The following is a 280459-nucleotide window of genomic DNA, read 5'->3' as shown; positions in this document are numbered from 1 at the left end:
TCAAGTCATTAACATTCTGTTGTTTAGGCAGTGAATCCATTCTAGACCAAGTATCCTGAAGGCAGCCACTCCCAAGGTCAAACCCCCATCTCAAAAGAAGGAGCAGACAGGTGCTTGAATATTCTGACCATTGATCTACCTGTTTAGATCATCTAGTGTCAAAGAGACCAAATAACCACACCCTAGGTCAGGACGTGTAGCCACGATTTTGAACAAGCTGAAATTCTCTGGCCTTCAGACAAGGTGAAAATAGGCTCACATTTTGGGGCCTCCACAGGTTTTTATTTCATTGGTACTTTATTTCTTCAACGCAGACTCACTGTGTATTCCATGCTGGATACAATTGTCACTGTCCTCCGACTTCAGCCTTGCAGATGCTGTGTTGGACATTAGCTCTGTACCACACACTCTGCTCTCTTTCTTGCTTCTGTTATCTCTAATACACCACACTAGATGCTTAATTGGATCAAAGTCATGAGGTGAGGCTCTCCAAACTGTTGCTTCTCTACAGTCCCTAGGTAAATGACCTGGGATTCCCCTCTATATGCTATGAATACCACTAATAAATAAAGGAACTGCTTTGGGTCTATAGCAGAGCTATAGGGGAACAGAGCTAGGCAGGGAAAAACTAATCTGAATGCTAGGAGAGAGATGTGGAGTCAGAGAGAAACCATGTAGCCACACTGGAGACAGACACCAAAATTTTAGCTGGTAAGCCACAGCCACATAGCAATACATAGATTAATAGAAATGGGTTAAACTAATATGTAAGAGTTAGCCAATAAGAAGCTAGAGCTAATGGGCCAAGTGGTAATTTAATTAAGACCGTTTCTGTTTGATTATTTCAGGACTAAGCAGCCAGGAAGGAAACAAGCGGCCTCATCCACAAGTTGGCACCACCAACATGGGTAACTATATCCACATAAAAACCTGAGAAAGCTTAAAAAGGAATTCTAGACACAAAAGAACAGAGTTAAGCATGGCTTATGGTAGCCACAATTTTTTTTTCTAGACGGGCTCATGGCGAGCAAGGGTGGGCTGCTTGAAGAGAGGTGCAATAAAAGCTGCATGGCTTTGATACGGTGGCTTCCTGGCCATGGACCACGCTGCTAGCATGAACTCTGGCTCTTTCAGGAGGCCGAACATTTAAACGGGGCTTGTAAGCGTGTTACAACTGCTTAATTGCTTGACATAGACCTGCTGCACACTTGGAACTGGGGCGGCCTCCTCCACAACAGGTAACTTACAGACTGCACCAAATAGTGGCTTCATTGGGTTTTCATATTTAAGTGACGGTCAGTGCAGAAGCCATTTAAGCTGGCTCTCTGAGCAGCGAGATGAATATTCAATATGTTGAAAAGGTAAAGTTTGCATATGTAAAGTGAATTGTATTTGCATAAATTTGGGCGTTGTGAACACCTATGACAAACCTCATAGGATTAAATTACTCTTTTTAGGTTCCCTGTTTTGTTTGTCTTCATTTGTTTTTGGTGCTGTCTTCTGTTGATCTGACTGCGTTTCTGATATCTGATCAGTGCCATAACACGGTCAGTGCAACCATAGATGGTCATCATCCAACTGGCCTGAGGTCATCATCCAACTGGCCTGAGGTCATCATCCAACTGGCACGGGATCATCTTCCAACTGGCATGAGGTCATCCTCCAACTGGCATGAGGTCATTCTCCAACTGACATGAGGTCGTCTTCCAACTGGCATGAGGTCATCTTCCAACTGGCATGAGGTCATCTTCCAACTGGCATGAGGTCAGGCACCACCTTGGCTCTGGAAGTGCTCGAGTGGGCAAGGACAAGCACAGCCGAAGGGTGGTCCTGGTAAGAAGCCAAGCACGGGTCTGTCCATCAGTCCAGAGTCTCAGCACACTAAGGAAAATGAACGATAGTATCACAGCCCCACGGTGCACACGGTCCCCTCACCACTCACAGACTGGAATATCATCTTCCAGGTGTCGTCTATTCCAGAGTCCTTAGAGACAAATTCCAGCTCGCCTGCTCAAGACTCCAGGTCCGAGCAGCAGACATCCTGTCTGCAATCCTCAGAGAACCAAAACAGATAGTCACTTTTAACTTCCTTATTGTTATTTTTTCTCTGTGCGAAGTAAAATTACAGGTAAGTATTTTGCCATATTAGCCTAGGACACACAGTCCCTGAGAGACAAAGTTGTTTGGCAGAACAATTCGGAAGAGGCCCAGGGTGTAAGTTCTGCCTGGGACAGAGCCGACCCTCGGGTCCTTGTGCTCCAGGGTCTGTCCTGGCCACGGTGGCTCACTAGATCGTCTGACTTCACAGAGATGATGCGAAAACCAACTGCTAACGGGCGGGAAAGACTGCAGTTCTCCGGGAACGGATGGATGGTAAAACCATCAGTGATTGACGTTACAGCAATTAGGATGGTGTCTGTTTCTGCCAGTGCAAACCGTGGTCCTGTTAAATATTAAATAGTTAAATATTAACAATGAATTAATGAGCAGATAGAAGATTTGCCCTAAAACATCTCCAACAGATTACTTTATGCTTGTCAATACTGGAAGGGATGACAGGCACCATCACTGCTGTTTCAGTTGTGGGTGCTGTCACTATATCTGGTTAGCTACTTCTGAGTGCCGTGGGAGGCTGTGTGGAGCCTTTTCTAGCAGGCTTTACTACAGACAGCTTTTCTGTTAGTTTTTGTTTTTGCTGTCACTCTGTGAGTACAGGTGCATGCATCCCTATAGCACACTTGCGAAGGCCAGAGGATGGCTTTGAGCTTGATTCCTGCGCATGAAACAGCAGGTCAGGTTTGCACGGCTCGCGCTTTTAACCACTGAGCCATCTCACTGTCTTGACACTCTCTTTTAAGTTTCACATAGGGGGCTAGTGAACGTGTGTCCCTCGAGCACACTGACTCTTGCCTATCAGTTCATCCAAGGAAGGCGATGCTGCGCTCTTCCATCAGACATGGATGCAGGATGTTTGGCTGCTCAGGTGCAGTGAAGAGGAGCTATGCACAGGAGGTACAAGAGTCTGGTAGCGGTGTGTGCCAAGAACTCCTGGAGAGTCGTTCCTGCAAAGACAGTTGATGTGGGAAGTCCTTCTGTATATGAGTTGCTTTTATTGGTTAATGAATAAAGCTGCTTCAGCCTATGGAAGGGTGGATTATAGCCAGGCTGGAAGGGATAGAGAGAGCCAAAGGAAAAAGATGCTGGAAAATTTTACTGGTCGGGCACAGCCCAGTGGCGGTACATAAATTAATAAAACTGGGTAATTTGAGATATAAGCATTAGACAGGAATATGCCTAAGCTATTGGCCAAGCAGTGTTGTAATTAACAAAGTTTTGTGTGATTATTTGGGTCAGAGTGGCCCGGAAGCAAACGAGCAGTCTCCGTTTACAGACAGTGTTTGAAAACTTAGGATTCTATGTGTGGGAAACGGTCTGTGTCTCACATGGTGGCAGCTGTAATTTTGCCTAGGAACTGGGTGGTCTATCCCAGTGATAGCCAAGGAGGAGGCGTCCCTGGAGCAACTGCCACAGTTCCAGACAGAAGCTGTTGGAGGTTCAGGGGTTCAAATCCTATCTCTGGCTTTTCTGCATCTGAAACTCCTTGAGTAGGGACTGTGGTCTGTAGCAGACCTTCCAGGCATTCTAGTCCTAAATTGGGGAGCCACTCCTTTCTGGCTGCAAAGCACAAGTCTAAATCCAGTCCCCTCTACCTTGCAAATGGGGTGCCTTCCTCTGTTTCCATTTCTTCTATAGAACCAGAGTAATAATACCCACAAAAGGGTTAGATGAATTGATGCACATATTAAAACAAGTGACAGGGCACCCACAATAGACCAAAAAGTGAATGCACCCAAGTCTAGCTTACTAGGGTGAGGACCTGACTTTGCAAACTCCATTTTAAAGAAGGGGCGTCATCTTAAGCCATATAATGAGCTGCGGGGTGGGTAATCTTAGCTCCAGAAACGTGCTGGCATAGCAGAAACTTGAGCAGATACCCTAAAAATGGCCAATTAAGATAGGGAGCAGGGCCATAAAATTTAATGAGGTCCAGATGTTCTTGGGAGACATCCTGTCCTTGAAGATACCTTGTCAGTGATTTATGACTCTTTGTTAGCTTTTTGTGCCCCAAAACTGACCAATGGTTTCAGAAACTACCTTATCCTATGTACTCCTCACCCAGTCCCAAGACGACAAAACTTGAACCCCCCTAACTATGGTGTTTCCCCTTTAAAAGTTCTCTCCTTGCCTGGGCTCAGGGCTGCACTTTCCTCAGTCACTGCATTGATGTGGTGGAGGTGGAATCTAAACTCAAGTTTAGATTATTATTAAAATGATATTATGGATATTATTTTTAAAAAAACCCTTCATGTAATTTCCATCGGAAATCTGGCTCTGTGAATTCATTTGGGGACCAGAAACTTGGGCATAACAACTAAATCAGAGTTTATGGGGGTTACCTAGAGAAACATGGTGCCCTGAAGGCAGCTACATCACTGGGAAGGTCATCCCAGCATGGAAGACAAGTCAGGACACCTACATCCTGGAGTTTTCAGGCAGCCCAGCTCACAGTCTCATCTCCCATAGTAACTGCCACTGCTTATAGACGCCCCCCCCAAGGAGGGGTCGTTGTGAGTCTTGTAAGCTTCAGGACCTTCCTGAGGCTTAATTTATTTCTTCTAGAACCTTAATGGTGTTGTAAGGAGGCTGCTTATTGGTTCTTGGATGCTCAGCCCCAAAATAATCACACAGAAACTATGTTATTTAAAACACTGCTTGGCCTAATTAGCTCTAACTTCTTATCCGTTAGCTCTTACATATTAATTTAAGTCATTTCTATTAATCTGTGTATTGCTATGAGGCAGTGGCTTACCTGGTAAAGTTCAGGCATCTGTCTCTGGAGGGGCTACATGACTTCTCTTTGACTCCTTTCTCCCAGCATTTGGTTTAGTTCCCCTCCCCCCACCCCACCTAGCTCTGCTCTACCCTATCAACAGGCCAAGGCAGTTACTTGATTAACCAACGGTATTCACAGCATACAGAGGGGAATCCCACATCATAATGGAATGTTTCCCATGGCAGGAATTGGCTACATAGTACCAATGTGAGCACACTGAACAGTGAGCAAGGCAGATGATGGCTCAGAAACTTTCAGGGTGAAAGCAATACTCAAAAGGTTGCTGTTTGAGAATGCATCTTGCTCTGCTGTGTCTAAGGGATCTGCTTGGGGTGGTCCGGTGAATGTGACAGTGGAGACAGCAGAGTGGGGTCTGGATACTGGGGAGCAGCAGGGCTGTGCAGCCTGTCAGGCGCATTCTCACGCATGGATAGCTGGAAAGCACCCTAGGTCTCGGGATCAGGTGAGCATTTGCTGTGGGAGTTCCTTCAGCTCCTTCAGCCAATCGCCGCTGAGTTACCAGCCCATTGGGGCGTGGTCTCTCCCTTTAAAAAAAGCAGCGGCTGTCCTCCACTCTCTCTTTGTCTTCCGGCTCCGTTTCCGGCCCCTGGACTCCTTTCCTGTTCGCGCGGAGGGGCTGTTGTCTGGGACGGTAATCTGTAAGTTTTTTCCCTTTGAATAAATAACCATTCTATTAATCATAATTCCAAACTGGTGTGGGATTGTCTGTGACTTACGCCTTCATCTGGCGCCCCACGTTTGGTTGTAGAACCCCCCCTTCCCCCCCACTCAACTGTTTGCTACCAGCTCGGCTAGTCACGAGACCTCCCTCAGCTGCGGCTTGTGCCCTGTGTGTGGAGCCAGCAGTTCAGTTAAACCCCACGCCTCCCAAGCTCCACAGGCTCGGGACAGTCTCTGCCTGCCTGGTTTGCTCTTTTCTGAGTTGTTTTTAAATTTCCCTTGTAAGTGCGGTGCTTTAGTGGCGTGAATCAGAACGACTCGGTCACGTGGAGGCATACGCGGCTTCCGGGTTGCTCTTTTCTACCCCTGGATTCTGGGTTTCTGGTTCCGTGTATGGAATTGATTTAATTAAACTTTCTTTCTTGAGCAACTTATATTTCCTAGTTTTTAACAAATACTAAGGCAGACACTGAAACAGGACCTGTTTAAGTCACCTTTGCAGTGGTTCTAGTCGCAACTTGGCAACAGCGCCGCCAACTAGACAAGAGGTAATATGGCAGTTTTTGTTTCCAACGCCAATTTTACTGTTTTCTTTATTAATACAATGGATTATGTCATGCAAGGTTTATATGACTATGGGAATATATTAATTTACTTGTTGCTAGGTTTCAGTTTTCTTTTCAATATTTTATCATTAAGAAAGATACGATTTTTACGGACTAATATTGAACAACTAGTTGAAAGGATTAAAATTATTGAAAATCAGGGGTTATCTGAACAAGTGGATACTATGATAGACAAAATTGACTCCATGTCCAAGGGTACTAGGAAGTTACCTGAAAGGGTACAGGCTGTTGAATTTGACGTTCAGATGTTACCACAAAGTTTTGATAAGGTAACAGATAGAATGAACCTCCAGAATGGGAACCAAAAAACTGATACCTTAGTGAAATTACTAGAAACACGGGTAGGTCAGGAGATTCAGGATTTAAGGGATACAATGATAAAAAGATTAGAAATGATTGAAGAAACTATTGGAGCTGGTGAACAGAGTAAGAAGGCACAAGGACAGGATACAATGCCACCACCAGCTGTTAGAACTGGCTTACCCAGGGTCCTAACAACATACCCTGTAATTTATTCTGACAAAGGGTTAACTTCCAAAGGCTCAAAGGGAGTTAAAGAAGCTAAATGGACACCAATAGCAATGAATGATTTAAAAGAAATTAAGCAAGCTGTCGTTAACTTTGGCTTGCACTCTGCATTTGTTAAGGAAATGATAAGGACTTGGGCTTCTAATGTCAGAGCTACCCCCCATGATTTCTCTCAGCTAGTGTCTGCAGTTTTAGATGATGGGCCTTCCTTGATGTTTGGAATTTATTTCAGAGAAGAATCCAAACATATGGAACAGCAAGGAAGAGCAAAAGGTGTGGAGGTTTCCCAAGATCAAATTCTTGGTGTAGGAGCATATGCTGATCCACAGGTCCAAGCTCTTTATGATGAAGAAGTGCTGTCCTTATGTCACAAAGCAGCCTTGAATGCTTTGAATAGAATACAAGATCCAGCAAAAAGGGTCGAATCATATACCAGGGTTAGGCAGGGACAGAGAGAACCCTTTACTGACTTTGTGCAAAGATTAATTAAGGCTCTGGACATAGGGGTAACAGACCCAGAAGCTAGACGAATACTTCTTGAATCTCTAGCTTTTGAAAATGCAAATACTGAATGTAAAAAGATAATTGGGCCTTTAAGATCTAGATCAGCACCAATGGAAGAATGGATACAGCATACAATGAATGTTGAGATGTTTAGCTATAACGATGAATCCTGGGTAGGAGAAGCAATTTCCAAAGCTATGAGGAGACATCAAACTACCAGGTGTTTTAATTGTGGTAAATTAGGACATCTGAAAAGGGATTGCAGGCAAAGAAATCCTAGGAATAATATCTCCTCTGGGAATGACAAAAGTAGGAGATCTCAGCCTTCAGGTATATGCAGAAGATGCGGTAAAGGCCGACATTGGTCCAACGAATGCAGGTCAACAACAGACAGACAAGGCAACCCGATACCATCGGGAAACTCCTTGAGGGGCCTCTCGCAGGCCCCCAAGCCAAAAGTGGCCCAGTCATTCCCAGTTACAGTCGAAAATGTGTCTCACCAAGAAAATTAAAAACTCCAATGTCTGCCGTAAAAAGTAATACTGGTCTAAATGATGAATTACATGTGGAGAATGAGTCAAAAAATTCAGGAGGACAGAGTAAACGTATATTTTGGCAAACGTATATTAACGATCAAAGACCAAAGCTAAGAGTCTGTATAAATGGCATTTTTATTGAAGGCTTATTAGACACAGGTGCGGATGTAAGTATAATTACTCCAGAATCCTGGCATCCGAATTGGCCTCTTCATGAGGTAGATGTTCAGTTCCTGGGAATTGGAACCCTATCTCGTGTAAAACAAAGCACAAGATGGGTGGAATGCATAGGGCCTGAAGGGCAAATAGGAAGATTAAGGCCATATATAGCAAATATTGCAATAAATTTATGGGGCCGTGACCTGCTACAGCAATGGAATACCCAGATTAACATTCCTGTAGTTCCAGGAACTCACAATTCTGGGAAGGATATAATGAGGTATTATGGAAAAAGGTCACCAGCCATTCAGGCTGTACAAGAACACACAGCCAATAGCAAACCTTTAGAGGTACCAACAGCCCTACCTTTAAAATGGCTAACTGAGAAGCCAATATGGATCAAGCAGTGGCCTCTAGCTGAAGATAAGTTACAGGCTTTGGAACAGCTGGTACAAGAGCAACTAGATGCTAACCATATTGAAGAATCAACCAGCCCTTGGAATTCTCCTGTGTTTGTTGTAAAAAAGAAATCTGGTAAATGGAGAATGGTGACAGATCTAAGAGCTGTCAACAAGGTAATTCAGCCTATGGGTCCGCTACAATCTGGAATTCCTTTGCCTTCTCTATTACCAAGAGGATGGCCTCTTATAGTTATTGATTTGAAAGATTGTTTTTTCACTATACCTTTGCAAAAAAAGGATAGAGAAAAATTTGCCTTCACAGTGCCTACTTATAATAATTCTCAGCCTACTAGGAGATATCAATGGACTGTCCTCCCACAGGGGATGCTCAATAGTCCCACATTGTGTCAATATTTTGTTAATAAGCCACTGGAAATAATTCGTAAGCAATTTCCCAAGTCCATAATTTATCATTACATGGATGACATTTTATTATCTGATTCAAATAAAGATATTTTGGAAAGTATGTTTGAAGAAGTAAAGAAAGTTTTGCCTAGGTGGGGATTACAAATTGCCCCTGAAAAGATTCAAAGAGGAGATTCTATTAATTACCTAGGCTACAGAATAGGGTTAGAGAAAATTCGAACACAAAAGGCACAAATTAGGAGAGACCGGTTACGGACTCTTAATGACTTCCAAAGATTGTTAGGAGATATTTCCAGTCTACGACCAGCTGTTGGGATAACACCTGATCTAATAGTTCATTTAAACAAAACCTTAGATGGTGATAAGGATTTGAATAGTCCCAGAAAATTGACAGTTGAAGCAGAAAAGGAACTGACAATGATTGAGGAAAAATTACAGGAGGCACATGTGGATAGGGTCAACCCGAATCTTAGTTCCATCCTAGTCATACTGCCTTCCAGAATTTCTCCTACAGGGATTTTAATGCAGAGGGAAGATATTATTTTAGAGTGGATATTTATACCTCATAAACCAAGTAAAAAATTAAAAACTTATGTAGAAAAGGTTTCAGAATTAATTATAAAAGGTAAACTGAGACTTCGTCAACTAGCAGGTATAGACCCAGCAGAAATTATAGTGCCTTTTACTACTGAGGAAATAAGAAAGTTATGGGAAGATAATGAACCATGGCAAAGAGCTTGTGCTAATTTTTTGGGAGAAATTAGCAGCAACTATCCCAAAAGTGATAGACTTAACCTCATAAAGAGAACTTCTTGGATTCTTCCTAGAATTGTACGTGATGCTCCAATAACTGGAGCTCGGACATTTTATACCGATGCAAATAAATCAGGGAAAGCAGGTTATAAATCAGAAGAATTGAGTAAGGTGGAACAAAGCCCTTATAATTCTGTCCAGAAGGCAGAATTATATGCCATTCTTATGGTGCTAAGGGATTTTAAAGAACCTCTTAATATAGTTACAGATTCACAATATGCAGAAAGAGTTATCTTGCATATTGAAACCGCTGAATTCATACCAGATGACACAGAGTTGACTTCATTGTTTATCGAGGTACAGGACATAATTAGGAATAGGCTTTGTCCAATGTACATAACACACATCCGGTCCCATACCGGTCTGCCTGGGCCTCTAGCACAAGGTAACGCTGAAATTGACCAATTATTGATTGGAAGCGTTCTGCAGGCCTCAGAATTTCATAAAAAACATCATGTCAATAGTAAAGGCTTAAAGAAAGAGTTTTCCATTACATGGCAACAAGCTAAGGACATTATAAAGAGATGTCCTACTTGTTCTTTCTATAATCAAACACCATTGCCTGCAGGGAGTAACCCAAAGGGTACTCAAAGGAATGAAATCTGGCAGATGGATGTGTTCCACTTTATGGAATTTGGTAAATTAAAATATGTACACCACACCATAGACACGTATTCAGGTTTTCAATGGGCAACTGCCCTGAGCTCAGAAAAGGCTGATTCGGTAATCACACATTTATTGGAAGTTATGGCCATCATGGGTATACCTGCACAAATAAAGACAGACAATGGTCCAGCATATGTATCTAAGAAAATGAAACGCTTCTTTGCTTATTATAATATAAAACACGTTACAGGTATACCAAATAATCCTACAGGTCAGGCAGTTATAGAAAGATCAAATCGTACTATAAAGGATATGCTAAACAAACAGAAAGGGATGAAAGATACCCCCAGAAATAGATTGCATAATGCTTTATTAACCTTGAATTTTCTTAATGCTAATGAGAAAGGAACAACAGCAGCAGAGAGGCATTGGATAATGGAAAAAACTTCTGAACTAAACCAACCTGTTTATTTCAAAGACGTGCTGACCTCTCAATGGAAGCCAGGAGATGTGCTACGTTGGGGAAGGGGTTTTGCTCTTGTTTCCACAGGAGAAGAAAAATTGTGGATACCATCAAAATTAATAAAGGTTCGATTTGAAGAGGAGAAACCTCTTGGAAAGGAGAAATGACAGCATCTACAATGATGATAACCATACAGGTGGTAAGAAAAGCATATAGAATGGGGGCAGGGTTCTGTTCTTATCTCCACAGGAAAACACTGATCTTTGAAAAGTTCAAGGGACCCTGGATATTTGAATACTGACAGATGGAAAATAACGGCCCAATAGGGACTATCAAGAAAACTGAATAGGTTCTGTAAGTACCATATACTAAATCATATTTCTAAATTTATAGAGCTGGTTTTAGAGTTGAACTCTGGCTCAGTCCCTCTCTAATTCCAAGCCTGTTGTTTAAAGAAAAACCCAGAGTTTCTGGAGTTTCTGTCTCATGTCAAGAGCCATGATATGGGACAGAAAGAAATATGAGTTTAGAAAACATCTTTACTTTTCTTCATATCTATCATACCTTCATTAAATATATCTATCATGTCTCTCATTGAATATAGGTATTCATGTATATATCTATATAATTAATGTTTAAGTTTTCCACAATGAACAATGAGTTTTTCCTACAGTGACATTTGAAGTTTCCAGGAAGAAGATGGGGCCCCATAACAACAACTCCACCTGGTTGATATGACGTCATGATACTGATAGCGCTACTACAAGACCTGTTTTGGGTACCAGCTGCACAAGACGGTTCCAACGTGCTGAAATGGTGCACATCTTGTACAACATTCTGGCCAGACCTCCACAAAATACTCAGAGACTATTTGCAATTTTAAAAGACATTGATCTTGAAATTTAACCATCATTTTACTTTCACAGGATCCCCCAGAAAGAACGTCGCCCCCATGACAGCTGGAAGTAATTCTAGAGAACGACGTCCCCTCTCCCAATAAAGTTTGTCCTTGGGTTTAGGGACATCATTTAGGGGTTGGTTATAATTAGTATACGGTTGAGGGTTGGGGGAGGAATTTTATAAGCACAGGAATCCAAAAAAAAAAAAAAAAAAAAAAAAAAGGAGGGATAATTGGATTATGGGATAAATAGATTTGTACTTGTGAGTTATTGCTTTTAGACAAACATATTGGTATCGATTCTTATATATTGATACAAAGTTAAATTATGTTGACTATTTTATGCATGCATGCTTCATGCTTCTACCTCTGTTTAAAACATTTTTATGTATTTGTATATATATATTGTATTGATATATGTATATTTACCATATTGCATTGTACACTTCTACCTCTGATTAAGATACTTATATATTGTTTATGTATTGATATATATTTACCATATTGCAATGTATACTTGCACATTGTTTATATTTGGAGGTCTCATTGTCCTCATTTATTGCACACTTGTTTATTATCTCAGTCTTTAAGTTAGATAGATATTGAGAATTATATAGATCAACAGTCATCTAAGTTTGTCATTTATAATTAGACTAATCAGGTTCTTTAGATATATAGAGATTATATTCAGTATAGATAGATAATCTTCAACCTCTTCAAAGAGCTGTAGAAAATGGCCTTTAATCTAATTCAGAGTTCTATGGTAGGGAGACACAATCACTCCTGGCAACACTGATCTATGCCCGAGAGAATGTTGAGCACCAAAGACACTCCACCTGGAGCCTTTCTTCTTGGCAGAACTGGCCTTTGGGTAAAAAAATGCTCATACCTCAACTACTGACAGAGTTACAGAATATCCGTAAATGGATAAAACAAGACTGTCATATCCTGCCAAGACAGGGTAAGATAGTTTTGAAGTTTCTTGCCTTTGAAAATGGTATGTCAGTTACATCAGGCCTTAGCCAAAGTTGGTTGCTTCAACGCTGCAAATGTGACTTTGGGTGTTTGTCCAGGTAGCCAGTTGTCTCTGCGATTTGGTACATGTTCTGGAAGTTGTTTGATTGCACTTCCTAATTACTCAGATAACATTATTTCCCTTCTCAGATCTTCGATGGGATTGAAGATTATATAAATGTAGTTACTTTCCTTTCATGACTTGGCCAAGTTATTTGTTATACAAGACTTAAGCTAGTTAGAATAGGATATTTGTATTTATTGTATATAATTTCGTAGGTTTGTACTTATTGTATATAATTGCGTAGTAGGCTTAGAACTCTCTTACTTAAACAAAAGGGGGAGATGCTGTGGGAGTTCCTTCAGCTCCTTCAGCCAATCGCCGCTGAGTTACCAGCCCATTGGGGCGTGGTCTCTCCCTTTAAAAAAAGCAGCGGCTGTCCTCCACTCTCTCTTTGTCTTCCGGCTCCGTTTCCGGCCCCTGGACTCCTTTCCTGTTCGCGCGGAGGGGCTGTTGTCTGGGACGGTAATCTGTAAGTTTTTTCCCTTTGAATAAATAACCATTCTATTAATCATAATTCCAAACTGGTGTGGGATTGTCTGTGACTTACGCCTTCAAGCATTGAAGTCGGCATCCAGGATCAGATGCTGCCTGGGGCGAGGGGCATTCGATTAGAGGCCAGCATCTGTGAGGGAGCAGCGGCAGGCCTGGAGGGATCACCAGCTTGGTAGGAAGCACCAGAGTCGGGCAGGCCCATCAGTGTCTCCCTGCTGGCCCCGTGAGCACCAGGTGCCAGATCCCCAGGAGGACTGTCGACCTCAGGCCAGGTGGCCTCCGAGACTTGGCAGGCAGTTTCTAAGTGAGCTGGCTGGCACTGGGGGTATCAGACCATCCTTGGAGGAGGATCTGGATGGCTCACTTCCTGCCAACTACAGTCAACGTGGGAAGATGCAAACTAGAGAGAGAAAGTCCCCAGAGAGGCTGTGGCTAAGCGGGAGAGCCAATGGGGTAGGGGACTTCCGTTTGCCTTTTAACAACCAGACCAAACACCAAAGATCACCCTTGGATCCTGGGTGCCGTCATTTTTTCTTTTTTGTTTATCATTCTTTGATGATTTGGTTCATGTATATAACACATCTCATTCTCCACCCCATGGCCGCCCAGTTCCTTCTTCCCAACAAATCCCCCTCCTATTTTCATGCCTTTGTGTTTTGTTTTCTTGGGACCTACTGAGTTTAATTGGAGTTGTGGGCATGCAGAGGGGAGAGGGGTCATTGACTGGAGCAGAGCAATTTGCCAGTAGCTGCTCCCCTAAGAAAATGCCTCCCTTCCCCCAGCATCTGTTAACTGTCAATAGCGTCTCAAAGGAGAGTGGACCCTCAAAGGCCCTCCTTGGTTCAGGACGGAATGTTGTTAAGACTCAATGGATTGGTAGCAGTTACCTCTTGAAATTTTATTTTATCATGTGTGTATGGGTGTTTTGCCTGCATGTATATGTGTGTGCCACATATGTATAATGTCCATGGAGGCCAGAAGAGGGTGTCATATTCCCTGGGACTAGAGTGACATGGTTCGATGATCGTGACCTGCCATGCGGGTGCTGAGAGTTGAATATGGATCTTACAGAGCGGCAGCCAGTGCTGTCAATCACTGAACTATCTCTTCAGCCCCGAGATTCATGGATTTTATTTTTATCCAACTTGTTCCTCGTTCCTCTTGAGTATGTGGATGCATATGTTTATGGAGGTGTTCTTATAGTCAAGTGTGTGTGTGTGTGTGTGTGTGTGTGTGTGTGTGTGTATGTACTGAGGCCAGGAAAACCAAAACTTTGGGTGTCATTCCTTAGGTACCACCCATCTTTTTATTTTAACCTTGAAGCCCATCAAACAGGCTAGGCTGGCCAGGGATGTATCCAGCTCTGCTTCACTGGTACTGGAATTACAAGCACTTAAAAACACAAAACAGGTTCTAGGAACAAAATTTAGGTCCCTAGGCTTGCAAGACAAGCACTTTCCTGGCTGAGCCATCTACACCACTCCGCCCTGGCCCTCTTGAGTCCACCAGATACCCTGGGTTGAAGAGACCGCCCTGTCCATACTTCTTAACAAATGGTGCTGACCCGAGACATGCCCCTGCTGATTAACCCTGCTCCTCATCCGGGAACTGCTCTCCAAAGGACTCAGCACTGTATTGTGTGAAACAAACGGAAGAATTCCAGTGTCGATCCAAGGAGGGAAGAACAGTGTTCGGGTGAAAGATAAGTCAGCACGGTTTTCAGAGTGAGCTGCCTGCGTGGCTCCCTCCCAAAAGACGATGAGTCACCGGTATTGCCTAACGCAGTTTTACTACGTTGGTAAAATCCATAAAGTCTCACACAAGGTGTATGGTTAGCAAATGAAGATGAAATAAGGCTCTATTAGTGAAACACAGGGAGAGTCGATGTGAGCCAGCGCCACCGCCTTGACTTCATGTGATCCCAGTGCTGTGGACAGCTCTCTGTCACGCTAACAGCATGAGCCTGGCACAGATGCGAGCAAACCACTGTTCATAAGTTGGCATGCCACCCTGGCCATGAGATAGATCCCTACATTTTGCGACTACTTCTTCCTGGTCAAACTACTGTGAAGTCTTTAATTATGAATTGCCCTGCCTGCTGCCTGGCAACCCATGAGGTCAAAGTCATGGCTTGTGTATAAAGTCTGTTCTGCTCTCGTCTCTGCCCATAGATACAGACGGAGCTGATTCCCTTGTGGCTGGTTGTTCTCAGCGCATTTCTGTTGTTGTGACAGATACTCTGACCAAAATCAACAGTGGGGGAGAAAGTCGATGACCCGTAATTCTAGGTCACAGTCCTTTATTGAGGGAAGTCATGCCTGCCTGCTTGCTGCTACACAATGCATTACCTCTGACCAAGGAAGTCACTCTTCAGAGCCAATGAAGTGTGGCGGGAACCACTGAGGATGCTACTTTCTGGCTGACCCACAGGCTGGCTTAAACCCAGTTAGCTTTCTTTTTTAAAATTATTTTAGATTTGTTTTTACCATTTTATGTGTATGAGTGTTTTGCCTGCACGTATATTTGTGCACAACATTTATACTTGGTGCCCAAGGAGGTGACGGGCCTCCACGTGGGTGCTAGGAATTGAACCCAGGTTCTTCCTGGCAACAATAAGAAGTTAACTAGCTTTCTTAAACAGCTACCTGCCTAAGGAATGGTGCTGTCCAGAGTAGGCTTCACTGTCCTATACCAATTAACAATCAAGACAAACCTACACAATATACACATGCACACACGTATGCACACGCTCACACACGCACCCGGAGGCCAATCTGATCTAGGCAACTCCTCAGCTGAGATTCTCTTCCCAGATAATTGTAGATTGTGTCAAATTGACATTAAAACTAACCATGACTCTAAAACACCTTTTCAATAAAATGACAGTCCTCTACCTCCTGAGCAGTGGCCAGCAATGAAGGGAAGGCCCTCACCATCTCAAGCAGCCACCGCTGGTCTAGACTTGGCTCTCATAACATTCATTCCCTCTGACCGTGTGGCTGGGCAAGTAGCCAATGTGGATTCAATTCGCTGAACCCATCTCTGGTGCCATAGCTGGATCTTAAATATCTCTCCAATGCCTCGGGGTCAATGGCTTGGTCCTCGGGTCTACTGGGAGGTAAAGAAATAAAGAGCCTAGAGGACAGGAGTTATGTCAGCGGGAGTGTGTCCCAGGATAGTTGCCCTTCACTCTCCTTTTTCTCTTTCTCTCATTTGCTTCCCAAAAAGGTGAGTCAGCCCCGCCCAACACACACACACACACACACTCACACACATGCACACACACATGCACACACACCACACTTACACACACACTTACACACACACACACACACACCACCTCCCATGTTCTCACTTCATGACCTGTTGCATCACCTCAGGTCCATGATCAGGGACCTCCTGATCATGGGTCAGAACCTTTAGAAACGTGGATGGAGCAAAACAGCCTTTCCTCGGTTAGATATGGTGACCCACACCTGTGATCAATCCCAGCTCTCAGCTGGTGGAGGCAGAAGGATCAGGAGTTCGAGGCCATCCTCTACTCCATAGTGAGTTCAAAACCATCGTAGGCTACATGAGATCCTGTCTCTGAAGACTAAGCAAACAACAGAAGCAATTCCCCCCAACTCTTCTCCTTGAAAAGTGGCTGCCTTGGGTGTTGTTATTGCTGCACAAAGATACAGGCCCATGTTGTACACATGATACTTAACTGGACGAAGCTCTTTCAGGCCTCTGAGCATGCCTGCATGGCTGTGGTGAGCCTGTGCTGTAACAAGGCCTCCCTCCCCTTGCAGAAGGAAGCCTGTGACAGTTCACACACCTCAAGCAATGCACCTGACACAGTGGCTTCTCTGCTGCTTGGCTATTTGTCAAGTTTGAAGGCTCCGTTTCAGATGGTTGTGCTGTGGAGAACTCCGGGCTTGTCAAATTAGATGCTTCTCAAAAGTTCCCTCTGTTGGGTTGTAAAGTTATCTGAAATCATGAGGTTTAGAGCCCCCTCCCCATTCTAAGAGCAGAAGGACAAAGTTAAATGTCTTTATGTGATAATTTTAGGATTTAAAGGAAGGGTCCCATGCCCTGTGGTAGGGGTGGGGAGACTTTCCAAGAATACACGGCAGGGTTAAGATAGGGTTGTACCAGAATAGCAGGGAATTAACAATTTGGGACTTTTCCACAGATAAAACCTTGAAGCCAATTTGGGGCATTCTAAGCACAAATGTGACTTTGACATTAACCTTAACTGAAGCTAATTTATTTGTGGTTATAAGACAGTTCAAAGCATGAGATTTTACAGGGGTGGAAACTGTCCGCCCAGTTGACCTTGACCACATTCTAGGTTTAGGATCTGCCGAGCAGGACGCTGTATCAATGACATACTGGAGTTAGACAGTGGCCATGCTGTAGTCCTGGGCCTCATATGACCATGGCTGAGTGAGCCAGACTCTCTAAGTGGGTTACTTCAAACTGTGTGCATGCGCGTACACATGTGTGTGTGTGTGTGTGTGTGTGTGTGTGTGTGTGTGTGTGTGCTTGCCTGCATGCGTGCGTGTGCGTGCGTACATGTGTGTGTGTTGTGAGGGTTTGGATGACCCACTGGAGCAAGGAGGCAGAACACTAACTTAACTAAGGATGCTGATTCTCGCTGACAATTTAGTGTGTGCTCTGCCTTCCAAAGCACAGAAAATAAAGAGGCATGCTGGCAAATCTCTTTAAGATGGTGAGGCTCAGATATTTAGAGGTCATTGTCTTCCACATGAATTTCTTCTTTTGTAGACTCAAAATATTGCACTGGGTTCTTAACGTTTGAGAAATAATGCCGGAGATACCTAAGGGATGCGCATGCTGTTCCTAAAATGTACTTGCATATTTCACCCCTTTCATTAGCAAGAGGGCTCCCTGACTGCCTGCGGAGTTCCGCAATCACAAGAAAATACAATACTGTGCTCCGTAACTGATGGACCTGATCTTTCACCACAGTGAGGTCACCTCCCATAAGATAGAATCCTGTCACCAAGAAATTAGATAGCTTTTAATGCTGCAATCAGTGTTGACATTTTTTCATAAGTTGTCTTATACTTATTCATATGGATGTATGTATTTGTGTGGAGGTCAAAGGACAACTTGTAGGAGACATTCCTCTCCTTATACCATGTGAATCCAGGGATCGGAGTGTCTTCAGGCTTGACAGCAAGCACCTACACCCCCGAGGCCATCAGTGCTGGAATCTTTTAAACGGAACATTGCATTTGAGAAGCAATATTTCTTCCTCACTTGCAAGTCTGGGACCTAGAACTTCTTTGTTGACCTTCATGAGTTGAAGAATCTGAAAAAGTAGTTTCCAAGTGGAAAAAAAATTGTCCTATTGATTCAGTTAAGTGTAGACTGAAAGGAATATATTTGATTTTTTTTTTTTATGACATCAATTCTGATGGCTGACTAAACCCCACTGTGTGGCAAAGTGTTTAGACTTGGATTGAAAACCCTTATGGTCACCTTGTATCTACTGCCTGCCACATGGTAGCGGAGACCCTTGCAGAATACACCAGTTAGGAAAATGAAGTTCACCAACCCACACCCAATACACTCTAGCTAATGGTCAAAGATTTCAACATAACTATAAAAACACTGACTTTTTGGTTATGTGAAAGAATTTAAAAATGTTTAAAGAGTAAAAATACAACTGAGGGGGAGAAAAGAAAAATAAGAATTCTCAAAAGAGACACTAAAGATGCAATATTTATATCACACACAAGCCGTTTGATCTCACTGGTAACTAAAGAACTAAAAGTTAAGGCGGGGTCGTGTTTTCTCTGTAATGGCCAATTAAAACAAATTACCCAAAGCAGGTAGAGAAAGGGAGCAGGCCCACCTTGGGTACAGCACCTCGGGCAGTGGCGCATGGCTGACATTGCCTGGGGACAGCATGCCTAGAGCAAGACTAAGAGTGTTTGTGATTCAGCTATGTTGCATCTAAGATTCCATCCATCCATCCAAACAAACCACAAAACCCACTGCAAGTCTCCCCAGAAATCTGAGTACATTCACACCCGTGTTTTCTTGACAAACACAGCCAGCTTGCACTCACTGCTTCTACATGACAGCTGCTATTCTCAAACTCTATTTTTGCTTATGAGGGTGCACAGGGGTGCACATGTGTACAAGTTCAGAAGACAACTCAGTGTCAGTTTCCGGAATGTGTCCCTCCTCTGAGGCAGGGTCTCTCCTTGGCCTGGAGCCCACCGATTAGGCTAGTGTGGCTGGCCCATGAGGACCAGGGATCCTCTTGTCTCTGCCTGTCTCCAACTCCCCAGAGCTGAGAGTTTCACATGTGCCACTGTGCCTGGCCTTTCATATCTAAGTGCTGAGGGTCAAACTTAGATCCTGATGCTTGCGAGACAAGCACATTAGTTAGTGTGTACTTTCTCCAGCCCCTAGTATTTTTCTTTGGCTGCTCTTGTTCGGGGGCGGGGCACGGTATGCATCCACCAGAGAACACATGTGAGAATCAAAGAACAACTTCTGGGAGACAATTTCCTCTTTCCAGTATGTGGGTCCTGGGATTAGAACTTCAGCTGTCAGGCTTGTCTGCAAGTACCTAAACCCACCGGGTCATCTGACTGTGCCCCCTCCCCCAAAAGCTATTGGATAACTATTATTTCAGCTTTGTTGAAATGTAACAAATGCATTAGACAGACACCAGCCACCCCTATTCAAAACCTGCTACAGTAATGCAGAGAAAAGAAAAACAGGTTGCTGCCAATGAGGACAGGTAAAGTCCACTACAGGGAATCAACAACCATCAGATTAATGAGACCAGCACGGCTCAGACTGTGGTGAAGTGTTTGGAAAACGTTCCTGATGTGTGACCGAGTGAGGAGAGGTGACCCAAAAGGTTACATGCTCTGTTGCCCAGCCTGCTCCACAGGCTTGTGGTCACAACTAAACAGGAGGATGGTGAGCATCTGTCTCAGACTAGAAAGTAGAAAAAGGGCTGGGAGGTAGTTCCGTGGTAGAGTGCTTGCCAGGCATGTGTGAGTCCAGGCTCAGTCTCTAGTACTGAGCCTAACAGCCCCCCCCTCAAATCACAGTGTTACTAGATCATCCAATAAAATGTTAATAGGCCCTGGCTGCAGATGCAGACGTGCAGTGGGGCTCCCTTTGTTCTGGGTACTTCTCACATTCCACGCTCCCTTTAATCATAGGTATTACTGTTACTAAAATAACATGAAAGCGCCATCTGTGCTGCCAGCCCGGCTCCCAGTGTGTGCGCTAACGTGGCAGAGCTGCGCATACTACTGAAAGAATGCCGAGCCCCGCAGTCCGGTGACTTCATACCCAGACCCTTCTCTGGATTTTCCTTCAACTAATAAAATGTTGAAACCTTTCTTCCCTTACCAAAAATGCATTACACCATCTTCATCGTCTAAGAATCAAGATATGCACATGTTAAAATGAAAATCCAACAGAAGGGTACTAAGTGTGGAAACCATGCCTGAGCTGCACCCTAGGGTTGGTGTTCCCAGCGGCTAACCCCACTCCATGAGAAGAATCCAAAGCAAAGTAAAGCCTATCAGGACAGCAATCAAGAAGACCCATCCTGCTTTGCGACTAGGTGACCTGCTGTTTATGGGCTCCTGAATAAGCCAGTTGTCACCCTGAGTAAGGGATAAGGAAAACAGCTGACCCATCGGGTGAACTGTTGGGCCTGGTATGGTTTTCTTCTCCTGTTGCCGTGGAGAAGGAAGAAAGAAGAAACTTTGGTCCTATCCAAATGTGAGATAGCTTTCACGTGGGCACTGTAAGGCAGCACAAGGGAGGCAGCATCTTCTCAAACTGAAATCCCAGCTCCATCCCTTGGGGCCCAGGGAACCCCGAGGGATAAGGAGAAGCTGGAGAACCCCAAGTTCCCATGGAGACTGCTTTGAACTTGTCCCCTGTGTTCTGTAGCATGTGGCAGTCAGTGACCTTGTACTTGTACAAAACGATATATTTTCCAACATATTAATATTTTCCATATATATTCCTATATATTTATTCCCTATATATATTCTCAATAGAATAAATTTTCCCAACATATGCATTCCCAATATATTTAAGGTTAATAAGCCACTTAAGACTTATTAAGAGAACTACTGATCCCCTGCTCATGGATGTGGTGATGTGATGTATGTGTGCAGTGTATCTGTGGTATATGTGTATAGTGCATGTGTGACTTGTCTGTGTATCTGTGTGTGTGTGTGTATGTGTGTGTGTGCTGTGTCTCTATGTGTGCCTGTGTATATGTGTATGTGCGTGTGAGATGTATGTGCTTGGTATGTCTGTCTCTGTGATTTATCTGGATATGTGGGGGGGGTTGTATGTGTGTGCCAGTGCACATGCACATACATACACATGCATGTGGAGGCTAGAGTTAATGTCATGTGCATGCCTTGATTGTTTTCTACATTATATGACAAGACAGACATATCGCTTAAACCGAGAGTTCGCCTATTTGGCTGGTCTAGCTAGCTGACTTGCCCAGGGATCCCACCTCCATCCTCTTGCTGGTTGGGATCACAAGCCTCTGCCCTCACTACCATCTTTTCCTTTTTGTAAACAAGAGTGCTTATGTGGCGAAGCCCTTTGCTATAACTGAGCCGTGTCTCTAGTCCTTTGTCTGGCATATTTGTGTTTCATCCCAGCTCTCTTCCAGGCCCTGTTCTAGAAGGTACCAGGGACACAATGATGGACATAACCAACCTAAATCCCTATGCCCTAGAGTTTGCAGGAAGACTCAACCAAAGACTCACAGCGTGTATGCTTTTCCTTAAGCACACCCAGTCTGTTAACGCACTCAGCTCAGCACCTTGAGATCAAGAAGCCCCATGGGCCCCAGGAAGCAGGCAGAGGGCAGGTGGAGGAGCTGCATCTTCTAAGGTGACTAAGAACAGATTGGGTTTGTTTGTTTGTTTGTTTTTAAATATTTATTTATTTATTATGTATACAATATTCTTCTGTGTGTCTGCCTGCAGGCCAGAAGAGGGCACCAGATCTCATTGCAGATGGTTGTGAGCCACCATGTGGTTGCTGGGAATTGAACTCAGGACCTTTGGAAGAGCAGGCAGTGCTCTTAACCTTTGAGCCATCTCTCCAGCCCGTTTGTTTGTTTTTTTAATGGTTTTTCGAGACAGGGTTTCTCTGTAGTTTTGGAGCCTGTCCTGGATCTTACTCTATATACCAGGCTGGCCTCGAACTCACAGAAATCCTCCTGCCTCTGCCTCCCTAGTGCTGAGATTAAAGGCATACGCCACCACTACCTGGCAAGAACCAATTCTTAAGCATCTCAGCCATGCCTTGGTAGTATATAGAATGGTTGAGGGAATTGTGAAACTGGGGACACAGCTAGCCAGAAAGGTGCAAAATGGGTTAGGGCTAAGCCAAGCAGAAGGTGGAAGGCGGATGAGGCAAAATATCATACATAGCCAGGGGCAGCCATTGTCTAAGATGGCGGGCCAGTTCCAGAGGAATCTACAGACACTGGCGCCTAGACATTGCTCCCAGAAGCAACAGGGGCTGCAGTGAAGGAGGCCTAGATCGTGATAGATAATAAACTATAACTTCAGAGTGCTAATGTGCTTTGGAAATCTTGCGGATGTTTGTTACAGGAGTTGCACGTTTGTAGAGGGTTGGTGTAAGCATGGTGAGTTACAGAGAACTGGCTTTCCGTCCCATAAGTGATGCAGTTGCCTCAATATGCTAATCTTGCTTTCCTTTCAAAGGTTCCTGTTAACTGTGCAAAGAAAATAGTTGAGGAAAACGTAGGCTAGTCTCGTCCCCTGATGCAGACGGCCGTCTCCTGACTGTCTCCGGCCTCCTGATAGAGCCGGCTATGTCCTGAGTGGTACAGCACTTCTCTATAACACATGCAGAAACTTGCCGGCTGCATTGGGCTATCTCTTTTTCCAGTTAGACAAGAGCTAACTGATGTTTAAGTAAAATGTGGTTTCGTTGAACTTGATGTGTCTGCTCTACAAGATTTGCTGAATCAAGTACAAAGACCGAGGTGGAAGCTAAGAAACTGAGGAGCAGTTTAAACCCAGAGTCACTTCTTGCCAAGAAGGAAGAGAAGGGAGGCCGAAGAGAGGGAGGAGGAGAGAGAGGAACAGGGGGAGACGAGGGAAGAAGAGGAGGAGGAGAAAGAAGAAACCGCAGGGGCTGAAGAGATGGCTCGGTAGTTAAGAGTACCCACTTCTCTTCCAGAGGGCATGGACTCAATTCCTAGCTCTCACATCAGGCATCTTACAATCACCTGAGTGCAAAATCCAAGGTCTAGAATCTTCTTGTGCTTTCCTGTGTGTCTGTACACACGTGACATATGTTTACACAGATACTATAAAAATTAAATCTAATAGAAACTGAAAATATGTGTAGAATCTTTGTTTTTCTTTTTAATTTTGCAGTGCTGGGGGTATAACCCGGGGCATCACACACAGAAGGGCATTACACACAGTAGGGCATCACATACCGTAGGGCATCACACATAGTAGTCACGCTTTCCCCCACCAAGCTACGTCCTCAGCTCTGTGCTATCATTATGTGTTGTATTCATTTTGTCTGTTTTCTGTCTGTCTGTCTGTTTTTACAAACTGTTTCATGTAGCCCAGGATGGCCTTAATCTTCCCTCACAATGACCTTGAACTTTGGAGCCTCCTGTGTCCCATCCTGGGTGCTGGGGTTACAAGTGTGACAGCATACCTGGTGTATGTGGTACTAGGGACTGAACCCAAGGTTTCCCAGATGCTAATCAAGCACCTTACTATCAAACTCACATCTCCAGCTCTCTGGCACCTTTTAAGCTCAAGATAAACAATGTGTATGGAGTTGGGTTGGCTTTTTTACATCGGTGAACGGAAAATCACCACTTTCAACTTACATTGACTGCCTGCAGATCGGATGAGGTGCTCTTGCTGTCGTCCCCCGAGACAAAGACAGACCCCCAGCCTGCTGTCTGCTCCAGTTCCTGTGGCCTGACTATTCCCTTCTCCCAGCATCTCCACTGTTTGAGTCGTGGACCGTACCCCTGGGACATGCTGTCTGTGCCGTCCCATCCAAACTGAAGTCCTCACAAGCCTCCTCTCTGTCCTTCCCAGAATCTGCCATCGGGAAGCATGTGTGGGAGCTAAACGCCACTCACATATCTGCTGTATTCATCCCCAGAGTTTCACGCATGTCCATCCCTGGAAACCATTTCCTCTTCTGAAATCAGGACCACACTAGGCACCCGCGTTTCATGAGCTTCCGTGGGTATTATGTATATGTGGTCTGCACACTGTGGGGTGTGTTCTAAATGTCTGGTTGTACCCACTATTGTTCTTTACTCTGATGGTCCTAACCCTCTCCATGCTGAGGTCTTGATCCCCAGTGGTGAAGAGTAACAGATTCAGAGAGAATTCCTGTAAGAAACCCTTTGAGGTTGGATTGCTGCTGGTTGAAGGTGGGTGGTCCAGGAAGTCCTGGAACTCGAGAGATGGTTTCAGTGGTGAGAATGGTGGCCAATGCTATCACCGCCTATGTTTCTAAGGATCTCTCTGTTACAGCAAGCACGGCCCTAGCTCCCATGCTTCCTGTGATCCCGGAGGCACCGGTACACTGCGCTGAGCAGGAAGTACCTGCCCTGAAGTCAAGGCTGTAGACAACCCAGTTGTAACCCAGACTGTTTGCATCTCAGATGACTTTGCCTTGCTGAGGCCAGCTCTTGAACCAGGAGAAGCTCGGTGACCCTGAACTATGCCAACATTCAAGGACTGCACCATGCCAGAACCAACAACCCACACAAGCAGTTCTAACAAGTCATTAACGGTCTTAGAGGTTGCAGCAGGTCCAGATTCTTTGAGAACTAATTCCACTAATTCCTAAGTGACCCTGACATAGCTTTTTTTTTTTGCTCTTATGAGAGAGAGGGGGGGTTAATATTAGAAATTACTCTGAGGAAGCATACACAGCCTTAAGTGCAAGTCTCCAGTAAGATGTCTTCATTAACACTCCGAATCCCCCAAGCTCCCTCTCCAGTCCGGCAGATGCTCTGCCTGCCTCCCCACAGCAGGAAGAATGCTGATCATTTTCCCTGTCCTTCGCAGAGCTTGCAGAAATGACACATGGGCCAAGCAAGCAATAACTGAACACAGCAGGCAGGTGTGCCTGAGCCCCAGAAGAGCTCTGTTTGCTGGTTGTCCAGGTTGGGAATTCCCATTAGAGCCCGTGAAGCTATTGGGGTTTTAGTGAATCTAACCATGTGACTAGCAGGAAGCTGGACCCCCGAATCCAAAGATGATTTTCCTCCATTAAGGACAGACTAAGTTGGAATGGAATCCACCAAGAAAATCTGCTCTGTTTCTAAATATTTGTCAACTTCATAAGGAGGATTTTGCAAGGTCTTTTTTAACTGCATGTGGAAAATAATCTTTTTTGCCTCATGTCTTGAAATTAAAAGCAACAGAAGAAAACATAGCGATATAATTCAGAAGCATGGGGGGGGGGGGCTGGCAGATGTCTCTGAATTTCTGTTTGCAGTTACAGCACTGAACACATGATCTGGGGTCCTAGGGGTCCAGGATACTCTAGCAGCATCTCAGCTACACATGGAGCTCTATCTACTGCTGTTTAGATGCAGGACACAACACCCTTACTAGCCTTTCTCCTGGCCTGTGATCAGAAACAGACGGTCATTATGATGGAGGATCAGCACAGAGCCTGAGCCCTGCCCTCGGCATTGGAGGGTCACCTAAACACGGCACTCAGAGAAGCTCACCTTGATAAATTCACTCAAAGATCAACCAGGGGAAAGGCAAGGATTGAAATGGGGCTCTGAATAAGGGGAAAAGAGTCATGCAATACCTAATGCGGAAGAGAAGATATTAAGACACGTAATGATGTCCACAAAGAAAAAGCATTAGAATAGAAATGCCACACACAGGGATGGGTTTAAGCAAGTTTACACTCAATGCCCTTGACCTGAGCCTGTGTGACCCTGAGACAGAGCTTAAAGTCAGAGGTCAGTAATCTAGTTTTCACATACTAGCTCTAGTTGGGCAGACACCATTAGCGGTGCAGCGGGTCCCCTCTTGTTTACATGTAAGAGGATCTGGGGGATTTACTGTTGAGGAGAAGTGGGGTGTGTGTTGAGTGCATCTAATATCAGGTCATCTGTGTAGTACTCTGAAGAAAAATGAGTCGTCGAACCTACAGGAAAATGGATGAATCTGAAAAGTAGAATATCAAACCAGATGATCTAAATTCAGGAAGAAAAAAAGCAAACAAGCATATTCTCCCTCATATGTGGATCCAAGCCAAAATGTATGCACATGAATTTGCAAACAGGCGTAAGTGTGGGTGAGGTCTACACATCCAGAAAGGAGACCCTGAGAGGATAATATCAGGGGATGGAGGAGGGCAAACCACAGCCATGCTGCCTATTCCCTCCATGAAGAGTTCTGTTCTCCTCGCTCACCCATCCTAAGGTCGGGGGAGGCTCCTAGGCCTTTACTTCTGTCTCATAGTTGCTTAGTCTTGTTTGATGGTGTAACTGCATCTTCTGTCCCCTGGAGAACATTAGCTGGGACGTTTTGAAGTTCCTCTCTAACATAAATTGTCTATTTAATTTGACATTAATGTTTCCCCTCTGCCTCTTCTTTTTTGTTTCGCTTCATTTTGTGTTTTTGAGACAGGGGTTTTTGTGTGTGTGTGTTTAACAGCCCTACCTGCCATGGAACTAGCTCTATAGACCAGGTCAGCCTCAAACTCACAGAGATCTGCCTGCCTCTGCCTCCCGAGTGCTGGGATTAAAGATTTGTGTCACCACTACATGGCTCTTCCTCTTCTTTTTAATGTTTTTCTCCGTGTTTGCATGTGTGTTTGTATATATCCCCCTCTCTGCTTCCCTCTCTCTCTGTGTGTCTGTCTGTGTGTGTGTGTCTGTGTGTACCCGTGCATGTGGATCCCAGAGGGCAACATCAAGTGTCTTCTGCAATCTGTCTTTACCTTACTTTTCTTAAAAAATTTTGCAGGTAATTTTGTTGTTTTTAAGAAAGATTTGTTTTGCCACAAATGGTGGTGACACACACCTTTAATCCCAGCATTTGAGAGGCAGAGTGAAGCAGATCTCTGAGTTCAAGGCCAGCAAAGGCTACACAGAGAAACTTTGTCTTGAAAAACTAAAACAAACAAACAACAAACAAAAAAGATTTGTTTGTGTTTTAATTATGTATTTGGGGAGTGCAGATGCATGCAGAGGTCAGTAAAGGGTATTGAATCCCCTGGAGCTGGAGCTACAGGCGGTTGTTAGCCACCAATATGGGTGCTTGGGACCCAAACCAACTTCAACTGTGGTGTATATTTTTAACTGCTAAGCCTGTTTTTTTTTAATTTTATGTAATAGGAGTTTTGTCTACATGTATGTTCTACCTGTGTGCCTGGTACCCAGGGAGGCCAGAAGAGGTTATTGGATCCCCTGGAGCTGGAATGACAGGGAGTTGTGAGTGGCCAGGTGAGTGCTGAGAATCAAACCTGTGTCCCCTGTAAGAGCAAACAATGCTCGCTCTTAACTGCTGAGCCATCTTTTCGGCTCCATCTATCTTATTTCTGGGATAGGTCTCTCACTGAACCTAGAGTTCATTGATTTGGCTAGACAGGCTGACCAGTGAGTCCCCCAAATCCTCTTGTTGTTGAGTCCCCAGTGCTGGAATTACAGGTTCCTACTGCCATGCCCAGCTTTTCGGGTAGGTTCTGGGGATCAGACGTGGATCTATTTGCTTGTCTAGCACGCATTTCACCAACTGACTTGTCGCCCTAGCCCATTTTAAAATAGCTTCCCTCCAGATATCTGGGGACATTGCACGCCCATTTATACCTCAGAATGAATACACTGATTAATGAGAATCACATGGGTAGCTGGTGTGGGTTTAGTCTTGGGCTGCGGCAGAGTCATAGCCACTGGCTCAGCGGTTCTGTTGGCAGCTCTGTAATTACCTTCCTATTCGCCGAAGGGCCCCCTTCTGCTTCTGTAATGGCTGGCAGTGGGCTTGGGGGTTTCTCTGCAGCTGATCTTAGCATCCGAGGCATTTTCTGAACACATGTTGGGCTGAGGTTTCCTTCGTTCCTGTCAACATAATCCCATCTGCTTTCTGTCTTCCAAAACTGCTTCATCATCTCAGGACATCTCAATGTCACCCCTGCTCTTCCCATGATGCCATGAGTTTCGTCTTTTAAAGATGCCTTTTTCCTGCTGCTGAGGATCTCCGTGGTACCATGAGGAGTTGGGTGGCGGAGTCGGGCCCACTTCCACGACCACGTCAGGAGACTTACAGTCCACCCCCCTCGCATTTCTGTTTCAAGTATTTTCCCCCACCAGCAAATTTTGTGATGAATTAAATCCTGCCTAGTCAAAGAGAAAAGCTTCAATAATTTAGCTGCTTTGGTGTAAACATGTATAGAGATGTGTTTATTCATTTCTCTGGTCTCCTAATTGAAAGTCCTTAACACGGTTAACCATGTGTTGGCACTGGATTGTAAGCTCCCTGTGTCCCCTTTTGGGTGGGAACAGTGAGCTTAACCCCCCCACCCCGTTCCTCTGGCTGCATCAAGTGGCTTTTCTGCTCTGAATTTAGTGGCATCTGATGTCATTCTTTGTTTCTTTGAAGCTCTCCACCACTGGTTTTTGGTGGAATTGGGAACCACATGGCAAAGCTTGTCACAGAACTGCATGCTTTGATAATTGCGACCGAGACCAGGGACTAAAGAGAAAAGCGACCAACTTGGTGATGCTTTTTAAATTTATTTTCTATAAAATAGTCCAGGCAAGCGGAAGTCATTGCTGATCCTAGACCCTAGTTTCTCTCTGGATGGAAGAGCATTCACCAGGAGTCGCACCCTGACAAATAGGGCTTTTCTTCCTGGCAGCTTCATCATTGGGTAAAGAGACACGCATTGTATATTTCTATAAACATTCTATGATAATTGTATACACAGGGACACTGTCATGCTTAATCTTGTCCACCTGGTTGGACTGAGAGACACCTTGGAGATTTGTAAAGCAGGCCTCTGTGTGTGCCCAGGAGGGTGGTATGCCCAGAGGGAGTGAGATCATGGCAGCCCACTGATAGGTTTAAAATTCTGCTTGGAGGAAGCAGACCACGAGATGCATCTTAGAGCTGGACTTCTTGCCCTGGTGTCTTCCTGTTGGGGCTGCACTCTGTGTCTGATTGACATGTTGGGAGCTGCTCTGTGCCCTCATACCTTCCCTTCCAATGTGGACCGACCCTTCTGAAGCCATGAGCAAAGCTAGACTTGCTCTTCTTAAGTATGTTCCATAAGTTATTTAGTCACAGTGACAGAAATCTGACATATACATACAAGCACACATATGTGCTTATACATGCACAGATACACACAAGTACATATGTCTATACTCAAGAGCATATAGACTAACATCGACCCTTCCAAACCAAAAGCAAACTGTCTTTTGACGATGTAACCATGAACATAAAAAAGCCTACACATCAGTGCAAATCTCTGCTTGAGTCTCAACAACCTATAGATTGTGTATGAGTAATTGTCACATTGTTAATAAATATCATATGGACGGTGCACTAGTACGTGGCTCCTTTTGTGTTTATCCGTCCTCCATCACTATATCCTTAAGGCCTTGTCAGAATTTTCCCACTGTAGGGTGTCAATTTTGTGAGAGCCCGGGCCCTGCACGAAACTGGGCCCTAAGCAGAGAAGGTGGCAAGCAAGGCAAGAACATACCTCACTCCCCCACTCCCCAACCAGTGTGGATCAGAAGCTGCCTGACTACCGCCATATTGCGTGAATCCCTGCTCACCTACCCAGAGAAAAAGTGGCCCTGTCACAAAGCCTATACCATGTTGTGTCCTGCTCTCCTGCCTTGGTCATGCAGCACAGATAGATCACACATTAACTGAGCCTGCTTCCTCAGAGTGGCAGGCATTCCCTTCCCTGGGGACCCTTTAAAAGAAGGCACCCGCTTGGACTAGCATGGCCTCCCGTTCTTACGTCAGATATCCTAGATACTGCTTGCCGTGGTCCTGACAAACCCTTTGCCTGAAGGACGGTTCAGCTCAGCTTCTCTCTCTGAGCCCCTCTCCTCTCCTTCCTTAATACCCAATAAATGTCAGTTCTCTCTCTTAGTCACGAATGCACTCCTCTCTTTCCCAACCTAACCCCACAAGCATTTTCTCATTAGCGAGCACCAACCACTTTCATTGATGTATTCCAGCCATCTGTTCTCTCTGTCCCTTGCCCTCTCCTCTCTCTCCCTCTCTAACCCGGTCTCACATAACCCAGCTTGGTTTTGAACTTCCCTCCCTTCTCCCTCCTCCCTCCATTCCCCGAGTGCTGGTATCACAGGTGCGCGCCACCATTCCTAGGTTCTACACATTTATTTTCTGGCGCAACCCCTCATGTTCCAGGCATATCTTCTAACTTGTGGAAACAATAAAGAATGAGACAAAAAGATTCAAAGTCAGTAAAATAAGTCCTCCTGTGGAGGTGGGAGTCCAGAGAGAGGACTGGAATCTTTCTACCATTAATAAGTAAGACAGTCGCCGCTAGTACTTGGTGTTTTGTGGAGATCAGAAAATAGCCATGCCGTGGTGCCACCTGAGTTGAATCAAGAGAAAGAAAAGGGGCAGGTTATACAAGATCAAAAAGAGCTTCTATGACAGGGAAATGGGCTAGAGATCTCCATTCGGGACCGAAAGAGACCACATCAAGCCCATTGCTGTACAGCAGTTTAGAACGTGCCAACTCGTGAGACCGTGAAGCCAGTACAGCTCCCCTGTAGCTGATAAACAGCAGATCCGTAGCTCAAACCTAGTCCCTCTCCATTTCTTCTCCCCCAAGAGCTCCCTGACCATGCATAGCATTAGCTGCAGGAGCCAGGGTGGAAGGCTAGGAATGTATTTTCGATTGGTCAAGAATGACAGGAAAAGAATGGAAAAGTCCAAGTCGGGGCCCATTAAGGATGAACCATGAGGAGTGTCTACAGTAGGGAGGACCTAGCATGGAAGATAAGTCGGGAAGTGGAGGCAGGAAGCACAAGAGCAGAGCCCATCCCCCGCTGCCACAGCACCCTTGGAGGGGGATCTGGTGATGGCCTTTTGATATTAAGCACCTTAGTAGACTGAACAACGCCCACAGGGCTCTGGTTCCCAGATCTCACTATACTCCACACACAACTATCCAGCCACCTACTGGAAATCTCTCTTCTTGGTCTTCCACGACCCTGTCTGCCCCAGGCATCCCCACCTCAGTGAACAGCTGCATCTCCACCTAGGAGCTCAGGCCTAGACACTACCCTGGGCACTCCTCTCTGTTCATCCCGGGCAGTGCTTACCTGCTGCTGCCCAAGGATGTTATTGGAACCTCTTGACCTGAGAGGCTCCAGGGGTCAGACACATACCATGTCCTCCTCTGCTGAACCATCTCTTAACGAGCTGCAGACAAGGCCCTGCCTGGCTGAGGGCCCAGCTGAGCCTCAGGCTACCATTCCCCATGGTTCTTGGCAAGGTTCAGATCCCAGTGGGTTATTGGACTGAAGCACCGACTCCTTGCTGGCTACTGGCCAAACCCCATTCCTTGCCACAAGGGCCTCTCCATATGGCAGCCGCCTTGATGAAAATGAGCAAGGTGACAGCAAACAGAGAGGCAGCTGGCGAGACAGAGTATGGGCTTATGTAATGTAAACATGGACGTGCCATTGCCATTCCATTACGGGGTTCTTAGAAGCAAGTCGCAGGCCTGCCATATTCAGAAGGGACTTCACAAGGGCATAAATATCGCTAGGGGAATGCATGGGGGCCATCCAAACCCTGCCTACCACATCCCACCACTGGGTTCACTTCTAAATTTTATGAGTCCTGCCTCCATATTACCCCTGGCATCTGCCCACATCTCCCCGTGGCCACTGCCATGATCTGGCGTCCCTTGACTACCACTGGTCTCCTTGGCTTCTTCCTTCACAGCATCAAAACCACATATTCAGAAGATCAACTCTTTTCCATGCCTTAAAGACCTTCTGAGAAGTGCCCACTGATACAAGTAAAGCCTTCAGTGAGGTCTGGCTTGGCCTCTTCTCACTGCTGGTTCCTGTGGACAGGCTTGGACTTGTAGGCCCTTTGCTGCCCTCAGACTCCGTGAGTTGATTCTCTGGGTCTTCAATTTGTACTTTGTCTTCTCTGCCTCCTGTCCTCCTCACTCCAGCTCTGTAGCGTGTCCTCGGAGGACTAGCCCTGCCCTAGAGGAGAGGCACCAGGTGTGACCCACCCCCATCAGCCAACAGACCATTTTTATCAGGACTTTATAAACCTCCACCATTTTCTATGCCCGTCCTGTTTATCAACTGACTTTCTTTCACTAGAGCTTAAGTTCTGCCAAAGAAAACCCCTTCTTAACTGTTGTTTTTCTCTCTATATCTAGAGCAGGCATGACACATGGCAGGCCCACACTGCTGAATGTATGTGCCTAATTTGGCTGCATGTATATCTGTGTACCACTTATATGCCTGATGCCCATGAAGGTCAGAAGAGCACATCAGATCCCCTGTGTAACATGAAGGCCGGCTTCTTGGGGTATCTGTCCCGCCCAGTACCCCACAGCCCGCAAGCCCCAAAGAAAATTACACACAGGACTCCATAAGATTATAAACTGATTGGCCCATTAGGTCAGGCTACTTATTAGCTCTTATAACTTATGTTACCCCATTAACCTTATCTACATTAGCCACATGGCTCCACACCTTTCTCAGCTGCCTCTTCAGTGGTCTGCACAGGAATGGCGAGAGAGCTTCCTGTGTCCCAGAATACTCCCAGTCTCTTTACTCCACCCCTACTTCCTGTCTGGCTTTCCCGCCTATACTGCCTGCCTGGCCAATCAGCGTTTTATTAAAATATGATTGACAGAATACAGACAATTCTCTCACACCACCCCTGAAACTGGAGTTATGGATGGTTATGAACTGTCTTGCAGGTGCTAAGAATCAAACCCAGGTCCTCTGTGAGAATAGCAAATGCTCCTAACTGCTGAGCCATCTCTCCAGACTCTTAACTACTGTTTCAATTAACTATGTCGTGATACTCATGAGGTGTTGTGGAATGTTATTTTAACTATGCAAAGATCTGTGATGCCTCTTTATGTTGCAGAATACTGCTTTAACTGTGTAAAGGTGTGTTACTTTTGTTTATGCTACATTTGTTTAATTATGAAAAGATGTGTTGTTGTTTCCCCTTGCCTGCCTAAGGCACCTGATTGGTCTAATAAAATGCTGAATGGCCAATAGCTAAGCAGAGAGAGGTGGGGCTGGCAGGCACAGAGAATAAATAGGAAGAGAGGGTTAGGCTCCAGTGTAGAACAAGAGGGAGAAGAAGAGAAGGGAGAATGAGGGAAGAAGAGAGCAGCCGCCAACCAACAGACACAGTAGGACGCTCAGGAAGAAAAGCCAAAAGCCCTGAGACAAAAAGTAGATAATAGAAATGGTTAATGTAAGTTAAAAGAGCTAGCCATAAAACTAGCCTAAGCTAGGTCAAACACTTGAAACCAAGAAATAAGTCTCTGTGTCATGATTTGGGAACTGATTGGTGACCTAAAAGAATAAGACTGAAACAATGAGGTATGATTTTCTTTCCTTTTTCTTTAAAAAAATGCATATTTTGTAGTCCTAGCATCTGAAGTGGGGAAAGGGCTAACGCCAAGGGGTAGTGTGGGGGTTTGAAAGAGAACAGCCACCATAGGCTACTATATTTGAATGCTTGGCCACCAGAGAGTGGAGCTGTTTAAAGGATTAGAAGGATCAGAAGGTGTGGCTTTTCTGGAAGAATCACATTACTGGGGAGTGACTTTGAGGTTTCAAAAGTCCATGCCAGGCCTTGTCTCTGTCTGTCTGTCTATCTCTCTCTCTCTCTCTCTCTCTCTCTCTCTCTCTCTCTCTCTTTCTTTCTTTCCCTCTTTCTCTCTCTCCCTGCAGATGAAGATGTAACAGCATCCCTCTGTGTATTGCTATATGTCCTTCCTTGTTGATAATGGACTAAAGTTGTAACCTCTGAATTTGTAAGCAGGTCCCCAATTAAATGCTTCCTTCAATGAGTTCCCTTGGCTTTGCTGTCTCTTCTCAGCAATAGAATGATGACCATGACAAACAGTGAGCTTGTGCTGTGTGCAAGGCCCAGATTGTGACCTGTAAATATGGTTTCATTTCCAAAGGCTCCTTGGGAACCTGGTGTGGTGACAGAGACCTCCAATCCCAGCATTTAGGAGGAAGAGACAGAAAGACTTTAACTTCAAGACTAACCTGGGCATGAAAAGGACACTGTCTTAAAATTGACCCCAAAACAAACCAACAAAAATTTCTTTTTAGAGAAATGATTGCTTCAGACTTGTAACACAAGGGGGCCAGCTTGTTGGGGTTTTCGTCCCACCCGGTACCCCACAGCCGGCATACCCCAAGGAAAATCACACACAAGACTCCATAAGATTATACACTGATTGGCCCTTAGCTCTGGCTACTTATTAGCTCTTATAACATATATTATCCCATTATCCTTATCTATGTTAGCACATGGCTCCGTACCTTTCTCAGCTGGGCAAGTTGCATGCTGCCTCTTTGGTGGTCTGCGCAGAAGTGGCAGAGGGAGCTTCCTAGAATACTCCCAGTCTCTTTGCTCCACCTCTACTTCCTGTCTGGCTTTCCCACCTATACTGCCTGCCTGGCCAATCAGCGTTTTATTAAAATATGATTGACAGAATACAGATAATTCTCCCGCACAGACTTGTTCAGGAAATAGACAGGATGAGATGTAGCATTGCAAATAAGAGAAGTCTCTTGGAGATAGAGGGGCTAGGGAGCTAGGTGGTTCAGGAGGTGACATGCCTGACACAAGCCTAAGGATCTAAGTTTGGATCCCAGTACCCACCTAAAACATCGGACATGACAGTCTGAGTCTGCCATGAAATGGAGACAGGATGACCCTGGGATACACTGCCCAGTCAGTCTATTGAATTAGTGAGCTCTAGGTTCAGTGAGAGATGTTGTCTCAGAAAAATAAAGTGGAGAGTGATTGAGAAAGACATTCAAAGTCAACCTCTGGCATATATACACACATGCACACTTCACACACACACACACACACACACACACACACACACACACACACATGCATGCATAGCATGAGAGAAGCAGGGGGTGAAACTGGGGGAAATGGAGAGACAGACAGACTGATGGACAGACAGACATAAGATTTATTTGTGGAGGCATTTACAAGCCTGTGGATGTGCCGAATGATTTGGGTGCAGGCTGAGTGACTTGCCCTACGGAGACAGGAGCTATTATCTGTTTTCCCCAGATTCAGCATTAGCTACAGACAAAAGAAGCAATCCCATTCCAAATCTAGCTTGGGGAGTCAGTGAGTTTATTAGGGTTACAGTTAGGAGTGTAGATGACTCAGCAGCTGTGTGATTGAAAGGCCCACGCCAGCACCAGTGATCACTAAAGGCTTGCATCCCTGAGGCTCTCTGCATGGCTGCCAGGTGGCTTTACCAGACCCTCCCCTCTGTAGCAACTATTTACTGTTGTCATAACTCTGGGAGGGGCCTTGTGAATCCTGTGACTCTCAAGTGCTTCCCAGGCCTTATAAATCATAAACCTCCCTCTTCCTGCTGTAAGGAACTATTTCAGTTTCAACACAATGGCTGCACAACAGTGTGAAATGTCCCCGTAGGCTCATGTGTTTGAATGGGGTCCCCATTTGATGATAAAGATGCTATTTGGGGGAAGTTGTAGAACCTCTAACGGGTGGAATCTACCTGGAGGAAGGAAGTCACAGAGATGGGGGGCCTTCAGGAGTTCCAACCGTGTCCTAGTTCTGACCTGAGCTCTCTGCTTCCTGTTCCACCAAGATGTGAGGAGTCGCCGCCACCCTCTCCCACAATCACAAGAAAGACTGAATCACCTCTGGGTGAAGACATGCCCTTGTCTCTTCCTGAAGACTTCATTCAGCAGGGTAAATCAAGGAGCTGGGTGGGGGTCCACTCTTAGAAAGGGGCGTTCATTATGATAGTGTTCTCTTTCTTCCCAGAGTGTTTGTGCCTAGTGTGCTCCCTAGGAGGGAAAGCAAAGTTTGGCTGGTTCTGCCCATTCCAAGACCTGACTCAGAAATGTGTAACTTTCCATTTTTCTTCTCTGTCTCTTTGTTTTGGATGCTGGCCAGAGAGCCTGAGCATGCCGTCTCTGGCACTGCGGACTTCCTTACGCTCCTCATAAAGCTGCCCTCGATCCTGTCTGTTCTAACCTCCAGGCCAGTGGAAACAGCATGGCTTATCTGTTCCCTTGCTCATTCTCCTCCTCCAGGAAGCTGCTGGGATTTACAGCTTGCCTGCCCTGGGGATTTCTCTCTTAAACCCCAAGAAACCATCCTTGACCTCCTGTTTGAGTCTTTTCTTATGTTTTCACTAATGAGACCAAAAGCCCCAAGAAGGGAATCCTGATTCCCGGGATCAGACAGTAACTCCCCCAGACTCACAATCTTCAGTGATCCCTCCTTCCTGAGTTTTAATGCTTTAATCTGTGAAGAAAGCAAAACATTCCTGTGGCTCTAGATGGCATCATCACCATCATGAACTCTGCCGTGCCTTTCTTGCCACACTGCCCTGTGAAGCTGTAAGCCCAAGGATCCTTCCTCCTCATGTTCCTTCTGTTGGGCATTTTGGGGTGGCAGTGAAAACAGCTAACACCTTCTGCTTGTGGAGGACCAGGGGGAGGAGGAAAGGATGACCCAGGATCTTAGTTACATTCTGGTTATGGAGAACCAGGTGGAGGTGGAAGGATGACCCAGGCTCTTAGTTACATTCAGCTTGTGGAGGACCAGGGAGAGGGGGAAAGGATGATCCAGGTTCTTAGTGTGACCCACTGGAAGGAGGCAAAACATGTACACAGATAAAAAATTTAGGAGAGAGATTGATCTGGGGATGGGGAGTTGGTGGTACAAGTATGGTTTGTTGGTTAGAAACCCAAGTGATACCTAAGATGACATCAAGCCAAAGTTAGACGTGGGTCTGGAGTGAGGAAGTATTGGTGAGTGGACACTGTCCTACAATGTGAGTTGGGTGTTTAAGTCCTGATAAAAGTAGGGAGAGAGGCACTGGGGCCAGATGCCACCTGATCCGTGAGGCTGTCATGTGAAGGGTCTTCCGTTGTCGCTATCTCCGGCTGTCTGCATGGCCCAGGTAAAGGGTTCTCCTACACTTCGGAGAAAGTCTTCACAGGATGCATGTCCCTCTGCCAGCTGGAAACAGCCCTGCCCTTTCCAGATGGGGAGGGAGTAGGGAGGGACTGGGGAGGAGTTTAGGAAGCCTTTACAAAATCTCCAGGGTCCAGACGGATTTCTCTTATCAAAGCAGTTATTGTAAAAGCAGAAAATGATTTGTGGTACCACCCAGCAAACCTCAGAAGTTTCTGGAAATCATTAATCATGCCGAGTGGGGGGTGTGCTGCACCAGCTACAGAACTGCTAGTACCTTCTGCAGCAAGCCCAGGTATGACCACCCCCTCCCAATATTCCCAGATGGACAGGGCTTATTCTCGTTTTGGGGGGTGAAGCTGCAGAGTCTCATGGGATGTCATGAAGATAAGGGAGCCGAGTGAACGTCTGTTTCCCATCTTTAGGCTCTGCGGGCCTCTCTGAGTGCAGCAGGGACACTGTGAAGTCTCACCTCTGGAAAACGAAATTCCCACTCAGAGGGGTCCACACACAGTTTGAAGGAGTTTAAAGAATCCCAGACACTGGGGAATCTTCAGGGACCAATGGATTCTTGACCTGGCACTTTGGACCAGAAGATGGAATATACAGCAATGAATTTTAAATGTGCAAGCCCTAGATAGATACATTGCCACTCCCATAGCCTGAGTACCAACTGTGGGGCACAAAAGCGAGGCATGCATACTCCAGGCGGGCATTTGTCCCAAGGGCATCTAAAGTGTGTGAGCAAGTAATCCCCCTCTCACTCTCTGAGGATCTTTGGACTCTCTTCAGGTGCCCCTTCTAATTCCGGCACATGCAGACTCAGTGATCCCGACCTCATTCAGTCCTCTCCAACCACGGCAGGAGTTTCCTCCTCAGGGCTGGAGACATGGCTCAGTGGGTAGAGCGCTGGCCTAACATAGGCAAAGCCCTGGTTCCATCACCAGCACTGCATAAACTGGGCAGCGAACCTGTGTAAATCCCAGCACTCAGAAGCTTTCAGAAGCAACAGGATCAGGAATGAAGGATCACCCTCAGCTACCCAGAGTTAGAGGTTCGCCTTGACTACAAGACCCTATCTCAAAAGAGTAAGGGGCGTGGCTAAAGAGGTGGTCCAATGGTTAAGATTACTCCTCTTTCAGAGGAACCAAGCTCCGTTTCCAGAGCCCACATGCTGGAGCTTACAACTGCCTGTAACTCCAGCTTCAGGGGCTCCAGCACCCCCTTCTGGCCTTTATTGGCGCCTTTAGACAAATGCACATAACTAGAAACAGGAGTTTCCTCAGCAGCAGCATCTCCTTGGCTTACCTTCTTCTCATTGTCCGGTTAGCTTCAGGCTTCCTAGTCCAATGGACTGCTGCCTACAAATGCCTGGGAGGTGTGTGTAGAAGGCCACTTCTCTTGAGGGAAGGATGACCTGACCTGACCACGGTCCCTCTCTCCCTCATCTGGCCTCTTACGCTCACTCATTGCTGCTCTGAGTTTCATCTTTGATCCTACTGTCAAGTGACGCATCTCTCCTGCCTTGATAGCACTTGCCACTTCTCCCAGTCAGAGTTTTACAGGCCGTTTCGTCAGCTTCCCTTGTAAGTTCCTAGGTAGGAGAATTCTTGATATGTTCTCATTGGTGCTTTTCACACACCATGGGCCGAATCGTGTTTTTAAGACGTGTCGGTCACAAGCACAGAGCAATAAGTGGTGTCTTGATTACTTTGTTGTATTAGGTACTGTTCTTGTTGCTGGCACAAATTACCCTCCCCGCAAAAAACGCAACTTAAAGAAGGAAGGGTTTATGTTGGCTCGCAGTTTGAGGGAACAGTCCATGGTGACTTGGAAGGCAGAATGGAAAGAGCAGAGACAGCTGGCCGCATGGCCACCACAGTCAGGAAGCTGAGAGAGATGTGCGCCGGTGCTCATCCCATGAAACAGAGCTGCCCATGTGCAGAGTAGATCGTCCCTCTTGGTTAAACCTCGCTTTAAATGCCCCTGCAGACAAGGCCAGAGGAGTCTCCTAGGTGATTCTAGGTTGCATCAGATGGCAGTCAAGATTAACCATGACAGATAGTGGGACCCATGGGTCTAAGTGAGTGTGCCCTCCACAGATGCCATTGCACATGCAAATATATGCAAAAATGCATATATATATGTGAAGATGCATATATATCAGAGTGTTGAACAAAAGAGAAGCATAGAGTTTCCCCTCTGTCTTTATTACATGCAATGCTTCTCTTTTGTTCATTCCCATTTTCTCTTCTGTAATAACTCTCTTACCAGAAGTCACGATGATCTTTAACCTCCATAATATTGAACTATATAATAGCAATAAGTTACACAGCCTCTGGCATTTTATTACAGCAACAAAAAAGAGGCTAAGATAGAATCATAAAATATTACTGAGAAGGGAACACAAAAGCTTTGAGGGGCAGGGACATCCTACACAGGTTGACTTCCCAGAGGAAGTAACAGTCACCTGAGGTCTGAAGGCTGAGTAAACTTTCCCTGGAGAGGAGAGGAAGGAACTACATTCTTGGAAGATGAAACAGATCACGAGTGTTGAGGAACAGGGAAAGACAATGCATTTGAGGAGTCAGAAAGCAGCACTTGCAGGAGCTTAGAGAGGAAAACCTAAAAGCAAATGGGAACCAGGTCACTCAGGGACTTGAGACACACAACAACAAGCCCAGGGATGTTAGCAAAGAGTATTATGTGTGTGCTAGCAAGCCAGTAGTGCACCCATCCCAATGGGATCTCCAGACACTCACCCCAAAGACAGGAAGGAAGAATGGAAGAGAGAGAGGATGAGAGAAAGAGAGCCATCTTCACATGCTGGCATCCAGGTACCCAACCTCCACCAGAGCCACACGTGGGCATCCAGGTACCAGGCTTCTGCCAGAGCCACATGCGGGCCTCCTGAGGCCTCTGTATGAAGAAGTGAGGTTTGTATATGAGGCTATCTGGCAGTAAAATTCATCAGCCAACACACACACCCACAACAGACCCAACCTTCAGCCTTTGATTCTGCACTCTTAACAGAGGAAGACAAATAATAGACAGTAGACATTTGAAGACAGTCTTCTCCACAAAAGATAAGATAAAGAATAAACACACTGGCGTGGGGAAATAGTTCAGTTGATAAAGAACTTGCCTTGTAAGCATGAGGACCTGAGTTCAATCCCTGGAACCCACTTTACGGGGGCTGGGGGGCAGACTCTGTGATACAGGCTGTGATCCCAGTGCTGGGGAGGTGAAGATAAGAGGTCCCCTGGAGCTCATCAAGACAAAGCTGCAGGCCAGTGATGGACCCCGCCCCAAACACAAGGTGTATCCAACAAGACGACCCAGCACACGAAGGTGCAGGCTGCTGAGCCCGATGACTTGAGTTCAGTTTCCTTTGCTTCCCAGGACCCACATGGTGGAAGGAGAGAACCGATTCCCACAAGCTGTCGTTTGACCTGCACATGAGTGTGTGTGCACACATAAAAATGAATGAATGAATGAATGAATAAGTAAAGTATTTTTAAAAACAACAGGGCAGATGGCACCTGAAGAACGACAGTCAAGGTTGTCTTCTCGTCTTCACACATACATACATGCATGTGAACCCCTGTGCACATGACACACATGCACGCATGCTGTGAATTTCCTATGGACTCTCCCCTACCGAGCTGTGGCTGGAGTAAGCTTCTGGGCCATTCCAACTCAGAGGCCCAGAGCCAGATGCTGGAAAGTGGGAGAACAGAATGGTCCCTGGGGTTGTAAGTTGTCATCTGGAATGGGACATATGGGAACATCATGTCCAGGCTTCCCAACAACCTCCTTCTACATCTGACTGAGGATATCCCCTTCCCCATTCACCTGCCTGCCTGCCCAGGAGCCCACCTCCTTCCTGCGGGGTCCAGCTGTTCTCTACAGCAGCTGTCGCCATGGGATACACCTGGCTGCCGTGACTCAGTCTTCCTGGAAGAAGGCCTTAACTCTCTCCCACCCCCACAGTGACCTTGCCAGGAAGCAGGAAAATGCACAAGACAGTTACCGGGGAAAGGCGGCAAGGCCATCGCTCAGGTCAGGCGCTGACTCACTTGCGTGGGAAACCCTGTATTTGGCCCTGGAGTCTCCTGGAATGAGTGCAAAGGTTGAAAGAGCCCCAGACTAACTGCTGTCACGGGCATTGGTTTCCACACAGGTTTCACCTTCCTGACCTGGACGGGACGTTTTCTAAAGCGGGGCCACCTGCCCTCCCACATCTCCTCAGAAACCATCTCTAATCTTGGTCTGTAGGAATCTGAGGCACACAACAGTGAAGCCATGTTCCTGTGGTCATGCACACCCTAGAAACAGGACAAGAGCTGTGACACAGATCAGGCTACCTCTGCCTCAATTTTTCATAAACATTTCCAGAAACTTCCATCTGTCTTGTTCCTTTTTCCTGAATTCCTAGTATACCCAAGGTGGTGGCCTTTGCCACCAAATTCATCTTTGAACACTCCAATCATAAAATTAACTTCTATGATGACACCAATTCTTTTTATGTGTTGTGGTTCATGTTTGTTTATACATGTGAGTGTAGCTCGAGGAAACCAACGAAGTACGCAGGGTATCCTGCTCTAGCATCTCCTATTTTATTCCCTTGCGACAGAGTTTCACGCTGAATACTGAACTAGGTTGGTGGCCTTCTTCCTGTCTCCAGTCACTCCCCGCCCCTGCCCCGCCCCTGCCCCGCTCTCCCATACACACTGTGCTGGGGTTCTGCACCTTTCCTGGTGGCTCATGCTTCCCCGTCCCAGCTTTTTAGAGGAACGCTGCATCTGAACTCAGGCCCTTAGGCATGTTCAGCAGACACTGATTTTGTTTTGTTCTGTTTTGTTGTTTTTCGAGATAGAGTTTTGCTGCAGCTTTGGAACCTGTCCTGGAACTAGCTCTTGTAGACGAGGCTGGCCTCCAACTCACAGAGATCCACCTGCCTCTGCCTCCTGAGTGCTGGAATTAAAGGCATGCGCCACCACCGCCCAGCCAGACACTCTTACCAACTGGGTCACCGCTGCAGCTACCACAGTCATTTTTTTAAGACGCTATTACAGAACTATTTCATTCTATTTCTCCCTGATCACATGGAGTCTGTGAGGGGCAGAGCTGTGTGGAACAATCTGTGTCGTCCCACAGGGGGACGTGGGCATGTTTCTCTGTGAGTACACAGGCATCTGAGTTCGGGAGGAGCTGTGCTCCACGGACACCTCCAGTTTCCTGGGTGCTGGAAGTGACGGGGCTCCAGAGGCAGCTCAGTGCATATGGGGATGGCTCGCTAAAGGGAGAGCATGCCCAGAGGAAGCTGACACTTTCAGTCAAACCGCAGAATGCGTCTCTCCACACTGCCAGCCAGCTGCTGCTCTTGCTGCCAGTGGGAACTTGTCTCTTCCATGGCTTTTCCAGTAATTCCCTGAATGGTGCTGACAGATCATCCATTCAGCTCACGCTCCACTCTTCCCTCTTTCATTGGGAGCAGATGTGTGAGAAACTGGCCTCTCCGTAGGCTTCCTACTGTCTTTATCATGCTCTTTGGGTTTGTTTTAATTTTGTGTATGTGTCTATGCGCCCCATATGCCGTGCCCATAGAGGCTAGAAAAGAATACCAGATCCACTTAGGGCTTTTTGGTGACCTGAGACTATCAGGTCACAGAGTATCTGAATCTAAACATCAATAGGGACATTTGGCTGAAGACTTCTGAGAATAAACATCCTGAATCTACAATTACCCAAAATAGCAAATCTTCCCAGAATTCCTGCTTCCCCTCTATCCAACACTAGCATGTCTGTTTTCACCCTTCTATTCCATACTAGCCTCTTCTGCAGACTCATCAACCTCCTGTGTGGGTGACTTGATCTTGGAAAACCATGACAATTGTGTGGGCTCCTCATCCAGTGAGACAGCCTTTGCTTGGCTGATGCCAACACTCATGGAAGCAAGCGCACGCATACACACAGACACACACACACACAGACACACACACACAGACACACACACACACACACACGGCACCTCCAATTGCATTCTCATTCTCCCCACAGCCTCTTCATAGACCATTTGTTCTTCTCCTGGACAGGAGCGAACCTTTCAATCTGAAAAACTGTCCTTTCGTGCCATTTGCCATGATCCTCCCAGCTCTGAGTCTTGACTTTCCTGTCTGTAAGATGGGAAGGGAAATAATACCTTCCTGGGGCTAGTGGTGTGGCTCAGGGGTAGAGCACTTGCCTAGAAGGTGCTGGCCGCAGACTCCAGGCCCAGCACACAGTCGCACACACTGTGGGCAGAGGAGCGCATCAGCCGGCCCCATCTCCTCCACCAGGTGACTGCTGTGCTCAGTTCAGGCTCCTTTTTAATCACCCCAAGACTGCAGACCATGAGGTTGTTCCACCCACACCGAGGGTCGGTCTCCTGCCTCAGTTCATCCTCTCTAGAAACAAAGGCATGCCCCGATGTGTGTCTCCCAGGTGACTCCAAATCTATTCCAGTTGACAATCAAGATCACCCCTCAGAGAGGCTGACACCGTGGCTCAGGGGTTAAGCATTCAGTGTTCTTCCAAAGGACCCATAGTGTTTCCCAGCACCCATGTTGGGCAGCTCACAATTGCCTGTAACCTCACTTCCAGGAGGAGCTAATGCCTCTGCTCTCTGGGGGCATCTGCGCTCATGTGCATATATCCACACACGGACACACACATACATCACAGACACACACATACATATCTTTTCATTTTTATAAAAGACTAGTAATATGAATTTATTCTATATTAATGCAACATATTCATCCTAAAGACCCATCCACCCCGATGGTATACTATTGGAAGACCTTCACTTTCACATTCAGAGATGATACACACATGCAATGTGCCCATATTTCAGTGATATTTTATTTCTGTGGCTCTCTGCAACAGAGACCTGACTTGGGTCTGATCAGACACTCAGTCAGGTCCTAAGAATTTGGAAGTACCTCTTCTCTCTTTTGTTTCTCTCCCACTTGAGTGACCTCACTGCTAACATTGTCTTCTAGGATTATATTCGTTTTTGAAAGCTGCCTCAAAGAGATCAAGAATCAAGTATAAAAGATCAAGATCAAGAATTAAGTATAAAAGATCAAGAATTAAGTATAAAAGTAAGCCGGGTGGTGGTGGTGCACGCCTTTAATCCCAGCACTCGGGAGGCAGAGGCAGGGAGAATCTCTGTGAATTTAAGGCCAGCCTTGTCTACAGAGCTAGTTCCAGGACAGACTGCAAAAATACAGAGAAACTCTGTCTCAAAAAAAAAGAAAAGCAATAGACAATAAATATAATGAAAATAAATCGAAAGGTGGCATGCAGTGTTATCCCTGCCTGTAAGGCATATGTCCAAACAAGAGGAGAACTTGGCAGTACTTCTAAAGATAACTCAGAGCCCTGTGGACCCTTTAAAGCTCCGGATGAATGGCGAGGATACTGGACCCCAGCAGTGGAAGCTGGGAGAGCAGCGGATGGGGAGGACCCGGGAGAGCAGGAAGTACTGACATGTGCTGGAGGCCTGAAGCCTTAAAATGAGGACCCATCAGACCAGGGAAGGAGACAGATGTCGGTCAAGGCTGACAGGAAGAAAAGGAAGCAGCACAAGGCAGAGAAGTGACTTCTCCAAAGGGTTAGTATTAAAGGAAGGGGCTTAGGATTAGAAGATTCCTTGCTCCAATGTTTCTAGAATGATGAGGTTGTAGCAAGTTTAGAATTGTGTAGGTTCACAAGGGTCACCCACAAGGTATTGGCCTATAGTATTAGCCCCTTTGGGAAGAAGAGAGGAGACTCCTGCCTAGGAAGCGAGAGGCATGGTACTACAGTTCAAAGTACTCCCAACAAGCCTCTCTCATCCAGACCAGTACCTGTGAAGGGACAGACAGTCACACACACACATACCCTGGAGGGCATGTGACAGTTGTCTGACACAAGACAGAGTCCCTCATAGAGGTGAAGCAAGAAGCCAGTTCTGGTTCCCTAGCCAATCCCTGCCACAGATCACCGACTCTGCCAGCTGACTGCACACTCCATTGGCTCGGTGCCGTGTGTGGCTCTGACACTGAATGCACAGGGTAAGGGGAGTTGCAGTGCCCCCTCCTCCTGCCACCGTCCTGTTCTGGAGGCAGTCCTAGCTCCTGGCTGCAGCCCTCTCACCCTGCTTCCCCCATGTCTTTCTCCTATTATGTGGGATGTGTGGCAGATCACAGGACCGGTGATGGTGGTCAGGACTGAAGGGACTGTCTTCAGGGCTATCTTTTTATTCAAAGCCCCTGGCCTGCCATATGTAAAGCCCCTGTAACTTGTCTGTGACCAGTTATTCTTGTGTAGATACTGGGGAGCTGTGTTTGTTTGTTTGTTGTAGAGGAACACCTCTGTATTGCCAAGTGATCGTGTTTATTTATCACTATTATTGCACAGTGATCGTGACTCCATGCTCTTGGCCACACCTTCCTGACTTTCCATCACTGCTGGAGCCAACTGTGTACCTGAATCTCAGCCAGCACCCAAACTCACCCAAGGCTGACACTGCCCCTCTCGCCAAGAATGTCCTGCTGGGCCTTCAGGCTCGCAGAGGCCACAGAATGCAAGCAGCAAGGACACCCAGGAAAGGTGGTACTTCCCAAGTCCACTGACTAACATCCCAGTGCAAACATTGTGAAGCCTCTGCCACTCTGACGAGTCACGAAGCAGAGAGGGCTCTCTAACACCGCTGCTTATGCAACGCATTGGGTCATGAGCTCCACAGCGGCCTAAAGGGGCACATTTGCAGAAGGAGACATCATTTCCTCCTGCAGACCCAGGAGGAGGCAATGCTGAGCCATCTGCGGTGACTTAGCAGCAGCCATTAGCTGGCCGGGGAGTGGACAGAAAATGAGTACAACTGTGCACTCTACAGAGAATTTACAAACAAGGGCTGGCAGCCCAACTGATAGATCTCGGGCTGTTACTCAACACCGGAGACCTTCTGCCTCATCACGATTCTGGAGTCGTCAATCCAGGAAGAGAAATGCTTTCACCCAACAAACCCTTGGATACCACAGTGGGACAGAACAAGACTGTGTTAAGGGGAGATTTACTCAATCAGTAAGATGGTTGCCAGCATGTATGAGAACCTGAGATTGGATCCCCAGCGGTGTAAAAGGTCAGATAGAGTATTGCTGGAAACCTGTAATCCTGCCACAAGGGAGGCTGGAAAGGGAGGCTCCATGGGGCTTGCCAGCCTAGCAGGCTCGCTGAATCAGGGAACTCCAGGGTCGGTGAAAGATGCTGCCTCAAGAACAAACGAACACAGTAGAGAATAAATGAAGAAGAGGCCTGACTTGAACCTCTTGCTTCTGTGTGTGCATCCACAGTCCTGGCCCGGACTCTCTTGGCTCCTCATTCTGCTGCCACACTAGCACAAGGATGACCGTGACATTATTGGCTCTGGTTTCGTTTGTCCTAGTAACAGCACACTGTTTCCTGCGGTGGCTGCTTTAATAGATGTTAACTTCTTTACTGATCATTTAGATACATGTGGAACCTTGTGGCTGAGCATGGAGAGTGTGTTGGGCGGGTAGGAGGGGATGGAGGGGAGAAAATTAACATCAAGGATGTCAGAGGATCACCTGGGCTTTCAAACTTGCAGCTTCCCTTTCCTCATTGTGGGGACCTTGCTATCTGGAGCCGCCAGACCCAGATCAGGGGCCATGGAGGGTTTCTGCAGTAGCCTCATGAGGGACCTGTGGTGTGGAATGTTAGTTTAAGGTGGTTACATTCATTTAAGCTGTGGGATGTTTGTTTAATGGTGCAAAGATGTGCTGCATTCTTTTATGTTGCATTTGTTTAACTCTGTGAAGCCGTGTTACTTTGCTTGTCTACAACACCTGATTGATCTAGAAAAGAGCTGAACAGCCAATAGCAAGGCAGGAGAGAGAGGAACAGGTGGGGCTGGCAGGCAGAGAGAATAAATAGGAGGAGAAATCTAGGGAAGAGGATGATGGGTAAGTAGGAAGAAAAGAAGGAGGAGAAGGAGAGGAGGATGCCAGGGGCCAATCACCTAGCCACACGGTCACCTAGCCACACGGCCACACGGCCACCTAGTCACATGACCACACGATCACACGGCCACACAGCCACACAGCCACATGGCCAGCTAAAGAGTAAGAAGAAAAGAAAGACATATAGAATAAAGAAAGGTAAAAAGCCCAGAGACAAAATGTAGTTAAAGAGAAACAGATTAATTTAACTTAAAAAAGCTGGCTAGAAACAAGTCAAGCTAAAGCTGGGCATTCATAAGTAAGAATAAGCCTCTATGTGTTTATTTGGGAGCTGAGTGGCGGGCCCCCAAAGAAGAAAAAAAAAAGACAACTACAGACCTGATCATTAGACTTTTAGCCAATCCTGTCCTGACCAGTTGTCCTCGTTCTCCAGAGTCAGGCTTTCCTGATACGTCACTCGCTCTCTGGAGTGCTACACTCTCAGGTAACCAGGTCTAAACCTCAAGCCCTGAGTGACAAATTCTCCTAGTGCCTGATTCAGCCTCTTCAACTGAATCACCTTCCCCAGCACCACTGCCTTGGGATCCTGGCTGCCCTTCCCATGAATACCAGCATCCCACCACTCAGCAGTCGCATTGCACAGTCGCAGACAAATAGTCCCAGCCTGGACCTCCGTTTCTGACAGTGGCATGGGGTACCCCTCATACCCCATCACGTTCACAGCAGCTCCCCACATGGCAGTCACTCCCCACAGATGAGCCTGTTCTGGGCAGCGCCCTAGGGTGTGGCTTGAAGGTGCCCAGAGAAGCCTCAGTGCCCACGTGGAAAGGTGGTCACAAGTCACCCAAGGGAAGAAGCAGGGTGGGAGAGACATAAACAAATGGATATGATCCGTTTCTATTGTGATAAATGCTAAGAATTCCGATACATGGAACAGGGTGGCCTGATGGCTAGCAGAGGGGGAGGCAGCAGGTAAAGGGGTACATGAGCTTTACACGGGGGCTGGGGAGCTGTGGGTGTAAGGAAGGATCCTGTCGGAGAGAGAGGAAGTCAGACTGAAGGCGTGCTGGTACCACCATCCATGCAAAGGAAGAGCAGAGGCCACTGTCCCCAAGTAGGAATGAAATTGACTTGGGAACGAGCGAGTGGAGGGTCCAGGAGAGCAGGGCCATGGGGAGGGGAAGGAATCTTACTCTGTATGAAGTGAGGAGCCACACAGTAGCCTGTGTGTATGCACTGGTAAGAGTTCTATCCATCTGTATTAAATACCTCACATGGGTCCCATGACAACGGCAGATGCAAACAGCCTCATGTCTGTGCTTGTACCCCGTAGGTAGTCATTAGCGCGGGACAAAGGACTAGTGCACAGGTGTGTGTTCTTTCCCTCAGTGTCCCTCTCCTGTGGACTCATAGCCACCTGCTGCCCAATCCTGGGCAAGCTAAGAGCTCAACCCTGAGAACCGGAAAGAGCAAGGGATGGAATAGGAGGGGACCAGAAAGGGTAAGGAGGCGGTAGGTGGAGTAGGGAAGGACCTAGGAGGGTGGAGAGAGATCAGGGGCGTGTACTGAAGGAACAATTGCGTGTGAGAGGCAGCAAGGCAGCATGGGCAGGGGAAAAGTGGGCACAGGGTGTGAGCGCATGTAGGTGTGAGTTCCCCACCCTTCCCTGTGGACTCTGGAAACTTCTAAAATCTGGTTAGTCCCAGACATATGGGCAAAGGCTTGGAGGAGAAACCTCTGAATGTCACCCTGCCCACTGGCTCTTCAGAACTGAACCTCTCTCTCTCTCTCTCTCTCTCTCTCTCTCTCTCTCTCTCTCTCTCTCTCACACACACACACACACACACACACACACACACACACACACTGCCTGGGGCTGGCCCTTAGCAGCTATTTCTCTGTAAGCCAATAGCTGTGGAGCTGCTGACCAGCCCTTGACAGGCTCGTGCAGAGAAGCCTGTGCTAACAAGTACCACAGTCACAGAGGGCAGGGCTCTTCCTTCCAAGAGTTAAAAAAACAACAAAAGAGGGGTCCTAGTTACATTTCCCGCTGCTGTAATTGAAGTCTTGAGGACTTAGAAAGAAGTTTTTATTTTCTCTCATAGTTCTGGGATATAGTGCATCCTGGTGAAAAAGTTAAGGTGACGGAACTTGAAGGAGTTGGCCATGTTATGTCAGCCAACAAGAAGCAGAGGGTGGTGTGTGCTCACACTTCGCTAGCTTTCTCCTTTCTAGACAGCTGACACCTCAGCCTAAAGAATGGTGCCCCCCCACAGATCTTCCAATGTCGATTAACAATGTCTGCTTTCTTGTCTACAATCCACCATGCTCCCAAGCACCCTTCACCTGTTGCCCTCCTGACACAGTGAGGGGTTAGCCAGGCCTGAGTTGTCACCCACAGTGAACACCCTGTCTCCACTGGGGCCTCCAGAGCAGGCAACTTCAATTGCTGATAGGGTGTGGATTCCGTCAATTCTGTTGTGTTTTGGAAACTTCTCTAACAATGTTCACACAGGGTTGGGGGATGTGCTGGCTCGTTTTAAGTTAACTTGACATGAACTAGAATCACTATGGAAGAGGGAACCTCAATTGAGAAAATTCTGCCTCCAGACTGACAAGCCTGGGGATCTTTTCCTTAACTGATGATTGACGTAGGGGGGCCCAGCTCATTATAGGTGGAGCCATCCCTGGGCTAGTGGTCCTGGACGCTAGAAGTAAGAAGACTGAAGGAAGCAAGCCAGTAAAGAGCATCCTCCATGGCCTCTGCTTCAGTTCCTGCCTCGAGGTTCCTTCCTTGATTTCCTGCCCCGACTTCCCAGGACTTTGAGTTTGAGATCAAATAAACCCTTTCCTCCTGGCCTCAGTGCAGTACCTCAGCGCCGCAAAACGAATAAGCCTAGCAATGAACCCCAAGTAAAAGCCTGTTCTCTGTGAAGGCGAGAGCCAGAGGCATCCCTGGCCTTCTCTCAAGACAAAAGCAATGAACCTGGTTTGGCCAGCATAACCTTATAAAGCCTGTCTCCCCCACTCCCTACCCCCTCCCCTCCTGGTGGCAGATAGGCCCCCAACAAGTAGTCTAGAAACTCACTTCTTTTCCATCTGAACTGACTTAATAAGATTCAGTAGCCCAGACAGAGAAGAATCTACAGTAACCATAGTTTCAGTTTTGAAAGAGTGATTGCATTCAGCGTACAGCAAGTCAAAGTGGAAGAGATAAAAGGCGAAGGTGGATGTATGGATAAGTAGGTGGACAGCAAAATATTATCAAAGTTCCCCTCCCAGTTCCCCTCCACATGTCATTTATCAGCCCTTCCTGACCCGTGCGGATGCTGCAGGCAAACCATCCAGAACGTGATAGAATCCACACATGATCAGGAACCAGAGAAGCCTGCTCTGGAGCTGCACTGGGGGCAGGGTGTCCGCTGTAGGTGACGACAGAGGCCTAGCTAACCCCTCAGCCCTGTCAGGAGGGCAGGAAGTGAAGGGTGTTTGGGAGACTGGCAGATTGTACAGATGAAAGCAGGCATCCTTGCCGTAGACCAGTGGAGTGGCTTTGGGTGTGTGCCCCCTTCCTTCCCAGCCCCCCACGGCCTCTCCTCCCTCCCAGGTGATAGTCCTTCAGACAAAGGCAGCAGGTATCTATCTCACTTCCATAAGCCGTCCTGGCTCTTTGAAGTTGTGAGTCTCTTTCTTCTCTTCAGGGAAATAAGTTTCTGGGCCTGAAATGCTTCCAAATTAAAGAAGTGACTTGAAGAAGAACTCCTGTCTCTGTGGAGGACAGAATGCAAGGCAGAAGTGAGTCAGCCATGCTGGCTCCCACCGGGAAGCCTGAAAGAGGTGGGAGGAAAAGAGAGTTTGACTTCAGAGGTCATGTGCTGAAGTGAAGTCCAAGGTCCCGGAGGCTGAGGAGCCCGGCTCCAGCTCTCTTCAGTCTCTCCCCTCTCATCCACGCTACTATCCAGATTCCACAGACATCGCCACCATGGCCAGGCCCAGTCACCAGCCACCACAGCCTTATTCCCACCACTCCGCCTGGACCTCCGACCTCCTGGACCTCCGACCAGGAGTCGTGAGCTCACAGCCAGCCAGCTTGGGCTGTGCAGCAAGGCACTGTCTCTAAAACAACACATAAATACATACATACATACATACATACATACATAAATAAATAAAACAAGACTGGAATTTAGAGCAGCTTGCAAGGTCATGGCCCAGGATCCTTCAGAAACTGTTTTCAGACAGGCACCTGCGGTGTCAGAACTGCAGGTTTAGGAGAAACTCCATTCAAGCCCAGGGTCATCTTGGCTTGGCTACAAACTTGGTTCATTTGCTCCACCAGAACCTTCCCACTGTCTACCTGTGCAAGCCACCCTGGGAGTAAGACATAGTCCCAAAGGTGTTTCTAGCGGGGAACTCAGCCTTATGGCAAATGCAGGGAAGGAGAAGGGAAGGAGGTAGGGAACCCCATGAGTGGGATAGGGAGAGGCCAACCTTGGCCAGAGAACCGAGAGATGTCATTATGTAATGACACGTTATTTGAAATTTAAGGAACTCCATGGAAAGAGTCCATAAGAACATCCTAGAATTCACTAGATCATGGGTATGTCACATCATCCGTGTGAATTCTAGCTGCCCATTTTTTCTGGGATTCTTTCTCTGTACATACACAGAGTTGTGAAGCAAGGCTCGGGTATCCAAATTTGTACAAGTGTGGAAGACAGGGAATGATCTCTGAAGCTGTTTACAGTTCACACTTTTTTTTTTCCTCAGGCAGGGTCTCTCAATGGCCCGAACCTCTCCAAGTCAGCTAGTCTGGCTGGCCAGTGAGCCCAGGAATTCATCTGTCCCCATCTCCTCAGTACTGGGAATCCATGCTGTATTCTCATACCTGGCTTTTTACATTGGTTCTGGAAATCAAATTCTGGTACACATGTGAGCATGGAAAACACTTTTTTGCTCAAATCATCTCCCCAACACCTGAAAACAATTTTTTAAAATCCACTTAGGAACAGCCAGTGCAACTGGCTGGAAGATTTCTCAGTGGCTGATGACCTCGCAAAGGATCCAGGCTCGGATACCAGCACCCATGTGACCATTTGTAACCATCTATAACTACAGCTCCAGCTAATTTGATGCCCTCTTCTGGCCTACATGGGATTCAGGCACACACACAGGGCACATACATACATGCTGTCAGACAATGGTCTTGTATTAATAAAACGCATATTGGCCAGTAACCAAGCAGGAAGTATAGGCGGGGCAACCAGTCAGGAGGTATAGGTGGGGTGACAAGAACAGGAGAATTCTGGGAAGAGGAAATGATCAGTCTCTAGTTATCATCCAGACACAGAGGAAGCAAGATAGAATGCCTTGCTGATAAAAGGTACCAAGCCATGTGCCTAACAAAGACAAGAATTATGGGCTAATTTAAGATGTAAGAATTAGTTAATAAGAAGCCTGAGCCAATAGGCCAGCCATTATAATTATTGTAGATCTCTGTGTATTTATTTGAGACTGAATGGCTGTGGGACTGGGTGGAACAGAAACCTCAGTCAGCACATACAAAAAAAAAAATAACTGATACCCAGAAATTAAAAATAAAATACATGGAAAGGAAGGTCAATGCAAGAACAGATTTTAAAGTTCAAAATTGAGACTTGCTTTTCACCATGAATCCTTGCCCAGCCTCTTGTCTTTGAGAAGGGTCTGGCTCATATGCTGGAGGCTTGGGTTTGGAGGCATCTCTCTCTCCTGTTTCCGGGGCTTGCATCTGGCTGTTAACAGGCTGGCATGACCAGTACCTCCTACGGCTTTCTGCATCCCTCCGACTGAAGACTCTGCTGTGTTCTCTGCTGATGGAGAAGGCTCCCTCAGTCCCGAGCCTTCCACTGGCGCCTTGTGGGAAGTGTTTTGCACCAGAGCTTTTTATGGACAGAGCACTGTGGCCTCATTTCTACAGCTTGTCCTCAGACTACCTCTGAGCTCTCCTGATGCAGCAGCCTGCCTTAAGACTGAAAGTGTAGCCACGGGCAGACACCAAACACTAATGTGGGACCCAAAGAACAAAAGGCTATGTGCGCTCTTCCAGGGCTTTGAATCTAATTAAGGACACCAAATGTTTACAAATTGGAAAAAAAAAACTACTTTTATTTACAGGAATGAAAAAGAAAAGAAAGCCAGCTTCCAGTGCTCTGGGCCCTTACCCTGGTGTATTCCTATAAGATGTTCACTGCCGACCGGAATCTTATTTTTCCCTTTTCGTACCCCCAGTGTCCACCGTACACCAGGTACAATGTAAGTAGGAGAGACCCTGACTGGAACAAAAAAGGTTAACATCTCCTGAGAAACAACATCAAAGGTTGTCCTTTATCGTGTGTGTGTGTGTGTGTGTGTGTGTGTGTGTGTGTGTATGTGTGCGCACGACATGCACACACACTGATGAATGCAAACACTGAGTTTTTGATGTGTGCATGTTCATGCATTGGTATACTGGTACTTTTGGAGGGCACAGGTTAACCTCTGGAAATGCTCTCTACGCACTAGGCACTTTGGTTTGCTTTGTGTACACATGTGTGTAGCATATACACACATGTGTGAGTGGAAGCACACATTTATATGTATATGCATAAAGGCCAGAACAAGAGATTGGGTGACTTGCTACATTGCTCTCTTCCTTATTTCCTGGAAACAGGTTTCCCACTGAGTCTAGAGCATGACTGGTGGCCAGCAAGTCCCAGTAACGCACCTGTCTCTGCCTGCACAGCACTGGGATTCATGGTCATGCCTGGCTTTTTGCAAGAGGGCTGGGGATTTGAACTCATGTCCTCATGGGTTTTTTTTTTTACAGCAAATGCTCTTTTCCACTGAGCCTTCTGTCCAGCGTCCCTCTTGTTTTTGGAGGTAGGATCTCTCACTGGCCAGAAACTCACCAAGTAGGTTAGGTCAACTAGCTGCCAAAACCCAGAGATCTACCTGCCTTCTCTTCTCCAATGCTAGAATTTTAAGATTAAGCCATCATGGATGTCTTTTTATGTGGGTTCTGAGACCCAAACTCAGGTCCTTGGGCTTTTAAGGTAGTGCTTTATTGACTGAGCTATCTTCCAGCCCCATTGCTAAACCGTTGGAGAGATCAGTACCTGAGTCAGCTTCTTCCCATGGATAGCCATGGGACAGAAGTTATTTTCTTCTATTACCCAAGTATTCATAAGTCTATTGCACATTTTATGGGAAGCAGAACCTGTGAAAACAATGTCAGTGTCAGCCACCCCTTCTGAGCCTCCAGGAAGGACCACTTGAACATGGTCCAGGTCCGCAGCGCTCAGCACAGTTCAACTCAGCAACTATTGAGCTGTGTAGTGATTACTTCTCTCTTTTTAATGACAAAATACCTGACACACACAACCTTAAGAAGGAAGGGTTTGTTTTGGCTGGCGGTCTGAGGATGCGGTTCATCATGGATACAAAAGCTTGGTGGCAGGAGCATGAGGCAGCTGGGCAGATTGTACCCATAGTCAGGAAGCAGAGAGAGGTAAATACTGGGGCTTAGCTCACTTTTTGTTCAGTTCCCCACACCAGTTCATGATGCCACCCACATTTAGTGGGGGTTCTTTTACCTCAATTAACTTAATCTAGAAAACTTCCTTGCAGACAGGAGATTTGTTTCCATGGTGATTCTAAGCTCCATCAAATTGACAAATAAAATTCACCTCCACAGGTGATACTTGTGCATATAAATTCACAGAGTTGCTGTGAAGCAATCTCCTTCCAAATGAACCATTCAGTCCTGGAATTAAGATTTCGGAAACAAGCAACTCACAAGTCTCAGGAAGTCTCTGAAATTTATCAGAGTCACAAAACCCCTCCATCCCCAAGGTTATATAAGCAATGAGGATTGCTTAGGAGAGAAAACTCTAAGTCCTGTCAAGCTACCTATAGAGTGTGCAGAGAGCTCCGGGGTTCTAACTTTTGTGAGTTGTCACCCAGGCTGGCATAGGCTTTGATGATTCAGCCGTGCCTTTGAGTAACCCATGCTCTTGTAAGTGATTCTTTACCTAAATTCCTATAGTAACCCAATAACCTCATAGATTCATCAAGTTGGACTTCTATTGTCAGTCACCTACCAGTGACGTTTGGTGGCATCCCCTAGGGAGAATGTCACGAAACTGGACTCACTTTGCTCATCAGCCATGCGCGGCTCACGGAAAGAGCTCTTCCTCAGGGCTGCTTGTGATCATGGAAAAGTGAGAAGAGGTTCAGGGGATGGCAAACAGGAATGATCTCTAGGGAAATATCAAGTCACAGCAGAGCCAGTTACTGGAGAGGAGGACCACACAGAGCTCTGACTGGCTCCCCACTTGTCTCCTAAGCAGAGAAGGAGTAACTGCCCCCAGTAGCAGTTACCCTTCCAGTCCCCACACCGTATCCATTACCCCTGTGACTCTTCCATCTGTACCCTGGTCCACCCCAGCAGCGGTGACCGGAGCGCTTGATTCCCTAGAGCAGCACCGCGGTGCCATTTCCTCGACAGTGCAGCCCCGCGCTTCCGTCTCTGCGGCCCAGATGTTCAGACAACACAGTGCTCCTTTCTCCTTCTCTTTTTCCACCCTGAATTAGGACTGAAGAGATGGAATGTAACCAACTTGACACTCTGTCAATTGAGGAGTGAAATCTCACATTTTCTTAAAAATGGTGGTGGAAAAAACCAAACTACTCAAAGGAGAACTATTTTCTAGATGATTCTGATTTATCTGGAGCCAGAAAATTGAAGACATCTATAAAAGGCAGATTTTTGTAAGAGCAATTTTTTTTTTATCATGCCCTTACCTTGAAGCTGGATTGTGTTTAGAACGTGCAAATTGGAAGCAGATTGAGTATTGGCTGCTGCTTGGGGCTCTAGCTGTTTGAAGTCATGAAAAAGCTCAGATATGAACCAATCAATTTGCCTCTACTGCGCAGGCTTATCAGTCCTGAGCTATTTTCTGAGAGTGGAACCCTGCCCACTGAGCAAAGGAATAGTGTTCTCCAAACTCCTTAGAGAGGTTAAAAAATACAAAGATTAACTCTATTTTTATGTGTGTGTGTGAGTGCCTGTAGATGCCAGAAGAAGGTGTCAGATATTCTAGTGCTGGGTTACTAGTAGTTGTGAGCTCTTTAACATGGGACTCAAACTCAGGTCCTCTGCATGAGCAGCAAGTACTCTTAACTGCTGAGCCATCTCTCCAACCCCTGTCTTTCTCTTCTTTTCTCTTTAGTCTGGAGTGCCCACTTACAGACTGGGGTTGCTCACATCAAGGGTAAGTCTTCCTTCATCTAAACCTCACACACAAGCCCAAGGGTGTCTCTCAGGCAATTTTTAAATCCAGTCAGATTGACAACGAATCTCACTTCCCTCAGAACTGTCTCTTCTCTCAGACGAACACAGGAAATAAACACCATTGATATTCTCAATGCTTTTTTAAGATCAGTGATCCAATGGTGGAATCTCGCCCATGAAGCCTACCCACCTTTCCGTGTTGGGACGCAGAGACACGTAGCTTCCTGTTGGCCTTCTTCTCTGTCACTTTCGGGCACAGGCCAGAACCTAAGTGTGGTTTTTGGTACCTTAGACCTTTTCACCCTTTTTCTGAACTTTTCTCTCTTTTCCAACCACTATTCCTAACTCAGGTAGGTGTTTCATCCCTTCTGTTTCTGAGGCTGAGGTCATAGCTTTCCTGCCCCATTGTTTTTCTCTTAATCCTTATTTTAAAAGAAAGAAAAGCAGCAAAGAACCAACACTTAACTTTTCCCAAACTTCCCTGGCAGTGGCCTTTCCCTCTGAAGATGACTTTGAGAGAGCGGGCCTGTGAGCCATGCGGGGAAACTGCATAAATAAATAGTGGGCCAGCTCTTTGTATCAGGATGAAGCCGCTGGCGTTGTACGTTCTCCAGTCCTCCAGTCCTGAGAGAGGGTTAAAAGTCATCACATTAACAAAATGAATCCCCACTTAGGGGAGAAAACTGGAGGACAAAGCCGCCCCGGAAGAGCATAACACATGAAAACAGCCTGTGTGGAGTGGTCCTGTGGATGGGGTAAGACATGGCCACTGTCAGCTGAGCAGTGATTTCTCTCTGCAGAGGAGTTCAGCCTTCAGTGACGCTGTGAAGGGGTGGACTCACTGGCAATCATCAGTGTGCCTTTCACAGCAATTAACAACAGAGGCATAGACATGCCTGACGGAAGAGACCGGGGAGAGTTCTGTGATCCAAGACAACCTTCAGCAAGGTGAAGTGAAGAGGTTCGGGTTCTCAGATCACAACAGCGTCTCAGAAAGCCGCGAGTGTATGTGGGTACACTGGCAAACACATATGCGTGCCTGTACACACATGTGCCCATACACACTTGCAGGCACACACATGCGCTAGAGGAGACAACACTGGCACCCCAGGCAGCGTGTCTTCACAGGACTTGCAGCAATTCCAATAGCACCCTTTATTAGAAGCTGATGGCTTGGGTTGGACCAGTCAGGAAAGGGTTTTGCCTCCTAAGCACAAGGGCCCAGTTTCGAGTCTCAGAATCTGCTTCAAAAGCTGAGAGCAGTGCTGCAGGCTTGACCCCAAAGCTGGAGGAACAGAGGTGTTGATCACTGGGGCTTCTTGCTCAGAGAGCCCAGCTGAAGTGGCAGGCACCAGGTCAATGAGAGACCCTCTCCCAAGAACAGTACCTGTGGAAGGTCAACACCAGGCTCTGACTTTTTATTGGCTGGCTCTTACATCTTAAATTAACCCATTTCTATTGATCTGTGTATTACCACATGGCTGTGGCTTGCCGGCAATGTTCTGGTGCCTCTGTCTTCTGCAGGTGGCTATATGGTGTCTCTCTGACTCCACCTACTCCTCTCTACAACTCTGTTTGGATTTCCCACCTGACTTTGCTCTATTAAGCCATTGGCCGAAAGCAGCTTTATTTATTAGCCAATAAAAGCGCCACATATATGAAAGAACTTCCCACACCACTCAGTTTTCTCTCCTGCTTCTTTCTTTTCACATTCACGTGCTCAAGAGCCTCATCTCTGCTTTGCAAAACCTGTTCCCTCAAGGACAGAAGGAAGGCGGGAGATTTCCTGAGAGGAAACGTTCACAAACCCTCCTTGACAACCTTGGTCATCACTGAACACCAACCCCCTCAGTACCATCTTGGATCTGTTCTGTGTGTTCTAATCTGGGTGTGGCAAATCCAGACTCTGGTCACAGCGCCTTAGCACATTTTGGAGCAGCTCAGGTGTCCGCGTCTGGAGTCAGTGTCTGACTCCACTCAGGGTGACCACAGGCAGACGACGGCACAGACATATTTGGAGGTGTGAGCTGACAAGGTCAGCGTGAGGGGCTTTACCTGTCAGGTCCCTGAGATGACTCATTGGTGACACATCTGTCTGGAGGGAGAGGAAGATTTGGGCTCTTTGTTCTCGAGTCTTTCCAGACTCAGATCAGCTGTTCCTACTCTTGAGCTCAGAGCTTCTCAGTCACCTTTCATGCAATGTGCGTTTCTCTGTCCTGCCCCCTCTCACTTCCTTCAGGAATCCAGAGCCCATAGGCTGTCTCCAAGTCCACGCTGGGTCCCATTCACGTAAGGACCTGTACTGGAGGTTTCGGTGAGCCCCATTCCCCCAGCACAGGGTGAAGACTGCCAGCCCAGCACCTCTATGTGTGCTTTCTGGGAGATGTTTGTAAGTAGAGCAGGATTCAGATGGACATCTCGGTGGTTCATCAGGGCCATAAATAAGCAGGACACAGAATAGCACCACGATGGGCATAAAAGAGAGCGCTGTCTGCAGAGTGAAGCTGTCAGGCAAAGTGACATCAGAACTGGGCTCCATCAAAGCTGGTGACTCACGGGCTAGACAACTCTCACAGAAACTGATGCCGACTGAGGGAGGATACGTTCCCAAGAAGGCCTTTCCCAGACCATCCGATCTCTGAGAAGGCTGAGAACACAAGGCAAATGCAGTGAGCTGGATGCTTTGCTGATCCCAAAATCAAGGCGAGCATGTGCCATCCTGCCAGAAATGAGCAGGGGATTCTATCCACACAGTCATTCCGGGTGACTCCCAAGCCTAACTGAAGAACAAAGACCATCGGAAAGTGTAGCCTTCCGATCCAGAATTAGAATCCCAGCACCCAGAGGCTGAGAAAGGAAGATTGCTGTGAGAATCTGAAGTCAGAGGTCAGCCTGGGCTAGAGAGGGAGATCTTGTCTCAAGAAAAGTTAGAAAAGGAGGAATGGTGGATAAAAGAAATGAGAGATACAGAGGAACAGAAAGGAGAGGGGGGTGGAACAGCAGGGAAGCCAGAGGTGGAGGAAGAGATAATAAGATCAGCAACTGGGTTGTAATTCTGTTGGTAGAAGCCTTGCTTGGCATAGAGGAAACTACATTCTGTCCCCAGACCCCATAAAATAAGCATACTAGGGCCTGCCTGTAATCCCAGCACTTGAAAGGTAGAAGCAGGGGTACCAAGATGTCAAGGTCGTCCTCAGCTACAGAGTGAGGCTAGCCTGGGCTACTTGAGGCCTAGTCTAGGAAAGAAAGGAGGAATAGGAGGAGGGGGAAGAGGCTGAGTAGGAGGGAAAGATTAGGAGGAGGTAGAGTGGAGGGCGAGCGGAAGGGGGAGGGGAGGAAGAGACAGGAGAGAAAGAATCCATTTGAGAATAAATGGCCCAGGAATGTGGAGAAGCCTTGCCAGCTGTTCTGAGACTGTTCATTCTGTTCCAGTCAGGAAAGGTATACTTATCAATTACCAGCACATTTCCACATGAAAGGCTTGCTAAGGAAAACCCGTTTCCTTCTTGCTTCACACTGTAGAAGGTGTCATTAAGTGTGTCAAGCTGCCGAGTCACACGTGCAGCTGGGAATTCAGTGCGCTCCACCCACCCATGTACAGCCCTGGGCAGGAAGCTCACACATGTGAGCTGGGAACAGCTCCTGGATGGGGCCACAGAGCCCAGCTCTGTCCTGTGACTCCGTTCTTCCAGGCTGGCCTTGAACTCACAGAGATCCACCTGCCTCTGCCTCCCAAGGGCTGTGACCAAAGGTGTGGGTCACCCCACCCAGCCCTCCACTGTATCTTTTGAAAGAGGGTCTCTCAGTGAACCCTTGAGATTGACTAAACTAGTTGGCCCAGGAGCTGCAGGCATCCTCCTGTCTCTGCCTGCACAGCCTTGCCATTAAGGTGCTTGCTGAACCAGGTTATTACATTTTGTTTGATTTTGGTTTTGAGGGCTTGAACTCAGGTCCTCTTGCTCAGGTAGTAAGCACTTTGCCAGCTGGGCCATCTCTCCAGACACTGTTTTTTATTTATATTCTTAAAAACTCAAGGCCAAAGCCAGAGCCAGCGCCTCACACAGGCACTGTGTGCAGGTGACTGGCAGAAGTAATCAGAGCTGTACTCTGGCTGCTCTTGCAGGCTTCTCAAACGGCTCCCCTCCCCGCCTGGTCTCACCTCTTCTGGAAAGGAATAAGGGGTGAAGAGTCAGGAGAACCTTCCAGACATTCCTTGTAAGCTTTCTTGGTACACACCGCTCTGTCTTCATCTCCCAGAAGCTGGGATTCCAGGTCTACGCCATGCTGGGGATTGAACCCAGGGCTTCTCGCATGCTAGGCAAGCACCCAACTAGGTGAGCCACAACCCCAGCTCTGATCCTTAAGCGTTATAATGCTTTTTGGATAAGATTTTCGGAGAAAACAGCTTCCTTTAAAATGCATAAACAAATTGCTGGCAGAGGAGAGAATAGAGGGCCTTGACTGGCTTCCCAGCTCCCTCCAGAGCCCAGCAGTGCCAGGCACATTAGCCTCTATCTGGGTGGCACCTTTCTCCACAGGCTCTTCAGAGAGTTCCATAAACAGTAATTAATTCAGTGTAGAGGTTGGACTGTGCTGTTTACTCTGGCTCACAATTAATTAGTTAATTGCTCAGCTAGGAAGTCAAGGTTTGTATACTGAGTTATCAGGACCCGGACATGCACGTGTGTGTGTGTGTGTGTGTGTGTGCGCACACACACACACACACACACACACAAAGTGAGTCATTCACTAAGCTGCTTTTCATCGGAACACAAGATATACACATGCTGAGGCAAGGCAAACAGGGCAGCTGCAGGAGAAGCTTCCAGGCCCTCAAAGACAGGTGGGGGCTGTTGTTTCAGCCTTCCTACTTTCCAACGGGAGGGGTGAATCATCAAAGGCCCGACCCTGGCTTTCCAGGGTGTGGTTGCCTTCCCTTTGTGCGGATGGATCTGTTTGTCCTGTGCCTCCCACAGGACCCAGAGGAAAGAGCTTCTTCCTAGCACAACCTGAACTACAAAGCGCTCCTGGAGCCAGGTTCAGGGAGTGTTGTGGGGTGGAGGGTGGTGAGGAGCTGCCCACTGTGCCTGTGTCCTGGGTCAGCAGTGGCTCTGGCTAGGTTCTTCTCTGCCTTTCTTCGAAATCGAATCCTTCAGTAGATAGACAAATCGAGTTGGGTGTGTTCATGGTGGACCCTGTGATACTCTGATGTCGTGACATGATTTCTAGAAGCAGGTTGACTGAGAGACCCTGCTCTCATGGGTTCTCCTTGCCTGTTGCTTTGGGGGAGAACTCTGACAATGCACTCTCAATGAATTTCAAGCTCAAGGCTAAGGCTGTAGCTCAGCTTCTGGGCAAGCAAGCAAGCACCTTACCAGTTGAGCTACACTTCACCTTTCTCCATCCCTAGTCACCTAGGGATGACTGAGGTTGCTTCCCTGTGGTGTATAATGCCATTGTGCACATCTCTGTGACACGGGTTAATTTCCTTCAGAACAACCAGGGATCTAGTTTTAATTATGTGTGTGTGTGTGTGTGTGTGTGTGTGTGTGTGTGTTCATGTGGGTATGTGCAAGCAGGTGCAGGCTTGAGGAGGCCAGAGGCAGGGCTACCCTGGAGCTGGCATTATGGTGCCATGGGTGCCGAGAACTGAGCTCAGGTCCTCTGCAAGAGCAGTGAGTACTTTCAGTGGCGTGTTAATATCTCGGGGACATTGAGGTACAGACTCTGACACAGGCGGTCACCTTGTCCACTGCTCATAGCTCCTCTTCATGTTGCCAACTCACCTACTCTACTGGTGCTGAAGATCATCTGGGCTGAGCTGTTCCCCAGCTTGGGGTAAGTATCATCATCTTCATCAACGTCTTCTTCCATGTTGATCCCTAAACACTCTTAAATCCAGGCTTTCTAGAAATGGCTAACATTGCTCAGCCAGCTTTGACTCCGCTTAGCAGAACTCATGTGGGCCATGTATCACTGCTTTATCCCTAACATCAAGAGACTTAAGTTGCTGGGATAGATTGTTAGTAAAGCCAAGTTGCCATTGTTAACGAATACATTATTCTAGCCAGCTGCCTAGCTATTACTGACTATGACATTACTTTCCAATATGCTTCCACTGCTCGAGGGAAGTTGTACGGAGTTGGAGTTTCTGAGTAGAACCTCGGAGCCCTGAGCGAACGAAGCCCTGGAGGAGTTAGGCCAGCAGATAGCCAGGGCACCCAGCTGAGGGCCTGGCCTCTGAATCAGCAGGAAGCTAGTGCAGCGGCTTGCTAGAGAGCATGGGAACGGGGGTATACATGCTTCAAAGGCAGGGCAGTGGTTAAGTGATGGTTCAGAACAACACAAACTGAAAAAAGAGACATTGTTCCTCTATCCAATGCCGGCTCCCAGCCTATGACTGGGTTGAGGGAGCTGGAGTTGCCCGGAGAGGGAAGACAGGCAAAAGGCAGGCAAACCATCAAAGCAATCACATAGCTTCAAGGGTAAGTGGGACTCCATCTGCACCAGAAAGCTGGAGTGATTCCCCTGGAAACACGGGGTAGAAAGCAAGGAGGCCGGGGAAAGAAGCCCACCTTTGGGTAAACTGCCCCATGGGATCCTGGGGAGAGATTTCAGAGGATAAAGTGCTTGCAGAATAAGCATGATAGCCTGTGTTCATAACAAAGAACCCACATTCAAAAGCCAGGCACGGGGCTGAGGAGACGGCCCAATGTCAGAACTGGGTTAGGATTCCCAGAATCCACCAAAAACTGGACTTGGTAGCATCTTGTAATCCCATGCTCCTCTGACAACATGAGAGGTGGAAGCAGGAGAGTCGCCAGAAGCTTGCAGCCCAACAAGACTGGTATAGGAAGCAGCAAATAAGAGACACTGTCTCGAACAGGGTGGAAGGCTAGGACCAACATCTGAGGCTTGCCTATGGTCATCGCGCATGTGCTGTAGCTCACACATGCTCTATCACACGTGTGAACACACACAAGTCTTTTGCTTTGTTTTTAATGTGTTAATGGTGGTAGCAGTATATGCCCACAGGGCTGGGGAGCAGAGGAAGAGGGCAAGAACCCGGTACTTGTTGATCTGCCGGACCAGTGGATCAGTTAACTCCAGCTTCGGTGAGAGAGCCTACATCAAAGCCTCAGGTGAAGAGCAGAGCACTGAAGGAGACATGCTACCTTGGTCTCTGATCTTTGCGCGAGCGCGCGCGTGCGCGCGCGCACACACACACACACACACACACTACAAAATCTGAAGTAAAAACAAAATGCACCCTGGGCCAGGCTCCTCTTCTCAGGCTTGAATTCTATGTCTGGAGTTCAGGGGCTTAAGTTAGTTGCTTCCAACATTCGAGTCTGATGGGTGAGCGAGGGTTATTCCTGAGCGGTGAAGCTGCACAGCCTGGCTATTGTTTCTGTCGAGGTAGCTTTGCCTTGTCCTTTCTACAGTTTGAAAATCCAAACAATACTTACCTTGCTAGGATCTTATCCGAAGTCTTTAAGGGCTATTAGTTCAACAAGATAGCAATTAGTGCTTGTTTCAAAACTATGCTGTGGTCTTAGTAGAGGGTCATTTTCCTATGGGAAAAGTAATGGGAATTGAATTGGAACTCCTTAGCTCTTTGACGTGTGGCTGATGGGACTGATAGTCTCTGTGCATCCACAAACAGTCCCCACTGGCTGCTCACCTGAGAGGCTTTAATTAGAGGAGAGCCGGCGTGGCAATATGATGTTCAGTAGCAAAAACCAACCTGTTTAGAGACAGCATGTTTGAGTGGTCGGTCTGCCTGCCTTCCTTTCTCCCTGCCTGCCTTTACAACTTCCTTTTCCTCTTCAGCTCTATTCCCGTGTTTCCTCCATTACCCCCTGGGGGACCTGGCTGAAGTTCAAGCAAGCAAACACTGCACATTTCCTTCAAGATCTGGGTTAAACCGAAGCTTGCTGCAGGTGCCTTGTAACCCTCTCCTTTTGTCTGATATAGGAAATGAACTGATCTTATCGCCTGGCAATAGAGCTGGGGTCGGAGCCTCCTCTGCCTTCAAGGCCCTGCCACCAGTGATAGCTGGGAACACTGAGTGATGTCATCTGGATCTTGTTTTGACCTCCCCTCAGCTGTTGGGGATAGACTGTTGCTAAGGTTCTAAAGTTATGGCCACAGCTGTCTTCAGAGACCCTTTTGAAACGTTCCTGCTCAGGCCTCCAAGGATGTTGTCAGAAACGCTGGGGGCCCCTTGGTGGTCTCCAGATGATCCCTCTTTGGGTTCTTTAGTGAAGCTGCCAGGCTGCCATCACAGTAACCTTGTCAGCTACTGTCCAAACCATTCATCGTAGTGATCGTGTTTCAGGAGAAGGTAGCAGGCCCTAGGGATTTTAATCAGCGGGTGTATGGTTAATATTGATTGCCTTAACAGGATTTAGAATCACCATGGAAGCAAATCTCTGGGCACATCTGGAGGGATTATCTAGATTAGGTTAACTGAGGTGGAATGCCCTGCCCTAAATGGGGGGGGGCTACCAGTCCATAGGCCAGGCCAGGGGTCCTAAATGGGGGGGGCTACCAGTCCATGGGCCAGGCCAGGGGTCCTAAATGAGGGGGGCACCAGTTCATGGGCCAGGCTAGGGGTCCTAAATGGGGAGGGGCTACCAGTCCATGGGCCAGACCAGGGGTCCTAAATGGAATAAAGCAGCAAAGCAATCTGAGCACCAGCATTCCCCCCCCCCTCTTTTTCTGGCTGTGGATATCATGTGACCAGCTGCCTCTCAGTTCTGCCCATGTGACTTCCTCACTCTGATGTCAAAATAAGTCCTTCCTTCCCTAAGTCACTTTTGCTAGGGATTTTGTTGCAGAAAGAGGCAGTAAAACAGAAAGCTTCCTGTAGTCATTCCATACCCGGTGGGTTATTTTACAGCTACCCATGCTGGGGGTGGGGGCGTGGTGACCAGGAAGCTGTACCATCCAACAGATATTTCTGTTGGGAGAGGTTGTGGAACTTTTAGGAGGTGAGGCCGCGCTGGAGGAAGTGAGTCCCTGGGGCCAGACTTTGAGAGTTTGAAGCTTCCGTCCTCTTCTGGCTCACTCTCTCTGCTCCGTGTTTGTGGTTACGGACTTGATCTCCGGGCTTCTTCATCTGGCCTCCTGCTGCCAGGTCCCTTCCTCCCACCCACTCTCAGGGGCTCTCCCTCTGTAACCGTAAGCCAACATGAGCTCTTCCTTGCCTTGGTCATGGTGGTTTACCACAGCAACCAAAAGCAACAAATATCATGTGTTTACACGCGTGCGGGAGGGAACCAGAAGACATGGATGAGAAGAACAGAAGAAGAATGTGGTGGGGGTGGGAGTTGAAAGGGAACGCCCCCTCCGCCCAGCCTGCGGCACAGCTCCGGGATCAGATGTGTGTGGTATGCTGGTAATTTTTAAGTGGTGCCAGACTTCATGGAGGTCATCCCGTCACTCAGGTGGCAGTAATTAAAAAACAACAACAAAACAATGACTCCTGGGAGGACAACACTTTAAAGTCTGGTGTCCGAGCGCTGCTTGGATGTGTCCGAGGAGGACCAGTCATTGGCGCTCATTTCTGAAATTAGGCTGTCCCTGGGGCAGTACTGCAGAGAGACGCGGTGGGGGCAGGGCGCGGAGTGGGGGGGGACGATGACATGTATTCAACTGTAAGGATGCATGGTGTGGCAAAAGCCATCCTTAGGATGTGTTTACACTTGCAGGGAGGGACTAAGGCAGTTTTTGTGTTGGGTTTTCCTTTATTCTCTGTGTGAAGGAGAAGATGGACATGGTGGGAAGGTGTCTTGTAAGAAAAGGCACCTCTGAGCTACACAGTCCTTTCCGACTCTTGGGTGCTCCCCTAGGACACGGCACTCTGGCATTTTCATAGATCCTTACATGTGTGATTAGCTTCTTTTCCAACTAATTATTTCTTTACTTCAAAGAACAACTCAGGAACTTGAGACATTTCCACAAAGACGTCAGCAACATAGAAATAAATTTTTCTTTCCGTGGCGTTTTATCATGCAGCTCGGAACATAGGGTCTCAACACACGACCTGTGTGTGGGCTTCCCCAGGAGTGGATCTTGTTTGAACTGTGACTCTGGTGGGAATTCTGTTGATTTGGTCCTCTGTCGGGCATCTGATTGTTTCCTTTCCAAAGAAAAGACGTACAATCTGAACTACCCTGCTCGATGTTTATAGTTTACATATTTATTAAAGCTTAATTATCTGCTTCTCTCCGATGCTTAGGTTTAGCTGTCAAATTGACACAATCTGGAACAGCAGTTCTCAAAATCCCTAATGTTGCGACCCTTTAACACAGTTCCTCACGTTGTGGTGACCCCAACCATGACATTATTTTCATTGCCAATTCATAACTGTAATTTTGCTACAGCTACATTATGAAGCATAATGTAATTATCTGTATTTTCCAATGGTCTTAGGCTACTTCTGTGAAAAAGGTCAAGAGTTGTAGGTTTCAATCCATCTAGAATCCCCTGGAGAGGAAGTTTCAGTGGGGGCTGGTTTAGAGTAGGTTGGCCTGTAGGCTGTCTGTGGGGGTTGTCCTGATTATATTAACCGAGGTGGGACTACCTACCACTTCCTGGGCAGGGATCTTGGATTGTAGGAGAGTCGGGGAAACGAGCAAAGCCATAGAATACATACATTGAGTCTTTGCTTTAAACTCTGGATTGTGGATGTGATTTGACCAACTGTTTCAAGTTCTTCCCATTTTCACTTCTTCACAGTGAAATGAATGAGCCAAATATGCCCTTCCCCCTCACGTGGCTTCCATCAGAAGATGAAATTAAGATGCTCAGCTGCCTGAATGTAAGCTGTAGGAGAGCGGGCAAGAGGTCCCTGTCCCCAACACCTAGAATCATGTCTAGCCATGTAGAGAACATGGTGGACGTTGTTCAAAGAATGAAGGAAATCCAATGTTGACTATTTTCCACTCAACATGCTAAGGTCCCACCTAGACAGCCCTGCTTCGTAATTTTCCGTTCTGATCCTGTTCCTTAATCTTGCTTACTTAATTCAGTGACAATCAGAATTTGAAATCAGCCTTGTGTAGGTCTTGGCTAAGAGGTAGGCACACCCAGCAGACTCGCCCCACCTTGATCCACTGAGGGTAAGGGAGAAAATGTGCTCAAACAGAGGTCCTAGGGGATCCACAAAACACAGTTTCAGGAGCGGGGGCTCAGAGCCGGGCTAGGTTTCACGGGGATCAAGCAGCTTATGACAAAAGAACACTTTCTGCTGCCGTTGTTCTGGCTCATGCAGACAGAAACTGAAGCTCTGAGGTATTAAGGTGTCCTAAATTAGAAACTCAGAACTAAAAAAAAAAAAAAAAAGAGGAAAGAAAGAAAGAGAAAAGAAAAGAAAGAAAGAAAGAAAGAAAGAAAGAAAGAAAGAAAGAAAGAAAGAGAGGAAAGGAAATCAGAATTCCAGCAAGCATTTCCAAAGCATGGCTTGTCCCCACAGGCTTGTGGGTTTGACCACTTGGTCCCCAGCTGGTGGTGCTACTTTGGGAGGTTGTGCCCTTTGGGAGATGGAGCCTCACTGAAGAGAGTGGGCCACTAGGGGGTTTGGTGGTTTGGTGTCACAGCCTGGGTCTACATCACCCAGGCTCTCTGTCTCTGCTGGTGGACCCAGCGTGACCCGCCAGCTCACACTCCTGATGCTGTAACTTCACCGCTGTATTGAGCTGTCACCACTTGAACTGTGACCCCCAAATCAAGGCTCCCTCCCATAAGCTGCTCTTGGCTAGGCGTTTGGTCTTGGCTGCGAGAGAAGTGACGAACAGGAGGAACGGGGGGGGGGGGTATGATGCTGAGAAAGAGACAAGGAACAGAACAAGATACATTTCACCTTTAAGAAGGAAAAAAAAAATGCTGAGAATGTTCTGCCTGCAATTGTCATCAGTAACTCCAGCCTGGGACCAGATCCAGTCTCAGTCTGGCAAGCCTTCTGGCTCACTTGGAGAACCGATACCTTGGCTGGGCTCTTGAGAAACCATATAGATGTAATTCAAAAATTATGAGCAATTGAAAAATAATCTCTAGATACAAAATATAAAAATAGTTTGAGCCAACTTTCATTTCCTCTCCCTCCATTGAAGGTCACTCCTCCTTGCTCGGGGATGAGCTCCAAATTGTATTATCCCTTTAATTCCATGCTCAGCAGTGACTCACAAAGCATCACCTCCCGCTGAGGCTGAGGTGGAGGGCAGGAGGGGCAAGGCTTTATAGATCCTCTTCCTGTTCACTTTCTGGCTCTTTTGTCTTTTCCCCCTCCCTTCGGCCTTTATTTATAAATTGCCAAAACATCTGGGCAATTTACTTAATATCCAGATGTGGGGGCCTACTTTGCATTGCCTTTTTTTTTCTTCCCGTTTGGTAGGTAAATATAGCCCAAGCGAAAGTGAGCGAAGGTTGCCAGCTGCTGAAAATGGAACTAACTAGCAATCAGCAGCCAACATCTGCTCCTCATTTCTCCATGGCTTCCCGGCTCAATCAGAAAGAATACATGTAATCTTTGAAGAAATTCCTGGAGAAGTTAAAAAAAAATAAATCACTGGAGAATCTTCACCTTACTGGTATCAGAATCAGGGAGAAGAGAAAAAGAAAGGAAAAAAAAAAACTTGTAGAAATGGTCAGAATGTAGAATTTGCTGTGGGAATCAAATTAGAATGAGAACTGAGATCCAAACTGGTCAAAACTGGGTGTCGCCCCGTCTCCATCGCTTGCGCTTCCTCTCCAGCTGCACCCCAGGATGCCCCCTGATAAGCATAGTTAATTACCTTGGTCCATTGCCATCCTGCAGGAGCCATAGACTAATGATTCACAGTCCAATTGAGCTGTAAATCAAAGCTCCAGTCCAGCCTTCGGGACCCCATTACAATGAAGCCTGTGTCCCATGGAGGTCTGAGTCCTGGACCACATAACCCTGAGCCAGTCCGGCAGCATGGGAAGGGTCCAAACTACGTCACACGTCCCCCTCTTTCTTATGGTTTGGATGTGATAACCAGATTGAAATACATCTTACTCAAGGGGTCCCTAGTCAAAACTCTCTTCCTATGGATGACATATTTTTGTAATTCCAGTCTTGGTTTTATTTTGAATGACTTATTTATTGGTTATTCGCTCTTTTGGCTACTACTGATGTGAAGATGACTACATTCTACAGAAACCACCTACTTTGTTAATTTTTGTTTTTCAAATGGGGTCTTAGGTAGCCCAGGCTGGCCTCAAACATACTATGTAACCGAGGCCAACCTTGAACTCTAGATCCTCCTGCCTCCACCGTCCAAGTGCTGGGATACAGGTGTGCATCCCAATACCCACCATAGTGTTGGTCTGAGGAACACGTTTAGTGGCACAGAACACCGAAAAGACCACCGAAGTCACAAAGGGACAGCAGAAACACAATCTGACAACTGCTTGTTAACGTGAAATGAAGAGCCCCGTTCCATCTCTTTAAACGTCACCTACACCAGACCATTTCTAAGCTGTAGAAAGAACAACCTGCTGTCCGTTACTGTGGTACCACCATGCAGGCCATTCCACTTGCTTCTTAGAAACTTGGCATGCAAGAAAATCATACAAGGAAAGGAATTTCCAAATCGTACATCAAGAACTGTGGTCACCATACTCTAACACAGCTGTTACGGGCAGAAAGCAGGCCACAGCCAGCCTTTGGCAGATCCACACTGTGAAGTATACAGCGCTCTGTCCTGCCCTTAGCTCATTTCTCTCTCTAACGTCTGATGACTTCTCTCTAGAGATCTCCTTTACGTTCAGTTTTGTGATGTTCTAGACGCCTCTATAAACCGTCGGGGTGTCTCCTGTCTTCCTGGATCTGACTCACAAACTCCCTCGTGCCCCATGGCCATCGTCCTACCATTCAGCTGGAAACATTTTCTCCTTTCCAGCTCTGGTTCTTGCCAGTAATCTCTGTAGATGTTGCTGCTTGATTTTCAAACATACAGAGACTACGTGTTTGTCTGATCCTTCCTGGTGCTCCAAGGGCACAGTCTGTGGAACAGTCTGCTATGATCTGTCGAGATTACCTTGTGTCTCCACACAAACAGAAAGTGAAAGTTAAAAATAAAATATGTAAACAAAGTTAAAAATAAAGTTAATTTTGTGCAATGTGTTATGTAAACTTTCCAGTTTTGAGGACAGTGTTCTACATATGTCAAGAGTTCAATTTTTTAATCACCATCTTTAAAATTTTTTAATTAAATACATTTATATGTGTGTGTGCATGCATGCCTGTGTGTGTCTGTATGTGTGTGTATCTCTGTGTGGTGTCTCTTTGTGTGTGTTTTCAGTGTCTCTGTGTGTGCACATGTCTATATATATGTGCATGTCTGTGTGTGTCTCTGTGTGTGTGTGTGTGTCTATGTGTGTGCATGTCTGTGTGTGAGTGTGTATGTCTATGGTGTCAATATATGTGTGTCTATGCATTTGTGTCTTGTGTTGGTATGTGTGTGTTGATGTGTGTGTATGTGCGTGCGCACATGCGCTGTGAACATACATGTGGAGGTCAGAGGACAACTTCACTGGGGTGGCCAGGGTGATTGTTTCTTTCTTTCTACTGAGGGGGTCCAGGGATTGTCACCTTTTACCTGCTGTGCCATCTTGCTGGCCCCTCATAACCTCTTAAAAATCAACTACAGTATATATTAACTGTACAGAACAATGATTTTCTTTTGATGTTTTTACACATACATGTAATGTGTTTTTGATCCTGTCTGTTCCCCATTCTCTTGCTCACACCTCCCACTGGATCTTTTCCTCTTGACAAATAATTCCACACCTACTTCCATGTCTTAAACATCTCTAGTCTAGGTTTTTCACGTCCCAAGTGCTACAGCATTTCTTGATCCTTACAGGTCATTGTGTGTTTTAGCAGTTACTGTTGTGAGACGTATGGAAATATTTTAGGACCACTGTGACGTCATGACTTTCTATTTTTTGCTCTGTGATGTTTACTTTCTGTATTTGGAAGTTTATTATTAGACAGAGGATTGTAAAACTTTAGAAAATACTTCATTTTATATGTATGGGTGTTTGCCTGCATACCACATGCATGCCCAGAGCTCATGGAGGCCAGAAAAGGGCATCGGGTCCCCTGAGAGTGGAGTTACAGATACTTTGAGTGCCATGTAGGTGCTGGGAATTGAACCCAGGTCCTCTGGAAAAGCAGCCAGGGCTCTTAACCACTGAGCCATCTTCCTACCCTACTGTAACATGTTCCCCCTCCATATTGTGATGGATGGTATTAATTATCAACTGGCCAAATCTGGAATCACTGGGGGGGATGACCATTTGGGCATGACTGTGGGAGATTATTTTGATGGTGTTCATTTAGGTGGGAAGCCCCGCCCACCGTGGGTGGCACCATTTCCTGGCTGGACTCCTGGATGCCCACCGTGGGTGGTGCCGTTCCCTGGCTGGACTCCTGGATGCCCACCGTGGGTGGCGCCGTTCCCTGGCTGGACTCCTGGATGCCCACCATGGGTGGTGCCGTTCCCTGGCTGGACTCCTGGATGCCCACCGTGGGTGACGCCGTTCCCTAGCTGGACTCCTGGATGCCCACCATGGGTGGCGCCGTTCCCCGGCTGGACTCCTGGATGCCCACTAGATGCCCACTGTGGGTGGCGCCGTTCCCTGGCTGGACTCCTGGATGAAACTGAAGGGAGCATCAGCTGCAGTCATTGGTCTCTGCTTCCAACTTGTGGATGCGCTGCGACCAGCAGTCAAGTATCTGCTGCCTCGCCCTCCCTACGGTGACAGACTGTGCCTGAATCAGTTAGTCTTTTGTCAACTTGACACACGCTAGAGTCAGCCGGGAAGAGGGAGCTCCAATGAGAAAATGCCTCCATCAGATTGGCCTGTAAGCAAGTCTGTGGGGGCGTTTTCTTAATTAATGATTGATGTGGGGGACACAGCCCTTTGTGGGTGGCGTTACCCACAGGCAAGCGGTCTTGAGTTCCGTAAGAAAGCAGGCTGAGCAAGCCAGAGGGAGGAAGCCAGTATACAGTGCTCCTCCATGATTCAGTTCCTGCTCCAGGACCCTGCCTCGAGTTCCTGTCCCCACCTCTCCAGTGATGGCTTGTGACCTGGAAGTGTATGCCCATTCCTCCTCTAGTTGCTTTTGATCAACATTTTTTCACATGAGCAGAAACTAAACTGGAACACTACCTTGGAGTTGAGATCCAGAACAGCCCCTTACTCCATTAAGTTGCTGATGTCAGAGCACATAATCACAGCTACGGAAACGACCTCCATTTCCTCTTTCTCCTCAGTGGTTCTTCCTGCCTTTGAGTTATGCCCAGTGATAAAACGGCTCCCTCTACTCTCTTTCGTTTGCAGTCTGCACTGTTTATATTTCTCCCTCCACTTCCAGCTTCTCAGACCTGTACACTCACCATGCATCTATCGTGAGCAAAATATAACTTCTCTAGTCTGAGTATTTGTGTTTTTTATAAGAAATGTTTAGTCTATTTGTTTTTAATGCTATCGTCTCCTGTTTCCGTCTCACCAACATCTTAATCTTATTCTCTGCTTTCTTAGAGCTTGTTGCTCCGCAGTGGACAAGGGTCTGATTGCTATAAGCCTGTCACTTGGATAAATAAAAAGGATAAAGATGTATGGTTATATCTGTAACTATGTGTGACCCCAAGAGGTCACTTCCCAAAGAAAAAGAGTCTATAACTTTTGTGACTATATTAAGCCAATGCACCACTAGCTCCACCAAGCAAAATCTAAGAACGTTATCAGGCAACACGTGAAACATACAATGGAAATTTCCTGACTTTGCTGTAACCCGCTCATCCAAAGCTTCCACCAAGGTGTTTGAAAAGTGCCTTGACTCATGACTCTCTTTTGTTGTTACCATATTTAAAAAAAAAACCAACAACTGATGAAGCCTGGTGTGGTGGTTGCATGCCTTTAATCCCAGCAGTTGGGAGGCAGAGGCAGGAGGATCTCTTCGAGTTTGAAGCCGATATGTTTTACATAGTGAGTTCCAGAACAGCCAAGGCTATGCAGAGAGATGATGTCTCAAAAAAACAAGACAAAACACCCTAATGAGACTGTTGTTACCATGTTAGAATGGAAGACTGTGTTGGATATGAGCAAGCTCAGTCTGTGTCCCTGGCCCATTGTCACTCCATATTTGGTTCCAAAATAAACTCCTTCTCATGCCCTTTGAGGTGAGAGCTGTGTGACTTACACAAACACACACATACATGCACACATGTACACACGCACACACATGTACACAGGCACACGCGTGCATGCTCACGCACACATATGCGCATGCACACATATGCACATGCACGCATGCACATGCACACACACACCACACAAACACATTCATCCAACACTAGTTGATTTGTCAATACCTATCTTAATTAGAATCTTCATATGCTGGGTTCTCCAATATAAAATGTATAAACATCTTCAATATCAGGAAACTTCTAACTGAACCCTAAGAAGGGCTTATCTTTACTTACTTAAAAGTGATTTTTGGCAGACAGGTCTCTGTGAGTTCGAGGCCAGCCTGTTCGACAAAGAGGGTTCCAGGACAGGGCTATGCAGTGAGACTCTATCTCAAATAAAACTAACAATGAAAAACAGTTATTATCATATGCTGCCTCTAATGCTTATTAAGGGCCTACCACACATTCATAACACTTGTGTTAGGTCTCAGGCTGTCCGTATATCTAGAAATAAGCCCTAACTGGACTAGAGGAGGATTTCTGGTGGTTAAATAAAAGCCAGCATTCCTTAGCAACTTGTGAAATTGGTCCCCATCTGCTAAAAGGAGTCATTTCCCTTACAGACAGAAGGGACTTATGGCTCTCACTGACATATACCTGTGGTACCTATCAGCACATCAAAGCCCGAGCTGGCTGTTATACACTTCAAAGTCCATGCCTGTTCCTGGTCCTTCCCTCCCCACAGTTACTCATTCTCCCTATAATCCCCATGGTTTGTCCACCCCATACACTCCATCTCTTGTTATCCTCTCTCTCTCTCTCTCTCTCTCTCTCTCTCTCCCCTCTTGTTTTGTCTCCTCACTTTGCTCTGCTCTCTCTCCTTGCCAGCTCACCATCTCTGCCACCGCCTCCCATTTCCCTACCCCTGGCCACGTCTGTCTAGTCTCTGTCCTCTGAACTTGCCCCATGCCTCTGGCTGCTCCCTCTGCCCTGTTCCCTCTCTAATTCCCCACCCCCCCTAACAATAGAGCAGCAATGTCACAGGCTCTTTGCTGTGCCTCCTCATACGCAGGTTAAAGAACAAAGTCACGGCAGATGCTCATAAGGACCAAACAGACATTCTATACCCTCCGTCAGAACAGCTGCTTGATTTTGTACTTGGAAAACAACTGATAAATTTCATGGGAGTAGGGGAAATGAGTCAAGGAAGTGACAACTTCTGAAACAAATCAAACCAACAGCAGTGAACCCCTAGTTTTGCTAGTGCTCTGACTCAGACAGGAGGTTTTTTTTTTTTTTTTTTAACAGATCTTTGAATAAAGATGAGATGCTATTGGGGGGAAACTGGAATGTTTTGCTCACAGTCTGTGTAACACTCCTAGCTGTCCTGGAACTAGCTCTTGTAGACCAGACTGGCCTCGAACTCACAGGGATCCACCTGCCTCGGGCTCCTGAGTGCTGGGATTAAAGGCGTGTGCCACCACTGCCCAGCCATGACAGAAGATTCTAATCCACATTGGCTCAACACACTTCTGAACTAAAGAATGGTGTGCCCATGATGGGGAACCATGAACGACACTTACTAAACACATTCATGGTGTTAGACAAAGGATAAATCATAGAGGGGCTGAAAGTAGAGTGTTCCTAAGGAGGATGGAGCAAGGCAGGCTTCCGAGAGAGTCACCCTGGTAGACCAGAGGGAAAGGGCTCCAGAAAAGAGGGACAAAACACCCCATCCCGTCCTCTGGTGTGCATTTGTGGACCCCCTCCAGAACTCTCCGAGCTGTTCTCCCTGGGGTTCCATGACCCCAGCTTGCCTCTGGATTCCTGCCCCATGTTATAGCTGGAGACACACCCAGTTCCCCCACTTGCACGAGGAGATGGGTTAGACATCCTGACTTGTTTTTAAAGATTCTTCATAATTCTCCAGCTTGGAGACGGGGAGAAGGACTATTTAGCTTCCTGCTTTCCTGTCCTGCTCTGTGGCCTGAACACTCTTTCCTCAGATCCCTAATTCTAAAAAGCATTTTTGAGTTACTTAGACTTTTATAACATAATTATCAGACTGTAAAACATGGACTACAGAAGGCCCATATAGCTCCAGGCACGGAGCTGTGCTTTCTTTGTAAGTAAAAATTCACAAGAGGAAGATAGACTATCTTTCCAACTGCTCAAGGTTGTTCTGTCTACCCTGTATTTAGGTTTAGGCAAGGCCTTTGGATAGGGAGGATAAAGATCCCTAAATTCCACCTTGTTTTCTTTAATAGCCAGGATCCATCTGCCACTGCTCCCGAGGTTTTATGGCTCTCTCCAGGGCCATAAATGACATGGCAGCAATAGATGCTTCCAGAAGAGAAGAGACCACAAAACAAGATAATTGACATCTCCTCAGTCTTACAGCCCTTGGGCTCAGGTATTCTTGTCTTTAATGGACCTGACCCCAGATCACCATGCCCCAGCATAAATCAAATACTGTTCACATTTCCATTGCACCCCTGGGTCTCAGCTGGGAGAGAGGGTTAGGAGAGCCTGCCACCCCACCCCTACCCCGCTATGCCACACCTAGTGGACTTTCAGTACTGCTCCAGCCAGGGAGCTTGCTCTGAATCCCTCGGTCCTCCAGCCCAGTGTGTCAGCTGCCTCTTGTTCAGTATGTGCATTCCGAGTCTGGTCATCTCAGCACACAGAACTTTGACGCAGCCCTTGGCTCCCTGCCCACGTACTGGTACAATGACCTAAAGGCAGGCAAAGGACTGTTCTTTCTGAGGGACTATAGCCAGCTGTATTGTGTTGAAGTGTCTCTGATAACTGTCCCCGCACCTGGCTTGCTGGGTTACACACAAGCTCCTTCAAAGCTGAAAGCACAGGCTTCTCCCTGATGGCCTTGCCCTCTAGCAGGTTTCTCCTGCCTTACTGCTGCTAGGAAGGCAAGCTGCTGTGATTGGACTGTGGCTCCTCAGGAAAGGCAGAGAGACGGCTCAGCTAGGAAAGAGCTGGCCAGTCAGATGTGAGGACCTGAATTGGGATCTCTAGAAGCCACATTAAAGACCCAGGCACCGTATGCGTATCTACAGCACCAAGGATGGTGGGAATGGAAGGCCATCCAGTCTAGCTGAATTAGTGAGCTCCAGGTTCAGGAGAGACCCTGTTTCAGAATAGAAGACAGAGACAAACTGAGGAAAAAATCAGACGTTGACTCCCAACTTACACACACCGCACACACACCCATGTGCACACGCACATGTGTACACTCACACATACACACACCACACACATACTAAAAGCATGTATTTATTATTGTGAGGGTGTGAGTGAAAGTTTAGGCCTCCAAATGCCTCTGCCTCCTGAGCGCTAAGGTTAAAGACCTGTACCGCCATGTCTGGCGTTCTTTTAAGTTCAGCATCACCTTTCACAATTAGGTTTTGGGGCAATTTCTCTCCCCCCACCACCATGTGTGTGTATGTGTATGTACATGAATGTGCATATATTTGAATGCTCATCTGATGCCTATGGAGGTCAGAGGACAACTCTAGATGTCATTTCTTAGTTTGATTTTTGATACTCTCTTGCTGGCCTGGAGCTCACTAAGTAGGCCAGGCTGGCTGGCCAGGAAGGTCCAGCATCCTCCTCTCTTCCCCTCCCCAACTCTGGGATTACAAGCACAGGTCACCATTCCTAGCTCTTTTCAAATGTGGATTCTAGGGACTGAACTTAGGTCTTCATGCTTGCAAGGTTAGCACTCCACTCAGTGAGCCATCTCCCAGGTCCATGTCTCATAAATGCTGGTCTTGCCTTCTGACACAATTCTCATGATATTTAACACATTTTAGCTTCCTCTATTTATTGAATAGATCAATTTAAAATGAGTTTTCGATGTCTGGGAGAATGCTCAGGTCAGTGGATGCCACACACCTTGTTGGATGTCTGAGGGACATGGGGAGAGATTGTTCTATCTTTTTCTCAGCTGATATATGGTATCTGCTTCATATACAGTGTGTTGTAGTGACACCACAGTCCCAGTACATTTCCATGATAAGTTCTGATATGGGATGTCTCTCTGTATGCTGTGAATGTGTTTTATTATCAATGGTTAATAAAAAAGCTTATTTGACCAATAGCCAGGCAGAATAGAGCCAAGCGAGAAATCCAAGCAGAGATACAGGAAGAAGGAAGGTGGAGCCAGGGAGACGTTATCCAGCTGCCCAAGGAATAACATGCCAGAATACCATGGGTAAACCACAGTCCATGTGGTAGTACACAGATTAATAGAAATATGTTAATTTAGTTGTAAGAACTAGTTAAAAATAAGCCAGAGCTAATAGGACAAACAGTTTGTAATTAATATAATTAATTATATTATAATATAATTAGTAATTAATATAATATAATTAATATAAAGTTCTGTGTGATTGCTTTGGAAAGGAAAACACAGCCTCCAGTTACAAATGTTGTCGGGCATAGAGCCACATAAGACCTAAAAAAAATAAAAGCTTAAAAAACTTCTGAACTCACAGAAATGGAGCCACACTGGGCTTCCTAGTCGCACAGCCTCATGCAGTGCAGAGATGCATCTCCCAACAGCAGCCTGCAAAATGGAGCCAGCTGTAGTGAGCCAAGTGGCATGGTGGGTGACACAGGCCTTGGTACAGAGAGGTTAATCAGCTGTGGGCTTTGTGGCAGATTTAGCTTTTGCTCATACAGACAAAAAAAGTTTGTGAGCTGACTGCACGCTACCAGATGACAATGTTGTGGTGGGTAAGCTTGACGCTCAATGCTACCTCCACCATGTTGGAAAGCCGAGTAGGCCAAAACCAGCAGCCAAAGCCACTATGTTGGTCCTAGCCATGCCTGCCTAATGTTTTAAAAAACTCTTCTGGTCAGAAAAGGGGTTATAGATACACAATAAGAACAGGTTCAGAGAAAAGAGGCCTCTAAATGGGTCACAGTGGGTTTGATACATATGCATGGGCTTGAGATTGAGAGAGAGAGAAAGAGAGAGATTAGAGGATAGACAGAGTCATAGATAAAAAGAATAAGGATAATAAACTAAGGTCCTTAAAGGAGAAATAGAGTAATAAAAATTATAGTGGGCCATGAAAAGATGGAAAATACATAGAGAGTCTGGATTATATTTATTATTGTGTTGTCTGTAAAATTCTTTGGCTGATAAGAGACCTTGGATTATGAAAACTGCTCAGTTAACCAACCTACATATTTTTAAATTATCTTGACTTCAAAATTTAAGCCAAAAGATATTTTACTTTTGGAAAGAGGTTATGCTTTTGTTTCCACAGAAAATGAGAAGCTCTGGATTCATTCTGGGTTAAGAAAAATCAGGTTTAATCGAGGAAGACCCCCGCTCCCGAAAAATCTCCAATGAGAATGGATGGCCCAATTGATCCAACACGTTAGAGTGCCTTTGTTATAGTCTTCTCAGAATTCTGCATCCAGAACAGCTACAAGGCTGTTGGCTGAGATGATTCAATCTCACTGAATACTCCAGTCAAGATTTAACCATGATTCTAAATTCTCTCAGGGTCCCCAGAAGATCAGCAGGAAGTAGTCTAGAAAACTACGCCCAAATTCCCAAAATATTGTTTATAAATGTTTGTTTTCATTTAAAGAGGGTTGGTTATAATGGCTAATGGTCATAGTCAGTCTATTTCTAAAGAAAAAAAGGGGGATATGATATAGAAATGATAAAAAGGTAGATTATTGAATCCTACATTAATCCAAAAAACAGTTGTTACTCTTGAAATACTTTACATTGATATGGGTTTTGGTTTACTGATACAAATTTAAGGTCAATATATATATATATATATATATATATATATATATATTCTTGCTTAAGGTATTATGTTTATGCAACTTATTTAAAATTTAAAGTATAGTTAAGGAATATAAAATAATAGCTTCTATAATAGTCAAACTCATAGTCATGTTTGTTAGGTTTTCTAGACATAAGAGATATATTCCAGAAGGATAGGTTATTGTTGAACACTTCAAAGACCTACAGAATATGGCATTTAAAATGTTTTAAGAACTTAAACTTTTCTTGCCAATGAGACCTGTTTGTTCCTAGCAGCACCAATCTACTTCAGAAAAGATGATGGTCATTGAAGAAACTTCACATGGAGTTAACTTTCTTTGTGGCAAAAGTTAGGCACTGGGCAAGAAAGTGCTCTTGCCTCAGCTGCTTGACATTATGTTGTAGTAACTGAACATGCAGGACCCACAGGAAAATGATTGCTGAATTTGTCAGATCAAGGTGGGACAGACCCTCAGAGTTCATGCTTCATTAAAGAGTCTGCCAGAGACATTCTGCAAGATACAGAAGAAAGCAACTGATGAATTTTGCCAAAATAGGCGAGACAGCCCTTCAGATTTCCTGCTTCACTGAGAAATCTGCCAGATACTCTATACCTATAGAATGAAGATGGATGGATGCTCCAATGTTACAGAAGAACTTTGGGCAACTATTCAGGCAGTCAGATATCTCTGTCATTTCTAGAATTATAGAAGTTGCTTACAATGCACTTCTTATTTATTTAGATAATATTATATCCTTCTGGGATCTTTGATGGAGTTGAAGACTGTATCAGTATAATTATAGTTTTCCTTAGTTATGATAAAAGATAAACTAGATAAGAAACTTTAGATTTACAAAGATAGAATGGATGATAGAATATTTTCTTTAATTCAGCCAAATACAAATAGACTAAATATTATAACTGTAATTCTTGCTTGATACCTGTTTTGTTATATGTAAGTTTATTATGTTAAAGTTAAAACCTTCCCTTTTAATTAGACAGAAAAGGGGAAATGATGTGGGATGCCCCTCTGTTTGCAGTGAATATGTTCTATTACCATTGGTTAATAAAGAAGCTATGTTGGTCTATGGCAGGGCAGAATATAGCTAGGTGGGAAATCCAACCAGATACAGGAAAAAAAAGGCAGAGTCAGGGAGATATGAGCAGCTTCCAGAGAAGCAAGATGTGAGGTAACAAGCCTCATGGGAAAATATAGAATAATAGAAATGGGTTGATTTAAGTTATAGGAGCTAGTTAGTAACAAGCCTGTGCTAATAGGTCAAACAGTTTGTAACTAATATAAGCCTCTGTGTGATTACTCAGGATTGGGCAGCCAGGAAATGAAAGCACACCCTTCAGTTACAAAGCTCTGCTTTAAGTACTGGAGAGGGGAATGGGTGAGAAAGGATCTTAAAGATGGAAAACTATGACTTTTCCTATTCAGGCTCAGCAAGAACCAATCAGCTAGGAAAAAACAAATTGGAATAGTATGTGGGGGGACTGCTTTTCTAGAAATGTAATGGTTGCAGTGGAGGTTGCAAAAATCACTTGTTAAAATACTGTCTGTGTGCATTTATGCATATAGGTGTGAGTGTGGGCATATGCGTGTCGTGATGCAGATGTGGAAGTGAGATGGGTGCCACCCTTGCCTTCTACTTTGTTTCAGACAGGGGCTCTCCTGCCATACACTCTCTGTACTCCCAGCTCGCTGGCCCTCAAGCTTCTGGAGAGCTTCCCCTGCTTGCCATCTCTACATAACAGTGCTGGGATTGTAGAGACGTGCACTTTGTCCCCAGCTATGGCATGGCTTCTGGGCATCCAGGTCAGGCTTGCGGAGCATGTGCTTTCCCCATTGAGTCATCTCTGCAGCCATGAGAAGCATTTGGGGGAAATGGCTCAGTGGTCAGGAGCATGCCCTGTTCTTGCAGAGACCCGAGCTATGTTCACAGCTCATAACTGCCTATGACTCCAGCTCTAGGGAAGTTGTGTGCCTCTTTCTTCCAAGGGCACCTGAACTCCCACGTACCTACCCCCACAAACATACACATCTAAGAATACATAATTGAAAAGAAAATAAATCTTTAAAGAAAATACAAAAGATTTTTGATGCATAACATCTGAGTACAAAGAAAAACCTCCAGAGTTAGGTGGGGCAGGGTTTTATATGCCTTCCTATCCAAATCCTGGTTCTTTTGAATTTGACTTAAATGGTGACCATGAACTTCAGCACAGAGAATCAATTTCTCCAGCTGCATTTCTAAGTGTAATGTGCTCTACACATAATGCTCTGTACCCTGTAAATATTTTTCACTTGTATTGGTTTAATAAAACACTGATTGACCAGAAATAGCCAGGCAGGAAGTATAGGTGGGATGACCAGACTAGGAGATTTCTGGGAAGAGGAAAGGCTCAGTCTGCAGTCACCAGAGAGACAAAGAGGAAGCCTGATGAGAATGCCTCACTGAGTAAAGTACCAAGCCACGTGGCTAAACATAGGTAAGAATTATGGGTTAATTTAAGCTATAAGAGCTAGTTAATAATAAGCCTGAGCTAATAGACCTTCCAGTTTATAATTAATGTAAACCTCTGTGTGTCTTGTTGGGATTGAATGGCTATGGGATCAGGCAAAACAGAAGCTTTCATTTACAGTAGTGTTGGGAACTTGAACCTGAGTGGGGATGCTTTCTCCTCAGTGACAGTATTGTTGCCTTCGCGGCTGGGACAGTCAAGCTGACTGGAGACCTACTGAGGCAGCAGCTGGCATTGTGGGCACACCCACGGCGGAGTCTGGATCTGGTACCCCCTCCTACATGTCACATGGCTGTGCAGTGTGTCACCTGTGCCATTTACTCACTTTGCAAATGACTCGAGGTTACTGCAGCAAAATTTCATTGTTGTCTTCATGACTACTCTACACAGAATCAAGTCTGTCTGCCATCTATTTTGAGAAAAACTCAGTGTAGTGGGTAATATTGATTGTCATCTTGACAAGATCTCGAATTACCTAGGAGACAAGCCTCTGGGCATGCCTGTGATAGGGTATTAAGATTAGCTTAATGGAGGAGCAAAGACCTACCCTAAATGCATGACTGAATTACAGAGGAGAAAGCCAGTCCAGTATTGGTGCTCACCTCCCTCTTCTTCCTGACTGTGGACATAATGTGACCGGCTGCCTCATGCTCCTGCCGCCTGCCATGTCTTCCCCACTCTGGTGGACTTTCTCTCAAACAGTGAGCCAAAAGAATCCCTTCTCCCCTGATGTTACTTCTGCCAGGCATTCTGTCAGAGCAATGAGCCAAGTAATTAATACAGTGAAGTTAAAAATGAGGCTTTCGTCTTTCACCAGGAAAGCAGGAGTTAGAACGCACGAGGCCCTCACATTCCTCCATGGATTATTGCCTGGGTAGGCCAGATATGGGGGATTGAATTTTAGGGGCAGCTTTCCTTCTTAACACCCTCTTCCACACGCTCTAAATGGACCCCAGGCTCCACTCTGAAGCCACGCCTTGCATCATTCCCGTAGATACAGAACTTTCTGAAAGCTTCCATTTCTCTGCCTGCCTCCCTGCCTGCTATCCTTGTCTACACTGGAGAAGCAGCCTGTGAATGGGAACCCTCTCCAAGGATCAAGGATGGTTCTTTGTCCTACTTTTAGGCGTGACCTTAGGTGCTCTGGTATTTAAATTAGAGAGTGACTTATCCTAATATAATGTAGGGCTATGCATTGCAGATGGAAGTTTATGGGGGGGGAGGGAGAAGATGACTCATCCCTGTCTAGGAGTTCTTCCACTTTCGAGAATCTAGGATGCTTTGAGGACCTTATTTTTAGGAACAGAAATTAGAAATGAATTGACTATCCCTCCAAGAAAGAGAGAGACAGCCAGAGAGAGAGAGAGAGAGAGAGAGAGAGAGAGAGAGAGGTGAGATCTTATTATCTCATCTTTAGATTTTTTTGTCCCATAATATCACAGATGTCTCTTTCAAATACCACAGTTCATTTGTGTGGCGGAATCTGGTTCAATAACAGCATTAAATATTTATGTGGGTTTTGCGGGGGAGCCAAGATCAATAGAGGTGTTTCCAGCCGTGTGTCTCCGTTCTCTGCTCTGTTTATTATTTATTAAGTACCTCTTTGTGAACAAACTCTGTCCTATATCTTCAATGGGATTGAATGCGAGGACTGACAGGGCGTGGTGATGTCATCCCCCAAGTTTGGATTTTATTGGAGCGTGGTTGAGATTATAGATGATATGTCCATGAGAATCATATCAGTTACTGTTATATTTTCAAGATAACACTGAACCACAAACCCAGCACAACACATAGCTTGCTATCATTTGGCAATATGCTGGATATAATAGGAACCAGCCATAGTTTTCTGCAGTTAATGTGAACAACGCCCAGGCAAAGACATAAGAAAATGGCCAACATTGAGCTGAAGTGTAAGCTGCTTCCTGGAGTCAGCCCCTCTACAAACTATAAAAAATAGATACAATACCTCCCCTGTAGGTGTTTCCCCAAGAAGCAGAAGGGAGCAAACTTCACATTGGGAAGGGAAGGGCATAGTCCTGAGTCTCAAGTGTTCACGAAGGCCAGCAAGCCAAGACTCTAACTCCAAAGGTGCATGCTGAGCTCTTTTGAAAATTCCTGCTTGAATTTTCCAGCACTCAGTGTACTGAGGGTCTTGGAAAAAAATAGTCACGTTTGTGGTAACCATGCCATGAGGTTGATGGATTGCTGGAATGTTACAAGTTGGGAGCCAAAGTATGCTAGGGTATCTTTAGTCCCTTTGATAGCCATTCGTGGTCCACCTGTGTTCAACCTAATATCCTAAGGACTATTAGGTAAATCTCTTTATAATGTCCAGACAGACCCCTAGGCTAAGAATGTCACCAGATAGCCTCTGAGGCCTGTCACAGAGCCCCCCCCCACTATGTTATAAACCACTGACTGATGGTCCCATAGATGCATTCAGATAGTGCCTTGATTTATGCCTTTTTTTTGGTTCCAAACTATAAAAACTTCATCAAACTGTACCTCCCTAGACAGTGGTATTTGAGAAACTTGATCTGTGTCCCCAGGCAATGGTCATTCATATTTGGCTCTATGATAAACTGTCTCTTACGCGCTTGGAGATGAGAGTTACATTCTTGCTCTGACAGCTCAGATAATTTGATGCAGAAGTTTGGGAACCGGAGAGTTTACTAAGTTGTCTCAGAGTCCTTGACCTATCTGGAAGGAGTGAGTCATGGGTGATCAGTCCAGCTCTAATCTTTGCAGGCTCCGAGGTTCTCCTGTAGCCAATGTGGGCTGGCCATGCCCTCCCTGTGAGGTAGCATCATGCCTTCAGCTACCTTTGTACTGGTTCTTTGAGAAGGGTGAAACTTTTGACGTTGACCTTGCTGTGCTGAGACAGTCTGGTGAATACTTGTGAAGCCCTTCTCTGAGCCTAACGGTCTTGACATCCATGTCTTCTCTTGCGGTAGGTACTCTTGCAATTTTGGGGAGGAGTGTAGTCCTAAGTCATGATGCATGAGTTGGGGAGATGGCTCTGTTGGTAATGTACAAATCTGAGGACACGAGTTCAAACCACAGAACCCATGGGAAAAGAGAAGAGTACGGTGGTACATACTTGTAATCCTAGTACTGGGAAGGTGGATCTCTGGGGCTCACTGACCAGCTAGCATAGTGTTTTTGGTGAGCTCCATGCTCAATAAGAGACCTTGTCTCAACGAAACAAGATAGGTGGTTCCTGAGAGAAAACAACCGAGGTTGACCTCTGGCCTCTGTGCACTTACACATGCACCTGCACACATAGAACTGGATACACACACACACACACACACACACACACACACACACACACACACACGAGCAGACTTCAGAGAGGAATTTCAGTCACATATTCACCGATACTAAAAGAGGAGGGAACAGAAGGAAGGGATGACGAATTTCCACAGCTGACCTCACTGAACACTTACACCACAGTGGGGCAGGCCCTGCTGATTAGGGTTTAAGGGTTTAGTCCTATCTGGTGACAGCTGTGTCCAGCTTGCTGTAAGTCCTTGTGTAGACAAGTGTTCATCCCTCTGTCTGTACCCTGCAGGTGCTTTCAGGTGCCTTCGCTGCTACGGCTGCTCTTGAGTGCGCACAGATGCTAAAAATACATTCCAAGGGCGACTTTCTAGCTGCCCGGAAGCCCCCAGCTCTCTGCCTTACGTACTTCTATCCCACTGGCCTTTGGTTGCGGTTGCTATGCTCTGGGAAACTGGGTCTACACAGACGCCATGCTCAGGAAGCACCAGATGGGCTGGAGGTGGAGGGGGAGACTTCACAGCAGAGCTGAGGGCTGATGCTCTGTGACCTTGGCCAGCTGTGTCTTTGAGTAACTTGTGTTCTCTCACAGAGTTTGTTTCTTTGGCTGGAAAATGCAAAGAGCGGCAAAGTGCCTGTATCTTAACAGCGCGCGCGTGCGTGCGTGCGTGCGTGTGTGTGTGTGTGTGTGTGTGTGTGTGTGTGTGTGTATTGGATATAATTCCTGTGTCAACTGTATAAAGCTTTGGATTCATAAGACAAAAACTTAATGGAAGCACAGACCCTGAGTTTTACATGTGTTTATTCATTCATTCATTCATTCATTCACTTTCTCCGCAAACCAGGTGTGACTAGCTTCCTTCCAGGCAATAAGTGACACTTCTTCAATGACTCTTCTTCTTCATCCTTCTCCTCCTGTTCCTCCTCCTCCCCTCCTTCTTCTTTTACTCTTCCTGATACGCCTTCCCATTCTCAGTGCTAGGAATCTAACCCAGGGCTTAAACACGCTAGTCAAGCCCCCTTTCCCTGAGCTATAGGTCAGGGTCTAATTAAGTGAGTCAGGCTAGCCTTGAACTCACTCCATAGCCCAGGTAGCCTTTGAACTTCTGATCCCTCTGGCTTAACTTCCCGAGTCCCTGGGACACACTCCTGCACCAGCAGGCTCAGCTGAGACCTTGGACTGTTAGGCAGCTGCTTGGGGAGGACTGTCACTGGGGAAAGTCCGCCTTGGGAGGGTTTTGGTATCAGGTTAGGAGAACACAGATTTAGAATGAACTGATATGAATGAGATAGGCATACGGGCTGAACATGAATATGTCTATGTTTCTGATTATAAATGATGTCTATGTTAAGGAGCTGGGAAGATGGCTCAGTGGGTAAAGTGTCTGCCATGCATGGACGAGGACCTGACTGTGTATCCCAGCACCGTACATTAAAACCAGAGCGCGGTAACGTCACGTCTCGCCACATCTTGTCCCATCTCGTCTCATCACGGCAGCAGCAGCACCAGGAGAGCAAGCAGGGACAGGCAGATTCCCAGAGTTTGCTGGAGTTAACTGAGTCCATTGCTGGGCTCTGGGGCGAGTGGGAGATCCTGCCTCAAAACAGTGGGACGGGAAGTGGCAGGGGAAGACTATTCAGTGTCAACTTCTACACTCATTTACACACACAGTCATATGTTTGTGCTCACATGTGCACACAACACACACACACACACTTATCTTAAATTAACGGCAAACTTTTCTAAAGTTAACATTACTTGATTTTAAAAACAGTTTTATTTACTTTTATTTTATGTGTATTGGTGTTCATGTGCATGCACGTCTGTGCCCCATATGTGTGCAGTGCCTGTGGAGGCGAGAGGACATATCAGACCTTCTGGAAATGGAATAACAGATGGTTGTGAGCCACCATGTGGGTGTTTGGGTTTGAACCCAGGTACTCTGGGAGAGCCGTCAGTGCTCTCAGCCACTCAGCCATCTCTTTAGTGCCCACCCTTTTCACATAGGGTCTCACTATGTAGCCTTGACTGGTGTGGAGCTTGCTATGTAGACCAATCTGGTCTTGAACTCACAGAGATCAACTTGCTTCTGCCTCTTGAGTGCTGAGATTAAGGACATGTACCACCATGCCCAGAACTCAATGTTCTACCAAGAGAAATGTTGACAATGTAGCTGTTAACTACTGAGTTATGAGAAATTTGAAGAAAGGTAGACAAAAAAATATCCTGAAAAGATATGGGGAATTACATCCAGGCATTAAACGAAAGTCTCGCTATTTTCATTAATTTTGCATCTGTGGCAAAATACGCAAAAGAACAAATAAAGGAGGAAGGATTTGCTTTGGCTCACAGTTTCAGAGTGCTTATCCCATGGTTACTTAGCGCTGTATCCTTGGGCAGAACATCAAGGTTGCAAGAGTGTATGACAGACAGGAAGCAGATGAAGGGTCATACAGAAAGAGGCTGGGTCAAACAGAGTCCCAGAGACATGAGAGACAAGTCCCAGTGGCTTCCCTCCTCCATTGAGGGCTAGCTGCCTTTACCTCCCCCCCCCCCAGGAGTGCCATTGTCTTAGACTCCCACTCTTCCCCCACCGGTTAGGTCAAAGCCCCAGGGTCTCTCTGTCTCTAGATTGCCCTCATAAACCCACCCACCTGGCAACCTTGATGCTTTCTAGTTCAGGAGAACAACAGTATCTGGGCTTCTGTTATCAGTGGATGTTTACAATGTGGCCTGGTTGTATATACCCTTTCCTCACCAGAGGAAAGATTGACTTCATCTTCCTGATGGAACCAGGAAAGTGTTTCACTGTCAATTGTCTGTAAAGATACTGGAATTGACAAGAGCTAAGCCTTTGAGTTCCACAAGGTACCCCTCTGGGCATTGGAGACCTTCCCAAAGGGTGAAATTCCTGGGCAGTGTGGGACTCTTGCTGGGAGGTAGATCAAGGATAGAGGAACCGGGTGTGGGGAGGGGACAGAGCTGGGAGACTCCTGGACTTTGGATGTGGTTAGAAATAGAGGGGGTCACTCACCAACTTTGAGAAACATCCAACGGAGAATAAAGAGAGAGAGAGGTGGGCACCTTCCTCCCAGCGCTCAGGAGCCATCTACTGCATCTCATAATCACAAACAGGCCCAAATCTGACTCCCTCCTGGCTGAGGGTGTTGTGAACTGCCCCTGGGGAGGAATGAGCAAGCGTCTACTCCCCCCCCCACACAAAGGACACTGATGACTCACCAGGTCCAGCTTGGGGAGGCAAGCAGTTTATTTGGCTCATCTACAGAGCATGGATGGGGGGGGGGGGGGCGGACAGGAATGTGGGTGAGCTCAGAGCAGTCCACCATCCCATCCCAGCATGGATGGCAGCTTCTCCATAGCTTCCACTCCCTGCCTACTCTAGCCCTTCCCAGGAACACAGGGCCACACGACGTGAAAGCAGAATTACACAGAGCTAGGAGTGGGTATAGAAGGAAGGGCTGAGATCTCAGGTGAGAGTTTGTGGGAGTATTATTTTAAGATGTGTGACTTTTGTTTATGCTGCCTTTGTTTAACTCTATGAAGCTGTGATTCTTTGCCTCAAACACCTGATGGTCTAATAATGAGCTGAACGGCCAATAGCGAGGCAGGAGCAAGGATAGGCGGGGCTGGCGGGCAGAGAGAATTAACAGAAGGAGAAACAAGGAAGAGGAGGAGCAAGAGAACAAGAAGAGGAGGACATCAGGGTGGGGCAGTCACCCAGCTACCCTGCAAGGTACGGAGAAAGTAGTAAAGAACAGTACACAGAGACAGAGAAAGAGAAAAGCCGAGGGGCAAAAGGTAGTCGGGATAATTTAAGAAAAGCTGGCCAGAAACAAGCCAAGCTAAGGTCAGGCATTCATAACTAAGAAAAAGCCTCCATGTGTGATTTAACTGGGAGCTGGGCGGTGAGTCCCCAAAAGTCAAAAGAGTACAACATCACACAACAAGGGTCAGATGAAGCCACTTTCCTGCTGTGAGGGACCTAGTCAAGAGAAGCCCCAGCACTGTAAACATCAGTAATTCTTTTGCAACACTGGAGATTGAAGTTCATGCCTCACATGGGCTAGGCAATCACCCTATGATTGAGCTAGGTCCTAGTCCGCCCCTTTGTTTTGAATTTTAAACAAGTTCTCACTAAGTTGCCCAGGCTGCCCTTGAACGCGCTTTTCAGCTCACATCAGTTTTTCATTTTGATCCTGCCTCAGCCTCCTGAGTTGCCAGGATCACACATTGCCAGGCCCGGTTGGTAACTTAGATTTTTTTTTTCATGTAAAAAACACACTATCAGCATGTATTGGCAATGGGTAGAGTTTCCTTCCTTGGGCCCTGGAAGTCAGGAGGGTAGTTCCCTGAGAAGATTTAGGCTGCTTTCTGGTCCTGTATCTTTGAGGATGCAAGTGGAGCCACCGGTGGCCCAAGACCTTTTGTTAAATAAACGGCAGGTTTAGTCACAAAAGGGCAGGGAATATTGCTGGAGAGGGCACTCCTAGAACTCTTGGGATCTTCCCAGGAAATTACAAAACCTCACCAAGCCTTATAAAAGTCATTCCTAACATCCCACCGGAGAACAGGATGGATTAGAACCTGACAGAGGTGGAAAGGACAGGAGAGGAAGCTCCCCGGGGTAGACTGGCACAGGGCACAGTCAGCCAGGGAGAAGACGAGAGGCTGGATGCCTTGAGGTTGGAGGGAGAGAGAGCTAAGAGCCAATAGAGAATCAGAAGGAAGGGGAGAGGTGGGTTGACTTGGCGCTCAGGGCAAGTGTTAGAACATAAATAATGCTTATAGCCCACCTAATACCTTCCCTAAGCCTATAGTAGCCCCATGCTAGGGTAGGACAATAGGATTAGCTTCGTAAACTATGGACTTTATATCCCTTCTGATACCTCACTAATTTGCTAAACTCAGAGTCCACTGTTCTCTGTAATCTATAGGTAAGGAATTTCTTCTACTCTGCCTCCCCTGTGGCAGGTGGCCCACTTACTAAAGGAGAGTTGAGCTGAAATCCATCTCAGCGTTTCTATGGAAGCCGGAAAACATCTCAGTATTTAGCATGGAGCTCTCCTCCAGATGGATGGGGTAAAGTGACAGACCAACCCTGGAGAAAAAGAGTTCAAGGAGAGACCCAAGAGACAAGAATCTGGAGTCTTCAGATCTGGAGAATTAGAGGAAGCACCCATGTTAGCTCCATGAGTACGTGGGGTTTGGGTTTTTTTTTTTAGTATAATTTTTGGATTTATTAGTAAATGCTAAATATTTTACAATAAAATTATCTTATATCTGTCACTTTCTGCGGGTTCACTGTTGCCCTTTAAAGCTATCTCCTCTGTGTGGAATCCTGGCCCTTGTGACGTCCTGAGCCCAGGCCTATGCGACCTTCCCAGAGCCCAGCCACTCCTGTCTTCCCCGCCACCTTTGCAAGGTTCCTGTTCTCTGTTCCTGTTGCTGTGCTAGCTGAGGGGACATTGTGGCAGAGATGGAGAACACTCAGGAACATCTTAAACACTTGGTTCCCACCCCACCCCATTTGTTTGTTTGATTTTTGCTTCTTTTGTTTTTTGGGGGGGGGGGTTGTTGGGTTTTTGGTTTTTGAGACAGGGTTTCTCTGTGTAGATTTGGAGCCTGTCGGGGAACTCGCTCTGTAGACCAGGCTGGCCTCGAACTCACAGAGATCTGCCTGCCCCTGCCTTCCCAGTGCTGGAATTCAAGGCATGCATCACTAACACCTATCTTTTTTTTTTAAATCCTACCTGGAACAGGGATGTGGTACCTGGAGGCGACAAAGTCATCCAGTTACTCAGAGACACCAAGATTCAGGAAGGGCCTGGAGAACTGTAGAGGCAATGGCCCTACAGACAAGCCTCTGACCAATGATGGTAGCCTTTTGTTTCCTCCCATCCAAACACTAACCAGGCCTGACCCTGCTTAGCTTCTAAGATCAGGCACGGTTGATTACAATCCAAGTGGTATGACCTCAGACCACCTTCTGTCTCTTTATATGAGCAAATGAAATGTCTGTCAACTCTGCTGTAAGTCAGGCGGGTGGAGATAGTTCCTCTGCTCCTAGAGGCAGCTCCAGGGCTTCCACAGAGCCCAGAAACACACTTTCACGAAGCTGGACAAGTGCGCTCAGTCATGAGCTGGTCATTGCTCTCTGCCCTGCAGGCCTCTTTGTGGTCACCTGAGCATCCTCACAGAGCAGGGCTGGGTTGCAGGGCGAACAAGAAAGACAAGGACAAGTCCAAGGCTCTTTTCCAACCTGGACTTAGATCTACCGCACAGCAGCCCCGTTACACACAGGCCATCAGCAGAGCGGTCACAGTGCCCACCCTGGCTCAGGGTGAGTGAACAGTACCACCTCTTCATTGGCTGTGGTGAGTTCTAGAGCAGGTGAAATGGAAGCAATGGCTGTCACCATCTTACTTCTGGAAGATCTGAGTGGGCATTTATCCTAGGTCAATGAGGCTTGTTACACCTATGTCTGGCTTCAGAAAAGATGTGCTATCTCTTACCTTACCCAAAAGGCTTCCCTGGATTCCTTTCCTCAGTACCACATGAGCTGGGTATGGTGGCCCAAGACTGTGATCCCAGCAGTCTGGAAGAAGAGGCAAGAGGATCAAGAGTCCTTGGATCCCACGCCACTATGGGATCCAAGCTTATGTGATGCTGGGGTGGCGCCCAAACAGACTGAGATGTTCAGGATATTCCTTGAGTACTATCGCTGGTCAGTGGGCCTTGGACCACCTGGATTCCCAGGCCTTGGTGAAAGGAAATGTCATCGCTTGGCAACCATAGCCGTGGGTCAGAGTCTCTGAATGAACGGCTTTGTCTTCCTGAGAAAGAGATTAAAGTTTCCTCACTGAGAGTCTTAGTGGTGGTAGGACCTGCATTACCTGAATGAGATGTGTTCTGTCAGGAAACACAAAATGAAGGCAGCAGCAGGTCACTGGTGAGTCACTGAGATGCAGCCAAGAGGAATAATAGTGTCCTGTTCTCCGTGGAGTCAGCCACCCTCAGACCTTTGCTTAGTGTGCCCCATTGTCCTCTGGTTTTGGCTTGGGTGTTTTGTTTGTTTTGTCTTTTGACAGGGTCTTATATATCCTAAGATAGCCTTGGTACCGTGAGCTGAGGTTGACCTTGTACTTTTGACACCCCCCCCCCCACACACACACACACCTGAGTACTTGGATTACAGGCAAGGGGTACCACACAGTCTTGGGGTTGAACCTAAGGCTTCCTGTGTGCTCGACAATGGCTCCTCCAACTGAGCCAGATGTCTAGTCTCTCTTCCTGTCCTTCTCATTACCCCTAGCCGGTGCCTAGTAGCAGAAGGACACCTTCCTAGCGCGCACAGAAGCAGGGCAGCATCTTGTTTTGATGCTGTTTTGATAACATTGGAAAGAGCCAAAGAGGCTGAGCTGTGGGCTGGGGAGAAGGATCAGAAAGCTGAAGTTCCAAGAAATAATTCAACAGAAGAACTTCACACACACACACACACACACACACACACACAGAGAGAGAGAGAGAGAGAGAGAGAGAGAGAGAGAGAGAGAGAGAGAGAGAGTCTAATCCTCTTGAGTTAAAATGGAATTTCTGTGCAAAGTTCAGTAACTCTCGAGTTAGAACCAAGGCTGACTAAAGATTTTAAGGACAGAGGGTCAGGATAAGGTCACATGCTCTCAGGTTGAAATCACAGCTGAGTGTCTGAGAATTTCAGGAGGTCTAAGGCTGTGCCGAGAAAACGGATTAGCTAATGTGTTTGGCACCTGACCGCTCCTGTCAGTTACCTCGATCCTTTCTTCATGCTTACTCTTATGGTGTAAATATAAAAATGGTTTGAATGGTAACGATAAAATAATCTTCACAATGCAATAATTTCAATTTTATTTCTCTTAAAAGCTGGAGACCTTCTAGAAGTGAATATGTGTTTAAGTTTAGGAGATATTTTGTCTTCTGAGAAAAATATTTTCATATCGCAAAACAGAGTGGCAGGCACTCCGGTTTTTAGTTTTCTTTTTTGTTTTTAGGGTCAGGGATATACAGCCCAGGCTGGCCTCAAGTTTGCCCTATAACTGAGGATGAACTTTAACTCTGGATCTCCCTGAGTCTACTTCCTTGAGTGCTGCTTTGGTCTTGGGCAAGCTTCCTTCAGGCTAGAATGAAGGGAGAGGAGTCCTTGGAGGGTGTGGTGCCCCTGGGTGGCTCCAGATTTGGAGTCCCAGGCTGATCTGCTGCAACTGTGGGTGTCACAGGACACCTGGGCTCATGATGCAAGACTCGAGGGGACACAGGGCACCAGAGAAGGGCTTTGGCAGTCAGGAACTGCAGGGCTCCACCCTTTCTGTCATGTGTCTCTGGGGAAGGGGTGACTGGGAAGAAGAAGCTACTGACTGCCAGCTCCCGCATGGAGATAAGAGGGGGTGGTGGACATAAGAGGTGACCCCGTGACAAATGCCTTGTGCTGTGAGGATGAGGTTGGAGAACTTTATAATGGTCTCTTGCCCACAGGCACCTCTGTCCAAGGACTATCACTCTTTGTATCTTCCTTTCTGTTCCCTCTAGGATATTGCAGGTTGATGGTGGCGAGAAGGATCGAGAGGAAGAATGAGTGTATTTGATAGTAGGATCATCAAGGGGTCCAGGTTCTGGCTCTGGGTACCAGAGACATACGTATTCATACACAGACACACAGACACACACAGACACACAGACACACAGACACACACACACACACACACACACACACACACACACACACACGGCAAGGTGGGGTGGGGCAGGGCGGGGGAGTGAGAGATCAAGATTAATTTTAAAGATTGCAACTGGTCCCATTGAATTTTAATTGATTGTTTATTTACTTACTTGTTTTTCTTCCGTGTTTTGAAACAAGGTCTCCCTGTGTAGCCAAAGCTGCTTTGAGACCTGTTTTGTAGCCACAGTTAGATGCAAACTCAAAGTGATCTTCCTGCCTGTGCCCAGATACTGGGTTTGCAGCTATGAACAACCATGCCTGTGAGTAAAATATTTTTTTTTTAGAAAAGATTAGACATTTTAATTCTATGTGCATGTGCCTTTTATCTGCACATCTGCATGTGCCCCAAATGATGCCTGGTGCCCATGAACGCCAGAAGAGGGCATAGGATGACCTGGAATTGGAATGATAAATTACCACGTGAGTTCTGGGAATCAAAGCCAGGCCCTCGGGAAGAACAGTCCATGCCCTTAACCGGTGAGCCATTTCTCCAGCCTCTAAGTGACGATTTCAAAGCTTTGCACTGTTTCTCCCCATTAACCACGAGGCATGCTCACACATAAGGGCAAGTGACAGATGTGGTCGTGTCTCGAGACCAGCTCTCCTCTCCAGTTACATGGTTATACGTGTCAACCAGTGTGGCCTTTTGTGCCGGGAGCTGCCTCTTCCGTGATGGCACATGGGGCCTCCTGTCAGCAAAGGCAGCTTAGTGGACACACCCCTGGGTCCCCAGAGATGGGTGTAGAGGATTATGTGGCGCTAATGCTGGGATTTTGTGGGAAAAGAAGTGAGAAACCCCATACTTCCTGCCTTCCTTGGGCCATGTTCTGGTGGGAAAGACTTGGTCACATGTAAGAAATCACAAGGAGTTCATGATGGGCCAGGAGAAGATATGGGGTGACCTAGCCCAGTGTGGGGTGTACAAGGCTCCCTGAAGATGCCCCATCTGAAAATGGACAAACAGAGCTGGGTAGGTAGAGGGGGAAGGGAAGAAGATAGTGCTGGAGAGGATAGAGGAACTGCAGCCATCGAGTGACGTCCAATGGCTGAAAGGTAGTGACTGGCTCTGTGGCAGGAGGATGAGGGACAAGAACCCCTCTGGAGGCTGGGGCACAAGATGCGCTAGCCCAAGACATCGGGCTTCTCTTGGGACTGCAGGGAACCTCTGAAGGACCCAAAGCTAGGAAGGAGTGATTGACACCATGCAAGAGCACAGTGGAGCAGAGGGATGGAGGAGATCCAGACAGGAGACGGTGAGACAGACAGCTTCTGCTGCTGTCCAGGCCACTTACGATGGTATATAAAAGAGCGTGGGGGCAGAGCTGGACCAGAAACACGGATCGACATGTGAGAGTTCAGAAGGCCTGGCCGGAGGAGAGCAGGAGGGAGGAGCAGAGTGGAAAAGTCTGGTGGCCACGCAGATGAATGAGCAGACTGTCTCTGAAGCAGGGACTGCAGGAAACAGAGTAGCCTGGGGTCTCAGGAGAGCAGACTTTTGGGAACAGTGGGTGTGAGGCATTCTTCTGCAATCGAGAGAGCCAGGGGCAGATCCTTCCTGGATCATGGAGGCCAGAGGAAGGAGGCATTCCAAGGAGAGTCTGGTACCCAGTGCTGAGCAGCATCACAGCATCCATCCCGAGTGCCCCAGTTCGCACAGCCAGCCTTGGGGGAAGCTTGATGGACTGATGTTCACCCTTGAGCTGCAGGCAAAAACGCTGACTCATCTGAGGGGAGAGTGTGGGATACACACGGTGGCTGCCACAATCCCTTTGTTTAGTCATTTCTTAGTATTCCTTTTCAATGGGGGTAGGGATGAAGAAATAACAATTTGTTACTGTAGAGTACACTTTTTAATTTTTTTCTAGCTCTCTGGTTTTAGTTTCTGGGGTCAGGAGGGCCAAGGTTCTTTGGTTTTGTTTTGTTTCCCTCTTGTTCTGTGAGTTCTTGTTCAGTTTTGAACTCACGGCAATCCTCCTGTCTCAACCTCTTGAGAGCTGGGATTACAGGCGTGAGTCACCACACCTGGGTCCTTTCTCTCTAATTGCTCTTTAAAACATAGACATACTCTCTCAAAAACAAAGACATTTTCAAATATTTAATCTTGAGATTTGTGGCTAGAATTTGCACAGCTTGTCCTTTGATGGGGAAACCTTGTTAGCCAATTATCTTTAAGAGGTGGATCCAAGTTAAGGCGTGGCTTTCTGGGACCGGGAGTAAAATGGTGCAAGGCCCAGGTGCGCTCTCTCTCTCTCTCTCTCTCTCTCTCTCTCTCTCTCTCTTTCTCTCTCTGTGATTCCCGCGGGGCACAGCTGAGCTTGGACTTCTCGTTCCTGTTTCATGAGTTTTCTTCTCATAATAAATAAAAATATAATTGTTTTATTCTTCAGAATGCCTGGTTATTTCCCAAATCGAGCTAATTTCTACAGTCCTTGGCCACACTTGGGTTTCTCTTTTCCCTCTTTCTCCAGGTTTTTGTCCACCCAGGCCTCTTTGGAAGTAAGGAGATCGGCTACAGAGCAGACAGCAGATGTCAGACTCAGGAAGTGTCTCTATGTGGACCGGGGATGGAGGGAAGGGTGCAGTAACTACCCGATCTTCAGAACACTGCACATCCATCTTAATTTCTCCCTTGTAAGTTGTAAGAATTTGCCCTAAACATCTGCTCCCTTCCGCGATGAAAACATCTCCATCTCTTCATCCTGATAGTTTGCCTTCATGAGACAGCAGTAGGCTTTGGGTCTTAAATGTCCTGCAAGGCTCTCAGGTCAAAGGCTTGCTTCCCAGTGCAGCTGTGTTCAGAGGTGGGGCTTTGTGAAGATTGGGTCTCAAGAATTCTGACCTCACTTATGGATCGATGCATTGCTGTTTACAACTGATGGGCTATGGGGGGAGGGTGATAGGACCCTTAAAGGAAGGTAAGGTAGCCCTTTCAGATTCTGTGCTCCAGACGGGATTTTTCACCCACCACTCCCGTTCCTCTTGCTGAGGTGAGCAGCTCCATGCCATGCCATGCAGCCCACCCAGCTGTTCTGCCTCACTGTACCCGGAGCATTGGAAACACGTGAGAGTAGAGACTAGGGTGCCAAACAAACCAGTCTCCTTTGGCTTCTCCTCGAGGCTTGGATCATGGAAGCTGACTAGCAGAGATAACAAGCACTTCCTCCAAAGCCCTTAAGCACTAGATGCTCAGTCTCTGCTTGTCAGATGAATGAATGAATGAATGATGGAGCCAAGCAGAATAACACACCTGCCTATTTCCATATTGCTTTCAACTTTTCTTAATTGCAGGGGGGTAGTTTTTGCCCGTTGGTATTTCAGAGTGACTTAGTAATCGTCACCAAGTTCTGTGATGTGTCTAATTCCTTGCATGGTGAAACTGCTTTTAATTTATTTTAATTTTTAATTATTATTGTTACTAACAGCAGTAGTAATAGTTTGTGTGTATGTGTGTGTGTGTGTGTGTGTGTGTGTGTGTGTAGGCATTTGTGCAGAGGTCATAGGACAACTGTTCTTTCCTACACTGTAGGGCCCAGGGATGTAACTCAGGTCATCAGACTTGCACAGCACGCACTTCTACGTGGCCCCAAAGCTGTTTAGTATTTAATTAACAACTTCAAAATGTTACCGAAGACCTCCACGGTTTGCCAAATGACAGGCGGCTGTAGATTCATAGCCAGCATTAAAAAGAAATCTTGAGTAAGAAGTGAACCCATACATATATAAGTGGATATAAATGTTTTCTTGTATTGATTTCTCAAGAATTATTACTTGGCAGCATGTGTGGAGCTCCGGAACCTCACTATTGATAGATGCCATCTAGTGGTGAGAAGCAGCCACTGCTCATCGGTAATCCAATTTACATGGGCTTCTTATTACCGGCTAAGGAGAAGTAAGTCCCAGTCAGGACTAAAATTGGACACAGAAGATGGGAACCTAGAATCTGCTGTGGCGTGGAATAGGAAGTCAGTCCTGTTATTGCATCACGTGGCGTCTTACTCAGTCATCAGCTCAGTCCAGCAGCCTTAAATCAGGCAGTAGAAATGGTGAACACTGCCCCGCCATGTTTTTTTTTTTTTTCACTCAGAGGTGTCACTCACCTCTGCCCTTGGGGGTTTATCCTCCACTTTACCTTTGGAGGTGAGGGAATGGAACTTTAAGGTGTTACTTACGTATACAGCCGAGAGTCTGAAAGCTTCAAAACCCTTTGCTTTTGGAACTCTGAGAGTTGGGGTGATGGTGAAGAACCTTGGGAGGAGCTTCTGCTCCTCCGTCCTCCTGCTCTGTACAAAAGCAGAGTGATCTAAACACCTCTGGCCCTCCTTGCTTGGTTGCAGGCCAGGCCTGAAGACACTGGAGTAGGAATTGTACGTAGCTTGACCCAAAAGTTTGAATCATCAAAAAAGAAACCCTGGAAGTCTTGGAAGTCCATGGGGCGGGCACACAGGCCAGCATATAGGTCTCCTCACCTGTGAAATATGCAATAAGATCAGGAAATCTTTGTCTGCTGAAAGATACCAATCAGCCACAGCAGTTTCTGTTGTGATTACTACTTTTTTTTTTACAGAGACAGGATCTCATTCAGTAGCCCAGGCTTGCCTGCGCCTAAGGAGTCCAGGCTGGCCTAGAGTTTGTAGCAATTTTCCTGCCTTGGTCTCCCACGTGCCAGGATTATGCCTGCCGTTTTACATCTTTCTGGCTCTCTGTGGCAATCTACGGTCCATTAAGTTCACAGTGACATTTTAACTATCCTTTCACAGTTTAGATATGCTTCCCGCAGAAATCCAGCTAGAACTGCCTTCTAGGGAAGCTGCCTCCATACTCAACGGAGATTGTCTTCTGTTGTCCCCAGTGTGGCCCTGGCAGAGCTGAGGTTTTTAGTAGGGGACATTGTCTCCTGGGACAGTTAGATACATTATTCCACGCAATGGCAATTAGCACATCATCCCACAATACATTTCTCTCTTGATTTTCACTTCAAGGGAACATAGGCTTTGTTTTGGTCAGGACTAGTGGTATATCACATGTCCAGGGCAAGCAGCCAACTGTGTGTGTGTGTGTGTGTGTGTGTGTGTGTGTGTGTGTGTGTGTCAGTCTATCTTTCTGTAGGAGAGTGTGTATGCATGCTACCATATTCTTGTAGATGCCAGAGGACAACATTGTGGAGTCAATTCTCTCCTTCCACTTTTTCTTGAGTTCTGAGGATCGAACATGTCAAGCTTTACCTACTGATCCATCTCTCCAGTCACCAAAACTACTTCTTAAAACCTTGTTGTGACTGGAGAGATGGCTCAGTGGTTAAGACTGCTTTCAGAGGCCCTGAGTTCAATTCCCAGCACTCACACGGCAGTCACAGCTGTCAATAACTGTAGCCCCATAGAATCCAATGCCCTCTTCTGGTATGTAAATGTACACACAGGTAAAACATCCATGTATATAAAATACACAAATAGACATAAATACATAAGTCTTTGTTAGGCGTGGTGCCACATTCCCTTAATCTTAGCACTTGGGAGGTAGAGACAAGCTGACCTCTGTGAATTCAGGACAGTCTGGTTTACAGAGTGAGCTCCAGGACAACCAGAAATATACAGTGAGACCTTGTTTCAAAAAAATCAAAACAACAACAATGAAAGACAGAACCAAAACATGTTGAGGGACCTGACATTTTCTGTTGTACTTAGAAGGCCACATCCAAACATGCTGTTGTGAGAGACTTCTGCTGTGGAAGACAGGGAAAGCATAGCCACAGGCTAGACACACGAGAGGGCAACCCCCACCCCAAGCAAACAGGACACGCAGAGAGGAGTGACACATATGTGTGCATTGCATAAGCAGGGACACTGCAGCAGGCCAGAGGGCATGGCTGCTTCCCAGGCAGGCCCTGCGCCATCTCTTTGGGTTTCCCAGTCATTGGCACTGTCTATCTCCTCCTGTTTTAATTTTTCCTTTTTTTCTGGGGCTGAAGGTGGAACTCCAAGCTTACACACGTCAGGCAAGTGCACTTCAGCCAAGCTCCACTGCCAGTTCTCCTTCCTCTCCCATCTGACAGCATTGGCACAGTCTTTGATGATTCCCCAAGGTTGGTCTGCATGCACCAGCTCTCTGTGTGGGTACCCGAACACCTACCTGCTCTCAAACTGTTCCTCATCCTGAAGCCTCATGTGGTGGCCAATAGCCCTTTGGCTCTAACAGCAGGCCCTGAACTGTATAAAATCAATACCTATTTGGTGCAAAGAGTGAATACTCATTTAACAACAAAAGAGAGGCTTTAGCTGGAAGGTTGTAGTAGCAAGGGGAAGGAGGAAATAAAGGTGGGGCTCTATGTCTTCGATAAATCAGCCATTGACCTTTTTACCGTCCTGCATACAGCCTTGCAGGTTGAATCTTGTGGCTTGTTAAGGAAATTAAACTGGCTTTCCTGAGTTAAAAAGTAAACAGATTCAAGCAGCAGAAAGGTTAGCTGGCAAGCTCAACTCCTTGGATTAGCTGGCATATCTTTGTCCTTTTCATTTTACTTAGATTGATTAGGAATTATTTCAGCAGAAGTCAGACATGTGGGAGAATTGGGGGTTAAGGATCCCTAGAGCCTGTTTCCTTAGACACCCTGAGCACAAAGGAATCCTCAGGGAAAGGAGACCTTTGATAGGCACAGATGGAGGCTTAGGGGAAAGTGACTAGGAGATGATAACCTATGACAGTTCACATTAGCTTTCAAGTGATTGCATTCGTGTATGTGCACTACATGCGTGCAATGCCCAGAGAGGCCAGAAGAGGGCCTCTGAGCCTCTGGATTTGGAGTTGCAGATGTTTCTCAGTGACCATTGGAAACTGGGTGCGTAAGTCAGGTCCTCTGTCCAAGCACTGAGTGCTCTTAACTGCCAAGAACTCTGGCTCACACTGGCTTTTACACATGCTCAACTGCATACTTCGTGGTTGGTATTTTTCTTTGAAACTTCAGTAAGCTCCAAACCTTTGATAGAAACATTTTATATTTCTTTCTGTAATACACCCTGAGCCCATGACCAGGCACTGCCCTCCTTTCCGGTGCTGTATCCCAGTCTCTGTCCTGAATTTAATCTGAACGCCCCCCCCCCCAGAAATGGAGCAGGGGCACGTGAAAAAGCTTGCCAGGATGCACAGCATCATCATAGGTCATTCATCAGGCTCCATGTTTGTTGAATGCATACACAACCTTGCAACCATCCAGAAAGACCTCAAAAAACCTGGAGATCTCAGGAGTGTAGTGTCATATACAGGGCACTGACATGTTTTACCAGGCCAATTCCTACGCATTACACCTGAATTATAAAATGATATATAAAGTATTGGATAATGGGTACGCCGAGAAATATAACGTGGGTGGGGACCCACTATGTTTAAACTTTACCAGGGTGTGTGTGCGAGGTAGGAAGCACGGTACAGGGAAGGAGAGATAACATTATAACATTATCTCTTTCAGAGAGAAGTTCAAAGTCCCAATTAAACCAGATCGAGACTCTGGGGACACAAGGTGAAGCCGGCTCGGGAAATTCTACCACCTGCACCTGCCTCATTTACGCCTCCTCGTGCATCTCGGAATAGGGCCCAGCCCAGGGATCCTGCAGCCAGCCGCAGCCGAGGCTTCCTGGGAGAAAGACAAGGCCTGAACACTGAGTGCAGGCGTTCCCGGCAGCTGAAGGGCCACTGGAGCATCACAGATACCCCGTCGGCCCGCGCGCAGACCGCGCCTTGGACTTTTGCATCAAGTGCGTCCCCCAGGAATCGCCGGGCTGTGGCGACCCTCAGGGGACCAGGAAGGGTAAGAGCTTGCGGGGCTGAAGAGTCCACACCTTGGGAGCACGGGTCGCTCCGAGGGCGCCCCGGCTCGCGAGCCATCCGAAGCCCGTTGCTCCTCCCCGCAGGCCAAGGCCTCGCGCACTCGGCCACCAGCCGCTCGCTCTCCCCGGACGCTCGCGCGCGCCCGACCGCAAAGGGCGAGTCTGACCAGGAGGCGCGCCAATGGGCGTGGGCGGAGCGCTGGAGGCGGGGCCTGTCCTGTGGGCCAATGGGCGTGGGCGGAGCTCTAGGGGCGGGGACTGTCCCGACACCGGCCAATGAAAGAGGCTGGAGCACTCGAGGGTGAGGCCTATCGGAGCACCGGCCAATAGGCGGGGGCGAAGCGCGTGGGGGCGGTGCCGGGGCGGGCGGCGGCGGCGGGAGCCGGCTGCAGACGGAGCCGGGCGGCCGAGGACGCAGCGCGGCGCCTGGCGACAGCTCGAGCCGCGGGCGCAGCGGCCGCGCGGGGAGCGCGCCCATGGGTAGCGCGGGACGGTGGCGGGCGGCGAGGCCCCGGCTTCTGCGCGCCGGCCCTGGCTGGGCCCAGAGGACCGCCGCTCCGAGGTGCGTGGCGGGGGTTGCGGGGGGTGCGTCCGCTGATGCGGGGCGCGGGGACCGGACCTGCCCGGCTGTGCCCAACTTGCGGGCCGCTCCCCCGGGGCTCCCGCTCCTTTGTACGCGTAGGCTCACGTCTTCGCCGGTGAGCTACCCAGCAGCGCCGGCACATTCATTTCAGCCTGGTCGCGGAACTCAGAGAATCAATTTCGGCTCATCCTCTCGAGAGCGAGAGCCTAGGACAACTTGGCGTCACCCCTCGGGGAGACGTTTGTCGTCATTAACCGGCTTCGGGGACATTAATTCAGCCCCGGCCAACGCCAGCACGGGTGAACCGACAGCAAGTGTGTTTTCAGGAATTGGGGCTCGGCGGTACCTGATTTTGGTCCAAACAGATCTTAGGCGCTTTGGGTTCCGCTTAGAGTTGACTTGGTCTGGATGAGGATGGCTTTAAGAAAGAAGAATAAGCAGCGTGAGAAAAGGCAAAACGAAAACCACCCCCAAACCCAAGTCATTCACAGAAAACGGTGCGTCTTGGTTATTCTCATTGGTTTTCCCAGTAACTTCAAAATAGTCCCAGAAATGTTCCTTTTGTCTGCGGTTTCACTTCTAAACTTTAACACTAGATGGCTTTCTTATGACAGGCATTTAGTCCACTGCCCGCTTGAGTTTCCTGCGTCTGCAGTCTAGGCTGGGATTTATTTATTTATTTAACGTCTTACAAATTGGATTGAAAGGGAAGAAAGTATCCCAAACTGCGGCTTTGTTTGAAATATACAATTCCCCTTAAGGCTTAAACCAGTTATTTTTGCAAAAAAAAAAAAAAAAAAACAACGGAAAAACGGGCTTTGATGTCTATCACCTAAAGGTGAATATGCGCCAGCCGCTTGTTGTGCTATGCTCCGCATCGTGTTTTGACTTATTTGGAGACTGTAGAGTCCTAGGGTGGGTTGGTGATTACACTTGCATAGATTTCTATGTGTGCTGTTTACAGCTGCCTGGGTTTAGTTTGGAGGCTTCTGGAACAGGCAGGGATGCATTCTGTAGTGGGGAAAGACAGTCTCTCTCGAGTTTGGGGCTCATGCCGAAGGCTTGACCAGCAGCAGCGTTTGAGGAAGATCTGTAGTCCGGTGCGTCGGCCTGAGTCATACCAAGGATTGTGTCAGGGATCTCTGCATTTCCTCCTCCCCTGATGAGGTCTGGTTCTTCTTTTCTGAGCACAGCTCTTTGATGACTAGTGCAGTTGCTTCTAGTTAACTGATCCAGAAGATTTTACATTATGGGTTGCTTTTTTTTTTTTTGATTTGGGAATTAAATCTAGAGGCTTGAGTTTGCTAGACAAGCACTCTACCACTGAGCTACGTTCCCAGCCCTGCTTATTATTATCTTCAAACAGTCACCCATTTCTTGTTATTATTTTGGAAGAGTCTCTCTAAGCTGCCTCGACTGTCCTCCCACGGTAGCTCAGACAGGCTTTGAACTTGTGGTTCTGCTGCCTCCTGAGCGACTTGGATGGCAGGTGTGCCCAACCACGCCCCGCTTCTTGTTCAGTACTTTTACCTACGAGCCACTTGACAGCTAGCCCCAAGTCTTGCCCAGATAGGCTGGTTTATTGAAGAAATTTGAATTTGGCTTTATAGTTGTCATTTCTTGTGTGTCTTCCTGGCTTAAAATATGACATGTTAAATTTGTATGCCCTAAATTAGAATGTATTCTTAAATAGCGGAAGGGGGAGGAAAAAAACCCCAACTGCGTAGACATCTGGCAAGTGGGGAACATAATGAAACAGGGGCGGCTTTCCTCACTACCCACGTGCTACCTATAGATGGGGTGAGGTGAACTTGCATAAGAAGCCCTGTAGACATTTGCTCCAGAGGATGAAGAGAGCAGCACTGGATCCAGTTAGGGTGTGGGGACGGAGCTTCCGCTTGGGAGTACAGGTCTGGGAATTGCACTGTCTGGCTAGAGCGTATATTTTTCAGAACTCGATTTTGATTTTGATATTGTAAAATGCTAGACTTTTGTACAGAGCAGAGCATTTTTTCCCCCGTAACTTTTAGCCTCGTGAGTGGGATTATCATCTTGGTCAAAGCTATGGAATATACATTTGGAAGGGGCATCTGCCCCCCCCCCCACCTCCACTGGAGTCCTTGGTACCTGATACCTTTCTGTAGCTTGGGAAGTTTTTACCTGAGACAAAAGGGACAGTCGATTAGATACTTGAAAATCTATTTCTGAAACCGAGGAAGCGTTAGTACAAATGGCAATTATCTGGTAATTGAAACTGGCTTGGAAACGCTGCGCATGGGCCTCACCAGCAGCCTCGGAATTGTGCTTCCACTGACATGGATCTGCCCCATGCCCCGCCGCCGTGGTTAAGCCCAGCTTTGGGAAGTCTTGAATTGTCTCTGAACTTCTGATCCCCGTGTGGTGGTAGTTTCACGTTACAAGTCTTTACAGAGATGCAGCGAATTTTAAGAAAACTTGGATTATTCTCTTTGACCTGAATGAAATGCGGAGTCAAGCCCTGGAGGGCTCAGAACTGTGGTCTAGGCTTTCTTCCTTTACCTGTGCAGGCTTTCCTTTTGGGTGAGTGGGAGGAAGGTGGGAACCTCGAGGGTTGGCTGTTCTCTGTGGTTCATAGTAGAGTTTGGATAAAGTATAGCCCAGTTCCTTTTGACTCTAAAACTATAGGTTTCTGCCTTTTTTCATTTCAGTTTTTACCTTTCAGTTTTTTCATTTCAGTTTTTACCTTTCAGTGTGCGTGCACACGTGCATACTTGACACGATGTTTGCATGGATGTCACAGGACAACTTTTAGAAGTCGGTTCTCTTCCATTGCATTGGGTTCATGGGATGATGGAACTTGGCAGCAAGTGCCTTTACCCACTGAGCCGTCTTGCCAGCCCCTTTGGTTTCTTTGTTGTTTAAAATCCATGTATTAGGGCAATAAAAATGTCTGTCAGGCCAGGATGGTTTATATTTCCCATGATTATGAGTCTTGCTAGATTCCGTGTATTGTAAGTTTGTGTACAGTGAACCTCCTTATATGGATTTATAGTTGCTAGGTTTACCTTTGAAATCAATGACTCAGAAATTGCTTTTCTCTGCCAATTGCATTTAGCTTTGACCCTTTTTAAGGAGAGGTGACCGTGCAATTGGAATTCAAATGCCTCCCAACTTCAAGGGTAAATTAGATTGATCGTCTCCGTCTCTGAACCTGACTCATAAACTTTCCCCAAGAGTGGCTAGTGCTCCAGGGGCTCAGCTCTGCTGCTGCAGGCCTTTTCTTCCTGCTGGGCTCCTCTGTAGGGAACTGCTCTTTGAGCTCCGTTTCCTGTGCAGCATTCTGTAGAAAACTGAGTAATAGAAAGGAAGACAGACTGTGAACGGAGTGTGATTGTCATGGGAGCCAGCATCTCTGTGCCAGAAAGGACATAAGGGTTATCTTCATGCTTTAGTCCTGTTTCCATTCATCCATAAAATTTTGAAAATAAAGCCAAGCCACATGCGGTACACTCTGATGATCCCAGCACTCGAGGGCAGAGGCAGGAAGCTCAGGAGTTCAAAGCCATCCTCAGCTACACAGTGAATTCAAGGCAGCTTGGGGCACATGGTACCCTGACTCACAAAATCAAAGGGGCTTAGCTCTTATAACAGCAGTTAACACTAGCTGTTCTTCCAGAGGACCCGGGTTCAATTCTCAGCAGCTCACACCTGTCTATAACTCCAAGATCTGACACCCTCACATAGACATACATGCAGGCAATACACCAATGTACGTAAAATTTAAATTTTTTTTAAAAAAAAATCAACACAAAAGCCATTTTTAAGGATGTTAAATTTATATACATTTGACCTTTCTACCCTTAGCATATTATTTAAATATGTATAAGTATATTAATTAAATTAAACATAGCCATCATTAAGTATTATCAGTGCATTTAATCAAGATAACATAGGATTGGGTGTGGTAACTCTTACCTGTGATCTCAGTTCTAGGAAGGCTGAGGTGGGAGAATTACTAGGAGTTTGAGGGCAGTCTAGACTACAGAATTGGTACCCTGTCTCAGAACAACAAAAGGGAAGAAAGTAACACTAAAAAAGATGTGTATTGGGCAGGATTCCTCCTCCCTGTGTGTGTGTGTGTGTGTGTGTGTGTGTGTGTCTTCAGAGAACATTTAGTAAAGTTACCTCACACCTCTTATTCCCCCCCCCCCCAACTCTTCCTTTCTCACAGGACAGTGAGAATGTTACCGAGAGGAGGGCTTAGAGGGCACAGTCCACTTCACCCACGTTTCTTTGGTGCAGATCCTTCCGGACATTTCTGACTGCACTGAGAACTGAACCTGGGGCCTTCACACAAACCAAGCATCTCCTGCTGAGCTGCATTCCCAGCCGGCCTCCATAAGACTTTCAAAGGGGACCTGGGGAAGGGGAGACCGTACCAACTTTTTGATGGGTTCAAATCAAACTCAATTCAATTAAAAACTGGAAAGTTTTTCTTATTTGCCATGTTCGGGATTGCACTCTGTTCTTACACGTGGTAGACATGTGTTCTACCACTGAGTCACACAGGTCTTCTTTTTATTTTTTTTTAATTTTGAGATAGGACTAATTTGCCTGGGCTGACCTTGAAATCATTCTGTAGCCTAGGCTGGTCTTGATAAAACTTGAGATCCTTCTGGTTCAGATGTCAGAGTAGCTGGGAAGACAGAACTGCACCGCCGCCCTGACACTGGGAAGTCTCCTGAGCTGTGGAATAGTTTTATGCTACCTGTCCTTCGGAAGTTTGCCCTGTCTGGGGCCTACAGAACAAATCCTATACAGCAGTGGCTCCCCACCTTCCTAATTCTGCGACCCTTTAATACAGTCCTTCATGTTGTGGTGACCCCAACCATAAAATTATTTTGTTGCTATTTCATTACTGTAATTTTGCTACTGTTATGAATTGTAATGTAAACACCCGATATGTGACCCAGAGGTTGAGAACCATTGCTCTAGGGTGCCATTTAATCTCAGCCCCAAACTTGTCAAAGTGGGGCCCAGTAACCAGAGTTCTTCTGCCTGATATTGAGCCTGCAGAGTAGGACCAGGGTGCTCAGAGGCTGCCTGTCCTGCTTGCCTTATTTGTCTGTGTTCATGACTGGCCCTGCTACTGTCTTGGAGTGTCCTGGAGCCCGAGAGCCCTTCCATATGTGCTCCATCTTGTTCTGTGACATTCAGTGTGCTGTGTTCCGCTTCTTTGTAATTAATTCTTCTCGTAGTATATTTGGAATTTGGATCCGTTAACACCTTTGCCATTCTTCTCAAAGAAGTGCTGCCTGGGTCCAGTGGGGTAGAGACACTTGCCCCCAAGTCTGACTCCTGAGCGTGAACTCCTGAGGACCTCGGTGGCGGTGGAAGGAGGGTGCAGCTCCTGAAAGTCGCTTTCTGACCTTCACACACAGCACGCACTCTCCCCTCCGCTGAATGACCATGTTAAGGAGAAAAGGTGCCATCTGCACTTTAGAACAGCCCCTCAGCCCCTACACCTTACTCTGCGTCACTGGTGGGATGGTTCAGTTGCCTGGGCACCCAGTGTATGAACCTTAGCCATAGGGACTCCCTTTTTTCTTACAGCCAAGTGCTAGTACAGATGGGAGTGCTTGACTTCTTATAACTGGCTGTTTCTCCCCTTCCCACAGGTTATTGTGAAAGATGGCACCCAACTTGCTTTGCGGGTTCCGCTGATCAAGTTATTCTAAGTCAGAAGTGAGTCTGTGTTTCGGTGTGTCCCTGGTTAGACTTGCTTTACATATGGTTAGTGGTTAGGAAATGCATACTTAATGGCTGGCTGACTGGCTCTAAGATGCTAGGGGACCCTGTGGCTTTCTAAGGACAGGAAGTGCAGGGAAAACACCAGGTAGTGCCCCCCCATCTCAGTTTTGCATGGTCTTGTTTCCATTGCTTTTAGACCACGAGAACTAGAGCCGCCATGTCTTCCTGGTGTTCCGTGACTACATGAAGGACTGTATTTAGTGCATGTGGTGAGAACTAGAGCCGCCGTGTCTTCCTGGTGTTCCGTGACTACGTGAAGGACTGTATTTAGTGCATATGGTGGTCACACTTCAGCTGCTGTGACAAAGGCAGCATGAGGGCGGGGAGGGGGCTTAGCTGGTCTCGCAGTGTGCTCAGTGTGGGTGTGATTCATCATGGTGGGAAGGCCAGGCAGGAGTGGGAGGCCCTGGTCACACTGAGGTGATAAAGTTGTGCTCAGCTCACTGTCTCCTTTCTGCTCCATCTGGAACCCCAGCCATGGCCGGTGCTGCTCACATTTAGGGGGAGTCTGAAGACCCACGCATGTTAGCCCAGGTCTAGAGACTCACAGACATGCTCAGGGGCTTGTCTCTCAGGTGACAAGATTCTAGTCCCGTTGACAGCATTGACTGTTAGAGCTGGCAGCTCTTCCTTGTGTACTGTTTTCCTTCAGCCCCAGGGGCGTCTTGAACACGTTTCCCACTTTGTGTGTTTGCCACCTCTTCTGAGGAATGTCTTCTTTTATCTGTGGTGTTTAAGAAATCAGGAGTCCAAAGTAGGTGAATTAGTTAGCTTTCTATTGCAAAGACCAAATACCTGACACAAAGCAGGAAGATTCATTGTGTTCGTGTTTCCAGAGATGTCAGCTGTCATGGCAGGGAAGGTGTGACTCAGCTGCTCCTATCATGGTGGGCAGGAAGCAAAGACCAGAGGAGGACCCAATGTTGAGCAGACTCTGTCCTGTTTCCCTGTCCCCTCCCGGTCCAAGCCTACGGGATGCTGACACCCACATTTATAGGTGATCTTCCTTCCTGGATGCACTGGTAATGACCTCACGGACACAGCGAGAAGTGCACCTCATCAGGTGACTGGAAATGCGGTCAGGTTGACATTGTGTGTTCAGTTTTCCCCTTTCGTTGGGTGCTCTCGAGACAGGGTTTCCTAGGCTAGCCTTGATTTCACAATCTTCCTGTCACAGGGGTGCACCAGCCCAGCCGCTACCCTGAAGTTAGAAGGCCAGAGCAAAGAGGCAGCTTTTGACATTGTTTCTGTGGTTCTTGGGCATGTGAAGCGTTATACACTCCCAGTGTTGTGTCGTGCAGGCTTCCCCAGGCCTCCAGGAGGTGTGGAGGGCCTGCTGCCCATGCTGGCAGTGCGATGCCTGCCTTCTCTGTGCTCTGGGGCGTGTTTTGAATTCGGTTCTTGTGGAACCGTGGGATTCATGCAGTTCCGGAATAGCTCTGGGCTGTCTTCCTCTTTGTGTTGAAATGTCTAATAGGGGATTTTAGGAATTACAGTTTTGGTCATTCATCCGGGGGAAATGCTACCATTTCTAGTGTTTAATGCCTTAATCCAGTGAACAATGGCTGTTCTGTAGAAGGGTCCGCAGGCTCTTTCCACTGTACAGTCAGCTCTCTGAATGTCCATTGTTTCCATAGATGCTACTGGCCGTGGTGGGTCTTGCCTTTAATCCCAGCAAAGAGGGGACAGAAGCTGTTGGATTTCTGTGAGTTCAAGGCCATCCAGATCTACCTGGCAAGTTTCAGGCCAGCCAGGACTCCATGGTGAAACCGTCTCAAACTAAAATAGAACATTTGCATAGTTATGTGTATCATGTCTTAGATCTGCATATGTACACATATGTGCTTTGCCATGCTAAGATGTCCTGAAAATCATAAAATACAAGTAAAAGTATGAATTTTCCGAAGGATGTTCCTAAGAGTGAACAGAAGTGGAAGTATTTGTGTTCACCGCGGGTACTCATTTGCCGCCCTTTGAAATGTGTGGCTCCTCTGGGAGCCAGCTGCTTCCCATCCTCCCAGATAGGATGAACAAGTTCACAGAAGTCCGCACCTAACCCACTCTTTGGGCTCTGTGTTTATTGTATCTGTGTCTTTTCTGGGGGCCTTTCTTCTGTGTCCCTGGAACTACTTGTGGGTGGCTTGGTTGGATATGGTGATGGGGGTGCTGGCCTCCCTGAGATGGTCCTGTCCTGTGGGCAGGGACCTCCCTGTGCCGGGTTGTAGAGAAAGCCTCACACCATTACGGCACCTCCTGCATAGAGTTGGGAGGGGATTATGACTTGTCCTTTGCCTGTCAGAAGCATGCTGAGTGCAGCCTCATGGTGGCCTTCTGTCTCTGTATGGCAGGATGGGCCTGTGCTTCCCCGTTTCTCTGGTTCACGTGTGAAATGTCCCCCATAGCTCATGTTTGGATACTTGGTCCCCAGATGCCTTTCCCATCTTTGAGAAGTGGCAGAACCTTTAGGAAATGGGGCCTGTGGTGGTTTGAATGAAAATGGCCTCCATAGACTCATAGTGAGCAGCATCATTAGGAGGTGGGCCTTGTTGGAGGAAGTGTGTCACTGGAGGTGGGTTTGGAGATTTCAGGTGCTCAAGGCAGTCCCATCGGCACTCACTTCCTGATGCCTGCAAATCCGGATGTCAAGCTTTCTGCTCCTTCAGCACCGTGTCTGCATGTGCACCACTATGCTTCCTGCCATGATGGTAACAGAGTCAACCTCTGAGCCTGAAGCCAGCCCCAGTTAAATGTTTTTATTTATAAGAGTTGTTGTGGTCATGGTGTCTCTTCACAGCAATAGAGACCCTAACTAGACAGGGCCTGGCTGGAAAAAGTGGGTTACTGTGGGCAAACCTTATGGTCTATGAGCGTGGTAATAAGCTATTCCAGAACTGCATGAATCCCACAGTTCCATAGGACCCAAGCTCAAAACACGCCCCAGAGCACAGAGAAGACAGGCGTCGCACTGCCAGCGTGGGCAGCAGGCCCTCCACACCTCTTGGAGGTCTGTGGAGACCTGCACAACAGACCACTGGGAGTACATAATTAAGCATATGATGCCCAGGAGCCCAAAATTTCCACGGTAACAGTGTCAGTTCATGACCATGGTTCCAGGCTGAGCTCTCGCTTCCTGATCCACAGAGATGTGAGCAGTCTGCCACATGCTCCTACTGCTGTGCTGAACTCTGTCCTGAGACTGTGAGCTGGAATGAGCCCTTCCCTCCTGCATTTGCTTCTTATCAGGCACAAGTGCAGGAAGCAGCCTGCCAGCCCTTAGGCTGCAGGAGGACTGTGGATACAGAAAGATGGCTTCCTGCTAAGTCCAGCGGTCCACACGTCCCTCCTCGGCGGGGTACATACCCAGCCTGCACCCTGAGCGCCATTCTCACATACCCATGTCTCATCTCTACTCCCTCCAGCATCTTTGTCCTGTGGGCGGGGACCTCCCTGTGCTGCAGATGTATTTTCCACACTAGTGGCCCCTGGCCATTGTAGTTGAATGGCTACAGTTGTGAGTTTGGATTGAAGGAACCTTGGAGCCTGAACCTTTGTTGAAATATCTTGTGGATTCACTGTGACTCATCCTGAGTGGCCTTCCGCACTTCCTCCTGCATCTTCCCTAGGAAGTGGCTGGTGCTAAAGGCTGGAGAGGTTGCTGCAGGAGGCTAGAGTTCCCACAGAGGGGCCACAGGACTCTCCAGGTCCAGCAAGACCACTGACAGTCTCCAGAGTGCTGAGGTTTTGAGGAGATGGTGGTCTGTCTGTCCTTCCAAGTGTCAGTTTGATCCCCTAGGGTGGGTCCAACCCTGTTGGAGGCCGAGTGGGAAAGCTGTGTTCTCTTGGAAACCTTGGCTTGGGCTACTTGATTCAGATTACTGGGGGGAAATGAACTCCTAGGTGCTAGTACTGTGCTGTCCTTTACTTTTCAGCCCTGAAAATTCCTACCGGAAAAGGGGGATGTTTGGAAATTTGGTCTGTAGATTATGGAACATGCACCCTTTCTTACTTAAGTGTCTTTAATTCAAGACTAGCAAAGACAGTTGGAATGCTATTAATGACTTAAATATGGCAGGCACTACGTAATTACAATCTTTGCTTTTATTTAAAGCAGGGCACATATAGCCCAGGCTGGTCTTGAACTCTTTCTGCAGCCTTCAGCTCCTGATCCTCCTGCCTCCATCCCCTGCATGTTAGAGTTACAGACATTCTCCACCACGCCTGGTTTATGCAGTGCTGGGAATGGAACCCAAACTTGCTGCATGTGAGGCTGGCACTCCACCACTGAGCTAACTCCCCACCCTTGCAACTCCAGTTTAACTCCCACCTAATAGGAGTCTTAAAGGCCGTATCCTAACAGAGTAGTGGATGCTGCTTTGCGTGGAATCTGAGAGTCATGGTCCCATCTCCATGCTGTGAGCAGAGCTGACTGTGAGGGATCAGCCATCACAAATAAAGAGTAGGAACATCCAGTTGGTTCCCGTATTTTATCTGAGGGCCATTCTAAGACATTCTCTATGGGTAATGGGTCTGTTTCCTATTTTAAAAGTTGGGCTCAGTAGGAAAGAAGGGACTGTTGTGCTTGACCTGCACAGAGAGTAAGAGCTGAGCTGGGAGAGACATTCCAGAACCACGGCAGGTTTCATAGTTGCGCGTGAACTTCTCCTGTCTTTTCTTCCTTGCTCCTACCTTATGTGGGAGCTCTTAATATATATGATTTTAAAAAAACTGTGTGTATATGTATACAGACATTTGCATGTGTGTGCATGTATATGCACATGCCTTTGGAGGCCAGAGGCCAGCCTCCGGTGGAGCTCCACAGACACTATCCCTCTTGGGCCTCTCATTGGCTTGGGACTTGCTGATTCAGCCAGGCTGGCTGGCCAGGGAGTCCCCAGGAACTCCTTGTCTCCAGCTCTGCAACTGGATCATAACATACACCACCATGGAAGGCTTATTGTATGTGTATTCGGGGCTTCCAGCTCAGGTCCTCATGCTTGCACGGCAAGCTCTCCATCAACTGAGCCATATCTTCAGCTCCTACTTGGGAATTTGGTGAGGTCAGTGGGATTTGTTTCCTGTTCCAGACACAGTGGCTCATTGAAAAGCGTGCTTTTTCCAGATCTTATGAGTTTTTAACGTCTCAAACTTGGGTCTCTTGGGTCCAGCTGTGGCGCCCTGTCCTGTCCTGGGCACTGTAGCTGCCTTGGGGCAAGGCAGATCTCAGTATATCATGGGCATAGGGCTGAATGGAAGGGAAGGGAGAAGGAAGGGAGGGGTAAAGCAAGGCAGGGTCATGGGAGTGTGGTGGAAGCTGTTAGCTTACTGTTCCACAGAATGGGATACGGAGGTGCGTTTCTCAGCCGGTGGATGTTGGGATCCCTGTGAGGTAGCAGCCCAGCTTGGGAATTGTTGGTCCTTCAGAGGCCATTTCTTCAGCTCTGAAACTCTCTGCCAAGATGAAAAGAAGTATAAGAGGAAAGCAGTTTTTGTTTCCCATCTCTACTTTGCTACATTTGCATAATCTTTGTTGAAGCCAGCTGAATGTGAAGCCCTAAATAAATTCCAGGCATTTAAATATTTAAAAGGATTCATCCACAGTTCTCTACTCACCCAAAGAATAAACGCTTTCAACAAAGAAAATAACACCCTCGCAGATGCAGCCTGGATAGACTGTGTCCACCTTGTCACTGAATTAGAAAGCGCTAACAGCAAGCTTGCCTTTGACGGGTTCTGAAACTGGCTGTGTGCCAAAATATTGTTTCCCTGCCGGAGAAAGCGGTGGGTGTGTTTCAAGCTGGCAGCTGGCCAGCCAGGGGCTCTGACGCAATCACCCGGTCCCCGTAACTGCTTTGCAACTAATTTTAGGGCAGTTAAATCTGGGCACTGTCTGGTGGCTGCTGTGCTGGTTCAGTGGCGCTTTCTAAATCCATCCCTCTAGCTGGGCACCCAAGCTCCTGATTCTTTCTAGAATAAGCCTGGGGCAGAAGGGGAGGTTGAGTCAGTGAGGGAGGAGTGAGACTGGCGGGTGGGGAGAGTCCGGGCCCAGGTCTCGTCTTGTGCTGTGCTGCATCCTGGAAGCAAAGCTTAGATCATGGCACCTGTGACCCCCTGGCTCCAGACTTGCACAGACAGAGGAGGGGGCGGGGCACACTGAGGCCCTTCTTTCTTCCAGCGGCAGCCCCAGGGCCACTTGTTTTCCTTGCTGGTCATTGGCAGCCTACCCATCCTTTCTGGAAAATGTGAAACGAGAAAAATAATTTTAAAATATTATAAAGTAGCTGCAGCTATTTGGAGCATCATTGAAGGGAAGAGAGAACTAGAGTTCATGCTGTGTGTGCTTGCACATGTGCTCGTGAAGGCCAGAGGTCAACATCCGGTGTCATCCAGTCTCTTTCCACATTATTTTCAGCTCTCCTGGCTGGCCAGCGAGGCTCAGGGATCTTTCTGTGTCCCCCTTTCCAGTGCTGGGGTTCAAACATGTACCATTATGCCCAGCTTTTTCACCTGGGGTTTTAGTTTCGATGTTTGTACAGTAGGCACTTTACTCAGTGAACGTCTCCCAAGCTCTCACAGTTGGTTTCCCTGCTATTATGGGGCTATAGGCCACAGGTCCGCTTAAAAGTCTGGCCTCTATTATTGATAGAGCAGTTGAATGATTGATTGCCAGGTTAGCTGGGAAGCCCTAGAGTTCCAGATCTCTGCAGGCAGAATCCTTGACTCCAGCCTCGTCCTACAGAACCCTCTGTCAGAGTCAGTTCATACAGTTTTATATTTCAAAGAAACTCATGGGTACTTTTTCAGTGGAACTTCCCTGTATGGCTAGTTCAGAGTAGAACGCGATGGGTTGAATCTAAAGATTCTCCCTGGTGGTTCATGTGCTGGAGTCTTGATCCCGAGTGGTGGGCCGTGGAGAGGTGATTGGATCGTGAGGACATTAACTTCAACACATTAATTAGTTATTGCTAAATGAGCTGTTAGGATGTGGGGCCTGGTTAGAAGGAATTTGATCCTCATTTCAAGATTGTATTTCTTGTCCCTGAGCCTTTCCTGCTACCCTGAGGTGAGGGAGCTCCTCCCCACGCAGTCACAGACTCCTAGTTCGCCATGGTATTCTGCCTTGACACAGGCCCAGAGCAATGGAGCAAGCAATGGAGAACCCCAAAACCCTGGGCCAAAATAAACTCACCCTTCTTGAAACTGTGTTCTCACGGGCTTTAGTCACAGAGGGAATGGTCTGAGTGCTCTCTGTTCTGGCGGCCCTGATGGCCAGTGCCGAGGGGATCAGGAGGGTTAGGGAGAGAGTCCTGTGTTCTGGGTGTGGACAGAGTTGTGAAAGATGGGGAGCCTGGAGCTGAGCTTTGGAAGGTGGTTAGGATCTGGGGGTTCTTCAAGTATGGCACTCACCTTTTAGCTCAGATGGGCCTTGAACTGACATGACAGCCTTTCCGGTTCAGCCTTATGAATGCTAGAATTATAGACATGTCAGCTCCAGCTCTGATTTCAGTTATATTGCAGCGGAAACTGTCCGTGTGGAATCCATGCTCTTCGTCTTTGAGTGCTTCTGCTTGGAGTGGGCACGCAAGTTCATAACTTACCCGTTATCTGAGGTAAAATTTCTAGAACAAAATGCAGAACCCTGCAGTGTGTTGTTCATTCCGTGGGTTTTGACGGATGCGTTATCCTTTGTAACCCACACTTTAGTCAGGGTGTGGGCACCTTCTCTCCTGCCCCGTCCTGGGCAGCTTGCCCCACCCCCACCCCAGTTTCTGGTTTTCTGCTGTGAAGTTTTGTGTGTTCGTGAGAAGATATAAATAGCTACTCAGTTACAAGGTTCTCACTCTGCAGCTGTGTGTAGATGTCTTACTGTATTTACTTTAGATCTGCATTTAAATAGATCGCCCTCTGCATTTGCTCTGCTGTCCCTGGGACATCTCATTCCTACTCCCTCTTCCCTGCCAAGGAGTGGCTTCCTGTCCTGTCCAGCCATCTGCCTGCCTGGTGTCTTAGCCTGGTGCATTCTGAGGCTCAGGTGCGTCTGGCCTCTGTGTGTGGCCATCTGGGCAGGACCGGCAGGGACTCCTGGCACCGGCTGAACTACTTTGTTTCTGAAGATAGGTCAGTAGAGTTCAGCTGTTCAGCTGCATGTGCTGTTTGGGAAACTTTAGGGAAAAGAAGACACGGGTGTGTCCTTGGGAGGCTGAGGTTTCAATTTTAGCTCAGACGTGACAGTTGTTCCAACTCCCTGGATTCGGTTTGATGATGTCACCTATGGAGGAAACAAACCACCTAAACCGGGAAGACCAGATTTTCAGATCTGTTGTGCTGAGGTGATACTGGCTAATGCAATAAAGTCCCTGTGGGATTAAGAGTCACTTTCTAGACCTAATGAGCTGCCCCTTTGTCATGCCCTTACTCACTAAAGCTTTGGGTGACCAGGCCTCTCCAGTCATAAATAGGACTAGCTTCTTCTTAATGTCTGACAACATGTTTGTTGTCAGTGTGTGTGTGTGTGTGTGAGTTTTGCATAGGGTCAGGTTGACTATGGTAGGTGTTCTCCCTGCTCAAGAAGGCATAGTCAAGTGTAGTTCCTGACAGCCAAGAAGTCTTTCTCTGTCATGTGAGTTCTATACAGATGACACTCTGGACCCAGGCTCCTGCCATCTTCTCCCTCCATCTCACCAGGTGATCAGTGGGCCACACTCATGCTTGCTCAGGAAGAAAGGACCATTTGGAAGGTGGGTGGGCTAAAGGTCCCTCGCACTTTGCCCTCATTCTCCTACGACCTTCCCTGACCTCAGGAGAAGCTGAAAACTGTCCTTACATCAACTAAGGGTCCCTTGCACTTTGCCCTCATTTGTCTACATCAGCTAGCTTGTCTAGTCCTGCGAAGTTGACACCAGGCTTCATGACATCTTGTCTGATGCTGGTACTCATGAGTAAGGCTTCCCTGAAACCTGCATTTGTGAAGGATGACTCCTGAGAAGGTCATGTGACGTGGGGAAAGCAAAGCAAGCGCAGCCACTGCTTGCAGGCCTCTGGTTGCTACTGCGCTTTCATTCCACGCTCACGACGTGTGTGTCTGGCTGCAGTGTCTGACGTCAGCTGCTCTCTCAGCAGAACCTCAGTTTCTGCACCTGTGCATGGGGGCCTCTTTGGCTCACCATGCAGCATTGCTAAGAGGGATCTGTCAGACACTCAGGAGCATGCCTGCCTTTGTCTACTCTTTGTGGTGTAGACTGGCTTCTCTGGCCCAGGCTCAGATCCATAGTCTCAGCCCTTGGTGGGAGGAGGCAGGTGAGTGTTGCTTTTGGGATTCTTTCATTGTGGGAATGAGAAAACTTGCTAATGATAGGCATCCTAATCAGTTTTTGGAATCTTTGGTGTTGAAAGCATTGCTACCTTGTGTAGCTTAGTTCCATGTGGGGCGAATGGAGGGTACAATTCAGCATGAGTGTGAATAGGGGAGACTCTGGCTTAGAAAGTGGTGTTTCTGGGGATGTGGATCAGAGAGTGGAATGACACACCTGCCTCTTGTTTAAAATCCAGACTCAGAAGACTTAAGGGATGCTTCATGAATGAATTAGAAGTGTTGCTTACTCAGGGGCCAGAGGGGATCCTGGGAACAGGAACCTTTTGAATGACAGTAGGACTTTGGGGATTGCATGCCATTCAGAGGTGTCCCGTGGGTGTTCAGGGCTCTGTTCCACCCACAGGAGAGGACCTCAGCAGGCCCATGGGCTGCTAGCCCCTTAAAATACCCTTTCCAGGCTCACAGTAGGAGCTGCTTTGGGGCGGTTGATGGGCTGGGGTCAGTATACTTGGGCTGGTAGTATCATGACCAGTGTTCCTCCCAAGGATGTGCAGAGCCATCCATGAAGATAATATCCTTTTTTTTTTTTTTAAATGAAATAGCCTCATGTAACACATGAGCTCAGCATGCTGTGATCTTCACTTCTGGTCTTCCTGCTCCTGTCTCCTGAGTGCTAGGGTTACAGTGTGCTCCCCTACACCTGGTTTTATGCAGCGCTGGGGTTCAGACCAAGCTCCATCCCCAGTCTAGCAGTAGACTTCTTGTGCTGTCCGCTAAGACTGTATCTAGCCTTGGGGTACAGTTACCCTTTTCTCTGAAGACAGAAACATATATGTTCCTGAGTTGTTCTGGGCAGTGTAGCTGATTGGAAGCAAGTGGGCCCCTAGCTGAAATGACGCTTGAGAAGTTTTCATAAGATGGTCCACAGGTTAAGTTTATTCCCCCCACCCCACCCCACTCCCCACACACACTTTGGAATGAGCCTTGACTGGCAGAGGAATTTGCTGTGCTGACCGCGCTTGCCTTCCCAGGCCTGGGATCATGAAGTGCAGTGCCAGGCCCAGTTCGTTAGCTGTCTTTTCTTGCCCCTTTCTGCTCATGTGTGTTACAGCCACTGTGCTGAGTTTGCTCCTTTTTTCTAGGAGTTAAGCTGGGAGGACTTGGGAAGCCTCCCAAGTACTAGATCAGAGCTGCTCAGGGCTGCTGCGGCTGAGGAATGTACAGAGGTTCCTGAGCCTTTCATTTGACTGGGGTGTGGCTGTGGCTCAGCAGCTGCAGACAGCAAGTGTACTGTTCATGCTGATGTAGTTTGGAAGTTTGTATATGTGTGTTCATGTGTGCAGTCTCATGGGCTTGTACGTGTAAGTTCCTGTGTGTGGAGCGGAGGCCAATCTTGGGAGTGGCTCTTCAGGTATTCACCTTTTCTTGAAGTGTGTTCTCCTTTGGTCCCGGAGCTCTGATTAGGCGAGACTGGCCACTGAGTCACAGGAATCTGCCAGCTGTTTCCCCAGCTCTCAAATCACAAGCACAAACCACTGTGCTGGACTTTTAATGTAGGTTCTGGGGATCTGAACTCAGATCCTTGTGTTTGGGAAGCGAACAATTACTTTTCCATCTGCACTGTCTCTCAGCTCCACTTCGGGTTTTTCCCCTAAGTCTTTTTGTTTGTAGAGAACAAAAGAACAGCCAGGAACCTAATGGTGGATTGGCTGAGGGCACTGCCACGGTCTTAACTGAAATATACTACTGTGTGTAAGCAAGAAAACTGACCCAGGGGCTCTAGGTATCTGATAAAACCCCAAAGGCTGTGTTTTGACCTCCGCACCCATGTTGTTATAACTTGCCATTCCATTATCTGGACACCCTTACCTTTTTCTGTTAATGCTGTTAGGGGTGGCGTCCAGCAGAGCCCTCTGGGGACACTGAGATGACATGGCTTGTTGGCCAGTGGTGTGACTGACCATGAGTTGAAGGGGCTTTTTGGCAACAGAATAAAGGTTTCTGAGAGTTCCTGTCTTCGTGGAGGAGTGGGGAGGAGGTGCCAGAGAAATTACTGATCCTGGCAACACTTGGAGAAGTGGGTTTTAATAGTCCCCTCCCACTAAGTGTTCTTTCTGTTATTGTTGGCCTTGGAAGAAAGGCCTGCTGGACCACGCCTCTGGTTCTGTGGACATTCCTACATTTCTGTGTTCAGATACTTCTCCGCCCGAGGCTCAGGTGCTGGGTGTGTCCAGCGGATTTAAAAAGGATTTAGTACCTGAAGGAACATAGTTTGGACTCTATAAATTAGGATGAACTAATTTGATCAAGTTAAAATTCTTTCTGGTAGTTTGTCTTCTTTGGTTTCAAATAGTAACTTATTGTGAGATAGGGTCTCCTGTAGTCCAGACTGACCTCAAACTCACTGCGTAGCCAAGAGAGGACGGATGACCTTGACTTCTGATGTCCGGCCTCTACCTCCCAAGTGCTAGCTAGCAGTGCCATCTCACCCAGGGTAGGGGTAGAGCTTTGTGCTTGGTTAAGCCCTCTCACTGCCCCTTTGTGCACCCAGGATGCAGCTTAGATCTGTGTCAGCATGAGTGGCTCCTTCTGACTCTGGAAACCAAGGCCGGGAAGGATGCTGCCCACAGGCACGCTCCCTTCACTCTAGCCTGTATTCTGGCCCTGCCCCGGTTTCTCATGACGTGACTTACAGAGAGGAGACAGATGTAGACCGGGTGCTTCCTCTCTGCTGCAAGGGCTGCATGCAGCTGCCCCAGGTTGCTGTGCGGCCAGGTACTTGGGGTTGTCTGCATGGCTGACATCTAGGTGAACTGTGTGTGCACTTTCCTGTTTCCTTAGATGTCATGAAAGGATCTGGGAAACAGACAGGTGCTTCACAGTTTATCAAGTCCTGGGAAGTTCTGCTGTACTTACCTTTAAAAACTGGGAAATTCAGTGAGAGGGGTCTCCCTCCTCCCATCCCTCATGGAGTCTTTGCTCCCTTATTAGACTCTGGGTACCTGGCTTCCTCCAGATCAGTTCATCCGCATCACACAGCACACTGCCCCACCCCCACCCCCAGCAGGAGATCGATGTACTCTGTTTTCTTCTAGACCCTCACAGATCAATGCTTTTGAGAATCGCTTCTTAAAAACACAGACAGGGCTGGTGAGATGGCCCAGCGGGTAGGAGCACTTGCTGCACAAGCCTCACGACCTGGGTTCGATCCTTAGACCTCACATAAAATTGGGAGGAGAGAACCAACTCACAGTTGTCCTTTGACCCCACACATGTGCCATGACACACACCACATATGTGCTAATCGTAAGTAAAATTTAAAATAACAGTGATACAAAATGACTGACTTTACCAGGTGCCATTTCAATGTATGGAATCACAGTAACCCTAATGAAAAAAAATATTGGCAGCTTACACTTAACACAGGATGATTCTTGTAACCTTGCGGCTTTGCGGTTATAACCAAACAAATGAGTGTAGAGATCCATCCCCCAGTTAAATGCTAATCACACATTTCGAACAAGGGCCATGTGGGTATGTAAAGATCATGCTGTGATAAGCCTGCTTGCATCTCACTTGGTGATTAATTGGGGTTGGATCTGCCCACCGTTAGCAGGAGATGGCATGTATCTAAATAGTTCCCACAGACTCTGTCCTAAAGGCGTGCTGATGGAAATAGAACAGGGATTGATTCATTGGTGTTTTTTGAGACAGGGGCTTGCTGTATAGACCAGGCTGGCCTCGAACTTGTGACTCTGCTGCCTCCGCCTCTTAAGTACAGCTAGCCTTCCACATGAGCACTGTTGTACTGGGTTGGAAAGGAGATTTTGAGGAAGGAAGTTTAGTGAAGTCATTTTGAACTTTTACACTCAAAGTAAAACACGAATATTGGATCCCAGGGTTTCTCTTTGACCTTCTGGGCTAAGATTATTACTCTGTTCGGTAGGTCCACAGTTAACTTGTCCTTTGAACACCCTGACTTCCAAACTCTTCACGCTTTTGTGTTCAGTTGCCAACTGTAAAATCCCACAGTCATCCTGTCTTTATGATCTTAGCCAGCTCCTTGCCCTACCAGTTCTGCAAGATGGAGCCAGGTCTGGAGTGATTTGAGGGAGTGGTTATCCCAGACTCCTTCTCAGGGGAGCAGGGACTGGAGAAGGTGTGATTTTGTTTAAAGAGAAGGATGCGGCCTGGGGTAGATACCCTGCAGACTTGATGAAGGCTGTCTCCAAGTAGCTAGTGGACTGGGGACCTCTCAGAAGGTTTATTGGGGGGCTGTGGATTTAGGATGGGGTAACGGGACCTCAGTCCCCCTGCCCGGGTGAGCCATGAGCCTCTGCTGCGGTGCTCACCCCTCTGTAGCGGAGTCACGTGCTAAGGTCAGTGTGCCGTGTCACAGGTAGTTTTTGAAGGAAGGAGGCCATGCTGAGGAAGAGCCTGCACGAAGAGGAAATTGTGAAGAGTGTGTACACCCATGGATCCCATCACGCCCTTCCGTGTTCTCTTACTCTGGAGTCTGTCCTGTGCTCTGTGCTCTGTATCATCTCCCTGTTGAGAAGCTGAACCAGTGATTTTCTGTACATGCCAAGCAAGTCGCTAGAGGTGGGGTGAGGGCGCCGGTGTGTAATGGGAGCTTAGGACCTGCTTTTGTTATAAGATGGGGCTCTTCATTCAGGCATTGAGGTCACTAAAGGCTGAAAGTCTGGCACCTCACCCTTCTCTTTGTCTCTTTTACTTTGGGTCAGTCACTTGACTACATGTAGGCCTGTTGATCATCTGACTATCTGCCTAAACCCGGAAGCGTGACTTATCTCATCCCTTTGCAAGGCTGAGGAACCAAGAACAACTTGTGATAGTGTGTGTCACTGGAGAGTCTCCAGGTACTGTCTAAGCCTGCAGTCACCATGGATTCTAGGAGCAGTGAAATCTCGGGGATAGATTACCCCAATGTGGAAACTAAGGCTTCACCCCAGTTTCCCATCAAGACCAGACATCACCTGTGGGAACTGCCCAAAAGGGAGACTTCTCTATCAGTGTGGCGGTAAGGACCAAGCAGACCACAGTCACCCTAAGATTGTTTACTTACACACCTCAGTCTGGGGAGGTGGCTTAGTGGGTAAAGGTACTCACCAGCAAGCTTAGAGACCCGAGTTCAGTCCCTGGAATCCACATAGCCGGCAGAGAGAACTAACTTCTAAAATTTGCTCTCTGACCTCTGCAGGTTATCAGAAGCACGTGCACCCCAATAACTAAATGTAAAAATACACATCCTTCTTGCAGTTGCCCAGCTCTTCCTTTCTCTAAACTCTGAGCTGAAGTCGCTGTCCCAGAGGTGAGCTGAGACGCTCCTTCTCCCCTTCTGGCTTGTTCATCGTTACTCTTTGCACTGGGCCTGGAGGGAAGGCTCAGTGGTTAGAGCATTTGCTGCTGGCCAGGCAGAGTGGCACATATCCCAGCCCTAGGGAGGCAGAGGTAGGCAGATTTCTGTGAGTTAGGGGCCTGTGTGGTCTACATACAGAGTTCCAAGGCAGCCAGGGCTACAGAGAGAGACCCTGGCTCTAAAACGCACTTGCTAAGTACTCTTGCAGAGGACCTAATTTCAGTTCCCAGTGCCCAACTTGGGTGGCTCACAATCACTATGGACCCAGTTCCAGGGGATCTGATGACCTCTGAGGGCACCTGCATGCATGTGCAGATATCTCCCCACAGACACACACACACACACACACACACACACACACACACACACACACACACATTTGTGTAATTACAAATAAAAATAATCTTTTCACTTTTACTCTTTCATTTGATTTCTGGGCGAGTGGCTGGACCTAATTTATTGGGAAGTCTCAGATTTGGGATGTTGGCCGAGGACTCTTGTTACAGATGGGCACATCACCAGGTAACCCTTGTGCGTGCTGAAGAATTTGAAGTAGACAGCCAGCCGTGCTCCAGCACTTGGTGAAGGATTAAGAAAGGAGTACAGGAGGGGCTATGCCCCTCCTCCAGACTCCATAGCTTCCAGAGTGGGCTTTCTGAGCACTGAGCACAGCTTAGTAACTGCGTGGGGAGTTTGCTCCATGAAATTGCCACAGCTGGTTTATGAATAGGAGTACTGAATAGAAGGTGGGTTATGAGGTGAAAAGTGTTGGCAGTAAGATTATGATCCTCCATGCCATCAAGCAGTTTAAGTCAATTTAATGTCTTGTTGCATAAGACTGTTTAATGACAAGGGACATTAAATATAAAAATTTTCTTGCTGACCAGCATATATGATCTCAGTTTCTCAGGAAAGTACACATACTGGTAGCACAAGACTATATTAAACATTTACTGCGGCTATTAGCAGCAGATATGTGTAATTATCTTTTCTTTGCTTTCTTATTTTTTGAAGGGAATGTATATAATCTTGTAAGAGAAAAACCCAAGCTATTAATATATTAGAATGAGTTCTGTGTGGCTGTTAACAATCAGTCTTTCTAGTCTGGGTTGGTGTCTTCCCCTGTGTAATCTTCCTTTTTCTTCTTTTGAGTGTATTTAAAATGTTTCAAAGACAACTAATTAGCAACTTTACTAGCCACCTACAGTGTCTAATAAATGTTTTTGATACCTATAAAAAGCACTTGTGATCTGGTTGTCTACGTTTAATCTGTAGGCAGATTCCTTTTAGTATTTGTTTGTTGATATTTAGGCACTGGATTTTTAGAAACTTTTGAGTGTCTTCTCTCCTTTCAACTTGTTACTTAGAATTCCATCTACATACATAGTCAGAAGCACCAGCATTAATCAGGAGTGCCCTGCCCTGCTTTTATGTACACCCTTTAACCCCATAGATGCCTTCCCTGGGATGTTATCTTCAGGACACCAAGGTGGTAGGGCACGTTTCTCCAAGTTGCTACTAAGCCTAGACTTTTGGCATTGACTCGAAAATAACACAGTAGCCCTTTCTTATCTCTGAGAGCTCAGACATCTGTACTCAGAAAATTCCATGTGTCTTCTTAGCTTTATAATTGCCAGCTCTTTGCTACCATGCTCTTTGACATTTACATTAAAAATAAAAATTAGCTAATTTGTAAGTTATAAGGTCTTAAAAAAATGGTTCATTCCTCTTTCATGCCTATGAATGGTTCTATTAAAATTCTGAAATGGCTTATTAAATTAAATGCAGTGTCAAAGGCTAATTGTCTCTCGGTGAATTAGCCTACGTGATGTAGAAAGGCCTGGTTTAAGCATTCCCTTTGAGTAGCAGTTCTGAGGTCCATTTGTCAAATCTATCCATTCAGTGTTTGGAGATGAAATATCTGCAGACTGTGGGGTCCCTTCCGTGAGTGTCCTCAAGGAGTCCTCTGCAATTAAGGCAGAGACTCTAAATTGGTCAAAGCCTGGAGAATAAGTAACTGTGGAGTATTTGGCTCCTAAGCAGGATATTATGTATCATTTTCCACATTCCCCTGAGGGAGAGACACTGCTAAAGAGGGAGGTGCTGTGAAATGCTGTCTTCTAGATGTGACCTGGTCTGTGGTCCGCCACTGCACTCTGAACTCACTGCAGCTGTGTGGTTACTGCATGAGACCTACACAGGAACGGGTCTTCACTGTAACATGCGTGGTGGTAGGGGGGAGGAGTTCATGGGGCTCACGACGAGCCAAAAGCGAAAGGTAGCAAAGATGGTTTCTGCAGGAGTGATGGAGGGTGGGAGAGGGAATGGGGATGAAATGCTCAAGTTCAGTCTTCATGTCTGGCGTTAGAGAACTAAAAGTACATGGGATGCCAGTGACACAGTGTTCTACATGAACTTCCTGGTGTCACATGTGTGATGCTCAGGTGTGTGGTTGGAGTGGCAGAGTCTGGCATGGCATCATCTCAGGTCAGCAAGCAACAGCTGTCCCTGACTCTGGACAGAGGCACTGGGTACCCGAGAAGTCTAGCCACATGCTATCAATGGAGAATCTGTAGTACTGTGTTCCCACCCTGCCATTTTTCTCCTAACAGAGTCTGCAGAAGGGCTCGGTTTCCCCGAATGTGTTTGGTTCCTGTGTGGCACTAGGTGGAATTATCTTAAGAGCACCATTCTCTAACTCTAAACCCTTAATCCTAACCATAGCCATAACCCCTAACCCTAATCCTAACCATAACACCTGACCCTAACTAACCTTATCCCCTGATGTTAACCCTAACTCTAATCCTAATCATAAAACCTGACCACAACCCTAACCCTAACCCAATCATAGCCATTACCTCAGACCATAATGCCAACCATAACCCCTGACCCTAATACTAACCCCTGACCTTAACCTCTAACCCTAATCATAACCCCTGACCCTAATCACATCACTAAGCCTAACCCAACCATAGCCATAACCTCTGACCTTCATCTTAACCATAACCCCTAACCCTAACCCCAGCTTTAGTTTCCGTCTTATCCTACCCCTAACCCAGAAGCACCCCTTGCTCTCTGTACCCGCTAGGGCTCGGGTCCCCCTGCAGCAGTCCTCTGGCGGTCAGCGGTTCTGTTCTTTCTTTCCTGGTCCTCTTTTTTTTTAAAAAAAAAATTTATTTATTTATTTGTTTATAAAAATTTCCACTTCCTCCCCTCCTCCTCATACCCTCCCATTCCCCCCACTCCCTCTCCTCCCCCCCCCCCCCAACTCTCTCTTCTCCTCCCTTTCCAGTCCTAAGAGCAGTCAGGGTTTCCTGCCCTGTGGGAAGTTCAAGTTCCTCCCCTCTCCCTCCAGGTCTAGGAACGTGAGCATCCAACCAGACTAGGATCCCAAAAAGCCAGTACATGCAGACAAAACAAGACCCAGTGCCATTGTCAATGGCTTCTCAGTCAGCCCCCATGTCAGTCACATTCAGAGACTCCGGTTTGATCACATGCTCATTCAGTCCCAGTCCAGCTGGCCTTGGTGAGCTCTCATTCGATCAGTCCCCTTGTATCAGAGGGTGAACGCACCCCTCGCGGTCCTGATTTCCTTTTTCATGGTCTCCCTCCTTCTGCTCCTCATTTGGACCTTGGGGGCTCAGTCCAGTGCTCCAATGTGGGTCTCCGTCTCTATCTCCATCTATCGTCAGATGAAGGTTCCGTCTGGTCCTGCCTTTCTTGCTCACGTTCTCCCTCCTTCTGCTTCTCATTTGGACCTAGGGAGTTAAGTCCAGTGTTCCAATATGTGTCTCTGTCTCTATCTCCATCCATCGCCAGATGAAGGTTCTATGGTGATATGCAAAATATTCATCAGTATGGTTATGGGCCAAGGCCAGTTCAGGCACCCTCTTCTCTGCTGCCCAGGGAACAATCTGGGGACCTCTCCTTGGGCCTGGGAACCCCTCTAGAATCAAGTCTCTTGCAAACCCTAAAATGGCTCCCTTATCCATCCTTCCTCCCTCCCTCCCTGGTCCTCTTGTACCCTGTCCTTTTATCTTTCCTTCTGAACTATGAAGATGGCATTCTAGACTGGCCATCAGTAGGACAGTGCCACTTTCAGTTAATGCGATGATGTCGGCAGTGCAAACTACATTAAAAAATGCGGTCCCCCCATCTCGAAGGCCGCAGCTCACGTGCTCAGTGGTCACGCGCAGCTGGTTGCTTTCATGACTGCACAAGGCTCTCTTGTTTGCTAGTCACCCTCTGTAGCCTCTCCCGGCTTTGGGCTTCTGGATAAATTCCCTCCTTTATTCTTCACATTCAGGGAGGGTGCTCTCATTCTTAAAACCCCAAAGTAGATGTGCGCTCCCTGCAGGGCCAGGAGGTTCCCAGCGCTCCCTGCAGCCCCTGCCCCTCTAGTTGAGGTCTTCCTCAGATGTTATCACAGTAGTGACACCTCCTCGCTGCCAAGCAGGGCACCCTTCTCAGCTGGGCTCCCTGGGCTTCCTAGGGGTCCTTAAATGTTCCTGCATCTACTCCCTCAAAAACAGTGGTCATAAAATTCTAGCACTGCACACATTTTTGAAGTGACACCCAACACTTTCATCACACATTCAAGTAATTTATTTTTGTCCCCGGGACATGGGAACCATCAGAGCTAATATGGGAACGACGTGAGCATTGACTTAGTGGGGACCTTTCCTCACAGTGTAATTTGGGAGAGTTGATTTGAACTGCCTGATTGTTGAGAATATCAGTAAATGCCACGAAGCTGTCACCTGTGCCACGTCTGATGTGGTTTGAACCTTTTTGGTATTGTGGGGAAATTCCAGGCCTATTAGAAAGCTCTTCATGATTAGCCACTTGCCTCTGGTCCCTCTTGAGTCCAAGCACCCCCACACAGGCCGTGTTTGCCAGGTAGACATCTGCCTCATACAGGGATGGTGCCCTTGGGCTTCAGGCCAGGCTGACCATTAAAGGCTTGTAGTGGTCAAGGTTTGAAGTATCTTTATGGAAAGCCCTGGAAGTTTGTAACCGTGCTGTAGTGCATTGTGGAGAGATTTTGGTGGGAAGAAAAGGATGCCCACCTGTTCTTCAGAAGTCTTTGCATGTGGAGGGTCAGGGTCCTTAGTTCCTCAGACTGATTGCTCAGTTGGGAGACCTGCTGTAAGGCAGGTTTTTTCCCGTCCTTCCTCTCCTTTGGAGGTACCATGGGCCCACTGTAGAAGCCTGTAGAAGCTCTCTAACTTAGGATATTATCTCTTATAAAATTGTACAACCTGATAGTTATAGGCAATTAAATAAAGTATAATTAAAAATAATATAAAATGTCAGTTTCTGGCAGCTGTTTGATTATGTCACCCCAGTATCACAGGCCCCTCACCCCTCACCCTGGAAGCTCCTTCTTCTGGCTCTCTCTGAACCCATGAGCCCCCCAGAGTGGACCTTGGTAGGCCTGTACTTTGATTTGACATTGGAATCCTATTAAAAGGGTGCAAATAGACTTGTTTTAAAATAAGGCTTGGTGCTGGACATGGTGGTGCATACCTTTAATCCCCAAACTGGGGTGTAAAGGCATGTATATCTGTGAGTTTGAGGTTAGCCTAGTCTGCATAGAGGCTCACAGCTGGTCAGGGCTACATTCTGAGACCCTGTCTCAAAAACAAAACAAAAAATGAGGCATGTTAATTTTTACTCTATTAGGGAAGATAACTAGGAAAATTGCTTGTATAATTGTTTGCAAATTGTGCTTAATATAGCACAAAAATGCCAAAGAAGTGGTTTTTACTCATTACCTTGAGGTAGCCGTCACTGCTGTCCGTGTGGCTGCCACTGTCGCTCTTCTCCTTCCCAAGGGCCGCAGGGGAAGTCATGTGTCCCTGGCACAGACCTGTGCCCAGAGTCTGGCAGAATACTGCATCTGTACATGCAAAGCCCAGGGTTTTCTTTCTGCTCTCGAGAGCATTGACCGCAGCTTATATTTGATAAGTCTGAAGCAGACTCTAGGGGAAGTCTTTCTTATCTGGCAGAAAAGGAGCCCGGGAAGATAAACAGTTGGCGAGTGACTTGCTGAATGTTTTTGGGCATGCACTTTGTGGAACAGGGCAAGATTGCCCAGCAGTGGGCTTCTAGCCTGTGGCACGAGACAGAAATCCTGGCAGTGGAGACCCGGGCCTTGCTAGGAGCTGCTGGCAGAGTGTACTTGCTGCAGCTCTGGCCAGTGCTGTGGTGGGACCTGCAGCAAGGCTGACCTCCAGGGCCAGGGAAGCTCTGCCCTGGTGCTGTCGCTGAAACCAACCAGCTGCTTCCTCTGGTGACCACATGGGGGTTGTCCACCACAGACTGGATTTCCCCAGATCTGGTCACACATGTTGGGGATAGTGTGCAGAACATAGTGCAACTTCCTGCAGGGATAAAAATGTCCCTCTTACAGACGGAGCTTGTCTGATCTGCTGTCAACACTGAACCCTCAGCTCGCCTGCCAAGGGGCGGGCATAGTCGATAAGGGCACAGGGATGTCAATGCCAGGAGTAGGCTGGTGGATTGTGCACCACGGTCAAACTGAGCCACTGATGTCGCAGGTCAGTGTGGTGCTTGCAGAATCTGCTGTGTGACCACAGCTATCCCAGCTAAAGAGCCGTCGGCTCTAATATGTGGCCTCCAGCCCCCAGCTGTTAATTTACACAGTGTAGGTCTGAATCTGAAACCCCATTCCGCTTTACCCCAGGGCTTAAAGCACATTCCTATGTCCTGTTTCTGAGCATGCTCTGTTTTTTTGTTGTTGTTGTTTGGTTTTTGTTTTTGTTTTGTTTTGTAAAGGGAAGCAATGCAATCATAAGTCAACTACAGAATTAAATTTAAATGGGCAGGCTTAAAGTCACAGGGGTTTGAACATTTTCTCTTGGGGTGGTTATTCTCTGGCTAGGCAATAGGCTGGTTTTGTAGAAGGCCTTAATGGAGTCCTCAGTCCAGCTCAGGGTCAGACAGACTTGGACTGGAGCTGCCCTGTGGAGCTGTCCTCCGGCTCTGTCCTGGCCCTCAGTAGAGTTTACTAGTCTCTCCGTGCTGTGGGCTGAATCTGTCTTCGGTCTCTTTCAGAGCTTAAACTCCTAGCTCCCAAGGGTGACATTAGGAGGTGGCTTCTTAGAGAAGGGGGTGGGGGTCACCAGGCGTGAATCCTCAGGCATGGGCTTAGTGCTCTAGGAAGGAGATCTCTGCCATCTCGTACCCCAACCCCAGCACCAAGCCTGCCTTAGACAGAAGTAAAGACCTGTTTCTAGAACCCGACTAGACCGTGGTGTTGTTACAGCAACTGGAATAGACTGAGGTTGCTTAGCACACCCGTGTGTTTAATATGCCTTATGTGTGCCTCAAAGGACTACAGGTGTCTGTAGTTGGCTGCAAGCTGTACTTTAAAGGAACAGTGCCACCCAGCGCAGTCTTGGCCTTGTGAGCCGGTGTGGACAGCCTGAGGTCAAGGGCTCACCAGAAGGCACGGAGCTTGGCTACCCTTTCTGAGGTGTCTTAGCGCGCGTGTATGGCAGACTCAGGCTCCACATGGAGTTCTCACATGTGGGCTAGCCCCACAGGGAGTTCCCACTCTGCCTGACTTTGCTCAAGCCTCCACTTTCCCTGCACAGCCCACAATAGCCTTTCCTACTGGACCTGCTTGTTACGACTGCCACATCAAGTCTTGCCACTTCTTCAGGCTGAAGTCGGGTCTCAGGTGCCACCACCAAGGCTGTTGGTTCCTGACCTTTGACCCTCCAGTCTCTCTACCTTATGCCTTTTCTTCTTGTCCCTAGATTGCTTCTCCTGTGGCCTCTCTCCTGCTCCCATTTGTGCTTGGCTGTCTCTCTCCATCCTTCAAGGGGTTGTAGATATGGCCTTCCTGTATCCACATCTCTGCATGCACCTGTCACACCTTAGTGTTGGCACCCATTGAGTCAGCTATGCTGGGGTCAGGGAACAAGCTAGTGTTCCAGCTGACATACATCAGGGCTCTGCTTGCCAGCTCAGTTCCTGTGTGTCTCATATGATCAGCACATCGTATGGAATCTCTGAGTGGCCATTCTGGAAGGAGTTCAGTAGCCAGCTTTCCCATAAGGAGATCCTCGTACACCAGTTTTGTGTGTGTGTGTGTGTATGTGTGTGTGTGTTAGGGGGGTTACTTTCACATTTTAACTTTAGTTGCCTCGTATGTTTAGTATTTATTAGCTTGAGTGTTCATCTGGGAAATGAAATTGATAATTGCCATCACAGCTGTTGAGGTGTCTAGGGTACTTGGTAAATCTCAGTCTCTTTCCCTGCCCTACCTTTGACAGGAGCTATAGAGGATTGGTTGAGGCTCCATGCTCATTGTCTCTCATTGGCTGTTGGCAGAGGAAGCTGGAGGGCACAGCTTGGCTCTATTGACAGTCTCAGAATGAGGCCCTATACTCATAGTTCAGGCTGGGGCTGCGTTTGAGGAGGTGAGTTAGGCTGTCTTCTAGTAGGATGGTGACAGAACCCGTCTTAGCCACCTGGAGCCTCTCCCAGGTGGGAAGAGGTCTCACTGATAGCGCTCTGGTTGAAACAGCCTCTTCCCTAGCTAGCAGTATGGGTGAAGCGCCACAGGTGTGCTGAACTCACCCGGCCCATCCTGCGTGTGTCTTGTGACTGCTAGGAAGATAAAAAGAGATGCTATCTACCCCAATAGGGAAGACGGACCAAAGAAAAGATTTTCTCCAAGTTAAGTTTGGGAACCCAGTAGCTATTCAGAGGCCTCCTCACCCCTAGGAAGTCCACTCCAGTGGGTTGTTTACGTTTGGTGATTGGAACTGCCAGGTGAAGATCTTGTGATCCCCCAGCCTTCCCACTCCCTCCCGGAGAGAATGCTGGCCAGCTGGATCCTGGAGCATTAGCACAGCTATGCTCTGAGATAACTGTGGTCACTCCCAGCCCAGAAGTGACGTTTGGAAGCACAACATAGTTCTGCCCTTATCTTCTGGAGTGTTTCTAAGAGTCTCCAACGCCTGGATGGATGCAGAAGTGAGTGTCGACCTTCCTTGCCTGTGACCTGGGCTGTCCTGCTGACTTCATTTGGGGTCCTTCGCTGTGTGTGACCTGCGCTGCCCTGCAGGGTTTGAGCTCTCGCTTGGAGCCGCTCTCAGCTGTCATTAGCCAGATTGTATTCTTCTGAATTGTCTTCCACAGAGGACTCGTGTGTTGGAAGATTCTCCTAGCTGTAGTCTTGATGATTCCTGCTGTTTATTGAGGGAAAGGGAGGATTCCAGGGTGGGAGCAAGGAAGGAGGGCAGAATATACAGTCAGGGCCTGCACGACCTCACTCCTCACCCACTGTGGCCTCACCCGAGACCTGCTTGGCCCTAGGATTGAGCTTCCCTGGCTTCCTACGCCTTCTGTGTCCAGCCACCACCACATTCAGTTTAAAGCCTGTGGCTGACCAACCTTTCTGGAAGTAGCCTTAAGGTTACCCTAGTGAGTGGAAGCAGTTTAGGGAGCCTCCAGTGAAGTGAGGGAGTGGCGCAGGCAAGCTTCAGTCGTCTGAGATACAATCTTATGATTTATTTATTTATTTGGTTTTATGTTGGGCTTGAATATTCTAGTTTTGGAGATACTATGCGGTTATGGCTGGCCTAGAACTTAACAGTGATCCTCCTGCCTCTGCTTCCTAAGTGCTTGGAGTACAGGCATAGGCAGTTCTGCTGAACTTCACATATCCCAATCTAGTCTCAGTGAAAACTAGTTTTTTTTTTCTTTTGAGGAACAAAAGCTCAAATTCCAAATGTTTGTAGGAGCCCATCCTTCTTTAAGGAGCAGGGGAAGGTGGTTGTTTGCCTTGCAGATGGATTGCAGGTATTTCCTAGCTGGAGGGTTCCCCTGCCAGAGTCAGTGCTGACAGTCCGGCTCAGGGGCAGCCTGTGTCGTAGGATGGGGTGAGCAGGGCTTGAGGGAGGTGACAGCTGAAAAGAATCAGGAGCTTCCTGGCAGCAGAGACAGGCAGTGGGGCAGCCGAGGGTGATGGCTTCCGCCCTTCACCTGCCCTTGCTCTCTCTAATGGTGGGTGCCTGAGAGAGGCTGTCTTCCGGTGTTATCTTCAGATGTAGTCGGAGGCACCAAGTTGAGCTGTTTAATTTTTCAGCCAGTGTTTGTGCGTAAGGCTAGCTCAGGCCCAAGACTTGGCACTTTCTATGCTAGACGTCAGACAAGATAGGGTTAAGTGTCAGTGTGGAAAGATCTAGTGTCTGAGATACTGGACCCGGGGCCTTGCTTGCTGCCCACCTAGCAGGGTTCGTCTTTCATGCAAAAGACGAGGGGCCCTTGGGAGGATGGGAGTGAGGTAGAGCCTGGGAAATGGAGTGTCTGTCCCAGGCTCACCTGGGCCCGGCTACTGGTACCCTTCTAGGTGAGCCCTTGTATACTCTGAAATCGTCTCAAGCCAGGCTGCCCATTAGAATCAGCAGGCACATGAGAGGTTGATCTGTCACACTGCCCTGTGGCTGTTCTGGCCCATGGTCATCCTGCCATCTGTGAAGAGCACCTCCAGGTGCTTAGGAGAGGGATGCCAGGTCACCTAGGCTGCTGGGAAGTGCATGTGCCCTTAGGTGAGGACTCAGGACACCTCCTATCTGGGGCTTGCTCCCTGTGTTCTGCTCCGCCACTCCCTGTAGTATTGACACTCTATATGGTCTCAGGGACTGGAAGTTAAAAACAGTTCCATGATGTTAGATTATTTCAGGAGAGGTTTCGACTAGCTCCAAGATGGCGTGTGTTAAGTTTAGGAGTCTTGGGCTATTTGGGGCTGGGAAAGCTTTTATGGAAAATTAGTGCTGAGATTTTTTTTTTCTTCCCTAAAACCTCAAAACGGGACAGCGTGAGACTTGAGACAGGGTGAAAGAGCACTGGCCGGGGTTCTGGCCAGTGCTGCCCAAGGCCTTTGGCCCAGCTTCTTCCCACAGTCTCCCTCTACTGCTGGGAGCTCCCCTGATGAGATGGTTCACTCCCATGCAGCCCTTCTCCTGCCCATGCATTGCCTCCCCTTCCCTCTTGTCCAGGTCTTCTGTTACCAGCTGTGTGGAATCTGTCAGAGTCACCAGTAAGGCCATTTTCATTGTCAGAAGGCAGGAATGAGGTCACAGGAAGGTTGGAGAGGAACTGGAGTGTGGGCTTAGCCAGGGTCAGATGGTTCTTTATCTAAAGAATTCGAAGACAGGGAGAATCTGAAGCAGCGCAACAGCCTCATCAGCTGAAGAAAGGTGCTTATTGGGGGTGGCAAACATGTGCACAGCGAACACAGTGAAAAAGACCCGCTGCTCTGCAGGGGCCAGCACTCAGAAAACAAACAAACAAAACAAAACAAAAATTAAGTCAGTTTTGAGGGCAAAGCCTGAATATTTGTTTTAGTCTCTGAAGAGCTTTTGTCCCCTAATTTAGGGTTGGTCAGTTTGAAGAAAGATGGAATGATTGATTGATCCACTGTTGTCTATTATGTCCTGTCCAGCATTGAACTTGTTGAGCCAGTCCATCAGCAGGGGGCCTGCTGGTGGACACCAAGGCTATAAGACCTTCGTCTTAAGCTTCCAGGCTTTTGTCTCAAGTCAAGAGGGTGAGGTAGAAGCACACCATCTCAGAAATTCTCCACCTTTATTGTGTAGCATGGCCCCTCTCCATGTTTGCCTTCCAGGAATCTGCCAATCAGTGCCTGGCACACATGGTCTCTGGAGGTCCTGTGTCCTGAGTGCCTGAGTTGGCAGCGCTGTTGGCTTAGCTTTGTGCTGTGGAGAAGGCCCGTGGGCCTGAATGTGTGGCTGTCCTCTGTGTACCTGCCTTGCACAGGGCAGGTACTACAGTGTTTGCTGAAACCTGGCTTTTCCAAAGACCCACGTGACTCTGTGAATCCGGCTTCTTTGACAGGGTCTTCTGTGTGGGACGTCTTCATTCTGTCCTGTGCACTGCTGAGATTTTTGTCTCTTTTCATTTGACAACTTGTTAGGCAGTTCTTGCCATTCTGCTGACTTCGGAGATGCCTAGCAACGTTTTACGGTTTGGACAATTTCTAATCACTTTAATGAAACCATAATAAATCATTTTATGAAGAGCACCCTGGGGACGGGAGCTCTGAGCTGGGTTTCGGATTCCTCGCACTGCAGAGCTCTGCTTTTTAATGCAGTGCAGTCTTCGACACAGTCTCAGCAGGAGCACATGCGCACGACTGTAGCTGTAGGTCAGAGCTCAGCCCCTGTCTCAGGCCGGGACTCAGAAGTGTGGGACCCACAGCCTCATCTTACCCTACGAAGACAGCTCAGAGGGAGTGGGCTATCCGGCGCAGGGCTGCCAGAGAGAATAGAGCCCCAGCTTTCTCACTGCTGCTTTGGAGTTTGCCTGGCTGACAGAAGATGGGGTAACTCCCACCACCAGGGTCCTGCATGGGCTTGTTGGGCAAGGCGGGCTGCTGCCCACTTCCTGAGCAGTGAGTTGGGTGTAGCCAGTCCAGGCAACAGTCTACAATTACCTGGGCATGTGCAGTGGGCCAGCCACTGTTGGCACAGGATTCCCCGAGGTTAGAAGCTAAATCCCAAGGAACCGGTTTTCCTCATTCCCACTGGTCCTGACTAATTTGTTTCCATTTTCTAGTTACATGACAGAAAGACATTTTAAAAAACTTAACTTCCCTCCCCCCTCTTTTCCTTTCTGTAAACAAAATCTTGAAATAATAGTGTTTAGTTTTATTTTATATTGATTAATCTTTTTGGTTTTCTAAAGTTATCTAAGGAAAGTTTGGAAAGCCTCTGGATTGCCTTTATGAAATCAGAGTATCTTTTATTAATTCTTTGACAATTTCATATATGTAAATCGTGTATCTTGATCACACCTGTCCTCAACGCCCCTGCCCACTCATCAGGCACTCCCAGTGTGCCTCCCCCATGTCCTTTCCCTTAAATGTTTCGATTCATTAATTTCAAATGTGTCTTATTTCTGATTATGTGTTTGTGCCCGTGTGTGGGTACGTACACATGAGTGCGGATACCTGCAGAGGCCAGAGAGGTCCCATCCCCGATCCTCCGGGAGCTGTAGTTACAGATGGGTGTGGGCTGCCCAGTGGTGGATTCTGGGAACCAGATTTGGTCTTCTGTAAGAGTAGTGCATGCTCTAACTGCTGCAATGGCGGCATCCCTGCATGCACTTTCCCACGCCTTTTAAAAATAGCCTAAGTTGAGTTAGTGCTGCCTGCTGGGACGTTCACTGATCCTTTGACCTGGTCTTGTCAGGTAAGCACAGCTGCAGTAAGTCCTTGGTGCAGCGGCTGCGCCTTGTCCAGAAGACAGTATTCCTCAGGCTGCGCCCCACCCTCTGGGACTTAGAGTGTATCCACTCCCATCTTCTGTGATGTTCCTGACTTGGGTGGGATGTAGGTTGAGATAGAGGTCCTATTTTGGGCTGAACCAATAGGCAGTTATTTTCAGCACTTTGATCAGTTACAAGTCTTGGCACTGAGTGCTGCCCACTCAGAGAGAAACGACACTGGTCAAGGTTGAGGAAGAGACTAATCTATGGATATAAACGTAAGTATTTAAAAAGCAGTCTGATAATTTGTTATTTGCCAAAGTAACTATAACAGGCTGTCCTCTAAGTCAAGTGACCTCTTGAGCCGTGCTTCGGACCAGGTTTAAGTTCGTTCCTTGGCTGTGGAGCAGGGATCAAATCCAACCCAAGGGCAGTCGGTTGTCACCTTTGTGCCACTGTTGCTCCCCTGGGCACATTTGCCGGGCAGGTTAGTACTGCAGCGTGCAGGGCCCAGTCCCGGGTAAAACCATTGATGCACCCCCTTGTCCCCCTGCTCCCGCGTGGCCTGAGTAGCACTTGCCAGCACACTGGGAAAGTTAGTGTAGTAGGAAGAAATTTTCAAGTCAGTTCGAGCTTGAGTTTTTATGTCCTGCAATAGGGTCTCACTATCTAGTTCTAGTGAACTAGGGCAACCCAGAGCAATAGCAATAAATAGTATGTATTGTCTTAGGGACCTTTGCTACTTCTCTGACCAATGACTTACAGGGTAACATCCATGCCTGGAACTGGGATTTTCACTTAATAACCCGTGTCTTCTGCGGGTGGTGGTGAAATCTTTCCTCTTTTTTTGTGTTGTTTGTTTATTTTTAGTTCTAGAAGACTCCCCAGTTAACTTTTAAATTAATAATGAGCCTTCCTTTTATATGTGTGTGCAGTGTGTCCCTGTGCGGTGTTTTGTGTATGGTCAGTCTCTCTCCAGCTCCTAGCCTTATCTTTTGAGATAGGTAAGCTCTCTGGTTTATCTGGAGCTCACTCTTTCAGCTAGGCAGGTTGGCCAGGGAGCATGCAGGATCTGCCTGTCTCTGCCCTCAGTCCCAGTGGGGCTCACAGGCACAGGCCACCACACCTGGCTTTCCTATGGGTGCGGGGATTGAAACTCAGACCCTTGCGGCTGCTCAGCGGGCACTGTACCCACAGAGCTATCTCCCTGGTCCAACATTCCATTGCTGTTGTTTTTTTAAAAAATTTTTATGAGTTTTTTTCTTAGCCTCTGGTGTCTGAAGGCCAGGATCTATTGGGTGCCTTAGGAGTCAGCTTTTATTTTCACAAATATTTTCATTTGTACCTGGCAGACTCGATGTATAATAAAACACATTATAAAAAAATAGAGATGAGTGTTTCAGGTAAGTCTTCTCCCTCCCAAATAAGAGTCGTTGAGAAGCGGGTGGCAGGTGGCCCTGCTCCACCACACCAGTCTAGAAAGGTTCACCTTGGAGACGCTGCTGCCAGTCACTGCTCCAGCAAATGTGTCCTGGCTGCTCATTCCTCAGTGACTTCTGTCTGCCCGGCTTCCCATTTTAATTCTGGCAGTAAGCGTCTGTGAATGTCTGCTAAATATTCCTCTTGCTATCAGACAGCCTCCAGTCATACCGCATGCACGCGTGAGAGCGGAGAATTTATGTTCTCTCCTTCCCTTCTCCCCTGGGCTTTCCTTCAGTAGCCAGTTCCTGGGAATAGTCTTGGGCAGCAGTGGAGGGAAAGGGACACAGGACTCAGTCCCTGGAGCAGCAGCTGTGGGAGTGGCCTGTGACAGGTGCCCTAAGAGCCTGGGGTTCTTGCCATTTCAGCTGTGCTTGCACTTTGTGTGAGAGTCTGAACACCTTTTAGGAAATTAAAAGTGAGAATGTGAATTTTACAGTTCAGTCTGTAAGATGCTTACTCTGGAAGAGTGAGGACCCGAGTGTGATCGTCAGGACCCAGAGAAAAGCCACTGTAGTGGGAGGTGGAGACACGCAGATTCCTAAGCCTAACCCTGAGCTCCGGGGTCAGCGATAGACTGTTTCCGAAAAGCCAGATGAATAGGGAACAATACCCTAGGTTGACCTCTGGTCTTCATGTGTGTGTGTGTGCGTGTGCATACGCATACACATACACATACACACACATTGGGAACATGCAAAGCATCCTTGTTCTTCTTGGCCCAACAGGTGGGACTAGTGTGATATCCCCTCTTTGGTAGCCCAGGCATCCTGGCTTTCTTAGACTTTGCACTGCTGTCCCCCCACCCCCGCCCCTACCCCAGCTAAAAGAAAGCCCAGTCTGTTGGCAGCTGGCCAGTGAAAGGACTTACAGACAAAAGCATCATAGCACAACACAGGCTCCCACCAGGCTAGGGTTAGGGGTCAAGCGCAGCTTTGCCTGTGGAGGATCCCTGTGAGCTCAACCACATCCCTAGTCTGTGGGGCTGTTGGCCCCGCCTGGTAGGCAGTCTGTTCAGATGTGACCACCTCATGTCCACTGTGCAGTTCCAGCAGCCTGGGGCTGGTCAGTGCAGCTCCCGCAGGGGTGAGTGGCTCCGGCTCTCTCCTGCCTGCCCGAGTGGAAAACTGCACCGCCACCGTTGGGCAGCTTTTGAAAACCCCTGGGCTGTACAAATAGCTGGGTTGTTCGCCAGCTCAGTCTGGGAAGTGGGTAAGTCTGAAATCCTTGAGCTCCAGGCCATTGCTAACTTCACGCCACCAAATCTTCCCATCTAAATGTTCCTGGCTGTCCTTCCTGTCTCCTTTCAGGCCAATGTCTATGGACCACATGACCGGGTGGAGGGGGTCCTCAGTCCACCCTGTTGCTTGTAGTCCAGAACCCTGCTCTGGCTGCACATAGCTGCAAGCCAAGTTCTGCTTCAGGAGGTGAGATGCAGGAGTTGAACTCACATGATATCGAGTCCACTGTCTTTTCTTTGAGCCCTGTCTTCCAGAAGACAGAATATGGACACAGGATTTCTTTCCTCCTCTCAGCCCGGCTGTTGTGTTGTTCTCACTGAGTTAAATGTCTTTCTCTTTTGCCTATATTGAGCTTTGGTTTAATTTGTTTACTTTCTGCACACTCAGGTTGTGTGCTAACATAAATTTCCCCTCGCCTTTCCTTAGTGTCTGTTGTTGATGCCTAGTGCTTTTGGCCGTCCTGAGACAGACAGGCCACAGAGGCCATCCTGAGACAGACAGGCCGCAAGGCAGGCAGTGGTGAGACCCTGGGAGCGGAGGTGAGGGTTGGCAGAGAGCGATTTATGACTCTTCTTGTTACTGTTACCAGATACAGACTGATGCAACTTAAAGGAGTAAGGATTTGCTTTTGCTCACAGTTTGAGGGTGGTCCATCATGGGAGAAGGCCTGACATCAGGAGTGCAGAGCTGCTTGCTTACATTTCAGTGGACAGGAAGAGGGCTGGGGCTGTAAACCTCAAGGCCTAGTATTAGGAATCTGCTTCTTCCTACTAGGCCCCACCTCTTAAAGGTTCTACAAGTCGGCTACCGGAACCTGTAGGAGATATTTCACAGCAGCACCACAGCAGGACGTGAGGTGACCTGTCCCTTTGCGTGGTCTCTAGCTAAGGTGTCTAGGGGTCTCAGCTCCCTGGTGAGGCAGAAGACAGTGAGTGGGGTGTGGTAGGTGTCTGTGGAGAAAGCCTTTGCTGGCAGCAGACTGAATGTGTGTGGTGTCTCTGTCGCCCCCATATGTCCCACAACAGGAAGCACCCTGGGCTGTGCAAGCATTGCCTTAGGAAGTAGAACCTGCCTTTTCTTTGCAGGTGATAATGAGAAATGATTTCTTTTCTCATGCTTGTGCCTCATGCAGCTCACTTTGATGAACAGGTGAAGGCATGCATCCATCATTCGTCCCTTGGACTCAGGAGACCTCATTTCTCTTGAGAGAAATTCACATAGTAAAGTTGTTTTCCCTGGAAAACATCCAAGCTAGGGACCACGTGGAAAACAAGCCTGTGCCCACATGAGTGTCTGGTGACAGCCGAGCTTTTCGCCAGCTATGCAGAAGATGTTTTCTAGAACTCGTCTTATCCTCAGGGTTCCAATTATTGTGATCCCTCCTCCTCCCCCAGACTCCAGCATGGAGAAAGGAGACTGGGGGACGGGGCGGGGGAAGCCCTGCAAAGAGAAGCCTGAGCGACTCTTGCTATGGTAATTAATTGGCAGGAAAATCAATAATTGAGTGAGAAGTCTCTCAGTCAGTGGTGACAGAAGACAGTGCAGTGAGATGCTCGTGAACTTGGGAGATGACACTCGAATCAGGGAGCTAATTGGATGAATTTACATACTGCGTGCTTCTGTATTGTCCTGCCCTGCTAGTCAGTCAGGAAATCCATGGGGGACTCACAGAGACCCAAATGTACAAACCTCTTACCTGTCTGACCCTTGGGAGGAGCCTTAGTGAATATATCTGACGTCATGAGTTAAAAAGGACCACTTTTTGCATTGCCAGTCTGATGATGAGACAATGTTAGCGCCCTTCCTTCCTTCACAGACCCAACTCTTTCCCATTCATCTGCCCCTCTGTGCTTTCTCATGGGAGCTGCTGTCTTAATGCTGTTGTTTGTAGATACTGACTCTGAGCCAACTTAATCCCAGGGTTTTTATTTGTATTTTGATTTTTTTTCCTTACAAATTATTGAGGCCCTCAAAGACATTTGTTTATGTGAGTTCTGTCAGTAGCCATCATATTAGAAATAATAGGCAAATGACTGTAGAAATCACTGTTTAGGCACAAGGGAAGGCTGAAACTAGCTCAGAGGCAGAACACTTGCACAGAGTCCCTGTTCCATTCCCTACACTGCAAACCCAGCTAGGCTGGTACCAGCCAGGGCCCAGGGGGGGTGGGTGCTTTTCAAAAGAGCTACTTTTTGCATAAAAAGTGGATCATTTTCATTTCCCTTTAAGACAAACACTTTATTTCTTTTCTTTAAACTGTCCCAGCCATGGCCTCATCCGGTAATTACTCAGTTTAGTTTGCTCTCAAGTGGCAGATGTATCCTGGGAGAAAGTAACTCCCTGACTCCTAGGTCAGTCCCAAGGTGTGGTCCCTTGAGTGACATCAGGATGCTGAAGGAAGGCACCTTCGGCCAGCAAAGTGATAGTAGGTACATGCTCTAGAAGCCTAGGGTCAAGGTTTTTACACAATTATTTTTATTTGTCCCTGAAGGATATTGAAGGAGATAGCCTATTTAACTCTTTTAAATATTTTTTTAAAAAATTGAGATTATAATATATCATTACTCTTTTCTTCCCTTCTTCCCTCCATTTCCCCCTGCATTCTGCCCCCTCTTGCTGTCTTTCAATTTCATGGCTTCATATTCTCTCTCTCTCTCTCTCTCTCTCTCTCTCTCTCTCTCTCTCTCTTTCTCTGTCTGTCTGTCTGTCTACTTCTCTCTCTGTGTATTCCTAAATATGTAATGCACCTTGCTCAGTCTCTATAATGTTACTTGTGTGTATATATCTTCAGAGCTGACCATTTGGTATTGGATACCCAGTCGGTGTGGCGATTGTTCTTCTCTGAGGAAGACTGTTTCTCCCATTCTCAGCTCTCTTAGTTGCCCACCTTAGGGTTGGGGCCTTGTGAGTTTTCTCTCTCTTGTCCACATTAGTGTGTCTGTTAGTGTCTTCCTTGTTTGGACCATGCTTAGGCAGCCATATGGATAGGACGTCATGAGTCTAGCTTCTGACTTTTCTAGGAAGCACAGTCTCTCAGTGAATGTTCCCCATTCCTGTGTTCTGAGAATCTTTCTGTTCCTTCTGTGATGATCCCTGAGTCTTAAGTTTAGGAGTTGTGTTGTAGATGTTAAAATTTTATTTGTATGTGTGTTTGCCTACATGTGTATCTGTATACCACGTGTGTGTAGTACCTATGGAAGCCAGAAAGGGGCATCAAATCTTCTGGAACTGGAGTTATAAAAGTTGTGAGCTGCCATGTAGATGCTAGAACCAAGCCTGGTCCTCTGCAAGAGCAGTTAAGAGCTTTCTTAACTACTGAATCATCTCTCCAGCTTATTCATGCCTTTAGGGACAGAGTCATGATATATGGCCCAAGTTGACTTCGAACTCAAGATCTTCTTGTCTCAACCTTTTAAATTTTTGAGAGTCTGATTACTGTCTCATTATGCCCAGGTTTTATTCTCGTTTTTACTGCATTTTGGCAGGTAGATGACCAAGTAGTTTGGTGTTATGACCTTGCCTTGTGTTCCCAGGCCATCCTTTAACATGCAGTTGCTTTTATACTATTGAGCTAGTGAGGAAGTCGGTCTTGAAATTACTGTGAAAGTAACTGGACTTTGTATATCTATTAAAGAGCCCCAAGGGCTTTCTGTGGTCCATGTTCACTTAGTTTGAGAACTGCCATCTTAAGGTACAGAGCTTAAGGTCCTGTGACCCTGTCCTCTTTCCTCTGTCCCCAGTCCTACTTGTCTTGGTCCCTTAACCTCCATTCACCTGAAGTACTCACTGCAGCCTTCTGTGTACAGAACTGGAAACCATTTTTGTGTGGCCCTATGCCTAGAAGGACGTCTTCATTCCTATGCGTGTTTCTCTGGTTCTGCTGCCTTTGACAGAGTCTATCCTGGGTTGATTTACTCTTGTCCTAAAGCCACTGGGGTAGCAGGTTCCCTTTGAGTTAATATTTTGCTCTACTGCATTCTTTTCTAAAGGTTGCTGAATTTGTGTGACTTCAAGAAGGGCCTCCTCCAGTAGTCTAGGGCATGTAGGCTGGAGGGACCATGTGGCCTGAGTCCCACAGCCTCCCTCTGGAATCTGAGTTGTACATGTAGATGGGTGTTGACAGTCTGCAGGTGTGGAGGACTGGAACCTAGTGATGTCATGCTCTCTTTCTAATTGTGTTCCCTGGGGCACACACAAAAGGACCCTGGTTCCCAGCAAGAGGGTATGGACATGGATTGGAAGCCCTGTCTCCCAGCTGGACACTGTGCTCTGAGCAGCAGCTGGGCTCTGGGAGGCAGGGAACCTCCCTTTCTCCTTCCATGTGGATCTTCCTGGGCTGGCTGGTGAAGCCACACTGAGTCATCCTGAGCTTCTTTTGGTGTTGGCCCCATGTTCTGAAATATTCCGACTGTGTTGCCCTACCTGGTTGGCTGTGCATAGTTATTATTTTTGCAGATTAGAGGCACCACCTTTTCCAGTCTTTCTCATCACATGGTTTCCTACTTCAAGCTGTGAGAGATTTAATTCAGTTCTGTGGGCGTTTATGGGGTGTTTGCAAGTCGGTAGCTGCATTATTACAAACCTGCCTCCTTGTTTTCCACGTTGCCTGAAGCCTTTGATTTGCATGTTCCGTGCTCCATGCCAGTGCTCAGGCCTCCCTGGTGGTTGTTGAGACTGAGAGCCTTGTCTGGAGAGGAGTGCTCCACGGCTGACTCTCTTCCTCTTTGTTCTCCTTGCCTTGTCGCAGCGCTGTGTTTTGCTGTCTGGTGTGTACACAGAACTTCGCCTGGCAATCTGTTGGCTCCCTTTCTAGAGTGGGAAGTCAGGGAAGTGGAGGAAGAGAGAGGATATTAGAGGAGAAAATGACTCTTTCCATTGCCTCTACCAAAGCAATAGAGTACACTCAACTGACTGTTTACAGAATTGTAGATAAATATGGATAAAAGTCACAACTTCCTGAATACAGTGAGTTATCAAAATGAACGGTAAAAGATGATCTCTTGCATTACATCTCCAAAGGTTTCTTGGAATTTTCCTCTCATACCATATAATTGGTTGCGGAACTTTAGTGTTTATGTCAAGTGATGACCTATGCCCCGGGTGTACACATAATGGTTCAGATCTGAGCAAAATGAACTTAGGAGGAGTCCTGTTCTGTTGCGGGGAAATATTAAGTATCCATTAGCCAGAATCTCCCCTCCCCCCACATGAAAAAAACAGGTCCATAATTTTCCATAGATACATTCATTCATTCTCTTACAGAAGGGGCTTAGTCTGTGGGAGATACATCTGCATGAGTTTATTTTATTTTCTCTTTCATACCTTTCTTTTTTTATTGTTTTTATTGAGCTATATATTCTTCTCTGCTTCCCTCCCTTCAACCCCCTTTCCCTTCTACCCTCTCCCATGGTCCCCATGCTCCCAATTTACTCACATCATCTTGTCTTTTTCTACTTCCCACATAGATTAGATCTCTTAGGGTCCTCTTTCCTGTCCAGGTTCTCTGGGATTGTGAATTGTAGACTGGTTTTTCTTTGTTTTATGTCTAAAAGCCACTTATAAATGAGTACATATTATATTTGTCTTTCTGGGTCTGGATTACCTCACTCAATATGGTATTTTCTAGATCCATCCATTTGCCCGCAAATTTCAAGATGTCATTATTTTTTACCTGCTGTGTAGTACTCCATTGTGTAAATGTACCACATCTTCTTTATCCATTCTTTAGTCGAGGAGCATTTAGATTGTTTCCAGGTTCTGACTATGACAAACAATGCTGCTGTGAACATAGTTGAGCACATATCTTTGTGGTATGATTGAGCATTCTTTGGGTATATACTCAAAAGTGGTATTGCTGGGTCTTGAGGAAGACTGTTTCCTAATTTTCTAAGAAATCGCCATACTGATATCCACAGTGGTTGTCCCAGCTTGCCCTTCCACCAGCAGTAGAGGAGGCCTGCTCCGGCGGAGGTCCTCGTACCTTTTGTTCACAGAGCTCATGGCTCATTCTCGCTTGTGTTTTGGATGAATGGTAAGTCAAGCATGTGTCAAGAAATTCATATGGCAGTGAGCTCCGCCCCTTTGGGAGTATAGAAATAGAGACAGCACAATTGGGAAGATTTCAGCTGGAGCCGTGTGCCTGTTGTGAACACCTGCAGGCATTTGTGTGAGTCTGTCTTTTCTTAGTTTACTATGGTTATTCTTAATCTGCATCCTTAAAATAGAGAACACACAAATATGCTTCATCCTCTTCATTCTCCGCTGACTTGGTGAGCACCACTTTAGGTTTACTCTCTAGGGCGCCCAGGCTGAATACGTTCAGGGCATTGTGGAGTTGGAGCTCTGATCAGCCGCTGCACAGAGCACAGCACAGCAAGGCTCTCCTGTGCTGCACTTGATCATGGGTGGTCCAGGGTTGGATCAGAGCTCAGCTCTTAAGATAATGAGTATGAATGATATCTTTTCGTTTCTAATGTTTTGCTTGTCTACAAGCAAGTGCTAAAGCAAGCTAACAGATGATTATAGAACAGCTGTGCAGGCCCGGTCAGGGGCCTTTGTTGTGACTGGGTGGGGATGCCTGTACACCATACTTCCTGACATAGAATATCCTGTGCATGAGCCTGCATCCCTTTACTGAAGTGTTTTACAGGTCAGGTGCAGGAGAGGATGCTTCTGCAGGTGCCGCAATGACCTCTCCCTATTCCGCCCTGGTACAAAGCAAGTGTGAAGAGCTACTGTCTGGGCATGATAGACACGAGAGTGACCGAATAGGGAGCTGGGCGAACAGAGGGTAGGAAAGCTGCCAGGCCTGAGCTGGCTGCCTTGCCTACAAATTTGGCTTTTATGGTCATTATGGGATAGAGCTTTGTAGCATTAATATACCAGGAATCTATTGGTTCTGAGGTTTTCCTTATTTGTTTTGTCTATGGTAAATGCTGATAGGCAGAGAATTTCCTGTATCACATACGGTAGTGATAGTAATTTATTTTTATTATTAACTCCCAAAATTCACAAAGAAAAATTAATTTAATAAATTTAGGGTCAGAGGATAAAAATACTGAATTCACTTCAGTGGCAGCAGCCAATTATTTTTGAGTGTAGGAAGCTCCCTGGTTATGTTTATTCATTTTTACCAACTATTTGTTGATTGCCTGTTACACCTTAGGCTCCTGCCTATCAAGAACTCACTGTTGAATGTAACAGACATAAAATAAATCATGTAAGAGACTGAAAATTGAAGCAGAAAGTACAAATGTCCTTAGGGTACAGTGGGGAACAAGGGCACCTGGACGCTCTATAGCGGTGTTCTCTCCTGGAGATGTCAGAGAAGTGGGTAGAGGGGACCTTTGAAGCCATGGAAGATGCTGCATAGAACCAAGAGTGCCCTGTGAGGTGAGAGACGGGGCTGAGATGAGTGTCATGTGAGGCGAGGAACTTGCTCTAGAGCTAAAAGGATGCTCATTATGAGGTCTGAGAGGTGATCCAAGTCTCAGGTGTTTCCCTACTAGTCCTAGCTGCATTGAGACAGGAGTGGCAGGTCTGACTGAGCATCTGCCCGGTGAATACCTTCCCCACAGTGTCTGGATGAAGGCGGGTGGACATCTCTGCCGCCCTCTCCTCCACAGCCTTTCCTTTGCCCTGTGGCGTCTTCCGGTCAAATATGTCTTCCTCCTTTCCAGGGAGGAGTATCCCACGAGAAATTTCTTTCGGTGCCATCTGAGGTCATTTGGATTCTTTCCGTGGGAAGCCTGGCTTCCTGCACTAGGCAGTGAAATCCTAGTGCCAAGAATTACATCTTGGTGTGGAGAGCACATAGGTCTGCATGTGGGTGCTAGATGTGCTACATAAATATTTGTTGAATTTGACTACTTCAAAGGGTCTCTGTGTCCAGTGACTCTTCCTTTCCTGAGTAACTGGAAAAGAACCAGAGTAAGGATGTGTCCTTAAACCACCCAAATTGTGGTGTTGTTCACATTGAGAATCCATAGGGTCTTGACCTGCCACAGTGCATGAACAAACGTGTGTGCATGTGTGTGTGTGCGCACGCGTGCTAGCCTGGGTGAGTGGTTAGCATGTTAAGCACACACCATCATCTGGAGCCTTAGTGTCCAAAGCACATTTTCAGGAAGAGTGATGTCATCTGATGTCCATGTACTAAAGACCCCTGTGACCAATAGTCCTAGTGAGTATGATCTGCACCTAGCACTAAACTGTTCATGTTCTCAACTTGTCTTCTGAGGTGTGAGGGCTTTGGGGACTCATGGGGATGGGCTGGTGTCCACTGCTGCTTGTTCATGTCGTTTCTCAGGTTGGTGAAGGGTATGAGGTGTCCATGCCCAGTTGCATAGGATGCTGAGGGGGAAAAGGTGACCCCTTTATTGACTGCCAAAGCTTTTTGGGCCATGGGCAGAGAGGGACAGGGCATGATTTGGCATGCCTGGTTTTACCTTAGAGAGATCTCAGTAAATCAACAAAGAATTATCATTCCTTGGAGTTTTTTTGGTTGTTGTTGTTGTTTTGTTTTGTTTTGTTTAATTTTATTTTTATGAAGCACGGTCTGTTGACTGGCCTGGGGTCCAGCAGTTCCGACAGGGGCACCCCAACGTGCCTGCCTTTTCCCTTGGGTTCTGGGTACTGAGCGCAGGTCCTCACACTTGCACAGCACACACTTCACCAGCGGAGCCATCACCCCAGCCCCAGGGATTTTCCTGTTAAAATAAAACAACAAAACAGAACACAGGCTGGGTGCCACACGCCTGTAATCCCAGCACCCAGGAGGCAGAAGCAGAGGCAGGTGGGTCTCTGTTAGCCCCTTCTTCAGGAAACCTGCTGGTAGGAACAGGGTGGAGAGAGGGGCGTGTCTGCATGGTTGGTTTCTGTGGGGAGCATCTTATGATGTGTCTCAGCGCAGACAGAGGAATGCAGACCTTCCTGCCCCTCTATTGTGTCCCAGCTCATGGCAGTTGCTGAAGAAGACAGCTTTGCTGAAAACCCAGTTTTCCACCCCCATCTCACCCCTTGGAGAGCCCAGACAGCCCTTGCCTCATTAAGCCACCTGTGAAGGAGGAAGTACAGACAGGCTCCAGAACCCCATTGCTACGTGGAGAATCCGCGGCTTCCTTTCCTGCCGCTAAACAAAAGCAGCCAGCTGAAAGAGTGGGCATTGCTTCTTGTAGGATGCTTGCTGCGTCAGAGGAAGGAAAAGCACTTTTCCAGAATGTTCATTGTGTAGGGCATCTCACTATAAACTACAGAAAACAGAGTAACGCAGGAGGGCAGACGAGAAACTGACTATAAGCAGTAGAATTTTGCAGACGTAACTTTGTATTTATGTTGGGTTTTATAGTATATGCATTTGAGAACAGAATCCTCCTTAGAGGAAAATTGAATCTTGATTGTTGAGAAACATTGATGCTTCAGAGATGCCTCTTTCCAAGTTCTGGATGATCGTACTGTGTTCGCAAGAGACACGTGTTGTTTGCAGTGCAGTAATGACTCCCACATAGGTCTCCCTGGTGACTGCTCAGTGTGTCACACGTAGCCTCCCTCTTGCTCATCTTTGTGTCAAAAACCATCACATGCACAGAGTGCTGTTGTCCTGCTGCGATGCCTAGGAGGTGGGCGCTTGCCTAGTGGCTGCTGTGAGGTGGGTAGGTGACCACTTGATATTACCCAGTTATTTAATGTTAGGATGTCTTTGATAACTACTTTGGCTTTTGGGGAGGTTATATTGTGGTGAAATAAGCAGTTTGGCATTATCAAGTAAATTGATATTTATGTAGCCATGATGTTTGTCTGCCTGTGGTTTTCTGTAAGACTAGAGTTCCAAACCTGGGAAGGCAGCTTCCTCATCTCTTCTTCCCTCACCGTCCTGCTTCTGCTCCGTGTCTGCACTGCTCCAGCAGCCCCATGTAAGAGAAATTGTCTCAGCCTTTGTCCCTTTGTGACCCATGTATCTTACTTAGCAACCCTCAATATTCATCCATAATGCAGCAGATGTCAGAATTTCCTTCCTCCTTGAGGCCAAAGAAAATTCCATTGTATGAATGGGCCTCATTTGTTTATTAAGCCATCAATGGACACTTGGGCTGGCTCCAATGTCCGCCTGTGGGAAAGAGAGCTGCTGTTAACTTGGGTGACACATAACTGGGTTGTCAACCTGTGGGTCACGGCCCCTTTGGAAGGATTAACAGCCCTTTCAGAGGCTCACCTAAGACCATCAGAAAGCACAATATTTACCTTATGATTTATAACAGTAGCAAGATTACAGTTACAGAGTAGCAAGAGAAATAATTTTATGTTGTGGAGGGGGAGTCACCAACACGAGGAATGGTATTAAAGGGTCTCAGCATCAGGAAGACCGAGAACCACTGCTCTAGAGCCTGCTTCATTTCTTTGGGGTGTAAATCCAGGATCCCACGGCAAGGCTGATGAACCCACTGACTGTATAGCTCCAGTTCCAGAGAACCCAACACCCTCTGCTGGCCTCCAGGGTCGCTGTATGCTTGTGGTGTACATACAGGTAGGCAACACACTCAGACACATGTAATAAGTCCTTAAAATGATAATACAGAAAGGGTGTTGTAAAAACTGGCAATAAACCTTTTGCCTTCTGTGCTAAACAATGTTTTTCAAAAATAACTCTTCCAAGGCAAGAGTAGCAGTGTGCAGCTGTCTGCATTTGCAGATCTCCATGCCTGGATGTCGAGCAGACAGCTGGGTTCTTTTACCTGCTTCTTTGGTCAACCTTTGACACTATCACGTGTCCACCTCAGCGAGCTCCATTACAGGCTGTGAGAGGAGGGGAAGGAAGAAGATAAGATAATGCTTTGGTGCCGTTGAGGAACCTGGATCTATCTAACCTCCTGGGGTCCCAGAAGGAGCTCGGGTCCCAGGGATTCTGCTTGCATGGAAAGCTACTGATGAAATTTCCCTCAGGAATCTGACCAGGTCTCTTTCTTCTCCTGCAGGTTCTTGCTGCAGTCTGTGGGAGCGCCAGGCTCTGTACCGGAGCTGCAGTCTTTCTAGGTAAGCTGCTGCAGGCTGCCATGCAGACCCGGTTACCCTCCATAGCTGTGTCCCAGTAATGGTTCTTTGGAAAGGCTGTGTTCTTTCTCGATGTATTGAATGTTATGGGTGTTTTCACTTGCAGCAGATGTGGGGATCAGGGTTGGTGGAGTTCGCATAGGCTCCTTTGAACTTTGGAGTTGCCCAAATAGGGAGATGGGGAGAACTGCTTCAAACCAAGTCCCTGATGAGTTTCTGTGGGTGTCTGTGTTGTGTGTGTGAGGGTTTGCATTTTATAATCAGCTTGTACATGTCTACACAGAATGTTCCATAAGTAAGAGAGACTCAAGTGAGCATATTGTGGGCAAAGGGCTACTTACCTGTCCTAGAGGACACAGAACGTGGTGGGGCATGCTGAGAGGAGCTGTTCGGAGTCAGCTGGGTGAGGTAGAGAGGACAGATCGTCAGCTAAGCCATTCAGCCTGGAGTCAAGGCTGCGTTGTCCCCTTCCAGCCGGAATGAGATAGATCTGTGAGGGGTCCTGTCGGGGATGGCCGTCTGGCATACAAGGCCTCTAACCTGTGTCAAAACCAGTTCCCATTCTCCCCAATCCTGCCTCATAAGACCACTGACTCACACGTGTGTGTACACCTCTACTCACGTGTGCTTTCCTGCCTTTGCCCCAAAGAACTTCAGTGTGTATTTCCTAGGAATAAAAGAACTGTGTGCATTTGGGTCACAGTTGTTCAGTTATCAACCTTGAATTATTTAATACTGACTCATTTATACCCCCATCTGTTATCAGCAGCCCAGTTTTTTCATCTTGTGTCCCATGCTCTTCATGGCATAACCCACCTCCATACAGTGTCCAGTCCAGGGTCGGGTGCTGCATGGAACTGCCGTGTCTCTTGTTCATCCCGGCTCAGCCTTTGACTTCCAAGGGAGTAGTGGAGTTTGAACGAGGACAGTATATGGCCACAGGAGGTGCCAACGTCCACTGCTTTCTCAGTGCACAGGGCCAGTGCCTGAGGCTCATGTGTGTGGGGAGACTATGGATGTCTCTGTGTGGAGAGAAGTGAATGCCGAGAGTTGGAGGCAGAGGGACAGGGTGGCTTCTCTGACACAGCTGTGTTCCCTCCTGATGGGAACCAGAAGACTCTGTCCATTTCCTCTGCTCAGGGAAGCACTTGAGCCTGAGTGAATTTTGCTGTGGAAACAAGACTGCAGGGAGGTGCGGAGCTTTCCAGCACAGGAAATAGCGGAGGAAAGACCCTTGCCTTCCTTCCAGTGCTGTGGACTCCTCCTGCTGGGTGACAAGTCAGCTGTCAACGCCAGGTGGACACAGGTGAGGACCCTCTGGCGTTTCCTCACCTTGGAGAGCTGTGAGAAGCAGCCTGCAGGGTGTCCAGGGCAGCTGTGCCCGTGTTTCTCCAGCCTGCAGGGTGTCCGGGGTGTCTTTCTAGACCGAGGCTTAGTGGGCGGGTAACCATGGGGAGTAATGTCCTGGGCAGGTCCTGCAGTGTGCTCAGGGTGAGTGGCTCCGATGCCGCTAGAGGTTTAAGTCATCTGTACTTTTGTCAGAAATCACAGTTTGTGTGTGTGTGTGTGTGTGTGTGTGTGTGTGTATATATATATATATATATATATATATATATATATATATATATATATATACACTATTTCATACAACCCAGAAACGTGAACTAGAGAAAATGTCCCTGTTTGGAAGCTCTCTCTGAAGGAGATCAATGCCACAGACTTCTCGTAAATCTAGTCACATTTACAGTCCAGGTCCATTTAAAAAGTGAAACTACCTGGGTGTGGTTCTGCAGACCTTTGATCTCAGAACTCAGAAGCAGAGGCAGGTGGACATCTGTGAGTTCAAGGCCACCCAGAGCTTTTGGTACCCACCCATCCCATCCCAAAGGAATTAGTAGCTCAGTGGGCGAAGGCATTTGCCCTGCAAGCCTGGCAACCTGAGTTTAGTTCCCAGAAACCACATGGTAGGAGGAAAAAACTGACTCCCACAAATTTTCCTCTGATCTCCACATGCATGCAGTGGTACATGTGTGTCCCTCTCTGGCCGATACACGCATATGTACACATGTGCACCTGCAAACCTGTGGAATATGCCGTCCTGCTGTGTACCAGACAAGCAGTGTGCTTCACTTTGGGATGTGTTTACAGTCCGGCTTTATAAAGACGTCCTTCTGTGTATCCCCTTAGTGAAAAGCCACTGAATTGGCTCTTAGTTTCTGAATGCGAAGGCTGGGCTCTGTCACAGAACACATTGTAATTTCATAAGCTGTTTCCTTTCTCTGGCTTGTTTGTTTATGTGACGCGTTTGTTTGGTGGCAATGGCAGTGGAAGGTTTCGTGAAGGAGGCATTCACCGAGGAACAATGGGGAGCGCTCAGACTTTGATTCCTTAGTGAAATAACTGTTTTTGTTCTGTGGAGCTTGTCTCTGTTAATTAACCATGTGTCTGAGAGCAGTTGGGAGAATCCACCACAGCTCGAGTCACCCCGCCCAGGCGCTCCTGCCTCCTGCTTTCTGTGGGCCAGGTTCTTGGAGATCTTGGGGCATTTGGTTTCCTCCACACCTGCCTGGCCACTGTGAAGGGCTGTTAGGGAGATGTGGAGAGAGACTGAGCATGCACTATGGCGTGGGAACCACAGCAGTGGGTCTGCTGATGAAATTCTTTGTTTACATTAAACACAGTGGGGTTAGCAGTCACCATCTTTGCCCTGAGTAAGTTTCTATGTACCCCATTGTGTCCTTCTGCTAGAGAGGACGCCAAAGCCCCAGAATGAGGGAAGGGTTGTTCTGGTGGAGGAACTAGGGTCTGGTGTTAGGGCTGTCTACTTTGAGCCGTTTTGGCTCTGGATATCTGTAAACAAATATGTTAGTACATGGACTTCGAGTGGTGGCGGCACATACCTGTACTCCTAGCATTCAAGAGGCTTTGGCAGGAGGATTGTGAATTCAGGACCAGGCTGAACTACATATGGACACATTGTCAGAGAGAGAAAGAGAGAGAGAGAGAGAGAGACAGACAGACAGACAGACAGACCCACATATACATGAACACACACCCCAAAAGTGAACTTGACGGAACCCAATTTAGTGAGAGGCAAGTTAGTGTTAGTGTGGCATCCTTTGCCACCAGACCCTCCATAGGCATTCATTTATTTAACCTTGGGCAGTTTGCCTGAACTGATTTTTTGTTTGGTGCACCCAGGGCCTTACTTATGCATAGTAGACATTGTGTGCTTCACTTTCCATATAAGCAGATTGCACTGAAGAGCCCCACCCCAGTCAATAGCCTCTGGGAGGGGCAGGTCCTGGAGAAGCTGGGAGTCTCCCTGTCTCTCCAGGAAGCAGTGTTTATAGGTGGGCTGTGGGAGCATCTCTCCTGTGTGATCTCTGCAGCTGGACCTCAAGACTGGGTGGTCACATCCAGCTTGGAGAAATAACCATACAACAGTCTCAAGCTTTCTGTCAGATTTTATCAACGGGACACTTACTGCGCCAATATAGCTACTTAACTAATTTTTTTCTGAAGAAAAAATTAGCTGAATTGTTGGTAACATGCTTATAACCTGTTATGTCCATGAAGCATAATCACTCTGTTTTGAATGGACTACAGCAAGAATTGAATCTGAGCCAGATGGGATTGACCATGGGCAGGCAGCACAAGGGATCCTGAATGATGTCTTCCACCAAGGAAGAGATGACTTGCATTTTATGGCCTCCTTCTGTTCCTTGCCTTTCAGTCAGTACGTTTTCCATTCTGCTGGTGGGAGTGTCAGGTGGGTGGTTACAGCCGGTTATAGCCCCTTGGTCTCTAGGGTGCCTATGTTATCTCTGCACTTTTACCTTTAAGGTTTAATAGCTGGGAGCCTGCTAAGCTTCAAGGTACAGTACCAGAAGCTGAGTCTGGCTCAGAAGTGACCTAAGATAATCGTGGCTCAGGACCTGCAAGCATTCCCCACTGATGGGGCTGTTATTGGTGGTATTAGGGTCAGCGCCTGAGCCCTGGCAGCCCTAACAGCCTCGGCTCAGCTGCTCTCCTCAATAGACCACTTAGAGGGACAAGTGACAGTGAAAAGCCAAGAAAGGAGATTTATTCAGTGTGGCTGCACTGAGAAGAGGAGCCCAGATGTCCAGTGACCCCTCCCTGAACTTGCATTCTTCAGAGCACTGACAGGGCTTAGGTTGAATAGGGGATAAGAGGTGTGCACAGCTAAGCAGTGCTGGTCACGGTGTGGTCCTGCCCGGCACTGATGTCTGTCCTGCACGGTGCTCTGACGGGTTGTCAGACTGGATGACATCTCTTCCTGGGAGACGAGCTCTTCCTCAGACTGGCACCAGGCATCAGCCTTTGCCTTCGTGACCTGGGACATGGGAGATGGACACAGATGTCTGTAGAACAGGGCAGTCACAGGATCAGGATCTGTCCTGGGCTTGGGTTGAGCCATCTGCAACTTCTCTACTGTAGGTGTGTCCTCTTCAGAGAGCTTCAGCACACAGTCACTTTTGCATCTTGGGCTTACCCTGTATCCACAGTAAAACTTTATGGCAAAGATTCGAACAGTGTATTGAAAGAGAAGATGTGATTGTTGAGTCAGAGTCAGGGTTGGAGGAGGTTGAATGTGGCTTTTAAGTTTTCTGTCTGCTACGTGTCCCCTGTTTCTGATGCCGCCTCTCGCAGTGCTGTCTGTTCTGTCCAGCTGTGCACTCCGCAGGGGCGCTTGGCTTCTTGGTTGTATAGACCATGAGGCGTCAACCTTCATAGTGGTTCACTCTAGACTGGTGTCTGTGTGCATGCACACACACACACACACACACACACACACACACACAGGTCTATATGCAGGTGCACATGTGTATATATCCATGTGGAGGACAGAGCCACCCTCAGATGTTATTCCTGAGGTGCCTTCCACCTTGGTTTTGTTGTTTTTTTTCCGATGGAGTCTCTCACTAGCTTGGAGATAGACTCACTTTAGCAATAAACTTGTTGACCATGAACCCCACAGACCCACCTGTCACTGCCTCCCCGAGCACTAACTAAGTTTAGTACTATGTACATCTGTACTGAAATTTTTTTACATGTGTTCTTGAGATCAAATTCAGATAGGTCCTCATGCTTACATGGTAAGTGCTTTACCCACTGAGCCCCAGACTCAAAAGTGATTTTATTGCTGCTTTGGTGTCTAGAGCAATGGACCTGGCCATGTCAAGATCTCTATGTTGCCTTAAACTCTTAGTTGCCCACTCAAGAAACTTTTTCAAAGAGTTAATTGGATGTAACTATGTTGTATATGGTATTGGAGGAGGGAACACATGCTGCAGTACACGTGTGGCGGTCAGACGACAGCTTGTACCGTCACTTTCTCCCTCCACCTTTACGTGGGTTCTGGGGATCCAGCTTTGGTCATGAGGCCTTGCAAGCACCTTTACCTGCGGAGCCATCTTGCTGCTAAGAAAGTTGAAAATCCTGGTGTTTGATATTTAGGAGCGGGCTCAACATGTTGATGAGTTACCAACATCGGGTAATTTCTGTAGGTAGTAGAAATGGTGTAAGGGAAAATTAACATCAACAATAGTAATTGTCATAAAGTAGACATCACGTTTAAGGCCACCTCAAGGGACAAGCAAGTTCTCTTTAGTGGCCAAGAAGAAGTGGTGTCATGGGTCCTGGTTTGAGTTCTCTGCCATTAGCAGCCTGCCCTCTCATCTTCATGGGAAAGGTACAAGGCCTGAGGTGGTTCACCCTGTGGTCCAAGGACACAGAGTCTGGGGGAGTGTCCGGGGAGGAAGGCAGCCAGCTACAAGAGCCTGGTGCAGAGGGAGATCCATGCTGCCCTCCTCTCCCCACCCTTTGTCTATTGTGTGAAGCTTAGCATGCAGGCACTACTCTGCCTGCCTGGGAGCCACACTATTTTTAGGCACTACTCCACACAATAGGTTTATAAAAAGGCTATTGAACCTTTTGAGGCTGTTGTGTTCTGTCTGACAAGGATGAGTTACGAGCAGGTTTCCCGCCTCACTCTTTAGGCGTGTAGGATTTTCTCTTCTTCATCTTCTTTCTTCTTCTTCTTCCTTGGAAGTCACCAGAGTGACTTGGAGATCCGGGTTTGACAGTCTTGACAGGCGGGGCCAGTGTCTGCAGGGCCCTCCTGTGCCCTCTCCAGCTCTGCTTCATAGGTGTTGGTTGAAGTCGCAATTTTTTTTATTTTTCCTCCTTTCCTTTTAAAACGTGCTAAAATATGCATAGTTAGTGCTGCTGCTAGGACAAGTGAACAGGGAGGTGTTTTCTCTCTTACTCTTTTGTGTCTTGAGTTGTTTTCTCCAAGGAAGGGATCCCCTTGTCTGGGCCTGAATGACCAATCAGGAAAGCAAGCACTGTTTATTACTTTATGTTGTGGGCTAGGGCTGTAACTAGCTCAGTTGGCAGCATGCTTGCCTGAGCATGAACGAGCCCTGGATTCTATCCCTCATGCCATACAAACCAGGGTGGTGACCTAGGTGTAATCCCAGCACTTGGGAAGCAGAGGCAGGAGATGACAAGTTGATCCTTGGCTGCAGTGTGCTCAAAGTCAGCCTGGTTGTTATGAGACCCTGTCGTAACAGAATCAATAGGAAGAAGAGAAAAAGCAATTGGATCTTGTTAGTTTCTTATTTTAGGCTCTGAATTAGTTTGTTCATCAGGATGGAAGAACTGACTTGCCATCCCTGAAATGGAAAAACAAAACAACACACACACACACACACCCCTCATAAAACTTGATGCTCTCATGTGCCCACAGGATAGATTGGTCATTTCTTTCCCTTGGTAATTATCTTATTTTTGGCCACTGTCATGGTCTGTTTGTGTCTTGTGGTATTCTGCTTTGCACTCTGGCGGGTGTATGAGCTGTGAAGATGTTTTATTAGAAAGCACAGGTTCTCTCCAGGGGTGATTCAGAGCCTGGGAGGGACATGTCTAAACTATAGCTGGATTCATATTTCATGGTGACAGGTGCCTCTTTGTAAAAACAAAAACAAAACATCTTTTGTTGTTTTTATTTGGTGGGAAAGAAACTTGGTTTGTAACCCAAGATAACCCCGGATATAGTTATCCTCCTGCCTCAGCCTGCTGGATGCTGGTGTTCCAGATGCAAGCCACTATACCTCGTTTGTAAATCCATGTAAATAACCAAAGGCTGCCTTCTCAGCAGTGAGTGGACTCCTCCCTCTCTCTTGTCAGCATAAGTGAGGTTAAGAGGGAAGTGGTGGCCATGTATTTTTCGCCTTTCTGACCCAGCATGTCTTGATCTCTTCCCATGGAGCTGGTCTTCCTCCTGAGGAACGGGAGGTGGGAATGCCTAAATGAAAGGACTCACAATAGCAAAATTACAGTTATGAAGTAGCAATGAAAATAATTTTATGGTTGGGGTCACCACAACACGAGGAACTGTATTAAAGGGTCCCAGCATTAGGAAGGTTGAGAACCACTGTCCTAGAAGATTCATTAATGACTGATGGGGTACAGTCCAATGGTGGAGAAACTTTTGAAGGGTCTGATTTGGCCAAATAAGTCACTCTAATAGCCAAGGTACCAGTTTCTGGCTGTCTTCCTGGTGTCATGCTCGCAGCCAGTACGTTCAGGTGAAGGGTCTATGGTACAAGTTAGAGAATGGCATTGCAACCATCATACTGTTACCCATGTAAGAACAGACCTGTGTGCGTGCGTGTGTGCATGCGTGTGTGCATGCGTGTGTGTGTGTGTGGTGTATGTATATATTCATGTGACTATGTGCACATGTGTGCATGCATGCACATTTGGAGGTAAGGGTTTATGCCATGTGTCTTCCTTTGATAACACTCCAGCTTATATTTTGAGAGACAGTCGTTCTCTGAGTGTGGAGCCCGTTGGTTAGGCTAGGGTCGCTGACCCTAAGCTCCAGAATCTGTCTATCTCGGTCTCCCCATTGCTGGGATTATAGATGTGGGTGCTAGGGACACAACTCTGGTCTGTATTTTCCACGGCAGGCACTTTACCCACTGAGCTGCCTAGCAAGCCTTTGGTTTAATTGTTTAAATGCAAACTGAATTTCTTTCCTGGAAGACAAAGTTTATTAAAGGGGATGCTGGTTCCTGGTGGTTGAGCTCTGCAGAGGGGAAAATGTTGATTCGGCCTGGCGGATTACTGGTGGCATCCTCATACTCCCAGGGACCAGCAGCAGGCAAGTTGGCGTTGGCTCCCTGCTGGGCTGGGAGAACTACTTTCTGGGGTCCCCTGGGTAAGTTCAGACACTCTGCTACTTTATATAATTGCAGTCGGTCCCCCACCCACCATGGGATGAAGACCCTGGAGTGTGAAATTAACACATCAAGTGAATTTGATATTGCAGTAGCCTTGGGCTGGTTTTTGCAAATTAAATTTTGCAGAAATTAGCGTGAGCCTTGCAAAGGCGCATTAATTTAATGCCATCGACATCGAGCTACTTTCTTGCACTTCTACCCCGAGACGGAGAGGATGGTTTCATGCTAGGATAATGAAGGACCCTGGCTGTGTAAATTTTCTGTTTGGTGAAAAATGCCATGGACTGAAAAGGATTGCCCAAGTCAAACTCCACCCCATTCTGCACACATTTAAAGATAACGTGAATAAAAGCTGGGGTGTGTGTGTGTGTGCAGCAACCAGTAGAAATGAATTTTCCAGAGACTTTCATTAACTGAACTTCAGAAAAAAAATGTTGATTTTTCTTTCTGAGGTGGATCTGCATCTCAGACCTGTCATGATAGCCAAGCTCACCATCCCGGCAGAATGCCAATGCCTGCATAGAAATTCAAAGTGTAGAGAGGGTTGCTTGGGCACCTGGAGCCCAAAGCAGGAGTCAGCTGTGCCATGGCTTTAGGGCTGGGCTGCCTATCCAGTAGTTCAGAGTCCCTTTCTGTCTGGATGCCAAAACTTGCTCCTTGGCCATGTCCTCTGCGTATGCTCCAAGCCCTTGTCTTGGTTTGTCATGTGTGTTTGTGCATATACACATGTGTGGGTGTATGTGTGGAGGCCAGAGATCAACCATGGGTTTCTCACTGTTTAACATTTTTAAAAAATTATGTATGTTGTGTGTATGCTTGCTTATGCAATGTACCAGGTGCCTGCAGGGACCAGGGGAGGGTGTTGGACTCTCTGAAACTGGAATTACAGTTACAAGCTGCAAGTTATTGGTGTGGAAATTGAACCCGGCTCCTCTGGGAGCCTCCTCAGAACATGACAGGTGTGGTAGCACCTGGGTTTTTATTGGGTGCTGAGAATCTGAACTCAGGTCTTCATGCTTCAGTGGTAAGCCCGTCACCCCGCTTCTCTGACCCTTTTCTGACATTACTGTTACTGTTAATTAGGACATATACAACTTCCAGGGTGGAGGCTTCTGTTGTTTTCAGTTTGAATTCCAGTGGCTCATCCCTCCTTCCAGGTCCTGTGGTGGGGAGGAGCGCAGGTTTTCCTGTGGGAGCTGAAACCACTGACTTCCCAGGCAGGGTTCTGTTTGCTCAGTGTGGCCGTGGCATGTCTGTTTTCAGGGCAGCAGTGGCTGTGTTTGGCCTACTCCCCGTGCCATCACTGCCCTGCTGGTGTGGAACCGTGATTCACATAGAAAGCCTGCATCAGATATTTGAACTCGTGGTTTTGTCTGTGGATTTGAGATGTGGCTGTGGTCAGGCAGGTACCAGGTGACTCTTACCCTCTCGAGCAGTACTTGGCAATAATTTAACCAGCTGGCCTTTTCTGTGTTAGGCGGGTAAGAAAATACAGCCAGGAATAGAGTTCTCAGATCTCCTAGTCCTTGCTTTGGTGAGGCAGACAGGTGTGTCAGTTGGTAATGGTGGCATTGGGTTGGTCCCTTGAGCACTGAAGAGAAGCCAGCTGGGGCTCTCTGAGGCCCTGTGACAAGCACAGCAGCTGAGAGGATGGATTCATGGAGAACAGGAAAGTTAGTGAAGACTGGGCTTGGCTAATGTGGGTGGGAGAGAGAGCAAGCCCCCTGTAGTGGCCTTAGGGGCTGAAGGTCACTTTTGTGAAACTGTGACCCAAAATGCCTGACACAAGCCACTTACAGAAAAAGGATTTTTTTCCTGGTTTATGGGTATAGAGCATTCAGCCTGTGGTTCCTTGGCCTCGAGACTGCTTGACCATTTCCCAGCCACCCAGACCCAAATAATAACATAGGAACTATATTAATTATAGCATTGCTTGGCCAATAGCTTAGGCTTCTTATTAAGTAACTCTTACATCTTAAATTAACCCATTCCTTTATTTTATATTTTACCATGAGACTTGTGGTTTACCATTAAGGTTCCAGGATGTCTGTCTCCTTCGGCAGCTACATGGTATCTCCCTGACTCCACCTTCTTTTCTCCTCTGTCTCTGCTTGGATTTCTCGCCTTGCTCTATTCTGTGCTCCCATAGGCCCAAGCAATTTCTTTATTCACTAACCAATAAAAGCAACACATATACAGAAGGACTTCCCACACCACTCATGTACCTGGGTTATCATGGTGGATAGAATGTGTGGGGGAAAAGATTATCACCTGGTGGTGGACAGGAAACAGAACAAGGAAATTATAAGGAACCCAGTCTGACCTTCAGAGTCACACATCCCTATTGACCTATGTCCTCCAATTAGGCTTCACCTCCTGGTTAGCGCCAGGAGCTAGGGACCAGGTGTTTAATATGTGAACCTCTGAGGGCATTTTAAACCGTCAGCAAACCCCTGACTTCAGCATGAATTTAAAGTTTGCCTTCTGAGGATAGATGTACATGTCATAGACTGTGGAGGCCCCTGCTGCCCCTGGAGATCTCAGACAGCCCAGGCTCGGTGTCCAGTGTGTCCCTACACAGGTTTTAGGACAGGTCATGGTGAGCTCTGTTAGCTGCCGTCCGCATGCCTCCTGATGGCACCTGCTGTATGTAGCTCTCTCAGCTGCATCTTTGTCTTTGCTGGGTTTTTACTCTTGTGACAAACACTGACAGAAGCATGTTGGGGAGGAAAGGGTTTATTTTTATTTGGCTTTCATATCCTGAATCATGGTTCATTGTTGGAAGCCACAACAGGAAATCAAACAGTATGGGAACCTGGAGGCACGAACTGATGCAGAGGCCATGGAGGGGAGCTGCTTACTGGCTGCCCCCCATCACTTGCTCAGCCTGCTTTCTTATAGAACCCAGGACTTCCAGCCCAGGCATGACCCCACCCACAGCGAGCTAAGTAAGCCCTCCTACATCACTAATTAAGAAAATACCCTAAAGGCTTGACTATAGGAAGCTCCTCCCCTTGAGATGATTCTAGTGTGTGCCAAGTTGATGTAAAACTAACCAGCAAAGCATTGACACTGCCTTGACCATTCTCAGACAGTGTCCATCCTTCAGCTAAGCTATGTGCTGCTGCCAGAACCACCCACAGCCTTCTTGAGCTGGGCCAGTTATGACTTCAGGGTGCTCTTTGAGGACCTCATGGCTACACTACCTCCAGGCAGCTGGGTGTCAGCTTGCTGGCTCATGCCTTATGATGGGCAGATCTTTCATCCTCTCCTCCTGTGATGGAGGTGGGTTAGTTAGGAAGTGACATTGTGCTTTCTAGGACTCTTGATATGAGGGTGTTTTCTATGTCTAAGGGTCCTTTCCACGAGATTTCTGAAGACAGAGTTTCAACACCCCCGCCTCTCTGGTGTGTATGTGTGAGTGTGTGTGTAACTCAGATTAGTTTGGAACTCACTTTGTAATCAGGTTGGCCTTGAACTTGTGACTCTCCTGCTTTAGCCTCCTAAATGCTGGGATTACAGACATGCACCATCATGCTTGACCTGGGATGTACTTACCATATTTCAGCTGTCTCCTTTGTGTAGGACTGGATAAAACCTGTCAGAGCCTCCCACAGTGGGACAGTTTGGGGCTCTGTATTCTGGTCATCCGTCAAGTCTGTCTTCTGTAGTTGGCACTTCTGGGGCAACTCAGGCAGCAGGTGTGAGCGGTCAGAGTTGGGCTCACCTGCCCCAGCACAGTGTGGTGTTGGAGGAACCTGGGGTAGCCTGCTGTTGGGCTTTGCATGGGGGCAGTGTGGATAAGCAAACGGATCTCCCTGCTGCCTCCTACCTGCGTCTGTACGGGGAGAGCAGCCGCAGGCTGTGGAGCCCACTTGTTCTTCGAATGTTGAGGTTGTAACTGATTTCAAAGTAAAGACTTCAACAACTGAATTGTATACTGATAGAAGTAAGCAACTTCTGGCTGGGCATAACTTTTATTTCATGGGTCGTTCTAAAGGTAGAATGATTGAGAAGAACATCTGACTTTGCTTTATAGACACAAGGCGGTGTGTCTTCCCATTCTTTTCTGTTGCCGTGATGAAACACTCTGATCGGACACAATTTACAGAAAGAAAGGGTTTATTTCAGTATACGGCTCCCATCCATCTTTGAAAGGAGTCAGGGCAGAATCTCGAGGCAGGAGCTTGGAGACAGGGGCGGGCCTGCCTGCTACACTGCAGTATTACCTCTAACGAGGAACTCATTTTATAGCCAAGAGTTACGGCAGAAACCAGGGAGGAAGCTGCTTGCTGGCTTACCCTCAGGCTAACGCTTAGCTAGCTTTCTGATACAGCACAGGACCACTTACAGAGGAATGTTGCTGCACCCAGTGAGTGGGCTGGGCCCTCCTACAGTGATTAAAATCAAGACAGCACCCTACAGATGTGCCCATAGTCTAAGGTTATCTAGGCAGCTCATCTCAGAAAGGACTAAACTGTCAAGCTGTCTGGTAGAGCTGACAGGACGGTGTGCTGACTCTATCTACCCCTTAAAGGTTTGTCACTGGGAACCACTCCTCAGTGTTATTCTAATAGAAAAAAATTGACCCCTTTTGAACCTGTTTGTTAAAATTAAACTATCAAACTCTGTGGAATGCCTAAGTCCTGCAGCTTCGAGGCCAGGTCAGGACGTAATGCAGGGCTGCTGCAGACCCGTGGTCCTCGAGTGTGTGATAGTTAGTACCAGCTCTGTGTGTTACAGAAATAACATATTCTCACAGAAATAGTAAGTGTTTCATTTTTCTTGGGTACAGCTCTATTGCAGAAAGAGACTAGAGGGAAACCTGAGTGCCTCCTTGAGCAAGAATAAAAACATCACTATTTTTAGGGGTGCGTGGTAGAAAGGCTTTGGTGTTTGGGAGGTTAGAAAACAAGTTTGTTAAAAATAGGACCTTAAGTGTAAACACTGTGTTTCTTGGTCCCTTCTTTTAGCCCAGCCACAGAGTGGAATCATCCTGGGGTGAGCTTGCTCCCATACGTGGTGGGCATCGCTGTGAGTTTGTGTTTCCAAGGGTCTGATCGCTGGCGAGCTGTGACTAACGCTCAGATTTCCACCCTTTGTCTCGCCCTTCGTGTGCCTCCCACTCAGATGGGCTTAGTGGTCCCTGATACTAATCAGAGGGATAGACGGGTGTTAAGATAGAAATTCAACACAAAATGTATTCGTTTCAGTTCTTAATTCTGTCGGGGAGAATGTTAGATGTGAGACAGCACTGAGGAAGAATTTGGGCACTGCTCTGGCCCTGGGTAGAGGGTTATAAGTTGGCTGAAGCCAGGGCTCATGCTCTGCCCAGCTTCCTTCATCTGTTTCAAGGCTCTGCCAGTTGGCTGATTGCTTATCAAAACTTGAGTGAGAAGATGCATGTTTATGAGGGAGAGATTGAATGTGTACATTGTACAGGTGTGGGGGTATATACGCCTGGGCTAAAGAAGATGTCAGGTGTCTTCTGTCACTGTCTGCCTTATTTGCTTCAGACAGCATCTCTCACTGAACTTGCAGCTAGGCTGGTGAGCAGTGGACCTTAACAGTCTTCCTGTCTCTCTGACACCACAACAGCGTCGGGTTACAGGCCTGTATGTGATGATGCCCGTCTCTGTATGAGTGCTGGAGCGCTTCTGTCCCAGGCCACTCAATTCCTGGACTGTGTCACTTTCCCTGTTAGAGGATGGCTGGCCCGGGTCTGCTGTCTGCACTATGGAGATGTTGGTTGAGTTGATGGAGGCATTGATGATGCCTTTGAGATCCACAGGCTGCTCCTGTTGGCACTGATGGTGAGAATCAGTGAGAAGGCAGAATCAGCTGTTTTCCAATGGGCCTCTGAGTTGTTCAGGCTGACAGTACCACTGTTGTCAAGGTTATTTTTTGTGCAGATGAAGGGTGGCTGTGAGGCTCTTGCAGCTGGCAGTCCTGTCTGCCCAAGCTAAGCTACCCTGGCATTGAAATTTCTCTATTGGTTTAGAAAATACAGAAAAGGGGGGAAAACACCCTCCAAACCCAAAGCACTGTGATAAAGCCTGGCTCACGGGTGACTGAATAAGAATGTTCTCATTTAAAACCCTGAGAACAGTAAATATTTGGCTCCCTGTAGCGCAGCCTTCCTCCTGCGCTGTATCTTGGTTATTTAGCCTTCTGCCAGGCTTCCAGAAAGCTGTTCTTGTGAGTAGTGAGCACTCTGGATGCAGCAGGTGCCGTTGGCGAGCTGAAGGAGTGGGCTTATTAATAGGTATTTGTGCAGCAGCAGCACAGATGTGGACACTAGCGGTGTTAGTCTGCAGCGTGGCTTTCTGAATCCCAGGTAAGGACTCACGCAGCTGGTCTCCATGCCTGCCCTAGAGCCATGAAGAAACTCCCTGTGGGTTTCCTCTATCAAAATGGTCCATCTAGACTCTCTGTCTCTCTGCAGCTGACTTTAGAATGATCCAGAATGCCTTCCTTCTTGCTTGCCATCTGTGATAACAAGGAGTTAGATATGGGAAGTTAGAGGCATAAAGATTCAAGGTAGAGACAGTGGGTAAGCTGTCCAAGCCTGAGAGTTCAAATCCCCAGTGTTCATGTAAAAAGGTGGACATGGCCATGGGTCCTGACAATGAACCCAGAGCTGTGGGAGTGGAGACAGGAGGGTCGCTGAGGGTTGCTGACTGCCAGACTGGTTCCCAGTTTAGTGAGAGACCTTTGTTTCAAGGGAGAGTGACAGACAGACAGGGACACCTGACATGCTCCTCTGGTCTGTACCCTTCTGCATGTACACACAGCACACATAAAACACACACATAGCCAAAGTTAGCACGATGAAGAAGCAGAGTAAAGCTGATCATGTTTTTGCATGTTCAAACTCCAAGTTCAAGTTGGATTGGCAGAGTGCTGGTTCATAAAAGACTTAAGTTTTCCCTCCTTAAGTTCACTCCTCTGTCCCCTAACCAGGCCATCAGTGACCTCACCTCTCCCAGAAAACATCATCCGTCTACATGAGCCTTCCACAGATAGGACACTGCACTCGACCCGGGCCACGTCTAAGCAGTTTGTGAGGCCTCGGCAGCCTGCTCCTTTCTGTAGTAGACAGTAATCCCCTAGCACCACAGCTGCCTGGAGTGGGCAGCTTTCCTTCAAGAAATGAATGGAAGCCCAAAGGAGGTGACTTCCCAGGAATAGTAGAGAATTCTCCCAGGATAGCAAGCGGGTGGACCGGGATGAGAAGGATTAGGAGGTAGACCTCAGCAAAAACATGCTGGAGTCGCTGCATGGTGGGGTGTGTGAAGCTGTAGGTGGGCAAGAGGCAAAGTGCTGGCGGGGCCAGGGCCTTTGAGGTCGCTCCTCACCCCGCTGGTGCAGTGCACACCCAGCAGACAGGACCGGGTCCTGTACCTTCTGTAGTTACTGCAAGCATCTCCATTCTCTGGAGGTTTTCCCACACCTCTGGCTCTCCAAGGCCCCTTGATCTCTGTGGAGGTGACCGCCTCTGCTTCCCTTTACCTGTTCCCACCTTCTCCAAGTCCCATACTAACCCCTCTTGCACCTCCTCCCTGCATGGATGTCATCCCTGTATGATGTGCCCCCCTCCTTAAGTTTATCTGGACCCCATCTGTGCACAGACACTGTGTTCCCTTGGAATTTGGTCCTCACAAGGTGACCAGCTGTCTCTCTCCTGGGACACTATGGCAGTGCTGGCCAGGGCCCAGCTCATGTTTGTTGCCAGAGTCAGTGAATGGAGTGTCCTTATTGAGCTCATTCTTGTTTGGGTCTGTGAGTCCTCACATCGTGGGAAGTACCTGACACACAGTGGAGCCGTTTGGGTTCCAAGTTCATTGTGACTTGAGCAAAGGCTGCCAGAAGACAGGAAGAATGGTGGGGAGCCTGTTGTTTGTGGTCTGTGTTGGTCCCCAGGGTAGGGGCGGGGTCTCCTCTTCAAGCCCAGCAGAGCTCCAGGACAGTTCTGTCTGTGCCTCCCAGAAGTCATTAGAGCTGGGGAGGCTCCGCCTTCAGCGTCTCCATGATTACTGCACTAATATTCATTTGAGTATTTATTTTCCTGTTGCTCCAGTAATTACGCTGTAGCAAAGCTTGACTATAAAAAGTGGATTATGTAATTACCTCTCTAGAAAATTGGCTTTCGACTTGCACTTGGGATTAGTGTCTGAACAGACGAAGATTCCGCTGTGGGACACGTGGGTCTCTCCTGGCCTGGTGTGTGTCAGGAGAGCACCTCTGCACAGCACAGGTGTTCAGTGAACTTGGGGGTTACCACACGCGCCCCAAGTCAGGTCCAAAGTCAAGTTAAAGGTGAAAAACAGAAAATTGAGACTGAATTTCTGTGGCCACATTGGGAAGAGGGACAGAGATAGCGAAGGCTCCACGTCTGTCTGTGGGTTCCTAAAACGAGAGTGTCCTCACATGAACATATCTTGAAACGCGGGGTTCCTCAGACAGGTGAATAGAAGACAGCCCAAGAGTGGAGGCTGAGTCCTCATCCTCACAGTTAGGTGGGCCCAGCAGAGGCCACTGGATGCTTCCTTCAGAGGGGATTAAGGTCTATCCCCCAGGGCCATGAACTAGTTCTTGTAAGAGCAAACTGTTTAAAAGAGGGAACTAAACCCTAAATTCCTGGTTCCCTGCTCACACTGAGCCAGGCTCAGAAATTTCCAGAACTGGAACTAAACTTTCTCCTATTAAGAACCAGGCCAGCTGCAGGGACCTCGTTTTCGTAACAGCAGATTAGTCCATGGTCTCCCCAAGACAGGATCTGGGGGCTTCTTGTGGGTGCCGGCCTCCGCCTGTTTTCTCCATCTGTGTGTTCTACATCCGAAGTCTTGGCTTTGTGTGTGTGTGTGTTCCTGTGTTGTGGTGGGCATCCCATGTGAGCATGTGTAGGGCACACGCCAACCTCATTTGGTGTTATTCCTCAGGCACTGACCACCTGGGTGTTGGGGACAGAATCTGTCACTCAGCCTGAAGCTCACAGATGAGGTTGGGGGCACTACCTAGCAAGCCCCTAGGATCAAGCTCCCTGGTGCTGTGTTACAAGGTCATCCAAACATGTCCAGCCTTTTCTGTGGGTCTAGGGATCTGAATGCAGATCCTCACAGGGACTCCTGAGTTCCAGCACATGTCTGAAACAGGGAGGAGTCCAGAAGACAGAGACTCCCATTGGTGCATAATTTGCCTTCTAGAATGTCAACTCTGGAATGCTCCCGGTTTTTGAATGAGGCTACAATTTGCGACTTATTTAAAGGAGTAAGACAGAGACAGAGTTGCTGGGGGTCTGGTCAGCCAGTCTAAGCTAAGAGCAAATTCCACAAGAGGCCCTGTGTTGGAATGTGAGAAATGAGCTGCCTTCTGCATAGCTTCATGTGTGTGCTGTGATTCTCCTGTGCACCTTCTGCATAGCTTCGTATGTGTGTGCTGTGATTCTCCTGTGCACCTTCTGCATAGGTTCATGTGTGTGCTGTGATTCTCCTGTGCACCTTCTGACATAGCTTCATGTGTGTGCTGTGATTCTCCTGTGCACCTTCTGCATAGCTTCGTGTGTGTGCTATGATTCTCCTGTACACATATGAAGTAAATAAGCAAATAAATGGAATAAAAATTTTAAATGGAGAGTTACTGAGCAAAATACCTAACATGGATCTCTGGCCTCTGTACACTTGCCTGCTCACATACACAAATTATAAAATTAAAAAAAGGAATCTCTGATTATCGGGTGACGCCCAAGCCCCTTGCATGCTGGGGCTGTAGCTGTGAACGACCACACCTGGTTTCTGTGTGGATTTTTTCCCTGTAGACAGTTGTGTTTTATCAGAATGAAAGCCACATGTTTCAGTTGTTTTGAAAGGAGCACAGTTCAGGATGAGAGACGGGAGAAGTGGTTCTACCTCAGCTTGTGTGGGTGGTTACCTCGTGTAATTGTGGGTTTTCCTGTCATTCTCATGGTTTTAGAAGGCAAACTTGATCACTGTTCTACAAAGCCAAGCACTCTGGAACACCTGGGCTCCCACATGCCAGTCAAGTGCTTTATCCAGAGCCACGTGATAGCACATCCTTGAAGATCTCAGCACGTGGGAAGCCAAGGCAGGAGGACTGCCATGAGTGTGAGGCCAGCTTGGGCTGCATAGTGAGTGCCAGGCCAGCCAGAGCTGTATAGCAAGACTATATGTCTCAAAAAAAAAAAAAAACTAAAAAATACAAAAAACAAACAAAAAGAATGCTAAGAGCAGGTGTGAAATGTGAGCAGTAGGAAGCCGCAGGCCAGACGGCCGCCACAGAGGGGCCCTGTGACTCTGGAGGATAGGAACTGTTCAGGCCAGATGGCTGTCATCAGGCCCTGTGACTCAGGAGCCTTTTGGTGAGGATAGGAACTGATCAGATCCGATAGCCATTACACAGGGGCTGTCTGACTCTGGAGCTTTTCAGTGAGGATAGGAATTGATCAGGTCCGACAGCTCTTACAGAGGGGCCGTCTAACATTGGAGCCTTTTGGTGAGGATAGGAATTGATGAGGTCAGTTTTAGACACTCTAGGCCTTTGTTTTCTCTTTTATATATCAAGACTTAGCTCCTGTGGGCCTCAGGAACTTATGGTTTGTTTAGTTTGAACAAACCAATGCCAAGCATGTCTGGGATCACACTCTTTTGGATGGTTGTCTTCCAACTTTCTTAACATTAGACAACCCCTGTAACCATGTCCTGTCTTCTACACTGTCCCACATTGTAGAAGTGATTCAGTGACTTTTCTGTGTAAGAGGACACGGGTCTGTAGCTGAGGAGATGGTTCAGGTGGCGGAGGGTGTGCTGTGCAAGCCTGAAGACCTGAGTTCGATCCTAGCAGTCACGTAAAGGCCAGGCATGGTAAAATACATGTGTGGCCAGCCTTGGAAGATGAAGACCAGTGGACCCCTGGGCTTGCCGGCCAGCCTAGCCTCACCAGTGAGCTCCAGGACAAGTGAGGGACCTTGACTCAAAAAACAAATTGAACATACCTGAAGAGTGACACCTGAGTTTGACCTCTGGCCTCTACAGATGTGCTCCCCTCCACACACCATACACATATACACAAGGGAAAAATTAATTTTTACGTTGAAAAAGAAAGGTTATATTGGAGGTTACATTGATGTGTGAGTTTGCATGTTGTTGTATTTAGATGTGTATATGTATCGTTGTTTGAGACACTTGGTATGGTTATTGTAATTTAAAACTTCATTATTTTGAGTATTGATACTGTTCTGTCCTGACAGAAAATCTTTCACCGGGCCACCCAGATCTCATTGTGTGTCACGTATTGGGGCCCGTCTGGGTGGAGGCATGGGAGATTATTGATGTACGTGGGTTTCCCCAGCTCATGGTGCTGTGTGGCTACAGACTGTCCTTTGGGCAATAGAGACACTTGGAGCTAGACCCAGGCACTATGCAGTGTAGCCTCATCCAGAACAGCCTGAGAGCGCAAGGAAACTTTCCCTAAAATAACTTCTCACTGATTCTTGGACAGCTTGGCTGTTTCTCTGCGTCTGGGGAAAACAGTAGGTGGAGAAACCTGGTTCTTGTCATGTACGGCTTCCAGTGTGTACAAACAAGGTGTTTCGCTCACCACATACAACCACGCAAGGAGGAGGGGAGCTGCAGTTTTCTTGCATTTTTTTTCTTCCTTTTTTTTTTTTTGTTGTGTGCATAGGGGCAAGGGTGGGCGGGGTCTCGTTATCCTAGGCTCACCTGCCTTGAACCCACTTTGTATTCACGGAGTACCAGACATTCAAAGCCCTTGTAAGTGAAGGCACAGGTCCCTAAGCAGCGCTTAGATACTTTCTGCCCTGTGTGAACTTCCATGTGCTGGCCGGCTTTCTGTTACTATAGCATGGATCTCAGACAGTTATCGTATAAAGATGTTTATTTTGGAGGGTCCTAGCCATGTTTTCTGAGTCTGAGGGGTGACAAGTGACACAACTTGTGTCTGTCTTGTGTGCACAGACAGACTCCATCCGTATTGCAGTGTAATAGCCTCAGATCAGATAGCATCCATTGAGTGGAAGCGTTTTGAAACATTAAGCCTTGCAGTTGCTTGGACACAAGAGGAGATGGGTTTTGACATTTACTCTCTGTCGGCTCTCTCTCCTGTCACTTGTTATGAATCTTTGCCAGGAAGGTTGGTTACTCGTTACTTTTACAATAACATAGTTAGAGTTCACACACAAAAGCGAATGCCTAACAGGAGATGGCGTGGCGTTGATTCTTGAAACTACATAACAGTTTTATTGTGGTGGTGTGTGTGTGCTATTTCTTAGTTCTGCTCAAAGCCTATTGTTTGTTTTCATGCACATGAGTGTTTACTAGCATGTGCTTATGTGTACCGCATGTGTGCATTGTCTGCTGAGGCTGGAAAATTGGATCTCCTGGAACTGGAGTTACAGACAGTCCTTAGCCACCCAGAGTGGGAGCTCGGACTCAAGCGCAGTCCCCTGTAGGAGCAGCCTGTGCCCTTAACCACTCAGCTCCCCTCGCCCGCAGGTTTTAGTTTTATGGCTTGCTCTTTCTTGTCCTGGGAGCTTTGATTATTGACAGGTACCCTATGAAACTGGCAAGGGGCGCTGTCCCTCAGGACAGTGACAGAAGAGGTCAGTGGAGCTGAGCCTCCATCCTCAGATGGCTGCAGTCTTGTGGGGTTCAGTCCGGTTTCCTCTGGTTCTGTGTACAGGTGTTTCATATGTGTGCAGCCTTCTACTCCTAACACATTAGGGCAATGTTTATGCCTTACCAATTCAGAGCTGTGTGGTCATCAGACACTTGTTTGGGACAGAGGTGGGAAATTTCACTGGCCATCCTGAGAGAGAGACTTGTTTGGGTAGTGATGAGTGGCCTCTGTCCCCCTCCCTCAGGGCACTGAGGTCCATCTGGTTGTTTGACCACATTGACTCTGACCTAGAAGCCAGAACTCCCCCCCCACCCCCCCCACACCTGCCCAGAGCTGAGGTCCCTGCTCCAGCTGCAGAGTTTCCTCCTCAGGAGAGCCATGCGGCCTCAGCATTCACGCTGCTGATGGAAGGTCAGGTTTCTCTTATGTCACATGTCTGCGGATGTTTCACGTCAATAAAAGTCTGTAGACATGCTTCAGGACCTGAGATTGGACATGAACACAAGGATTTCCTAGGGAGTTTCTTTTTATCTCTTAGACATGTTTCCAGGTCTCCATTTGACTTGTAGAAAACTGATTCTGATTTTGTAGGGGTGGGGAGAACCCTACATTTTGCCAATGGAGAGCACTAAAATTCAGGCTTCTGCTCGTGTCAGATTTCATACAAAAGACATTTTACAGTCAAACCCGGGAAACGTGGAAACAGAGATTTATAATGGAAATGCTGATTCAATTTGAGCCAACGCCAGACATTTCATGAGGGAAAATTAGATTAAACAGTAGATACTTAGAGAGACTTAAGATTGTGACAGCCTAAGAAAACATATGCTATGCGTGCTTCCCAGGCGTCCGGGTGCTTTCGGAGGCGAGCGGGAGGCAGCTCCTTGATGTTTGGGGCCTTTATTAGACGCCCTTTTATCTGTCTTTGGATCGCTGGACCCCAGAACGTATGGTTTGGAGTCTGGCGAGTCTTGCACATTACCACAGGATCAAAACCCGATGTTGTGGGTGGAAGTAATTCAGTCCTGTCATGCCTTGTCTTTGTGAAGTCAGGGAGCTCCGAGAGAGGAGTCACTGGGACCTATCAGCAAGGAACACTGGCCAGGGGGAGGGGCTCCTGCTGTGCTGGGACCTAGACACAAGGGGGCTCTGCCCTGACCCAAGTGAGGTCAAGGCTGTTCCCAGATGTGTCCTCCCATTCCAGGGTTGCTTGCCTGCTTCAGTCTGCCTGTAGTCTCCTAGATACACAAAAATTGCTGATTTTGACCAAATTCGATTATCAATCATTTTCCTTAGTTGACAATGCTATTGGTGTCCTATCCATGTCTTATCCAGGAAGTCACTGCCAAATCTGTGCTATATTTCTTGTGTGTTGGGGTATGCAGGTTAGGGTTAGTTAGTGTTTATGGGTGTGTGTGTGTGCAGACATACGTGTGTATAGAGGCCAGAGATCAACATCACACATCTTTCTCAATCACTCTTCACCGTAGTATTAAGACAGGGTTTCTTACTAACCTGCAATTCTCCTATTCAACTTGACTGACTGGCCACTGGGCCCCAGGGATCCTCCTGTCTCTACTCCCACACACCTCCACATACCCAGCACAGTGGGCTCACAGGCATGTGCCACCAAGCCTGGCTTCTGCGTGAGCGCTTGAAGATCCAGACTCAGAGCCCCAGGCCTGCATATCAGCACTTGACCAACCATCTCCCCAGATGCTCTTGGTTTTCTTCCAAGTTTTATGGGTTTTGTGTTTTTATGTTTAATCTGTTTTGGGTGATTTTTATATATGGAGTCAGGTAGGGCATTTGCATACCTCGTTCCCTTTGTTGGAAACGTTACTCCCACTGAGTTCTTAGTGTCCATGTTGAAAAAGACTTGACAGTGTACCTGAGAACACTCTGCAGTGAAGGATTTCTTACCTTGAGCCAGCAGTGAATGGATTTGTTCTATGTTTGCTATTCAAATGTTTTTTTTTTAAAAAAGGTACTTGAGTTGTATGTAGTAGTGGACAGGGCTTTCTCTCAGCCTCTATGCAGAGTGGAAGAAAGTTGCTTTGGATTGGACAGTTTCCTGGCTCACCAAGGACACTGAGCCAGCTACTTGGCACCCTAGGTTCAGTATGAATTTTGGTGTGGTTGTGGTTCTGTGGAGGGAAGGGTGTGAGTCTTCCTGCAGCTCTCAAGGCTCAGTGCCCTGAGTTTCATGGAAGATGTTTATGTTCCCTTCTTTTCCACGGGCCCAGGTTAAGCTCACATGGAACCAATCTTAAGACTTAAGGCAACTTCTGAAAGATTTGCTGTAGGATTTAAATAAAGTCAGATACATTGGGCAGGGTGGGGAAGAAGGCCTTGCTGAGTCTTTGGGCAGGCAGCATTCAAAATACCATGGATAACAGCATGAAGTTAGCATGTGTAAACATAGAGTCAGGAGGCCCAGGTTCTGGCAAGGACTGGATAGGAGTGCCCCATGCTGTCTTAATCAAGCAGGCTTTGTTCTAAAGGAACAGTGGTCCAACTAGGTCGGTGGCAGTTGAAGCAGAGAGGGCAGATGCCTTAGAGAAACATTGGGTGGTGAACTTAGCAGGCTGTGGTTGGATGTGGACTTTGAGAAGAGCTGGCTGAGAACTTGGTGTGGCCATGCTGGGTGGAACTGGAGAGGCAGGGGCGTAAGCGTGAGCTATCACAGTGCAGAGTGGAGGCCTTGAATGAAGCAGCTTTGAGTTGTGGATCAAGACTGAATCGCCAGCATAAAGAGGGTATATGGGATCCCCAGGATGCCTTCAGAATTTAGAGAAGGCAGCCTGGGATAGCCCAAACACCAGCATCCTCAGGAAGGCCCAGAAGGAAGAACCAGCAGGAGATCTAAAGAAGCAAACAGAGAGTCTCTGTCTGCCCGTGTGCTATGAAGGTGGTCCCTGTGGCTCCTGGGTCTGCAGTCATGTGGACTGAAGAACAGGTGTAAGCTGGTCATGAGTGCTAGCCCAGGGCCTTGCACACTTGTAAGGATGAGGAGAGCAAATTGTGTTCTAGGCTGGGGCCCTGCCCTCTTGGAACTAGCTGAAGTCCCACCTGTGGCTCACGATCCCTTGTTTCCTTTGGTCCTTCAAGCCTGTTTATCAGGGGCTATCTGGGAACTAAATCTTCAAGGCCTTGTCATGAGCATCCTACTGTACTCTGATGGAAAACACCTTAACTGGACTTTGGAGATCCACTTTCCTGAAGACCACACTGGGGATAGTCCCCCAGGTAATACTTGAATCGCCTAAAGGACTGTGGAGCTAAAGCCAGTGTGAGCTTTCTACGAAGGTAGAAGCCCTTATCCCTGAATCATAAAACTTCTGGCTGTGTCAGCTTAACTTTGGTACAGCTCGGTGGGCGGTTGGTTGGTTGGTTTGTCAAAAAGAATGTCTGAGTGAAACACTAATTTTCCTGCCCAGATTTAATGAGTTTGCCTATCAATAGATAGTGGTTGCTACTTAATAATAGCTATATTGGCTACATTTCTCATTTCTTAGACAAAATACCTGACAAAATCAACTTAAGGATTTGTTTTAACTCAGTTTGAAGGTATAGTCCATCCTGGTGGGGAAGGCAGCAGGCAATGGAGTGTGAAGTGTTTGGTTATATTGTGTCATTAGTCAGGAAGCAGAGAGAGAGAAATGCTAGGACTTGGCTCTTTCTCGTATTTCAATCTGGTACCCAGCTCATGGGATGCTGCTGCCCACATTCAGGGTGGATCTTTTCTCCTCCGCTGAACCTCTCCAGAAATTCCCTCACAGACAGGCTCAGAGGTGCATCTCCCAGGTGATTCCCAATCCAGTCAGGTTGACAGAGAAGATGAACCAGTTTAAGAGCAGCCTGTTGCGCAGGCCAGTGCACATCTGCATGTGCATTAAAGGGTTGTTTGAGGGCCATGGCCATGGCTTCCTGTGACACCAGGCTGAATGTACTTGGTCTGCGCGTATGGCTCAGGTGATAGACCTTCAGAGAAGGCAACAGCTTAGCTCTTGTCCTCTTGGCCACAGGGAAAGTAAAAGTGGGTAACTTTGTTCCTCTGTGCCTTCCCAGATATGTTCTGGTTCGATTCTGCTGTGGAGAATAAGCATTTCCTGCAGTTATGCTTATATTATCAATGCACTGTATAATTTTAACCACTTTTTTTTTTTGCTAGGAATGGGGCTCATAATTTGTGCGTTTTTGTGGGTTTCAACCATTTGCTACAGCTGCAGTCCTGATAAGAGGCTCAATTATGAGCACAATATTAGTCTTTAAGACTCACTGATGTCTCATGGGAGACTTGGAAATGCATCTTATTTACAGGCAATTGTGCTTACGCAGTGTGGTGCTATGCTTCTGTCTTGTCCTTTCCTGTTGAATGCCCTGGGCGTTAGCTTGAGTGCCTATCCTTCTCTCGGATTCCCAGTCCTTGAGTATGTCCTTTAGCTGTTTCCCATTGCCTTCCTTCCCTAGCTTCTCGCTTTGCAGGTCTTCTGTTCTTGCCCTACAGGCCACACAGCTTCCTTATTTCCTTTTTTCTAGTGCTAATAGGTGACTGGTAGCAAACTGTTTATTTTTGGTAGGCAGCAAAAGCCATAGACCTTGGCACAAGGCAAGAGTAATCGTAGCTGGGAATGTAGCTGAACTGGAAGGTAAGAGCTCACCTCACATGCACAAAGCCCTGGGCTCAGTCTCCAGCATGAACTGTGTGTGTGTGTGTGTGTGTAACAAGCCTGTACTTCCAGCACTGGAGAGGTAGAGGCAGGAGGATTAGGAGTTCAAAGTCTTTGTTGGCTCCATTAGTGAGTTTAAGGCTAGCTAGGACTACATGAAACCAAAAAACAAACGAACAAACAAACACGGAGTGGGGGTATTTGCGAAAGATTGGAGGTGGTGCATTCTTGGCATTGAAGATGAACTTGAAAAGGAAAACTAATCTGGGGAGTTCTGTGCCTTCTTTCTTTATCTGGTCAGTGTCTGGACTTGGGAACCTGCAAACCTGAGTTTATTTGGCCATTTACATAGGAAAACAACAGTGGTCCTTATGCTACCCCTAGTAGGATGGAGCAGGTTAGAAGGTCAGGGCAATTGCACATTTATTGCCGGCTATACCTCACAACACACATCCTTGATAGATCACTAAGTTTCATGAAGAAATGTGTTGTGTGCTTATTGCTGGGGACCCTGGCATTTGCCAACATATACTGTCAAAACCAGTGTGTGTTTGTGACAGTACAAGAAGAGCTAGCACATGGCAGATGGTCCAGAAGAAGAATGCAGAAGCTTGTTGTGCCACAGGGCTTCTGGTGCCCTGGCATGCAGCCTGAGTGCCCCGAGTACTCCGTTTTCCATGACATCTTCATTTGCAGTGGCTCTGCTCACAGCGTGCGTCAGGAGTTTCTCCCAGGAAGCCACCTAGCAGAAGAAGGCTCTGCACAGCCCAGAGCACCATGAGACCCATGGCAGATGGGCTGTGGGGACTGTTGATTGCTTGCTTCTGCGGGACTCTGCCTTGCCAGGGGGAGTTTTGAAGATGTGGAGAGGATGAAGGGTGACAGCTTTTTGCCATCTATCCAGTTGGGGGATCTGCAGCTCACTTCCCTGGTACTTCAGTGGGATTGGATGCCCTCTTTACAGAATGGAATAGCTGCTGCTTGTCCAGTTTACAGTCGTGTGAGGGCTCGAGGAAAGGCCTTTCAGCATAATATCCTGTCTGCCCTGGGTTCCAGCTGTTGACACTCAGCCACCTTAGCATGTGGACATGCATCTGTAAAGTTACAGTGAGCTCTTCTTTTTCTTTTTTAAAAACACAGTCTCATATAGTCCAGACTGATCTCAAACTAATGTGTAGCTGTAGGTGGCTTTGGCCTTCTGATCTGGCAGCCTTCCGGAACTCCCAAGCGAGTACACCACCATGCCAAGTTTTATGCAGTGGTGGGGCTCAAACCCAGTGCTTCATGCATGCCAGGCAAGCACTCAGCCAACTGAGCTCCATCCCAGGCCTGAACTCTTACAGTTAAAGCCTATTTAATAGGTCCATGGACATTCCACTTGAATCTTTTATATTGAAGTGTTACTGCCTGCTGTATTCCTTCAGTTAGCCGTTATTTATTTAGTGGTGGGTTGTTTTTTGTTTTTCTGGGGTGTTGGTTTTTTTTTTTTTTTGGTTGGTTGGTTTTGTTTTACCTTTACTGCATAGTAGAAGCGTACCGATCACTACAAAAGAAATACCGAGTAGGATTATGTGACCCTGGACCCGCAGGCTGCTTTGAGGGAAGAGTCACACCGACTCAAGAAGCTGCTGTAAAGTACAAAAGAGGGGAACACAGCACAGGGACGCACAGCCTGAGAGGAGAGTGATCGGGTGGTCAGCCCTGCTCAGCAGCTGGTGCTCCAGTTAGTGGGAGCAGCATGGACAGCAGCCTAAAGTGAAGGGTGCTAGGTACTTGGTCTGATGTGATTGAGATACAGCATAGAACATGGGACTGAACAGCAGACAGATGGGAGAGGAAGAGAGAGAGAGAGCCCAAACAATGCATGGAGTCTCACTACTCACCAGTGTTCTACCGCTTGGCTATTCGTCCAGCCAAGAAGATCTTTAAATAGATTCAGAGCCCCTGATTTCTGCAGCTTCATGATTTGTCTTTGTAGCCCGTGTCTTGTCCTGACTGTCCAGGAGGTACTGCTGATATGTAGCTGAGCCTCAGCACGGCCCATGCATCTCGGTGAGATGCTGATTGGCTTAGCTCTGCCGTGGTGGGTGGGGTGGTGGGTGGGCCCCCTTGTGGTCGGTTTTCCCACTTAGTGTCCTATGTGTTAGTACATAGTACTGGTCCTTCAGTGTGTGCCAGGATATGAAAAGGGAAGGAAGACAGGGCAGTCATGCCATAGCTTTGGGTAGTATTAGTCATATAAATAGGAAGATGAGCGTTCAGAGAAGTTGGCATTTCATACATATTTTTATAACATTTTTCTTAGGAATATGTGTTTCTGTTTTTTCCAATGGCAGTGAAGCTATTCATATTTTCCATTCCTGAGTCAGTTTGGAGAATTTGTGTTTTATTTTACTACGACATTGTTAGCTTCCTATGGGTTTTCAAATTTATGCTTATATTAACATAATAATGCTTTGAATATTTTCCTTTATGTTTTCCTTCTATTTTGAAAACCTGTGTGGCCTTCTGCCTCTTTTGTTCTTCTGTGGGCTTGAGAAGAAGCAGGTTTTGTTTTTGTCTTTAAGTGTCTCTGACTTGCTTATCTTGTCCACTTCTGTTCCATCAATTCTGGGCTCTCCTAGTACATCTTACTGCCATCTAAAACACTCAGCTCCTGTCTATGACTCTAGAAATTAGTTCAGTGGTTTGGAACTAGGTAGTAGGCAGGAGTCTCTTAACAGAAGGTCTATAAATTGATACTAAGAAACTAAAAATTAGTTTCCTGGTATTACTTGTGGGGATTCATGCAGCTCTGTACCAAACATTAAATAGGGTATGGGGCGTACACATGAGTGTGTGCCCCCATGAGTACTCTTGCAGAGGTCAGAGGAATACAACCACTTATTTCCTTTAATGCCCTCCTCCTTATTTGAGACCTCACTGAATCTGGAGCTTGCCATTTTGGCTGGACTGGCTGGCCAATAAGCTCCTGGGATCCACCTGTTTCCATTTGCCAGTGCTGAACCTACAGACTCTGAAAGCCACGCCTGCTTTTGCATGGGTTCTCAGACGTCAGCTCGGGTCCTCCTGCTTTCACAGCAGACTTACCAGTGAGGCATCTTCCTAGCCCCAACCATTATACTTCTTAAGTTTACATTTCATTGACTGTAAAAAGCAGTCATCTAAAGAACTGACGGGCTCTGCAGAAGCCCAGCTCGCGGAATCCCGTGCATCTCACTAGAAGAGGTGAGAGATTGTTTGCTTTCTTGCCTCTGTTGTCAAGCTCTTGGTTTCTAGGGACTGGTTTCATAAAAGTCTAAACTGTGTAGGAAATCACAGCAATCTACAGCAGCCTCCAATCCTTTTAACAGTGGTAATTCTGGGTGGATTGAGAAGAGGCAGCCATTCCTCTGTCTTTCTGAGAACACAGGGCAGGATGTCCAGACATCTGCTTGTGTTTTCTCCCCTCGTCTGTCATATCCTAGCTTCCCTTATTTCCTCGGTTACATAATGACTCTGGGGTAACTAATATGAGGCCGTACCCAGACTGATAGCTTTTTTTAGTACTGGGGACAAAGCAAAGCAGCTGCTACCCTAGGAAAATATCTGCACTTCTCAAGGATGCCCATATATTCGTCTTGGCTGCCAGGAGCTTTCCAGAAAGTTCTCACACTGTTTAGCTAATTGGGAGTTTAATCTTGTCCAGCGGAACTGTAGTTGGATATTATGCTTATGGGAAGGACAAAAGCTGTTTCTTTCTCGGGTCCATGAATAAGTCACCCAACCTGTCCTGAGCTGGGAAAGTATGTGGTGCTAGCAATATTTTTGTGTAGTTAAAGAGAAAATACAGGAGAAAGACAGGACAGAGTAGATCTGGTCCCATTTCTGCCCTGTGTGTTTCCGTCTGTTACAGTGTTTGGTGCCTGGAGTGAATCCTGCATCCTGGGAGAGTTTCTCTATGAGTGATGGTCTTGGTGTTCTGTGAGAGTTCCAGTCAGCCTTGCACAACAGGATAGACAGGCACACCTAAGCCGTGCGAACAGTGCAATGTGCACACAGGAGTGTGAGAACATTGAGATGGGCAGAGGCAAGGGTGAGAGACAAAAGAAAGCAGCCTATAGGCCTGTGTTGTCCCGCACTGTTTCGGTCACAATTGACTATCTTCTGTCTTTTAATTTAGGTGAAGAAAATGCTCGTGGACAGGAGTCCTAACGAGCGCTACTGAAGAGGACAGAAGTGGGGACGGCGTCCTCCAGCCACTGGAAGCACCTCTGCCATGGCTCTGGAGAAACTCTGTTTTGAGGATGTTGTTTGCCTTTGGTGAGAAAGAAACTTCAGGCAACCGGCTTTTCTGTCTGTCTGTGATAGCGCCGTGTGATGACCTTGGAGGCGGGTTCACACCGTCGTTGCTAATGACTGCTTCTTGCCTCTGTGGACATGAGTGACCCAAGGCCAGCGCAGGCAGAGAAGCACAAGCTTGGCAGAGCTGCCTCGAAATTCAAGGACTCGTCCAGAACCATGCAGTCTGATGATTATTTTGCTCGGAAATTTAAAGCCATCAATGGCAGCATGGGACCCGCCACTTTAAACACCTCCAGTCCAAGTGAGGGCAGTGGAGGTGGCGGTGGGCCAGCCAACGGTACCCCAGCAGTGCCCAAGATGGGAGTGAGGGCCAGAGTGTCTGAGTGGCCTCCGAAAAAGGACTGCTCCAAGGACCTTGCTTGCAAGACACTGTGGGAGAACCGTTCTCAGTCCAGCTATGAGAGTGTTACCTCCATCATCCAGAATGGCCAAAATGACCAGGGTGACAGGCAGCAAGAGGAACAGCTGGACCTGGACTTTGTGGAGGCAAAGTATACCATCGGAGACATCTTCGTCCATTCTCCCCAGAGAGGGCTCCACCCCATACGACAAAGGAGCAACAGCGATGTTACCATTAGTGACATCGACAGTGAGGATGTCCTGGACCAGCATGCAGTCAACCCCAACACTGGAGCAGCCCTGCACAGGGAATATGGGAGCACTTCGTCTATCGACAGGCAGGGTCTGTCTGGGGAGAACGTTTTCGCCATGCTCCGAGGGTACCGCGTGGAGAATTATGACCATAAGGTTACCAGCTCTTTTGGGTTTCCGGATTTCTTTCCCTGTAACACTGCCATCTCCCCCAGCCTCCACGCTGCAGCCCAGATCTCTAGAGGGGAGTTTGTTCGCATCTCGGGATTGGACTACGTGGATGGTGGGCTCTTGATGGGAAGGGACAGAGACAAGCCCTTCAAGCGCAGGTTAAAATCAGAGTCCGTGGAAACATCACTCTTCCGAAAACTTCGGACAGTAAAGAGTGAACATGAGACCTTCAAGTTCACCTCTGACCTAGAAGAGGGCCGCCTGGACCGGGGCATCCGCCCTTGGAGCTGCCAGAGGTGCTTTGCCCACTACGATGTGCAGAGCATCCTCTTCAACATCAACGAAGCCATGGCCACAAGAGCCAGCGTGGGGAAGAGAAAGAACATCACTACAGGGGCCTCGGCTGCATCTCAGACCCCAGTTACCGCAGGCCCAGCTGGAGGCTGTGAGTCCCCACTGGGCAGCAAGGAGGACCTCAACTCCAAAGAGAACCCGGATGCTGACGAGGGTGACGGGAAGAGCAACGACCTGGTCCTCAGCTGCCCATACTTCCGGAATGAGACTGGCGGGGAGGGCGACAGGCGCATTGCGCTCTCCTGGGCCAACTCGGCCTCCTACAGCTCTGGGGAGAGCTGCTCCTTTGAGTCGTCCCTCAGCTCGCACTGTACCAATGCAGGCGTCTCTGTCTTGGAGGTGCCTCGGGAGAACCAGCCCATCCACAGGGAGAAGGTCAAGCGTTACATCATAGAGCACGTGGACCTTGGGGCCTATTACTACCGCAAGTTCTTCTACGGCAAAGGTAGGCACCTGGCTCCCTTCAAGGACTCCAGGACTCTTACTTCATAGTGCTGTGTTACTTAAATTCCTTTCGGGGGGGAGGGCGATGACACATAAACAACAGTTGCTCTCTACGCCCCCCCCCATGTCCCAAGGACAAACCAAGGTGCAGTTCTTCCCGCATTCACCCTGGGAAACCAATGGCTTTCTTACAGAGTGTAGGTGAGGGGTTGTGAGCAGGTATATGGGGGGCCTTCCAGCAGCCACGTGGAAAGATCTGTACCCAGGGTGGATGATTCCCCATGACTGCAGAGATGGAATCCCTCTTCCCTAGCTCTTGCCCTGCCCATGTGTTCTAGCCCCTCTCTGAGACCAGGTGCAGTTAGGGCAGAGTTAACATACAGCCGATTGGGAAGAGTGGCTGGGTAATCAGATAAGGGTCCCATTGCCTTTCCTGCCATCCCTTTTACAAGGCGTGAGCAGTCAAAAGGCCCAGCTGTGATGATCTTTGGCAGGCGGGCGTCACTGATGTGATGAAGATGGCAGCAGTTAGGCTCAGAGGACAGCCCTGTGAAACACACTGTGGAGAAATACCCAACACTTGAGGGAACAGCTTAAGAGGAGAAAGGATTTCTTTTGGTGTGGTTTCAGAGTCCAGCCCACGGTCAAGTGTCCTCCTGTTCTCAGGGTGGACGTGGAAGCAGAGAATTTCTTCATTGCGCATTGGACAGGAAGGAGGGAGGGAGGGACTGGGGACCAGGTATCGTTTGCAGTGACGCAGCCCCAGGGACCTATGCTTCCAGGTCACTTGGCCTCCTGAAGTTTCTGGGGACCGCCAGAGCAGCACCACCAGCTGCGGTCGCTTTGCTTAGCACATCATCTTGTGGAAGACATATTGGGATCACGTCAGGACTGTGTCTTCGGGGCCTGCCACGAGCTTTCCTGCATTAGAGCATCTTCCTCAGGGTTCCAGGGCCATGGCCCACTGAGCTTGGGTTGTCCTTGGTCAGGAACTGTCCACTGCAGCCTGTTAGGAGCCCCAACATCTGGGTGTGCTGATTCGTAATCCCACCAGGGGCATGCTTCTTCCTCCTCTGATAGCAGGCTTCATTTAGATTTTGCCCTTCTTGCTAAACGTCCTGTGGTTCTAGCTGCCCGTGTTGTCCTCAACATAGCTCCTAGCACTGTGGAGACTGGATAATTCTATGGGGTTTTCCCGCCATTCTTTGTTCTTGTCTTGTTGAGAGAATTTAGGGCATCAGGATTCTATGGTCCTATCGTGCAAACACTTACAGCTTCCCACTCAAACTGTGTCTCACATCCAAAGTATGTGTAAGAGAAGCCTTACAGCCACCACCGGACTTAGTAGTGGCCTCGGGGTCTGTCCCAGGAGGTGGCTTCTAGTCTGGTCCATGCTCATCTGTCAGTTGTTTGGAAGACCTCTGCAGTGACTTACTTCCTCTGCCCTTTCTGGTTGCTGACGAAGGGACTGAAGAGCACTGGACACGACACTGTCAGAGTATTTAGGTCAGTACACGAAATCAATTAATAAGCTCCTGGAAATAATTTGTATGTCCACACCCTGGAGTGAATGATGAGGGGATCCAGCTGTGCTAGCTGGCAGTGCCAGGGTCTTGGATTCATCTCTGATTAGGGGCTTAGCTGAGGACCTAGGAAGTAGCTGGAAAGCCAAGTTCTAGACTGTTCAGTAAAGCCAGCAGAATGAGGGAATGTGCAGCAGGTCCTGAGGTCCCCTGCTCCCATGACTGTCTCCTGGGAAGAAACCTGGTGAACGCTAGGCTGAGGGGGACGTGACCTCAAGAGAAAGATGCAGCGCTTGCTTCAGTGCAGGGGGGACTCCTGCTTCCTCGTGACTTAGCTCCTTGCCTGTGTCCCAGTGTGAGTTAAAATTGTCAGCAAGCTTGTCTGCATGGAGTTATTAGGGACCAGAGTCCTGAGGGCTCAATTGTAGAGACTAGCCTAACCCCAAAGCCACTCTGTACAAGGCACAGCAGGGTGCTTCTACAAGCTCGCCAGCAATTGGATGACACTGGGCTTGGAAGCAGCCCCACCAGGACAGGCTGAAGCTGGGCTGCACAAACAGCTGCTTGCCTCCCTCCCTTCAAGGCTCTCCTCTGTGACTCGCAGGGCACCTGTTGACAACCTCTAAAACACCTCCTGTTTTCTTCTTTATTCCTTGTGAAACTCTCGGTACTGTGGGTTGTCTGATGTGTAGACTTTTAAGTACTGGGCCATGATGTGCAGAGGTGGCTTCTGATGCCAGGATGTGTCCCAGGACAGTCACTAAAGGATGTTTCGGTGACTTTGATAAACAGAGCCGACAGCATGACCTGTCCAAACAAGACATCCTCCTAAGAGTTTGAAGGGAAATGGGAAATGGCAGTAAGCATGACTAGAGCAATAGCATCCTCTCTCTGGTGATGACCAGGAGGAAAAGTCAGGCCTTGCTGCACGCTGTCACTGTCCTCTCTCTGGGCCTTTTCCTTGGTAGCCCAGGCTACTTGGAAGAGTCCTGCAAACATCCCAGATTTAGCTCTTGACGCTCGTGGACTCCTGTGCATTTTCAGATGGGATGAAGCTGACAGCCATGAGACCATGCTCTCCCTCTGTCTCCCTTAACTTCTTTCCTGTTGCCATGATGAACCTCCTCAGACAAATGCAACTTCAGGGAGAAACCATCATGGATGGGAAGTCAAGGCAGCAGGAGCTTGAAGCAGCTGCCACATCATATCCACAGTCAGGAAACGGGGAGAAATTCAAGCCAATATCCAGTTTGTTCTCCATTTTATCCAGACCAGGATTCCCTGCCTGGGGAATTAAGATGGACCTTCCTATATCAATTAATGTAATGAAGAGGGTCCCCCACAGGCATGCCCAAAGTCCCATCTTCCAGGTGATTCTAGTTTTGTGAAGTTGACAACACCAGCCTTGATGCTCTCCTTCCCTCACGCTCTCCTCTCCCGCCTCATTTTCTCTTCCTTCTTTCCTCCCTCCCTCCTTTATAAAATGGCACCTAACAGAACATGTTTGATTTCTTCCTGTCTTATCAGCCTCCTGTAGGGGTGGAGGCCACTTGGAAGGGTTTCGAAGTGCCATGAGGCTCCTGTTGTGGTGGCAGGGGCACTACCCAAGTGAAGCTGCACCAGGGCACCCTCGCATCCTTCCACATCCTTCCGATTCCTCCTCGTCTCCTCTCGCTACTGCTCCGCCCAGCTCTTTGTGATCGCTCCCCTTTCTCCAGCTCCAGCTAGCCTTCCTCTGCAGCATGAAGAGGGCTCAGTCTGGGCCGGAGCTGGGGCCGTTCATCCAGCACCTGCCTACCGGACACAAGACCATAAGTTCACTAGCCCATACTGACCAAAGCAAAAGCAGACACACGAAACCTCCACTAGCCCTCTCTCCTGTCACTGCATCATTTGACTATGTGGAGATGATGGGCCCCGGGAACTGCCCCTTTGACCTAAGGCTCAAGTACCATCCATTGTCTTCAGCTTGGAAGTCCATGCTTGATAACCAAGGACTGCGGATGGGACAGGTGGGGACACTCATGGGTTCTTACCCCACCTAGCTCTATCCTTAAGTGAGCTAGTGATTCAGGGCCGTCCTGTAAAAGGCTTAGAGCAGTGCCTGTCACCCAGCCTGGTCCCTCATGCATTTCTTATGTAAGTGTGTGAGAACTTCCTCTCTTGAAAGAGGCCATTGTCCCTGCTGCAGGCAGGCACAGCCTTAAAGGGCACTACTTTGTTCTGATGGTGAGGCGATGAGGAGAGAGGCAGGAGGGGCTGGGATGGAGCTAGGAGTGTGTCTGGTGAAGCCTGCCACCTGGATCCAGACATGCTGCTCCAGTGCCGCTAGTGCAGGGCTGTGTGTGTGTGTGTTGGGGGGGGGGGGGGCGGTTCTTATGAATCCTCTGGACTCGGTGCTGAGTTATTCACGACTGTGTTTCTCCTTTGAATTTCATGCCCCATGCCTCTTCTTCCTGTTTTATAGTCGGTGACTGGAACAACAGGGAGTTGGACATTTAGATTCACATGGGCAGAGACGCGTGACACCTAACAATATGTGTGTTTCTAAGACGCATGTTCCTCCCCGAGAGGACACCATGGACAGGCTCTGCATAGCCTCTCTCCCTGGCCCTCGTCACCACCACAGAAGCCCCACTGAGTCGAGGGGCTCCTAGCAGGAGGAACTACCCAGTTGTACTTGGGACTCTGCCTCCAAGGGACATTTCCACGCACTTGCTCTCTGCTGAGGCAGTGAGGGCAGTGAGGGTGCAGGGAGTCAGTTTAAGAACTTGCAAAGACCTATTCCGGCTGGGCCTCAGCAGGTCAGCCATGGAGAGACAGGAAGGAGATGCTGCTGTCTCTGTGAGGCTGGGGACACCAGCAAAACCTCTTGGGTGTGCTTAGGTCCAGGCTTAATGCCCCCTCCTGGCTGAGAATGCACAGAAGCTAAACAACTGCGCCTCACCGGTAGCCTGTAACCTCTCAGGTTTCCTCAAAGGTGTCCTCCTCCTCTTGAGAACTTGTTGCTGAAAGCTGCAGTGAGCAAAGGCAGTTTGGGACGGCCCCTCAGCTCCTAGTCTTGCTCTACATTTTTCTCTGCTCCCCTCCCTGTCTCTCCCCTCCCCTTCAGCCCTCTCCCATGGCCCCCATGCTCCCAATTTATTCAGGAGATCTTGTCTTTTTCTACTTCCCATGTACATTAGATCCATGTATGTCTCTCTTAGCGTCCTCATTATTGTCTAAGTTCTCTGGGGTTGTGATTTGTAGGCTGGTTTTCTTTGCTTTATGGCTAAAAGCCACTTATGAGTGAGTACATGTGATATTTGTCTTTCTGGATCTGGGTTACCTCACTCAATATGATGCTTTTTAGCTCCATCCATTTGCCTGCAAATTTCAAGATGTCATTTTTTTTTCTACTGTGTCGTTTCCTGATTTTTCTGAGAATTGGCCGCACAGACATCCAAAGGGGCTGTACCAGCTTGCATTCCCACCAGCAATGCAGAAGTGTTCCGTTTACCCCACATCCTCTCCAGCATAAGCTGTAGTCAGTTTTTGATCTTAGACAATCTTACAGGTGTAAGATGGAACTCAGAGTTGTTTTGATTTCATTTCTCTGACATACTGTTGTACGTGTATGTTGGTGGAACTGTTGTCCGTCTCAATGCTGTGCTGGCTTCCCCTGTCACTTGTTTGGTTTTTAGCACATGTATGCATATGTGTTTGCAGGTACATGGTTGTACATCTGTGTTTGTGAATGTGCATATGTTTGCCCATGCCTTTGAAGGCCTGAGGTTGACATCAGGAGCCCTTCTGGACTCTTCACCCTTCCTTTAAAGACAAGGTCTCCGGGTTGAAACCAGCACTTGCTGACATTTGTCTGGCTAGCCAGCTTGCTGTATAGAGACTCCGCCCCATCTCTGCCTCTTCCTACTGTATCAGGAATTATATGACATTTCCGTGGAGTTCAGTAATCTAGTCTTCATGCGTTCTGTTTATGGTAATGCATTTTGTGGACTGAGCCATCTCCACAGCCCGTGGCGTAGTTTTGCCTCTTATGTGAAGTTATCCTCTGAAGCTGTTTATGGAAGTGCTGTTGCCAGGCGGTTTCCATTCTAACATTCGCAGCAGGTCATTTCCTACAGCGTCACTTAGCCCCGCCCCTTCGGCCCCATCTGAAACATGGCTGCTCATTTGTTTTGTATGGTTATTTCCCTCCAGTGCTGTGGGTTTTCCAAGCTCAGTAACAACACTTTGGGTAAGCTTGGGTGGGAGACGTGTGGTAGCATCAGTACTTCAGTTTTCCTGCGTGGAGACAAGTTGACAAAGTCAGCTTTGCAGGACATAGGTTCCTCAGGGCTGGGTGAGACTTCCCGAGGTCTGCTGAGGTGGGGTCTTCACCCACCCATCTGTCCCACTGCTCTTGTACTGTGTGTCCTGCTCCTAGAGCACAGCAGTGGACAGTGACTAAAAGTGCAGGCACACCGCTGCATAGAGGGAAGGGTGCCACACAATCTGTCTTAGGAATTCTGAGAGCCACCAGCTATGGCATGTCACCCAAGTCTGCAGCATGCAGAAATAAAGTTGTTGAAAAGCGAAGACCTGGTGAGCTGCATTACAGGAGACAGTCCTCTGCATGTACTGAACCTGCTGCATTAGAGGAGATAGTCCTCTGCATGGGCTGAGCCTGCTGTATTACAGGAGACAGTCCTCTGCATGGACTGAACGTGCTGCATTACAGGAGACAGTCCTCTGCATGGACTGAGCCTGCTGCATTACAGGAGACAGTCCTCTGCATGGACTGAACGTGCTGCATTACAGGAGACAGTCCTCTGCATGGACTGAGCCTGCTGCATTACAGGAGACAGTCCTCTGCATGGACTGAACGTGCTGCATTACAGGAGACAGTCCTCTGCATGGACTGAGCCTGCTGCATTACAGGAGACAGTCCTCTGCATGGACTGAACCTGCTGCATTACAGGAGACAGTCCTCTGCATGGACTGAACCTGCTACATTAGAGGAGACAGTCCTCTGCATGGGCTGAGCCTGTGATGTCTGTGGCCTTGCAGTGTACTTTACCACTGAGTCCTACAACCTAGCAAAGCTGCTCTCATCTGTCTTTTCAGCCCAGCCCAGGCCTAAGCATGCAGAGTGCCTGTCCTTCCCTGCTCAACCCCTTGGCGACTTGCTAATTAATCTCCCCTCTGAGATGCTGCAGAGTCTAGAAACAACCTTGAGCTGGGGTCCCGTGGCACCCCAGTTCTTTTTCTTTGTTGAAGTTAAGAATTTTTCCCCTTCCTGGATGGAATATCCAGGGTGCCACCCCCAAGGTGCTGCGATTCTTGTTTCCCACACTGCAATCTTGTTAACCATTTTTTTTTTTATCATGTTCTGTTATATTTGAGTGATGTGTGGATTTTCATTTAACTTATCAACAGCCTTCTCACAGCGTCCATCCTGCCAGGGAAGGATTTCATTTGATTCGCTCTTGAAACAATTTTATGGAAATCATCAGCTCATTGGTTCAGAAATAAGGCCAAGCCGGGGCGGGGGGGGGGGGTGTCTGAATGCACACAGCTAAGAGGAACTTGCTCAAAGCCGCTCCAGAGTGGCAGGGCTTCTCAGGACTAAATTCTCAGGTCTTTCCTGAAAGGGATGCAGGATGTCCTTTGAAAGCCTTGCCTTTGTTTCCTCTGGGGAAGTGGGGGAGGGAGCATAGGCTGTGTTCACATCTCTTCATGGTCTGTGGGCATGCTCTATATAAGAGCTAGGCAGCATGTTCTCAAATCCAGGGAAACATGTTAATTTCTTTAGAAACATATGCAGGCATTCTGCAGCCCTCTTGCTGAAACCAAAGGCACTGTGAGGTTCCTAGCAAAGACTGGTGGGGCATAACCTCTGTGCGGTCTACAGGCACAGGCATGGTGCCTGTGGACCATGGGAACCTCCCTTCTGCATGTCAATTCAGAAATACCCACACGCGAGTGAGCCAGAGCCAGAAAAGGAAACAAGATGTGGCTGCAGCGCCGTGAGAAAGCTGTCAGGAGGGGCGCTTTCTCTTTATTCTCTTCTCCCTAGTTTGTATCCTTGTCATCTTTAGGGAAAGAGCTAATAGGTCTTCAGTTTTTCAAAATATGACTTCTGATTCACTGTCCCCCTAAAAAGACTGAGTATAACAGAATTCCCAGGCGGTCACCTGAAAGCATACCAGTGGAAACTCAGATCTGAAGTCTGCGGCAACCTGTTCGGAAACAGAAATTTGAGAATTTGAAATATATATAGTAGATATATATATATATATATATATGTATATATATATCCACATACACATACATACATGTATACACATACACACACACGTGTGTGTGTGTGTGTGTGTGTGTGTGTGTGTGTGTGTTTGTGATGGATTCTAAAACACCACAAACCTGGGATCAAATCAAATCTGAAGAAAGGCAGGGAACCACCACAGAGAGCTACAAAGCACTGCCAAGAACAGTAGAGCCCAGGTCTGTGGAGCGGTTAGCTGCAGCTACACCGAGGGTCAGTGCAGCTCCCTGGACCCCTTTTCACTAGTGCGTCCTCAGGAGTAACAAGAATCGCTGAGCAAGCAGTTCACTTCCTGTCACTTATCTTAAACTCCTGATTCAAGTCACAGAAGCTGCTCAGCTTCTTCAACCCTAGTCTGTGTTTGGTGAAGCTGGAGTTAAGGCTATGACCATTATCTTGCTTGGTGTCAGCACATACTGTATCCACATACAGGCTTTTTCCATTCTGAATTGACTCACCTTCTCACCAAACGTAGCCTTCTTGCTGCTTCTGGCTCTGTCTGGTTCTAGAAGGACAGAATACCTGTGCTACACAAGTCTGCTTCCCCAGTCAGAAGGACAGAATATCTGTGCTACACAAGTCTGGTTCCCAGTCAGTATAAACTGAGTGGCCTTTATCTCAGAGCCAGTCTGGGCAGTGTTGGCTGGAGTGGCGCAGGCGCTTTGACTTCAGAGTTCTCCAGCAGTTCTCAGAGCATCGAACCACAGCTTGCAGAGCCTTGCAGAGTTTGCAGGCTTCCCGAACTCAAAAACCGAGAGTTGGGAAAGATTGGTGGAAGCCTAGACGGTGACATCCAGAGGGAATAAATGTGATGTTTCGTGTAAGGGTGAAGAAAAACTCCATGTTTTAGGATACAACCCTTGGAGAACTGACCAGACTGTGGTTCGTAAAGAATTCACATCTGCTACCTGTTCTGCACGTGGTACTGTGTGATGCGGCTGTTAATGACAGACACGCTCTTAACCTGCATTAATGGGCACGAGGGCAACTGCTGTGCAGAGCCCAGCTGCCTCTGTTGTGCTGCCGTAAGTTGGGCTGTTTCTGAAGAAGCATCAGTGTAGAAACTGCAGTGGGGCAGGGTGACCCTCAAAGAAGGGTCTGTGGTTCAGCGAGAGTTGTCCACAGAGTGAGGAATGTCCCAGCACTGGAAGGGTTCCCGCCTGGAGATTCACATCATGAGTGAGGATTGCTTCCTTGAATGTTCCCGTGTTCCCACTGCTAATTGTCCCCTGGCATGTGGCTGTAATGAAGATGAGTGAAGGCTGGTGACTGTCCATTAGAAAATGTATCCTTTGGCACCCTGTGCCTAAGAGATGGGATACCCCGTGTCCATTCCTGCCATGATGTTGTGTGGTTTGGGTCTCATCCAAGGGCCAGGGATTTATGGGAAAGAAAAGGTGAACTGGCGTCTTGGTGGAGGGAGTTACTGGGATTGTAGAACCAGTGACCTTCACAGCCCAGCAATCGTCATGTGTTCCCTGTCACTAAGTTTCTCCTTAGACACTAGAGACAGTTTGATGGCAAGGTGGCCTTTGCCACTCTACTAATGGCTAAGATCACTCTGACAGGTCAGAGTGGCTCATGGGTAACCTCAGGAGTCTCTTTCAGTCAGAGAAGTTCACCTACATGGAAGGGAGCAGCACATATCAGCGTCAGTGATGATTGTGGAGGAACCATGCCTCTCCACAGTGCTGAGGATGGCACCCATCCTGCTGATGGCAGCTTTGGGGTGTGGGCCCTCATTACCCTGAGAGTGAAGAACATAGAGGTAGCGAGTGAGGCAGCAGGACTGGACAGCATGTCCAGATAGGGAACAGAAAGGGTGCACTGTGTGTGTGTCGGGATCACAGTGCAGCCTCAGGTCGCTCCCCTGGGGACATACGTGAACCAATGCTGCAGCGTCGCTCTCCCCCCTGACTCTGCTCCTTTGAATCCCAGAGCACCAGAACTACTTTGGAATAGATGAAAACCTTGGCCCCGTGGCAGTCAGCATCCGGAGGGAGAAGGTGGAAGATCCCAAGGAGAAAGAAGGGTCCCAGTTCAACTACAGGGTGGCCTTCAGGACCAGTGAGGTGAGAGGCTGCTGTGGAGTCCACCCTCATTGCCACTTTGGTTAAACTTTGGAAAACCTAATTTTCTTGTCAGCCATGTAATGCTTAAGGACTCTGAGAGGGGTTATGTGGTTTTTATCCTGCGTGAGTACTTGGAAGCCTGTCCTGGATCTTAAGTAGCTTACTGCCAACTACCTAATAGCATGGTAAAGATGGCAGGTTCTCAGACTGAGACATGAGGATGGATGTGAGCTACACAGTTCGTATCAGAATTTGAAAATGCATTTAAAACCAAAAGTAGGAGATGAGGTGGCCTATAGTGGGTCTAACATCTGGCAGGCACATAGAACCAATCTGGCTACATGTCCATCCAGCCCACACCGTGGCAGAGCAGCTTCTGTGCCTGCCTGTTCTCATACAAGTAAGAATCGAGATCACTGGACACATTGTCCAGCTAAGCAGCACAACAGCCACCCTAAGGAATCAGATTGCCCTGCACTGCAGGCCTGAGTCCCACATAATCAGAGTGGGCCCCATTTGGCAGACCGTCCAGAATGTGCCAGCTGATCACATTAGGTCAGACAGAAAAAAGAGGTTTTTCTGGTTTCCTTTGTTTCTGTAAGCATGGTGACCCTGAATGTCTCAGCTGATATATGCAGGTGTCTTGGTGTCCTGGGCTCAATGCTGACTGTGATCATATGGGCTAAGCCCTTTCCTTGAGTGACAGCTTTGAAGACAGACCCGTACAGACTAAAGTTTAAGATAATAATGTAAATAATTGATGAAACCAGTTGTCTTGATGTCTGTCACACTTGTCACCTTCCCTGAGGCTAGTGCGGTCACAGGCTTTATGACTGCACAGAGAACATTGTACATGCCAGTGTCCCTATGACCACCCTCAGTTCCCATGGCCAAGCAGTGGGATCACTTGGATCACATGGCAATGGCTGTTCCCTATCATGACAGCTCGGAATGGTGACCTAGGTGTCTTACTTACTTTGCTATTGCTGTGAAGACACTATGACCAAAGAAACATCAAGGAAAACATTTATTGGGACTCATGGTTACTAAGGGTTAGAGTCCATGATCATCATGGTAGGGATGGGGCAGTTAGCAGGCAGGCAAGCATGGCACTGTAAGAGCTGCTAAGAGCTCATATCTTTGATCTACAAGCAGGAGGCAGACAGCTAACAGAATGGCATGGGCTTTTGAAACCTCAAAGCCAACCCCCAGTGATGTACCTATTCCAACATGGTCACACCTCCTAATCCTTCCCAAACAGTTTCACCAGCCAGGCACCAAGCATTCAAATATATGTACTTATGGGGACCATTTTCATTCAGAACACTAGGCTTCCAAGCAGTAGAACAAAATGTGAGGCTGGGTCCTGTGGCCCCATCTCAGCCACCCACATGCACCCCTAAGAGTGTTCGGCATAGATATTAAACAGAAGACAAGAAAGGAGAAGGGGATAAACAGAAATGCAGAGACTGGAGGAGGGGGATGTACTGTGGGCTTCTCCCGTGGTCCCTCCTCAGTAGCTTCCCATGGGGTTTCAGGGCTTCAGGTCAATTGTTTGTGTTGCTCGGCCTTGTTTCCTTCTCCTCTGTTTGTCTGATCTGTTTGCCCCTCCTGGTGCCTTCCTGTCCTTCTGTAGAGTTGTTGATGAAAGGAATGTGGATTTTGTTTCAGTTGGAGTGTCTCGCTTCCTTTTGTTAAACTGTTAGATCCCTTGTGAATACCCAGCACCAGGTACTAACTGGAGTCTCATTTGTCCCAGCTCACAACGCTGAGAGGAGCGATCCTAGAAGATGCTGTCCCCTCCACGGCCCGGCATGGAACTGCCCGGGGTCTGCCCCTCAAGGAAGTCCTGGAGTATGTTATCCCAGAGCTGAGCATCCAGTGCCTGCGGCAGGCAGCCAGCTCCCCCAAAGTCCCGGAGCAGCTGCTCAAGCTGGATGAACAAGGGGTGCGTACAATGTGTGGCCAGAAAGCTCATGCTGAACTTTCTGAACTGAGTAGGACACACACACACATACACACATGCATGGGGAACACACCCGCCAGCTCACCTCTCTCTAAAGATACAGTTTTACTGTATCTTTGGCTGGTCCTGAACTCATTATCCTCCTGTCTCAGTCTCCCAGGTAGCCAGAATTATAGACATTAGCTCCTACACCAGGTTCTCATGTTCTTTCTTTGAGACCATTTATTGCAAATGTCTCAAAGTAAAGCGTATGACCCCAAAGACCAATCTAAAAAATCCCATAGAGGGTCCATTTTCCCCAACCATGTGCTTCTGCTTTTTAGGAGCAGAGTGACAAAACCACATGGCTATTGTGGCCTGCTATGTCCTCACCAAGTAAGACAGATGGTCGTGAGGTCATAAGCCGGGCAGGTCCAGAAGCCATGCCCGGCCTTTTCAGACCTTGGGTGAACACCATCTTAGAATTGGATGTCAGCGAACTGATATTGGAGGCAGGGCTTCGTGGCTTTGTCTTCCAACTTGGCGATGTTGAGGTGGCTATGTGTTGTGATGATGTTTGGACCTGAGTGCCAACTGAACTTTCAGCTCTGGAAACTCCTCCTGTGTCCTGGAAGTCAAGGACTGTTAAGAACAGTGGCTATTTATCTTACTTCTAACAGAGATGTATTTTACCGTCACCTGCCAAATCTGCCCTCTTAACTCCAGCCACAACTATTCTGTTTGTTTTCCTGAAAGCAAATCTGCCTGTGAGGGCACTAACACAACAAAAAAGCTCAGATATTTAACTGATAATTAACTTTGCTGTGGCTCTTCTTGCTTGGGTTCTGTAGCCCTTGTGGGTCCCTCTGATTGGCTCCTGGCCATCTCACTTCCCTTCAGGACATGATCAGGGGAGGAGAGTCTCACTTGTTCATTTTCGTTGCTGGATTTGGTAAGATGTTTCAACAAGGAGATAGAGCACTGTGGAAAGCTGAAAAACAGTTACAATGCGGGGCCTTGGGGTTGTGACAGTCTTTATAAACTTACCTCGCAGCTTCCATAATGCCATTTTTTCCATTTTTAGAAGTGTGTATACACGCGTGTGTGCACACGCCAGTACCTGAGAAAGCCAAAGAGTGTCAGAAACCCTCTAGCTGGAATTATAAGCAGTTGTGAGCCATCCCATATGGGTGCTGGGAGTTCAGATTCTCTGACAGAACAGCAGACGCTCATAACCAGTGAGCCATCTCCCCAACTCCCACTTCCTTTTTGTTTTTTTATTTTTATGTGTGTGAATGTATGCACACCAGAAGAGGGCATCAGATTCCCTAAAACTGGAGTTGGAGGTGGTTCTGAGCCATCATGTAGGTACCGGGAATTGAAGCTGGATCCTCTACAGAGCAAGTACTCTTAACTACTGAGCCATCTCTACTACATATGCTGCCTTTTTCTCTTCTTAAAGAGGCCGTTCTGATTTATACATTAGGAAATTCATAGGTTGGCCCTTAAGAAGAGTTACCTAAAGAATGGCCAATATCAAAAACACTGATGATGATTTATGCTGGAGAGGATGTGGGGTAAAGGGAACACTACTCTATTGATGGTGGGAGTGCAAACTGGTACAGCCCCTTTGGATATCAGTATGGTGATTTCTCAGAAAATTAGAAAACAATCTACCCCAAGATCCAGCAATACCACTTTTGGGTGTATACCCAAAGGATACTCAATCATACCAGAAGAACGTGTGCTCAGCTATGTCACAGCAGCATTGTTTGTCAGTGTACTAGGAGGAGGAAAAGTGAAGTGCCATTTGACAATTTCTTTAGTTTTCTAAAAGAGGCCAGGTGACAGTAGGTCACTTCCTGAATAACAGTAGATAACATTTACTGCAATCTTGTAGAAAATGGTGCTGGGTCCCTGGCAGCATTTCTTTCTCAGTTCCGTCTTGCTGGAGAACAGATGAGGGAGGTGAATACTGGTGACCATCCATGAGCGCAGCCCTGTTCCTGGCCATGTTGTGTGTGTCCCTCTATCTACAGGATCTGGATTCTGATTCTGTCATTACATTTCCCAAGGGTCTTGGTCCGTGCAATGCAGGTCTAGTGATTGGAAACACCATTCCCATTTGGTTTGGATTTAGATGCAATTTGGGTTTTCTTGGCTGCATGGAAGACAGTGAAATCGACAGCATAGTGTTGAGCAGGGAGCTGCCACCCTTGGCCTGCACAAAGTCCCAAGGAGTGCTGGAAGGTGTGGGGAATCAGAGAATGCATGCAAGCCCACGGAGGGCTCGGCTTAGCCAGCTTGAAACCACACCTGTGGGGTCATGGCCATGGCAAGTGATGGCCTGTTCTAGAGTTTACTGGTGGACACTGTAGTTGAAATTCTCTGACCATGGAGAGGGAAGTACAGTGTACATGTTTGGAACCTTCTGACGTCACTCTGGTCTCGCTGAAGTCAACCACCTTGTCCCTAAAGCTCTGAAGAGCCAAGTCATCTCTAAGCAACTCAGATTCTGCTGCTATTTGTAAAGAATAACAAAGCTTTGTCAAATTGTGTTTGTTATTTTTTTTTCCTTTTGGGGAAAAAAAAATTTTTTGACTCCAGTAAAGAATAAGCCCTTAATACCAGGTGCTCAATAGTGACTGCATAACCTCTGGAAGCCACAGTCAAAGCCAAAGCCATTGTGGTCTTTGTGATGAGGAGCTTGTGGCTCCACACTCCCCACGCACCCTGGTTCCTGTCAGCACCCATCAAAGAGACAGCGAAGCTTCCGCAGCCCACTGAGGTCACCCAGGAAGCACCAGTCTCTCTCACTGTGGATACTGAAGCGGCTGAGACCGTTATTCTGTTCTGGCTCTAAGAACTGCCTGTCACTCTGCCTCGCTTTGCTGCTAGAGTCAGCTGTGCGGTTCAGTTAGTTTCCCACCTCAGTTCCGAAGGCCAACCCGTTATGGAGCCACATCTGCAGGGAGCTGGTGACGTCTGAAGGTCAGTCTCTCAGGCTTCGCTGCTGCTGGAGGATCAAGGCCTCTGCTGGCCGGACCGAGAAGCTGATGTTTGTGGGCCGGGAGAAGTAATTGCTGAAGTTGGAACTAGTTTCTTTCTGATTCTGGAGGAAATCAGCGGCTTCCACTTTGACACAGTATTGACTGTGACGTAGGATTGTGGCAGGAACTGTTCAATTGCTGCCACAGGTCTTTCTGGAGTATCGTGTCTGTGGCCAATGTTTTCTTTTCAAAACAGTCAAAATGTGAGAAATGACTATAATTGTACAACCAAACGTACTTTGGTGGAAACAAAACATTTTCTATGCATGCACACGTATTGCAGTTCTCGCTGGAATTCTTCCCATACCAGACCTTAATTTGATTTGATTTCTCTTCTCTCAGCCAACATTTTCCCATGAATGTTCAAATAAATTACAGAAGAAAAAACAAAAGAGCCAGAGAAGAGAAAAATTTTCTAAGTCCATGGCCTTACCCTTTCCCGAACTTGGGAGATAACCCTAATTCTGCTGTGAAGTGTGTTAGATGAGGCATTTACAAGTCGCAATTTTTGCTTTGTGTCTGCATAGGGCGGCCCACTCCTTCTCAAACCCCACACGGTGCTGGTCACAGACAGTGTTTCTTAGGGTTTCACTCTTCTCTGGCTGTATCCTGGGGTTTCTGGACTTGGTTCCTGTTTGTAACATCTTGCACAATGAGAGTTGCTTTTGGGACTTTCTCCAGCATGCTTTCCTAGGAACCAGATCCTGGGCTTCCGCAGCTTTAACTTGGCTAGAAGCGAGCAGGTCTGGCCTGGCTGCCAAGTTCATCATGTTTCCTCTCATTGTAGCTGAGCTTTCAGCACAAAATTGGGATCCTGTACTGCAAAGCCGGGCAGAGCACGGAAGAGGAGATGTACAACAACGAGACCGCAGGGCCAGCCTTCGAGGAGTTCCTGGACCTCCTCGGCCAGAGGGTGCGGCTGAAAGGCTTCAACAAGTACCGTGCTCAGCTGGACAATAAGAGTAAGCACCTCTGTGAGCTGGAGTTACGGTGTTTGTGCACACGTGTGCAAATAGCCTCTGTAGCTTGTGTTTCTGTATGTGTGGGTTCCTGTGTTTTTTGTGAGTGTATGTTTACGTGCATGTGTATGTAAGTGGCTGTGTATTTATATGCCTGTTTGTGTGTGTTTATATACATTTAAAGACAACATATGACTAGCTTTACAATCAACAATTCAGACACCACCATTTCTTGCTTAAAATATTTATATATGGTGTATGTGTGTGTACATGTGTGTGTACATTGTTCAGAGTGCATGCAGGTTCATGTAGAGACCAGAGTCAATGTCAGTCAGTGTTTCTTGCATTGCTTTCCACCCTATGCCCTTTAATTTTTATTTCTCATGTGAGACTCTGAACGCACAGCACCATGATGGGCGTGTGGAGGTAGAACATAGCACGCACAGCACCATGATGGGCATGTAGATCATAGAACAATTTTGAGCAGTTGATTTCCTCTTCCCATGTTGTTGAGGCAGGCTGTCTCGTTTTTGATAGTACCTAAAGTACCCCAGGCTCTCTGAGCCCAGTGTGTTAGGGCAGTTCTGTTACCACCTCCTGTCTTGCCATAGAAATGCTGGGATTATGGGTGTATCAGCCCCATATCCTTCTGGTTGATCTGTGGGTTCCAGGGATCAGTCTTGGGTTTTCTAGTTTGTTCGGCAGTAGCTGTCACCTGCTGGGCCTTCTCACTGGTTCACCCACTTTTCCTTTGTAAGCAGGAGTTTTCACTGAACCTGGAGCTCACTGATGAGGCTACACTGGCTGCCCAGCGACCTCCATCTGCCTGTCTCCACACCTGCCAAGTGCAGACACCCACTCCTCACCTAGCTTTTGACATGGGTGCTGCAGACCCTAGCTCACTTCCCCCAACACACTGGGCAAGCACTCTGCCAACTGAACCATTTCCCAACCTAGCTATACCGTTTTTTAACGTGTGTTTATCCAGGAAGGAGGTACAGAAAGAGACCATAATCTCCCTACTGGGTCCAAGTCTCTGAGAACATGCTCTGTAGAAAGTTGACAGGAGAGCAGAGGCCTGGGAGGGCAGCTTCAGGGGAGAGCTGAACAGCCGAGCAGAGCGCCAGGGAGGTTACATCCAGGTTCACACCAGTGCAGCTTCTGCTTCTCATCCTTTAAGGAAACCCCCGTCCATACAGTAGAGTCCTGGTTCTGTGCTTGCCTGACCAGCTTTCTGCCTACTTTGTTTCTAGCTGATTCCACAGGGACTCACTCCCTCTATACCACATACAAAGACTTTGAACTCATGTTCCACGTGTCGACGTTGCTTCCATATATGCCGAACAACAGGCAGCAGGTAAGGCCTGCTGTATGCATCGTGGCATGTCCCCACTCCCGTGTCCCCCAGTGCATCCATCCAGCTCTCAGATCCACCGTGCCGGGCGTGGGGGGTGGGGGGTGGGTAAGAGTGAGACTGCGAATTTACATTTAACCATAGGTTGCTCCGATTAAGCTGACTGACTCTCTGGCTGTAACTGTAGGATATCAGAGCCTTTAGAGGAAGATTGTTGTATTTTTTTTATTGATCAGGAAACTGAGAAACTGGCTATACATACTTTTTAAGAGAACCACCTGTCCACCATGTCAATTATGAAAACAACTGTGTTGACCAGACATATTTCCACATGTGGGTGAATAACTTGAGTTTAGAAAATATTAACTACACTGGGGGCTAAAGCTGTTCTTAGCTGCTGCTCATTGGGGTTTTATTGTATTGTTTTAATGACACAATGCACTGACCCTTTGTGTGGGGAGAGGATCTCCTGCCCTGGCAGTCACTCCCACAGACTTCAGTGTTGAAAGCTTAACGATGCCTAAAACATCACCAAGTAATTAACAGGATGTTTTGTGTAGCTATAAAATGAGTTGAGTTCTTTTACAGAAATTGCTAGAATTGATAGCAGATCTTGGCAGTGCTGTGGCTACTCCACGAATGTGGGAGTTTGGGTCACATAAGGTGGTCCTGTGGGGTGGAAACCCCAACCCCAGTTCCTCTAAAAGAAGAAGGCTGCCTGAGTCTGGAGGTGACTCCCAGGGAAGGCCTTAAGCTGCTGGCATGTGGTTTGTGCATTCGTGTCACAGTTAAGGCAGGACTGAGAGGCAGTTGTTGCTGCATGCTTACATTCTGGACAGCATGTTTACCTTCCTGTGCAGACACTGCAGTGGGGCCTGAGAGTGGCTCGCCTGGAGAGTGGAACGTAACGGCAGATAATTACCTCATTTCCTTTTTATTTTAATTTGATTTGTTTGTCTTATGTTTATGAGTGTTTGCTGGGAAGTGGCATTGCAGATGGTTGTGAGCCATCATGTGGGTGCTAGGAACCAAATCTGGGTCCCCTGGAATAGCAGTGCTCTTAACTGTTAAACCTTCTCTCCAACCCTGAATTGTCTCATCTCTTAAACATTTGTGAAATCCATGAAATGAGTCAAAACTTACGTTTTTTTCTTTTTCCTAAAGAAAGGACCAGCTACTTCTTTTCCCTCCCACTAGTTCTAAACCCCAAAGGTCCTTCAGCTAAGAAAACCACTGGGCCTTTCCCCTCAGGAGCAAACTTCAAACTTCACACCCTCCCTTCTGGGACTCACTGGCTGAATGTTTTCATCAGACTCTTAACTCAGTCCTTGACCTTCTGGATGATCCATAGCGCTTTCTAGTATTTGTTGTTCTTCCCCCTTCATCTTTGGAAGATCTCTCCCTAGATCCCCGGGATTACTAGCCTTCACTGCCAGTCCCAGCTCCGAGCCCTAAATAGTGCTGTGTGCACTATGCCTAAGTTTTACTGTTAACTGTTTTATAATCCCATAGGTGCAGCTCATGGGTATTTTTAGGTGACTAAATTTGCTTGTTGACTTTGTCCCCATTACTAAAGACCTGTTGTGTAAAGGTAAGGCTTGAATGCCTCGGTGGTTTGGGTGACTTTCTTCGCCCAGGCATTCAGTAGACTTTACTGATTATAAACTGCTGGTGGGATGTTCTGGTTCTAACTGAACAGTGGCGCTCCCTGATCATGGGCGTGGCTATTAAAATTTTGCCACAGGTTCTTCTGACTCTTCCCATCTCTCTCATCCTGCAAATAATGCCCACAAACTTAATACCAAGAGCAGAAAAGTCTGAAGGGCCAGTCCCATGGCAGTCACCAGTCACCATGTGACTCAGCCCAACTGGAACCCCAACTCTGCTTGTACCCCAGTCTTATTAGCGCCAGAGTGTTCGTAACTTGTTAACTGGCCCAGGTTTGTCCTCAGAGAATCTGATTTTGTATGTTTGTTCCTGTAATAAATCATTCCGGGAGCTGCTTATTGAGGTAGTAAAGTTCAGGAGCGGTTAGTAGGCCCGAGCCCTTCCCACAGGAGAAGCCTTACTAGCCCCTAGACCACAGATGTCCCGGGACCCCACATCTCTACACAGGATAAGCTCATAGTAGTCTCTCCTAAAGCTGTGTTTCCTGTGTACCCCTTCTGTGAAGAGACCACAGCTCAGCCAGCATGATCACTGAGAACTTCACACGGCAACTTCAAAGCTCAACTTGGCAGAGACACCCTTTCCTCAGAGTAGGCTCATAAACAAGGAGACAGCGCAGTGCCTGGCACACTGTAACCTTTTCTTAGTGCATGTGCGAAGTTCAGGTGGCCCTGACTGGAAGGGGGCCTTAAGCCTGTGAATTACCTAGGAGTGACCAGGCCCTTGAAGTTTTGTTATTATGTTTACAGTGGACGTACAGGCTTCTATACTTGGGCTGGCCTGCGCTGTATTAGACTGGCTGCAGGTCTTGCTGTGAAGGGTTTTGCACCTCATGGGTCCTGCTTGCTATAGCTGGTGAGCCCTTAGATCCTAGATCAGCCTGGGTTGTTCGGTGCTATCTGAGCAGATCAGGATTGTGCCTGTGTGTCGTTCCCCCCTCCCCCCGACTGACACTTTCTGCCCAGAAGTGGCTCTGTGGTTTGTATTTTCCTCACCCCTGCATAGGAATGACAGCAGCTCAAGGTTTGCTGTGGAAACTGAGGGCTGCACTTGCCCTGTTTTCCTCTTAGCCTTGTCAGGAAGGCTCTGAAAATCCACACTCTGCTCCATGCCTTCGTATGGTATCGTTGCCTGGCTAGTTTGTACATTTACTCTGTCTGTTGGTACAGTATGGTCATAGGAGACGTTAATTCGGTGATAAATGTTTGGAACCTCAGTTAAGTTGGAGGTGGACTGGCTGGTGGGAACCCAGATCTACCAGCTAGCTTTTGTGCCTCTGTGGGGAGCAAGAAAGGCTGCCTTTGGAAATACAGGCCTTGTTTGACTGTGAGAATACCTGCCTCCGTTAGTTTGTTGGTGCCTTGAGACGGGGTCTTACTGTATGCCACATGCTCCTCATAGATCGATCATCTGACTGCCAAGGGGCACAATGTACAGTGATCGTTCTGGACTCACGTGGTGCATAGCCCCTGTCCGTCCGTTGGTTCTGTTAGCTCTGTCTTCACTGTGACTCCAAGATGTCCTGTCCTTTGGGAATTCTCAGTGAAGGATGTGTAGGGCAGGCTGCTGTGTTCTGTGTTCTACAGCTCCGTCCCATCACAGCACCAGGCCTGTCTCAATTTTGATAGCTGCTTCGTTCTTGATCTTCTTAGGTCTGGTCACAATATGTGAAAATGAACTTGTCAAGTATCAGGAAAGAGGGGGGAACTGTTTTACCTAATGTAGTTTTTACTGTATGTTTTTTTCTTTTTTTTTACATGAATTTGAAATGGTATGTTTTACTTAGAGGTATATCAAAGTCTGTTAAAACTACAGATTTGAGCAGGGAGATTAATACTTTGTATCAATACATGTTTCAAAACTCCTGGCAGTACAATGGTTTCCCTGTGCTCAGACAGAGCCACAGGATATGAGCAGGACTCTTGAGGAGGAGCGTTTCATTTTTACTTCCTTGGCTCTTTATGTGTTAAATTAGAAGCCAGGGAGCTCTCTATGGATCCTTTTTATTTCCAAGTTTAAAGGGGGTTAAAAGTCAAGCTCAATGCCCAGGACAGTGAAACATGTTTTGTAGGAGCCAAATAAACTCAAGGGCAAGGTCGTGTTCTTTGTTGTTGGCAGTGAAGGGAGATTTACTGCCGGAGATGGGCCCAGCCCTGCAGTGACAGCACCAGCTCCCCAGTGGGTGACTGGCTTTATCTGAAATGGGTGGGGCTCATTTCTGTGCTGCTTGCTTGTACTTCCAGGGGCCTCCTGTGTAGGAGTCTTGGCATGTGGTCCCAGGAAGGTGAGGTCCCAGGAATGGTTTAATTAAAACTATTAAAAACATGGTTTTAATGCATGGCAGAAGGAACATGGGTTGTGTGCCTCATTTATTCATTTAGCAAATGTGCATTGGGTGCCTACTTGTACTGGGCATGCCTTTGGAAGGCAGGAAGCCAGTCGGTACATTTCCTGTCCTTGGGAAGACCGCGACCTAGATAGGAACGTAAACCAGTCAGGGAAGAGAGTGGCCCCTGGGTGACCTAGGCATGAAGGTGGAGCAGAGGTGCAGCCTTGACAGATTTCCCACTACCAAGACCTCTGAGAAAAATCAGTGTGGACAAGGAAAAGGTTTATTGTAGCACAGTTTCCAGCGTTTCAGTTCATAGTCACTTGGCCCTGTGTTTCTGGTCTCTAGTGAGGTAGGAGGGCATGTCAGAGGAAGGCTATGTACCTTATGGCCTCTGGGAGGCTTTAGGCAGGACACCAGATGCAGCCCTCCAGGGCACTCCCACAGTGTCCTGCTTCCTCCAGCCAGGCCCCCACCTCCTCATTGTCACCCCTTCCCACTGGTACTTTTTAGTTATGAGTCCTTCCGTAGATTTCCCAGTGGAAGTCAGAGTCCCCCGTGAACGCTGCTGCATGGGACTGAGCTTTCCTGCATGAGGTTTTGGGAGACATTTCAGATCCAAGCCTCAGGAGCAGAGACAACTGTCTGGGTGAGGTGTGCCAAGGCACCTCACTCCACATCAACACAGGAACTGTCCGGGAAGAGCTTGGAGTGAGGAACATTCTTGGCAGAAGTGATGTCAGAAGCAACTCTGGCTTCCCCCTCTCCCCTAGACTTTCAGTTCTGTAAGACTGCAAAAGACTGGGTTTTCTAACTGCTAGTGTAGTAGAATTCCAGATTCATTAATTAATATGAATTCTATCAAAAATCCAAGTTTCAGTTAATTAGTTTGAAGACCTGTGCTACCCATGGAGACAGCCTCCTGGTTTTCTTGCAGAAATGCAAGACAGCATGGGAGCCTGTGGTCTAAGCCAGAGCTGTGTGTACAGTAGGTCACCCCTCCCTGAACCCCATCTCCTCCTCTAAGGTGAGGTGCTTAAACCGTAGCATATCTTACAAGTGTACTGAGCAGTAGTGTGCTACTTTAGGATGAAAGAAATAGCTGGATAAAGAGAGAGAATAGAAGTAGATTTGTGAGAAAAAGGGATAGCTAGGGATGTAGCCGAGGGAAGCCCACTTCCCTCCCAGGTGCCTTGCTCTCTTTCTCTCTCTCTGGTGACCTTGGATGTTTAGATTTCTGTTCTGGGGGTCTTCTGCTTGTGACACCCAGCTATCAGGTTGCTCAGGGTCATTGGAGTCCCCGAAGGGCTCTGCTGGTCTCTGGTCCTTCCTCAGTGGCGAGTGAGTAGGTTGTGTGGTTGTATATGTTACTGTATTCTGTGTCACTCTGGGTGTTCCCTTCCCTGCACAGCTGCTGAGGAAGAGGCACATTGGGAACGACATCGTGACCATCGTCTTCCAGGAGCCTGGCGCCCTGCCCTTCACCCCCAAGAACATCCGCTCGCACTTCCAGCACGTCTTCGTCATTGTGAAGGTGCACAACCCCTGCACAGAAAACGTGTGCTACAGGTGAGCCTGTGGCCCTACTTCCATTTGGCTTTCAGTTCTTCTCCTGGACCCGTAACTACCTAACTTCCCTGCTTCTCTCCTCCTCACTGTGTAGCCTCGACTGGCCAGGAACTCAGCCTCCCAAGTGCTGAGATTATAACCTGCCTGATAATAATTTTTATTTATTTTTGCTAGTGCTGGGGATTGAAACCAGGGCTACTGTCTGCTAGGCATGAGCTCTACCACAGAGCCACATTCCTTAGCCGTCCTCATTCTGATTATGTCTGTGTAAGCAGTCATCGCCTCCCTCTCTTGAGAAGGAAAGAACCTAGCTGCTCAGAGTAGTGGGGTTCCATTTTCTGCTTTCCTGAGAGACTGAACCAGGGCCCGTGGCTGACACCTCGGCCAGATGGTGTGGCCTGTTAGGGAAGTGAATGGCAGATAAAATCCTAGAGACTCCCTGGCAGGGCCACTGAAACCCAGCACCCACGTTTGCCTTGATGACGTTAAGGCCTGTGTGTGCTGCAGAGCCCCAAGACCATCTCCACTGGGCCTGCTTTGAGTGCTGGTTCCCATCTGGGGCTTTGCCTTAGGAGGTGACTAGGATGAATAACTGCTCCCTCCATGTGTTGATAGGCTGCTCCTGCCTTACTGCTTGTATTGGGGGGTGTGCGGCTTCTTTATTTTTCTTTTTTCTTAACTTTTCCATTTTCATTGTGTATGTGCATGTGTGCATATGCATGTTCTGCATGTATGGGTACACTTCTGGTGGGGTCCACATGCATGTATGTTAATGTCAGGAGCCCTCCTCAATGGCTCATCTCCCTTCTGCACTGAGGCAGGGTCTCTCAGTTAAACTCAGAGCTCACTGATATGGTTGCTAGGGATCTGAACTCTGGCCCTCATGGGAAGATGGTGACCCCGCCTCCCCAGGCAGAACACCAGTCTGAGCTCTGTGGCCTGGCCCCATGTGAGGCCCACTCGGGAAACCACTAGCTCTTAGCTGGCTTTGCCTACTGAGCAACTTGCAAATCATGAGGAATCTCTGGCCCTCTGTGAAAGCTCTACTTCAAACATGGTTAGGCCTTCCTCACGGGATGGCTGTGGATGCACCTTTGGCCTAGCTAGGCCACCGACCTATGTTAAGGAAGGGACAACAGCTGAGAAAATATGTCACGTGTTCTGTATAAGCACTGTGCTTAAAGTGGGTGGTATTGGTGCAAACATGGTACATCGCATCTTCACTGGTTTCTGGAACCTCAGCAATAGGCCAGGCTACAGCTTTGTTGTTTTGGTGCTGTTTTTACTGGATGCTGTTTTTGGTCACTTGTCTTGTTGCTGTGACAGCACAGCTGGTGAGTGCTCTCAGGGTTGAGGACTTCCTGTGTCTGTCTCCATCGGCCTTAGCCAGGGAGGTATGGCAGGGTAGTGAGTATCTACCAGCTATGCTCCACATCCTCCAGGTCCCACGACCTCCCTGAACAGTCCCACTAGCTGGGGACCCAGTATTTGAACACACGGGCCCCTGAGGACATTTCCTGTTCCAACCACAGCAGGTGTCTGTGACCCTTGTGGCCTTAATTCTTCCATCGAGTCCTGTCTTCTGTTCCACACTGTGCGATGATTTGTTAGCACAGAATTCACTGAAGACAAGTATCGTTTTTTTCTTTTCAATTTTTCTTGATGCTAATTGAATTACTATGGGACAGATATTTTCTAAGCCAGCATACATCTTTTGTGGAGCATAGCTCTTCACATTGTTTTTCTGTATAGACAGTGAAATATTTCAGTTCTTCTCAGAGTCATTGGCTTTTAAGAAATCAGAGTTAGCCACTAATTTAATATTTACTGATTTGATTCAAATGAAAGCCAGCAGAGTGCTTCGAATTTTTGACAGTACCCTATGAGGTCCATTGATCCTCTCATAGATTAATAGGAGTCTTCAAAACAGATGGACTAACCTATGTAAACAGATGAGCTAACCTATGTTAAATATGGGACCTGCCACTTTAAAGAAGAAAGAGCCATAACTCATCTCTTTTCATTTTCTTTCTTCCTCAGTGTTGGCGTTTCCAGGTCAAAGGATGTTCCTTCCTTTGGTCCCCCAATCCCCAAAGGTGTAACTTTTCCAAAGTCAGCCGTGTTCCGGGACTTCCTTTTAGCCAAAGTAATCAATGCAGAAAACGCAGCCCATAAGTCAGAAAAATTCCGGGCCATGGCTACTCGAACAAGGCAAGAATACTTGAAGGACTTGGCTGAGAACTTTGTCACAACCGCCACGGTGGACACTTCTGCGAAATTCAGCTTCATCACCTTGGGTGCAAAGAAGAAGGAGCGAGTGAAGCCGAGGAAGGACGCACACCTCTTCAGCATCGGGGCCATCATGTGGCACGTGGTGGCTCGGGACTTCGGCCAGTCAGCCGACATTGAGTGTCTGCTTGGGATCTCTAATGAGTTCATCATGTTGATCGAGAAGGACTCCAAGAATGTCGTGTTTAACTGTTCCTGCAGGGATGTGATTGGCTGGACTTCTGGGTTGGTGAGCATCAAAGTCTTCTATGAACGGGGAGAGTGCATCCTGCTGTCCTCAGTGGACAACTGCTCCGAAGACATCCGGGAGATAGTGCAACGGCTCGTAGTGAGTACCAGCGGGCTGCACTGGGAGCTCCACCTGTGACTTCAGTGAGGGCTGAGTTCTTTGTTTAGTTGGCTGGTTGGTTGGTTTTCTTTTGAGACAAGGTCTCTCATATTCAGGCCAGTTTTGAACTCACCAGGTAGCAAGAATGACCTTGAACTTCTGCCCCACCTGTCTCCTCACATTGGAGTGCTCTGGTTATAGCTGTGACCTCCATGTCCAGTTTATCTGGTGCTGGAAGTGAGCACTCAACCCATTTTTTAAAAACCTATTTTTATTTTTTTTTAAGATTTTTATTTATTAAGTATACAGTGTTCTGTCTGCATATATGCCTACTCGCCAGAAGAGGGCACCAGATCCCATTACAGATGGTTGTGAGCCACCATCTGGTTGCTGGGAATTGAACTCAGGACCTCAGTGCTCTTAACCTCTGAGCCATCTCTCCAGTCCCACTGGTTGGTTTTTTAATAAGAGTCAATAACCAACCACAGTGGTGAAGAAGCCACTCAGAGCCGCACAATAGAAAAACTCAGTCAACTTCAAGAGAATGTTGTGAACCATTTCTATAATAGTTGATGAAAACCCAGGAGAATTTTTTTTAATATTTTATAAGTTTGTATGATAAATACCACACACCTTAAAAAAACACAGAATTGCTGTTTGCTAGTAGCTGGGTCCTCTCTTCTGCTCCCTTTGTGCATGCTTGTATAACAAATGTTTTAATTTAAATATGTTAGCTTAAATATAATGTTAATCCTTCGTATTTTGCAAATGTGGGCATTAAGTTAGAAAAACCTAAAAATGAAAATGAAAAAATAATCTGTCTCAAAAGAGACTACTAAAAAAGATGGGATTCCGTGTAAGGGGCTGGGGAGGGCAGATGGGTCAGCTAGTAAAGTACTCACTATATAAGCGTGTGGACCTGCCTTGCATCCTGAGCACAGGTAGAAACAGGCATGATGCCGTGCGCCTGTAATCCCAATACTGAGGAGGCAGAGACGAGCATCCCTGGGGCCTACTGGCCAGCCAGCCTCACCTAACCCAGGTTATAATAATACTATGTAATAAAGAGAACTCAGTTGGGCAGCGGTGGCGCGCACCTTTAATCCCAGCACTCAGGAGGCAGAGGCAGGCGGATCTCTGTGAGTTTGAGCCCAGCCTGGTCTACAAGAACTAGTTCCAGGACAGGCTCCAAAGCTACAGAGAAACCCTGTGTCCAAAGAACAAAATAAGTGGGGGGTGGGGTGGGGGGGTGGGTCGGGCGATGTAACTCAGACTGGAGCTTACAGTATATCCCAGGCCAGCTTCAAACTTGAGATCCTCCTGCCTCAGCCTCCCAAGTGCTGGGATTACAAGTGTGTGCACCTGAGATAGTCATATTTTTGTTCCCAGCTTTAACAAGCAAAATCCAGATTATCTTTGGGTGTGTGCAGCAGAGCAGTAGCAATAAATTTGCTGTTTGGATCACTTGCTGTAATAAGAAGAAAGCATGTTTGGGCCATAAAACATCTGATTATTAACTCCTTTCCCAAGGAGGGCGTATCATATAGTCAGCTGAGACTCATTAAAAAGGGTGGCTAGCACTTCCTGCCCTTCCTTCCCACAGAGGGTGAATTTCTCTTTTATTATAGAAAGACCCGTGTGAGAGTAAAATCGGTCAGCATCGGTCAGTGTGGGAACGGGTGTAGTCATTGCAGACTGTGTCTCCAGAAGACCATTGTGCCAGGTGGCAGGGACACCACTTTCTTGTAGATGGTGCACTTACTGTTGCCATTGACAGAGTACAGCCAGAACTTTGCGTTGTGGATACAGGAAGGGAGGAGAGAGCTCACCCCCAGAGGGACCTTGGGTATGACGCCTCAGTCCTGGAAAGACATCCTGAGAAAGGCCATGCTTGATAGAGGTTCCTCTGTCACACATTCAACTTCATAATAGATTTTGAGTAGAGACCTCATTTATGTTGTCCAGTGGGCCCCAGAAATTATGTCGCTGACCCCGGTATGTGGGTTTCCCAGAGTTACTGAGACAGCATTAGTATATGGGGCGCTCCCTGGGCTGACACCGAGTCCCTGGGCTGACTTCAGGGATATCTGAAAGCAGGAGATAATAAATATGATCATGAAGGAGAGGAAGTCAGAAACAAGGCCCAGCCTGTGCTCTTCAGTCCAGTGCCACACTGAATTTCAGGTAGCGATTGCATTCACATCTGCCAGCACGCAGGCACGCTAGATATACCGCCTGTTAGGGCTGCTAGGACAAAGTCGAAGAAGAAGTAAAGAAAATGTCTGTCGAGGCTGGACACCTGGAATCGGTCTGTTAACAGCTTGGAATTAGTTCAGGTGGCTGAGAACATGAACTTTGGGGAGCTTCACTCCTGACTGACACAGCGTTCCCTTTCTGCTGAGTCCTCTGCATTGTGCTGGTCTGGGAGAAGCCAACTGGCAGTGTGTGCACTTCCGTAGCCATGGAAACCTAGGCCAGATGCTGATGCAGGAAGCAAGCCACAGCTCCCCAGCTGTACTCACAGCCACGGGGCTCGTTAATAGGAATGTGTGTGTTCAGAGCCAGGTTCCTGGAAACAGAGTTTACTGACCTGAAACTCCATACACTACCCCCAGGGCATTGGGGATGGGGATGATACCTCCCAACTTGAAGTTTCCCACAAAAAATGATGTCATCATCTTCAAATGATGTTTAATGAGCCATGTTTTCCTTTCATGGTGTTGCAAGTCACATTCCTTCAGTGCCTCAGAGGGTTACCGTGACTAATTACCTCACTTGCTGTAGCACAAGCCACTGAACTGGCTCCCTCATGTTCTTCTCGGGGGGCTGTGTAGACTCCTAGTCTTCCAGAGGAGTGTCGCTAGAACTGCCTGAGGCGGCCCTTAGCATCCAGGGCACAGGTGAGAGAAGGGAAGGTGGCTGTAGGGCTCCTCTGCCACCTCAAGCCCCACGTTGATCAAAGGGACGCTTGGTACCAGGTGGACATGAGTGGTCACTCCCAGGAGGCCTGACGGGACAGACTAGGAAGACTTCGGGCCAGTGCATGAAGGGCAGTTAAGGGTTTCCTCACAGTCTAATCTTTCCTGAGCACAGGCACTCACTGACTGTGAGATCACAAGTACTTTGGGCGCGCTTTGTTGTTTTCTTTTGAGTTAGATGAAAGTATCTGGTAGGCCATAGAGCGTGGTGGCTGAGACTGAGAGATGGGCGGCTCATGCCGTTCCTTCTCTCACTACAGCACATCTAGAAGAGGAGTGGCTGTCGGGAGGGAGGCATGGCACAGCATGTACAGAGCATGTGCAGAGCATGTCTCAAGAGCCAGTCTGCCTGCCAGGCCATTCGTGGTCATGGTGCTTTCACTGCTCTCTGTCAAGGGCAACCATGGTGAACTAGTCAGATGTCTTCTCAAATCATTTGGAGGGTCAGGGAGGTGACTGGGAATAGAGCAGAGGGGGAGGGGCTCACTTAGACTTGTGTGTGGGTCCCCATTAGGGTTCCATGGTGGCCAGGGAGAAAGATCAAACCTGTCTAACAGCTTCCTTCCCCCTTAGATAGTGACAAGAGGCTGCGAAACTGTGGAAATGACCCTGAGGAGGAACGGATTGGGCCAGCTCGGCTTCCATGTGAACTTTGAAGGGATTGTTGCCGATGTAGAACCTTTCGGCTTTGCCTGGAAGGCGGGCCTTCGCCAAGGGAGCCGTCTGGTGGAGATCTGTAAGGTGGCTGTGGCCACCCTGACCCACGAGCAGATGATTGACCTACTGCGGACATCCGTGACTGTGAAGGTGGTTATCATACACCCCCATGAGGATGGCTCTCCGCGCAGGTAAGTGTGCACCAGGCAGTGTGCTCTACCACCGGACACATTCCTGACTACCTGTAGGATCCTCAGAGCCAGTCGGGTGGGAAGTGGTCTGTCTGCTGCTGCTGACAGACAGTCATGGTGTTAGCCTGAAGGAAACACTCCCCGAGTGTGTCTGACCCGTGGCCTGGGAACCACATGCACCTCCAGCAATGACTGCTGTGAATTGTAAATGTATTTAAAACATTAGCCGTGTGCGTGCGTGCATGCGTGCGTGTGTGTACGTGTGTGTATGTGAACGTGCATGCATGTGTGTGTGCACGCGTGGATGTGTGCGTGCGTGCGTGTATGTTTCTTTTAGTGTACATGTGAGGATGACAAGGTCATGGTTCAAGTTAAGTTTGACTGCCAGTCAGATCATAGGGCAGAAGACACTAGTTAAGACTGCTCCCTGCAGCCTGCAGCCCATGTTGGGGGTATGGTGGGGCTCTGGCAGCCATATTTCCCATGCATCTTCTGTCTCCATTCAGGTAGAGTCATGAGGCAGATTTTGAAGTTTACCTTCTGGGAAGATGGAGAGACGGAGGCCTCGGGCTTTACTGCATGTTCATGGCGACATAGACTTCCTAGAGTTCTTTCCACATCTGCAGTATAGGGAGGGACCTGTGACACCTGGCTTGTGTGGCTTTTATAAAAGTCGAGTAACACGATCTCTCAAAGCATTCAGAACTTTCTAGCATAATTATTGTTCCTTCTGCATTTGAGTTGGGAGAAGGGGCACAGCTTTTAATTCACTCCAGTTTCTGTCGTATCTAAAAAGGAACTTTCTTCTGCAGACAGTAAGTTGACTGTATGCGCCTTCTGAACTCGTGACATAAGGGCATCCTTTCTCCGTTCTCCCGGTGGCGCATGCCTGGTTGCATCTGTGCCATGTCCGGGCCACATGCAGCTGACACACACTTGAAGTGTGGTGGAGTCTTTCCACTTTAATTAATTCAGTTTAATTAACCACAGGTGGCTCTAATGACTGACCTTTTGGGGAGCTCGGCCGTAAATGGTGATCTTTTAGAAAACAAACCACCCGTGTGTCCTCTTGGTCTTGCCAGAGTTTGTAAAGTTTGATTAGATTTAGCATTTGCTTCCAGCCTAATGTGTTTGTTTTTGTGATGCTGGGGATGGAACCAGGGGCCTTGTATGCACTAGGTGTGGACTCCACCGCTAGCCTTTCACAGGCCATGTTTCCTATATTTGCCCAATATGTTTGTAAACTAAAGGGTTAAAGAGCTGAAATCCCTCTTAGTGTTAAAGGCCTACCTGTAAAACCCCACAAGAGGTTTCTTACAGCTCCACCTTGCCCAGTGTTGCCCATTTGTGTCACGGTCCGCCCCTCCCCCAGTCAAGGGACCCCCAGGAGCCGTACTTAGTACATACAAAGAAAGATAAAAAACTATTTGACAAGAGTAAGAAGCAGATTGACCATGAGCAATATCTTCCTCTTGGCCTTCCTTTAAGCTCATGGATCCTGTAAGCGGACATCTTTCTCAGAATTAAGCCAATCTGTGGGGGAACGCACATGTGGGACTCCTGCTGAGGGTCAGGCCTTCCCTCTCCGTGAGACTGGCTACTGCAGAACTGAGAAAATGGTTTCCAGGCTTTATCTAGCTTTAGTCTGCAAGAAACTCTCGGAGCTTTCAAGAATGTTAGATAATAAAAATAGTAACATTTTCATTATGCCTGGTATTTCAAACATACAATTTCAAAGAATAGAATTTCCTAAGGAATATTGAATTGTTTTTCAGCCAAAAGAAATAAAAGGAACTACAGTGTGAATGTTTTGCTGCTATCTTTTCCTCAAGAGCATGTTTTTCCTCTAAAGAGACTTTCTTATCTGCCTGGATCTGCCTGTAATTAATTCTTTGTTTACAATGCAATTGAAAATAGCCAGGATATTTGTTCAGAGCCTGTACCTTTGCTGCTGTCCATCCCCAAGCACATAGTTCCCTTCTTCTGCTCTCACCTCTGGAGAAGTTTCTAGAGCTCTAAGCCCTGCACACATCGAGCAGGATTCTCCATAGTTTCCTCCTTCTGTGTGGATCTTACTCCGAGCCTTTTTAAAGTTTGTGTTTTCCTTTCTTCCTGATCCATTTTCACTTTTGCTATGTGCGGTCCGTGGTCGCAGTATTTGCTGTGTTCCCATCTCTTCTGTCCCCCTAGCTCCTAGCAGTGGAGGGTGCAGGCAGTTCCCATCTCTTCTGTCCCCTAGCTCCTAGCAGTGGAGGGTGCAGGCAGTGCTGTCCTTCTGTCACAGTCATGTGCCGGCACAGTCAGGCCCTGGACTACTGGTACTGTTGGAAAGAGAGCGTATATGTTACACACATGTACCTGCGTGCATGTGCTGCTGGGGATCGAATCCAGGACATCGAGAATGCTAGACAGCACCAAACCACATTCCCAGCCCCGTAGTTCTGAGACCAGCTGGCCTTGAGCTGGCAGGAGTCCTTCCACCTCTGCATCCCACAGGTTTCTCACTCCTAGCCTGCCTTATATGGCATTTTAGGAAACCATAGAAGGGATGCTAAAGGGGAATAGGTAGCCCTTGGCTCTTCTCATTGTTGTATTGTAATTAGGTTTGACTTTCGTGGAGCGTGGGGGGTGGGCAGCAGAGTCCCCACTACATAGTAGCCCAGGCTGGCCTTAAACTCTCCACCTTCTCTCCTTAGTCTTTTAAGTGCTCGAATTATAGCCATGCTTTGGCACACTTTCAAATCTGAAAAACTTGGGCATGGAGAGATAGATGGTCAGGCAGGTAAGAGCACCTGCGTGTCCCCAAGACACTTGAGTGTCGTCTCCAGCACCCACATTTGACTGCTCACTGCAATGCCCGGCCCCCATCTTTGGAAGCCGCCTCCCCCTGGGAGTTGCCTTGGATTCCCCCTCCAGGAAAGCCCACCAAGGGCTGACCCCTCCTCAGGGAGGGTCAGGACCACTCCCACAGGCTATTTGGGCCACTGCCTAAAAAAGGAACAGGTGGTTTTCGGGTTTTGTGTGAGTTCCCCCCACCCATGCTTTCCTGGCCACCCCGGAGTGCTGTAAGTAAACATGGGCATTGAGTTGATCTAATCCGGTCTGATTGAAATTATTTGCGTCCTTGGAGAGGCTCATCTTAAGAATATTCCTAACACTCCCCACTGCCCTGCCTCTATGACCCAAGGGACCCTGCCCTCTATTTCTGTCCCTGGTGTCCGAGCGCACATGTGCATTGGCATACACGTGCATACATGTGCGTACACGCACATACACATACATACACATGCACGCCAACAAATAAAATAAATCTCTACAATAAAACTGAAAACTCTTGAAAGGGCAGCTTACTCTGGTTCCGTAGTTAAGTACACAAGGACTTGCCTGGGGCTCTGACAGCGCTGTTGATTTGTGGGGTGGAAAATTTCCTCCATCTTCTTTCAGAAATTGGCTCTTAGAGTCTGTCAGGGAGAAAAAAATAGTATATGAACAGTTATGTGCATGTGCACACATCTGTGTGGTTTTCCAAGAGAAGTTGTCTTTGGTGCAAGTTCATGCGGATGGCAGCAATGGTCAAACTAACTCCAAGGAATCTTAGCCCTCATCAATACGGTGGAAAGGTTTCCATCTCAGCTCGGTGACAGTCTTACCGGGATCGGTAACAAAACCATTTGCCCAGAGCCCATCTGCTTCCGCCCTCAGCCTGGAAGGCCTGTGGGGTAATGGGCACTCCTGGTTATCCTTGGGTCACTGCTGAAGTAACTGAAGCCATCTGTAGGGAAGGTGTTTGTGTAGCATCAAAAGCTGTGAGTGTTTTGAAGTCCCTTTTTGACCCAGCTTTGAGGACCGTCCAGCTGTCCCCACTCCCCAGTTGAAAGGAAACCAGAGCCACTTTTTGAATTCTTGGTGGGACTGGAGGTGGGGCCTGTTAAAGGAGCTCCTGCTGGGGCTGGGGGTGGGGCTTGTTAAAGGAGCTCCTGCTGGGGGTGGGACCCTTGAGTAAATTCCTGCACATTGGGAATGAGTGGCTGGGGGCAGCAGGGGAATATCTGTCTTCAGATGGAAATGAGCAGAGGAAAGGACTGCCCAGGCTACCAGGCGAGTGCTGCCCTTGCCCTAGCTGCCTAATTAAGGCCTTTCTGACTGCTCAGGAAGCCCAAGGACCTGACTGAGTTGGATCCCTAGAACCCACATGAAGCCAGCCAGCCCTGGTTCGCTTGTAGGCCCAGCATCCCTATAAGCAAGGTGGGAAATAGAGGCAGGAAAATCTCCAAAAGCTAGCCTGGTGTATGCAGTAGTGAGCAGGAGAGCCTCTCTCAGGGTGGAAGGTGAGAATAGACACCCAAGGTGTCTGTGACCTTCATATGGGCACTGCGGCACCCACGCACCCACCCACATTTACACACACACACACACACACACACACATACACACACACACATTTACACATACACACATTTGCACACACATACACCCACACACACACACATTTACACACACACACAGATTTTTTTAAAGGATTTTTTTCTATTTTTCAAATGGGAGGCCCTAGACCTAACCTTCAAAGGTGACATTCTGTCAATGGCATTTTAGGGAAAAGGCATCCTTCAAAGGTTGCTTTCTGAGAGAAGTAATGACTCACCAGAATCCTGCATGGCTTGTCACACATTGCTAGCGAATTTAGTAAACATGTCCAATAAAAATGGAAATGAAACTCCAAACCGTACATCTGGCTCTTTGTGTTTTGTTGACATGAGTCCACATTTCCATGTGATACAGGACAGCAGAGATTTCCATGGGTCATCTCCAGTCAAAATGATTGCTCGCAGAGTTCTATAAATTAAGGCTCCTGCCTCATGCTTCTGTCTCCTGCTGCCTGATTGCCCAAGTACAGGAAGCAGGGAAGACAGGAAATGAGGAACAGAAAGAAAGTTCCATTTTAACAGCCTGGTATTCTGTGTGTGTGTATGAGAGAGAGAGAGAGAGAGAGAGAGAGAGAGAGAGAGAGAGAGAGAGAGAGAGAGAGAGAGTTGAATCTGGACTCATAAGTTTAAAAGACAACATGGTTTTAAAGACAACAGTCCTAGTTTCTATAGATAATGAGATAGGTATTGTGTCTACTCTTGTCTTACTAACCCTCTAATGAATTTTTATCTGGCACATGCTCAGAGTCCTGGCATGTCCTGCCAGTGTAACGATCACACCCTTTCTCTAAAGTAAGAGCATGAAGTTTCAGAACCTTTGGGGAATTATCTGTTTCCATTCGCTCAGCAGTTCACCCATTCATTCACACGTTCATTTGTTTAGTTGTCCATTCGCGCAGTCGTTTGTTGGTTCATTCATTTATAACTCTCAACAAATTGGTACCAGAAATTGATCACTTGTGTTGTTAACAGGACAGCCTCCTCTTTGCCCTGATGGGCCTCTGGTCTGTCCAGCTTTCCTTGCACAGGTCTTCTTGTGCACATTTTGGCTATTTAAAACAGAGTTCTGCTAAGCAAAGCAACAACTTTTTACTTGATAACAAAAATAGCACAGCAATTGTGTAAGACAGCAGAGTCGGGGCCCAATGTTAGCAGGGAGCAGTGAGAGCAAGCATCTCAGGGTGGGTAAGTCGGTCAACAGGCAGCGTTTGTGCAGGGCAAAACTATCCCAGACATCTGCCGTGCTGAGTTCAGAGATCAGTATTGTTTTTCAGGAGATAGTTTCAAAATATAATATTTTCTGAGGTTCTGGGCCAGGAAACACTGTCTCCTGAAGATTTGCCACACGACACTCTGTCCTGAACATCACCAGTTACGTGGCCTACAACATCTGTGCCTTCAGGCTGTGTGGTGAAGGGACTGAGAGAGGGGAAATGTTAAAATCGTTTTTCCCTAGAAGCTGGGTATCTGCTGATCTCTACCAGCCTAGTAACCAGATCCTGAAGTTGATGGCATCTGTGGGCGTTGGAGAACAAAGAGGAATTCAGTGTGTTGATATGCTAGTGGCCATGCCCAGTTGACCAGCAGAGTCTAGTGTCTCACTGGCAAGAAAGCTTGAGTGTGCCTGCTGCTGGCAGTGCGCTCCTCCGTGTGGCCCTGGTGTCAGCAGGTCTGTGCCGTGCCGGGAGGACAAGAGGGACGGGTGTCCTTGGAAGGTGTTTCACTTGCACTCAAGAGTCAAGAGCTTTTCCTTTTCTCCCTTAGGAAATATCATTTTATGTTAGGTTTTTTTTCCCCCCATATTTGGGTTTCTACTGGCCTTTCACTCCTGGTAAAGTGTGTTTGTGGGATAGCATCCGCTGCAGTCTGTGAGTGGTTACCCAGAGGACCCAGGATGTCTCTGGAGGCCATTCTGTCTTTTAGTTCTGCTATTTTCTGTTTGTATTTCTTACCAATTTCTGACCTTGCCCTCACTTTCTCCTTTTTGGTGAGACATGAGTATTTTGGAATCACCCTGAATTTTCTCACATCTCTCCCTCCTAAGTTCTTTGGGAGAGTGCCTCAGTTTACCATTCCACTGTCTGGCCAGATATTTTTTTTTTCTAACTTTAAGACCTAGTTTGTCAGTATCAGAGGCTCCTACCTGCTCTCTGAGCCTTGGCTGGTCAGGGAACTTCTCCAGGGACTGACGTCTGTTGTGTTCCTGGTGAAAGTGGCCCTCTTTCAGCCTTTGGGGACAGGCTGGATTTGGGTAAGGGGCAGTAAGGCTGAGTCTCTGATCATTTTATACCCTCTCTTCTCTGCCGTCCATTCCAGTCCCTGTGTTTCTGCGGAACACTGAAGAACCCCATGCTTGCTCTCTGGCTGCCCTCTGCCCCTGGACTCAGGGCTGGGGTTGAACTTTGCCCGGACCCTGCTATATAAGCAGCCCTACGTCTTCAACTCCACATTCACACTGCCAGTCGGCCACACCAGCATCTCTTAGCTGAGTCCCTGCGCTGGGCTGGCATGGTGGATCTCCCTCTGCACGTCCTCGCTGGTGCTGAGCCCCTGCTGTTCTCCGGCAGTGCCTTACCCCAGCACCAGCAATGGAGTGTGTTCTGGAGCAGTTCCTTCAAAGGCTGCATCGGGATTTTAGGCCGACTATCTAAAGAGGGGCAGTGCCTCCACATACTGACTGCTGGACCAGCATGGCCTACTGGGTGATTCGCCCGGGTGAACAATGTCTTGTGTTTGTGTCTAGCTCTGTGGACAACATTTGTAGCACCTGGGTCTGGCCATGACCCTGCTGTGTAATCCTGAGCAGGTGTGCAGCATCTCTGGACTTTGATGTCTAGTGACAGTAGGCAGCACTTGGAGGAATACAGAAGGGCTTTCAAAACACCTAATAACCCACAGCATCCAATTGTGGGACTATGGGCTGTCATAGTCCCACCGTGCAGCACTTCCTACCCTAGCCAGACTAGTGGTATGTTTGCAGAGAGAAGAAAGCTACAGTTGAACCTTGTAGAGTCTCAGTCTGTGACTGTTATCCAAATGGCAGCTGAACAGTTTTGAGCATCTAGGCAATATTGCCATGGGTAAGGTAGGTGTTAGGTGGCTCCCACTTAAGTAGGTGTGCAGAAGAACCTGCTCAGCCATGTGCAGGCCTTGCCTGGGGTCCTCCAGGAAGCTTCCTTCTCACCACCTCTTCTCGACTCAACAGGGGTTGTTCAGAGCTCTGCCGGATCCCCATGGTGGAGTACAAGCTGGACAGCGAGGGCACACCCTGCGAATACAAGACACCTTTCAGGAGGAACACCACGTGGCACCGTGTACCCACCCCAGCCCTCCAGCCAGTTTCTAGAGCCTCACCTGTGCCAGGCACACCTGACCGTCTGCAGTGTCAGCCACTGCTCCAACAGGCCCAGGCTGCCATCCCCCGGAGCACATCCTTCGATAGGAAGCTGCCTGATGGCACCAGGTAAACACCCACGGCCTTCCTGAGTCCTCTGGTGGCCTGTTGTGAGCTTTGGGCCAGCAGGGCAGCCAGGTATCCTCAGACAGCGGCACTCAAGAGTCCAGCCTTTTCCTGATGCAGCGTCAGGCGCCCTCTGCCCACCCGGGCCGCTGGCTGCCACCTTCTCCAGGTCTTTGCCCTCTGGTGGCAGGCCTTCCAGGTATCCCAGAGCTACTACCAGTGCACCTCTAGGAACCCTTGAGAATGTTTGAATAGAGCAAACTCAAACGTGAACAGGGACTTCCCACTGCAGGGCTGTGAGCCTTCAGGTGTGCACTTCTCTCTCACTGCTGGCCAGGTGAGTGGAATCCAAACGAGTCTAATGATAAGGTCTCCCTGAGTTGCCTAGACTAGCTGTACCTCACACTGTAGCCTACTCAGGCCCTAGATCTGCCATCTTCCTGCTTCAGTCTCCCAAACAACTGAAGTTACCAGCTTACTAACAGCCTGGCTCAATAGTAGCTGTTTCAGTGGAAGAATGCACCTTGTAAAGTTAAATCCAGTAGCATGAGAAGATGATGAGAGTCCGGGACACCTGTCTTGCTTAGACTGTGTTTGAGAGCAAAACAGTGAATTCCATTTGTAACGCTTATCTGTCAACTTCCATGTGACCTAGAGATGTGTGTCTTTACCTTGGACAGCTGATCCCTGCTGGGCTCTGGCCTGTACACTTGTCACCACACACCGGTAGCATACACTGGTAGCCAGGGTCTTGCTTACCTGATACACTGTCCCCTGGGCCTCTCTGATAACGAGAAGGATGCAGTTGCTGGCGGGCCCTTCTAAGGACTGACCAGATCAGTGTCAGTGAGAGACTTAGAACCAGATATGGCACACTATAAACTTACAGAGATATTTACCAGAATTAACAAAATGTGTATCCCTTCCTGCCTCCTCTAATTTGTTTTCCCAGGAAGTGAGGAAGTGTCGGATCTTTTATCTTAACATTAATTAAATCATCTGGGCTGCAAGCCTCGTTACTTTAGGATCACGGGGCTGTTGCCCACCCTCTGTGCTCTGAAGGCACATGGTCTGGCGTACAAGGCCCACGGCCTACCGGTATCACCTGAGCAGGTGTCACAGAACGTCCCTTAATTAAGTAGGGTTTCAAGAATTACAGAGGAAACCAGAATGACCCAGTTCCAGAGGGAGTCCTGACTAGCATTAACTCTATCAAGTGAGTTTTCACAAATGTTTGGAAAAAGATCTGTAGAATTACATTTGGTAGCTATGTGAAAATCAGTGGTTTTGCTGAATGCCAGTTCTCTGCTGGCCCAGAAGTGGCTGGCATTAAGTTCCTTGTAACAGGTGTGGATGCTGCTGTCCTGACTGTGTCCTCTAGCCGCGCCCCTGGTTGTGTCTTCTGGAGCTGTCATTGTGCCTTCATTTTTACACAGCCCTTCCTGTGATGGGTTGCTGGTCATAAATCCCCAGAAATCTTGGGGCATCCCAACTCTTAGATTACAGATCTGTGATTGGTTCCGTTTCACATTGTAATGTGATTGGCTCTCTGTCATGAGCAAAGCAAATTTGTTTGTAGCCACCTCAGGTCAGACAGGTGGGATTGACTGGGACTGGCGATGTCCTAACCCTGCTGCTATTCTTTCTCCCCTTGCAGAAGCTCTCCCAGCAACCAGTCCTCGTCCAGTGACCCAGGACCTGGCGGGAGTGGACCATGGAGACCACAAGTGGGCTACGATGGGTATGGCTCCTTCCAGCTTTTCTGTCTCCCCAAAGGGAGCCTGTACCTATGCCTGGGATTCATGCAAAAGCATTCCCTGTGTGGGGGTTGAGGGGAGGCTGCCTGAAGAAGAATATCAGGCACGTATGGTAAGCTCTGGGTCCAGGATAGGAGATGCCATTTCTTTTTGCTTGAATCAGTCTTGCACTGTAGCCCATGCAGTTTGTAATGTGTGGTAGTCCACCTGTGTCAGCCTCTCGGGCTGGGATGACAGGTGTGTGCCTCCACGTCCAGCTAGGAGACTCCATTTCTGTGGACACGGTATTAACTGGTCTCTCTAAAACCCTGCTTTCTCCGTGACATGGAAACGCCTTCTGAACACGAGGGTGAAGGCCTGAGGGCTTTGTGGGTAGGAATCCTCAGAAGTCCCTTACTTAAGTTGCCAGCAAGAGACAGCTCCTTGGAGCCAGAGAAATGAGGTTATAATCGAGGCATCTTCACTTCCAACTGGAGATCCGTAGTAGAGGCCACCATGGCATCAGCCCTTGTAGTTTGTATCATATCCCAGGAGTCAGCAGTGAAATCACAACTGGAGCCCCTGTGGGCACACGCACACGCACACACATACACACACACACACACACACACACACACACACACACTGACCTTGTGTGGGACTCTTGAGGTTAACACACTACAACAATCATGTCCTAGCTGTGCTTTGTGGTGATTCCGGTTCATCTGTGGTGGTCAGCAGCTGGACCCACAGTCACGCATCCATGGAGGCCTCAAACCGGTACAGATGAAAGACCCCTGTTCATAGAAGAGCCTGCTCCAGGCAGTCATACTACTGTCTTCAGGTGCAGAGCAGAACTTGAGTCCAGGCGTTGCATTCTACTGTCCAGCTTAGGCTTAGAAGTAGACACTGTTTCCCAGGTGACATGCTCGTCACCTTAGATGATAGAGCTCTTCACAGCTAAATGGCAAATACCTTTTCTAAATGAAGCTGTGTGTTAAATAAAGGTGTTTTGGTTTGTTTTTGTATAAATGAAAAACACTTGTGTGGTTTAAGATCCACAATGTGGATTCTCTCCATACAAATCGTATTGCAATACAAACACATTTTCCTCAGTTCCTTTACTTCTAAGATTTGTCTTCCTTTTGCAGGTTTCCATAAGCAAAGGCCATCTGGGTGGAGTCTGTACCTAGATGTTCCTTTCTTGAAAAGTGGTTTCAGCTCTGTCAGTGCCGTGTGCATTAGTCAGAAGACAGACAGCCCTGTGCCCCACCGCGGCAGCCCGCCGTGGCAGTGCTGCTTTTATATGTTAAACCCTAGTGCAACAGCATCTTCTGCTCTGGAGGGATCAGCCAGGATGCTGCGTTTCCACCGGTCAGGGAACTTTTCCAAGGAGGGCTTCAGGCCTAGAGCCAATAGGGATTGGTAGCCATGGCCTCTTTAGGAACCAACAGCCATCTTGTGCCTGTCCCCTGTAGAAGCCAGCCTCCCTGTCCTCTGTGGCTGGTGGTGTCAGGAAAGAACAGCTGGACTCTTTTTTTGCAGGTGTCCGTCCCCTCTGCTGCTCGAGCACCAGGGTCCGGGCTCTGTGGATTGCGAAGGAGCCAGGGAGCATGAGGACATCATAGATGGAGGCAGGCTTCCAGGTAACACAGAACCCCTGGGGAACGGCCCCCAAGGTCCCCACTGTCCCCACTCATTCACTCCTCAGCCATATTCGATAAGCATCTCTGGAGCTAGGCCAGAGGGCTCAGCTGATTCTCCCAGCATAGGAGGCAGTGCCTGTAGGTGGCTGGTTGGTTCTAGGGTAGCTGTGGTTGTAGTGTGGCTTCAGATAACTATGGTTATAATGCCTTTAGAAATGGATCCCTTTGTGGTGGCCTTCCTGGCTCTTGTATGTCCATTGGTGACCTGGGAAGTTGTCATTATCCTGCGTGATTGTTCCAAACTATCTGTTAGCGTCCTGTTTTTCTTCTCTTACATTGGAGATTGGGAGTTCAACTCTTTTTTCTGTCACAGAAACCAAATGGCATGGCCCACCTTCCAAAGTCCTGAGCTCCTATAAGGAAAGAGCCCTGCAGAAGGACGGAAGCTGCAAAGATTCCCCCAATAAGCTATCTCATGTAAGTTGTTTGCATATGGCCAGTCACACCCATTAGCCAGGACTGATGTCTGTCAGCACACAGTGGGTGGTACAGCACGCCTGTCCGCAGTGCTCAGGAACGTAGGATGCAGCTCACTACATAGTAGGACTGCAAATGGTGGTTTCATGCTTGACAGTGTGAGGTGCAGCCCTGCACACGGTGTGGCACTGTGTGTGTGTGTGTGTGTGTGGGTGGGTGTGTGTTTTACTCAAGAACATGGATTATATACCTCACAGTAGAGTGACACACTTGTCAGCAGCACATGGGAGCATGGGGCGTGCCCCAGCACACAGTTGACCAGCGTGTACCCACATGTGATGCTCAGTACTCTGGGGAATATCCAGCACACAGTAGGTGCATGCCTGTGGCAGTGATCAAGCACGTGTTGTTTACCACACGGGATACTTTAATACAAGAGGATAGCAGGGGAGAGGAAACGAGAATATTTTCATTTCCCCAGCTTGTAAAGGAACTCACAGAAAGGATGTACAGCAGATTACTGGCAAAGCCATCATGTGCATCCACCCTCCGAGCCTCCGTGTCCCAGGTGATAGTGTTGCACTCCTGTCCCCAGGTGTAGTTAGTTAGCCGTTTACCTGCTTAATGGGATAGTGCAATCATAGAAACTGAGACAGGTTCTTCTGCTGATGTCACTGGGGTGCCCAGTGACCATGGCTGCCTGCTGTCAGTGCACGGTGGCAGCAGTCCACCCACTGCACGTTCCTTGCTCTGCCCACACACAGACTTCCATAGCCTCCACAAGGCAAGTCCCACATGAGACTGACTTGGAAACAGCTTTCTGCGAGACCAGTGCATAGGAGCAGCCTTTCCACATTTTGAAAGTGTGCAAGTGAAAGGAACGGGCAGACTACTGGGTAGCGCTCTCTCCTCTCTTTGTCAGCAGTGAGCATTACAGTCCCCTTAACTGCAGTGTTACAATCCCATTTCTGCAGCCACAGCTCTGGCCTGGCACTGAGTCACTTCCCAGTATGCTCACATTCACCCTACAGTTCCTACAGTACTTCTGTCAGAGGGGACAGGGTCAAACCTGAGGGCTCACTAGTATGGAGGGAAAAGAGAGATGGCCAAACTCCGTGGAAATGCCCAGGTAGGGTACATTGTCCTGGCTCCAAAGCCCTGCCCCTGCTGGTTCTCAGGCTGTGACAGCGGCTGGTCCGAGCACAGTGAACAGAGGAGCTCTCTCCTGTTGTGTTTGCTATTGGTCTTTCAGGGACTGGGAGCATTGGGTGCTTTTCAAACAGGTGTGTTCTGGAACCTCCCTTCTTGGGACATCATTTGGCTTTAGCCTCCCCAAAGCCCACATGCTTGTGTGCAGGGCACATCACAGCTCCAGAGTGCTTCTCTGTGCAGGAACTGTGGGGCACTGTGAGCTCAGAGAGTTTCCAGGGACTAACCAGATGTTTTACCATCATGACTCAAATCTGGATCTCCTTCCCCAAACTTGAGCTGGCATTGTAACTTTTAAGAGGAAATGCCATATTGGCCGTAATTGGCTGTAAATGTGATCTCCTCTACCTAGTTTTTACATCCTTCCCAGTCTATGTAATCCTTCTCAGTGGCGTGTGACCTACTTTCGTGTGTTATACACCTTTGATTGACCAAAGAAAGGATGCTAAGCTCATGACAGTGATTGGGGGGTGGGGGGTCAGGAGGCAGGGCCTGTGCAGGAGGCCAGGCTGGTGGCCTAGAAAGGTGGCCTAGTGGGCATAGTGTCTACAGTGTGAACATGAGAACATTTGGTCCCTAGCACCTGTTTCCAGCCAGGTGTGGTGATGCACCCTGGCAGTCCCAGCACTGGAGAGGCAGGCACAGGCAGATCCCCGGGCTTCTCAGCCAGCTGAGTTGACAGGTTACAAGTGAAAGCCAGAGATGCTGTCTCTACAAGAAAATAGACTGGCATCCTGAGAAACAGAAGGAGGCTAACCACTGTTACGTCTCCGTCTCTCTCTCTCTCTCTCTCTCTCTCTCTCTCTCTCTCTCTCTCTCTCTCTCTCTCTCTCTAAGGCTATTGTGGAGAAAAGCCATGTTTCTGTTGGCAGCACCAGGAGCACACAGACTGTAGCCCAGGTCCTGGCTGTAGTCTAGTGTTTGGGGAGGGCAGGGCATGGGGTCGCCCAAAGGCCATCTTCTGTCTGTCCTCTTCTCCAGATCGGGGATAAGAGCTGCTCCAGCCACTCTAGCAGCAACACCCTCTCCAGTAACACGTCCAGCAACAGCGATGACAAGCACTTCGGGTCAGGGGACCTGATGGACCCCGAGCTGCTGGGGTTGACCTACATCAAAGGTGCTTCCACTGACAGCGGCATTGACACCACTCCGTGCATGCCAGCCACCATCCTTGGCCCCGTGCATCTGACGGGTAGCAGGTCTCTGATCCACAGCCGGGCCGAACAGTGGGCTGATGCTGCCGATGTCTCGGGAGCTGACGATGAACCTGCCAAGATGTATACCATGCGTGGCTATGCCTCCGCCATCTCCACCAGTGCTACAGAGGGTAGCATGGGTGACCTCAGTGAGATCTCTTCTCATTCCAGGTGAGCCGTCAAGGGCCACGCTGCACCTGCTCCTGCCTGGAGCCGTGGAGCCGTAAAGGCGGGGCCTGAGGCTGGGTACTGCTGGCTACCCAACTGTCTGACCTCACAGGGAGGTTTTGCCTCCAAAGCTCTGTTGTGGAGGTGTGCATGTTTAGTCTGTCCCCATGATTTTACTCTCCTTTTAAATGTGAGGGGATTGCCACTTCTGTCTCCCGGCTCAGCTGTGACACTGATGTCCTCTGATAAAGAGCTGTAAGCTCGGTAATCTCAGTGTCTACCAGCCATGTCCACCCTACAGGCCACCTGCAGCCCAGCTCTGAATATGGCACAGCTCATTTATAGACGACAACATCATCTTACCGTGTCTGTCAAAAGACAGTTGGGGACCTGTGGAAGAGGGAGGGCACAGTAGTAGACACCTCATCAGGTACCCTCCTTGTGTAATCTGTGAACACATCAAACTGTCTGTGCCCCTGAAGCCTGATGGCAGGCCAGACTTGAGATTTCTGGTGTGACCATTTATGTACAGCTGGAATTTGGGTTTTGGCTCCGTGGGTGGGTGTGTGCACATAGTGTAGTGCCCCCAGAAGCCAGGAAAGGGAGTTGGGTCCTCTTGAGCTGGAGTTATAGATCATTATAAGCCATCAAGGGTGGGCTCTGGGAACCAAACTCAGGTCTTCTGGAAGTGCAGTGAACGTGCTTAAATGCTGAGCCATCTTCCCAGCCCCCAATTGGGATTTTTAAATGAAGAGTTAGCACCCAGTCAGCTATAGGTGCAGGCCTATAATCCCTGATGGTGAAGGCCTATAATCACAGCACAGGTTAGTCAATTAGTCAATTAAAGGTGATCTTGAACATTTTAGTGAGATCCTGTCTCAAAATTAATTGATTTGTTTATGAAATAGCTCTAGGCTCTGGTGAATTCAACCCTCCCAGTGTTGGGGTGAGGGGGAAGCTAAATATCAGGGAATTGTGTTCTAAATGTAGATGGATGATACATGCCTCTGTGTAGTTTTGTATTCCTACTTGACAGACATATATATATATTAGTTTAAAAACTGATAATTTCACATTTCTGCCTTCTCTTCAAAGACTCAGAGAAGAAACGTGTGTCACTGTGTCTGTGGGTGGAATTTACTCAGTCAGTATGACTTCTACTGACGTTTGCACAGGGCTCTGGGTCACTTCCTGACTTCTCAGAGCTCCCAACCACAGAACAGGGCCCATAATGGGACAGTCTTCTAGGACCCCGGACTGATAGGCATGTCTCCAGGAGGTGGTGCCTGCAAGCTCCTAGACAGGCCTCCTGAGCAGTGGTCACCAGAGTGTTCCCTAGAACTTTGCCCTGCCCTCCCGTGGCCAGTCCAAAAGGACAGTGGCGGCCATGAGTGCTGTGTATACAGCCAGTGGGGTAGAGCTACGCTCTCCTTTGTTCATTTAACTTTCTATGTCATTCTGCCTCACGTAACTGAAATGTCTTGAGCTGTTGGGGTTCTGCTTGGTCAAGGGACATTGCCCGACATTAGAATCCCTATCTTTAGCCTGCATGTGACAGCCTTCACACCGTAATTCCTCATGGCTAAAACTGATTGCCACCCGCAGGCCTTGCTCCTTGATGTTCCTGGGTGAGAAGACTCTTTGCAGTGTATTCAGAAGGCACAGGTCTCACTGAGAAGCCCGTTCCAGCTAGCTTCTCTGTCATTGCTATGATAAAATTCATGGCAAAGGCAGCTTAAGGAAAAGCGTTCATTTTGGCTCATGGCTTGGGGAATGCAGTCCATCCTGGTGGGGAGGGCATTGTAACAGGAGAGACAGGAGAGTAGGCAGCTGTCACATGGCATCTGTGGTCAGAACGCGGATAAATGCTGGTTCTCAGCTCACTCCTTTGTATTGAGTCTAGGACCCAGTCTGTGAGATGATGCTGCCACATTCAGAGTTGGTCCTTGTCATACCCTCAGACACAACTGTCACCCCAGGATTCCAGATCTAGTCAACAAGACTGGGCAGAGAGAACAGAGGGTGAGGAGGTTGTGGACGAAGCAGACAGCCTTGCTGCTTTTTTACCAATTTTGTTTAGTGAAGGAAGTTCAGTGCTGGGTAACATTGTATTCAGGGATCGCGTGAGCTCAAAGATGATTCCCACTGTCTTCTCAGGGTCTGATAAAAGGCGACCATCCTGTAACAGCTTCACTGGGGTCTTGCTGCCCTGTAGCATCTTTTCGAAGCTCAGGACACTTGTAAGAAACCTGGTGTCAGGAATCAGGATGCTCTCAGGGACTCGTGGAGTCTGTTTGGCAGCAGTGGGGTTTCCTTGGGCACTGCCTTCAGTGCGCACTCCTTTCATAGAGAAAGGTGCTCGAGGGGACTCTCTCAGATTCCTCATCTATTAAAGAGTCCATGAGGAGTTGGGCTGAAGCTCCTCGGCGCCCTTGGGTTTTCTACCTGCAGTGAGACTGAGGCCTGGCAGCTGAGGTGGAATTTCAGGCGGAGTGCCCCTGCCACCTGCCTGCCTGGTGCTGCAGCTCAGTTCTCCAGCTGTGTGTCTCGTATTGTTCTTGCCACAGGAGAGCCACATGTGACCGTGGGAGCCGCTGTTCAGGGGCAGAGAGGTCACCCTGCCCTCCCAGCCCAGTGGCCAGCTCTGACCACGTCACTGCTGTGTGTGACAGTGTTATCGCCTTTGTCTTTCTCCACAGTGGCTCTCACCATTCAGGAAGCCCCTCTGCCCACTGTTCCAAAAGCACTGGGTCTCTGGACAGCTCCAAGGTCTACATCGTTTCTCACGGTGGTGGTCAGCAGGTACCCGGGGCCGTGGCGAAGCCTTACCATAGACAAGGGGCAGCGAACAAATATGTCATTGGCTGGAAAAAGTCAGAAGGCAGCCCGCCGCCTGAAGAGCCCGAAGTGGCTGACTGCCCTAGGTGAGTGGCTTCCTCCCATAGGAAGTGCATTCTGGAAAAGGACAGCCAAGAAATGTTTGTTTCAAATTCATTGTGTGTGTGTGTGTGTGTGTGTCCTAGTTGAGGTTACTGTTGCTGATAAACACCATGACCAAAAGCAAATTGGGGATGAAGGGGTTTGGCTTACACTTCCACGTTGCAGTCTGTTACTGAAGGAAGCCAGGACAGGAACTCAAGCAGGTAGGAACCCGGACACAGCAGCTAATGTAGAGGCCATGGAAGAGCGCTGCTTGCTGGCTCTCATGGCTTCCTCAGCCTGCTTTCGTACAGAACCCAGTACCACCAGCCTAAGGTTCACCATCCACAGTGGGCTGGGCCCTCCCCCTCTCTGTCACTAATTAAGAAAATGGCCTACAGGCTTGCCTATATCCTGATCTTCTGGAGGCATTTTCTCAGTCGAGGCTCCCACTTCTCAGATGACTCTAGCTTGTGTCACGTTGACACAAAACTAGCCAGCACAGTGTAAGCGTGTGCATGTTTGTACAGTTAGGTGGAATCCAGAGGACAGCCCCTGGGATGTTCTTCAGGCTCCGTCTACCTTCGGTGAGATAGGGTGTTGTAGAAAATTATTCTAAGGTGTGTTACTTTTGTTTATGATGCATTTGTGTAACTCTGCGAAGCTGTGTGTGATTCTTTGCCTGTCTACAACACCAGATGGTCTAATAAAGGGCTGCATGGCCAGTAGTGAGGCGGGGCTGGTGGACAGTGACTGTACATAGGAGGGGAAATCTTAGAAAAGAGCAAGGAAGAGAAGAGAGAGGAAGGAGCAGGAAAGGAGGAGAGGAGGACACTGGGAGCCAACCACACAGCCAGCCAGGGAGCAGAGTGAAAGTAAGGAAAGGAAAAGGCCCAGAGGCAAAAGTGACTGGGATAAGATGAGAAAAGCTGGCTAGAAACAAGCCAAGCTAGGGTCAGGCATTCGTAGGTAAGGAGAAGACTCTGTATGATTTATTTTGGAGCTGGGTGTTGGGCCCCTAAAAGAGTAAAGAGATTTTAAAAAACCGTACAAACAAACAATAGAACCTCTCGTTGGTCTGGAGCTTACTGAGTAGGTGGAGGCTGGCCAGCCCTTGAGCCCCAGCGCCCAGCAGCGGGATTCCAAGTGCAGATCACCGTGTTCAGTCTTTCCCCCGTGCTGGGGATGGAGTTCAAGTCCCTGTGCTTACAAGGCAAGCATTTTACCCACGGAGCCTTCTCCATCTCCTGGCTTGTCTTAAGCTCCGTAACTGTTGGCATCCATGTTTCTCTCTCTAAAGTCTTGGTTTTATTATTACTGTAGTGATGATGATGTGGAGTGGTCCCATAGCGTGAGTCTGTAGAGTTGGTTCTCTCCGTCTGCCATAAGGGTGCCTGGGATTGAACTCAGATCATCTGGCTTGCACATTGAGATGGCAAGTCCTCTGCCTGATGAGCCATCTCTCCAGCCCTTGACTTTTATAAGTTTAAAAAAAATGTAAAACTCTGCTGTCTTTGATTCTATATCCAAAAAGCTGTCTGCAGTGGAGTCATGGTAACAGCTGGCAATGGTGTAGGCACAGACTCTGGTATCTCAAGGCCAAGGGCAGCACGAATTCCACAGTCCAAGAACATACAAGCAAAAGCACTTAGCTGATTGTTTTGTAGGACTCTTGAGCTTTGATGGGCAGGTGGGGGATAGTCTGTGTGTATGAAAGGAGGAAAAACTGAAGGTTTGGATGATCTGAGAAGCCTAAGAAACTGTGTGTCCTAAGGTCTGAGTCCTGTGCTCCGCTGTGTGAGTTTGCCATGGTGTAGGTGTGGGCTGGGTGTGCCGTGAATGCACGGTTTATGGGAGGGTGCAGGGACTCTTAAAGGATGCAGTTCAGAGTTAAGAGATGTTTGTGAACTAGCCCTGGTGACTGTAAAATGATCCCGTATTAAACCCGGCTATCACATTGCTAGTTTCTAAGGTGACTCTTGTGTTAGTGCTGAAACTGTCCCTGGAATCCCGGAATATAGAGAATCATGTCAGTGTCTTGCAAAATGTTTGAGAAGGCCCTTTCTCCTGTGCCTTTCACATGGTGACTGATCTTAGGGGAAAATAAGGGTGTTCTGTCTGCTGGGTACTTCATGAACTGCATCCCAAGCCTGCTGTAAATTCCAGAAAGCACGGTTGGAACCTTGGTGGGTGGGGCCCAGGCTCTGTGTGTGTTTATGAGTGAGCCATACTGACATCAAGGGAAAGGGGTGATGCAGGAGTGTTGAGGGTAGGGGCTTAGCATCCCTGGGGAAAAACTCCACACATGCTGGATGGGGCCCATCATGTCCCTGCTGCAGCCCCTCGCCTCAGAAGTCGTCCTGATCCCATGGTGTGGGACAAGTGGCATTCTCCCATGCGTATGCTCAGGCCTGTGTTACAGGGAAGGCCTGTGGAAGTCACCATCCTGCCCCTACTTTCTAGGACTTGAGCCCAGAGTAGATATGTCAGGCATTGTGTCAGTGTAGGACTGTAGCCCACATGTGTGTTCACACATCAGCCGTAACTGTTGAAGGCGTGTCCATTAGGTTCTAAGGAAAGACATCCACTCAGGACTGCAAGGCTGGCTTTTGAGTCCTGTCATGGTACCACCTACCAGGTTACTGGAAGAGCCATTCAGGAAGCTACCAGACAGCCATGAGGCTAGCACCGCTGTGAATTCAGCGCTGGCAGTGCCCCTATGTAAACGGTAATGGTGGAGTGATAGCACCTGGAACCCCAGGTGCAGACAGGTGTTACCCAGGGATCCCTGGCCAGCCAGCCTATCCAAAACAGTGAGCTTCAGGTCCAGCAAGAGACCCTGTCTCAAAACTAAGATGGGGAGTTGTAGCACAATTAATAAAAACCCAGAGACAGAAATTGGGGTTCAACCTGAAGGTCAGAAAAGCAAAACAGCCAGTCACTGACTCTTACTGCTACCTCAGTCTGAAATGGCGATCCTGCCTCCAGGAATCTCAGAATGAGACTGTGTCTGAAAGCTGTCTCCTCCTGTCTTATATTCCTCTCTACTGCTGGGATTAAAGGCATGCACCACTACTACCCGGCTTCCATGGCAAACTAGTGTGGCTACTGGTATTAAAGGTGTGTGCCACCACTGCCTGCTATGTATGGCTAACCAGTGTGACTGTTTTAATCTCTGGACTTCAGGCAAGAATTATTTATTAAAATGCAAATGAAATATCACTACCAGGAGCTACAGAAAAAGACATCTCAATTTCAACCTCTGACCTAAACCTTCACACACACAAATGCATAGACATGCATACACCACCAGAAAGAAAGGAAGGGAGGGACGAAGAAAGATCACCAATTCCTTTAAAATTGTGCAATTGAGCCTTCCGTGATGGTTTTGCCCACAGTATCCTGTATTTTAAAATAGCATAAGCAGAGGAGCAGTTGTGCCTGGTACCTGCGAGTATCCCTGCTTCCTGCCAGTCAGCCTTCAGAGCCTCTGAGCATGGCCAGCTCCACCCAGAGTGGGCTCTTCTCTGCACTCGCTGTATACTCCCTCCTGCGTGTATGCCTGTACATTCAGGCTAGGGGTCATCCGGGGTCCCTGTGTAGTCACAGTGACCAAAACAGAATAAACCTTGGAACGTATTTGGCATATCACTGAAGACATTTTCCCAGAATTAGTATAGCAGAGAGGGCTGGTGAGTCTTACCCCATAGGCGCTAGAAGCACCCCCTGTAAGCTGCATGATCGTGTTTTGGCGTCATCCACACTGCGGCTGTTGATAAAACCTGTAGGTTTTTCTGTCTCCCCTAAATCAAACAGGGCCTGATGATCTAGAGCACTTCCCAGCCCTGATATTGGGACCCAGAGTCAAGTATTTCTTGGACATGCCATTCCTAAAAGCCATGTGTGGCTCACTCCCTAGAAGACTCATCTGCAAAAGTCCCCAAGGTTTTTGGAGTTCTGGTGGCCCCCTTCTCATGCCCTATCAAACACAAGCCTGTCCCTTCTCCAGTCATGTCTGGGAGGTCTGGAGAGCTGCTGTCCCAGGTGTCTGCTCACACGGTCAGTATCACCTGGACTTTAAGGTAGAGAGGGATAAGCAGAAAGCCATAGAGAGTTCCCCATCAGGCCTAGTCACTGTGGACAGACCCTGGTCTGTTTCCTATTCTCAGTCCACCGTGAGCTGTCACTCTGTGATGAGGTAGCATTTCATTGAAGCAGACACATCAGTGCCGCAGTGACTGGGGTCACCCTCTGTAGCCCTCCTCTGTGGGCAGCCAGTTGTGTGACACAGATCATCCAGCCTGATTATCCTGGGTCCCCGGAAGTGTCTGGCTGCTCAGATCATGTTTTGTCCACAAACCTTGCCAGAGTAACTCCCTAGTCTCTCCAGGAAAGGACCTGGGCACAGTAATTCAACCTGGCAGGCTTTTGTAGCTGTACATACATTTTCATATCCTTGTAATTAAGGGAGACAGTGGCTTTATTTATCCAAACAGCTTTGTGAAGTCACCAGTAATGAAACCTGCTTGGCTCATGCCTCAGCCAATTTCTCTTAAACCCGAGGCCACCTGGGACAGCCTTCTCTCTTCCCTGGAAGCCATGGAGTCCTGCTGCCTGGCCCCAGAGAGCTGCGTGTCTCTGCAGTGCCTCCGATGATCATGGAAGCTACTTTCTGACACAGTTTAGGAGGGAAGTGCGACCTTCTTTTAAAGTTGGTAGTGTTTTCATCTCGGGTTTTGAGGATCTGAGTTGTGTGTGAATTATTCAGAAATCTTAACTATTTTTAAGCTTATTTCACAGAAGCAGGATGGTGTAGGGATGGCAAACACACATGCGCACACACAGTGAATTTCCAGAACTGAGAATTGCGGGCTTCCAGAGGGAGAAAGTGTGTGTGTGTGTGTGTGTGTGTGTGTGTGTATACACATACCAATATCCTTGGCCCGATGTGGCTCAGACTCTCTCCACCACTGTGATTGTTTGTTTGTTTGTCAAGGTGGTTTCTCTGTATAACTAACTTGCTCTGTAGCCCAGGCTGGCCTCGAAATCTTACAGAGATCCACTTGTTTCTGCCTCCCAAGTGCTGGGATTAAAGATGCGTGCTACTACCACCCAGTCCCACTGTGATTTTTGAGACAGTGCCTGTCACTGGTCTGGAACTTGCTAATTAGTCTAGACTGACTGCCCAGTGAGCCCCATGGATCTACTTGTCTCTGCTGCCCCAGTGCCAAGCATACCTCCATACCTGCCTTTTATTTTTTTTCCTCTCATCTAGATTCCGGAAGATTGAACTGAGGTCCTCCTACTGGACTCTCTTTCTCAGCCTTTACAGATGTTTCCTGGACTTTCATCTGACCACCAAGGGTGTTTTCTAGGTAGGCCACAACTCCTCTGAACCTCTGTTCTGGTTTATTCCATCAGGATATATGGCGAGATGGACATCATGTCTGCAGCCACTCAGCATCCAGCAGTGGTGGGAGACTCTGTTCCAGAAGCTCAACACGTCCTATCCAAAGATGACTTTCTGAAGTTGATGCTTCCCGACAGTCCCTTAGTGGAGGAAGGAAGACGGAAGGTGAGTGATCCTTCGTGAGGACCTTGAGTCACCAGGAGCACCTGCAGTCAGTCTGAAGCAACTGTGGGGCCACGATACTTCTCCTCAAGCCTCCTGTGGTCCCGCCAACAGTCCAGGACAGAGTGGCCATTGTCACTGCCAGAATTTGGGCCTTTTTTCCCCCAAGACGGTGTTTCTCTGTGTAGCTCTTGCTGTACGAGAACTCGCTCTGCAGACCAGGCTGGCCTAGAACTCACAGAGATCCACCCGCCTCTGCCTCCTGGGTGCTGGGATTAAAGGTGTGCGCCACCACTGCCCCAGCTTAGATTTTGGTTTGTTCTGTTTTAGTACTGAGGTTGGAACTCTAGGACTTTGCATTCTAGGCAAGAGCTGCAGCCCCACTCTGCAAGTCCTTCAGATGGCAAGCAAACCTGGGGAGGCCAGGGTGGGAGCTTTGCAGTCTTGAAGGTGCTCTGCAAACCAGGTAGGCTCCCCTAAGGACTCAGCTCCAACTGTGACCTGCTACATGAGCTTATGCAAATAGCCTCTGTATGCTGATGGGATAAAAGAGTGTGACGATAGCGGTCTTCCAGGTTCAGGGCTGTGCTAGCAGTGACACATAGGAGCCTAGCACAGTGCCTAGACATGACTGGCAACAGACCTTAGCCAGTGAAGTTCACACTTATTAACTAACCCAGGCCCTTCAGCCTGTACCCTGCCCAGGTCTTCCTGGAAGGCTGTCTGTTCCAAAAGTGAATGGGAGCGAGTCACAGTCCCACTGTGTAACCTTGTGTTCTGCCTTCCAAAGCTGTGGAGCTCAGAGCGACAGTACTGTACCATCCTCCTGCTCAGCACACCTTCTCAAGAAGGGAATTCACTGCTCTTTGCTTTGCTCTCCCCAAGTTCCCTCCCTTCCTCCCTCCCTCCCTCCCCCACCTATCTGTGTGTGTGTGTGTGTGTGTGTGTGTGTGTGTGTGTGTGTTTTGTAAGCCCGTTTTTAAAATGATGCAAAATAGGAGCTACCAGGATGGCTTAGCAGCTGAAGGTGCTTGCTGCTGAGTCTGATGTTACAAGTTCTGTTCCTCGGGCCCACATGATAGAAGGAAAAAGTAGATGCCCCCAAGTTACCCTCTGACCTCCATATATGTACCATGACATATATGTGCCCCACACACCATAAATAAATGAGTGCAACAAAACAATTCTATAAATTTTTGCAAAGTATTAAAAGATCCTAAATAAGTTTAGCCAGTCACTTCTGTTTACTAGACCCTGAGACTCCGGTGGTGGAATATGATGCGTGCCCTAATATTTGGTACCAGAACAGAACCCCTCTTTCACTTGTAATCTAAGCTTCTTTGGTTTAAGTGGGAGAGTAGGCTGTTGCCTGGGATGGCAGTGAGCAGCCAGCTGTGTGCTAGGTTCCCGTTTGCGAACAGCACACCGTGAGCTGGCTTGTGTTCCCAGAGCAGCACCATCAGGCATCCCCGTCCACTTTCATCTAAGCACCTACACTCAGCTATAAAGATCTCGGAGGGGTATGGAAAGGGAATCTCACCAGAGGCCTCACGGTGAGCCTTCTTCCAGCTTGTATCAGATCCAATTAGGGGCCTGCGTGTGCTTGGGTTCAAGGGCGGATGGCTCCACAGCATGCAGCGTCTCAGAGCTCCATGTGTGTGCTTCAAAGATAAATCACTTCCTTTTCCCAGTACAAGTGGGCTTGGCAGCTCACACACATGCCAGCTGCTTTCTTCACCAGAGAGGCCAGACAGAACGAGGAGAGCACTGGCGATGGGAAGATTCCGAGGCTCCTTGCCACATCCAGAATGTTAATACCCACCTCTGGATGTATCAGAAACGAGTGTTCTAGAAACGGCATTTACACGAGAGGAAAATGGTTTAGAATGCCAAAGAAGGGGTGGTGATTCAGACCAGGTCTAACTTGTCATGAATCCTTGCTTCCCTTGTTGGGATGTGTTTTGCTGTGCCTGAGATTTGACACCCAGTGACGTCAGTGCTTTCCTTAGAGTTGGCTGTCCTAGGTTCATTTCTCTTGCACTTGTTTGTTTTGTTTTGTTTTTCAAAAAGGCAACTGAGAAGAAAAAAGATTTATTTCGTCTTACAATTTCAGATTACAGTCTATAAATGTGTATAGTCAAGGCAGGAGCTTCAGAGAGGTGGGCACATTGTGCTTGCTTGTGCTCAGCTCAGCTTCTCCACTCTACTGCGTACTGTCCAGGAGCCCATGCTGAGGGCATGCCGAGGGAATGGTGTCGCCCGCAGTGGGCTGGGCCATCCCATACACATTCCACAGGCTAACCCAAAGTGGACATTTGAGACACTCTTCCCAGGTGATTCTAGATTTTGTCAGTTGACAAAGCTGACCCTCGCAATAGTTTTGTTCCATTGATTGTAATTTAGTTTTCAACAATTACAGCACAGACTTTGTAAGTGGTCATTTTTAAGTGGACAGCTGAATTTACTGGATTTAAACTACTTTTCTGGAGCCCATTTATATGGCTCAGAAGATGTCAGTGTTTAGACTCAGGTGGTCCTCGTGTCAATTGCCTGATATTAAAATGTAGTCATTCCCGATTACCATCAAGCCACAGTGTGTGTTTCTGTGGCTGTCAGTTTTCTGAAATGGCGGCTTGTGTATTTCCAGGAGCACTTGCCTCTCTACGGTTCCATTCCACATTTCAGAATTAATACAGCCGTACATGTCTGATCTGTCCAGGTATTTCACTGAATGTCAGAGGAGGGGGCTCTGACATCTAGGCACATGCTTGGCTTTCCTGGACTAATAGAAGACTTGCAGATGCCGCTCCCACAGCACAGTTAGACAGATCCAACTGCATGTTTACCTTGGTGTTTTATTTGGTTTTGAAACGGTTTTGGTATGGCAGCCTAGACTTGCGTGTACTTGCCATGTAACCCAGGCTGGCCTTGAACTCTCAGCAACGCCCCGTCAGCGTCCCATGCACGGGGACATTATGTATGTGCACCACTGCTCCTGACACCTTCAGATTGCTAATACCCCCTGCCTTGTTCAACCCCTAGTTTTCCTTCTATGGAAACCTGTCTCCACGGAGGTCACTGTACCGGACACTGTCTGATGAGAGTGTGTGCAGCAACCGGAGGGGCTCTTCCTTTGCCAGCTCTCGAAGCTCCATCCTGGACCAGGCCCTGCCCAACGACATTCTGTTCAGCACCACTCCACCCTACCACAGCACGCTGCCCCCAAGGACCCACCCTGCGCCCAGCATGGGGAGCCTACGGAGTAAGTGGAGGCGGGCCACCCTGGCTGCCTGGGTGGGCACATGGGATACCTGGGGTACATGTACTCTTCACGTTAGACGTCCCCAATGCACATGGGACGCCTGGGGTACATATGCTCTTCACGTTAGACATCCCCGGTGCACATGCGAGATTAGATAGCAGTTATTTGGCACTGTTTTCTTTGTCTTTTAAGTCATTTTTAAATAGCAAAACTGCAAGGTGGTTTACATTAGACGTTATTATCAAATACTGTTTTTACTTTATCTCCAAAGGAAGTGATATGTAACGTCTAACTTTTGCAAAAAGCACAGTGGCATGGGGTGAGTTTTCAGGTTGTGCCAAGCATTCAGCCCTCCCTTCTCATGGTCCTGGGTGAGGGGAGTGTTAGGAGACCGAGCTCCGACTTTATGACCCTCTGCATGTCTTCTCTATTTCCCTATGCCCAGCTTCACCTGCACCCTGATCACAAGTCAAACTGATGATTGCCAAATCAAATCTTAAAACTATAATCTTTCGTGTCGTGTGTGTGTGTGTGTGTGTGTGTGTGTGTGTGTGTGTGTTTAGGGATGTACATCTGTAGAGGCAGTCTTTTACTGAACCCAGACTTTGCCATTTCAGCTCTCTTGGTTGCCCAGTGAGCCCTGGGATCTGCTGTGTTCTTTGCTGGCACTACGGTTACGAGCGTACATCAGCATGCGTGACCTTTACCTGGGTGCTGAGGATCCGAACTCAGGTCCTCATGTTTGCAGAGCAGGGGTTTAGACACTGGGCTGCCTTCCTAGTCCCAATGTGTGTGTTAGGTTTTGATACCTTTTTAATGTTAATTTCTGTGCCCCGCCCCCCCACTGCTATTGTGCAGAAAAGATAAGTTTAACTATAAATTAATATTAAGGTTGTTTTTTAAATTTTATCATAAAAAAGAACCATCTTTAGAACCAACTTAACTTCTGCACTGTATAAGCATCCCAAGTTATCTGACATAAAGCGTCTTAATAATGTTTAAGAAGCTTAGGGAGGACCTCATCTTGGGCAGTGCTTAATGTATCTCTTTAGGAGCATGGTACTTGCCTGTTGTAAGTCCCCTGAGTTTCTCAATAGAAGGACACACATTTATCGTGTTTGCCCGTGGTCCTCTGAATGTCATAGCCGCACATCCCCTTTTGAGACAGGGCCTCGTGTAGGTCAGGATGACCTAGTAAGTGTCTCTCAAGGCTTTGTGCAGCCACTGAAGTTCTGGTTTATGCCCTTATTTTTTCCTATTTCCCACACTGCAAATGGTCTGTGTTGCTGGATTTTCCATTCAACCCTTCTCCCCCCGCCCTGTGAGAAATGCAGTTTTTAGCTTCAATTTCTTTAAATAAATAATAATAATTAATAATAATAATGAACGACCTCACTTCTTAGACATGTTTTAGGTTCCCAGAATGAGCAGAGAATACAGTAGTTTCCATCCCATCCCCCACCCCACCACAAGCTGCATGGCACCTTGGTTACTGTAGAGCCCACTGACACATGGCTGTCAGCCAGGCCTTAGTTCTGGCTTAGTGTCCACGCTGCGCATGCTCTGTACGGGGGCAGTATGCGTGCCCACCCTCACAGCATGCCCAGATCTGCTTCACGGCCTTCAAAAGCCCAGTTCTTCAGTTTCCCTCCTGCCTGTCCACCTATAGCAAACATGGCTTCCCTGCTGGTTTTGTGGCCCTGTAATAACCTGTAGCTGGAATGTGTAAGCCTTTCATGCTGGCCTCTTTCCTGGCATTAACAGTTCAAGTTCTGTGCTTTTCCCTCTCCGAATGGCAGGTAGTTCATGCTTTGTCTGAATCCTTTCACATATGCCCATAGTATCAAGGCATAATGAGGGAAGAAGCAAGATGTGCCAAGTTCTTGTCCTTTCTTGAGGTGCCGTTGTTATTAGGTGTACTCTCATAAAACATCCTTGTTTGATAACGTGTCTCCTCGAGCCTTCAACTGCTCAGAACTCTGTTCTGGGATAGACGTGCAAACCTGTAATGTGTAACTGGATGTGAATAAGAATCTCGGCAAAAGCATGTAGTGACTTATCTTCCCCAAACACCTCTGATTCCCTTCTGGCTGCCCATGATCCAGCTGGAGAATGCTAGTTCCTGGTCCATGACCACCTCCAATATCTGTGTGACAGTTTCCATCTGTCCCGTCAGAATCCATTCATCCAGTGCCGCCCTGGTTGTTACACAGATTCCTCCCCCCAAAGGGACACACAGCCCTCTGAGAATGTGGCAGCATTCTGAATTGCTGCAGTCTGAACCCTGAACCCCAGAAGCAGGTCTCCAGTGGTGAACACCAAGGAGCACACGCCTGGGAAAACCTTTTAGATTCTCAGAGAAACAAACACTGGCATATGAAGACTTGGGGTGTCCATGTGATGTCTTCTAGCTTGGGTTGGTCTTTTTGCCAGATTGATCCAACCTTTTGACATCAGGACACAGCATTGTCATCTATAAAGTTCACACTCAAGAGCCATCTAGTCGAAGCTGTTGGGATGGCCCCTTAGCCTTTATAATAATACCAGTGACGTCAGACAGGGTCAGGATAGTGGAGTGATATTAGGGATCATGAGTTTGGTGTCTAGGGCTAAAGAGCATGTTGGGTGGGCAACAGGGCCTAGACACGAGCCACCCCTAAAATCTAGGTCCTCATGCAGTCAAGCATGCATGAAATTGCATGACTCTGTCCAGGTGAAGCTGAACATTGTCCACCTGCACCCAGAAATGCTTTCAGGCTAACCACACCCCTTCCGTTCTTCACCTCCTCGGCCCAGGAAGTGCTCCTGTCGTAATCCTGTCCCCCTATTCTCCACATGCATCATCTCATCTGACCCGAGTGTTACGTAGCACGGCCTTCTTGCCTCTGTGAGGAGCCAGACGCTATTCTAGGAGTCAGTCACGTGCTGCCGTAGGCTGTGCGGCTGTGCCCAGGGACCGGCAGCCAGGAGCCAGTCAGTACTGCCACCTAGCTGGTCACTTTCTCAATCTCTGAGGTGCCCCAAGGCTTTGAAGAGTTGCATTTGAAAGGATGGCTTTGGGTAGCCGTGGCAGAGAAGTCTTTTCTAGAAACCATCAAACCTGGAGAACAGAGCACATACTGAGTGTAATATCACAGACCTAGTGGTAACTCTTCCTTCCCGCCATAGCCAAACCACCAGACCATGGGTAGTGCTTACCTGCCAGCTCTGGGTCCACTGTCCTCTGACATGGTAACTGCTTGCTGGCTTCCCGGCATGGAGTCCAGTGATGTGTCTGTGTCAGTTAAAGACGGAACAGGTTTGAGTCTTCGGACATAAAGAATTTGAAAGGGCTTCTCTTGTTCTTAATGACCTCACTTCCACTCAGTGGAAGGAAAAGCTGTTAAGTGCACCTGATTTTGAGTATTGGAAAAGGCATATGTAGCACCTGAGTTATCTAAGAGACAGCCACTGCCTGTGGCTCTCCCTGCTCAGGTTGTCAGGCTGAGGTTCAAATCTCCCCACATTCATCCCAAGCCTTTCTGTCAGTAGTGTGTCAGAATGTCTGGCAGCTCCCCCCTGTCACTCGGATCTCAAGGAAGTGTCACCTCCTTAGACAGGACTCTGTCTCACAGCACCTCATCTAGCCTGGCCTTTTTAGAAGGTTCTGGAATCCCAGTGTGTATCTGTCTCCTAGAGACAGAGCCCGAGAGCTGAGCCCAGCCGTGTCCCAGATGGCCTGCTCTCAAGATGTGATGGAGCGGCCACTCTGTAAAGACAGCGCTGGAGGCCCCAGCCAGAGGGGACGTCTCACTGAGCAGGTCACTTGGTGGCTGTGCCTGTGCTCTCCTGTGAGCAGACTCCAGGGCTGACTGCACCGCACCTGTCTGCACCCCAGTCACTCGCATCATCTGCACCTCAGCACCGAGATTCTTAATTTGTACCTTGCCTTAGAAACAGAACTTGAATTTCTTAGCCCCAGACTGCCAGGTGGTTGTTTCCTTGAGTAATTGGGGGAGTGATCTTTCCACAGGAGGGTGTTAACTCTCACCCCACCTTCTCAGTTAGAACCACTGTCCCTTTACTCCTCCCATGGGCCTCCATCCCCTCCTTTATCATGCCAGCCAGCCAGCCACTGTCCCGATTAGTCTAACAACACCAGCCACAGTCTTCTTCCCAGCTCTGCCCAATGGCCCCTGCAGCGTACCACAGAGAAGGCCTCGCAGGAAGGGTCCAACAGTCTTGAGTGTTATCTTTCCCAGCCCGTGTTCCAGCCTTTGCTGCTGGCTTTGCACTTGACAGTAGCACAGTGCAGGCATGGACTGCTGATGTGTGCAGGGAGGGGCTGCCACAGTGTCCCCTCAGAGGAGACTGGTAGCACGTTGGCAGACATCCCCACATCGCAGCATGGTCGCCTGGAAACAGCACTGTCTGACTGGTGTCACTGTCACTGGGAGCAGACTGTGGTGTCCTTCAAGGCCACACACGCAAAGTGATGCCTGTCCCATTCCAGATGCCAGCGCCTCACAGCTTCCCGGAAGGATGGAGGGGCAGAAATCACAGGTGCATTTGCTTGATTACGCCCCTGAACTTAATTGCAGGTTCAGCCAGCCAGGTGGTCATTACTTTGATTGGTCTCATTAGTCAGATGCAGCCACAAGCAGCTGCATGCAACGCTCTGGGCAGGTTCAGAAAAGGCGCTTTGAAATCGTCCGGTCAGGCCCTTTCAGAACGGATTCTCAGATGCATAACGAGTTCTTAACAATGAGTGATATTAATGTCCTGGGCACTGAAGGAGCTGAGCGAGAGTTTGAGGAGAAAAGGAAAGGTGGGAAACTCACGTGCGCTGCGGAAGGAGAACTGTCCAGCGTTCCAGGAAGTGAGGGAGGGCCAGGGCTTCTGGTGTGGCAGCAGTCGGGCTGTTTTGGGAAGTCGGAAAAGTGGGCCCACAGTCGCATCTGCACATAGGTCATGAAGAGCCATCCTTTCTTCTCATCTTTAGTTGGAATAGTCTCACTACATTTGGGTGGGGAAAAAGGTCCTTGTGATGTCTGTAATGTTTACCTACTGTTCAGCTTTGCTGACCTTGTTCCTCAGACTTTGTAAGTCGTCAGGAAAGAGAGTGCTACCAGCCTGTCTCAAGGCAGTGTGGAGGTTGAGGCACATTTTAAAGGGGACAGCTGAGGAAGCAAGCAGGCTCTTACCCCAGGTACCTCCAGAAAGCTTCTGCAAGAGCGTGAAGTGAGGATGTTCTTCAGGGACCCGTGCTGGCGGCCCCTGCTTGCTCTCTACCATCTAGTCGGTCTCGTGTTGGCTTTTTATACCAAACCTCAATCTCTTTTGGGTAGTGGCAGCTTAATGTTTCCTAATGTAGCAGGACATGTTTTATATAACATCTTAGGCACCTTTGTGAGAGATGATGGAGGTCCCTGTGCTGTAGCCAACTCTATGGCGACCCTAGCAATCGCGCCATGACCGAGTAGGGGCTTGCTCTCCACTCTGACCCCAGGAGGATCGGCAGTGCTGTTGGAGTGGGGACAATGGTACCTCTGCAGGGACTGATGGACTAGCAGATGCAGGCTAGGGACTGATGGTGCTCATACTGAGTAACTGACTGTGAGGATGCTCTGGCTGGCTGACTGTGAGGGCAGTGACTCATGGAATGACAGGTTGACTGATTCTAGACAGGGAGTGTGGTGCTCATACTGTGGGCAAGAGTGACTGTAGTCTTGCTGTGACCTACTATCTGACTGGCTCTGTGTGGGTAACAGTGTTCATGCTGTGACTGACCATGTACGGTGACTAATGGGTAGACGAACTGACCACATTGGGTACTGCAATGCTTATATTGAGGTACTCTGTGGAATCTATGTTACCCTTGCTGTGACCAGCCAACTGACTGATTCTTTGTAAGGGTGTTAGTGCACATGCTCACTCTGCCTGGCTGGCTGATTCCCTATGAGGTTGAGGGTGAAGCTATCCATGCTGTGACTGACTGGCCTTCTGACCAACTCTTTGAGGGCAATAATACTCATGTTCTGACTGACAGACTAACGGACTGACAGAGTCTGGGGACCATGGTCCCCATGCTGTGACTCAGGGTGGAGACAGACTGACTTACACTCTGATTTTGTTTCTACTCAGATGAGTTCTGGTTCTCCGACGGGTCCTTATCGGATAAGTCCAAGTGTGCAGATCCTGGCCTGATGCCACTACCAGACACAGCCACAGGGTTAGATTGGTCCCACCTTGTGGATGCTGCACGAGCGTTTGAAGGTAAAGATGCACCCACACCCAGGGCCCCTCTGTGTGCTCAGCGAACATGCTCCTGCGGGGCCTGTACTGCAGCTTAGGAGCACATGTCTATGTATTGGATCCTCTGGCAAATGTTGAATGCTTTGCCCATCTTTGAAGATGAAGATAGGGAAGACATGGATCTAAGGAGGCATCTAGAGGTGGTCATGTCGTTTGGTGAATAGTGCTAGGCAGGGATTTCAAACCCTAAATTCTACTCCAGGCACCAACTGCCCCCTGACCAGGCAAGCCCCCTTTCCTCTTTGGCTCCATTGCCCTGTGTAGAAAGCATGCATGGTTGCCTAGTTCCTACTGTCTCTGTCCTTGAAACACACTAAGGTGACCTGGGAAAGCACCCTCATGAGGCTGAAGCTGCTGTGTTTGTTGGAACTGTGTTTGTAGCCTGCTGACTTGGTGCCAACATGAATGACTCTGGCAGGATGATTTGCTCCTTGCAAATCCCCCTACCAGTGTGGGTCTCAGCTTCTTCTAAGCTTCAAGGTCGGTGGATCAGTTAAGCCCATGGGTCAGTTAAGTGTGTAGGTCAGTGGGTTAGTTAAACCTGTGGATTGGTGGGCTGCAGAGGGTCAGTTAAGCCTGGTGGTCGGTGGGCTGTGGTGAGTCAGTTGTACTCTGAGAATCCTGGCTGCCATGCTGGTTTTGATCGCCATCAGTGCTGTGATTGTCTAGTTGAAGCTGCCACCTAGGGAATGTTCTTCTCCAGCTTATGGGGAACTATACACAAAGTCAATGAAGAAGCTGCTTCCCATGGTTTGGGCCTTGTGTGATGCAGGGCCACAACTCTTAGTTTCTGGCATTTGCCACTTGTATTATTTTTCTCATTGTTGTGACCAAATATCTGACAATAGCTTGTGGAAGGACAACCTGCTCTAGCTCATGGTTTGAGAGGTGCCGTTGAAGGCATGCTCATGGGCAAGCCGTGGCCATGGGAGTCGGCAGGAGATGTTCATTCCCATCTCAGCAGACCAGAGATGAAGGTGGGGCAGGTTGGATCCCATGTCCTTCATCCAGCGCGATCCCACCTCTTAAGTTTGCACACTGTCCCCAGGCCAGGCCCTGGCTGGGATGATGACACACATGCCCATGGGAACATTTTGCACGCAGGCCGGCACTGCAGCTTCCTTTCTGTCCGCGCCTTTCCCGGCAGATGAAGTGATGTGGGATTGTTTGTTGGGGTTGCCTTGCCTTCTGTCCACTGTGAGGCTGCCAGGCCTTCCAGCCCTAACAGAGTATGCTGTCCCTAGGGCTCAGAGCCACCATTGGCCCCTCACACCCGTCAGTTGCTTGTGGCTCTACGTCCCACCTGTGACATCGGCCACAGAAGGCCAAGGTCTGCTGCTGTGACCTCTTCTCTCCTCTTGTGGCCTGGCCTGCTAGAGCGGCCTCCTGTATGTCCATGCCCCTCGTGTGCATGTCTGCCGGGGGAGGGAGGGAGTTTGCTATTGAGACCGGACAGCTGAGAAGGGACACTCACACACAGGGACCGTGCCCTCTCTGCGTCCCCGCTAGTACATCACTCCCTTCTGGAAACATCTGAATAGTGTACATGTACTTGTTTGTGTCACTGTTAGAAGCCGCTAAGGGCGCTGGGGTAAAATGTCCTACTGGATTCAGACTTCAGCTCTCATGTTGATATACCACGCAGGTGGTACATCTGAAAACAGGTTTTTAAAGTGAAATTTACCAGCCTGTTGGAGTGATCTTAAATCGGCAGTCATAATGACAAGCAGAAGAACCTCACCGGATTGAACCCAACAGCTTTCCTTCATAGAAGAGGGTGCTCGGGGACCCCATCTGAGATCATCCAGCTGAATGTGGCCTTTTGGATGATAGAGCATATAAGGCGTGGAAGGGCGTGGGTGGGGTTCTTCAGTGATACAACTGCCTCTGGCTTGCACAGACGCCTCTATAAGTCACCCCCAGAAACTCATTGGCTCACCATGCTGCCTTGAATGGGGTCTTTTCTTTGGTTTGCCAGAGCTGTCTACATCTGGGATGAATAGATGTTTCTTTCCATTTCCTCAGGAAAACTTATCAAGCAGACACCACAATTCTTACTTAGAAAATCCAAACAGGAATTCCTCGCTGGCAGTCATGTGGTCCATCGACTTGCCTCCTTCATCCACCTTTAAAAGGCCATGTTCATCTTCCCTGAGCTAAAGCTTAGATTTTGTTGTGTTATTCAAGAGTAGAGCTGAGCACCAAACTCACCATCCCTTCCATTCCAGTTGTTTGAATGTGCGTAGATGTGATTAGTGTGAAGAGTGGGGGTGTTCCTGTGACCACAGAGGCGTCATCAGGAAGCTTGCCCAAGGCCACTCCACGAGTGCCCTCCAGAGAGAAACATTCCCAGACCTTGCTGACCACAGACAGGGAAAACAATTTGTCAAGAACACCAGAGCTGGAACTTGAGGTTGGAATTTTGGAGAGGTGTGAAATGTTACTCTGTAACCGCCCAAGAATTAAGGAATTTCCCCGTTCTCTTTCTGTGAGTAGTGATGAAGAGAGTGCCACCTGTGTCATAGAGAGCAGTTCTTAAAGACACACACAATGTTTTAGAAACATTTTAGTGAACAAGTATGAAAACTAACTTAACTATACTTCCAGAGATTCCCAAAATCTGAACATAGGGGCTGGGAAGACTGCCCTGTGGATTAGAGCCCTTTCTTATAAGTATAAGGACATGAGTTCAAATCCCCAGCAGCCTCATCAAAAGCTGGGTATTGACTGTGCATGCCTGTAGCCCAGACTTGTGGGGTGGGGCAGAGATGGGAATATCCAGAGGCTTGCTAGCCAGCCAGTCTAGCCAAAATGGCAAGCTTCCAGTTCAGTGAAACTCTGTCCTGAGCCAACAAGGTGGAAGAGGATGAGAGAAGAAGACACCTGACATCCTCCTCTGTTCCAAGTGTGCATGGGTGTGCACATTCGTGTGCAGGCAGCACATACATCCAGACAAATAGAATAACAGAGATGAAATCTGTTTTAAAATACTACCGCAGATAAAATATAATTGCTTGTGTAAATAGATCAATAATTAGTTTTTCTTTGAATATTGATTAGCATTTATCAGATATGATCCCAAACCATAAAAATGCATGAGCAAGATGGAACTAATAATATGTGAGAGGTTACTGGAGCTGCAACAGACTGCCGTCCCTGGAGAGGACACAGGCCCTGGAAGACCTCCCTCTGGTTTGTCATGAGACCTTGTGGTGCTTTAGGGTCTTGCTGTCCCCTGAAGAATGCAGACTCTGGCCAGGCCGAGCCACCAACCTTGTGTGCTGGTTTACAAGACAGGCATGTGCCAGGCTGTCATCCCAGCTACTTGACAGATGAGAGGAAAAGAACCACAAGCTCAGTGCCTGCCTGGGCAGCGGAACGAGATGCTGTCTCAGAAAGCACAGGGCCCAGGATTCGACATCTAGTATCACAAAAAGCAGAACTCGGTTCCCTAGGTTGCTCAGTGCACAGTTCCCAGTGTCCAGAAGGAGCTGAGAGGCTAAAGGGAACCCGTCCCCAGACACCCTAGCAAGGCAGCTCACTGACAGTGCCTTAGCCGACTCCTGGTGAGGCCCTTGCTCAGCACAGCACTCGGAGCCTCCATCTTACAGGTGGGAAACCGTGCACCTGACACTGCTCCGTGGCTTCGGCCGGGCTGCTTCCGTGTCCACTGATACCCGGTGCCACTCTCCCTCCCCCACCCATCGTTCCTCCACATTTTCTCATTACATATTCTCTGGGTGCACTAATGAGAGATTAAAAGAAGTTATTGAGGAATGTCAACTACATAGGAATAAATTTCATGGTGAAATAATTGAGTATTTATTGCAATAAAAAAAAAAAACGGGGGTCAAGGACAAAAGCCAGAGTGTGGAGGTCATTGAAAAGCCACTAGAGAATATTCCAAAATACCCACTATCGCCCAAAACTATGAAGTTTACAGTGAATTGTTCTCAGATTCAGAGAATAATGGTGCCCTTGTGAGAGGTTTTCCTGAAATCTAGAGGCCACTTTCTTGTGTGATAGAATTTTTTCTTTTTTTACATCTCTGAAAAGAGAGCCCCATTGAGACCGCCTTGGTCTGTAAGATTGCAGTGAGAAAACTCACATGAAATTCTGTAGTAGACTGAGATTATTCACTGTTACAGGAAAGAGTGTAACTAGTTTAATAAAAGAAAAGCTTTAATTATAATAAGTTAGTAGGTGAAGTAATTAAGAGTGATTATTCTAATTTCCTAAAAGTATATCTAATAGAATTGGGACCTATTTCTAATAAAAGATAAGATTTGAGAGATCTTTCCAAAGTCTCATGAAGGATATATCCTCATTCCCAGATAGTCTACATAATGCAATTGGGAATATGTTGATGAGCAGGGCTTTCAAGTTGAGAAATTAAACAAGAGAGCTTCCTTAGTTCCTTTCTCGTTGCTGTATTAAAGTGCCCTGACTACGCAGCTGAAGGGAGAAAGCACTTATCTTGATCACAGTTCCAGAGAGAGACAGTCCACTGTGGCAGGGAAGGCATGGCACAGCCACCCCAGCATTGGGAACTGGCTGATCCCATCGTATCCACACTCAGGAAGTGGGGCCAGGCCCTCCAGCCCCAGGGCCCTCAAACACCCACTTCTCCCAGCAATGCTCTACCTCATAGAGGCTCTACAACCTTCCCAAGCAGCGCCACCAGCTGGAGACCGGGTGTTAAAACACACGATCCTGTGGGGAATACACATGTAACCACAGCAGGAACCGAGTGAAACCATAGCCTTTCATTTCTGCACTGACATCCTTGACACATGTAGTGTGGGAGGGAGAAAAAGAATATCAGTGGTTTAAAATTGCAGCCATGCTTATATGTCTAGAAGGTAGGGTCAAATGGAAATTAGTAAAGATTCTAAAATTGCTGAGCAGTGGTGAGCAGTGATTAAAGCACACCTTTAATCACAGCACTCAGGAGACAGAGGCAGGTGGATTTCTGCAAGATGAGGCCAGCCTGTTGTAAAACAAAACAAAAAAACCCAAAAAACAACCAACAAACAAAAACGAGTTCCTAAATGTCAGGGCTACACAGAGAAGCCCTGTCTTGGGGGAAAAAATTCTAAAATTAACTAGATAAACCATTTTTTGAAGTATTCCTTCCTGGTTTTTCTAGCTACTGTTTCTACATAATAAGCATCCCAAAATTTATGCTACCACCCTCAGTGATCTGTTTCTTCTAGTGCCTTGAGTTGGCTGAGGCTCAGCTTGGTGCTTCTTCTGCTCCACAGGCTACCAGAGCCCATGCTTGGAGCTTGGCTGTGTCCGTCTCAGCCAGAGGACCCCACTCCTGTGTCTGTCTGGAATAGCCACACCCTGACTGAAGTCTGCACCTGTTGGGGTCATTGCATATTTTCATGATGATGGAATCCCTAGTGGAATAAAAGTAGGTTATTTTTCAAAAAGCAGTCTGTGATTATTTGATGTCTGATCTGAGAAGTCCCAGGCTATGATACCTACCATCATCTGTAGCAGATCAAGTCTCAAGGATAGCAGACACTAGGGTGGTGCTGTGGTCACGGCTGGTGTGTTTGCATGGCAGAGGGAGGTCTGGTTGGCTCAGGTCCCACATAGTCTCTGTAACAGCCTCGAAAGACACCATAAGCAAACCAGCAAGCTCGATTGTGTGTTCTTTGGAAATTAAGCCATCGTTAGAATTACAATGAGAGAACAGAGCCGCTCTTAAGTAACTGTAGAGTCTTAATATAGACAAGGACAGGAGTAGATAGAATCCTCGCTGGTAAAAATGACAGTCCTTTCTGAATTAATTTGAGATAAGTGCAGTTTGAACTCCGCTATCTAAAGATATGCTAAGAACTTAATTGCACCCATTTAGAAAAATGATGAACAGTTTTCAACAAAAAACCTATTATAAATCAATAATAATTAAATAGCACAATAACGACTCAGAAATAGAAAAAGTAAAGAGCATAGCATCAGAGTGTGCTTAACACCTAAGTGAGAAAGTAGTGTATATACTAGGAAAGTCAGCTTTATAAAAAGTGAAAATAATTCAATATTACCATTTGGAAGACTTAATTATGCAGCAATGAGAGAGCATGTGAGATGAAATATGGCCGGATAAATGTGCGCTGGCTCCGTGGTAGGCTAGTGAAGTGTGTGGATGCGGCCAGCTGAAGACATAGCAACTAAGTGTGCAAACCGTGTTCATGTAGGTCTAAGTGATAATGAGCTGCGGGCACTCACCTGCTCAGTGTGAAAAACAATTCTGCCGCTCCAGGAACCCACAAAGAGCACTGAAGCCAGTGTTGCTCTGCAGGTTGTAAACAGTCCGTCTTCTCGTTCGAGCACAGTGGCAGTCCATAACCACATCCCCTCCCCAGATCTGAAATCTCACAGTCTCATTCCTCAGAACTAGCCAATAGCAAACTATTCCATATATAAAATAATACAGCACAATTAAGATCGGTTACAAGTAGATAGATAACCAGAGTGTAACCCAAAAAGCACACGTCAAGAGTGGAGAAGTCTCCTTGATCTAGGATTGAGAGGGTGATCTAGGTGCCAATGGTGTCAGCACAGGGCCAGCAGCTCCCTGTGCTGTGACAGCCACATTTAACCCCTGACTGGGTCACGTGCCAGGCTTTATTTTAATATGTCCAGTTCTGTCTGGTGTGGGGTGCGGTAATGCCCTTCGCCTGTCAGAGTTCCTGAACAGAATTCCAGATTTGCCTAGTACAGTAAAGCCTTCCAGCTCGTCTTCTGCTGCATGATGTCTTCTAGACCGCCCTGACTCGTTTCCTTAATGGCTTTTTCACTTTCCAGCACTTAAAGAGCAGTGTACGCTTCGTAGAAACTGCATTTGGATCTGCAGTGCGCCATGGCCCTGCCCCACGGTGCTGCCAGTGCTGCCGGCAGTGAGGACTGCAGGCGCTCTAACGTGCTGTGCGGCTGGGCTGGGCTCCCCTGCAGGTGGTGGTAATAGTGTGTTCACCTAAACCCAGGCTTAACAGGACCGTGTGAACAGAGCCAAGTAGAAAGTCTAGCTGTGGGTCAGACTGAGTCCAGGAAGGGAAGTAGGGTCTCTTTGAAATGTTCTGCCATTTACAGGTTGGGAGGCGGCTGGGTCAGAAAAGTGCTAGCCTTGCAGGCGTGGGGGCTCGAGTGTGACCTGCAGAACCTGTGTGAAAAGCCAGGCATGGTCACTCACACAGGTAATCTCAGTGCTGGGTCTCACTAGACTGAGAGCTTACCCAAATCAGTGCGTGTTCAAGGCCAACGAGAGGTCGTGTTCCAAGAAACAAGGTGGACAGCATCTGAGGAATAATAGCCAGAGTTGACTTCTGGCCTACACATACGCGTGTACCTGCACATACATGAGTGTCCACATACACACAGATCCTGAACTTAGCTGCTCTTATTCATCATCGAAATATCAGGAGTCAGCCAGTGTGGTTCTGAGTTTCCTGCACATACTGAAGTGAACAGCAAGCATGCTTCAAAAGTAACATGATGCTGGCAACCGGAGACTGGGTTCTGTGTCCCTAGCCTGAAGAGGTCTGTCCTCTAAGTACCCAGTATTCACCGTGGTCACCACATCTCCAAGACTGAGCGTGAGACCTGTGTGCTCGCATGCTTTTAATGTCAGTGCTGGGCTGCTGTGGGAATTAGATGACCAAATGAACACACACGTGTGTGTGTGTGTGTGTGTGTGTGTGTGTGTGTAGTCTGTATATATATGTGTATGTAGTCTGTATATATATATGTATGTATGTATGTATATATAAAAACTTTGAAGATGAAAAGTTTTTCATTTTAAATATTCAACACCAAGCTGATAGCAGTTTTAAAGTCTTAGAGTTATTGCTGTCCGAGCCTGCATGTGTGCACACAGAACACAGCTTACTGGGCACTCTTGGTGGTCTTATAAGTGGTGGGGAAGTAGAGAGACAGGCACTGCGAGGTCAGGTTTTATACAGTTAGTGAACTTAAATCCCCTAAGCAGCAGACTGAGTGGTCTCAGGCCAAGGCTGGTTCCAGGGCTCCTGCTTCCCATGACTCAGGCCAGCTCTGCAGCACTGCCTCGGGAGTCTTTGCTGAGGAACATACAGTGTGTTCTGTTTCCTTTCCTGTCAGCTGAGTCGCTGTCCTACAGCCCAGGAAGCATGAGTGGGTGTCCAATCAGCCCTGGTTCCACCTCCCCAGCTGCAGAATCCACGCAAGTCTTTTTCTCTGTGATTGTGACAGACAGATCAAAGCATCCTTCTTTGTGGAAGAGATCGTTTACCTAGCCACCTGCCATCCACTGAGTCTCTGCATTTTATGGCTCTGCTCACCCCTGTGGCCCCTGCTCACACCCCTGCCTGTAGTGCTGCTGTGGCTTGAAGTCTGGGGTGATCTACCGTACGCTGTCACTGAACAGCCTATGGATTAACCTTCCTCTTGCATAGTGCTATGTCCTTTCAGATCTTTAGGATGACATCGGGTGCTGAGGAGATGGCTCAGTCTTTAATGTGCTGGCCTTGCAAGTGTGAAGACCTGAGTGGAAAGGCTGGGTACACCATGCACACCTATAGCCCAGCACTGAGGAGGTGAAGCCATGAGGATCCTTGGGATTTGGCTGATTCTGCCAGCATAGTAGAGTCTGCAAGTTCCAGGCCAAGGGATAGACCTTGTCTTAAAAGTAATAAAGAAAGGTAGACACACCTGTGAAACAGTGCCCTAAGCTGATCTCTGACCTCAACATTCGAACACACATGCACGTTACCTCCCACCCCACATGAACATATATAATGACATTGAAATAAGTATCAACATACCTAAAGGGGTAAATTGGCTGTCCCTCAAACATGTCTGATGTTCCCATTAGCCAAACCTGCTGAGCCTGTGGGAACAGGACGAGCAAAGCAAACAGGCTGCCCATAGTTCAGGCGCCAGGCCTGAGTGGTGCCTGCACACACCATCCACTTTTCCCAAGCTTATCTTTTCTGTTGTTCCAGGTCAGGTCACGTGATGGCACATTGCCATCAGAGAAGTAAGCTTCAGAGGTAGAATGTCCCTGGAAATGTCAGGAAGGTCAGCCTTATCTGAAAGTCACTCAGGGTCTGCCCAGAGTCCCCAGCCTGCTCTTCCAGGACACACTGCCTGGGTGGCAAATCTGCACTGGCCTCTGCCCCCCCTGACCAGAGGACCATGTAACTCCCTGGGGCTGCCTGGAGTGTGTCCTGTTCTGGTTCGTGTGTGGGGATTTGTAGATTAAGACAGAAATGGCTGAAGCAGACTGTAGTATATCTACCCACGTGTGAGACCTGACCCTCAGAGCAAATATACTGAAAAACAAAGGCAGCTTGGCTAGGTTTTCTCCAGGCTCCACATGGTAAAAATGAATCCATGGAATTCGAACAAAAACAAATGAACAAAAAAAGAATCTCTTGATGTTGGAGTGCAAGCATGCATGTGCAGGTGTGTTTGCCTGTGTGGACACCCGTGGAGGCCAGAGGTTGACTTCAGGATCTCTCTGTTAGCTTCTCCTGTCCTCATCGCCCTTGAGACAGGATCTCTCTCTGGACCTGGAGCTCACCATACAGCTAGACTTGCTGACCAGTGGGCCTCGAGGATCTGCCTACCTCTGCCCTCCCACACTGGGGTTCCAGACATACACTTACCATCCTCAGTTTCTCCGCGTGTGCGAGGGCGCCAGACTCAGGTCCGTGGGCTGTGCAGCAAGCACTTTACCCAGCCCGGGTTTTTCTAGTTTTTGGTTACTGTTGTTTTTAAATGATAAGATGTCTATTTGGGACCCTCACAGAAAAAGATTGTAGAATTCTACAAAAGATCTTAGCCAAAAGGCCTTAGTTGGTGTGCACAGAATTCTGTAGCCACCCAGGCCTCTCATTCCCAGCCAGGGTTCCCCTTCATCCGTCCCCACCACCTCTGTGCAGGCAGACCGTGTGTGGGTGTGGCCAGTGGCCAAGCTGCCGTAACTTGTTAAGCTCCAGGTTATTTCACCAAGTGCGAACAACCCAGTGTCAGGTAAAAGTGGGCTGAGCAGTTGCAGGGTCTTTGTCATGCTGTGGGTTAGACTTGGGTTTTACAGAAAAGGCAATTAAAGGACCTGTCTGCCCTTGGCAGGTGTTAGGTGGGGGCCGTGCAGCTCAAGAACCCTGATGTGCTGGGTCACTCGGTGGGCTCAGCAGGACTTCTGAGAGGGCCCAGGGCACCGTGAATAAGTCGGCTGTGCCTTCAGCTCTGTATGGCTGCAGTGACGTTCCATCATGTGCTCCTGGCAGCCTCAGCATCGCTAGCCTTTTTAATTAACTGGTAGTGTGTGACCCTACATCAACCAAACAGGCAGGTCACCTCATTAGGAGGCCTGCACAGCAGCCAGCGGGAGACAGCTCCTCGCGCCTGGGCACTGCTCCTCCCCATTAATCAACCCCTATGAGAAGAGCCTCCCATGCCCACTGGCGGACCTCAGCGCTCAGTCCCAGCTGCGCATGCACGTGCACAGTCCCGGGGCAAGGCAGGCTCCCCGGGCAGCTTCCTGAATCAGTCCCCATGTTCTGCAAAGACAGGACATTTCCTGCCTACCTCGAAGTATTGCTGACCCAAGTTCTGGGTCAGAGTTTAGCCCCAAGAGGCTGGACTGCTCCTGTTTGCCTTTCTGTCCTGCCCAGCTTTCTGGAAACATTGAATGCCAAGCTCACGATGCCTTGTAAGAGGAGGCTCTGTCTCAGGTTGTGGGTGTTTCTGCTGGCATCACTGTTCCTGCTGAGCTCCATGCACCATTTCTAATGAGAGGGCCCAGCTGGCAGCTCTGACCACCACTGTTCTTAACTTTGCAGAGTGGATGGTGCAGGACAATCTGAAACGGTGGGATCTGTAACTGAACACGTATATGTCAGACATTAACACCCTACTTCTAACTAGAATGCTTAAAACACGAAGCATGTTATCTCACCATGATGTATAACACCATCTAACACTAGCATGGAGCCTTCTGGTTACTGTCTTCTTCCACATACACTAATAGGTGCACATAGACCCCTCCCCCCACACACACACATACAAATGCTAGCACACCATGCATGCTATACCCACACAACCCCATCCTTCAAGCGCCATAAGGGTCCCCGAGATTCTCAAGGTCAGAGAGATCTTCCTGTTCATGGGAGAATTCTAAATCTTATTTCAGGTCTTGACTCAGATGAAGAACTCGGGCTTCTCTGTCACCACGCCTCCTACCTAGGTGATTGACACTGGCTCTTGCTATTTTGTAGCCTGTTCTATTTATTTCATGTGTCTGCACGCCTGCATGGTGGTCCACATGCTGAATGGGGATGGGGAGGGGGTACCAGGGACGTGTGCCCTGGCTGTTCTATCCCAGGAATGTTCTTGAGTTCACGGGAGCTTGCAGAAGGGTCCATCTCCATGGTTCTGTCCACCAGCCACATCATCCAGCTTGCTAACCCATGCCCAACCAGTAGCTTTAGATGACTTGGGCTGTGGAAAGAAGATGGTAGCCCTGTCTCTGTGTATATGGTTTGTTCCATACAGCCCACGGAGGACTGTCAGTCTCATGCTTTTTCATTGCCAACAGCTTGCCTGAGTTTCTGTTTCTCCGTTTTGTTTCAAACAGGGCATTGTGGTAAGGAGGGCCAGCAGATTCCATTGAGTAAAGTGGTCTGTACAAAAGCATGGTGCCTGGTGGCTCTCACCAAACTGCTTTCTGTGTGTTCCTCATCTCCAGACCAGAGGGTGGCATCTTTCTGTACCCTGACCGACCTCCAGCATGGACAGGACCTGGAAGGGGCCCCAGAGCTGTCCCTGTGTGTGGATCCCACCAGCGGCAAGGAGTTCATGGATGCCTCTGGGTAAGTGGGCAATCCCTCCCACTGTCCCATAACTCAGGGACCCCAGGCCAGGCAAGGGAGAGTCTTACAGTGGGCCTAACCTGGATTCCTGCCATGCTGGAAATGTTGCCACTAAAATGTGTGACCATTGCACTGCTGACGGCTGGCCTATGCCCACAGTAGCCAGTCTCACTGGCAGAGAGGACCAGGTAGGACCTCAGGTCAGCTACCTAATTACTACAAAAGCACCAGGCAGTGACCTCCTTGCTGGTCATTCTTGGACCGCCAGGCCACTCGAGCTGTGGGTCCTTCCTAGGGCACAGTTCATCCCAGACCCTGGTCCTTGATCCAACCATCCACCTGCTACTGATATTTATGAGGATTGTACCTGCTATTTATGATGCATGAACCCCACTTCTGACTTCGCTGTGAACTGAGCCTCTGTTAACTTGCTATTGAGCCTGGTTCTGTTTTCTTGACAAAAGCAAGTTACAGAGGTCACATTCATGTTTGGCTCCTCGGACTTAGCTCTGACCTACCTCTTCTCCATTTAAATAATCCTGGTCTTTGTTTCCTTACCAGTTTTGGTGTCTTACAGATTCTCAGTCTGTAGTGGTAGCTCTGGGGACATTGTCCCAAATCATCAACTTATACATAATGTTTGTAGTGAGAAGTTCACCAGCACAAGCACACGCAGTGTCCTAGCCTTGAGTTTCTTAAGTCCTCTTCTTTATACCATTTCCCAGGGAGCGGTCGCCCTCCACACTGACTGGGAAAGTCAACCAGCTCGAACTGATTCTCCGACAGCTGCAGACCGACCTTCGCAAGGTATGACCGCTGGAGCCCACCAATAGAGAGAGGGCTTTGCCCACGTGCGGCCCCTTTCACTCCTGCAAAGAAGCTGAGGAGACCCAGGCATGATAGAGACCCTCACCAGACCTGGACACAGGAGGGAGATTCCTGGCCCTGCGCTCACCTGCTCACGGGAGCTGGTGTGGTTTTTTTTCCCTAAGGGTGCAGGGAGTCCTGTGAACTTGCCTGAGGGTGGCTGGGCCTTCTGCATGGTGAGATCCCCATGTGAAGTAAGATGCAACAAGCCAGCATCTTTGATACTGTGAGTTGTTGACTGCAACAGCCAGATGTGAGCCAGTCCAAAGGGGAGTCAATTGCTCCCCAAAAACAAGATCTCCAAGAGTTCATTCAGCCCGCCCACCTCGGAACAGCTGTGTACACATGCTCCCGTGCCAGTGTCTCCTCAGAGGAGCAAGATTCTTTACGCAGGAATCCCTGCTGGTCCCCACTGCTGTGTCCTTACTGTGCTAGGTGCCCCTCGCTGCCCATAAAGGCGGAGTGGCGTGTGTATTGCAGAGAGTGTCCCAGGAGGCTCTGGGTGGCGGCTCGGTTTGACTTTGGGAGAAGAGGGATTATAGCTGGTGTGAATGTTAGTGGGATTGGACCGAGCGGAAAGGAAGGAGTGAAGGAACGAATTACACAACAGCCAAGAGTGCTGGGAGGGAGTGGCCTAGGGTGGGCACGGGGACAGCTTCTGCAGTGTGTCAAACACGTCTGTCTGTGTGTACATGCACATCCACATGTTGACACACTTTCTGACGGTCTCTGTCTTTCATCACCAGCAAAGAGGCTAAGGTCAAGTGTAGAGAGAAACTGCTAGGGTAAATTCAGCTGATCTGCCAACACCTCTGTTTGTGTTGTGTTAGGGTGATCCTGGGTGCAGACGGGAGGCTGTGTGTGTGTGTGTATGTGTGTGTGTTTGCCAGCTCTAGGGACCCCCTATCCAGTTCTGCCTGGGCTAGAGAAGTTTCCCAGACTCTAGGACTTCCTTCTAACCCAGCGGAGTCCCCGGCAAGCAGAGGCAGCTCCCTGCTTTATCTCTGCAGCTGGGAACATCCAGCTAGTTGAGTTTAATTTTGTTTAGACAGGAAATCAGGAGAGGAATAGAGACACAAGGACACACACCCCCCACACCCCAGGTAGAATATGAGTAGATTGGGCACCCAGAGTATAAACTGCCTGGGGAGGTATGCACCAGCTGTCCAGGGGAGCAAGATCCTTCCTTGCAGGACTTCTCAGGAAGATGTGGCAGTGCGGGGCAGGAGTGACTGATGGGGGGAAGTGATGCTGGGAGAGACAGGATTAGAAGACAGGAGTGGGTACCAGGAAGGTCCCTTTGAAAAGCAGGAGATGGCAATGGATCAATGATGAGGTGGGTAGGAGAGAGAAGAGGGAACCGGGCTCTAGAGTTGTCCATTAGAGTTGGGAAGGTCTTGGAGACAGGACACATGGCAGGGTCTGGGGCAGGGGCTGTTGAGCGCAGGTGCTGGCAGCTGGGCGGAGCCTTGATAGCTGTTGTCCCCATGGCCCAAGAGCAGGACAACGAAAGGAAATCAGAGACGTGGAAAGTGTAGATTTAATTGTGTGCTGTGAGGCCTCAGGGACAGGAGCTGAGAGGCAGCGGGGTGATCTGAGCCGAGGTAGAAAGGGGTGGAGTGGAGGAGAATTTCACAGCTGGCCTGGCCTTATGGTAAGGCTAGTCCTAGCTCCCTGTCCAGAAGGTTCCTTTCTCGTAGTACCAGGGCTTTATGGGGTAGGGTGGTGGGTTTGTGGAAAGCCCAGCAGAGGTAGGGAACCAGGAGGCCATTGAAGGGTGACAGTAGACACCCTGAGGAGGTTGGGCCTGTCTACCCACTGAGTGGGCCACTGAGAATGCAGCTGCTGGGACAGTTGTGCGCTCGGCACTAGAGACCTGAAACTTGTGTGTTTCTCATGGCTGTGCGTTAGAAGCACCATACAGCTGTTGTGAAAATCCCACTATTATGTGCTTGTGAGTAGCAAACTCTGAAGGTCGGCATGGAAATACGGCAGCATCAGAAGGCTAAGGATAGAATAAGAGGCCCTGAGTGATTGTTCTAGATTTAGCATCCATGGCTGCCACTTTGGCGCCAGTTTTAGGTGGAGAGGGAGGCAACTGGAGAAGAGCTGCAGACATGGAGGGGTTCACACCAGCTGGCTTCAGTCTATCTCTTCCAGGTGGGTGAGGGTAGTAGAGCTTCTGATTGACAGTTGTCCTACATAATAGCTCCATTACTCTTGAACATACGTAGGGAGCCAAGAGGCTAGGGTGCCTCCTGTCCCTGTGTGAGTGACAAAGCCCAGGCAGGAGAGTCCCTGGGATTAAGTTGGAATGGGGCCCTCATGTCCCGCTCAGTGGGAGGATCCTCCCAGTGCTCTGTGACACGATTTCTGGTCCCCACAGGAGAAGCAGGACAAGGCAGTGCTGCAGGCTGAGGTCCAGCACCTGAGGCAAGACAACATGCGGCTGCAGGAAGAGTCGCAAACTGCCACAGCCCAGCTGCGCAAGTTCACTGAGTGGTTCTTCAGTACCATCGACAAGAAGGCCTGACCAGCCAGCTGCTCCTCACGGGACCCGGGGCTGGCCCGCCCGCCCGCCCGCGGTCCCTTCCAAGTTGCCATCGCAGATTTCCGTGCGCTTTCCACCACCTGTAGGTAGATTCTCACTGCTCGTTCTGTGTCTCGCGACTCACCCTAGCAGGACAGGTCAGGGGACCTGGACTCCTCCTGGGTAGCTGCAGCAGAAGATGAATGTAATCCCTGGTGAACGCAGAAGTAGTCGGCGGCTGAAAGGCTCCTGGACAGTGCTCCGGCCTCAGCTTCCCTGGGGGAGAGAACTGGGTGTCACTAACTGAAGTAGGTGACCTACAGAGATGCTAAGCCAGTGTACTATAGCAGGGCTGTAGGATTGTAAAAATAAATACGGAGGCAGATAATCAGACGTGGACTTTAATGTTAAAGGTGCTCTATTTTTTTGGATGTACAGTAGTTTTATCCCACAGCCACATTACCATAGCAATAAGAAGGGCGCAGGAAGCAGCGGCAGAGCTCTGGCAGCGAGAAGCCAAGTCTAGCAGTAGCTCAGACGCTCTTCCCGTAGAGACATATTTATTGCAGGAACAAACGGTGCCTGAATATTAACAGTGTTCTGATTTTTTTTAAAGAGATGCTTATGCCTTGTAAATGGCTGGACCTGTCGGTAGTCACGTCAGTGCTTAGTTTGCTCTCATAGTTGCTCTGCTGAGGACAGTCGTCTCCCTTCCCACTAGCAGTCCCCGAGGCTGGAGTGCCCGCGGAGTCCTGTGGACAACCCCAGATTTGTTTATCTTTGTACAGAAACTCCGATAAAGCGTCTTGTATTTAACACTCTTATTTAAGCTTATTTAACCCTAACCTGTTAATTTTATATGATTTGGTTTCACCTGCACTGTAAGGAGGGCGGCAGGCAGGCGGGCGGTGACTGAGCTCACCCGGAACGGCTGAAGCAGGCGGGCGATGCTGCTGGCTAACACGTTGTTTGTATTGCTTTTCCATTTTTAACTGTTATATTTGAGATGAACATACATTTTGCTTTTTTAATAAATGTTCAAAAGAAGTCGACATAGGAAACACTGTGATCTGGTGTGTGTAGACTGTGATGTGTCCGTCATTTCTGTGAGTTTATTTCAGGTCATTTAGGGTCCTGATCTGTATTGGGAACTGTTTAGCTGCCTCCTAGCCTCTCACTGGCTAAGAGAGCCAGGGACTCATTACAACACTCCACATACACTATTCTCTAAGCTTCTAGTCTTCTTGGACCTAAGAGGATCCTTGGGAGGGTCGGGGTGATCCTAGGAGTATCCTTGGGAGGGTTGGGGTGATCCTAGGAGTATCCTTGGGAGGGTCGGGGGGTTCCCATCTTATAACCAGATAAACTGTGAGCTGGGGTGAGTAACTTACTCAGGCTTCCTTCAGGGTGGAAAACCATTTAGTTGGCTGCTTTGTAAAAGCCAGTGCTCACTGTATAGCCCAGGTTCACTAATAAACTCATCCTTCTGCCTCAGCATCCTGAGGCCTGGATTTACAGACTTGTGCCACCACACCTGACTATAAATCTGGTTTATTCGAGGAATCCAGAGTTATTTGTGAGGCGGCTGTGCAGCCCTGGCAGCCATACGTCAGCCAGGGCCTGGAGCCACTGCTCTTCGAGTCCCTGACCTAGAGCAGCTGTGGCCCAGTAGCGCACAGCTGAGCAGGTGGAGTGAGTCCGCCTCAGAGGAGAGAAAGGAGTCCAACCAAAGCAGCCGCCGTCCCACCCTGAGGCGTTGCCATGGCCCAAGCACCAATGTCTTCTTGATGTTAAGTCCTTTTGTCTCTAGGGCCAACATGGAGTCATTTCTCAAATCCATGTCTATGGGGCCATGCCTAGCACAGGGACAAGGTGATTCCGGTCTGTCACTCTGCAGGCTAACTGAACATGCTTCCTGTCTCTGTGGTGCATGTAGTTCTGAGCAGCTTTGCACTGTGCTAAACATGCTTGGTTACTGACACCTCTTAACTAGGCATGTTAACTTGCTATGAGGACGCGCTGGTACAAACTAATATTGGAGTCAAGCCTTTAAAAGTAATTGCTTTTATTTTAGAATAATTAAGCAGGTGTTTTTTTCTCACCTTATGGGGTGAACTGTTGTGTGTCAAAGCCTTCCCAGTATGTGGCAGTTGAAAGTAATTAGCATATTGGAGAGGGTTTTTTTTTTCCTATACTAGGGAGAGGGCTTATTAAAAACACAAGTTGCCATCAAAGGGTAACAACAGAAAGCCTACCTTGCTCAGCTGCTCAGTTATCAATGAGGTAGAAGAAGCCCATGGTCCCACCCGTCAATCAAAATGCATTTTGATTGCCTGTCATTCACCAGGGATGCCATCAGACTTAAGCCACAGCTTCTTACCTGCAAAGTCTAAAGCTAGAGAGGTGGCCACACAGAAGGACAAGGACATGTTGTCAGGGGCAACGGCTCAGCCGGTGAAAGCACTAACCATAGAAGCCTGCTGGCCTAAGATCTGTGGAACCCACACAAAAAGGTGGGTGCATGGTGTGTGTCTGTAACCCTGGCACTCCTGTGGTGAGGAGTAGGAGGCCGGAGAATCACCTGATAGTGGCAGAGTGTTTGAAAAAGTCACGTGTCCTTGTAACACACCAGCCTGAGAGCCTGAAGCTGACTCAGAGCTGACCCTCAGACTGAGGCACGGCGGATTTGGAAACTTCTGTGGAACTGATTGCGGACTTCTAGCCAAATGGTGGACTCCATATCCCTGGAGATAAACCATCTGGTCAAGGCTCCATGTCCCTCTTTACCATGGCGACAGCTATGCCACCTCAGCATGAAGATACTTGTGAGAAATTTTGTGAAGGCCTGCAGCCACCAGTTCCTGCCTCAGGGGGCTGATCCTTGAAAACCAAGTCAGCATGTGCTCCGTTCCTCAGCATCCCCAGATGGACTGAGGGCGGGCAGAGGTGGTGCGGACTGTACCGTCCCACTGTGCCTGTGGGCTACACATTAGGACGATCCTAGGTCATCTCTTTAATGTGTATGAATTTTATACTTAAAACCAGGACCTCATTCTAGGGATGCTGAAAAGCACACTGCTCTTAAGGAAGGAAAAAAGGCAGGAAATAACTGCTTATTTCCTGTGATACACAGGAGGGGAATGGTAAGAGATGGACCTGAACCAGAGAAATTTGAGGTCCTTCTCACCTGCAACCTCCAGATAAATCCAGGTGCTGAGCTTGCTGGTTTCCCATCCTAGACACTGGATGGGAAATCCGACACACAGAAAACTTCAACAGGTCTCACCTCAAATGTCACCCTTAGGGGAGGGGATACCGCGCAAACATGTGTGTGCATGTAGAGGCCAGAAGACAACCTCATCTCCTTCAGAGCCATCACCTTGTGTTTTTTGAGGCAGGGCCTCTCACTGATGGAGCTGGCCAACTCAGCCAGGCTGGCCACCAGCCCTTAGGGCTCCGACTCTCCCCTGCCCCGGGGTTCTGAGTTCATGTCATCATCCCTGGCTTATTGTATTGCAGATTCTGGGGGTCGAACTGAGGGCCTCATACCTACATGGTAAATTTTCCTGACCAAGCTCTCTTTCCCAGAAATCACATACTTAGACAAGTGACCACGTGAGCTTCTCCCCCACCGGGTTCATCCTAGCGTACCAAATGTGCTGGCCTCTGAAGCTATCCAAGTCTTCGTTCACCTGTTGATATGACCAGCTGAAGACACCTGGACTTCTGTCCCTGATGTCAGGGCTCTGCCTGAGACTAGCCGAGCAGCCTCGTGGCAGAAGAGCCAGGGAGAAACAGCCCTCCCCACCAAACCCACAAATGTCTTTTGGATTCCAAATTGTCCTCAAGACTTCAGATGTCCTGACCGTCAGTCAGTGGCCACCCATCAGTTGAAGGGATTGGTGTGGGAAATCCTCATGGAGCCTGAGAGCCGTGAGGAGGGCTGTGTGTGATTCAGGGTGGGGGAGGCACTTCAGCAAACGCTCTGAAGGAATTTTCACTGCAGACACAGCTGTGCAGGAGACCTCACATTCCGATAGAATCTCCTAAAGAGCTAAGCTTCGTGAAGGTAGTTCTGTGTGTGCTCTCTGGACATGAACATCAAATCTGTGTCTATATGTGCATTTTATGTATACAAGTATGCCAATTTTCAGTAGTTTTTATTTGGGTGTTTTGCCTGCACAAATGCCTTGTACTGTGTGGGTGCCTGGTGCCCTCGGAGGCCAGAAAGGGTGTTGAATCCCTGGAGCTGGAGTTACGGACAATTGTGAGCTGCCATGTGGGTGCTTGGAATCAAACTTAAGGTTTCTGGAAGGACAGCCAGTGCTCTTAACCACGGAGCCATCTCTCCAGCTCCTTGCTTTGGTTTATTTTTTTATTATATGGGTATTAATTTAGTGTGTGTGTGTGTGTGTGTATATGTGTGTGTATGTATGTGTACATGTCACAGCATATGTGTGGGGATCGGAGAACAGTTTTCAGGAATTCACTCTCTCCTTCCACCATGTGGAAACCAGAAACACCGCTGATGAGCCCCCTGGGTGCCCAGCTTTGATCCACTGCCATCCGTTCAGAGAAGCCTGGGCTCTCGGAAGCTTAGCTCTGGGCCCACAGGAAGATCAACAGGGAAGGGAGGCTCTCTCCGGAGAGTGATTAACTTGGTAATTAATGCAGGGAAGAGGAAGAATGAGTCCGACATGTTTGCTCCGGGCCCTGAAGTCTAACATTTAACTCTGCAATCACAGCAGCTGGTAGGATGGGACGTTTTGGATCGAGATCACACATGGAAACAGCAGGGAGGAGATTGAAGCTGCAGGGCTTCAGGGAGCTGGAGGTGCGGAAGCCCGAAAGAAGGGAGATGCACTTCAAATGAGGAGACGTGGGCAACTGTGGAAGGCTCTGGGACTCAGTGGAAAGAACTGTGGGGGCCGGAAGAGCAAGTGGTTCACGGGATGGAGAAGTGCGCTTGGGAGACCAGACTCACAGGTAGTGAAAGACAGTCTTCAAAGGTCGGGAAGGCTGGTGAACAGAGGGCCCCAGAGAACTGCATTCTGAATAAAATATCTGCACTTAAAATCACCCTGTATAAGTTAGGACAAGTGAGACCCTCTTGGTCAGTGGTTCTCAGCCTCCCTAATGCTGTGACCATTTAATACAGTTCCTCATGTTGTGGTGACCCCCAACCATTAGATTATTTTTGCTGCTACTTCGTAACTGTAATGTTGCTACCGTTATGAATCGTGATGTAAATATGTGTGTTTTCAATGGTCTTAGGTGACCCCAAGAAAGTATGGTCCAACCCTCAAAAGGGTCATGACCCACAGATTGAGAATCACTGCTGTAAGTCAAAATTCAATGAGGTGTATGCTTGTCCATGTTTGTATAGACATTGTATGTAGAATGTGGGTGACTTTGAGTGAGTGTACATGTGTGTGTACGTGTGTGTGTGTGCGTGTGTGTGTGTGTACGTGTGTGTGTGTGTGTACGTGTGTGTGTGTGTGCATGCATTGATACTCGAAGTCCACACTGGCTATCTCCCTCTCTTGTCCTCCGCATCATTATTATTTTGAAATAGGATCTCAGTGAATCTGAAGCGCACCAGTTTTGCCAGACTGGCTACCATAAGCTCCAGGGATTCACTTGTCTCTGGTATGGGACCATGGTCTGTATTCTGTCAATTATATTTAATAAATGCTGATTGACCAGTAGCCAGGCAGGAAGTATAGTTGGGACAACCAGACAGGAAGTAGAGGCGGGTCAAGGAGAACAGGAGACCTCTGGGAAGAGGATGCAGTTCTGACCCAATCACAGAAGAAACAAGATGTGACTGCCTTGCTGAAAAAGGTACTGAGCCACATGGCTAACACAGATAGTGGCTAATAATGGCTATATACGTTATAAGAGTTAATAAGAAGCCTGAGCTAATGAGCCAATCAGTTTATAGTTAGTGTAGACCCCCCGACAACATGTCTCCACCTCCCCAGTGCTGGGATTGCAGATGGGTGCTATGGTTGGGTATCCACCAAAGAAGACTGTTGGGACATGGGTTTAAACCAATAGAAAGTCTTAGCTGTTGACTACATACACTGGGTGTTCAGGATCCCAGTGCAGCACTGAACCTTTCTCGGGGTGTGCTTTTCAGCACAAAAGCCTTGTCCTAGGTTGACACACTTCAGTTCACAAGAACGGGTAGCCAGAAGCAGAACTACAGAAGCCAAAGGTGAGGTGAGCACATTTAGAGACTTTCCCTGAACTATGGATATTTAGGGAATAGGTCTGTGTTTTCACTCTGGCTAGTGGTGCTGTCTACCTGCTGAGTTTTACAGCCTGAATAATGCTTACATCATGGCATCGCTGTGCTGGGGTCTGGCGGCCTACCAAGGTCTGGGGCTGTCACAGCCACCATGCATGGCTTGTTTTTTTTTTTTTTTTAATGTGGGTGCTGAGAGTGAAATTCAGGTCCCCACACTTACGGAATCTGCCTGTAGCTTTAATCCCAGGGCGCTCCCTACCCCAATGCCTCCAATGAACAATCACAGCACAGGTGACAGACAAGGGAGTCAGGACTCTCATGATTGTATCACTATTTCAGAGGTATTGAGGTCATCACCCTCCTCTCTGACCCTGAGAGAGAAGCATGGCTCAGCCCTGAACACAGCTGACAGCCATCAAGGAAACAGGTAGAATTTATGCCGTCGGGGCCTTGGGTCAAGGCCATCATACTTTGAGTCTCTTGGGGTTTCCCAGATACCTCCACTTCAACCTTACAGGTCCAATTAGCCAGTGCCTCATGCAGAGTCGGAGGACATCGTGCCATCTTTGTGTGTCCCTGCAGAGCCTCTGGACTCCTGTGAGTCCGTGCGTAGCTGTGAGGCGATGCCCACAGAAGCCTTGAGTGCCAGGAACATAGGGGGACCAGATGTGTTCTTCATACAGGCGGACTGACTGCCTTGGCCAGCAGGGAGCATAGACTGTGTCCCTGGCTGCTCACCGTGTTGTTGGCTTTTCCACCCAAGCACTCTAGTGGTTCCCCTTTGCTGGCCTTTGCCGGGTTGAGATGAAATCGGGAGTAGAGCCTCAGTGGAGGAAGAAATCTGAGAAAGGGAGGGAGGAAAGGAGGGAGGGAGGGAGGGAAGGAAGGAGGAGTCAGAACAAGAGACAGACTCATGACCAATGTGCTGGTACCCCTATTTTAACAGCAAAGCCAGAAGGACACTGGGACTCCAAAAAATGGTCCTACCCCTCCCTCCACCACAACCACAATGAGCACAGGGTTTCTCCCCATGAGACCCCCTGCCAGGCCCTGTGCTAGATCAGGATGCCGATCATCAAGTGTGTGATACTGGGCAAGATGCTTAGCCTGTCAGGGCCTCAGTTTCCCTGTGTATAAGGAAGGTTGCTAACGGTAACTCCTGATGGATGCGACTGTGAGAACTGAGGGTGTACTTGGAGCACATGCAGAAATAACACCTTTCAGATGGAATTACCAGGCAGCCCTACAGACCAGGGATTCCCGTGCTGACTGTTGTTCTGCAGTGTCCCAGTCAGCAGAGCAACCAAGCACTCGCTAGTGGGTCAGCAGACGTGCACAGCCCTCGGAGACCTGGAGTGCCATGTGAATACACACGAGCAGTCACCAAAGAACCACTTGTGAAAGGGTTGTCCGTCTGTGTTACCCCACCCCCCACCCCTGTGTTGCTGCTCGGATGAAGTGGAGCCGTTGGGAGGCAGAGCTGTGCAGGAGGTCTGTGGGTTATTGGGGAGGGTGCCCTGTAGGAACCCATCCCCTTCCTCTTCCTTTGTCTTCTTCCATGATGAGGGCTCCAGTTCCTGCCTTGATTGCTACTGCCTAAGAGGCTGACGACATTGGGTCTCCTAGCCGTAGACTGGAACCATCCAAACTGAGATGAAGCAAGCCATCTCTCCATAAATTATTTCAGTGCTTAGAGCGGCAGGAAGGTGCCCGACATACGTGGTCTTCTCACCGAGCTGGTCACATTTCCAAGTAACAGTCCCTCTTGCAGGCTGTAGGTTTCTTCCCATGACCTATTCAATACTTGCCTTCCCCTTAGTACACCACCAGGCAGCAGACACTTGCCAGCTCCTAGGTGCTTAGAGAAAAAAAGAAGTCAGGCAGCCAGCATCCCACCCAGGCCCAGGGATGTGCATCCTAGCCAGGTCACCCGAGGCCACATTAGCTCAGCTCTCTTTGCTGAAAGCCTTTTCCGCTGCCCACTCAAGACGACAAGTGTCACAGCCGGAGGAGAGCTGAATCGTCAGCGATGCCATCAATAATGCAACAGCATCTCGCTGCTCGCTGGGCCTCTCATCTCCATGGCACCGGGCAAACGATGCGACACACTAGCTGGTGCTCCCGCTGCGACTCAAGCCTTGTCCTCAGAGTCAGAAGGACAGAGAGTGGAGAGTGGCCCCCAGCTGAGCCCAGTGGAGCAGTCCTTGAGATCACAACCAATGTGTGCACGCCTGAGTGTGCACCTGTTGTGTACACACATTTGTACCTGTGTGTCTCTGCATGCATGTCCTTGTGTGGGCATGTCTGCATGTGCGGGCACATGTGGATCTGTGTGCACATGTGTGTCTTTGCATGTGTCCCTGTATGGGTATGCCTGTGTCTTTGTATGTGGGTCCGTGTGGTCATGTGTGGATGTGCATGTGTGTGTAACTGTGTTTGCATATCTGTGTACCTATGTGGGCATGATTATGTATGTATGTATGTGCATGTGTGTCTCTATGTATATGCACATACATGCACATATGTGTCTATGTGTGTGCATAAATGCATATGTAAACAAATGCATGTGTTTCCATTTGTGTGTACATATATTTGTGATATGTATGGTGTTTACTCATGTATGTACACTTGTATGTCTATGTGTATATTGAAAAGACTTCACACATTTAAGGTTTCTCAAGCAGGACGCAGTGGTCATCAGTAATCCTAGAACTCGGAAGGGTAAGGCAGAGGATTGTTGCAAGTTGGAGACCAGATTTGACTTCACAGTTAATTCTAAGTCAACCTGAGCCACAGAGTGAGATCTTGTGCGAACTCCTCCCCTGTCCTTACTGTTTAAAATACCCAACTCATTAAAGACCAAATCCAAGTGACTCTCCCCTCTGCAGCGGCCCCTCTTCAAGGTCTTGCTCATCTTCCTGGAGGCAAGAGCACCTCCTAAGAGGAGAAACAAGTTCTCAAAGGCAGGAATGCCATAGCAACCAACCAAAGCTTCCTGCTCCCAGTCCAACCCAGGGGCAAACCCTGTTCCCAGGGCCCTCCCACATGCACTACCAGCCTGGGCATCGGAGCCAATGGCTGAAGGGAGAACTCGTTAGAAGAACTGCCCCTGTCCAGACGGCCAAGCTGCCCCCACATTTCCACACATTACATCCACTATCTGCCTCCAGCCCCACCTCTTGCCACATTTCCAGGCTGGTGGGCTGACCTGCTGGTTGTCAAGGTCACAGAGTCCTGATGGGTCGTGAGAATGGCGCTTGGAAAGGGGAGGAGGTGCAGAAGAGTGGGCAAAGTCCCCTGTGGCCAGCAGCTTAGCAACTAGAGTCTCCAGTTCTCTAAAGTGCTTCTTTGACAACAGGCTGGGGACGTCTTCCCATTCATTCTGTGAGCTGAGACGCTGGCTCCTCCTTCCCTATCAGCTGCTGCCCACATGTGCAAACAGGACCAGTTGCTATTTGTTCTGTGCCCTGCCTCCTGCTTAAGGTTTCGAGTCCTGGGAAATGCTTGAGAGACTAGTAACGGAGAGATGCTGTCACTATCCCTGTCGGCCCTGGCTGGGTGTACATAATGTGGTGTTTGGGATAAAAATGACCCCCACAGGCCTATAGGGAGTGGCACTATTAGGAGGTGTGGCCTTGCTGGAGTGAGTGTAGCCTTGTTGGAAGAAGTGTGTCATTGGAAGGTAAGCTTTGAGATTTCAGAAGCTCAAGCCAGGCCTAGTGATTCACTCCTCCTCCTGCCTGCAGATCCAGATGTAGGACTCTCAGTCACCTCTCAAGTACCATATCTGCCTGCATGTCACCATGCTTCCCATGGTGATGGTAATGAAGTAAACCTCCGAAACTGTGAGCCAGACCCATCTAACCGTTTTCCTGTCTAAGAATCGCCGTGGTCATGATGTCTCTTCACAGCGGGAGAAACTAGGACAGTGACGCAATGCACAAGTTTGCAGCCTTCGGGGGAGCAGAGGAACCAGAGAGTGCCTGAAAGGGCCGGGCTTTGTCCTTGTGACCAGGAGCCCAGCAGAAAAGCCTGAGGCAGCCAGCTTTCTTCTGAACAGCAGGTTTGGCATCATAGCCTGGGTCTCAGAGGTCAAGCAGGCCCAGTACATGTGAGCCAGGTTAACAGGCAGCAGACCCTGCTGGGGCTTTGGTTCCCTGGTGTGGTTCCCTCCCACCTGAAGACTAGCTGAGTGCTTGACAGGACAGCAGGGTGGTAGGAAAAAACTGTCCTGGTTTCATTTCTGTTGCTATGATTAAAAAAAAATACTCTGGCCTAAAGCAGTTTAATGAAGAAAAGGGGTGATGTGGGATTCCCCTCTGTATGCTGTGAATATGTTTTATTACCATTGGTTAATAAAGAAGCTGCTTTCAGCCAGTGGCTTAACAGAGTTAAAGAAGGTAGAAAATCTGAACAGAGATGTAGAGAGAGAGTAGGCGGAGTCAAGAAGATGGCATACAGCTGCTAAAGGAGACAGATGCCCTGGAACCTTACCGGTAAGTCACGAGCCTCATGGCAAAATACAAAATAATAGGAATGGGATCATTTAAGAGTTAGTTAATAAGAAGCCTGAGCTAATACATCAAGCAGTGTTATAACTAATATAGTTTCTGTGTGATTATTTCGGGTCAGGGCAGCTAGGAACGAACAAGCAGCTTCTGTCAAAATGGTGCCCAACGTGGAGTTACAATTTCAAATTATTGCCCATTATCAATGACAGAAGCTTGAAACAGCCATGACATCACATTGGCAGTCAAGTGCAGAAAGATTAGCACACGCGTGGTCACTCGTTTGCCTGTTTGTGCTCGGTCTGCTTGCCCCACTCCTATATAGTTCAGGTCCTCTTGCTTAGGAAAGGCGCTACCCACGGTGGCCTGGGTCTTCCTGCATCAACTGATAATCAATGTAAGTGCCCGCAGATGTGCCCACAGGCCAATCTGATCTAGACAGCTCCTTGATTAAGACTCTTCCCAGTGATTCCAGGTTGTGTCAGCTTGGCCGCTGAAACTCACTATCACAGGGGGCTAAAATGGCATTCAGCCCCAGCCAGAGGCGGCACAGATCCCCAGAACTCGCTGGCCAGTTAACTTGGCCTGCTTGGCAAACTCCAAGCCAATAAAAGGCCCTGTCTCTCTCCATCAAAGAAAGAAACCAAAGCCTGAGGAGAGCATTCAAAGTTCTCCTTTGGTTTCCTGTTCACGCACATACATGTACGAGTACACAAGTACACACACATGACCTCCCCCCCTCCCCGATTTGTTTGAAATGGGTTTTACAGTTATGGCTGTCCTGGAACTCACTATGTAGACCAGGCTAGTCTTGAACTCAGATATCCACTCTGTCGCCAGGATTAAAGGTGTGCACCACCACACCCAGTCCAGGGTTTATTAGTTTAACAACCATGAACTATTTCACGGTGGAAACCTATGGTTCATGTGACTCCCGCAGCAACAGGCTCTTGGGGGACCTCCAGCTTCTCACTGTTAGAACACTGTATCTGGGGCAGAGCAGGGAAGGGGGAATAGAGGTCAGTACCAGGTATCTTTTTGTCAATCACTTAAGGTTTGTTTTTAAATCACCTTAATTTTTTTTCCAAGACAGGGTTTCTCTGTAGCTTTGGACACTGTCCTGGAACTAGCTCTTGTCGATCACACTGACCTCGAACTCACAGAGATCCACCTACCTCTGCCTCCTGAGTGCTGGGATTAAAGGCTTGCACCACCACTACCTGGCTTCTGCCTTAAGTTTTAAAGATTTACTTCATTTATTTATATGCATGTGTGTGTGTTTATATTTCATATATGTACAAATACTCTCAGAGGCCAGGGAAGGGTCTTAGATGTCCTGGAGCTGTAGATGCAGCGTGGATGCTGGGGAACTGAATCGGGTCATCTGGAAGAACAGCGAATGCTGCTTTAACAAGGAGCCGTCTCTCCAGCCCTCACCTTACATTTGGAGACAGAGCCTCTAACTGAACCTAGAGCCTACTGATTTGGCTAGGTTGGCTGGCCAGTGAGCCCCAGGGATCTGCCTGGCTCTGCCTCCCTGATGCTGAGAGGTACATACCATGCTCAGGTACACGCCATGCTCAGGTACACACCATGCTCGGGTACACGCCAGCTTGGGTACACGCCATGCTCGGGTACACGCCATGCTCGGGTACACCCATGCTCGGGTACATGCCATGCTTGGGTACACACTATACTCGAGTACACGCCATGCTCGGGCACACATCATACTCAGGTACACACCATACTCGGTATACACCATACTCAGGTTTCTATGCTTTTGCAGCAGACACTTAATGGACTAAGTCAACACACGTGTGCAACAGCTTGCCCTGAGTTCTGAGAGTGCCCAGTGTGGAAGGCTTGGCAAACTCTCAGCAGTGTCTTCCCAGATCTTTAATGAAGGTTATTCCCTTACCTGTGGAAGGAGATTCCTCGGGCTAGTTGGTACCCAGGCGCCTTGCGAACATAATGATGGATTTCTACTGCTTCGGATTGCTGAGTTTGGCAAATCTCTTCATTGCAGAAAAAGTTGCTAAGCATCTCACCCAGCTGTGACTTATTTTTTTTTCCCGAAGCAATATGCTGGGGCATTACTCATCTCTTAGAAAGGGGCCATTAAAGAATCCCATAAGACAGTAAATTACATGAAGCAGGTGTCCGCAAGAGGACTAAACATTCCACGGCCAAATGTGATGATCTGGTACCAACCCAACTTCTGGAAAGCCTAATTTAGTTCTTGTTTCTCAATTAAAATGGGGCTCGAGGCAAACACGCTATTGTAGGGCCTGGCCTAATGAGCCGACACAGGATCTTAGTTCCTCCCACTGGAGACAAGCACAGCAGATCAAGTTCACCGAAGTATTGGGTTCTTCATAGGACCGTAACTATGGCAGTGTTTGCTTTCTACAGTTTAAGGTGTAGAAACACAGACACTAAGAGAGGTTGGGAGAAATCCCAAGAACACATGGTAGAATGGTTTTTGCTGAACAAAATAAACCAGAGTTAAGGGCTGGCGGGATGGCTCAGTCGGTTAAGTGCTAGCCACAGAAGTTCCTGAGCACCGTACTCAGTAGCCAGATAAGAGGGCAGGTGTCGTGGTGAATGCCTCTAACCTAAGCACTACAGAGGGGAAGACAGGAGCATCTCTGTGCCCCAAGGACACATGCGTTATGGCAACAGAGGGAGGTAAAAAATCTCCCTCACATTGCCTGACCTAGGAGCCTTGTCTGACTTTGAACACTAACTTGGGATGCCCCAGCATCCGTGCTTGTGTGAATTTAAGGGGTGTACAGGTGTACTTAGAGGAAAGTAACCAGTAGCCTTCTAAAATTCTTGAATATATACCCCGTGCACATGTGTGTCTGTGTGTGTGCGCGCGTGTACATGTGTGCGCATGTGTCCTGATTTCTGTGCAGACCAATTTGAGCAGTGCTATGTTAGAAACGAAGACACGCCCCTTGGGAGAGCTGAACGGTGAGGCAGTCAAGAGCCACCAGGTCTTGGGTGCTGGAGAGAGGGCTCAGTGGTGAAGACCCAGGTTCAGTTCCCAGCACCACATAGACGACAACTCACTGCAATTTCAGCTCCAGAACATCCAATGCCCTGTTCTAGCCTTGCTGGGCACTGCATGCATGTGGTGTAGAGACATACACACAGGCAAAGCATTCGTATGTATAAAAATAAATACATCTCTTTCAAAAAAAGGTAATCTTGTGCATTAAAGCCCCAAGAAAGGGGGCTGAGATGTCGCTGGCTGTCAAGCCCGATGACTTGAGTTCCACCTGGGACCCACGTGGTGGAGAAAGAGAGCTGGCTTCCACTCATTGTCCACTGGCGTCTACGAGTGTTCCTCTGGCTTCCGCACATACACTATAGTACATATCCTGTATGTGCACACACACAAATGAATTAATTAACTAGCTAACAGAATAAACTTTTTGTTTGCTTTTTGTTTTTCAAGACGGGGTTTCTTTGTATTGCTTTGGAGTTTGTCCTAGAACTCGCTCTATAAACCATAATGGCTTCAGACTCACTGAGATCCACTTGCCTCTGCCTCCCGAGTGCTGGGATTAAAGGTGTGCGCCACCACCGCCTGGCTAATGTAATAAACATTTTAAAGACCCCCTGAGAATGTATCATCCCAGACTGATTTAAGAAATACCATGCTCAACTGTTTCCTGTGGAGAACTGTGTCTGTCAAAATACAGAGTGAACCACGACTTTTACTATATATAGCGAGGCCTGCACATCCCACCCTCTTGCTTATGTCTGTGAACAACTTCTAAAGGGTCTTAGGTCAGCTGAGGAAGCAGACCTCGTATACAATCGAGAAATATGTGGAACTCTAAACAGCAAATTGATTATGAGTTGTTGCTGTCTGCAGGCATAAGCTTGGGTTCAGCTTTGACATAAATTCGTAGGCTGCAGGCAACAGTGTGGACCCCCAGCCGTACTCTACTCTTGAAACTGAAGGCTGTGTCCAGTTCCTTGCTCACTATGTCTAAGTTTTGGATTCTTTCCTGGGCAGAGGTCATAGTCATGAAGATGCAGAGTGGTGTGTGCATGTGTGTGTGGGTATGTACGTTTCATACATGTGTGTAGGTGCACATACATGTGTGTGCACATACATGGAGAAGCAAGAGAGGATATCAATTATGTTTTTTATTGTGTATTTTTTTAGATTTTTTTGTTTTTGATTTTTAAGACAGGATCTCTTGTTCATTTGGAGTTTGTCAATTAAACAGGATGACTTATTGTGGGAACTCATTCAGTCAATAACTTTTGGGGGTACCGGCCTATTCAAGCGAAGAGAAGAAACATGCTCACTCTCTTGGGAGGTCAGAGCAGAAGCAAACTTGTTCACACCTCCCCCGGGCAGAGCGGTGGGACACTGTGGTTTCTACCTTGATGGTGTTCAGTGAGTCTGTGAGTTCCTTTTGAATCCCGTTTCCTTTGTCTCCCCACAATAAAGAGAGTTTGTCACTCTTGGAGGACCTCTCGCAATAATGGCTAGTCAGCTGGCCCAGAGATCCTTGTGTCTTCACCTCCCCAGTGCTAACAGTACAAGTGTGCAACACCACACCCAACTTTTATGCAGGTTCTGATGGAACGTAGATCCTTGTGTGTGTGTGTGTGTGTGTGTGTGTGTGTGTGTGGCAAGCACTTACTGTCTGAGCCATCTTTCCAGTCTGAGGCACAAGACCTTTAAGTTACTCCAGCTGCACTGCTCAGATCAGAAGTAGGAAGCCCTCCATCTCCCCTGTTGCACACAGATCAAAGGGCAGTATGGGAAAGACTTTTTTCATTAGCTTTAATTATCAGCTTGACCAAGCTTAGAGCCACCTGGGAAGGGGAGTCTCTGATGAGGGATTGCTCAACTCAGATTGCCTTGTGGGCACCGCTGTTAGAGGTTTTCTTGATTGTTCATTGATGTCGGCAGGTCCAGCCCACTGTGGGCAGCACCATTCCCTAGAGAAATGGTTCAGGGCTGTGTCAGAAAGCAGGAGCCTCTGAGAAAAGCCGCTAAATCGTGCCCTTTCACAGGTTCTGCTCCAAGTTCCTGCTCGAGTTCCTGTTCTGACTCTCAACCGTGATGGGCTGGGACCTGGAAATAGAAGGCAAACCCTTTCCTTCCTCAGTGGCTTTGACCCAAGACCTTGGTCACAGCAACAGAAGGGAACCAGAGCCAGCAAGAACGCGGAAGTTCTGTTACCAGCAAGCGGCAAGCTTTGCTGCCTCCCTGCAGTCAGCCTCCTGGATCGGACTTCCGGTTTCAAAGCACTCTGTTTCTGGGGGGCAGCCAAAAATGGGGAACTTTCTTAGGAACAGTAACTTGTTGACAATAGAGGGTGAAGTTGAAGAAAATGCTCGAAAGACCGCAGAGGGCCAAAGTCAGTGAGTGAGATGAGAAAATTCCCATCATTTCTTTCAGGTCAGCACAGAAGTCACGAGGTAGAAGGCTTCTCTGGAAACCCAGCAGTACAAGCACCACACCGTACGATGTTACCCGGAAAGCTCCCAACTTCCTGAGACTGACACAGAGAACTTGTTTAAACAGCCGGGAAGGACGGCTGTAGTTTTCTTAGGGGTCTATCTTTATCCACCTCCTCTCCCTGCCCTGTGAGGGCTCGGGTTAAAACTTCCAGAAGGCTGCCAGCTCCCAGGGCGACTGCATCTTAGATGACAAAGAACAGCGCCTGCTGCTGTTAACCACGGGCATGTTGCTTATGGGCAGGGTTATTACTTTTTTTTATTTTGGCACGCTTTATATATATATATATCATCCTGATCTAAAACAGGAAAATGTATTCTTACGTCTGGAGCAGCCCCCGCAGTCTGCACATTGAATGGGGCTCCCACCTCTGACAAAGCAATTGGCTTCTTCACGGTTGGCAGGTGACTAAATTGCCTTTTACTAGGTGCCATTAAATATGGTTTGGGGCTGATTTACTACCTGCTGGCTTTGCATGGAAGTGGAGTACATAATACACCGAGCCCACAGCGTTCATCTTTTGTTTTTAATTCGTTGCTGTTCATTGGGCAGACAGTGCCCGTGAGACCTGAGCAACATGGCTAGCAGCATCTGTGGGTGTCAGGCAGGGCGCCCCAGTTCCTGGGCCTGTAGCAGCATGTCTTGCCTCTTTCCTGTTGAGATGCATGGTGGTTGAAGCACCCTGGCGAGAACCCTGGAAGCTTCTGGCTGCTCCCAGACCTAGCCAAGCATGGCCCCCTCGGCCTTTGCCTCCTCCCTGTCTGTTCAGCCTGTGGGGATCTGGAGGCAATCTGGTTGTTCCTGAACAGAAGTTTAAATGAAGGGCCACGGTCCTCCCCGCCCTTGCTGCCTCTTCCACACACACAAGTGTCTCCTCACCACGTCTGGAGGACGACCGAACTAGTCCTTCCTGAAAACACCCTCACAGGCCTGCTCAGGGGAGCATCTCTTAGTTGATTCTGGATCCGACCAAGCTGGGAGTTAAGACTAAATGCCACAGCCTTCATCTTCACACCGTCCTCCACCCAGCTTACAGCCCATTACTTTGACCACGCCTACACCCCACACGCCAGCACAGGCCCTCAGCCGTGCTGTCTTCCAGGGCAAAATCCTTGGTGAAAACCAGCTGAAGCCAGATCTAGTCTGTGGCTACCTGAGCAACTGAACAAATGGTATCTAGTTCAGTTTACGGTCCGATATGTAAGTGGGTCCCTCTGGGTCCCAATGTTGTCCCAACCACACACTGTCTTGGCCTCTGCTTGGGTTTTTGCTTCATCCTGGGCCTCTAACTTCATTTCCTCGCCTTTATCCTCAGCCAGTGCTACTCTTTCGCGCTCAGGGACCATGCAGAAGCCACAGGAAGTGCTCACTTGGATGGGGTGGGCCTTCCCATGCGGTAGCTACCTCCGAGTCACCCAGGCTCCTGTCAGTGGTCCTGGTAAAGTCAGTGGTTCCCTAAGTTGGCCGTTGGTAGAACCCTTACTTTGTCAGTTGCCTGTCTGGTGTGGGTTGGAGTTTTCATGCCTGACCCCTCCTCTCACCTGCCCTTGGCTTAGCTGACCAGCTCCGAGCGCCCTTGCATGCCCACGAGCCTGCGTGACACCCTTCAGTGCTCCTCCATCCTGTCCCGTCTCACGGCTGTGCCTCGGCCCACAGCGAGGCCCTTTCCTCTGCTCTCAGCCTGTGGACTCACTCATTTCAGGAGTCTGTGGAAGCAGTTGCTGCTCTGCTCCCTCGTCCTCCCTGCCTTTCCTCCCCACAGAGAACACACCGTGTCCTGTCAGTGTACCGCCCGTGTCTCAGCTCTGGGCTAGCAAGCCATGGAGATTTCCTTGTGTCTACCACCAGGTTATCAGGACCACCAGACAGTGGATACCGAGTGGTTCTGCTAGGGGAAATCATTTCCAGCAAACAGTCGTTAAAAACAATGAGGGATTGAAAATCGACCCTGTTTAATTAGTTTTGATAGTAAGAACAAGAATAAGTGCAGTAACAAGAATGGTACAGACAATTAATTGTATGGTCCTTGTGGGCTTGCTAAGAGCGTCCCATGGGGCTGGGGAGAGGACTCAGCTAGTGAAGCCGAGGACCCGAGTGTGGCTCCCCAGCACCCACATAAAAATCTGGGCTGGGGGAAGGGTGGAGACAGGCAGATCCTAGGGGTGCATTGTCCAGCGAGTATAGCCCGTTGGTCAGCTCCGAGTTTAATGAGAGACCTTGCTTCAAAGTATGACGGAGAGAACTGAAGAAGCCATCCTAACGCCAGCCTTGGCCTGCACACACGCGTGTACAGGTGCACACGCTAGGGCTATGCTGCGGGAGGGAAACTTTGGAAAGTAATGCGAACTAAGTGGAAGGAGTGTTCGGGGAGAGTCTAAAGGTTGGGAGAGCGTGGGAAGGAGACAGGACGCCAGGTTGTCCCATAAATCACAGCAGGGCTATTTTCACCTCCATTGTCCTCCTTTATTTTGTGTTCCTGGCACCAAACAATTCATCATTCCTGTTTCATGTTACCGGCAGCAAAAAAAAAAAAAAAGAAAAAGAAAAAAAGAAAAAAAAATAGCACTTGGCTCAAAATTTGAACGGGGAGAGTAGCTTAGAAATCCTAGGCAGCTGGGGGCAACTGGACCCATGCTGTCTGCAGCCTGCTCACACTGTCCTGGGGAGCTGGGGGGCAGCTGGACCCGTGCTGTCTGCGGCCTGTTCACACTGTCCTGGGGAGCTGGGGGGCAGCTGGACCCGTGCTGTCTGCCGCCTGTTCACACTGTCGCTGCTGAAGCAGCGCTTGTCTGGGTTGCACTTTCTGTCTAGCTCTCGCTCGGCCTGTGTTTTCTCTCTCTAGGAAAAGCTTCACCCATGGAGGGCTGAACTCGGCTGTGCTATTCCCCGCCATCATGCCATCCACATTCCTCATGCCCCTTTGAACCACGAAGATAAAGCACGCCTGAATTCCACTTTGCCCTCCGTATTCTGGTGTATGCAGCCCTGCGGCTGTGATGTACTCAGACTTTGTTTTTGCCTTGTGTGTGTGCATGTTCCATGTTCATATTGCAGGGGTGACTGTGGAGGTGTGTCTGCACCCCTGTGGTAGCCAGAGGACGACCTTGGCTGTCCTCTTCAGTGTAGTGTCCTCTTCTTTTGGAGGCTGAGCCCCTCATTAACCTGCAGTTCATTGGTTAGGTTGAAGCATGATTAATAAAAACTCAGAGAGAGAAAGACTGGGGTTCAACCTAAAGATCTGAAAAGCAAAGCAGCCAGCCACTGGCTCTTGCCTCTACCTCAGTCTGAAATGGCGATCCTGCCTCCAGGAATCTCAGAATGAGACTGTGTCTGAGAGCTGTCTCCCTGCCCCCCTCTATTTTACAATCCTCTCCAGGGTTGGGATTTAAGGCAAGCACCACCTGGGTGCTGTGGCAACTAGTGTGGCTACTGGGATTAAAGCTGTGTGTTACCACTGCCTGGCTGTAAGGTTGACCAGTGCGGCTGTTCTCTTTCCTGATCCCCAGGCAAGCTTTCTTTATTAAAATGCAATTGAAATGCCACTACGTTAGGTTATGCTGGCTGGGCAGTGAGCACCAGGAATCTATCCCCCTCTGCCTCCCCAGTGCTGGGGTAACAAGCACACACTGCTGTCATGTCCAGGGTCAAAGCAGCCGTGAAATCCAGCTGTAGAAGCACTCTGGGTTGGAGTGTACGGAGATGACTGTTTGGGAAAGAGCAGGCACGGGGCTGGATCTGACATCATTAGAGCCACCAGCCATTCTACAGACCCGAGGTGACAGAGCCATTCCGTGCCAGCAGCCTGGTGCAGTGGTCACTCCATATCCTCAGGGCTCTGTGCCCTCTCTGTGCCCTTACCGCTCCTACGTTAGCTGAGTCCAACTGCCACCTTCTCCAAGGTTGCTGGCTGTTCCTCTCTGAGTTCTCCTGCATCCTCTCCTGTTTCAGTGGTCACAGAAATTCAGGGTCCAGATGGTCTTCTGTGGACAGCTTTTGGTCCAGGTGGGGAGGTGGGAAGAGGACAGGTGCCCAAAATGATCAGTTCCTCCTTCAGGCCATGTCTTGTTGGACAGGTGTCAAAGACAGCACCTCGCCCCTTCTGGGCACTGGGCCCATTCCCTGTTGTCTATCAAAGCTAAAGGGCAGGAATTCAGTGGGCATATTGGGGAGCTGGGCACTAAGAGTGGTGCCCTTCGAAAGACCTCCGCAGGGTGAATATTAAGAAATGGGTTTTGTCTACAGGACAAGATTCTTCTCTTACCCTGGTTCTCAGGGAAAGTGTCTGATTGGCTCACTCTTGATCAGGTGCCCAACCCTCACCCAATTACATTCTGGGCAAGAAGTGAGAAGCTAAGTCCCAGAAGCTAAGTGGTGGTTGCAGAGTCTGCTCAGGGCTTATAGAGGGAACACTGGACATGAAGCCTGGGTGATGATTAGACCAGCACCCTTGGCATGGTCCCAAGGGAGATGACTGGCCCCTATACTTTTGGACTTTTTCCTCTAAGAGCTGCTACCCTTCTGAGCTACACTCCAGCCTCAATTTAATGGATCAACCCCCAAGGAAGAGCCAGAAATAAATCTCTGAAAAGCATCAGGGAAGAAGAGAGGTTTGTGCTCCAGTGGGAGGGCATTTGGCTTCTTGATGGACTAGACCCCAAAGATCCTGATCAGGAGAAGGTATAACGGAGGCAGCTTATACCAGGAACACCACTGCCAGGGTGCCTGGTGCCACACACACACACACACACACACACACACACACACACGGGCTATTGAGTGAGTGGGAGAGCTGGGGGCTGTCCTTTGACTTGAGAATCAAGAGCTGACCTGTGGAGGAAGTTAGCCTCCGGAGAAAGCAGCATTCGAGAGCCTTGCAACAAGCCTGCTGCATTTGTTACTACTCCCAGGCACGCGGTCCTCCCTGCTCCCAGATAAGACACCATTGCCATGTTTTGCCTTAGGGTGGAAACCTTACTGCTTTAAACAAAGGGAAAGATGACTTCACACATAAAACCTTACGTTAATCTAAAAATCTTGATGGACCGATATTGCTGCCTTCATTCTGTAAATAATTGAAAATGAAAATAAACAACCCCTTCCACGCTCCCAAAGTCCTGAAATTTATGAAGCCTCTTTCAAACTCATACAGCCTTGCCATTTCAGACTGAAGCAGAAATGGAATTCCATAGTCCCAGACTCATCGACAGCAGTCTGTCCTGCTGGGTCCCCTGAAACATCACCTGCCACAGCCATACAAAGTCGGTTGGAACAGCATGGCTTCAAGAGAGGTGCAGTTTAAAGAAAAGAAAAAGTCTAGTCCCTTCATGTCTGCATGCCCATCGGTCCTGTTTCCAGAATGTTCTCTCTAGCCCCTGCCACTATCGCTTAGGTTTTCATTCGTCAGCTCAGCTGCAGATGGTGTCATCCGCTGGGATCCTGGGAGTTATTAACCAGCGTCATCACCCTTGCTGGGGGACTGGCTCCAGCTGGTACCTCCTCCATCCAGGGCGGCCTCTCAGGGCGGCATCTTCTCCAAGACACCAAAGACACAGGCTGCTCCTGTGCCTCGATGCCCTCGCCTGTGGTTTATTTCAA

At 48.1% G+C, this 280459-nt stretch overlaps 1 protein-coding gene across 7 annotated transcripts; it reads left to right on the top strand.

Annotated features, from left to right (window-relative positions):
* The first annotated feature begins 101850 nt into the window (after positions 1-101850).
* Sipa1l2 (signal induced proliferation associated 1 like 2) lies at positions 101851-259678 on the top strand. Of its 7 annotated transcripts, XM_085681909.2 has the most exons (23): positions 102589-102723; positions 150184-150241; positions 180022-181764; positions 191532-191665; positions 193425-193613; positions 197448-197622; positions 198873-198976; positions 204382-204539; positions 206580-207156; positions 210708-210982; positions 218612-218869; positions 220524-220607; positions 222148-222248; positions 222622-222725; positions 224916-225301; positions 227998-228222; positions 233639-233792; positions 236832-237051; positions 243175-243306; positions 254534-254587; positions 255089-255212; positions 255938-256019; positions 258466-259678. In XM_085681909.2, the coding sequence occupies exons 3-23, from the start codon at positions 180279-180281 to the stop codon at positions 258610-258612; spliced, it is 5169 nt and encodes a 1722-aa protein (XP_085538035.2). In that variant the 5' UTR covers positions 102589-102723; positions 150184-150241; positions 180022-180278; the 3' UTR covers positions 258613-259678. The 7 variants fall into 7 exon arrangements, with proteins under 7 accessions (XP_085538034.2, XP_085538035.2, XP_085538036.2 ...); XM_085681908.2 differs by lacking the exons at positions 102589-102723; positions 254534-254587 and adding an exon at positions 101851-102142 and having other exon boundaries at positions 254978-255212; XM_085681910.2 differs by lacking the exon at positions 254534-254587.
* The last annotated feature ends 20781 nt before the right edge of the window (positions 259679-280459 follow it).

The sequence above is a fragment of the Myodes glareolus genome, chromosome 22 (genome assembly GCF_982192425.1).
Source record: "Myodes glareolus chromosome 22, mMyoGla1.1, whole genome shotgun sequence".
NCBI lineage: Eukaryota > Metazoa > Chordata > Mammalia > Rodentia > Cricetidae > Myodes > Myodes glareolus.
Note: the sequence above shows the minus strand (reverse complement) of the source record. Positions and strands in the feature narration are given on the sequence as shown.

What these genes read in the sequence shown, in the direction of transcription:
- Sipa1l2 (XM_085681908.2), top strand. Translation starts at nt 180,279, where the DNA reads ATGAGTGACCCAAGGCCAGCGCAGGCAGAGAAGCACAAGCTTGGCAGA. An exon ending in TGCCGAACAACAGGCAGCAG is followed by an intron (nt 198,977 to 204,381) that starts GTAAGGCCTGCT and finishes TTCCCTGCACAG; the next exon opens with CTGCTGAGGAAGAGGCACAT. An exon ending in GAAGTGGCTGACTGCCCTAG is followed by an intron (nt 228,223 to 233,638) that starts GTGAGTGGCTTC and finishes TTATTCCATCAG; the next exon opens with GATATATGGCGAGATGGACA.